We start from the raw sequence: 264405 nt of genomic DNA, 5'->3' as shown, positions 1-264405 counted from the left end.
TTGAGTTTGAAAACCAAAACCGTCTCAGGCAAACCAAGATGAGTTGGGCACCTCACTGATCACAGACCTCCAGGGTGGGGACCTAAGCCTTCTCTCCACGCCACCTGTATTGTGCGTATGTCACAAGAGCCACAGGACTTTGGGAGAGGACACTGCAGACACCCGATGCAAATGGAAAGGGAGGAGACTTCAGACTGAGTCTCGCTGTGTGGCTTCAGGCAAAGTCGCCCCTCTGTCCCCGCCCCTCGACTTGTATTTTTCAGATTTTCTGAATGAGGTGATGCCCCAGGGCCTCCCCAGGGATGTGTGATGACCCCAGTGAATTGACAGATGACACTCAAGGCTCCAGAGTCAGATGGCCTGGGTCCAGCCACTGCCATCACTTAGGGAGACCAGCCATCCTGGGTTGCCCGAGATGGAGGGGGGATCCTCAGACGCAGGCCCTTCTGTTTCTAAAACCAGGACGGTCCTGTGTAAACCATCCAGGCTGCAGGACCTTTAGTGCTAAAACTGGGACAGTGCTGGTTATCCGGGACAAGTTGGTCACCCTACTGCCACCCCTCACCAGATCACTGTGTGATCCTGAGCCAGTTGCTTAACCCCTCTGTGCCTCAATCTCCCTCCTTATCTGAAAACATGAAGATTACAATTGTATCAGTCCTTTGCTTATAGAGATGTGAGTATCAAGCAACAAATGCATATGAACCCCCATCACAGTATCTAAGATGACACATATTAAAGACTCAAGAAATGTGAGTTATTAATATTAGCTATTAGAAATTAATTCATAATGTTAGTCATGAGTAAGACCATTTCAGCCAGTATGAAATCTGTCTTTACTGGGCCAGACTCCAGTTCCCAACTGTCTAAGTTCCTGAAAAGACACAAGTCAAGGGAAGAAAACTTCCTGCAAGAATTTCAGGGGGCTTCAGTCCAAACTCACATAGCATTGTCCCTCTGTGATCAGGAATCGGATAAAGAAGAGTCTCGATTAAGTATGAAAACGACGGTTCTTGTGGAAGGAAGGAGAGGCTGCCCTGGCGTTCGTGCTGCTCACGGACCTGGCTTCTGTTGAACAGACTGACCTAATTGAGGTGCCAGGTCACTGCAGCCCAAGCCTGTCTCTGCCAAGTTATCGTCACTCCTGGGCAACTCTGTCCACAGTCCTCCTCCCCGTCCAGTTTTGGAATCATGTGATTTATTTGAAAAGTAAACAGTAGAAACACATGCCCACGTTGGGCCCCATGGTCTGGCGCATGTGAATCCTTACGGCCCGGCTCGTCTTTACGTGCGTGCGCCTTGGCCGTGGAAATGGACAGACTGGCTGTTGCTTGTGCATTTCCCCATGGCTGCAGGAAAACGGTTGCAAGAACCACTGCTCCCAGGTGGCGTGAGATGTCAGTTCTCGAAAGGCCGGAGCAGAGTGGAGTCAGGAGCAGGGTGTGGTTAGAGGCGTAGGTGGCCATCCGCAGAGCTGTGGCCCCGATTCTCCAGGGACCTGGCCGTCCCGTGGCTTCACCGAGCCTCGTCTCTGGACAAATCAAGTGACTTCTCCTTCAGTCACCTCATAATGCGTTACCTGTAGCTCCGGGCAGGGCTGAGGCTTTGGGATGGAAGAAACAGGGCTGAAGGTGTGGAGGAAAGGAAGCCCTGGGCCACACTGCACACAGAGTCCAGGCCATCCCAGCTGGAGAGGACCAGCTTTCAGTCACATGGACACGGGTTCAAGTCCCGCCTCCACTTACCAGCTGAGCAAATCATTTGGCCTCACTGTACTCATGGTCTTCATTGTAAAACAGGGCAGGTAAAATCCACCTGGCAGGTTCAACTGTGGTGAGATAAGAATTAGATATTACTTAGGGAGTGTGGACTCGGGCTGGCCCATAGCACGTGATAAGTGAAGGCTATGAGTACTAATAATGAGTTTATATTTGCACTTGCTCGGGTGCTGTGCTAATCGCTTCAGCTGCTTCATGCATTTAATTCTCAAAGCAGCCCTTTGCGGCGTCTTGTTATATTAGTATCCACATTTTACAGATGATGACCCTGAGGCTTAGTGATGTCACACAAGGTGCCCAAGGTCACGTGCCTACAGCTCAGACTTGAGCTCAGGTCTTTCTGGCTCCATGGTCAAGTTCCTACACTCGCGGCCACTGCCTGCGTGTACAAATAGTAACTCGCTGTGACCTGGCAGGCCCCCCCCATGACTCACCTGACCATGACTCCACTTTTTCCTCTCTCACACGCAGTGTGCGGGAACGCTGTCTAGAGGAGCAGAGGAGGCGGCGGCAACGGGCCACCAAGAAAATCAGCACCTTCATAGGCACCTTCCTCGTGTGCTTCGCACCCTACGTGATCACCAGGTGAGCTTGGCGAGCGGGACACAGGCTTGGGGCAAGTGGGGCGGGCACGGGGCTCTGGAGAGCGAAGCAGGGCCTGCGTGGCCTTTCGCCGTGGCCAGCCTTGCTTGGCCACATGTCTTCCAGAGGCTGGATCAGGGGATGAGAGTGAACTTGACAGGTTTAGCGAGAAGGGCACACACTTTTTCTCTTCAGCCTCAGATTCTTTTGGATTAGACTCCGGACCGAAAGGCAGTGAGACTCTCTCCCACTTGATCTCCAAATCACATCATTCTAACCCTCAGTCCCCAACCGCAGGAGACCCGAAAGGAGACGACAGGAGAGGAAAGAGAGGGGATAGCACCCTGCAGGGACTGGGTTCTTACTGCCCACTGAGTGCAGGAAAGCCCAACTCGGCATCCTCAGCCCGGACACCCTGCAGAGCCAGTGCCACGTGCCACCTGCATAGGGACCAGGGAGCATGCTGCATGGGCCCACCTGTCCCACGGCTCCAGGGATCTGCCCCTGTTAGTTCAGGCAGTGTGAGCTTGTCACGTTCTCTCCCAATCCCAACCCCCTATGCCGGCCAAGGTTGCAGTGCGCTGGCCTCAGGGCTGTACGTTCCAGAAGCCAACCTGCTCCAGCTACAGAATTTTCCTCACACGTTGAAGCCAGCAAAAAAAAAAAAAAAAAAAAAAAAAAAAAAAAAAAAGTATCACCCACTCAGTTTTGCTCACTGGAGGGGAAAATACCCACACAAATTAGTATCCAGAATGGCTTAGCTGTTTGGGAAGGTGACAATAAAAAGGACTTTGATGTTCTTTTAGGAGGTGGACGTGGAGCCTGGGAAGTAGGATCTGTGCAGGGTCTTGTGTGCACGCACGTGCCTCTGTATGGAAGAGAGGGCGCACGGCCCATCCCCTTGCATCCCCCGGCATCCTCAGTTGGCAGGGACATGGAAGGGACGCCCTGCCTCAGCGTCCCCCAGAGTCGCGCTCTGGAGAGGAGGGGCTCAATGTGCCCAGGTCCCCCTGTCTTTCCCTGTCCCTACTCATACTGAGGTGAAGCCTGGCCCCCCATCCTGCTTTCTGCAGCCCAGGAGAATGTCCTCTACTAACAGAGGGCCTCCCAATTTGCAGACAGTGAGCTGGGGTTCCCCAGAGCAGCCCCCATTCCCCAGACACCACAACCCCAGAGTGTCTGTCACTGTCTTTTCTGTGCATGCCACTCTCTCTGGGGGAAAGCCAGGGGGCCTGCATTTCACTTTAAACATAGGACATAGGACTGTCTACAGGTCTCTTCATGGGTCTGCCCCAGGCAGAGCAGAGCCATCAATTCTTCCTTCTAGAACTGCCCGCTAGACCTCAGCGCTCCTGACATTTCTCCATGGGAGACCGTCCTGTGCGTCGTAGGATGTTAGCAGCATCTCTGTCGTCTACCCACTACCCGCCAGTAGCACCTCTTCCCTCCTGCTCCCCAGTTTTGACAACTAGAAAATCTAGTCAACCTGGGGACCAGAATCACCCCCGGGTGAGAGCCCCTGGTCTAGGCCTGCCACGTCCAGCCAGGACGCCAAATACCATGTCATAGCATCTGATAGGGAAGCGTCCCAGGCTTCTGAGGCAGGAGCGAGTGAAGTGGGCTTGGCTCTGCCCGGGGACAATCCCAGCAGAAGGGACAGCATGAGCCAGGTCTAGAGCCCTGCACGGGAGCCACCAGCCACAGGTCCCTTTGAAGCACTTGAACATGGCTTGTGCAACCTGAGATGTGCTGTAGGTGTAACATGCACACTGGGTTTCCAAGGCTTAGCAAGACTGTATATATATATATATATATAAAATTAAAACTTTTTATATTGATTCCATAGTGAAATGGTGAAATCTTGGATATATTGGGTTAAATAAGATTTGTAATTAAAATTAATTTCACGGTTTCTTTTCCCACCTGTGGCTCACCTTCTCTTTCTGTTGGGCAGGGCTGGCCTGTAGTCAGGGAATCTGGGGTCTAGGTGTGCCGATGCCCTTGCTCCCAGCTCCTTTTTTCCCTTGACCTCTAGCTGCCCGTATCATCGTTTTCTGACCAGGAAGCCATTGGTTCCCAGGATCGCCCTTCCGGCCGCGCTGCAAGAGTGCTCAGAAGTCCCTCCCTCCCTCCCCTGTCCAGCGCCCTGCTCGATGTTGGAGTTTCTAAGCAGTGGCCAAATCAGTGTCTTCCTCTGTGGGGTCAGGTGCATTGAGGCAGGAGTCCTCGGAGGGTCTGAATGAGGGGACATCAGGTCCCAACGCTGGGTGACAGTGTTGCAGCAGAAGGTCCTTGTGCTTAATCCTCTTGAAATCACGCCCCTCTGGGACCACCTCCCTCTGTCCACACCCCCATACCCCCCCTGCCGTGACCGCGGGGAGAAGAGATTCTGATGAGGTGCCTAGTCTCTGTGGCAGCTGGGCCCCCAGGCACACCCCAGGGAGATGGACACCTGTGAACTTGCTCTTTGCATGCAGGGGAGCCCCCTGGGCTCCAGGTGTGTGCTGGGCATGGCCAGGATCACACCAGAGCTACACTTCCACCACCAGGGCAGAAAAACTGCCAAACGGGGTGGGCTTGGATGGGGGTGAGGCAGGATTTGCTCTGACACCCACCTCCAAGGAGCCTGACCCAAACTCGCCCATCTTACGCTGAGTCCGTGCTGAGAAGCACACAGTGATTGTGGGGGGAAATCAGCATCTAGTAAGGAACCCATAAAACAACCCACGCAAGGCATTCACCCTGGTATATCCTACTGTCGCCAGCACTGGAGTCGGGACCGTGCACACTCTGGGCAGCAGCTGATTCTCCTGCTGTTCTCAAGCTGGTTTCCGAGTGCAGACAAAATCACCCCAGTCTCAGAAGAAGCTGAAATCAGACTCTGCTCTGGAAATGTAGTTGAGAATTTAACGTCTTGGAGGAATTGATTCCTTATGGAGAACCTAGAGCTGTGGGTTATGGAAGTGGAAGTTTCCTTAGCAGTGTCTCATCCCGGGAGGGCGAGCTGATTGCAGGCCACCTGGGATCCACTGCCTGGGGCAAAGCCAGCGCAGTGTCCATAGGGATTCTGAAGCCAATCCAGTGAGTGACTCAGCCAGGGTTCCAGCCCGGGTCTGCCTGGAGCCAAAGCCCACGCGTGGGGCCCCTTGCCCTGCACTGTTCTGCTTCTCTGAGGGCATGGGGGTTCCCTCCCAGAGGATATAGGAGGGCACTTTGTGCCGTGACCCCCTCAGAACCAGGAAGCTGCAGCTTCTGAGATGATAAGGTCAAGGTGTTCAGGTGTCACTTAAACCCCTCACTGAGCTGTCAGTGCAGAAACCGCTATTTCCCGAGACTCCCCAGGGACAACCTCTATCCAAGCAGCCCGCCTTGCTACTCCCCCCATTGGAGCCTTATAGGTGGAGACGTACACAAGCATGTGGGCTCACCTCAGGCCAACCGTGGGGAATGCTGGGAGCTGGCAGAATCAGAATGTCGAGAGAGAGAAGGGGCTTGTGCTGCGACACCTGCCGTCCCTCTAAGTTGATCAGGAAGGTCCGGCTGGCAGGGAGGAGGGCCCTTCTCTTTATTCCCAGTCTATTCACATCTGCCTGATAACTTTCTCAGACTGGGAAGCAGCATTCTTGGGTCAAGAACCATTCAAGTCTTCCAGTAGATTCTCAGGCTTCCCTTACTGGAGAACGTGGAGTCTTTATAACCATACCTATCACTCATTCGACACTTGTAATGTACCCAGGAGGTACCAGTACATACCCGATTGTGCCTAGTACAGCTGTCCTGCAAGGCGAGTGCTAGAGTCCTCATCTTACTGAGGGTCAGCGAGGTGAGATGAGTGGCCCAAGGCCACAGGAGTAGTAACTGGCAGAGCCAAGGGTTAAAGGTCAGTGCCAGGTCTGTTGGCGATAATTTAGCCCTGTGGGCACGTTACATCTCCGAAGCCTGGGGACCCGGCACTGAAAATGTAGAAATGCTTATCTGCAGGCTTTTGATCCAACTTCCTATTCCCAGGCATCTTGGCAGGAACCCAGACATAGTATCCAGCCTCCTGGGGGTAAAGGCAGGTAGGTGAGTGAGTTGTTTCACCAGAAGCAGCGGTGGGTTCGCGTGGAGTCACCTCTGACCTCCCACCTGGCTGACAGCAACTTGTGTGGACCTGGAGTGGGGCTCAGAGCCATCGTCAGACTCGGTGGACTAACGCTGACTGTGAAGCCAACACCTCTCAGAAAGACAGTCCCCAGCTGCACCAACCAGCCGAAGAGCCCCTTGCACCTGCACTTTGTGGCCCGTCAGATGACAGAGGGACACTTTGGCAACCTCCACCCTCGCTCTTAATAGGAGTCACTACCTTCTGTTCACACACTCACACCGGTTCCCAGGTCCTCAAAGCCTTAGCGGGTCACATCGGGCTCTTTCCAGAGTGTCTGAGCATGGTCTGAGGACTTGCAAGACATTCGCTTCCAAAAGCTCTAATTACGTTTTTCTGAATTAAAACGTACACGTCTAGAAGCATGTGTGAGACTATTATCTCCGCAGCGGTTCAGGCTTACAAATAATTACGGTTGTCCCAGATCATCGGAGTGGGGCTTTGAGGCATTTGTGGATCAGACAGCACCATTATTGTGGCTTTTCCGAGTCACAGAATTATGTCAGCGAGGTTTAATATGCAGGTGGCTGTCTGGTGTTAATATTCTATTAATAAAATGCCTTTTCCCTGCTAATGTCTCATGAACATTTAAAACTCCAGCTTATTACTTATAGCTCTTCAAATATGCAGACCGGATTCTCCAGAAGTCTTCTTGGGAAGACATTGGGCTTGCTTCCCAAAAGCTATTCTGTGGCCCACGTTGCATTTGGTGCACAGCATCTGTGTGTGTGTGTGTGTGCGTGTGTGCGTGTGCGTGTGCGTGTGTGTGTGTGGCAGCGGGGAGAGATGATGGACGCACAGGAGCTGTAAAGAGCGGGTGTGGATTTACCTCTTTAAATTCAAGGTTGACAGTAAAGGCCTTGACTGCCCCCTGGAACCGAGTCAAGGAGCTGGGAGGGGCAGCCTGGCACCAGGAGGGCCTGTGGTCTCTGGTGCCCACAGTCCAGGGTTCAAATCCTGGCTCTTCTACGTCCAGGCCATGTGGCCTTGGCCCGTCACTTTGCCTGGGTTCCTCCTCTGTAGTGTGAAGCACAAGCAACACCGTCGAAGGGGGCGGGTGGGAGGTGCTTGAGACAATGTTTGTCAAGTGGCTGCCAAAGCCCTGAGCCTCTGGGGACACAGAGGAGGAGCTGGGTCTGGGGCTACTGGTATTACGGGTCTTGTTGTCATCCCCAGAATTTAGTTTCTTTGGAGAGTCCATTGTCGAGCAGAATTGAGACATTGGTTTCTCTGGGGGGTCCGAGAATGCCTGAGAGTTCTGGCAAGAGTACCCCATCTTCCTCCCGGGACCAGGAGGGTCAGGCCGGCAGGGGCGGGTGAGAGGTCACTGTGGGTGAAGGGCCAGGGGGCCGGCTTCCTGGCCTGTCAGCCCTCTGCTGTGACAGCCAGCACAGAGACTTCCCGTGACCCAGATCAGAGGGCCCTGTGCTAAGAGAAAGGACATGGCTCCTTGGAGGAGTCCCCCCGAACAAATACAGGGCTACGGGGTGCAGAGGGGGGGCAGACACATAGGACTTGGGGTGGCGGGAGAGGATGGGTATCTGTTCTGTGTCACCCTGAGTCAGAAAAATACCCATCTCTGTGCTCTGCTTCCGATGTGGTCCCAGGCCACACCCTGCAGCATTTCACACCTCCCACCCCAGCCAGGCTCTGACCAGACGTCCCCAGGTGCTCACAGCGCGTCTCTGAACCACCTGCGTCAGAGTCACCTGAGATGCTTGAGAAAGCAGACTCCTGCCCTGGCTTCCCCTGCCCTTGTCCTCCCCCCATCAACCCTCCGCCTGACCTCTCAGCCCAGGGGATCCTCGCGGGAGCTGTGTCAGGCTGTCTGGGGCAGGCATGTGTGCACTGTGAGCGTGGAAGCATAAACGTTTCCCCCTGAACGGAGCCTGATGCCTGAGGTTTCTCCAGCACATACCTCAGGCGGTGCATGGAAAGTCACCTTGGTGCTTAATGGAAGGTGGGGGCAGGGGGCAGGGAGTGCTGGTTGCGGGAAAAACTCTGCTTCCCGGAGGGCAGGGAGGGGGCAGTGCCCTGCTCCGGGGGCTGCTACCTCTGCAGACCCCAGGGACTACCCTTAGTGCTCACGGGCTCCAGGAACTCCATGGGGCTTGGTGCTATGTTGGTGTTATGACCAGGGACCCACAAACAACCGGATCCTGCCTAACAACCCCCTGCATCCCCACGGGGTTCCTTAGCGGATGTGGATCTGTTTCCCAGCACTGCCGCTGTAACTAGCTTCCACTAAGTGGCTTAAACAATAGAAATGTATGGCCTCAGTTCTGGAGGCTGGAAGTCCAAGATCAAGGTGTTGGCAGGGTGGTTCCTTCTGAGCCTGTGAGGGAAAGTGTGTTCCAGGGCTCCCCCTGAGTTTCTGATGGTGAACTTGCAATCTTTAGTGTTCCTTGGCTTCTAGAAGCATCACCCCATCTCTGCCGTCATCCTTTTGTGGCGTTCTCTTGGCGTGCATCTGTGTCCAAACTCCCCCCTTTTGTAAGGGCACGGTCACATTGGGTTAGGGGCCCACCGTTCTCCATTAGGACCTCACCTTAACTAATTACATCTGCAACTACCCTATTTCCAAATAAGATCACACTCTGAGGTGCTGGGGGTTAGGACCCCAACACATGAATTTGGGGAGACATAGTTCAACCTACAACAGGGAGCTATAGCGAAAGGAAACAAAGTCCCACTTTCTTAACACCTGAGCCCAATAACCCCTAAACGCAGGGCTCTTGGGGCAGAGCTGGGGGCAGGGGCAGGAGACGGGAGTTCAATAACCCACCATGGTTCGTAGCAGAGAGAGAAGAGGCAGAGCATGGCAGGCACCTAGCAGCACACGGTGACCCTGCTCCCGTAGAAACTGACTGATCAGAATAATAAGGTCCCTTTCCTGGAGGGGAGGGTGTTTGGAGGAGATGAGCAGAGCTGGCTCTGGCATGAGAAGTTGGGCTGCAGTGTTCCCTTTCTAAAAGGTCATCTGGAGGGGCCCAGATGATCATTCCCTGCCCAGATCTAGCATTAGAAAGAAGCAGTTGTAGCAATACGGAAGTCCCTGCCCCTGCCCAGTCCCCTTAAACAAGTGGGGACTTGGAACTGTCAGAGCTGGAACAGAGCAAAGCCGGCCACAGCAGGCACATGGCAGAGGGGTCCACGTGCCCAGGAAAATAAAAAAGCGGGTCGGCCAGCCACATCCGGTGGCAGAAGGGAGCATGCTAGCCTGCTCTAGCTAGCATGCCAGCCTAGCTTCAGCCTGGCCCGGGGGCCACACGGGAGCAGTGCCCAGGCCCAGACTGATCCAAAGCATCTCTTTGCCTGGAGGCCTTGATGGAGGCCAGATGCGGGCTTTTCAAAGCAGAAGTCGTGTACACTGTGGACGGGGCAAGTGACAGAAGTGCTGGGTAGCCCATAACCACTTCATGGAAGGGGGATTCTTGGGGTTGGAAGGGACCTCAGAACGCATCCTGTCCCATCTGCAATGTGGAGATTTGAATCCCATCGTGGCACCTAGACAAAACATGGGCTGCAGTTCGATGGAACTGGGTTTCCCCGTGGAGGAGAAGCCGGCTTGCTGCTCAATCTCTCTGAGCCTTGATTTCTTCATCTGTAAAATGGGACTAACGATGCCCATTCTGCAGAGAATAATTGTAAGGTTAGAGATTGTGCACATCACGTATCTGGCCCACAGGAGATACTTAACTGGGAATTATTATTACTGAGCCAGGCAAGTTCAGATCTTACATAAAATCTCTGAGAAGCAAAGGCAACCGATGTTACCTCTTAATTATCTAAATGGTGAAATTTTAAATTGTCCCAAATAGTTTTACTCTGTGAAATCTGCAGAACCTGCAAATAATCATGTTGATCTTGCTGGATGGTTTGATGATATTTGACTCGATAAATCCTCCTGGGAGAGCCAAAATGCTCAGCCCGAATCTAGCAACATATGGAAGACGAGACATTCTGGAAAAGCAGTTTGGCATCCCATAGCAACAACGCGTTGGTATTCAGCTGTTTCATTGTTATTATTAGGTGTGAATTCTAAACTCGGGGGGTTTTGTTCCCTTAAATTCATCACTTCCCAAAGTAGATTTCTTAAAAGTACAGATTTCTCAAATGCCAACAGCTCCATTTCCCCATTCGGGCTCCCAAGGACAGGAGCAAAACCATGGTGGCATTACCCCCTCGGCGTCGGTGGGCAAGAGTGGATAGTGGTGCTGGAAATGGGACGCCTAATAGAAGGGCCTCAGAATGGATTCATTAAGGATCTATTCGAAAAGGGGGTCATTGCAGTGGGGGATCTCATCCCACCAGCTTCCTCCTCCTTCCTCTCCCGGGCTCGTCCTCACAACCTCAGCCCAAAGAAGCCCAAAGAAGCCTTCAGGAAAATCACTGAAGTTGGCAGCCCGGAGTCACAGCCCAAGCTCAGTCCTTTCCGGACCTGGGGTCTCACCTGGGCAGCCCTCCAAGCTGAGAGCCACCGCTGCCTTCCATCTTGCTGACCTCCATGCCCTCCCCCCGCCAGGTAGAACACAGGTGCTAGCTCCCAGTCTGAGCACAGAGGCTGGATTGCTCGGTGATGTTGGGCAAGCCCCTCCTCTGTCTGGGCCTCGATTTCCTCATTTGACAGTGGGTGGGTAATTTATAATCTCTAAGTTCTCTCTCAGCTCTGTGGCCCTTTCTACCTTATATTAATGCTGGGTAACATCTAAATATGGCCAGGGGTGCTGGACACACTTGGGAGAAAAGAATAAATGGCTTGATTTGGGAGAATTCCGTTTACACAGAGGAGGGCTTTTACTACCTCACAGCCTGGCCTGAGCACCACTGAATGGAGCTGTTCGATGGATACCTGGAGGACTCTCAGAACTGTGCCCCTTTGACACAGGAGCTGCCTCTTCCCTCACCTTCTTCCAAAGAATGAGGGTCACTTTAGGGTACTCTGACTGCTGCTATAGCCAGGGGCCACCAGAATCCCAACCCTGGGAAGAAGCTTTTCCCACCAGCAGATTCTTTCCTGATGCAAGACATACTTTGAGCTTTGATGAATATTTGCAAAATTAATCTCAGCCCTTCCTCCCAGGCAAGCTCCCGTGGACGGCGGAGCTAGGATCTGAAGCCAAGAATCAGTCTGTCCCAGTTACAATGATCATAGACGTGACCTTATTCAACTCCCCCTTTTTCGTAGAAAACACCCAGGCCCCAAGAAGGGAAACAACTTGCCCAGGGTCACACAGCAGGTCAGCTGCACAGCCGGAGCAAATGGCCAGGGTGCAATTAGCTATTAGTGCAATTCTTAGATCAGCTTGGGTGCCTGGGTTCAAATCCCTGCCTTTACAGTTTACTGGCAAACTATCAGTACTTAACCTCCTTGGACGTCTATTTCCTCACATGTAAACTGGAGATGTCTAATCTTCCAGGGTTCCACGAAATCACGTGTAAAGTGCGTCCTTAGCCCAGTACCTGGACTAAAAGAAGCGCCTGGAGAACGGCCACCATAGTTGTGGTTGTAAATTGCTGTTGTCCTTGTCGCGGGAGGAGGAAGCCTCAGAGAAACTGAAGCGTGGCCGGGAAGCTGGGGTCAGGGGCTCAGGCTGGAGCCTGGGATGCGCCCAGCTGCGCTCTCGTAACGAACGCCCTCCCCGTCTCTGTCCGCAGGCTGGTGGAGCTGTCCTCCGCGGTGCCCATCAGCTCCCACTGGGGGGTGCTGTCCAAGTGCTTGGCCTACAGCAAGGCCGCATCTGACCCGTTCGTGTACTCCTTGCTGCGACACCAGTACCGCAAGAGCTGCAAGGAGATTCTGAACAGGGTCCTCCACAGGCGTTCCCTCCGCTCCTCCGGCCTCACCCGGGACTCCCACAGCCAGAACATTCTTCCGGCCTCTGAGTGAAGGACGCTGCTGCTGCTGCTGGAGAGCTTGGAATGAGACGGCTGGTGAGAAGAGGGGGCGGGAGGGCTTGGGGCGCCTGGGCGGACTCCACCGGCCGCCACCATCCGGCGAGCCCAGGGATTCCGGTTCCCTGTCTGGGGGGAGGGGCTCCGAAGCCTGCTTCCTGCTTCCTCGAGGGCAGATGTTGAACTGTCCCTGTTTATCACCAAAGGATGACCAAGGGACATGCTGTGCGCTGGCTTTTCTCTTGGAGAAGCTCCTTTGAGCTCCTAGAGTCACCAGAGACTCCCCAGGAGTCACACCCCGTCCGGTCATGATCAAGGACACACAGTGCTGGTGGCAGGTGGGGAAGCATGGTGTCCACCTGCTCACTAAGCCCTGGACGCTGGGCTCCATGCTGAAGAAAAGTGGTGACCCCCGTGGGGCATCAGTCACGCTGAGAGTGAGGCTGGCAGTGGCCCTTTAGCCTCACATCTGGCATGGCCACCCTTCTCCACATGTCGTGGTGGCTGCCTTAACCCAAATATCGTTCAGCTGGAACTCACTGACTTGTGCTCGGCTGGGACCCTTGGGCCCCCACGTCCAAGGGGAAAATGTTTGCCGACTAGTATTGCCCAACTCTTGCTGACAAGTTGTCTTAGAAATGGCTATATTGGATTCAACTTTTATCCCTCTCTTCCCTCCCCCTCCGCCCCAAAGCTAACATTTGTGTGTGTAGACAATCTTAGCATGAAACTGGTTTAAATAAGCAGTTATTACTACATGTAATAATGTTCTTTGAAGTCTGACCCGAAGTCACCTTCTTCTGATTCACATGTCATAACTGTTGGAGCAAAGGAGAGGCAGGAGGACAGTGTCTGGCAGGTCCCCCACGCCGGTTTGTGACCTGAATTTGCAGGAAGCGTTTCACCTTGTCTCACACATCTTGTCCAGCGTGTTCTCTTAGGTGATTGGACAAGAACTGACCTGAGCAGGGTTTTAGTCTTGATTTTAAGGCACTGGATTCCATTATCCTAAAGGTTCAATATCCTAGTTTCTGTAAGTCATCAACACACAGTAGAGGCTTCCCAAGGTGATCCAGAAAGTGCCCTGTGCCCATGATGGGAGAGTGAAATTTTTATTGAAAACCGTAACTCTAAAACATATGCCAATTCATGAGCAGCCCCCGTCTTGATTTAATAAAAACCAAGGTGAGTGGACCTTGAATTAAATTAAATGCTTTCTGCCCATCCATCTTTTTATTTTTATTTTTTTTACCATTTCAAATATTGTGTGAATGCTAAGAGCAGTTCTTTCTCTATCCTCCACTCTGTGTGATTCCTCCAGGGTGGAAAGGATGGGAGCACAAGGGCTCATTCTCTCCTTCCTGCTCTGCAAAGCCTAACTTTGGAAACATAGAAGGGAGGACCCATTTCAATAGGGACCAACCAGGAAGAACCTGAAGCTTTTCACTGCCAGGTGGCCCCAGTGTTGAAAAACGAAGTGTGTGCGTGTTTGAAAAGATGGCGTCTTATTAACTTTAGCTCCTCATTTAGAAAACGAATCACTGAGCCTGGCCTACTCTTGTCTAGTTTCTAAGCTTGCATGGAGACAGACATAGCCTTTGAAGCCTTGCCACCTTCCCGTTGCAGCTGGAGGTGTGCTCACACCTGCTTGGAGGAGCCCATGGCACACACACCCCTTCCCAATTCTGTGTTCTGGGACATAAGCTTGGTAGCTTGAAGTCAGCTGTGATGGGCATATTTATACCAAGAAAGTCAGTAAAGGCTACAAATCGGGCCTTTTTCTCCACTGAGAGCTCATTGCTAAACAGCTCCCAGCACATCACTGCCCAGACAGGACTTTGTGTGTTACTGAAACAGAACTGCTCGGATTCAGAGCACATCTGGCCACTCAAGTTTGAATCACAAAGACATTCTTTTCTGTGGCTCCTTCCTAGCGTCAGGCAGCTGTTCACCCTTCATTGTCCCAACATCAAAAGAACCAATGAGGTCGAGGACAAGCACAGAGCCAGGAAAGTAAGCACAATTGAGTCTGACCATCTCCCTTTCACGCAAACACTCCTTGGGCAGCAGAGGCGTAGCGGCCCAGTGGATGAGGTCAATTGACAGTCAAGTTCAAATAAACAAATACATTTTCATCCATGTCAGGTTGGAGGAATAACTGTCATCTCTTCTTGCTCCCTCTGTGGAGGCAACAAGTTATACTCCCGGAAGCAACTCTATCCCTTTCACCTCTTCTTTAGTGAAAAAATAAGATCTGTCACCTACAGTGCCACATGTCTTGCAAAGATGCATTTCATAAATTACACTGAACCTTAGGACTGCCAAAAAAACAATAAAACCAGTTGTATTGGCATCATGGTGACAACACCCCAGATATGCCAGTCGGCTGGGTATTTTCATTATTATTTGAACACAGGCATCAAAACCCTAGGAGAAGTGAGAAGAAAATCGTTGCATTGGCCATCAGCGTCAACCAACTCTGCTAGAATTACCTTTAGCTAAATGTTTATATACAGTCCATAAAATTCTCCCCAGCTCCTTTATTCCCAAGAGAATTATCTACCTCATTTGGTAATTTATCAAACGTAACATGGTAATGTGGATTTCTCAGGTAGAACACTTAGAAATGTCCAGATCAGCGTCTATGTCAAGGGCCTGGGATAACTTCCTTGACGTCAGTCTAGAATAAGGCTTGATGTTGAAGGCCCGAACTTGGGTAGACAGCTGGGCTCGGTGTGAGAGCAATTTAAGGAGATGGAAAATAAAGCCTCCATGGAGAGGCTCTCAAATTCCTAAACCCACATCCGGGGCTCAGTTTCTAGCCCTACGTGATCTGAACTTGTAGGTTTCAACCCCATCTGTGTTGGCTTTTGCAGTCACTCTGCAACTCTAGCTTTTCTTTATGCTGCTTCTTAGAGGGGATTTCAGGGCCCTGGGAGCCACTGAGGGAAAAGTGTTGTAGCATTTGGGGTTTGTGTGTCTCATGGTCCGCTGACCTCCCAAAGATGCTTCCCTAAGAGCCTGCCTATTTCTACCATGAAGTTGGCTGGGGGGGGGGGGGGACGGGAAGTTGCCTTGACTCATCTCACACCAACTGTACATTCCTTCTAGGACTCAGCTCGGACTTCTGCCACCGTGAGCAATAAACCTCTCTCCTCATGTTTGTGAAGCTAGTTTTCTTTTTCAGGATGCCCTTCTTTCTGAGAGAAGATGGAAAGAACAGGCCGAGTCCAGGTCCTGGTTGCTGTCCTTTTACATACTTTGGTGCAGGTAGCTGACGCCTTTGCAGGGCTGCAGTGTGACCCTCGGGGGGACCGCAGGCTGTGCATTTTTAGAATTTACCCAAATTCAGCATCGACTAATTTGCCTATGATTTCAACGAGGTTATTTTATCAGGTGCCAGAAATTCCTCACATCTGCTCGTATCCTCTGGAGCACTTGCACCACAGGCGAGAGAGAAGTCCTGGATATATCTGAGGCTCCCACCACCTTTCTGGAAGGTCAACAGCGTCTGCAATGAAGCCACTGGCTCCTGAACTTTACTATCTACAAGAATCACCAAGAGATGTTGTTTAAAACTCAGATTCCTGAGCCCCTTCCCTGGAGATCCGTCTAAGGAGGTCTGGCAAGGCCTAGGATTCTGCATTTTCAGACATCAGGGCCCAGGTGACTGTGGCAGGTGGACTTCAAAGTGTCCTCCCTGAGGAAAAATGGTCTTAGACACCTGGATAAGCTCTATGGAAAACTGGCTCTTTCTAAATATCTAGGTTTCAGTCGTCTTCTATGGTTCCCTAACATGCCAAACAGTTCAGTCTCCAGCTTAATCAAGGGCTGAGTCATTTTGTCCCCAGAGGGACAAAACTGATCATGCCATGAAATTTTTAAAACCTGTTTTCACGAGACTCTGGTGGAAGGGGAGAAGCTGCCCACTCTACCTCTGAAGGCCTTTGCAAAACAGCCTCCTTCCTCTCTGTGGGGCTCTGGCTGGTAAGCACGAGATGTGTTGGGTGTTGGCAGGGTGGCAGCACTCACTGGCTCAGACACTGTGTTAGAGAAAAGGGAGCCTGGCGCTCAGAGGGCCCCGGAGGGATGCTTGCTTGTGAAAGCTTGTGGAAGAGTGGTTGCACGTGTTAAATAGAACTTAAGTTCACGGTTTGAAGAGTCTGAAATCTGTATTTGGAGACAGGAATCCCACTGGGAATTTTGAGAGTCAGATTAGAGTCATCAAAGCCCCAGCAATACCCCAGACTACTCATAGGAAATGTGTTTGGGGAGCATCAGACGCCATCACAATGGCACACAACTGATTGGTTGACCTGAGCCGGTCAATTTCCCAATGACCAGATCAGAGAGACAGCTCCTGCCTGGCAAAAATACCAAACACCCAGCCCCCAAGGGCTCTGTCCACCATGGCCCGGCGTTCAAGCCATTTAATACCAAATCTCTGCTTGAATTATTAGTAACCAAACCCCATGGTGTATTTGAATGCCAAGTCCCCTCGTAAGTTGAAATCATTCCAAACCTCAACAATCCTGTTTTATAGCAAGTTTGTAAACATAATCTCTTCTGGAACATTTGAGGGACATTTAAGAAGTACGGTGTCTCACCAACCCCATCAGGATTTCCCCAGGGGGAACCTTGAAAGTCCAATGACAAATAAAAGAGGTGTCTTGCCTTACCCTCCTTACCACATGGGACATTTTTATAAACACAGGGACAGGCTAGTCTTTATATTCTTAGGCTATAGCTCGGGAGAAGGAGTTCAAACCTTTGCCATTTGGATGTGCACGTCCATTGTAGTGAGGCAGCTCCTTGGAAGACATAAATCTGTCCCTCTGCTATGGTGGTGTGTTGAGCGGATGCCAGCAGACAATTTCAGCCACCCTTATCCATCCTCCCTAGTGGAGCACGGCCATCTCCCACACAGAGCTTCATCCGGCCCTGTGTCCAATGGGAGAACCACCACCTCCCTGAGGTGAGACCGGTTAGATGCTACCCTTTGAACGCCAGAAGCTCCAAGTAATGAGTGCACGCAAGTTTAATTCTTTGCATTCCTTCAGTTTTCACAGATCTCATTATTTGGGGAGTTTGTGCAAAGTGGGCTGCGGGGACTTACTTACACCGTCCATAGCTTGGACATCCAGAGAATAGAAGGGAGTCTGCACTGAGGAACCCTAAGGCATGTGCCAGCTAGTTCAGCATTCCACGTGGAAATGTATTTTATATTTGGATACTTCAAAAATACTTTTGGAAGCCGAGATTTAGAAAAACTAAAGATATTTCATTCCCGGGGGACAGAGGGATCTGCAAATGCCTGGCTCCTGTACAATGTTCTGTTCCTAAAGTCAGACCTATAGGAAAATGGGTGGGACATCTGTGACTTTGTGTTGGAGCAAATGCACCTGTCACTGTGGCCCCTATGACTCTGCTTCCCTCTGTGTGTCCTTATGGGCGAATGTTCACCAACAGCTGCGTACTAAGCATAAAACAGATGAAGCAAAATGTTACCATCCTCTGGTGTTTGTTTACATGGTAGTTTTTACTTTATTTTCTCCTAACTTATTAAACAGAAGTACAGCTCTATTAAAACACACACACACACACACACACACATTACCAGAAGCCCTCCCCATGTGGCACTGTTACCTTTCGTGTGATACACTTGCCTACAGCTGTTTACTATTGCAATGGGACTCAGGACTGATGAATCCAAGGCCAATGTCGCCTGCTCTGTTTACAATGGCTTGTGTTTAGTGACTACATAACAAATGTTGTAATAAATTTTTATGAGAGAATTATAAAATTCCTGTTATAAAATCTCATCCACACTTTGTTGACCTGGTGTGAAAAAATTTTTATTAGGCACAAGTTAATTGTCGGAAATGGTGGTTTTATAATTTCATGGTGGGACGTAAGTTTACATTTCTTTTTATCTTTCTATATATCTTCCTATTTTGTACCTCCTTTTCTCTCCTGCTCCCACTGCCCCAGACACTCCTGACTGTCACACAGCCTCCTAGGGTTAGGTGTTCATCCTTTGGGACCATTTCTTTACTACCCAGGCCCCCCAGCAGTCACCCCTCCCATACACACCTGACCAGGGATCGACTGGCATGGCCCCCACCCTCCTAAATACCAGGCAACCTTTGCCACTTTTGACCCAGTTCCTTAGGCTTTGCTAGATGACTAATTGCTGCTCAAACCCCAGAGAGAGAGCAGGAAGGGCCTCAGAAGGGAAGAAGTCCCATATTCGTTGACTGCTGCAGTGTGTTGGGCCCTGTGCTAGGGACCTGCCACACACTGCATGTGCGTGTCCCCCCAGAATTCATATGTTGAGACCTAATCCTCAGTCTGATGGTGTTAGGAGGTCATGAGGGTGGAGCCCTCATGAATGGGATTAGTGCCTTTATGAAAGAGGCCCTGGGAGCTCCCTTGTCCCTCAGGCACTGAGGGACACAGCAAGAAGACAGCATCTATGAACCAGAGAAGCAGGCTCTCACTAGACACTGAATCTGCAGGTGCCTTGATCTTGGACTTCCCAGCCTCCAGAACTATGAGAAATAAAGTTCTGTCATTTGTAAGCCATCCAGTCTATGGTATTTTTGTTATAGCAGCCCGAATGGACTCAGCCACAGTTCCTCATTGAAGAGTTCCAGAGGTGGCACTCTCATTTAGCAGCTGCAGAGACTGAGCTCAGAGAGGTTAAATATCCAGCCCCGGATCACACAGCTAGTAAGTGGGGCATGGAGGTTCGAACCAGGTGGCTGATGTTAAACTCTTGTTTTCACTAAATCCATGAAGATGTCTCCAAAACGTAGGGATGATTCAGCAAAACCTCTGTTTTTACAATTGGGGAAACTGAGGCATGGAGGAAGAAATTACTTCCCAACATCAGACATTAGACCTCAAGTGTCCTATGATCTTAGGCAAGCAGCACAGAAACTCACATTTAGAAACTCTCAAAGTTCCAACATTACCTTTGTCCTGGGGTCCACTGTGCCCCAGCTGCTTCTTCTTTAGAATGGAACCTCCTATCTAACCAAAGAATTAACTTGTAAAATTAATATCTTCATTCAAGCAATGTCTAAGAGCCAGAGCCCATGTGATGAAATGCCAGCTTTGCACTAATTTACTGTGTGACCTAGAACAGATGACTTAACCTCTCTGTGCCTCTGTTTCTTCATACGTAAACTAGTGATAACAGTAATACCTGCCTTGCAGTCCTGTGGAGTCATCGTGTTCTAAGTGCTTAGAATGGTACCTGACACAGGATTAACAGTTCAGTCAACACTGGAGGCTAATATTGGACTTATCTTCCCAGATAGCATCCTGTCCCTGTGAAAGGGGATCTTGGACTCACCTGGGAGGAATTCCTAGGAAAGGCAGGCGTGAGGGAGACATCGTGGGTGAGGGGGCTAGGCCAGGGCCCCTTTATCTTACCCCACGCCCCCCGTGCCCACAACACTGCAGCTTTATCTATTTCTGAGCAGATTTGCACGGCAGTCTCAAGCTGGACACTCAGTCCAGGGATTTTAGCAGGAAGACCCAGACATGATGCAGCAGGTGCTGTGTGGCGCTTGGCCTCCCCACCACCCCCTCAGGACCCACAGTCCCTGTCCCCACCTCACTGGGCCTACTGAGGCCTCGAGAATGACCAGGATGCAGGACGCATCACTGCCCTGCGTGTGGCTGGGGTGGGCTCTGGAGACATCCTCTTGAGTGGGGTCCAGGCCACTGCTCGGATCGGGCTGAGCTGCATGGAGGAGGGCTGGAGTGTCCTCAGGGGAGTTGCGTGTGGGTCACAGCCCAGCCCCCAGGAGAACAGGGAAGAAAGCGGAGGCTGTACCTGGGAATGGGATGCCCAGGCCAACAGGGGCTCCCTTTGCTACCAGGGGACATCTCCAGGGTCAGCCCCAGGAGAAAAGACCCTCATGCAGCCTAAGGGTATGAAGAGTCAGTCTCCTGAGCGCCCACTGTGTTCCAGATGCCCCACTAAATACTTCCAAAGCATCACCTCATTCAATCCCCCAGTACTCCTGTGAGGCTCGTATTATTCTTACCCGCATCTGACAGCTGAGGAACTGCGATGGTTAATTTCATGTGCCAGATATTTGACTGGATCACGGGATGCCAGATATTTGGCTAAACATATTTGTTTTTTTTTTTTTTTTGCGGTACGCGGGCCTCTCACTGTTGTGGCCTCTCCCGTTGTGGAGCACAGGCTCCGGACGCGCAGGCTCAGCGGCCACGGCTCACGGGCCCAGCCACTCCGCGGCATGTGGGATCTTCCCGGTCCGGGGCACGAACCCGTGTCCCCTGCAAAGGCAGGCGGACTCTCAACCACTGCGCCACCAGGGAAGCCCTAAACATTATTTCTGGGTGTGTCTGTGAGAGTGTTTCTGGATGAAATTAACATTTGAATAGGTGGGCTCAGTGAATTGGTTTACCCTCCCCAATGTGGGCAGCATCATCCAATTCGCTGCGGGCCTGAACAGATCAAAAAGGAGGAAGGAGGAACTTGCCCCTTCCTGCCTGATTGCTTGAGCTGAGACATCAACCTTGTCCTGCCCTCAGTTCCCCTGGTTCTCAGGACTCTGGACTGAATTACACCACCGTCCTTCCTACTTGCAGACAGCACATCGTGGGGGCTTTTCAGCCTCCAAGATTGCATGAGCCAGTTCCTTATGATGCTCCCTTATACACATACAAAGACATGTGCGTGGTTCTGTTCCTCTAGAGAATCCAGACTGTGTGGATTCAACCAATAGGGACGGAGCAGCTCATGTGAGGTCACACGGCTGCTCCATGAAGAGCCAGCTCCAAATCTCTCACTCCCACTGCCTCTCACTTCTGCAGGGACCCCATAGTAAGGCTGGGAAGCAGTGTCCAGGGAAGCATTGTTTCCCAGCATCAATATCCCCACGGCGATTTACTGTGTCCCTCTTTGCTGACTTCCAACAAGAGTTAAAAATGAATATTTAGCAGATGGTGCCTTTTTCTCACAATGGTCTATGAATGCCACTGTGGGCAGTGCTGATAATGCCCATGGAAATGAAAAAAATGAATAAAAATGAATATTTACAAGAGTCACATTTCATCCTGGCCTCTAACTTATTTGGTTTGACCCTGTACAAGGCTTTTTACTCTTTCAGTTCTAAATTTTTCATCTTTAAAAATAAAGTTATGGGGCTTCCCTGGTGGTGCAGTGGTTGAGAGTCCGCCTGCCGATGCAGGGGACACGGGTTCGTGCCCCGGTCTGGGAAGGTCCCACATGCCGCGGAGCGGCTAGGCCTGTGAGCCATGGCCGCTGAGCCTGCGCATCCAGAGCCTGTGCTCCGCAATGGGAGAGGCCACAACAGTGAGAGGCCCACATACCACAAAAAAAAAAAAAAAAAAAAAAAAAAAGAATTGTATCCAAACTAAGAAGACAACCCAATAAAAAGAGGCAAAAGATTTAGGCAGACTCCTCCAAAGAACATTCGCTCATGAGCCCCACACAGAAAAAGATGTTCAACATTATTAGCCATCAGGACAGTGCAAATTAAAACCATGATGAGATGCCAGCACACAGGGAATGGCTGGAATTAAAGACTGAGAATACCAAGTATTGTGAAGAATGTAAAACAATTGGGACTCCCATACATCATTGGTGGGAATGCAAAATGATGGAAAACAGTTTGGCAGTTTTTTATAAAGGTAAACATACACTTATTATATAACCCAGCAATTCCATGCCTAGGTTTTTTCCTAGGAGAAATGAAAACACGTGTCTGCAGAAAGACTTGTATAGCAATGTTTTTAGTAACTTTATTTGTGATAATCCAAAACTCAACACAACCCACACATCCATCAACAGGTGGAAAAACGATTGGGGTATATTCTGTAGGACCCCATGTATGTGAAATGATTTATTAAAAACAGACAAAACTAAGCTAGAGGAATCAGGCTCCCTGACTTCAGACTATGCTACAAAGCTACAGTAATCAAGACAGTATGGCACTGGCACAAAAACAGAAACATAGATCCAAGGTAGAGGATAGAAAGCCCAGAGATAAACCCACGCACTGATGGTCACCTAATCTATGATAAAGGAGGCAAGAATATACAATGGAGAAAAGACAGCCTCTTCAATAAGTGGTGCTGAGAAAACTGGACAGCTACATGTAAAAGAATGAAATTACAACACTACTTAATATCATACACAAAAGTAAACTCAAAATGGATTAAAGACCTAAATGTAAGACCGAACACTATAAAACTCTTAGAGGAAAACATAGGAAAAACACTCTTTGACATAAATCACAGCAAGATCTTTTTTGACCAACCTTCTAGAGTAATGAAAATAAAAACAAAAATAAGCAAATGGGACCTAATTAAGTTTAAAAGCTTAGGTTTAAACTTTTTTTAAGCTTAAAAGCTTTTGCACATCAAAGGAAACCATTAACAAGATGAAAAGCTGACCCTTAGAATGGGAAAAAATATTTGAAAACAAAGCAATGGACAAAGGATTAATCTCCAAAATATACAAACAGCTAATGCAGCTCAATATTAAAAAACAAACAACCCAATCCAAAAATGGGCAGAAGGCCTAAATAGACATTTCTCCAAAGAAGACATACAGATGGCCAACATACACATGAAAGATGCTCAACATCACTAATCATTAGAGAAATGCAAATCAAAACTACAGTGAGGTATCACCTCTCACCAGTCAGAATGGCCATCATCAAAAAATTCTACAAACAATAAATGCTGGAGAGGGTGTGGGGAAAAGGGAACCCTCTTGCACTGTTGGTGGGAATGTAAATTGATACAGCCACTATGGAGAACAGTATGGAGGTTCCTTAAAAAACTAAAAATAGAACTACCATACGACCCAGCAATCCCACTACTGGGCATATACCCTGAGAAAACCATAATTCAAAAAGTCACATATACCCCAGTATTCATTGCAGCACTATTTACAATAGCCAGTAGCCAGGACATGGAAACAAACTAAAAGTCCATCGACAGATGAATGGATAAAGAAGATGTGGTATATATATGTATATATATAAATGTGTGTGTGTGTGTGTGTGTGTGTGTGTGTGTGTGTGTGTGTGTATATATATATATATATATATATAAAATGGAATATTACTCATCCATAAAAAGGAACAAAACTGGGTCATTTGTCGAGATGTGGATGGACCTAGAGTCTGTCATACAGAGTGAAGTAAGTCAGAAAGAGAAAAGCAAGTATCATATATTAACACATATATGAGGAATCTAGAAAAATGGTACAGATGAACCTATTTGCAGGGCAGGAATAGAGACACAGACGTAGAAAACGGACATGTGGACACAGGGTGTGGGGGGGGAGTGGAGGGTGGGATGAATTGGGAGATTAGGTTTGACATATATACACTACCATGTGAAAAATAGATAGCTAGTGGGAACCTGCTGTATAGCGGAGGGAGCTCAGCTCAGTGCTCTGTGATAACCTAGATGGGTGGGATGGGGGTGGAGGGGGGTCCAAGAGGGAGGGGACATATGTACACATATATCTGATTCACTTTGTTGTACAGCAGAAACTAACACAACATTGTAAAGCAATTATATTCTAAAAAAAAGACAAAACTAGTCTAGAGTGACAAAAAGTAGATCAATGGTTACTTGGGTTTGGGGTAGTGGACATCATAAAGAGACACAAAGGAATGTTTTGGGAGTGATAGAAATACTGTGTCTTTAATTGTAGTGATGACTGGTTACTCGAGTACATTGTCAGAGCTAGTCAAACTGCACACTTCTAATGGGTGCATTTTACATAACAACGTGAATATAATTAACACGGCTGAACTGTGCACTTAATGTGGTTAAGATGGTAACGCTTATGTTATTTGTTTTCAGCCACGATTTTTAAACAATTAGCACACGTAAAACAATGGGTGCATTTTACTGTATGTAAATTAAAGCTGAATAAGGTTGATTTAACAAATAAAGCGATATATCTCTGAGATCTCTTCTAGCTCCCAGAAATCTTGACAAATTCTCAAAATTATCTTCTCTCACCATTATCAAAAATTCTTCACTTTTCCATACTGCTCAAAATTTTCCTAATAGGATGACATTCATCTTAAGATAAATTTAGAGGTGGAGTCTTTAAACTTTTATGTGCCATGGACTCGCTGGCAGCCCGTGAACCCTATGGGCTCCTCTAAATAACATTTTTTAAAAGAATGAATACATAAGATTTTGAAAGAAAACAATCGTATTAAAAATGTAGTTGCCAAAATATTTTTTACATATGTTTGCAGTATAGTGATAGATGTGCTTTGTTATCAACACATTAAATAACAAGGAATAGTGACAATCTCAGAATTTACCATCATTTCAAAAGCTGAGGCTAAATAAGATTTTGAGTACCTGTGTCAACTGTAAAGTGATGTGAAGTTACCTGTGATCTCCACTGGTGACGGAGTTATAGGCTAACACCCCGATGTTCTACTCCTCATTCATAATTGAAGTTAATGCTAAATTTTTTAGTGAAAACGAGGACCACATTTTCCACCAAATTCATGGACTAAATTCGGTCTGTGGAACGCAGAGAATCCCTAGTTTAGTGCGTGATTTTGTCATTCGCACCTTGATGTGAAAGCAGCTTTTGACAGCCTCGTTTTGATTAACCCTGAGATTATCCCCTCAGGTTAACTCTGAGATTATCCCCTCACCCACAGGAAGCTGAGAAGGGAGCCTGGAGCACAGGGAGGATGGAGGAAGCGGGTACTGAGAGCTCGCGGAGCTGGATGTAAATGGTGGGGGGTGGCAAACAAGGGCATGGGGAGGGTCTATCTTGAAGTTTCCTGATGGGCTGGTTTAACCTCTCTCCTCCTTTATTTATTTATTTATTTTTTACATCTTTATTGGAGTATAATTGCTTTACAGTGGTGTGTTAGTTTCTGCTTTATAACAAAGTGAATCAGTTATACATATACATATGTTCCCATATCTCTTCCCTCTTGCATCTCCCCCACTCCCACCCTCCCTATTCCACCCCTCTAGGTGGTCACAAAGCACCGAGCTGATCTCCCTGTGCTATGCGGCTGCTTCCCACTAGCTATCTACCTTACGTTTGGTAGTGAAAATATGTCCATGCCTCTCTCTTGCTTTATCACAGTTTACCCTTCCCCCTCCCCATATCCTCAAGTCCATTCTCTACTAGGTCTGTGTCTTTATTCCTGTCTTACCCCTGGGTTCTTCATGACATTTCAGAAATGTGGCGCAAGGAGGGGCACCTCGTGGGTTCCCCTGGTCTGGAGAGCCCGGCTCCCACAGAAACTGGCAAGAGCTGGAGGAAGGATGGGTTGGCAGTTAGGGGCGGCGTGAGCTCCTGTCCAGACTCTCCTGGAGGCAGGCTGGACGCAGGGCAGACCCTCCCTCCCGCCCCTCATGCAGCTCCGGCGCCCCCAGCGGGCTACGCAGTGGTTCAGGGCAGGGTCCATCCCCAGAGCCCACGCCACAGCTGCCGCGCGCTGGCTCTCACTGCCTCGAAGGTAGCTTCCACCCAGGGCTCTTGGCTTTGCCTTCAAGGTGCTTTGATTTCTGCGCTGAAAAATTCCCCGAGGCAAAGAAACAGAGAGGGGTGGTTATCTGCTGAAATTCCTCAGAGATTTACCCACCACAACTGAGGCCCAGAGAGGGGAGGGGACCCGGCTTGGGTCCCCAGGAAGCAGGTGGAGGGGCTGAGACCCACATCAGGTCCAGGTTCGCTGGCTCTCTTCTCCCCTGAGATGCAGGGGTGTGAAGGAAAGGGCAGCGTCGTGGGCAGCACCCGGCTAGCCCGCCTGCGGACACACAGGTGGTCAGAGGCAGGGTGGGCCTCAGAGGTCATCAAGCATCTTTATGGAGGAGAGAAATGTGTTCCAGAGAAGGGAGGAGCCTCCTGCCAGCAGCTGGAGTGACAAAACGGTACTTTGGTCCTAGGTTAGCGGTTCCCAAGCCTGACCAGGCACCAGAATCACCTGGAGCCATCGTTCCAAACACGGCTCCGGGGACCAGTCCCAAAGCCACACATCAGAACCTCTGTCGAAGGGCCCGACATCTGCACTGTCACTGAGCAACCCACGCAGCTCCAGTGTGTGACCAGGCTCGAGGACCATGGCACTGAGCCATTCCCAAGTGTGCCCTGGAAGGGGCTGGGGTGGGACCTCTGACCCCTGCCCTGGGCTCTAGCCATGGGCAGACGGGAGGGAAGAGGGCAAGGAGAATGTTCTCCCCTTGGGGAGGAAGAACGGACCTCAAATAGGTGTTGGTTCAAGAAAAAGCTTAAGGCTTGAGCCAACCCTTCCTTTTCGTTGGGTGAATCTAGACCTGAGGAGTTGGGTGCAGGGAGGTGGGGGGAGGGGGACTTCACTGGGTACAGCATCATTTTAACTCTCCGATTCTCTCCATTAGATCCAAAGAAGGACAGAGGCTGCATCTTACTCATTTCTGTACCCCAAGTGCTCAGCCCAGAGACAGGTACACAGCAGGCACTAAATAAATGCTCCTGAATTCCCATTATTAGCTATGCTGCGTGAGTGGCGCTTTCACGATAGAGTTTTCTGCCGCCTCTTGAGTTTCCGCAGACACTGGGAGTTGCTGAGAATGCTGTATTCCAAGTCAAAATATTCATTATGACACACGCTGTGTGCAATTTCCACAGACCCATTCATTACCCCATAATGTGCTTGGGGAGGAAAACAAACCGCTCTTGGAAAGGCAGCCGTGCAGTAGCTGAGGTCAGAGCTCTGCCACCACACTCAGTGGCCTTTCCAGGGCGCATCTCTGTTGACCGTGACCAAAAGGGTCTCTGGACCTGGGAGCACTGGACAGTGGATCTTCATCCAGGCAAGATCCAGTCACACATCTCAGGCAAGGTCAAGAAGCCCGAGGACCCCAGGGACGAAACCCACCCCCTGGCCCCTGACACGTGCTAATTGCAGCACGTTTATTTGCAATGCTGGGGACCCTTTCAGTCATGGGAGCAACGTAGAAATCCCTCTGTTTGACCTTTTCCCTGTTTATCTCATTAAAAAAGTAGCTGCACGGTGCAGAAGTTTGCTCCTGGTCTCATTAGCTGCCTCCTCATAATTGCAGGTTTTTAAGCAAGTTCCAGGCAGAGCCTCTGATGGAAATTAAACTCAAAGAGAAAGAGAACGGGAAAAATGCGTAGGAGCTGGATAATTGCATGCCTGTGTCTCTAGCGGTGGGCTCAGGCACACAGAGCAGCAGATGGGGTCTAAGCTGAAGGAAATATGGAAATGAAGCCCAACTCAGACAAATGGTAAAACCAAAGCAAGCCCTGAGAACACTTCTGGACAAGCCTCTAGCTCTCTAGCTAGTGTTTGTTTGGTGACGTTACCTGGCAGTTGGCTCTGACATTTCCCCCCCACCCCTGACCGTACTCCCTGGACCTCCTCTCTCTCTTGGCCAGGGAGGGTTCCGGCACCCGCTCCCAGGGCTGCAGGTCACTGGACACCAGCCAGGGCACAGCTGGCCTGCACCTTCCCTCCCAGCCTCTCCCGCCAGCTGCACTCACTTCCATCCAGCCAGCTGCAAGCCTACCCAGGGCGTTCGAGGGCTCTTTACTCTCACCAAGCAGGTGCTAGATTTTTTTTTAACCTGGTGTCCTCCTCAGCTCATCCTCCAGCGTGGGCGGGAGGAGAAGTCATGGGCTCTGGAATCACAATGACCTGGTATGGAATCCATTCATTGCCATCTTTGTGACCGTTAACCTCTCAGAGCCGCCATCATTAAAATGGTGATAATAGGGCTTCCCTGGTGGCGCAGTGGTTGAGAGTGTGCCTGCCGATGCAGGGGACGCGGGTTCGTGCCCCGGTCCGGGAGGATCCCACATGCCGCGGAGCGGCTGGGCCCGTGAGCCATGGCCGCTGAGCCTGCGCGTCCGGAGCCTGTGCTCCGCAACGGGAGAGGCCACAACAGTGAGAGGCCCGCGTACCACACACACAAAACAAATGGTGATAATAACACCCAAACTGTTAGAAGGATTAAATGAGCTGTCTCTGGAAAGCGCTGGCACGCAGTAAGTACTCCATGTATGTTAGTTCCCTACTCAGCCTCCAATTTCTAAGAAACACGTAATGTCCTCTGGAGTGAAGGTCAGACCATTCGGGGGTTTTGGAATTGCTAGCTTTTCAGGGCAGCGTCTCTGGAAGAGACAGTATGGCTCAGTGAGAGGAGCCCTGTGGGTTTGCGTCTCCTGTGACCCTTGGCCGTAGTCCCCATCCTCTTGGGTCTCCATCTCCCTGGTGTCATCGAGGATGTGGCGAGCCGGCCCCAGGTCCGCCCTGCTCAGCTGACGAGGCTGTCGTGAGTTCTGGGTGGCTAAGGTGTGAGAACAAGCTCTGGAAACTGGTAAAAAAGGAACTTTGACTCCAACCCAAATGGGTAGCTTATGGGAACGGGCGGCTCTGGAAACCCACAGAGGAAAAGGATTCTCAAGGGCTTTTATTGGAGACTCTGTGCGGGCTGGTAGCACAACTTTGGTGCAGCTGGTGCCGTGGAAAGAGCCACAGCTTTGGAGCCTGAAGAATCGCGCTGACCTGTACCTGCTGTGAGGCTCCAGGCCGATTCTTCACCTGACAGTGGGAAACGGGAAATGCGTAATGGATGTAAATGCTCTTTATAAACTGTAAAGCGCAGATCCACCTGTTAGTTGTTTTGTAATTCTTCACTCTAGCCCCAAGGATGTCCGGCTCAACATTATGTTCTGGCTGGTACTTAGTGTAAAATAGATAGTTAGTGGGAACCTGCTGTATAGCGGAGGGAGCTCAGCTCAGTTCTCTGTGATGACCTAGATGGGTGGGATGGGGGTGGGGGGAGGTCCAAGAGGGAGGGGACATATGTACACATATAGCTAATTCACTTCGTTGTACAGCAGAAACTAACACAACATTGTAAAGCAATTATACTCAAAAAAAAAAAAAAAATCCTTGTAGAAGCGAATATACCCAGACCCTCCCTGAAAGCACATTTATGTCCAAGCAGCCTTTGAAGAAATTAGCCTTAACAAGATGATATTTAATGCAGATTGGGGTCTGCAGAATAATGGCTCCCTAAAGATAATCCCCAGAGCCTGTGAATAGGTTATGTTACCTTAAGTGGCAAAATGGACTTGGCAGATATAATTGAGTTAGGGATCTTAAGACAGGAATATTATCCTGGATTACCTAAGTGAGCTTAATGTAATCACAGGGTCCTTAAAAGAAGCAAGACAGGAATCAGGGCAGTCAAGGAAGGAGATGTGACGATCGAAGCAGGGGTCAGAGCCAGAGAGAGACTGAAGATGCTGTACCGCTGGCTTTGAGGTGGAAGAAGGAGCTCAGGGATGCAGGCAGTCTCTGGAAGCTGGAAATGGTAAGTGGATTCTCCCCTAGAGCATCCAGAAGGAACGCAGACCTGATATCTTGATTTTAGCCCATTGAGACTCATTTTGGACTTCAGAACAATAGAGCTGGAAGATAATAAATTGTGTGTTGCTTTAAGACGTCCAATTTGTGTAACTTGTTACAGCAGCAAAAGGAAACGAATACACAGATAAATGGAAACTTCTGCAACTTGCATACAAAAATCCCAAAGCCCAGGCACAAAAAGGGAGAAACCTGGTTCAGCAGGCACACTGTGGAACAGAGCCTAATGACTAAATGTCAGTGATGTGGCCCTGGTCACAATGGCAGCTTCAGTGTTGAGGCTCTGTTTGTTTTTAAAGAAGTAGAGTAACTGGAATGAGAGAAAGGATGTTTTACATTCACTAAGGTCACTGGTCACACAGAAACAATGGGTTCAGTTCAGGGCAAAGCAATTCCAGGAGGGCATTACAAACTAGTTCATCTCCTAAGCATGAGAGAGAGCAGGAACCCTCATACTTTACTGGTGGAGAGCAAACTGGTACCACTACATTGGATGGCAATCTGGCAATGTGTATTAAAAATTTTAATGCACGTATCTTTCAATCTAGCAATTGCATTGCTCTAAATCTATGACACAGATACCTGTACAAAGAGGTATATGCAATGCAAGGATATTCATGATTGTTTTGTTTGTAGTAGCAAAAGATTGGAAACTACCACATGTCCATCAGCAGGGGACTAGCTTAATGAAATATGGTTTTTATGAAACTGCCTACGTTGCTTTTAAAAGAATCAGGTACGGCTTTAAATACTGACGTGGAATCATCTCCAAAATTTATTACTAGGTTTAAGAAAAGCAAGGTGCAGAATAGTGTATGTAATATTTTTGTCTAAAAGAATGTGTATACTTTGCAAATGCATAATTTCTCTTGAAAAGATAGGAAGTGGTAACGTGATTATCTCTGGGGGGAGGATTCCAGAGCCTGGAGGTATGGCAGATAAGGTTTGATTTGCCCTTCATCTCACTTTTACACTTTCTCCTCCCATGTGCCTGCATTACATATTTAAGAAAAGGAAGATAAAAGGGAAGGAAACAGAAGTCCCTGAAACCAGCTCATGGGTGTGGCTGTTAAAAGAACTGGAATGTTTACTCTGTGCAGAGGGCAAGGCTGAACCAATGGAGAAGATTTGGTCTTTGAAATAAGGAAGAATTTTCCAGCCATCAGAGCCGCCTGAAGGAGAACCAGGCTGCCCCCGTGAGGAGTGAGTTCTCTGTGGCTGTTGGGCTGATGAAGCTTAGGCTGCGTGAATCTTTCTTGCGGGGCCACAACGGGGTCTCAAGTTTTGGAGGACTTAGTATAGTGCAGGAAGTTTCACCCCAGCTCCATATTATTATTATTTTTTAATAATAAAAAGGATCCTTTAAATGTAAATAGTACCATATTTCATCAAAATACTTTATAATAGTTAACTGCCTCTTAAATATAATCTTATAAACGATGCCTTCTGGAGTTGAAAGTAATGTGGATGCAATCTGTTTAACATTATCTATTTAGAACATGGTAATAGAAGTGGAAAAAATTAACAATCTCCTATGAAGTCTTCTAAAAAAGGAAATCATAACAAGTTTCTGATCAGATAAATGCCATTCCATTATTAAAATGGGTTAAAAAGAAGTGTAAATAGATTTGAATAGGCATGTCAGTTTCCTGGGTTTTGCCCTTCTCTGCAAACTTGACTCTTTAATAGAGTTAAAACTGAATTCTTGTTTTCTGTCATGAGCAAAAAATTCCTTAACGGCAGCTCAGAAGTGACCTTAATGTCTTGGTGAAACATACTTCTTCACCTTCTGATGGTCGCTTGGTGCTCCAATCTCCAGTATATCTGCTGTCTCACCTTTGCTAATCTTCTCAGGCATCTCCATTAGGAGGACAAGTGTGATGAATCACCGTTCCAGCCACGAGTCCGTCTTAACTCTCCAAATGCCGTCACAGGTTGCCATAGCAACACAGCCTTTGTGACTCAGTAGATCGACCACTCTTAGGCACTGTCCACCTGGCACCTGGTACAGCCAATTATTCTTCCCAAAATTCTATTGCTGGGCTGCCCCTGACCCATGACACTTCATGAGCACTTGAATGAGTTTCCGACATATCCAGGCAAAGGGAGATTATTTAAAATCAATTCACGCTCTTCATTATAAATTCAGAGCTGAATAGGGTCACTGTAGCCACATCCCTTAAGCACCCCTAGGCCTCTCATCTGCCTTGGGCAGCCTGGGCCACCAGACACTTACTGATCTGGAGGCGACAGAGCCTTTCCCATTGAAGGACTTGGGGCATGTTGACCTTCTTTTGATAAAAATGGATTGCTAGGGTTTGGCATTGGGCTCGGGTATCTGCCTCTCCTGGCAAATGTTATCCAAATATCATTGAAATGATTTCCAAGCCAACTTCTTCCTCCATTCAACATGCTTATTGATATTTCCAAAGCTTTTGGACCCCAGCCCAGGTCTTATGGAAAAATACTCCTGCTGATATTCATCCAATTAAACATGAACCAGTCTCATCACGCATGTCATGATATCCTCGCCTTCAGGAGAACCATACGGTCGCCTTTTTCCAAAAATGTGTCCAACGCTAGAGCGAGGGATGATGAAGAGCTTACCTCCACCCATCCAAATCCGAAATGATATTTCGAAATTTTCTCCTCCCCAGATATCCATGCCACTGTCACACTGTCCAAGTTCAATGAAATAGATTCTCTTCATGGCAAACGACCCTCCAGCAATGGTAGGTGACTTTATTGGTGTTGCAGCTCCCTCCAGGCCTCTGAGCTTGGAAAAGGGAGCACGACCCCATCTGAAATGCAGCCCCCAGTTGAATCCCCCTCACAACGCGGGAGGAGCTATAGGCGAGGGTCAGCACTGGTGGTGCTGGTCACCAGGCATACTACCGTCCACTAGTCCTCCTGGATGACGGCCAGCGAGGAGCCGGCCACGCCACAGCCGCTCTGATGATTCTGCCTCAAATCAATCTCCCACGCTTTGTATTTTTTATTACTTCAATTTTTCCAAGGAGGTAGTTTTGGACACATTCATCTAGTTCTCCTTTCAAATCACTGTGCACGAGCATGATGTCCTGAAGAAGCCAGGCAGGCATGTGGTCTAGGAGGCTGTGAACAGGCCAGAGCCAGGCACACAGCCTTCATTGCAGAAGCAAATAGCAACAGCAGCCACTGGCAAATCCACTGAGTCAGACTTGTCTGGACATGTGCTGCCCTCCCCGTATTGGCTACATCCCTGTGGCAGCCAAGCCCTGACTCAGAAGCATATTGAAGGCATGTTTCTGATACCGCAGGTCTCTCAATGCCTGATCACTTTCATTAAAAATCATACCCAGGGCTTCCTTGGTGGCGCAGCGGTTGAGAATCTGCCTGCTAATGCAGGGGACACGGGTTCGAGCCCTGGTCTGGGAGAATCCCACATGCCGCGGAGCAACTAGGCCTGTGTGCCACACACTGAGCCTGCGCGTCTGGAGCCTGTGCTCCGCAACAAGAGAGGCCGCGATAGTGAGAGGCCCGCGCACCGCGATGAAGAGTGGCCCCCGCTTGCCACAACTAGAGAAAGCCCTCGCACAGAAACCAAGACCCAACACAGCAAAAATAAATTAATTAATTAATAAACTCCTACCCCCAACATCTTCTTTAAAAAAGAAAAAATCACACCCAATGCAGAAGAGAATTTCACAGTATCTTTTTCTGGATCTTCAACATGGTTCTCTCTCCCGTCGTCAATGTTGTTTGCTTTGAACTGTGATTCTAATACTCCACTTGGACCTCGAGTGAAACAGGGATAGAATTTGGGGAGGAAATAGTCCATGGAGCCCAGACACCTTGATGAGCACATTCTTAAGTGGCTGTCAGTTCACTGAAGTTGAAATAAACAAAAAGCAAAACTGTCCAGTTCCCAGGTGAAAAAGAACGTCCGCAACAGATATATCGCACGGTGACACTTCCCACTGTGGACCCAGCATAGCTGCAGGGCTGCACTTCCCACTGTGGACCCAGCATAGCTGAAGGGCTGCACTTCCCACTGTGGACCCAGCATAGCTGCAGGGCTGCACTTCCCACTGTAGACCCGGCATAGCTGCAGGGCTGCTTTCAACTTCCTGGAGCAGGTGCTGGAGCCATAAGCTGGTGCTGGAGGCTGGGTGTGAACCGGCGTGAGAGTGAGAAACTCTGGGGATGCAGTCGTGGGTTGGGGGCCACACTTCCGGAGTTTGACCTCCAGGACCCTGGCTCCATACTGGAACCATGTGGGGGACTTTTACGTCTCACTGATGCCTCCCCCTCCCCCCGAGACCAACTGAATCAGAATCAGGAGTCTGGGCTCCATTCTGGCCTCATCTACTCCTGTCCCACACCCAGCTCAGAGTGACCGTCTAAAACATCAATCTGATCATCCCACAACCCCCTCCTGAAACTTCCAGTGGTTTCTCACTGTACTCGGGACAAAAATCATGTCCTTGTCAAGGCCTGAAGTCCCTCCGAGTTCTGTTCTCACCGGCCTGGCCCTCTCACTCACTCACAGGATGCGGTCCAGCTACTCACCACCGTGAACTTACCAGAGCACCACTGACACATTTACTGTGCCTCTCGACTGCCCCTGCTTATTATGTTTCACTTTGATTAAAAACACAGGTGCACATATTCCTTATTTCAGGTGTTCTCTAGGGGCAGAGGCAGCCAATTATCCCATTACAGAAATCATGTACCTGGAATAATAATTATGCCTCAGAGGAATCCAATTGCATCACTTGAATAAAGTCAAAGCCTTTAGATTGCTCTTAAGGAAATCAGGCATGCACAAGAACGACTGACTTGTTATCAGGGGAGATACTAGCTCTGCGTGGAACTTCTACCAACTGAGATCAAGAGCACGAGTGTGGGAATGATGGATCCCTTGGAAATATGTTTAGTCTGAGATGCCGTGCGGGACTTCAGTGCGGAAGTCCAGTGCACGGTTAGTTGGATGATTTTGAAGAAGGAGGGAGCGTTCTAGGATGGAGACAAAGTGGGGGAAGCACCAAGATTTAGGAGGTAGGGGCTTCCCTGGTGGTGCAGTGGTTGAGAGTCTGCCTGTCAATGTAGGGGACATGGGTTCGAGCCCTGGTCTGGGAAGATCCCACATGCTGCGGAGCAACTAAGCCCGTGAGCCACAACTGCTGAGCCTGTGCGTCTGGAGCCTGTGCTCTGCAACAAGAGAGGCCGTGATAGTGAGAGGCCCGTGCACCGCGATGAAGAGTGGCCCCCGCTCGCCACAACTAGAGAAAGCGCTCGCACAGAAACGAAGACACAACACAGAAAAAATAAATAAATAAAAATTAAAAAAAAAACAAAAAAGATTTAGGAGGTGGTTCAAACTATCTGAGCAAAGAGATCACCCAGCAACTGGGTGTTCAGTGACCGTTTCTGGGGCAGGTGGAGGGAGAGAAGGATGGAGACGAAGAGAAGATGCAGAGAAAGGGACAGTGAGAACAAAACCAAGGAGTGGACAAGTTTCAAGAAAGAGAGGCAGTGTGTCCAAAAGGATGAGTAAGATGAGGCCATCTCAATAACCCAGGCTGGGGGAGTGAGGGGTCTGCAGGGACTGGATCAGATATGGTTTCAGGAGCAAGAAGGAGGTGGAGGTTGGAGCACAGAAGACAGAGCTATAAGTGGGAGACGAGGAAGGGCCTCGACCGGTGGAGGAGAAGTGGCTGCTCCCCTTCGCACACTAAATAAAATTTAAAAAATAAAAAAGAAAGGCTAGTGTCCCTGTTTCCCAGCTCCTCCCTGGCCCACAGTCCTCTTCTTCCAACCTCTCAGAGGATGGTGTGCGTGCATGTGCTGTGTTTAAGTCACTTTGCTTTCAGATTCTTGCCTTTCATTTATTTAAGACAAAAAAATTTTTAAATGCATCCCGTATTAGTCAGGGTTCTCCGAGGAAATGAAACCAAATGTATTAAGAGATTTATTTTAAGAAATTAGCTCATGTGATCGCGGGTCTGGCAAGTCTGAGATTCATACGGCTGGCAGGCCGGAAACTCAGGCAGGAGTTGATGTCACAGTCTTGAGAGAGAATTTCTTCTTCTCCGGGAAACTTCGATTTTTGCTCTGAAGTCCTCCCACTGATTGGATGAGCACTCCCTGCCATTATCTCCTTTATTTGCAGTCATCTGATCGTAGGTGTGAACCACGTCTACTTCCCTGCAACACCTAGATTAGCGTTTGATTAAATATCTGACCGATGCACAAAACTAACCGTCTCACCTCCTAAACGATGCAAACTGCTGGTCTCCTACTCCAGCAGGACCAATGACGGAGTGTTGTGTCCATTTAATAAAATATCAGAAAATGGAAGGAGGACGTGGGGGTCCTCCTACAGCCCCTCAAATAAGACACGAAAATTGGAAGAAGCTGTAACTCTGCTTTCTCAGAGGATGATTTCCAGTTTCTTCGGAATTCCCCCACATGGCCTGTAAGATAGAAGGAACCGTCTTACTACGGATGCAACAGTGTGGTCGCAGAGGACTTCTCCAGGAGTGTTACCAAGCAGGTGCCTTTACAACGACAGACAGTCGGGGAGCTGATAAAATGCTGTCTCCCACACTCCGCTCTTCCAGTGTATTTAGCAAGACTAAATCGGTCCTCCAAGCTTGCTGGTTTTTTCCTCCCTTCTTCTCATGTTAACCTGTCAGCTACGTGAGCGGATGATCCTCGAGGGCCACACCTCTTCTGCCACAAGGGAAGTGAGGGTCCCCGAGACGCCCACACAGCCACCTCTGACGATGCTCTTTGTCCCAACAGAATACCCCCGACCCGAAGTGAATCCGACTGCAGGATCGGTCTGCACTGCAAGTCACTTGCTTCAGATGGGATGGAGGGCTCAGGGGATGGATGGGGGGACCCCTGGGACCCCTGCCTGCCCACTCCTTGCCAGTGCCGTTGCCGCCTTAGCTTTCTGAAGCTCTTACGACTCTTAAACGGGTACGTCCACAGTGAGCAACACCCTTAAAAACTGTGGTTATAAACCTACCTGAGAAGCGAATCAACATCTCTCCAACTGACCAATAAGGCTCAGATCACTGAGATAAAGTGTGGCTCTGCTAGACCAGGGATTTCCATCTGGGGGTCCAGGGGCCCCTTGGGTTCTATGAACTTGAATGGGGGAAACAATGCTCCTTTTTTTTCACTACCTTCTCAAATGCAGCATTCCTTCAGTTATGAATGTAGGTGACACTCCAGAGTGGTGGTCTCAGCACCTGTGCCTTTGTCACCAACGGTGATCACAGATATTTCCACGTCTCACCACAGTCGTAGCAGAATTCTCAAAATAGCATTTTTGTTCATCCCTACTTCAAAATTCCAGCCAGTGTGAGTCACTAGCCGGGTCTTGCATTTACTGTGTTAATTATGAAGCGCACATATTACTGTGTCACATTTGTTTTCTCGAATATGTTTATAATTGCATGTCAATCTAATAAGTTTCTATTGTAACCTGATGTCCGTTGTTTTGTGCATTGAAAGCCATGATTCTGAGGAACGCATGGCAGAGGAAAGATGCAGAACTTCTGCACTGGATCAATGCTTTTCAAACCACAGCCGTCATGGGTCATAACATCAATTTAGTGGGTGGTGACAGGCATTCTTCTTGAAGAAAAAGGCATAAAGTAGAAACTGTCAGAGCCCATCATGTGTGCTAAAGATGCCCTAAACATGTATTACTGTGTGGCCTGCGTGTGCTGGTTCACAAAGCAAAATGCATTTCTTAGTATGCCTGTGCTGGAAGTGTTTGAAAGTCACAGCTCCAGACAGCAACGCTTGCAAGGACAGGGTCACGGCTCTGTGCTGCTCACCCTTGCTTATCGCTCCAGTACCTAGGATGATCCTCGGAGTTAACAGGTGCTTGTCAACTATCTATAAAATGGAGAAGTGAAAAATCCAGAGAGTGACAACCATACGATGTACATCTCCATCAAAAATGGTTATAAAACCGTTCAAGAAATATCTTTTGAGTTTCTACTATGTGCTGGTGGGCACTGGAATTTCAGTAGTAAACAGTTAATGGTTTAGATTTTAGTGTAGCAGAATGAAAAATTCTGTTAATTTTGACCACACATACACACACACAAAAGAAAAAAACCTAGTGAGGTTGAGATTTTTAACACATATTTTCTGGGTACGTGCTTGTCCTGAAGACCCGGAGAAGGATTTGAAGTTGAGGCTCATGTGGCTCTTTCGTGGAGAGCCCACTGGACTCTGGTGTGAGAATAACCAAGTTTACACGAGGCTAGAACTCAAGGCCAAGTGTGCCAAGAGCCAGGACATTCCAGCAGGACGCAGGTGTTGGGTGGTTATCAAAGAAATTCCCACAAGCGCATGTCTTGGGTTAATCACAACCTTCCTGAACAATGTAAGAATCGTTGACTGCTTAACCACAATCCCCTCCCTCCTAGCTCAGCTGCTACTGTCATCTGGCTGTCTAGCTCCATCTTTTTCTTTTAAGCTCACGTATTACACATTTATTAATTTTTTTTTTTTTTTTGCGGTACACGGGCCTCTCACTGCCGCGGCCTTTCCCGCTGCGGAGCACAGGCTCCGGACACACAGGCTCAGGGGCCACGGCCCACGGGCCCAGCCGCTCCGCGGCATGCGGGATCCTCCCGGACCGGGGCACGAACCCGTGTCCCCTGCATCGGCAGGCGGACTCCCAACCACTGCACCACCAGGGAAGCCCCACATTTATTAATTTTTAAAAAACATTCAAAATACCTAGGCTTATCTAGACATTTTCTATTTCATGAACTCATCATTTCTTTTCTATACCTTATATCTTCCTTCTGGGATTATTTCCCTTCTTCTTGAAATATATCAATTAGAAGTTCCTCAGTGGGGATCTTCTGGTGGTATCAGGGGCAGGACTAGAGTAAGGCACCTACGGTGTAAATTTCAAGGAAACACTCACTCTGAGGTGCTAATTCTAAACTGTCACGGCCCTGAAAGTGAGCACCTCCTTAAATTCCAATGCCCCCTGGCATCTCACTTGCCTCACCCTCGTCCCAGCCCTGGAGGTAAACTTCCTGTTTTTATTTATCTAAATGTATTTATTTCACTCTTATTCTTGAAAGGTAGTTTCACTGGCCATACAAAGTTAACAATTATTTTCCTTCATTTATCTGAAGACAGTATTCCACTGTCTTTTGGTTTCCATTGTTGTTATTGAGAAATCTGTTCCCCATATAATAATTTTCATTTTGTAAGTAATTTGTCTTTTTTCTCAGGCTGCTCTAAACCATTCTATTTGACTTTGGTGTTCTGCTGCTTAAGTAGATGTATCTAGATGTGGATTCCTTTTAGTTAACCAGCTTAGTTTTGAAGGGCTTACTGATCTGAGAAATTCCCCCATTATCTGTGGAAAATGCTTAGCAATTATCTCACTGAGTAGTGACTTTTCCCCAATCTCTCCATTACCTCTTCTAGAACTTCAAATATATGTTGACCCATCATACTTGACCTTGCATTCCTCCTAACTTCTTCATGTTTTCATCTCATTTTGTCTCTGTGATGGTTTCTGAGTAATTTCTTTAGATCTGTCTTCTAGTTTCTAACTCCCTCTTCTGCTACATCTATCCTGGTCTTGAGCCTCTTTGTTGTCTTCTTAATTTCTGTCACTATAGTTTCAATGTCCAAAACTTACACCTGCTCCTGGTCACCTTTTATATTCTTCTGCTCCTTACTCAGGTTTACCATTCCCTCTATATTTCTTCAACAATATTCAGCATACTTACTGTATACTCTGGACTTGAGAATTTCTTATTCAAAATCACTGTAGGCCTGCTTTTCATTTGCTGTTTTGTCTGACTGTTGCTCAGATAAACAGAACTTACACAGGAGATTAAAGAAAAAACTAAAGCAGGAAAGGGACTCAAGATTTCTTGGGGGAAGGCACATGTTTCAAGAGGTGTTTGGGAAAGACTTCACTGAGAAGATGCCATTTAAGCAAAAACTTGAAGATGATGAGGCAGTGGGCATTGCTAATATATAAGGGAACAGCAGGTGCAAAGGCCCTGAGGTGGGGGGGTGGGTCTGGCATCTCTAAGGCTGGAGTAGAGGAGTGAGAGGGAAAGTGGTATGAGGGCAGGAAGGCAGGATGGTAAGAGGAGGCCAGACCATGAAGACCCTGTGGATCATGGTAAATATATTTACCTTTACTCCGTGTGAGGTGGGAGCCACCAGAGGGCTTGGGGCAGAAGAATGATATGTTATGACTTAGGTTTTAAAAGAATCACTCTGGCTGTTGGGTTGAGAAATGGCTGGAAGCGGGGCAGAAGCTGGGAGAGCAGGCTGTAGCAAGCACGGCTAGAAGCGAGTTGATATTCGTCCATCAGATCTGGAAATATTTGGAAAAGAAGCACTAGGGGGGTGAACTGGGGAATTGGTTGGGGTGCGAGAGAAAGAGGGAATCAGGTTGAACGACTCCAGGATTTTTAGCCAGAGCAACCAGAACGACGGAATCTCCCCCAGCCTGATGTGGGGAAAACTGTAGGAGAGGCAGGGGTGTGAGGAGAGATCAGGGGCTCAGCTGGCTGCATCCGAGCTGCCCAGGCAACTTCTAAGTGGGGCTTTCCGGTAGGCAGAGGGGTGGACAGTCTGAGTTCAGGGGAGAGGTCTGGGCACAGACACAAATTTTGGAGTGGTCGATGCAGTGAGATGAGTAGAGATAGAAAAGGGAAGGGGTCGGAGACCCGAGTCCTGCCCCCAGGCCCCACTCTCAACAATGAGTGCGTGATCCAGTGACAACGCCTGGACTTCGGGGTGGTCTTTTAAGATCACTCAAAGATCGTTCACATCTGCTGACTTGAAGGACACCCGGGTGAATCATTTTTATGTGGCTGACGACAAAGGCGCCACAATCCAGTTCTGAGCCATGTGCCCAACCCCCCGGGGCCAGCCTTGCCAAGTCGACTCGGGGCTGATCCTGGCCGTGCCGTCGCACCCGCTAACCCTCCTCACACACTCTCTTTCCCGCTCTGAAGAGCTCTTCCCCATTCCGGCAACGGGCAAGTGCCGCCTCATTCAGAAACAAGATCACAAGTCGCCTCCTGGACTAGTTGATGTTTAGGGGCTACAGGTATCAGGAAACAGCCCCAATCCAGGTTGGGAAAAGGACTGGGGCATTATGGGCTTCAGCTGTCAAACTACAGACGGGAGGAGAAAGGCCAGGCTAGGATCGTGGATCACGTGGCCGTCAACGCCGAGGAGGGGTAGGGCCTGTGAAAAGATACACACCCCGTTCCATTCGTTCCCTGCCTATTTGAAGGGGAAGAGCAAGCGGAACAGGTCTCTCCATAATGCACAAGACTTTCCTGGCCCCGGGGCAGGGAGGCGGCCCTGTTCTCTGGCTGTACAGCCCCTAACAGCCTGTTTGCTCTGATTCCTGGTTTGCTTGTCAGCCTCCCCACGCAGACTGTGAGCTTCATAAGGAAAAGGGCCACACCTATTCAGCAGCGTGTGGAACAGTGCCCGGCAAACAAGAGGTGCTCGGGAGACAGTCTGCAGTGAGGAAATAGACACAGGTTCCTAGATGGAGCGTGTGCGCCAGGGACGCGCAGATGCCTTCTCATTCTCATCTCCGCTCCCAAAACATATCCGTTCAGCCTCCAAGAGGCCAAAGTCATAGCTCCTACCTTCAGTTCTGGAGCAGACCAAATGCTTGTCCAAGCTATTCACCGTCACATAACTGAAACTATGATGCAGTCTAACCTCTGACCTTAAAGGCTAACAAAAGCCAGCCGCCTAGTAGCCCAGCAAGCCTTCGGCCGTGAGGACCCATTAAGATTTGTGGCGAGCTGTCCCGGAGGTTTCTCCTACATCATCCAGGGCACGCCTGGTGACTTTTCATTGTGATTTCCAGGAGTACATGTCTCTCCTAAGAGGCGACGACCTGTGCACATGTGGATATAGAATTTCACGTCTCTAACGTATAAGCATCCGTACACACACACACACACACACCCCTCAACACAGAAGATGCCTCAGGACCGCTGGTCTCCTGTCTGCAGGGAAAGCATTGAGGCTTCCCAAGCTACCTCTGTCTCCATCCCGGTCTCTATGGAAACCTTGAAAACAGACAGGACTAGGCCAGGCTGAGTTATTTGTCTCCTAAATGAGGAGCCATAGCAGAGCCCAGTCCCTGCGGCTACGAGTTAATAAGACAGTGCCTTTCAAATAGACCAGCGCTACACTTCTCTGCCTCTAAACACCGGGCCCACGTAGACCAGGGACAGTCCTTCAAATAGAGCCAAACGTACCTCTGTGTGAATATAGTCTGTACCAGGACCAAATACAGGCTGATGTCTGCAGAGGAAGAAATATCAACTAATGTGATATAGCTACTGTTTAATAATAATAATAGAAATGGAATAATAAGAGGTATAATAGTTGAGTACTTCCTATCTGTCAGGCACTGCGTGTAATGCTTTACCTAAAATTATCTCCTGTAATCTGCACAAAGATTAATCTCACTACAGTTACATAAACACCGTCAGAGTCCCAAATCCACGGGTGCCCTCCCTCTGCTGGGGGCCCCTGCAGTCTAGTTGTAGCGGGCTGTTGCTTGGGTCTGCTCTGCCCTGCACCATCGCCCTTCTTCTGGTAACTGCGCTTTGGTCTTCCTTTGGGAAAGGCTCTTCCCCACTCTGTCTGGGTGGCACTGTTTGAGAGTTGACTGCATCCCAGCTCCAGGGCTGGATGTACAGCCCAGGTCTGGCTGGCCAGCACCTTCCTTAGCCATGCTCACACCAGTTCATGGATGGGTACTTTGCCCTGTGAGCATGTAGGCTTGGAACTGCTAGGCACTTATTTGGGTTGTCTATCGCTGTATTACAAGCCACCCCCAAACTCAGTGGCTTAAAGCAACAACTATGTTATTATCTCTAGTGGTTTTGTGGCTTCACTGGGATCATCTGGGATGTTCTTCTGTGCCATGTGACGATGCTTGGGCTGTACCCGTCTGTGGGTTCTTCTGGGCTGGAACGTCCAAGATGGTAGTTGATGCTGGCTGTGGGCTGGGAGCTCAGCCGGGGCTGCTGACCAGAGGGTCTCTGTTCCCATCACAGCCTCTGTACATGTCTGGGCTTCACGGTGTGTCAAATCAGCTCCACGAGCAAGTGGTCCAAAGGGACAAGCCCAGTGTGCAAGCACTTATCAAACCTCTGCTTGTCATTTCATGATTAACATATAAACAAAATCATGCAGTATGTGACTTGATGAGCTTGGGTTTTTTTTCACTCACATAATGACCTTGATGTCCACCCACGTTGTTGAATGTTAACAGTAGTTCATTCCCTTTTATTACTGGGTAGTATTCCGTGGTACGGATGTATCACAGTGTTTCAATCCATTCATCTGTTGATGGATATTAAGGTTGCTTCCAGTTTTATTACAAACGAAGCTGCTGTGAACATTCATGTACATGTCTTTGTATAACATGGACTTTTGTTTCTCTGGAGTAAACACCTGTGAGTGGAATCGCTGGATTATTTAGTAGGTCTAAGTTTAACTTAAGAAAATATACCAAACTATTTCCATTTTACGTTCGCACTAGTAGGATGCGAGAACTCTAGGTCGACCACATCCTTACCAACATTTAGCGTGGCTGGTTTTCTAAATTTTAGTAATTCTCTGACATATGTCATGGTATCTCGTTGTGGTTTCAATTTGCATTTCCCTAATGACTAAGATGTTGATTCCATTTTCATGTCTGTTTTGCCCTCCATATATCTTCTTTGATATATAGAATCCTAATATAAAGCCTAAAACCATAAGACTTGGAGAAGAAAAAAATATTTGTGAGCTCAGGTTAGACCAGTATTTCTTAGATACAAAATCAAAAAGTATGATCCACAAAATAACAAGTTGAGAAACTGAACTTCCTAAGACTAAAAACCCGCATTCAGAAGGCATTTGAAGAGAATAAAAATGTTGCCGCTGTTTTTATTTCATTTTATAGAAGAGTATATGCTGTGTCTCATAAAGATGAAGTGATCGGCCTAAGGTTACTCGCCTAGAACACGAGGATCAGACTTTGAGCCAGATTGTGAACCATCCCAGGTTGCATACTCTTCAATGGTTATCCTCTAGTATTTCCTTGCAATGTACCAGCCTCAATTTTCCCTTTAAAAATGGGTGCAACCCTTTAATGCACTCTCCAGTAACTCAGAGATGGTGAAACACTCTGAAACATTTTCAAAGGCCAAAAAGAGAAGAACAAAGACAGGCATGTTTAGAAAAAATCTCAACCACTTAAATACTCAGAAGAGCTCCATCAGTAGACTCAACACTGCATCCTCGAAGTCGATGAAATGATCACTCCTTCAGCCTCTTAGGAGGAAATGGTGAGGTGTATTCTAGAAAAATGGTTTCCAGCCAAGACTTCAAAGGTGGTCCTTCCCTCACAGGTGCTCAAGGACCCCGCTGTGTTGGCTTGCGGAGGAGGCCAAGTCTCCAAGCTGGGGCCATGAGAACTGTCAGGTCAGACTTGGCTGGATAAAGTCTGTGGACTCCCTCACGGCACCAATGGCAAGGCTCACTGGACTGGCGGTAGGAGGAACCAGCCCCTCTCCACCTCCTTCACTTTACTTCTCATCCCTCAGCACAAAGCTTCATCTCATCGTGCTTGCAAAGTCCACACTGAAGGCAACTTCTCTTGGATCATCTTCTAAGTCTGCCAGGCTCAGCCCCACAGGGATGCAGAGTCCAAGATAAATAAAACACATCTTAGCATGTGCTCACCGCAGTCCTCTCCACACAGCTCCTGCACACACGAACCAAGGTTAAAATAAGCACCAAAGGAGATTTTGAAGGGAAAAAGAGGATGCAGATGGGTGCTCAGAGAAGAAGCTGGTAGAAGGGAAAGAAAAGTTAACAACAATTCGCTTAGTCTGGAAGTGTCAGGAGGGACTGTGGAGAAACACAAGTATAATCGGAGGTAAAGGGGCACCATCGTTTCAAAGCACCACTGCTTTTATAGACACCAATATTTTAATCAGTATTACACCATACACAATATAGATGAATTTTCCGTAGATATCTTTCTCTTATAAGAGAATTCACAGTCATTACTAAGCATTTTGCATGTGTCAAGCACTTTCTAAAAATTAGTATATTTCATCTTTTAACAGTCTGGAAATGTTGGTATTATGATCCCCATTTAAAAGATGAAAAATTTCAGCTCATAGAGGTTAGGGTCTTAGACTTACTAAGTGGCAAATCTAAATTCAAACTCAACCATTCCACTGTACCTCAGGGAGGTTTCTGTCATGAAATGGATAAAAGTCACTGGTATAAACCAAATTCTCCCGGGGTTGGGGAGGGGAGAGGGGGTTCATGATTAACATAGAAAAAGGAGGTAGTTTCATGTGAAGAGACCACAGTAGGTAGGAAGGCAGGAGTGGAGGATACAGTGAGGGGTGGCTGAAGGTTGGTGGAGGGGTTTCTGCAGGAAAAGGGAAGCAGGAACTTGGGGGCATAGCAAAGAGTCCCTAGGTCTTTGGTCGGGCTGCCTGAACCTGAGCTGCTGGAGTGGGATAACGGAGTGTGTTATGGGGACTTTTAGCTATGGGCTGGCTCTCTCATGCAATCATTTCAAGCCAGTCGAGGGCACGGCAGGGGGTGGGGGTCCTCTGGGTGCTCAGCAACAGTCAGACTCTCCTGTTCAGGGACCCCAAGTTAGGTCCGTTTGCTCCTAGGAACTCTGGTCCAGCTGGTAGCCTCTCTTCAGTCTTCCTGGACTGTGGCTTTTGGCTGAAAACAAACGTGGCACCCAGACTGTCTTGTGGTCACCCCAAAACTACCTGAGCCCCAGGCTCACCTGGGGATCAGCTGGTTCCAAAGCACAGGTAATGCCAGATCTCCCTGCCCTAGAATAACTGACTCCAGGAATTCTGTAACACTGCCAAGACATTTCCATGGGGATTGTGCAAAGTCATGTCTCCAGTTTCTAAAACTGAATCTACCTTTGGTCAGGTTCAGGGTCAGGAGAAGAGAAGGGAAATCAGCAGGTTAACAGGATGACCTACATTACCACTCAGGACTGTGCTTTTATCCTTCACAAGACCCTCAAATGATATCCATGTTCAGCCCTTCTGTACCCCAATCCAGAGTTAGGGTCATCTTGAGATTACACAGTACAGTTTTATACAGAAATTCTTCATTAAAAAAGAAAACCGACAGCCTGAGTTTTGATGGCAGAAATGTGCTATTACAGGTTCAAGAGTTTCTTCTCTTCCTCCCATTTTCTCAGTCAGGAAGGACATTCCACTGGCCATGCAAAGGCTCATCAGTAGATTGAGGGGATTTGGAAGATACAAGCTAATAAGGTGCATCTGTGAATTGGAGTAGCAAGCAAGACGAAAACCAAAGAAATGTGTCATCTGAGCTGGTTCCCTGAACATCCAGTTGTCCCCAAGGCCCTGCTTCCCTCTTCTCCCAAAACAGCATGTTCTCCAGAGCCCTTAAATGTCAGGGGGGAAAGGGACTTCCCCAGATCATAAGCGGGGCTAGCAGGGAGAAAAGGTGGGCGGTGGTACCTGTCTACAGACGCTGTTCCTGTAGACCCAACACGGCGGCTATTCCAATTCACAGAGTGTAGTTAACTTGGGGACTTATACGTGTATTCCCCCCAAACATCCCCCATACAGCACAGGCACGGGGTACACCTGTCAGGGAGACACATTTCCTCGTGGGGCTTGTGGAATCTTATGAATCAGACTCAGAGACAACCTTAGCACTTGAAGGGAACACAGAGGCCCAATGACGTAAGACGGTTTTATCAAGATCACCGATAAGATGTTGCGAAGACCAGATCACGGGTTCCTGCTCCCAGGCAGGTGCACGGTCAGCAGAGAAGACACACATTCCACACGCACCAGGGTTAGAGCAGTCCACAAGGCTGCGAGAATCACCGTCTTCACAGGGCTGACAGGTTGCTTCTGCAGCCCAGCCATCCTCTTTTTCTGGGAACAACCCGACTGCCCTTTGTAGAACCACCCTCTTCCCCATTCTCCAACCATGTTCTTAAAATGGGCGTGATCCCCTCCCCCCGGCCCTGGAGGTGGACATGTGACCCAGGCCCAGCCACTTGGAGCACTGCATCCCCTGTGCCAAAGACATTGGGTCAGAGATGGGCATGTCCCCCTGTGAAATAATAAGAATATATATTTATATTTATACTTATATTATTTATATTTATATGCGTGTGTCTTTGCTCTCTGTTCCTGCTAATATTTGGTCTATGACCCTGGTTCCTGACACACAGAGTTCCTAAATCCCTTGGAACTTCCTGGGTGAAAGGAGCACCTTTCGTTTTTTTTTTGTTTTTTTTTTTGCAGTACGCGGGCCTCTCACTGCTGTGGCCTCTCCCATTGCGGAGCACAGGCTCTGGACGTGCAGGCTCAGCGGCCATGGCTCACGGGCCCAGCCACTCTGCGGCATGTGGGATCTTCCCGGGCCGGGGCACGAACCCGTGTCCCCTGCATCGGCAGGCGGACTCTCAACCACTGTGCCACTAGGGAAGCCCCACCTTTCGTTTTTATGAGGTGACTCTGGGTGGGCTTCTGGATGGGGACTGCTCACTGGAAAGATGAAGCCATGATTAGAAGCTTGGGACTTTCAGCCCTACCCCCAATTCTCCACAGAGGGGAGAGGGGCTGGAGGTGGAGTTAATAATTGATCATGCCTATGGGATGAAGCCTCCATAAAAATCACTAAAGCATGGGGTTCAGAGAGCTTCCAGGTCAGTGAGCACATCCACGTGCTAGAAGGGTGGGGCACCCCAACTCCACAGGGACAGGAGTTCTTGTGCCCGGGACCCTTCCAGACCTCTCCTTATGTATCTCTTTATCTGGTTGTTTATCTGTATCCTTTATCATGTATTTTGTGATGTAATAAACTGGTGAACATAACTAAATGTTTCCCTGAGTTCTGTGAGCTATTCTAGCAAATTATCAAATAGAAAGAGGAGGCCGTGGGAACCCCAAATTATAGCCAGTCGGTCAGAAGTGCGGAGGACAACCTGGGACTTGTGACTGGCCTCTGAAGTGCGGGCAGTTTTGTGGACTGAGCCTTAACTGCGGGTAGATAGTGTCAGAACTGAACTGAATTGTAAGACATCTAGATGGTGTCAGAGAATTGGCTGGCATGGGAAAAAAAACCCACACCTGGAGTCAGAAGTATTCAGTGTGAGGGTAAAGGAAAACAGCATGTTTTTCCTAGGCACAACCCGAATTTGAAGAACCACTGTCAATCCAAAAAGATTTCTTGGAATTATTAGGGGAAGGAGCTCTCCTCTCCTGGTGTTGAGCTGGTAGGATGGTCTGGTACTGCTAAGGCTTATCCCCGACAAAATATGTTGAGAACCCTCCCACCATGAAGCAACTTCAGAGAAAATCAGAGACAAGGTATGAAGAAAGATTTCCCATGACATCATCTGCACCCAGATCCAACTATGCCTGATGTCCACTCACTCCTTGAAGTTTCAGCCGCATCGAATGAATTCAATGAATTCCTTCATATCTTAAGCCCATTTCAGTTGTGTTTCTATCACTTGCAATTAAAAGAGCCCTGACTTCTATCATGAGGATGACCCTACGTACCCCCTTCAAATGGAGCTACCCTTGAGAAGCAAAGTCAAGAAGGAACAAATCAAACCCCTTTCCTATACAGGACCTCCACTTACACTCAGACCACTCCCAGCTGTCAGTTCTCTCCTCTTCTCCACCCCATAACCAACGCTACTTCCCCTCCCCTGCTTGCACCTCACTTCAACCCCCAATATCCCAAGTCCTTCTACTTTGCCAGGCCATTTTGAGCAGCCATCCCCGTCTCTGTCCCTTTCCCTCAGAGTCATTTTTGGTGCCAGGAGCCACAACTCTGTGAGGGGCCTCTCTCCTACTCCCTTTCCTGGCCCCAGGGGAACACTTTTCCTTCCTGCATCCCTGCCAGGAGAGAAGAATTAGGCAGAAGCAACATGTAGCATCTTATCGAGCTTTTCTAGGACATAAAAGGAAAAAAGTCCCGAGAAATATAGAATACAGCTTTTTCTTTGGAGGACTGGTAGACAGTGGCAGTTACAAACAAGTTTAGAAGACAGAAGTTCCTTTATTTGAATCGCTTAGGGACAATATTACTTGTTCCCCCAAAAGGTTAGTAAAAAATCACCCAAAATGTGATCTTGGTAACCTCACCTCTTCTTAGAGCTCATGTTCCCCACTGACAGCCAGTTTTGGGGAGGGGCTTAGGCTGTAATTGAGTTAAATGCTTTGAAGAGATTGGATCAGACTCTAAAAGCTGAAATAAAGGTACTCCTTGTTTTCCAGAGTTATCGATAGGATCTTAGAGGTTCTATGCACTGGGTGTTTGGAGGTGGGGTGGGAAAGAGCAAAGGAAAGGAAAGGAAACTCTAGCAGAGCTTTAGGTCAAATCAGAAGTTACAAACTCGTGCCCACAAACCCCAGCCATTATTTTTATTTGAATTAGTGACCAACATGTAACTCCCATAACAATCCCAATTTCTGGCTTTTCTTGAAAACCTATCAGAGCTAGTAACTCTGCGCCACCTCTCCGTGTGGTGCTCGGTAATTCCGGGCTGGGAGTACACGCTACAGATGCCCTGTTCCCGGCCTGGCACACCCAGCCGCCACCCCGTCCTGCGTCTCAGCTTGAATGAAAGCAAGATGGCGTCTCCTCTCGCAAATCACCGCCTGGGAAGCCGGTTAGGGCACCCGGGTCCTGTGAGGAGTGACCGCAGCCTTTCTGCTGGTAGGAGAAGGGTGGCAGCTGTTACAGCAAGGCCCTGCCTCCCCCCAGACCTCCTTCTCCCTGAGGGTCCCCCCAGCCTCCCAGGAGGCCTGTCCCCTCCACCCCACCCTGCGCCGCGCACGGGCTGGTACAGCCACACTCTCGGGCTTGGAAAGGTAGGCCTGCGTGGGCCCGATTAACCCCAGACCGTGCGGAAGAGGGTCTGGGGCTGGCTCAGACACCCCTTTTCCTAAAGAAGGACCCCAAATAGAAGATGGAGATTGGGAAGTCCTAATTCAAATCTTTCTTTAAAGAATCTTAAGGAAAGGAAGCCCCATGACCCTGTGAAACAGCCTATAATCAGAAAATGGGAGGGCTGCATTTCCGCCGGTGGCTCAGTGATGCTGGCTGTTCCCAGGGGCTGGGTGTGAAGGATGCCATTCCGGGGCTGGCACACCCTTTTCATGCCCCTGTGAAGAAGAGAAAGATGGTGCCTCCTCTCACAAACTGCTGCGTGGCCCCAGGAGCCCCGCTAAGACGGGCGAGGGATTCGCCTTTCAGGGAGTGCGTGGGGATTTGTAGAAATGACTCTCTGACCTGGCCTTGCACTAATACCTAGTTCTCCAGGGCCTCTGGGGTTCAGGAGGGCAACTCCTCGTCGTGTGGAGGCTGGAAATTGCCAAGTGGTGACAGCTAAAGGAACCCCTAGAAGAAACTCCCATTTCTCTCGCCTACAGTTATTTTCTATCGCCTGATAAATGTTACACCCAGAACTCACGTCAGGAACAAGAATGTAAATCAGCCTCTGGCATTTATGCTGAGTGGGGTGACTGACAGTAACTTAAGTGTGTAAGCTGATAGCGTTAATTTTTCAGTAGATTGACGCATCCCCAGGAGAACACGCAGTTTCTTTTCGGGTCACAGCTACTGTCGACCACATTTTTCTTCCCACAGAAGGTACATTTCTTTTTCATAAGGATATTAGGATATAAACGTTACATGAAGCATAGGATACTTGCCTTTTTATGTATATTGTAGAGATACGTAAACAGGCAAGGACTAACACTTAGCTAATTATAGCCTTTGGTTGGTTAAACCACGCTGGACAAATCCTCTGTACGTCTGACAGGCACCAGTTGGGACAATTGTCACATCTTTGAATCCATTTCCAATGTACAGAAAAATGCCATGCTTAGCCCCCAAAAGTATAACCAATTAATAAATGGTAGCATAGGCTCCGCTCCTGAGAAAATGATGACTTAGGCTTTCTTCCCACTAGCACAAAGGGGAAGTAGAGGGTTTTTTTCGTGAAGACCCTTAAGAGTACAAGAGAATCCTGCTTGAAGACAAGCTTTTGTTTTTGTTTTTGGCGGTACGCGGGCCTCTCACTGTTGTGGCCTCTCCCGTTGCGGAGCACAGGCTCCGGACGCACAGGCTCAGCGGCCATGGCTCACGGGCCCAGCCACTCCACGGCATGTGGGATCTTCCCCGGACCGGGGCACGAACCCGTGTCCCCTGCATCGGCAGGCGGACTCCCAACCACTGCGCCACCAGGGAAGCCCTGAAGGCAAGCTTTTAAAATGTTGTAACAGCACCTGGGTTTTTTGTTTTTGTTTTTTGGTTAAAGCTAATGGATTTACTCAGCTCGGTTCAAAGAGACGTGGCCTGAATATGAGTGGGATAGATGGGGGAGATCCATGGCAGCCTTGATGAGTCATGGCCTTGACTTCAGTCCTATCTAACGAGCGGAAAGCAAGGATTGGCTTGGAAGCACCAGAGGGCCTGTTTCCAGAATAAAGCAATCACCAGAGATGTCTGCAGGGAACACGGGCTGGGTGTGGTGGGAGAACACGGCCTACAGATCAGCGTCCACTCTGTGTCCATTGTCTCTGCGGGGCCGGCAAACATTTATTCACCAAATATTTGCTTTTCTGTCTCCAGGCGTATTGCCTTCCTGCTTTTTGAAGTCACAAACCACTACTCCTAACGTCCTCTTTTGTTTTTAGCTGAAGATGACATCCAAGGTGAGGGTTGCAGCCATTTCGGTGACTTAGCTGTCCTGGGCCTCTCCCACGTACATGTGTTATTAAACTTTGGTGTGATTTTCTCCTGTTAATCCGTCTCATGGCAATTTAATTCTTAGACCCGCCAGGAGGACCTAGTACAGCAGAGGGGAATTTCCCCCTCCCTGACACCATCAGCTTAGCTGGACCTCCTAGGGGTGGGGGTGTGTTTTTCCCAGAACATCTTATTCCTCCGCAGTTAGAGGACACCCATCTCCTAATCTCACCCCCCACCCCCGTATCCCTTCAGGAAGGCTTCAGATTTACTGGCCTCCTCTCTCCCTCCAGAAATCCACTTACTTGGACCAAGATGTTTACATCCTGTAGACCTTTTTCCACGTGTCCTTCCTGGGTGACTTTGACCTGCAAATTAGCTGAGCGCATCCGTACATTTGACAAGGAATTACCTCACCTGATTTCCTGCACCTGTGAGCTCATGGATGGTCTATAAGCCACAGCAAACCCACTAGGGCACCACTAAGAACACCCCGAAAGTGCCATTTCCATAAGGACAGAAAGCAGCTCTTGGCAGGAAAGAGGTCTCTACAGGGCCCTCCCCTTTGTCCTGTCACTAACTTTAAACCGGGCAGCCCCATGCTATACTCGTCTCCGGCCCTAGCACACCACTCAGATCTTTTGATCACACAGTACACCTTGCCTAATCTGTTGGTTCTTTCCATAGATCGAAGAAGCAGAAATGAAAACTAAGTAATTAACAGATGACAAGGTCTCTTCCCCAGCTTCCCCTTCAATAATCTCGTGAACAAACTGTGTGAAAAAGACAGCATCTAAAGAAAGATCACGAGGAATCAACAAGCCTGCACACAAGCCTGCATGCAGTGGGGGAGGGCCACGACTCTGACCCCCCATCTCAATGATTAACTGAGATTACTTCCCTTTTTCCTTTTGAAAACTGTCATGGCCGAGCAAGATCTTCAGAGGTGGTTTCTGGGGGACACCGAGTCCACCATCTCCCCCAGCTTGCCAGCATTCTAATTAAAAGCAACTTTCTGGGCTTCCCTGGTGGCGCAGTGGTTAAGAATCCACCTGCCAATGCAAGGGACACGGTTTGGAGCCCTGGTCCGGGAAGATCCCACATGCCGCAGAGCAACTAAGCCCGTGCGCCACAACTACTGAGCCTGCGCTCTAGGGCTTGCAAGCCACAACTACTGAGCCCCCGAGCCACAACTACTGAAGCCTGCGCGCCTAGCGCCCATGCTCCAAAACAAGAGCGGCCACCGCAATGAGAAGCCCGCGCGCTGCAATGAAGAGTAGCCCCCGCTCGCCGCAACTAGAGAAAGCCCATGCACAGTATTGAAGACCCAATGAGCCATAAATAACTATATAAAATAAATAAATTTATTTAAAAAAAAAGATGGAGGGGCTTCCCTGGTGGCGCAGTGTTTGAGAGTCCGCCTGCCAATGCAGGGGACACGGGTTCATGCCCTGGTCTGGGAAGATCCCACGTGCCACAGAGCGGCTGGGCCCGTGAGCCATGGCCACTGAGCCTGCACGTCCGGAGCCTGTGCTCCGCAACGGGAGAGGCCACAACAGTGAGAGGCCCGTGTACCACAGGCAAAAAAAGGTGGAAAGGCAATGCAAACAAAATAAAATTTTAAAAAAACAATAAAAGCAACTTTCTACCAACATCTGTCCCTCCCCCCCCCCCTTTGATTTTCAAGTGGCAAGCAGCTGGACCAGATTTGGTAACATTTCCTCCCCTGCTGTACCCCTGGCCTCAGCACAGTGCTTGGGGAACAGTAGGCTTCAGTCAATCTGTTAAGTAAATGAGTCAATGAACAGAAATGTTCAGCCCAACTTCAGTTCACTTGCTGTCCTCCAGTTACCTGTGGTCCAGGATTCCTTGTAACCAACAGTGTATCAGGGAGGTGAGGGGGCAGAGATCACTGGGGTCTTCACTAGTGCAGGGCATCAAGGTGGTGAGTTCAGAGCATCTTCTACTCAGTCCTCACATGCATGAGTCAGTTTCCCGGGGTTGCCTTTCTCCGGTTGCAGGTGCGTTTGGCGACCAGCACCAGTGCCCCTGGGTCCACCTGTCATCTGAGCTTCACACTGACTTCCTGTGGGCAGTGTCCACCTCAAGGCTCTGTGTGGTTTGCATCTCACACTCGGGCCCTTCTCTGATACCGAGGAGCCCACCAGCCCTCACACCAGCTTCAGCTTCCTGTCCCTCATGTGGATAACAGCGGGAGGCATCCACCTGCTTCTCAAAGATGCTGGGGGCATGAACCGCCATTGACAACAGCAGCAACCTTGTCTTGGCCTCTCCATCCTGCATCACTTCCCCGGCTTCCTCACTCCTGTTCCCTGGGATCACCCCCCTAATAAACTCCCTGCACCCAGGTTCTTGACTCAGACATTACTTTCAGGGAACCCCAAACCAAGGCATAGAGTTAGACAAAATATCCCATTGTGGACCCTTTTCTGCTCCAAATTCCCACCTTGCAAACCTTTTAATTATCCTTTTACTAAATGCTATTCCCTCAAAATTTCTGCTTCTCAATACACTGAAAAGAACTTAGGCAAGTTACTGACAATTCCCAGGCCTCATCTGGCCCTCAGTAAAAGGGAATAATTACACCAATCTTCCCATTTCACTGCTGTCTTGGGGGACAGCCTAGGCAAGCTGATGCTTGAGCAATGCTTTCAAAGGGACCAGAATCGCCAAAATTAGGTTTACAATTAAATCCTAAAGTGTGACCTGCAGTTTCTTGATTTAAAAAAAAAAAAAAAAGGCCTATTTACCTTCCTTTCCTAAGAACTAAAGAATTTTTCCACTCCATTTATTAAAAAAACGTTTTTAACATGCACACTTTTATTTATTTTATTTATTTATTTTTTTTGCAGTACGTGGGCCTCCCACTGCTGTGGCCTCTCCCGTTGCGGAGCACAGGCTCCGGACGCACAGGGCCAGCGGCCATGGCTCACGGGCCCAGCCGGTCCGCGGCATGTGGGATCTTCCCGGACCGGGGCACGAACCTGCATCCCCTGCATCGCCAGGCGGACTCTCAACCACTGCGCCACCGGGGAAGCTCTTAACATGCACATTTTTAGACAGAAGGAACCACTCTGAAATGTTTCCATTACTTCTCAGCACGAAGCCATGCTCCCGCTCTCTTATATTTCTTGGAATTGCATATGTGGCCTCTGCCGAGCTCTCCGCGGTCCTGGAGCACCCGCAGGGCTCTGCTCAAAACCGAGTCTGACACGTGAGGTCTGGCATGATCCTGCTCTGCTTTCCTCCTTGCCATCATCTGTCTCTCCTCACCTGATTGTTTTCCTTCTCTAACGGGGGATCCTTTTCTAGCTCCTCAAACACAAAACACCTTGTGTCTGTCTGTGCCGTTGTACAAACTGTTCCCTCTCCCCGGAGAGGCCGTTCTTCCTCTTCCTCTCTCGATCTGCGGGGTGGACTAGTTCATCTTCCAAATCCAGCTGAAGGTCACCTTTCCTGCCCTGCACCACCCCAAGTCATCAAAGGGAATTGACCTGCCTCTAAAACTGCTATCAACCATAAATAAGATGAAAAGACAACCCTCAGAATGGGAGAAAATATTTGCAAATGAGACAACTGACAAAGGATTAATCTTCAAAATATACAAGCAGCTCATGCAGCTCAATATTAAGAAAACAAACAACCCAATCCAAAACTGGGCGGAAGACCTAAAGAGACATTTCTCCAAAGAAGACATACAGATGGCCTAGAGGCACACGAAAAGATGCTCAACATCACTAATTATTAGAGAAATGCAAATCAAAAGTACAATGAGATATCACTTCACACTGGTCAGAATGGCCATCATCAAAAAATTCTACAAACAATAAATGCTGGAGAGGGTGTGGAGAAAAGGGAACCCTCTTGCACTGTTGGTGGGAATGTAAATCGATACAGCCACTATGGAGAACAGTATGGAGGTTCCTCCAAAAACTAAAAATAGAATTACCATACGACCCAGCAATCCCACTGCTGGGCATATACCCTGAGAAAACCGTAATTCAAAAAGAGTCACGGACCACAATGTTCACTGCAGCTCTATTTACAATAGCCAGGACATGGAAGCAACCTAAATGCCCATCGACAGACGAATGGATAAAGATGATGTGGTACATATATATGATGGAATATTACTCAGCCATAAAAAGGAACAAAATTGGGTCATTTGTAGAGATGTGGATGGACCTAGAGATTGTCATACAGGGTGAAGTAAGTCAGAAAGAGAAAAACAAATATCGTATATTAATGCATATATGTGGGAGCTAGAAAAATGGTACGGATGATCTTATGTGCAAAGCAAAAATAGAGACACAGACAAAGAGAACAAATGTATGGATACCAAGGGGGGAAGGGGGCGTAGGAATTGGGAGATTGGGATTGCCACATATACACTATTGCTACTATGTTTTATAAAACAGACAGCTAATGAGAACCTACTGTATAGCACAGGGAACTCTACTCAATGCTCTGTGGTGACCTAAATAGGAAGGAAATCCAAAAAAGAGGGGACATATGTATACATAGAGCTGATTCACTTTGCTGTACACCTGAAACTAAAACAACATTGTAAAGCAACTATACTCCAATAAAAATTAATTTTAAAAAAGTAAAATAAAACTACCATCAAAGTCCTTTTTTCTTTTTTTCTTTTTGGCTTGCCTCTCTTTTTCTGCCGGTGCTCTGACCATGAGGCTGCAGTCCCGGTGCCTACCAGGATGGGACCACAGCAGACACTCAATAAAGGCTTTGGACAGCAAAGTTTCTCTTAGGACAAACCTTCATTTCAAGGGAATCCACAATACACTGCTACGGGCAGGAAACGAGATTTCCTTCATGGGAGAAGGTATGATCGTGCCACAGGGTCACTGGAATGGTTGTTTCATTTCTGTACAGGACGCCTTTACATCGTAGAATCCCAGGAGGTACGGTGGGTACTTTGATCTCACCCAACCCAAGGCCTCTACCCCAAACCTCTCCTTTCCAGATCCCCCTGGGCTGGTACTTGATTGGCCAGAGCTCACAACAATCATTGGTCTGTGTTTTCCCACTGGGTAGGGAACCATCTTCGAGGCAGGAACCCTCGTTCTCTCTCCCTCTTGAGCCCTTACTCAGACCTAAGCAGGCCCAGCGCGTGGAGACAGGCAGGCCCTCACTTGGATTCCCTTTTCATTGTACAGCGGGGTGAGTCCTTGTGAAATTCCTGCATCCAACATCACCGTTGGGGGTGGGTCAGGGATTGTTTTTTGACCAGAGAACGCTTCATGGGCTCAGCTCTTTATAGACTGGCCTTGACTCCTTCTCCACCTTCATTCTCCCTTGCGTGGAGCCTCTTGGGGCCTCTGGGGGGTGTGGGGGGGGACTGACAGGGAAGGACCTGTGTATTTCTGCACCTCTGGCCTTACAACCCTCAAAAGCACACACATCCCATCTTGATCCCAAATGACCCCTGTTGCATTGATAACACTGAGTGTCAGCACAACAGGCACAGAGAATAAACTAGAAAGTGGCCCTAAGAACCAAACCAAGGGTCTGCATGTGGAGGAAGCCCAGTAGTTGACAGCACGGTGGAGGGAAGCTTTGACCTGAGTGGGGGTCCACATACCATTGTCCAAAGGCTGTAAATCCTAAACAAACAGTCCCACAAGCCAAGCAAACATTTTCGGTTTGCCTTTTTGTACGACAAGGGTACAGGGTGGGTAAGAGCCCTGCACAGCTTCCCCTGTACAGCCCTTACTAGTGGGTCAACCACCCCGTTAACTTTAACGTGCTCTGACCTCACTCCCTCATTTGCATAATGGAGCTCATAAGAACTTCCCCCAGGGTATTGCTGGGAGTTGCAAATAAAATAATGGCTGTGCAAGTCCTTGGTAAACTACAAAATGGCGTGTAAATGAAAAATTTTTTTATCCAGTATTCCCTTAAAAAGAAGGGAAAAAAAAACAAACCCAAAGTTAGTAGAATTGATTCCTAGGAAGTGATTTTCATAAAGCAGAAATGTCCCTTATTTTCTGCGAACCTGCTCCCCCGAGTCAGCCGCAGGCAGGATGTTTGTTTCACCACCTCCTTTGGGATCACTGAAGGGACCCTGCGTGCTCATCATCGCTGCTGGCTCATTACGGAGGTGAGGACACCGAGTCTAAGCAGAATCAAGTGACTTGCTTGGAGTCAACAAGGCAGCGAGTGACAGTCTGAAATCAAATCTTCTCTCTCTCCTTGTAATGCCCAGGCTCTCTCCTGTGGAGTCAGTGAAGACCCCTCACAGGAGAACAAGCAGGGGCTATTTATTCATAGGTGGTTATAGGAGGGAGGCAGCCACTATCTCTTGCATTTTGGCAGAGATTCAAAGGCAGGCAGAGGAACAGAAAGCTTTAGGGGAAACAGGGAAGGCTCCAGGTGTGCCCCGATTGGAGGCTGTAGCCCTGGGGAGGCTGGAGGCGGAATAATTAGAAGCTGAGCATCCTATGCGATTGGTTAGGGGACATACTGAACTGTCTCTGGTTAGTTCCAACTTGGAAGCAGGGACAGAAATTAGGGAAGGTGTCAATTATTGATCAAGTCCTGGCCATTTGAGGTAGATCGTTACCAGGGTTATTGTTTGGCTTCCTGAATTATCACAAGAGATGTGAGAGTCAGAATGCTTTCTGACTCCCTGCAAGTCTGACTTAGAGAGCGCAGGCTGGTTTCCTGGGCTGGCTGCTGCAGACCGTGGGTCAGAATCCTATTTTTATATATGCTCTGGCTGCCATCGATTTGTATATTCAGTTTCTCACTCCCCTCTACCACCTGACGCAAAGCCCAACCCTTCACAACAGGACACATTGCTTTACTAGGGTTCTAGGAGAACACAGATCATTTAATCCCCTACGAAGTAACTGAACAAGCAAGCAAACACCCTTAGGTATTCCTTACCTTTCTGCTAACCAAAAGAAGTATTTTGAAAAGTTCCTTATTTATTGATCAGCTAGAAAGTATGAAGCAATGTTTTGAAATAGTATGCTTCTATTCTCTGCAAAGGCAAAATTATCCAAGGTCACTGACACGGATTCACCAGGCTGAAAGTTCCCACTCAGAAGTGTGACCACAGCAGCGTCCATGGTTCCATCAAGGTCAGCATACTGAAGCATTTTTCCACTCCGGAATGCTTACCAATGGCTGCTGAGTTAGGAGGTGGTACCCAGCGACAGCTTGAGAAACATTTAGAAATAGCAGGCGATTTGGTGAGGTTGTCCACAAAGGACCTCAGTGCATAATGGAACATCTGAACACAGGAGCTGAAAATACCCCCAGCAACACGGTTATTCTTTTTAGTCACCGTTCAGCATTTTGGCTTTTGGTTTCTAAAGTTCCTAGGCAGAGACTAAATTAGATAAATGTATGCAAAAATGTTCCTGACTTCAGTGTTGCTGACGGGTTGGAGATGCTAACTTTTGCATCAGAGAGACCTGAATTTGAAGCTTGCATCAGTTAGGCTAAAGATCGGATGCACATAACTAAAACTGAGGCTGAAACGAGGTAGGTGGGAAACATCGAGAGGAAGACAGCTGGGGACTGATACGGTGGCACTTTGGTGTCTCCAGGCCCCAGCTCTGCCATCCTCAATGCTTGGTTTCCATCTTCGAGGTCCATATCCTAAATGGTTGCTGGAGTGCCAGCCTTCACGTCTCTGTTCCAGGCTGACAGAAGGAGAAAGGAGAAAGAACAAAAAGGCAGGCTCTCCTCACATCCTGGAATTCTCACTTACATCTCATCATCCAGAGCTTAAAAACGTGGTGCCACCCCTACATACAAAGACAATTTAGAAACGCAGCCTTTTCCCGTCCATATTATTAACCCTTGAAAATGACCCTTGAATATACCCAGGGTTCAGTTACTAAACAGGAAGCGGATATTAAGGAAACCCTTAGGTTGGGTTCTCCAGAAGCAGCTTAGAGATGAGGATTTGTGTGGAAGGGATTTATTGGGAAGTCCTGGAAAATGAGGTAAGCATGTGGAAACCTTGGATCATGAATGAAGGAGTCTAAGTAAGGACTGACGTAAGCCAAGTCCCATCAGGGGTGACCTTGACCCGCCCCGCTTGGACTTCTGGGGAGAATGTACAGTCAACTCAGAAGTGTCCTGCTCAGGGATCAGGGGTTCAGAGTATTTGCACACTCACATCCATCACTCACTGGGGAGGGGATGCCCAGGGGATGCCCCGGGGGAGCATGTGTCCCCGGCCATTCTGGCTCTGCAAATACAAGCGAAGTGAACCGCAAAGCTAGAGCGCAGCCCCGTACCTAGAAAGACCATTGCTGGCTGTTAGCAGTAAGAGCTCACCTATACACAGTCTTTTGTTCGGCCATTTGTATATTTTGAACTCAAATCGAGTAAGAATTGCGTGCCTACCAGGAAAGAGAAGAGCAATTTGCTATTTGGACCTGTGAGTTTTTGCGAACAGTGGCTAACATGGTAGCGTTAAAGCTGTAAGTCCTCTGTTGATACCTATGTTCGTGTATCTGTAGCTCAGAAAGAACTTTACCTTTCACTGTGTATTTGATGTTTTCCTATCTTCAGAGGCTGTTAATAAGTTAAATTACAAAGTCTCTGAAATTAAAGGTGCAAGGATCTGATTGGTTTATAGAGAAAAACTCTTATAGAAATTATTTCCTATAATTATCAGAAAATAAGGACCTTAAACTTCTAAAACTTTAAATATGTTAGCTGAAGCTAACTTAGAAGCATTTTAGGAATCCATATAATTAAGGCAAACCTTTGGCAAATGAGAGGAGTTTAATAATTTTGATTTACTGAAAATCACTATGTCTTCTCTAATTGATTAATGCTACGTATAATAGGGGACTTTTATCCGAAAAGGTGTTCTTTTTAGACTTACTCCCTTTTACTTATCAAAGAAGCTAACATTATTCCTAGTTAATGTTTAAGGCTCTGAAAAGTGTAAATTTATGTTCAACTAAATTGAATCATTATTCTGACAATCTCTATATTTCAACCGTAATTATGTTTTGTAGTGTGTCAGCTTGAAGATAATTTCTAAGCTTTTTAAGTAATTTAAACCCTTGGACTGACATTAAATTGCATTAACTAAAGGATAATCATTGGATGCCTAGATCATTTCTAAGCAAGATGAATGCTGAAACGTTGATGACTAAGCAGTTTTGCATCTATAGACCTCTGCTTCTTATTTTTACATTCATTGGGCCATATTAACATGTACATTTTTACTACTTTTAGAGGTTCCTTGAGGGAGGCATGTGGCTATAGAAATTTGTTATGTCAATTCGCAAGCTCTGCTAGCTGCTAAAATGCTGGTGTGTCACGTGGTTCTCAATTAACCAACCCATTGTTTGCTGGATGAAAGAGAAGTTACTTAACTTTGGTTAAAAATTATAATTGCGACAATCAGTTAAGATTATACCAGAAGCAACAGTGAAGGGAAATACAACTGAGTACATCCTCCTATTTTTCAAGGAAAAGAGTAGTTTTGCCCTAAAGCAACGTCTCAAATTTTTTTTGTCTCTGAGTATCTTTATCCTCATAAAAGTGACAGAGGACCCCAAAGCGCTTTTGACTTTAGAGTTTTAGCTATCAATGTTTTCTGAATCGGAAATTGAAACTGAGAATTTTTAAACATTTATTTTATTGAAGTACAGTTGATGTACAACGTTGTGTTAATTTCTACTGTACAGCAAAGTGATTAAGTTATACGTATATATACATTCTCTTTCATATTCTTTAAGTTACGGTTTATCACAGGATATTGAATACAGTTCCCTGTGCCATACAGTAGGAACTTGTTGTTTATCCATCCTCTGTATACTAGTTTGCATCTGCTCACCCCAGACTCCCAATGCATCCCTCCTCAACCCCTCCTCCCCGCTTGGAAACCACGAGTCTGTTCTCTGTGTCTGTGAGTCTGAAACTGAGAATTATTTAAACGCTTATTTATGGACACATTTGAAGAGACCAGTGAATGCATGGCATGTTAATAGCATCTTAGTATTATTTTTAAATGAGTCCTGTCCTCACAGACCCCTGAGACCTGTCCTGAAGTAGAGTGTCAGTTTATTCCAGAACATGAGGGAGCTAATAAGAATAAACTTACAAAGTGAATTTTATTTGCCTTTTTTTTTAACAGATCTTTATTGGAGTATAATAGCTTCACAATACTGTGTTAGGTTCTGTTGCACAAGAAAGCCAATCAGCCGTATGCATAGACATGTCCCCATATCCCTCCCTCTTGCATCTCCCTCCCACCCTCCCTAGCCCACCCCTCTAGGTGGTCACAAAGCACCGAGCTGATCTCCCTGTGCTATGCTGCTGCTTCCCACCAGCCAACTATTTTACCTTCGGTAGTGTATATATGTCGATGCTACTCTCACTTTGCCCCAGCTTCCCCCTCCCACCCCAAGTCCTCAAGTCCATTCTCTGTGTCTACCTCTTTATTCCTGCCCTGCAACGAGGTTCATCAGTACCATTAGAACACTACCTAACACCATACACAAAAATAAACTCCAAATGGATTAAAGACTTAAATGCCTTCGTTTTTAATAGCTGAATTCAGAAACTCTCACTCTTCTCCCTATTCCGAATGGCTCTATGGCTGTCTGCATGGGTTCACTAGGAAACTGGCCTCCTTTTTACTAGAATATAATTGGAAAAATTACTTATGCAACCAAGGTCTTGACTGGAATGTCATATTTGAAAATGCTGCTTATTTAATCTGGTAAGACCATGGTTTTTTTTTTTTTTTTTTTTTTTGCCGTACGCGGGCCTCTCACTGTTGGGGCCTCTCGCGTTGCGGAGCACAGGCTCCAGACGCGCAGGGTCAGCGGCCATGGCTCACGGGCCCAGCCGCTCCACGGCATGTGGGATCTTCCCAGACCGGGGCACGAACCCGTGTCTCCTGCATCGGCAGGCAGACTCTCAACCACTGCGCCACCAGGGAAGTCCCAAGACCATGTTTTTTTGAAAACAGCTTTATTGAATATAGTCTATACCATATAATACACTCAGTTAAAGTGTACAATTCAATGGTTTTTCAGAGATGTGCAACCAACCATCACCATGATCAATTTTGGAACATGTTCACTACCCCCCAAAGAAACTCCATACCCCTCAGCTATTACCTGCACCCAGTCTCCCGCTCCCCGCAGCCCTGGGCAACCAGTAATCTGCTTTGTCTCTGTGGATTTGCCTATTCCAGACAGTTCATGTAAATATAATCATACAACGTGTGGTCTTTTGTGACTAACTTTTTCCACTCAGCATAATGTTTTCCATGTTCACCCATGCTGTAGCATGGATGAGTATTTCTTTCCTTTTTATGGCTGAATAACATTCCACTGTATGGCTAGATCACGTGACATATTTTCATCTCTCTTGAGTATGCACCTAGGCGTAGAATGCTGGATCATATGGTAACTCCATGTTTAACATTTTAAGAATCCTGCCAGACTGTTTTCTAAAGTGGTTGCACTTTTCTCTAAAAATAGTCCACTTTTGTTTCTAGATCTTTTTGTTGCTGAAGGTTCCAAACATTTTAAACACATTAACCATGACTGAATCTCCACAACAACTCTAAGAGGCAGGGACTACTAAACCCATTTTAGAGATGTGAGATTTCAGAGAGATAAGGCAACTTGTTCAACACCACTCTAATGGTAAGAGCAGGGATCACACTTAAGCCCGTCCCCCAAAGCTCCACCCCCTCCCTCTCTATCCCACTGCTCCCCACTCCACCCAGGAGATGCAGTGACCCATGGGCTCTTTCCTTCCTCCGCAGATCTGGGGGTACCAGGGAAAATTTCTCCATGGCGTTCAAAGGTCCCCCTCTTCTCCTTGCCCTGAAGAATCCCCCTGGCCCTGTGCAGTGTGTTCTGATTGAATCTGCCGAGGGCACAGAACCAGAGCCTGACGTTCTGGAGTCTCTGCACTTCCTAGAGCTGATGGGGACAACACCCAGAGGACAATGGCCTTTGCTGTGTCCCCTTGGCCCATCTGGGGAGGCTGACAGCTAGAGCGCATGTCTAGAGGGAATGAGGGGCGAGGGAGAGTCACACAGGAAGCCGTGACTTTCAGTGAAAATTCATTAAAAGCCATAGGTATTCTTCACACCCCGGAGATCTACTTCTGTAGCTCCGAGGTTGTTTGTCTCCCCAGCTCAGCTCTTACTTCCCTCACCCACTCCGCTGAGGCAGGTTTCCAGAGCAAATTAGGGTGTAGATCAAGATGGTCGCTTCCCTCGTAGTAATTAACCTAAAACCATCAAAGTAGATGGTCGGGCTCCACGTATTGATGCATGCTCCAAGCCTCGGTTTCCTATTTGAAAAATGGAAATAATGATATTTACCTCTAACGATATCAGCAACCGTGAGGATTAAAAGTTATATAGCACGTTGCTGGGAACAAGAAATATTTAGCTGCTTCTTCTCTGCCTCTTAGTGCTTGCAGTGTGCCGGTACCAGCCTAAATGTCCCCCAGCGTGGATCCTCACGAAAAACATGTGAGGTAGGTCCTGTTACTACGGAAGTCCCCTACATACGAACGAGTTCTATACCGAGGAGCACGTTCGTAAGTCCAATTTGTTCGTAAGTCCAACAAAGTTAGCCTAGGTACCCAACTAACACAATCGGCTATATAGTACTGTAATAGGTTTATGATACTTTTCACACAAATAATACATTAAGAAAACCCACAAAAAATAAAGACAACATTTTTAATCTTACAGTACAGTATCTTGAAAAGGACAGTAGTACCGTACAACAGCTGGCATACGGGGTCTGGCATTGAGTGAAGAGACAAGAAGAGTTACTCCACGGAGGAGGGACAGGAGGTGGGAGATGGTAGAGCTGAAGGGTCGTCAGCAATAGGAGACGGAGGGCAAGCTGCAATGTCACTCACACCTGACGTTGATGGCAGAGGTTCCGGTTCCTTGCTGGATTCAATTCTATCTACCCTCTTGAAAAAACGATCCAGTGATGTCTGGGTAGCTCTTTTTTCTCGTCATAGATGACATGGTAGCACTGGATTGCATTCTGAATGGCTGCTGTAACCTTCGTGTACTGTTCTACGTTCAGGTCCTGTGCCTCAAAAAACTAACAGCGCCGCCTCAAATAAAGAAAATCCCCTGCCATTTCCTGTATCGTGAACCTCTTCGGTTCTTCAGTTACTTCTTCCTCTTGTCTCTCTCCGTCCTTTCTCTGGGCCTCCAATTCCATCAGGTCTTCATTAGTAAGCTCCTCATGTTGCACAGCAAGGAGTTCAATGAAGTCATCCTCTTGCAGATCTAGCTGGAAATAAAGATACTGTACTACTGTACTCTATACAGTACAGTAAAGTACACAAAAGCACAACCACTTGTAGAGGATGCATGCACATGAGAGCATACGCCAGACACCTGAACTTACGTGACTGGACATGTGAATGCGTGTTCGCATCTTTGGAAGTTCGAAACCTGAAGGTTTGTATGTGGGGGACTTACTTGTATTCCCATTCTACAGATGAGAAGACTGAGTCACAGAGGTTATATAATTTACCCAAGGCTGTGCAGGGACTAAGAGGCAGGGCTGGCACTACAACCCAGATCTCCCGGCTCCAAGGACCAGGCTCCTAAATACTTTGCTCTAAAATGAGCCAGAGGTGAGTGAGAGAGGCTTGAAGGGGGCTCCAGAAAGAGGTCCTCCCACGGATGCTGACAAATGGACCAGATGTAGACACAGTCCACTAACGAGGCACTAATGAGCATGAGTGGAGCCATTGTCCCCGTTCCTCCGTCAGGTTTGCTCTTACGGTAGATTAGGTAACAAGAAACCCCAGCGTGATGCTGAACTCAGAAAGCTGACCAGGCTGTGAAGGACACGGAGCTGCACCTGTGATGAGCATCCTTCACTGAAAATCAAAATGGGGCCAGGAGTCAGGGCAGCACCCATCTGTTCAGTCGTCTGAAGTGGACAGAGAACTACGATGGCAAAAAGGCATCCAGAATCAGGCCCAATAGCTTCTTCAGGGCTTTATTGCACATTCCATCAGTTCCTCACTGACAGTTCCCCCAGACAAGCTGATCAAATAAGGGTTACCATCTTTCGTCCTCTGATTTCCCAAATGCACCCCGACTCCCAAGGCTTCCATCACCTTCTTTGCTCCTAAGAAAGTCAGGCCAAGAGGCACAGACCGTAGGGCTGCTCCAGGACCCAATTACAGTGTTTCAGGAGGGCAGTGGCAAGAGCATTGCTCTGAGAGTCCTGCCTCTGCCATGGGCTGAGACACAACTTTGGATACTTTGTGCCTCTCCATAGGCCTTGGTTTTTCCATCTCTAAACTCAGGGGGATTGGGCTAGTTCAAGGGATGGAAACATAAGGAATCACTGCTGTCACCCTCTTCCATACCCATAGCAGACACAGCTAATCAACTGCAGCATTCTTTCCCACTGAGCCAGGACTTTGCCTCAGAATCTTTCTTAACACAGGGCTCCAAGCAACTACTACCGATAAATCAGAATTGGCCTGCAAGAGGAAACTTGGTTTCCATCCTTGGACACATTGATCTTGAGGTGCCCTCAGCTCTAAAGACATGTCATTCTCCTCTGTACATACCAGAAGGCACTGGAAGACTCTATCCCATGGGCTCCAGCTCTCTGATTTTATTTTTCTAATTTTTTCTGGACTCCTTATGTCTTGACTGGGAACTTGGAGCTGGGTATGGGGATACCAACATGAAGTGGCATGGGAATTTGAGCTTCTCCAGGCAGGGTGGCGATCGCCAGGGCCAATTCTGAACCAGCAAACCTGTGATACTTTTCCAGTCCAGCCACCCAAATACCAAGTAAATACAACATCCTTTATACTACATCATGATTTAGACATTAACAACACATTGTAATAAAAAGGAACAAAATTGGGTCATTTGTAGAGACGTGGATGGATCTAGAGACTGTCATACAGAGTGAAGTAAGTCAGAAAGAGAAAAACAAATACCGTACATTAACGCATGTATGTGGAACCTAGAAAAATGGTACAGATGAACCGGTTTGCAGGGCAGCAATAGAGACACAGATGCAGAGGACAAATGTATGGACACCAAGGGGGGAAAGCCATGGGGGTGTGGGGGGTGTGTGATGAATTGGGAGATTGGGATTGACATGTATACACTGATGTGTATAGAACTGATGACTAATAAGAACCTGCAGTATAAAAAAAATAAAATAAAATTCAAAAAAACACATTGTAGTTTTAAAGTTGTTCTTAATATCTTTGTTACACAAAGGTTGGATAAATCTTGGGGTTTCCTGTTAAAGTCATCAAAACTGAGCTCTGATCCCTGAAGGACCCTGATTTGAGCAGCTCCTTAAATGCCTTTTAACCAAAAACACAGGTGGCATTAAAAAGAGCAATGCTGCAGTGGCCACCTGGGCCCCAAGTGGGAGAATCAGGATAAATAGAGGATTCTCTGCCAGAAGCAGAAGTTTTGTGTTGATTTTACCCTAAAGAAAGACATCCAGATGGAACGCACAACCTTCTATAAAGCTTTCAGACACGCTTCTACGCAGTCAAGTATTAGACTTACTTATAAAAGTGAAGACTCTCGGGCTTCCCTGGTGGCGCAGTGGTTGAGAGTCCGCCTGCCGATGCAGGGGACGCGGGTTCATGCCCCGGTCCGGGAAGATCCCACACGCCGCGGAGCGGCTGAGCCCGTGAGCCATGGCTGCTGAGCCTGCGCGTCCGGAGCCTGTGCTCCGCAACGGGAGAGGCCCGTGTACCGCAAAAAAAAAAAAAAAAAAAAAAAAAAAAAAGTGAAGACTCTCGAAGAAGTAAAAATACACTAAATAAATCCAAGTTATGGAGTTTTAATTTCTGAAGTCGCATTTTCTTAACTTATAAGGGACTCTTATAAACAACGCAGCACATACACAAGGCTAGTTCAGTTCCACGTGTATTTACTGAACACCTGCTGGGAGGAAGAAGCCGAGCCAGACTTGTGGGGCAGAGACAGAGGGGGACGACGTCGTTCTTGCCCTTGGGGAGATTCTGGGACAACAGCAGCGGGGAGAACCAGAGGTAAGATGACCCCAGTGGAAAGGGATGGAGAGCGGTGGCCCTGAGAGGCCCCAAGGGCCCTGCAGGTCTGTCCTAATGCATCCATGTTGTGAGACGGAAGAAGGCTTCCCGCAGGAGGTGGCATTTGAGAAAGGCCTTGAAAGGAGCAGGAAGGTCTTCAGCTGTGGGGAGACACAGGAGATGCAGAGGCCCAAGGCCGCCCCTAGGCAAGATCCGGGAGGAGTAATTCTGGCTGAGAAGCAGGGGAGAAGTCCGGTTGCAGAGCAGCCCTTCTTCTTCGGAAAGAAGAAGGTGAAGGAAGACAGCCTGGGCTTGAAGGCCCAGCTGGGAGGAGCCGCTGAATTATTATGGAGCCAAAGGGGAGCCCACCGACGGGGCTGCGTAGAGGAGCGGCTCCAACAGAACAGAGCCTTAGGGATCTGGAAGGTCAATTCTCCACCAGAAATCAGGGGACGCCACAGCCAGACAGGCCCCGACAGTCCATCCAGCCCACGGGCTTACTTTGCAGGAGCAGATAAGAGACCAGAGAGGCTGTCTGGCCGAGACCACACGCCAAAGGGTGGTGCCAGGTCTGGAAGCCACAGCTCCATCCTGCAAGCCCGAGACACCTGTCAATGGGCTAAGTCTGAAGACAGGCCTTGCAGAGGACCAAGAACTGCTGAACGCGGCAGATGGCATACTGCAGCCCCAAGGGCTACAAGGGCCACAGCCCCATTGCTAGACGGTGGCAATGAGACAATCACCTTGGTACCAAGTGTGGGGACCTGGCCTCCCAGTAGGACGTGGCTGGAACCTGACGATCTACCGTTTGCTGATGCAGTTGGAATGGTTAACCGCTCTGAACTGCAGGGCTGACTGATCATTTCAAGGGCTTTATGGAGAGCTATATGGCGAATAGCTATATGACTACTGAACGTTAAATTTATATTAATTAAAATTATGTAACTAGAAATGCTTTTCCCAAGTTGCATGAGACACATTTCAAGTGGCTCAGTGGCCACTTGTGGCGAGTGGCTACCGTGTTAGACACACAGAATGGAACATCTCCATCACTGCAGAAAGTGCTACTGGGCACTGCTGGTTTATAGCAGGGGTCAGCTAACTATGCCCCAGCCTGGGGCCCAAATCCAGCTGCCATGTGTTTTTGTTTTTGTCTTTGGCCGAGCTGACTGACTTGTGGGATCTTAGATCCCCAAGCGGGCCCCAGCAGTGAAAGCACGGAGTCCTAACCACTGGACCACCAGGGGATTCCCTGCCACGTGTTTTAATAAAGTCTTACTGGAACACAGCCATGCCCATTCACTTATGTATGGTGTAGGTCTGCTTTTGTGCTGCAAGAGCAGAGTTGAGTACTGGTGACAGAGTCTTTACTTACGATCTGATCCTTTATACGAAAAGTTTGCTGATCTCTAGTGCAGACTGTCAACAAGTGACATGAGGATCTTTTCTGGAAAGATGCTCACTGGCGGACCCAGGAATTACTAGTGGGACCCAAGTGTCAGGATGACTTCACCCCACCACAGGCCCCCCTGGGGAAGGAGGTAGGGAACACAACGCTGGCAGCATCACTACGGAGCTCGACGGGGGTGCAGGATGCCCCTCCCCAAGCAGGCGCCTTCTCCAGGGTGACTGCCCTTCTCCAGGGTGACTGACCGACCTTCTCTAGGGTGACGCACCGCAGAGACAGGGGGTGGGATGTGGTGTTTGGGCGGCTGCGAGTCTACCCAGGAAAACCACACACGAGAAGGAGCTCACCGTTTGCTTTCTTTATTTTTCTATTCTTCCCAGGTCAGTGAGGCAGCAACATTAATACAAAGTGAGAAGAACTGTTTTCTTGCACGGCAATTCAATAACCCCTCTCACACCGAAGCTCACACACAATTCTAAGAGCTTTTCATCAAACTCGGTCTAATCTGCATGGTCTGGCATCTCACACGCCAAAAATAACTCCCGGAGTGATGGCGGCCGGCTTCGGAGTGCTCGTTTCCGGGAAAGGAGGACTATATTGAACAGAGAGGGCTGCCAGTCAGCCTCCTTCCAGCTCTTTTCAAGTCCTAGCAGGTCAAAGAGGAGAGCCAGGCTAATTGCTCTGGTTCCTTAGGGAGGTGGGCACCTCCTGCTCTCCCCACCCAGGGAGCCCCCAGAGCTACTGCAGCAGCGGGAAGTTTGGGGGGTTCTCTGTGGACCCCACTGCACGCCAGGAGCCCCAAAGCACGTCTGCTGCCCACACTCACTTTTGAATTATTTCAGCCTTTCTCTCCCCTTCTGTGCGTGATCCTTTGTTGAAAGGGAAAACAAACTGATTCAAGAGGCCGACTGATGCTCACTTAGTAATGTCTCTATTGTCAACAGAGTGCAGGGTTTACCTGCAGCAGCGTGGGATGTCCTGGGGCCAGAGAGGGTAGATTCTCTTAGAATGCCCGTGAGCATCTCGAATGGTAACATTTGGGACAGCAGAGCCCTGGGAATGCTGCCATTCTAGCCATGCAAATTGCAAAGGCATGGGGAACTCTTGCTGTCGCGCAAACAGGAAAAGCACCAGACTCCCTTCCTGTACAGCCAGGAGGCCCTCAACAGGCAAGCTCCTCTCTCTCACTCAGACTCCCAGGATGACTTGCTGAATCCTCCCACCAGCCTTCCTCTGCTGCCCTGCCCAAGTTATTTGGATAAATGGGAACAAAGAAACTATCCTAAGCCTCCCCTCAGGACCAGCCTTGCAACGTACACATCCTCCCAGGCCTTCTTGAATTACAGAGAAAACAATGAGGAGTGAGTCCTCTATGGAGCTACAACCAGGGTGGTTTAATTTGCAGGGGTCCAGGACGTGACTCAAGAGTTGGGAGGTCACCCGCGCTGTCGTCTTTTCCGCCCCCGCAGCTTCAGCCGCCTGGCTGGCAGGCTGACGGGCTGCTTCCCGAACTTCTCCATGATCTCTCTGATCCTGGCCAGGTTGGTTTTGCTGAGTGTGAAGTCGCACTGTGTGGCCCCCATGTCATAGCCGACTATGCAGTTCTTGGTGGACGAGGTGAAACCTTCTGCCTTGGCCGTGACCATGTACTCTCCGGGGTTCAGAAGGCGCCAGTAATCCCCATCACTGGCTGTGAAAAGAAAGCAGGGGAATTCAGAGCAGCTCTTTTCTAGCAGCGATATCACCAGCTCTGTTATTCCAAGACCAGCCTCCTGGCCAGAGACAGACTCACGGGCAAGCAGTGTGGAATTTGAGCCCCAGCAGATGCAAATTCTTGATGCATTTTGGAAGCCAAGATGTTTTCCTTTTTGGAAACCACCTTAATGGTTTTAACAGGAAGGGGACTGGGGTGTAGGCTCCCCGCAGTGTTAATACGCATGAGCAGAGATGGAGAAACAATCGCTAACATTCCTTTCTCTGTGACAATACACACCATTCATTATGAACTTGAATGTCTGAATGGTATGCCCTCGCCACAGAATGCCATCTTGAAAAGCCATCTGTGCGTGGCTTCCTAGCTTCCCTTAGCATGGCTCTAAATATAGAATAGTAGTATAGGGGTGGGGCTCTTCACGTCTGAAAAAGAGAAGGAAAGGGCTACAAACGACCTGGGGGGAGGCCCCAAGGTCCACACCTCATTCCATGGTCCTCTATGAAGAAATGGAGCAGGTACACGTGGACGTTGCAGGCAGAGTCCCCTGCCCCTCCCCCTGCCCGGGTTACACCATTGGTCAGGCACCCAACAGGCACCTAACTGGACCCGGGTCCATCCTTAACTCAACGCTAGATCCTTGTTGCATAAAGTGGGGTTCTAGGCCAAGGCCACTCCTCCCCAGGGGGCCTACACCTGCTGAGATCACTTGGACCCCTGACATTAAAGAGGCTTCGAGACAGAAAAGGAGACATCAACTCCCACGTAGCACATGGAAGGATGAAGCAGGCACCAATCCACTGAACCCTCCAAGCCAAGTTCTGATGTAGGTTGTATAATGATCCCCTTTTCTACATGAGTAATTGGATGCCCAGGGAAGTGTCACGTGCTGCACAAGGTCACACAGCTAGGGATTAGCTGGTCTTCCCGGGCCAGGTTTGTTTTCTCTCTTATGATGATCTGTCCTGCCCGGTCTAAAGAGAAAAGGCTGGATTTGGTGAAGTGCTACACAGGCCCGGGAAAGTTTTACTCATTTGAATGAACCCTGATGTTCTCTAAAGAATGGAAGAGAACTCTGTGCGAGAATATTTATCTCCCACATACACGCATATAACACTCTGAAGCACCATGTTTAAATTCACATCACAATCTTTATGCATCTGAGACGCCCCATGCAACGTGGTGAGCTCACGAGAGCACAAGATGTCATGAAAAATGAAATACGCAGGCAGTGGTTCGCCACACGTTTGCACAGTCTACTACCTGGTAAACAGGCCTCAATGTGAGAGTCCCAGGCACGCAATGCAGGCAGACGGCTCCCTGACTTTCTCAGCACTGCACCCTGTGTTTTCCTGCAGTGAAAACGCAAGGTTCTCAACTGAATAAAATGCCACTTGGTGGCTTTTCAGAAGCCGAGAGCCACGCCCAGCCGTCTTTGTCTTGCTATCAGACGGCCCGAGGCTCCTGGGCAGGCACGCGCTGAGACGTCTCTCCGGGCTCCCAGCTCCCAGGCACACCTGCCAGAGCCGCCCCTGCACCCCCCAGACCTCCCTGTCCCGTCTTGGCCCCGTGTTAAGCTGTGGGCTCCGTAAGACCTGTGGCTTATTCTTTGCCACTGAACTGTGTGTTTCAGTCATGTGTCCTTGATGAATGCCAGCTGGATTAAGTGGGATGAAGACAAACAGACATGAATACAAATGTGCTATTAAGGTGAGAGTTGTACATATTAAACCTCAGCCGCTGTAGGTAGGTACTTTCTCCCCACCAACACCGGAGTGGATTCGTTAAGGCCAAGAACCGGCCACCCGCCAACTAACTGGATAGAGGCCGCTGGAGGCGAGACCTTTCGGTGGGAGCGCCCACCTCGAGAACACACTGACGTCAGTCTGAAACACCCCCAGGGAAGGGGCAGCCCAGGTTCTCACCAAGGGAGAAGCTCAGCAAGCCAGGAGTGAAAGAAATCCATAATTAACACGTGCTTGTCAGCTCTACTGATTCAAATTTATGAGACGGCTTTGTAATTCTTTTTCTCCCCAAAATAGCAGAAGGCTCTCTCCTCATCCTCTCCCCAATCTGCCCACCTTTGCTGTGCTGGCCTCCTTCTTTTCACATCTCGGGGCCCTGTCTGGGGTGTGTTTCGGGGGTGAGTGCTCTGTGGAGCTGCAGGGGGAGGTTGGCACCCAGCTGGCATCGCCCAGCATTGGTGGACGGAAGGAACAACCCGGGCCCTAACGAATGGCCATTCATTAGCAGGTCGGGTTAGCGTTCTCAAACAAAGGTCAGTCACGTGGCATTCTGAGCCAGGTTTCGGGCCAACATATTTACATGCATTTAGAAAGCATCCTTACTAGCTTCTCTCCCTGTGGAATCCCACTTAATATCCCTGTTTATTTTATGCAAAATCCCTCCTGGAATAAAACTTGTCAGATCACATAAGCCTCAGACAGAAATCAAGGCAAATTCAGAGCTTATGTGGAGCAACGAAGGACCCCGAAACCAACGCAATAAAGAACCATCCGTGACACACGGGATTCCTCTGTGATGCGAACATGCTGGGAGATTATTTTGTGGGGAACGAAGGGAGATGGAGCTGCATTTTCCATTAGCTCATCAAAACTGTCTCCTTGATTACAAGGGCTTTGAAATTCCGAGCTCATTAGGCAAAGCTCTCTCTGCTGGCTTGTGGGCCCCTGGGGACATTTTATCTCCCACTCTGTTTAAAACTCTTATTTTCTCACATTGCCTACAAAAGACTAACAGTCCAAGGAATGTTTCAGGCTCTTTTACAGGCACTCATTAATAATGTTTAAAATGCAAGGCCTACGCAGAACCAGATCAAATAGCCCCTTCCATCCACAGTGATCACCTGCACCTTGCAGGTCTGGCCCGTGACAAGCTTACAATCTGCATTTGTTGAATTAATGAATGAATAAGTGAATGAATGAATGAATGGATCAGTGTATGCCTGCCTATGTGGGGCAACTATGTACCGAATGCCATGCTAGCCAGTGTGCAGCCTTGTGGTCAGTGGCTATAAGACACTGGAGGACAAGTGGACGCTCAGGAAATATGGCTGCGTGAAGAAACAGGCAACTACCTTGAAAGAAGGCGATTCAGGGCATCACACCACAGTCTACTGTTTTGTGGCATTTCACCCATTTACAGAATAATTGTCCTTCTCTGCCAGGCACGTGAGCAGGTAGCCTGGTATTGAAGAACACCTGGGCCAGGTGTGAATCTCAGCCCACCCCCATCCTGATGTCCTAGAGCCTCTGCTTCCTCACAGGTCAAATGGGATCCCTTGGGGGAGGACAGGGTGTCTTCATGCATGTGACCAGCTAGCGGAGAAAGCGGCCCTTCTCTTGTTCAGGGGGAACGGCGTGGGGCAAGGCAAGGGGGACCACATTGAGAGTCTCAAGCTCTTGCCTCAATCCCAGCTCAGCCTCTCTCTGTGCATCTGGGAAACGCCACATAACGTCCAGTGCGGCTGGCCACCCCGGCACAAGGTAAGCTCTTAGATCCCCGGGCGCAGGTCAGGCCAAGTTAGTGTCAAGTCTTGTTTGTCCCAGTTCAAGTGTGTCTGCAGGCTGAAGAGATCTCTTTTATGGAAATCACGGTTTCCTTCCTCTTGCTGATGATGACTCTGTTTGCTACACCCGGGCGGGACCTGCCCTGGGTTGAATGATGCCCTGCCCCCCACACTCTCCAGTGGCCCACATCCTACTACCCAGGACCTACGAATTGACCCTATTTGGGAAAAGGGTCTTTGCAGATGTAATTAAGGATCTCAAGACCATCCTGGATTATGTGGATGGGTCCTAAATCCAATGACAAGTGTCCTCATAAGAGACAGAAGAGCAGGCGCCAGGAGGAAACGGAGGCTGGAGTGATTGCAGCCGAGGAAGCTCAGGAATGCCTGAAGCCACCAGGAGCCGGAAAAGCCAAGAGGGATCCTCCCCAGGGGCTCCAGGGGGAGCACGGCCCTGCTGACACCTTGATTTCAGACTCCCGGCCTCTATATCCGTGAGGGAATAAATTTCTGTTTCTTTAAGCCACACAGTCTGTGGTCATTTGTCATGGCAACCACTGGAAACCAATGCAGGACCCAGTGCCCTGCTCACCGCAGCTGACAGCAAAGCAGTATCTGACGCAGCGCTCCCCAACGTCGCCCCCACCCCACCACGTAGGAAAACCTCTGTGTGCAGGTTTAAACATGCCTAGGGGCACACCATCTCCAACAGAACGCTCGCTGACTATCTGACTTAAGCATCCAACCGATTCTGTTCCACATGCATCTGTCCCTGCATCGTACTGCAAACATCAGCCATCAGTCAAACTGGCCACTTCTCACTTCCCCCTGGACACGCCAAGTGCCAACCCAGGTGACGAGAGTCCTGGGGCACAAGGGTAAGCCTGGGCTTGTGTTCGTATCATAATCGGCCAAGAATAAGGCAGCCCTTGTGCAGATGCTCGGTGTCTGCGGGCTGCTTCCAGCCAGCGCTGCAGCTCTGGAGCAAGAAGGGAAACAGCACGCAGCTGCTCCAATGCCTGAACCCAAGCCCCACCTGCCTCCTGAACCTTCAGTGGGTCCTTCAACCTCTGAATAAGGGACAGAGAGAAGCCAGAAAGCAGAGGCTGAACACCTTGCTTTCCAGGGGCTCCATGGAAAGTTGGAGAAAAGAGACAATAAGCCAGGTCAGAGGAAGAAGTTTCTGGGCCTCAACTTGTGGTTTTAACTCAAGTAAAACACTTCAAGAAAATGGATATTTCCTCTTGAGAAACAGTTCACACACATTATTTGTAGTTACCTGTTCGGATGTCATGGTTAACGCCCTCTACGGAGATAACAGCGTTTGGAATTCCTTTTCCGTGCAAATCCCTCACCAGGCCTTTGATGCCCCGATGAACCTGCTCGACAAACAGGAGAAGCAGATGAGCTCACCGATCAACCGGCACGGCCAAGAGGGCCAGAAACCTAGCCCAGTGCCGCCAAGAGCCCCCCACAAAGCTACGTCTGGCTCAAAAGCTCCCCGGCTCGGCATGGATTTGGTGTGTAAATTTCTGTATTCCTTTTGGGTCCATCTACTGGAAAGTCTTCCACTGGAGTTAAAATATTCCAGAGGTTTAGAAAATATTAGGATCTGAGATGGTTCATAAAAGACACATCCAGTAAAAATGGAATTTAATTTTTATAGGCACATTTATTTTGACTTTCCTGGACTCTACAGACTTAACACATAGACTTTAAGAGTCAAAGAGGGGCCTCCCTGGTGGCGCAGCGGTTGAGAGTCTGCCTGCCGATGCAGGGGACGCGGGTTCGTGCCCCGGTCTGGGAAGATCCCACATGCCGCGGAGCGGCTGGGCCCGTGACCCATGGCCGCTGAGCCTGCGTGTCCAGAGCCTGTGCTCCGCAACGGGAGAGGCCACAACAGAGAGAGGCCCGCGTACCGCGAAAAAAAAAAGAGTCAAAGAGGAGAGAAAAGACTCAAAAGCATCCCTGTAAAGTACAGTTCATCTGCAGGGCCCTTCCACTGATGAGCTGTGTCACATGACACACACCAGCTGTGAGCCTCATGCCTCAGGTTCCCCCATCCGAAGATCCAAGATGACATACCATCATTTCCAGTGACATTCTTTATACATATTGCTATGCCTGGGCATTTTATCCATAGGAGGCTCTTTGGCTAAACTGGGATCATCACGTTAGAATGACTAAGGCCTTTTCTCTCTTTGTTCATATATGAAATGAAAAAAGAGCCTTCCCTTACAAAATTCCAGAGTGGGGATGGAGAGTGTGCTCATGGCTTCCCAGGAGGGCGGAACAGGTTCACACCCTACTGTGCAAGGAAAGTGGGCTGTGGGCTGTGGGCTGAACCGACCCTCTCAGGATCCTCATGGATCAGACTTGGATGCTAAATCACAGTGCCAACCTCTGCCACCATGGGGAGGTGCAGGTACCAGGAAGCTGGTAGCCCAAGCCCTTGGCTGAATGCCTCTTCTGACTCATCTATGAGAACCCACGGAAGAAGGGCAACCTCCCAATACAGCCTCAGCATCTTACTTCCTAATGAATGCGAGTCACGGCAGTCACATGAAGTTCCACATTCTTTTTATTTCTCTGGTTCCTGGGAGTCTATTCCTTGTAGGGGCATGGACGTTATTTGGTTAGTTTTAGTACCAAACTAGAGCCGGTTTGCTCAATGCTACAAGACAGGCGTATCCCTGAGAGCAGGAGGAAAAGAAGGCGTGCGAGGGTCCTAGCATACATGGCAGGACTTCCTCACCAGCCACCAGCAGAAGCTCAGCAGGCACTTGTTGGAACTGTTCCCAGGTGACACCCGACACCTTCAGCAGTGACTCCTCAGCCTCCGAGCTGTTATGGGATGAACTGTGTCCCCCACAAATCCATATGTTGAAGTCCTTACCCCCAGTATCTTAGAATGTGACTGTATTTGGAGATAGCATCTTTAAAGAGCTGATGAAGCCCTAAGAGTGGGCCTTATCATCTGACTGGTGTCCTTGTAAGAAGAGGACATTTGGACACGCAGGGACACCAGGCGTGTATGCACACTGAGTAAAACCATGTGCAGACACAGTGAGGAGGTGGCTGTCTGCAAGCCAAGGAGAGAGGCTGCAGGATGAAACCAACCTGCTGACACTTTAATTTTGCACCTCTAGCCTCGAGAACCATAATTTCTGTTGCTTAAGTTCCCCAGCCTGCATATTTTGTTACGCAGCCCTGGCAGACTAATACAAGGGGCCTGAGTATGCTGGCTGGACAAACACCCCTTCCCCATGGGGCAGCAACCTAGAACCCTGGAAGTAGTCTCACTTACCATGAACCAGTGGGAGCAAATGACATTGACTTAGCGCTCACAGACAACAGTTCCTTCTGACACTGTAGTCGCTAGCCCAGGGTGATGGCCACCGTAGGAAGCGCTAATTTGATCTCAGGCTTTTGGCCATCTCAAGGGCTTCGTTCACTAGCTACACCCCATCACAGCCACGTGCCCACGTCATACCTGCTCCATGAACACGATTAAGGATTCCCGATTATTCTCCCACTCCTCAGGCAGCTCGCTCTCATGCGGGTATTTATCACAGCCCACATAGATGGACAGCTCGAAGCAGTTGGTGTGAAGGTAGCTGAAGTCGTTGAGACCTGCCGAGCCAACCAGACAATGTTTTAACTGAACAGTGCTCAAGGTGGCCCTGGGAGACAGCAAGAATGTTCAAGAATGTGATTCAGAGGACTTCATTTGAACAAGGAGGTATCAAGTGTCTACTCTACCCAAAAAATTAATTAGAGCAACTGATGGGGGACAGAATGGGGGGTTGAGATAGAGAGAAGATGCAGCCGGAACAGTCCGTGGGGAAGACAGGCATATGTAGGACATCTTTGACAAAAGGAGGACTGAAATGCTTTTTAGATAAAATTATTTTCATTTTATTAAACTCAGTTTAATAGTATTTTTAGGATAAAGGTATCATTTCTTTTTCCTTTAAAAAAATTTTTTTTCTTTTTGTTTAAATTAATTAATTTATTTATTGGCGGTGTTGGGTCCTTGTTGCTGTGTGCAGGCTTTCTCTAGTTGCAGCGAGCGGGGGCTATTCTTCGTTGCGGTGCGTAGGCTTCTCATCGCAGTGGCTTCTCTTGTTGCGGAGCACGGGCTCCAGGTGTGACGGCTTCAGTAGTTGCGGCATGCAGGCTTCAGTAGTTGTGGCTCACGGGCTTAGTTGCTCCGCAGCATGTGGGATCTTCCCGGACCAGGGCTCAAACCCATGTCCCCTGCATTGGCAGGTGGATTCTTAACCACTGTGCCACCAGGGAAGTCCCTCTCTTTTGTTTTCTTTTTGTTGTTTTTTATTTTTTGAAAGGTATCATTAATTAATAGTATGGCTTTTTAGTGTTTAATTAAATTTAGCTCAATAGTCATGCCGTTCTCAGCTACAGCTCTATAACTGTAGAATAAAAACTGCAGTTGCCTATTCTAATTCATACACATAACTATCCATCCCACCATTTACCGAGTGCTTTACATAAGCCAGAAGCCGTCCTTAGCGCTTTGCATCCAAGCTCATTTAGTCTTCATCACAAATCCAGCAGAGATGTAGGTAGCATAGTCCAGTTTTACAAATAAGAGAATTGAGGCGGAGAATGGTTAAGGACTGCATTAAGGAATGTATCCAGAATCGTGTGTCTGGACAGTCAGGGTTTGAACCCAGGTGTGTGTAATGACTGCCCAGCCCTTGCTTGTCACTGCTGGGGGACTGAAGGGCAAATGTCCTCACCACCCAGCTGGAATGCAGACAGTCTCGTGCATCCTGACATGGCTACAACAGGACTTGGTCCCTGTATTAGTTTCTTAGGGCTGCTGTTACAAAGGACCACCAACTGGGTGGTCTAAAACAACAGAAAATTATCCTCTCATAGTTCTAGAGGCCAGGAGTCCAAAATCAAGGTGTTGGCAAGGCCACACCCCCTCCAAAGGCTCTTCCTTGTTTCTTTCAGTTCCTGGTGGCCCCTGGCATTCCTTGGCTTGTGGCCGCATCACTCCCATCTCTGCCTCTGTCTTTACAGGGCTGTCTCCTCCGTGTGTGTCTTCTCCTCTTCTGTCCTTTATAAGGACATTTGTCACTGATTTTAGGGCCCATCTGGGTAACTCAAGATGACCTCATCTTGAAACCCTTATCTTAATGACACCTACAAAGACCCGTTTTCCAAATAAGGTCACACTCACAGCTTCCAAAGATTAGGAAGTAGATGTATATCTTGGGGGTCCCATTCAACCCACGACAGTACCCAAAATGCATAAATGAATGTCAGATGGCATAAAGTCCAGTGGCTCTCTTCCCAACATTTTATTTTTGGAAACCATTTGAAATAGCAAGAACACAGTGCTACTATGTTATGTGTGAGGGCCAAGAGGACTCCCCCAGCAGAAGGCACCACCAACAAGCCTGCCCTGGCTTCTGAGGGTCAAGGCCACAGAGAGAGGAAGTTGGCTGGGCTGGTCTCTCTGTTGACCGGGGACAAAAAGCAGGTCCTCCTGCATGTCAGCCTCGGTACTCACCTGTCCTCTCTTCCCTCCTTCCTCGGAGTGTTCAGTGATACATCCCTCAGCACAAATGTCTGTTTAAAAATCACAGCTTTGGGTGTCAAGATCAATTCTGTATCGATCTGCTGCCTAATCGATAAAGTCACAGACAAAAGGGTACAAAATACACAGCCACTCTCTCTACCAGATTCCAGATTCGAACCATTCACAGGTCACCAGCCATGGGCCTTTGATCACATCTGTGATCAAATAAGGAGAGTGACAGCAGTGGGATAAAAGGAGTGGGACGGTGTCAAGTTAATGGAAAAACCCCTCACAGGACCTTGTCTGGCTGAAGAAGGCCAAAAATGCCAGGTCAGGGCTTCCCTGGTGGCGCAGTGGTTGAGAGTCCGCCTGCCGATGCAGGGGACACGGGTTCGTGCCCCGGTCCGGGAAGATCCCACGTGCCACGGAGCGGCTGGGCCCGTGAGCCGTGGCCGCTGAGCCTGCGCGTCCGGAGCCTGTGCTCCGCAACGGGAGAGGTCACAACAGTGAGAGGCCCGCGTACCACAAAAAAAAAAAAAAAGCCAGGTCAGCTCATTCAGTGGAACCCGAGGCGTGGAACCTCAGGCAGCGCCCGTGGATCAGCACGGACAGGCCCTCCCGGGAGGGCTGGACCCCTCTGCACACACACACAATTCTCATTATCCCAACCTCCAGGCCTTGTTAGTACTGAAATAAATAAATGTGATATTTAAAACTCTGGAGCGGGTCTGCCATTTTGCAGTCAGTGCTAGAAGCACTGGAAGAATTGGCAAAATGAGACACCAGGAGAGCGGTGGAAAACTTGCGCCAGGCTATCGTTAACGCCGAATTCCAGCCCTTCAGCGAATGTCATGCAGCTGAGAATCCTCCGTAAGAAATGGCTTCAAAAGTGAAACGTGCGGGCAGGAGGTGTGAGGTGATCCAGATAGCTCTTCCCGGCCGAGTCTTCTTCCTTTGGGTTCTCTCTGGGCCTGGAATCCTGCTCTTGTCACGGCTTCAGTGTGGAACACGGGGCCACGCAACCCTGTGGCTCTGTGGGGCCGATGCTGTCACAACATCTGCCTTCCTTGTGCGGGAGAGGATGCCAGACAGCAGCCGACACAAAGAAGGTCTCACATCCCTTTGGAGTTGAAATGCACACACTGCAAACGATGTGCCTTTTGAGCTAGACTGGACCCTGCTCCCAGCTACCCACTCCCCACTAACTAAGGCCTGTCGGTGCACCGCTAACGAGTGCGCAAGACCCAGACAGAAAGAAGGAGTGGAGGGGGAGGAGAGGAGGGAAGGAAATTAGACATCCCATCTCATTAATCTACAAAGAAATGAATCTGCAGACTTCGTCACACCGCCTGCAGGAAGAATGATTAAAAAGGCTGAAGCCACCACATGGTTCTGCCACAGAAGTCCCCGAAACAATGGAAAATACAATGGATAGAAACAAATCAAGTGCTGCTGATGTGATCAAGTGGCAGCCGACTTTTCAGAACGTTGCTATTGACCCACCGCTGACAAATCCCGCCGTGTCCGAACCCAATTTAGTCACAGCAGCCATAAAACCTAAACAGATACTTCACATAAAGATTATTATAGGTTGTTAGGACTAGAATTGAAAAAGGAAGCATGCTTTTGGCTATAGGACATTTTCTTGATAGGGATTTGCATTTATTTTTTTTACTTTGAACAGAGCAAAACCCTGGTGGAGAGAAATAAAACACCTCTGCTTGGTGTCTAACTAAGAAAGAAATGGCAAGCTTTCTGCATGTGTTTAAAAATGGCCAAGGGAACAAATATGTCTACTCCTTTCTAATTTTTTTTCCCCTGAGTGTCACATACCTCTAAGGTATGTGAAGGCTGAATCTCTAGCAAAGGAAAATAATATTAAAGTTACTTAGTACAGTAAAATAGAGATTAAGGATATGCTCATAAAAGATGTTTCATGGTGACTATGCTACTGGAAGCGGGGGAGGGTAGGGGGTGGGAACTTACAACTGAGTGTTTCTGACAAGCAAGACACAGAACACAACATCCACCATCTACAACCTCACAACAGTCCTAGAGGGATCATCGTCATCGTCATCATCATCATCATCGTCATCACCATCCTCAAGCCCATTTTACTAATGGAAAATATGGGCGTTCAGAGAGGTAAAGTAACTTGCCCAGAGTCACACAGCATTTAAGTGATGAACTAGAATTTGATCCCAGGTCTATTTGACACGGGATATTTTTCAAATTCATCAGAGGTTTGATCAACCTTCACAAAGTCAAGACAAGAAGCAATGAACGTTATGTTTGGGGTCTTACCATCCCAATGCAGAGGGACCTCAGGGAATGTGGCATCCTCAGCCATCCTCATTCTGGAGCCCTAGGCCAGGAGCAGCCCTGACACAGGAAACAAAGGGCTTATCCTGAAACTTGGACCACGGGGTCATCTGGCTGCTGCAACGGAACTCCTAAAGTCTTTGCTGGAAGCCTCTGTGTCCTAAGGGGATGCTGGGAGCAGTACCTCATATTCCCCGAATCACAACAACGGGACTTTGGCCAGATGCCCTGATGTGGCTGGAAGACCTCCAGGAAACAGGAGATGTGGAAAAAGTCTCGAGCGTGGGATCAATGCCCCGCCTCCTCCAAGGGCTGACAGAACGTTTACCATCTCTGACCCTGTAACAGCCAACTAGCTCAGTGGCTATGAGCAGACCACGGAGTCAAACAGACCCCAGCTCTGCTCCTTGGGAGCTTGGACGGATCCCTCCCCGTCTCCAAGCCCCAGTTATCTCATTTATAAAACAGGGAGTAAGCCACACCCCCTCAAAGACTACTGTGAGCATGAAAGAGGAGTCTACAGAGAGCTCTGGCACCTTATAAATGGTGAACTACAGTAGCTATCATGCTGGTAACAATGATAAAAGAAGGCTGGGCAGGAGATGGTCCTCCCTCCCGGTCCAGCAGCCAGTCCATTGTCATCGGGCCGCATGATGACAGCAGGACCGTCATACTTACTTCCGGCCACAGTGTGCCAGGAAGCCCCATTGACAGTCCCATCCTCTTTCTGGAAGTCTTCCGTGTGGCACACCCTCCTCCTGGCATCCGTCATGAGGCGGTGAGTGGAGGCGTAGGCGTAGGCCAGCCAGCGGAACACATGGTCGTCGGGTGTGGGAGTGTGCTCCTGCATCTGCCACGTGGACCTCGCCATGTCATAAGGGTAGGCCACCACCAGCTCCCCGCCCTGTAGGTTGCCACCCAGCACGAAGGGGATCTTTTCCATCCAGGCTATGACGGCCCTGGTCTCCACTGCCACCTGTGAACGTTCCAAATTTAAACACATTTGAGAAATCAAATAAGAAGGAAACTGCTTTCTCTCCCTAGCTTTCCAAACAGGGACATAACTGAAAAAGCAATCATTTTATGGAATCACCTGAGCAAAATTTATAGAGTTTCAAAATCTGTCCTGGGAAAACTGGCCACTGTGGAAATAATGGACAAAAAAGAGAGAAACCCAGAGAAGTTTCGTTTCCTAGGAACATTCCAGTTAATGCACAAAGAGGGAATGACAGAATTAGAGTATCAACATTCTGCAACTCCACTGAATTAATGGCTCAGTCAATGGATTAATGCTCACCAATAATTACAAAGAGAGAGAACCAAACGTAACGTGTCTCCTGACGACAGAACACACACCTAGAAAAACCATCAACCCCGTACGTGACCAAGTCTCTAGTCCGGGGGTCGGCAGACTTTTTCTATTAAGGGCCAGATAGGAAATAGTTTAAGCCTTGAGGGCCATGCGGTCCCTGTGGCAACTACTCAACTCTGCCATTGTAGCAGGGCAGCACCACGGACAATACGCGGCTGAATGAACATGGCTGTGTTCCAGTAAAACACCATTTACAAAAACAGGCCTGAGTGGGACACGGCTACTGATGGCTGTAGTTGGAAATCCAAAAAAGAGGGGATGTATGTATATGTATAGCTGATTCACTTTGCTATACAGCAGAAACTAACACGACACTGTATGCTCCAATAAAAATTAATTTTAAAATCTTTTATTTTATAATTAATACCTTTTAAAATCATTTTCCTCACCCTGAAAAATCATTGTAAATGATTGTTGAATTTTACCAGATACTTCCTTCTGCAGACAAATTATTTCTTTTGTTTTTTTCTATCATTTCATTGATTTTTGCTCTTTTTAATCACAGTCTTTCTACACTTTGGGGGTTTCTTCTGTTATTCTTTTGCTAGCTTCTTAAGTTAGTTGATGTTCAACTTTTCTTATTTTGGAATATAATCATTCAAAGGTATAAATTCCTGAAAGCACTATTTTTTTTGCTATACTCCACGAATTTTGACATTTAGTTTTCTCATTATCTTTGATTTATTTTTTCGTCGCCAGTATGAACTTTTTCTTTGACCCATTACTTATTATTTTTTTTTAATTTTCTAAATACATGGTGATGTTTTCATTAACCTTATTACTGTCTGCTAGTTTAATTGTACGGTGGTGAGAGACTCATGGTCTGCCTGACTCCTATTTTCTGAAATTTGTTGAGATTTCCTTTACAGACAAGAACACCATCAATTTTTGAAAATTCTCCAGGGATTACTCAGAAGAATATGTATTCTCTACTTGTTGGTTGTAGAACTCTTACAGATCCCTATGTCAAGGCTGTTACTTGTTATTCAAATCTCTGTCTTTGCTGATTTCCTACCTATCTAACCTGTCCATAACTGAGAAAGGTATTGGTGATGAGAGGTCTGTGTAATTCTCCCTGTGTTTTTAAAGAACAAGCTCAAAAAACTAAATTCTGGACTTAAAGCAAAGACTGAAATCCAAGGACTTTCTATAATTGTGCTAAAATAATTACTTATCTCTCAGAGACTCAAGTCTAAGAAAGCTGGCAACCATATTCCAATTTTGGTCCAAGCGTTCCCAAATTATAACAGCACTTGAATCCTCAGCCTTGCCAGATGTCACTAGTATGTTAGCTTGGAAAAAAAGCAGGGATTATGTAGGGTGGAATTAGGAAATGTGAGAAAGGATTCAGAAGACCCAGAGGGCCAGAATTCTTTACTTCTCCACCCCCATAAGGCGCCCTTGGGCATCCTAACTAAACGGCATGGTATTGCCACTGTCTGTCTCCATCATTTGACTGGTTGCTTCTAGAGGTCCTGGAGAACACCATCCTGTGCATCACTAAATGAGGCAACCACGCTGGCCCTCCTCCAGTAAGTGGTACCCACATGTGCTGTGAGCTGGAGCTTTTTTTGATCTTGCAATGTGCTTGCCTAAAATATAGCATTTCCCAGCCTTCCCTTTGGGGGGTGGATGCCGAGTTTTGACTAAACTCTGGCAAGATTTAAACGAAAGTATTATGCAGGAATTCTAGGAATGCCTAGAAAGTGAACTGACTTATCGGAGAGGAAGACTTTTTTTTAACCTTTTCTCTCCTTTTCCTTCAAAGACGTGATAGCTGGAGCCCCAGATGGAACTGCCATCTTGAATTATGACCTTGAAAAATCAAAGTCCACATGCTAACATCTGGAGGCAGAAAGATGACTTGTGGGTTCCTGATGCTCATGGGCTTCTATTTGGCTGGCCCTGAACCATCTGCCTCCGGGGTTCTCTTATGTGAAAAAAGAAAAAAAAAACCTTTTACCTCGTTAAGCTGCTGTGACTTTGGTTTTTTTCTGTTGGTGTACCCAAACCTAACACTCATATAGTAATCAAGGCAGACCTTTTGAAGGACATATAGGACAAAAGACTAAGGGTAAAGTGCATTTACAGTGGGCAGAGGAGGCAATAGAAGGCATGGGAAATTCGGCGAAAATTATTTCTTCCACGAGATACTTTTTTGCAAAACTAGACCTAAGAAATTTGGGGGAGACATTTCTCACCCAATTGCATTTTTCTTTCCAAAGAAGCACCACATGTAATAAATCCATGGGGACTTGTGAAAATAAAAGTAAGATATCTCAAGTAATCAGTGAGGTCTTAAGGACAAATTTCACTGCAATTTCACTGCACTGCCAAAGATGAGGGTTATAATGACCGTAACAAACACGCACAATTGAGGCAAAGTTTTTTCGGGAAGCACCGCAAAGAAATCTAATTAAATGATTCCTCTTCTAGGAAGAATCTCCTCAAATTTCAATTTAAAAGCTAGTTATTATCCAGCACACTTCCCTACTTTTGGAGAAAACATGAAAGGAAAAAATGATTTTGTCTTGTTCTTAAACGTTATATCCTCTGCAAATACCGGTGGGTTTAACTTTGGCCTCCGCTGCTCTAGAGATTATGGGGTCTTTTTACTCACCGTGGCATTTTCAGACAGAAACCACTCAGGGATTGCAATATAGTGATTGGGAACTTTCCGTGGGATGTTCTGTCGGCCCTCTGCCCCCCAGAGCAGTGTGTTTAAGTCAGGAAAGTTGTTGTTGATGTCTATTCCGTCATGGGTCCAGCGTCCCAGGGACCAGCCTCCCAGCTCCGAGCCCTGGGAGAAAATTCAGAATATGAGGAACCCACAGGCTTCTGGATCATTCTGTCTCTCACATACATGAGGCACCTCCGTCTCCATCTCCATTTGGGGCCTCTATGCACCCTCTGACCCAAAGATGACATCCAAAGGAGAATATTTGGTTAATAATCTGTTAATATTTGGTGGGTGATGGATAATATAGCCAAGCAACTCCAGAGAGGGAATGCACAGAACCATTCCTGCCATATGGCAGCGCTCAGAAAAGTATGAGGTCTCCCCTGCCTCCTCTTCCTTCACCTCTTCTATACAGGTTGAATGAAACTCCAAGTAGTAATGAATCTAAGACTGTGTCAGTGCAAAAATCAAACGCCACCATATTAATGCTTTCTCCCTGCAATTCTGGCTCACTATTTCGCACTGCAAATCCCTAACCGACCATTTGCACCAATAAATACAACCAAAACTCTGCACTGTAAAACTTGCATTTGATAGGTACCATTGTTTTAAGTATAGTTTTCCATTTTATTCCCAGATACTGTGAATATAATTATGAGTACACAATACAACATTATACCAACTGTAATCTATACATAACTCTCTATATAACTCTAACCTATATAAATTCTATATCATAATTGGAACATGACATATAAACAATATATCAGAATAATAAAAATAACTGTCCTCAGAGAACTGATGAGAGGATTGTAGGTAATAATCAAGGTCAGAACGTGCCTTAAGTGCTCAATCAATGCTAGGTGTTATTATTATTCTATCCTATTGTTCCCACCGTATATATAACAATATTATCATTCATGCTCATTTTCTTCAGTCTGTTAGTGTCTCCCCATAATTCTCAATTACTGCCGTGCATCTTCCATAAGCCTTGCGGGTTTCCTTGTCTCAGCGGAAAGACACTTAAGAAGAAAGCTGGTAACGTGCGGTTCAGATCAATCATGGCTCAGCACATTGTGCGGGGGGGAGAGGGGGGAGAGCTGCTGTGCTGGGCGAGAGGAACGGTCCATTACCCCCTCGTAGGCCTTCTCATAGCCGTCGGGGTTGAGGGAGGGGATGATGTGGATCCTGGTCTCCTCCACCAGGCGGACGATGCGCGAGTTCCGGGCCAAGTACTCCTGGCACAGAAACTGCATCAGCAGAAGCATCAGCTCCCGGCCCAGCACCTCGTTGCCATGGGCCCCCGCGATGTAGTGGAACTCGGGCTCACCTTTACTCAAAGATGGGAAAAAACAGAGGATCATATCGGATGCTCCCAGCAAAACAGTCCTCGTCACATTGTATTAGGAAAGAAATCTCTGAATGATAGAAACTTACAATTTTAGCCCTCTCTGTTCTTTCAAATCAACCACAATTATACCAGTACAATTTTTATTAATTCCCAGATAGTCAGATATATAAGAAAATGAGTAGAAAAGTCTCAAATGATACCAGCCACGGGGTAGGAATGTTTAGCCTTATTTGGCAAGAACAAATACAATAACGCAGTGTTTAGAGTTTAAAAGTTACAAATTAGACACAAGCCAGAGCAATTATTTTTCTCTTCGGGGAGGCAATTATTTTTCTTAAAAGAACTTTGTATTCAATTTTATAAAGATACAGAGATGAATAAACGCAAGCAGAAAGTAGTGTCAGGGCAAGTCAGCAGTGACACCGTTTTGTAAAGGGGGCCTGTCTTTGAGCTTGTTCTCTTCAAAGTTCAGCTTTTTCAACGTCGGATTTGTCAGTGCGGGCGCGAGCTGACAGCACTCCTGCCTCTTTTGTTGGTCAAGCTACTGCTTTTGCGGAAATGTGATTTCACCCACAGATAAAGCCCTTACCCTTTGAAAGGCACTCCTGAGAGAAACTCCTGGAATACCGATGAACATTGAAGTCGAGAGAATCAGACAAATCTCTGCATTTAACTTGCAGTGGATTTCTAAAGGGCTCACAATTTTACCAGAAAGAAAAATCTCTGACCCCACTGCCTCTCCTCTGCCCACTGACTTGTAGGAGAACATAGTTTTGGGAGTGATTGAATGAGAAATGGCTGAAAACAGGAAATGCTTGAAAATAGGATGGAAATTTAAAAGAAAATTAAGGGAACCATCTCTAACTAGAGCCCTTAATGACCGGGGAGTCCAGAATTTTCTCCGGGAAAAAAACCCTGTCCTAACCATCTCCAGCTATTTTCCTCTTTGGTTAGCGTGACCGGTCTCAGAGATGGGGAACAGAATTAAATACGGTCCATTTGGAGAAAAGGAGGGTATTTCTTAAGCAATTTGACAGCCCACATCATAAAATGAGGGGTTCACAGAACCAAGATCTGCAGAATCTATGTAAGAGTGAGTGCGTGGGCAGCTCCCGCCCTGTTTCGTGACCATCGCCTCGCTCTTTAAGAAAGCAGCAGACTCGAAGGGCCGGAAGCACTACAGAGGGGCAGCCTCACCGACTTCGTGCTCCCCAGGGTGGTCGGAGATCTCCACGGCGTACAGCTTCAGGCCCTGGTGGCTCTTGCCAATGTTGTAAATCCTGGTGATGTTGGAGCACATTTCGTTCACGACCTTCATCAACTGAGAAACAAGATGGGTTTACGGCCCTACACAAGGATGGCCACGCTGCACGGAGGGCAGACCTCTCTAGAAGACAGCCCTCTCCCACGGCCCCCTGCACACGCCCACCCTCCTGCACACCAGTGCTATCCCCCTGCCTGGAGTGTTCTCCTCGTGGCCCCTCTGCCCGGTCTTCCAGCACCTCGTGCCTGTGTTTCTCACCTCCCTGAGCTGGAGTGTCACCTCCCTGGGTGACGAGGTATTACCTTTTCACCTTGGTTTCCTGTTTTCTTATTGTGCCCTCACTAGACAGACTGAGCCTTTTCTCTCTATACCCTTGCCTAAATAAATATTTATTACTGAACATCATTTTTCTCTTACACTGTAATGAGCAATCTATGATGTCAGGCTGAAGGAACACACACGGCTTCGCCCTCCTGGAACTCAAAGTGAGGTAACAGATGGAGTGCCATCGCCACTTCATTGGTGCCAAGTAGGGGGTGCGTGGAGGCCAGGGTGACGGGAGCCGTGCAGTGAAAGCGTGAGGGACGCAGGCTTCTACGAGAAAGTGAAATATATACGGGTGGTTTCCTGAATTTTGCTTGGGCAGTCGAGCTTGTCAGACAGCTGCCAAAGGAAGGGAAGAGGGTCTGCTCATCACAGGAGCCCTGGGGCAAAGGACAGAGACACCCCCGCCAGAGTTCATCGCTGAACGGGTACCTGTGAGTGAGCTGGGTAAGTGGCCTTGACTTTCTGGGGGAAACTGTTTAGCCATCCCCAAGTGAAAGAAGCTGTGATGCAAAGGCTGTCTCTGCCAGGCACCAGACTAGCCACGCTTCCCCATGGTGGAGTCAGGTGTGTTCATGAGATAACTTCTGACAGGGTGTTAGAGACCAGGAGGGAAGCTTGCGTGCTGTGGAAGCAGCGAGGGAGGACATCCCAGCCAGGGGTGTGGGCGGGCGCCCACGGAGCCTGTGCGTGCGGAGCCTGTGCTCCACAATGGGAGAGGCCACAGCAGTGAGAGGCCCGCGTACCGCAAAAAACCAAAACAAACAAACAAAAAAACCCAAAACTATGGAGCTGGTAAATCGGTATCGTAGAATTTCTGATGGAGTGGAGTGACATTGCACTTGGTTTGCCTTTTGTAACAGAGCATTCTGCACTGCTGGGTGGAGGGCGATCCCCGGGCCTCGGTGCGCATCTCTAAAGGAATGGAGCTGTTGCTGCTGGTGCTTTGCTTTTACGACACACCTACGAGGTGTTACAGCCACAGCCCTGCTCAGGCATTCAGGGTCTATTCTCTCACCACTCCTGGGAGGGGGAAACATGCTTTGCTTTATGATAACTCACTTTGTGTTATAATACCTAGGCGAGAGAAAGAGAAAGCTGACTAGAAAGGACTCTTGTTCAAAGAGGGAAGAGGCAGAAACCCACCATCACTGGAGAAACCACATGCCAGCAAGGTTAACGTAGCTTCACACCTCTCACCACGAGGGAGACATACCGAGGGGCTGACGTGGAGACACACAGGAGTAGGCCAAGTTTTAACAAGAGACATGGTGATAATGTCACTAGCAACGTTCACCATCGCGGTCATAGTAAGTTCTATTTCCCTACTGAATCTCATCGTGAGGACCCCCAGTGAAGTAGATCAGCAAGGAGGCCTGTCCCCATTCTACAGCTGTGGAGACGGAGGCTCAGAAGGACATTGAGGGATTTGCCCAGGGTCACCCAGCTGGTACCAGGTGGAGCCGGGGCTTCGGACTCTTGAGTTCTTATCTGTCCACGAAGGTGCAGCAGAGCGATCGAAACAAGCAGTGCCACCCCTTTTGTCTGTTGTACATGGGATTGTTCCAGTAGACGGCCACAGCACAAGCACCATCTGATTTGGGCCTCTCATACCAGTCCCTGCTGACCACACACGCTCCACTAGCAGCGTGGCCCTCAGCAAATCCTGATCAGCAGGTGACCCACTGTCCCACGTTCAGATCAAGGACCGGTTCTGCAGACACAGAGCCACTCGGCTCATCCTGAGCTAGGTGATCAACGCGAGCATTCGGTACAGAGTCCGGCTGCCATTTAACGCCTACCCTCCTTCCCCTTTGGATGAGCTGCCAGAGGAATGTGCCCCCTGTGCTGGGTTGCCATTTAATGCCTACCCTCCTTCCCCTTTGGATGAGCTGCCAGAGGAATGTGCCCCCTGTGCTGGGATCATGACCTTGACGTTGGAAAAGGACAAACAGCATCTTCCCTGGATGCACACTTAGCCAGGGGTACAGCCTCTCAGGATGGGGTGATTCTTAGCCATAACTCATTGGAGTCACCTCTTTATCCTCTACCCACCACGGCAGTATTTTTATACCAGTCACATTTTCCTTCTTGGTGTTGTGGTATCACAAGTATCTTTTCCACGCACAGGAACGAGAACACGGGCATTTGAAGACTCCCTTTAGGAAGGTTCTTGACAGTTCCCTCCGCACCGTGGCCCTCTGCAATGCTGGGAAGGATTTCTCCAGGGGCCATGGGCAGCCTCAAAAACCCAGCTGGTGAGCCACCTTGCTTATTCCCAAAAAGAGTCAGAAGATTTTTTGGAGTTTGAGTCTTAATGGTAAACGTTTGAGTCTTGATGTCTAAAGTAAGAGAAAGGGACAGAATTTTCTTCACTGCCTTGCTGAGGAAGCATATTCATCCCCAACAAGGATGACATCACCCAAAGGAGGTGAAAATTGGTTTTCCAGGGGCTCAAAATCTCAAGTATTACATGCATTGTGGCCCTCCAACGTGCAACCCTACCTAACAAAATTTTATTCCTTCGTTTTTAATGTAATGGGTAATTAAGAAAAGTGTCTAGAAAGGGCCAGTAAGGAAACATGGCTGAGAAACACTGCCCTCGAGAGTAGTGGGTTTTGTAAGATTCTCAGCATCCTGAAGACTCTTGTCTCCTCATCTCGGAGGTGGGAATAAATCACATCCTGGGATCTACTGAATTCCTGGCTCGGTTGCTTCCCTCCTCTCCTGAAGGAGACAGAAGAAAGAGCCCCCTTTCCTAGTAATTCAGTTTCGAGCAATACATCAGAGGATCAGAGCGGTACATCAGAGGTAAATTACGTGCACGGTGACACTTGCCGGAGCAGGTTTCATCCTCTCACACAAGTCACTGCAAGTGGGGAGCTATCCAAAGGCTCCAGGGCAGAAAGGTAGCTGAGAAAACTGACGCATCCACTCACTGGAACATTCCGCAGCATCCAAGGACAATTATGAAGACGGCAATGAGACATGGCTAATGATCCCATATTAAGTGAGAAAATCTGGGCAAAGTTGTAACCATCCTCTGATCAAAATCGTATGAATTCTGTGAACACAGAAATGCAAACCCTGGATAGAAATGGGGGAAAATGAAAACCACTGATTCTTTAGGGTATTGGGTTCATGGAGGATTAACCTTGAGACTTTTAGTTTGCATTTGATATGGTTACAATATTGTTTATCCAATGAATTAAAATGTTAAAAAAAAAAAAAAAAGAAAGAAGGGAGAAGAGAAAAAGTCCTCTTCCATCATCTTTACTCATTTGTCTGAGAAACAGACACTGCATCTGATCAAGTGAAAACGAATTCCAGAGGGAGGGGGAAGGAAGAGAGCCAGGGTAGGAGGCATCCCGTGGTGGGCGGAGCTGGGCTTGTCTGGATCCGCAAGCCTGCTGTCCTGCCCGGGCTTCCTGCCACCATTGTCCACCCCCAGGGTCAGGAGCTCAGCGACCCCACTGCCTGCTGCCCACGACCATCCTCAGCTGCCCGGGAAATCAAAACCGCTAGCCGGCTGCCTTCCAACCCACGTCTCTCCTGGACTCCTTTCTACGCCTCATGCCACACGCTCCTTCTCAGCCAACCAACCAGAATTTCCTGAGCATTGGGCACCTGACAACAGCAGGTCCCCAACCAAAGTCCAATCTCTTTAACCTCTCCCCCAAACCACTTCTTTCTCTCCCGCTGTGGACGGTATCCCAGGCCCTGGGAAGCACACCAGAACCCTATCTCTCTCCAACTTATTGGGGAATCCTAGGACTGGTCAGTCCCTCTCAGAAACCCCTCCCCCCATCCTTCTTCAGACCCGGCAGGTCCCTCTCCTGGGACAGAGCTCACCAGTCTACTGTCCATACAACTGCCGGAAGGATCTCCCCAAACACAGCTCTGCTCCTGGAAAAGACCTCCTGATTCTCTGACTCAAGACTAAGGCGTCTCCTGGCACTGCCAACTGTCCCAGAAAACAGGCCGTCCCCTCCTGCCTCCACAGTCCTGTCCTCCTTGTACTCACTGCTCGGACCACCCTTCCTTCTGTCTCTTCCTGCCACAGGCCCTGGATGACGGCAGACCTCATCTGCAACCCCATCCCTTCCCAACCACCGGCCCTGTCCCCCACATATCTCCCCTGCAACAACCTCAAAAGTACAGTTATCCAGTACACTTTATGGATTTAAGATAAAATGACAGAGTCTCTGCCCTCGCGGTCCCAAATGATGGAGAAAGGTAACGTGCATGCAGACACAGAGATGACTGAGCAATTATGAATGGTGCCTCGTGCTGGGGAGGCCTTCAGTGCTCAGAACAATTAACTCAATCTGTATCATAATATCAGCATTTGCGCAACGGCCTCCTGCCTCCCCCGCTTCCCCCATCCCCTTCCCGAGCCCCCGGGGCTCCCCCAGCGGGGAGAACGGCAGCTTATAAATCAGTGCTCCAGAAATAATTCTCACACGCGCTGGTCGCACACATTCTCATGACTTCCCTCCAAGCAACGGCTCTTCTGCTTTCTTTTCCTGCTCTCACGTCTGCTTCTCATTTCTGTGTTGTTTGTAAATGTCTCTCGTAATACTCGATAAACTAACATTTTTTTTTTTCCCCTGAAGTAGAAAGATTTCTACAGCAATCTAGCAGACTCCATACAGGGACTTGCTAAAAGTGCTGGCTTCCTTCCCATCCCCAGGAGCCAGGAGTCCAAATGGCAAATCACTTCTGGCGTGAACACTCTTCACGATTGATAGATGCCCCCAACCTCCGACAGTTTCCAGGTGAGTGCTGCGGGGTCCTGAGAGATCGGAGTGGGTCCCCCAGCGTCCCCTGCAGGGGCTGCATGGCTTTCTCGGGCTCCTTTTAGCTCTAACGTCTACCAAGTGATGGGGACCAGAGTCCCGCAGGGCAATGAAGCACATCCATTAGCTCTCCTCATATGAGAAGGACCTCCGTTCTCCATGCAGGACAACTAGTTAAAGATACCACACTCTCTGTGCAGTGAGCTCATTTTAAATGCATTTAGATAGATTGCTTTTGACATTAACTGCACCAACTAAGTTGATATTTGCCTAATTTCTGGGCAAAAAGATGTCCCGAGATGCCCACTGAGCAAAGCTGTGTTAAGACACGAGTGCTTCATAAAATGGAACGGTGAGCAGTCGCATACACACCCGGAAGTGGAGAGCAGCAGGGATGACTCACAGACCTCAAGTCCAAACACAGACCACGAGGCAATTTCTTTAGCACATCCCACCTCTAAGTCTGTGCCGACAGGTGCCTGGAAGCAGCTGTGTGTATCTCCAATTAAATGACATGGAGACTAACCGGGTTTGTTGACTCCCTGGGGTGAAGCAGAGAGCCCTCATGGCAAAGCCTCATTGCTCCGACCTCAGGAAAGTCTCCTGCCCTTGTACCGCGTGGCTGGTACCGCCCCCTCAGCACCTATGAGCCCTCGCTTTGAGCCATGTTATTTTGGCCTCTGGTGAAGGCTTGTTCATTAAACATAGTTGTGAGTACATTTCTCTGTTCCTTCTCTTCCGACAGATTCTTACATGTCTAAGGGTTTCTCATTTGCCAACACTTGCCCGCGCTTTCTAGCACAAGGCTTGGGGGGAACGCTGCACAGGATTATACAGGCAAAGCACTCAGCACAGGGCTGCTTTTTTAGCCTGTCCTAAAAAACTCTTGGTCCCTTCTCCCTTCTGCACCCACTAGACAGATGTTGTCAATAGCTCAGGATTACTTGGTTTCTGTCATTAAATCTGGGGCCAATCTCATCTGGGACGTCTTTTCCTCCTAACAGTCTATAGCACTGAGAGCCATAAGGTATCAACCAGCTGTTCTGAAACCTGCCTATATATTAGAATCACAAGGAGAGCTTTAAATAATTTAGATTCCCCAGTCCCTTTTCCTCAGGATTCTGCTTTAATTGGCCAGAGGCAGTTTCAAGTATAGGTATTTTTCCAAATTTCCCCCAGTGATTCCAATACCGAGAATCAGAGAATCAGAATAACAAGGGGAGTGTTACATAGTCCCTCGTGGCTCAGTTTCGCCATCAGTAAGACAAGGCCAACAACAGTCCTGCGCTCCTAGGGTGGTCAGAGAGACTGACCATGTTAACATAGGTAAGTTCCTAATGTAGGGAAATTGATGTAGGTCGTATGTGAGAGCGTCCTGCTATTACTATCACCAGTGTTATTCCGGATTCTTTTCCTTCTTCGACTCTGCACATGACTATTGTCCTTAAATCAGTGATACCACGCAAACACACAGCGATGTGTTTTTTTGAATTGAAGGATAGTTGATTTACAATATTGTGTTAGTTTCAGGAGTACAGCAAAGTGATTCAGTTTTATATAGAGAGAGAGAACATTATTTTCCATTATAGGCTACTACAAAATATTGACTATAATTCCCTGTGCCATCCAGTAAATCCTTGTTGCTGATCTATTTTACATATAGTAGTTTGTATCTGTTAATCCCATACTCCTAATTTATCCCTCCCCCTCTCCCTTTCCCCTTTGGTAACCATAAGTTGGTTTTCTATGTCTGTGAGTCTGTTTCCGTTTTGTATATAGATTCATTTGTATTATTTTTTAGATTCCACACATAAGTGATGACATATAATATTTGTCTTTCCCTGACTTACTTCAGTAAGTATAATATTCTCTTGATCCACCCATGTGGCTGCAAATGGCAGTATTTCATTCTTTTTTATGGCTAATATTCCATTATATATACATACACCACATCTTCTTAAGCCAATCGTCTGTTGATGGGCACTTAGGTTGTTTCCGTGTCTTGGCTACGAATATTTGGGCGCATGAATCTTTTCCAACTAGAGTCTTCATTTTTTTCTGGATATATACCCCGGAATGGGATCGCTGGATCATATGGTAGCTCTATTTTTATTTTTTTAAGGAACCTCCATACTGTTTTCTATAGTGGCTGTCACCAATTTACATTTCCACCAACAGCGTAGGTGGAAGAAGTATAGTATTAAATCTGAAAGCTTGGCTTCGAATTCTGCTTCAATCACTTGCTGGCGAGGGAGGTTTCCTCTGGTCACCTGAACCCCAAGGCATTCTCAGCCTCGAAACTACAAGCATTTCCTGTGGCTTCAACAAACCATAAAAGCACAAAAACAAACATCTACGTGCTTCTGGGCACAGGAGAGATTTCTCTTTGACAAACCTGGATCTTACCTGACGCATTTCCTTATAGCTGTGGTGCTTAAAATCCAGGTCATCGGTGGTGGTCATTTCATTCCGTCGGTGATAATAGTTATTTGGATCTAGGGACAGAAATATGGTTTTGAATTCATCCACATTATTCTATTACTTGTGGTGGCTGTGTTAGGTGCCTGATTTGTGTGGGAACACAGCTCAACCTCTAGCTTCTAACTTTCGCACAGAGGTGAGAGAGCCAACTTTCAAGAAGCATCTTAAGAGTCAGAACTACCCAGTGGGGAGAGCATGGGCCTGGAGCCAGAATGCCTGGGTTCCAATCTCTTCTACTTGTGTGCTGTGTGACCTTGGATAAGTCACTGGAGTTTTTCCTTAGTGTCTTCACCCATAAACAGGGGAACACTGGTACCCCCCTCACTGGTTTATTGTTAGTATTCGTGCCTGGCAAACAGTCACACTAAATGAAGGAAGGAATAAGTGAATGAATGAATATCACAACTGCATGGAAATTTTCAGAAGTGCGGTGGACTCTATCACTTGCTTGCCCAGCATGCAGTCCACTTTCATCCTTCCTAACAGAAGCCCTGTGTTGTCTGGGAATCCCCGCTTCTCCACTCCTAGGAAACTGACCTCATGCCTTAAGCTCCAGGGGTCCTACATGACTGGTCTAAGCCAATCAGAACATAGCACTCCTGGCCACTCTTATTGGTCCAGACTGAAGGGAAGGACTTTAATGGCACAGAGGAGTGAGCGAGAATCTCTCCAGAGTAGAGGCCAGAGAGAACCTCTGAGTGAACCAACCCTAGAGCCCCATCAACCTCCCTTGGGACTTCCAATCACCTGACATAAAGAATTCCCTGAACTGCTAAGCCAGTGGGAGCTGGGGTTTCTGTTGTTGGGGCCGAAGCACCCTAACAGGCATAGTCAGGATGCATTAGCAGTGGTGACCCCTGAGGACTGGGGAGGAGATGTCTGCTCTTGACTTAATTCTCTTCCAGATAAATGGACTTTTTTCTGTAATTCCTATCAGCCGATGTCGTTTATACAACTACAAAAACAAAGAGCACTGAGAAGGAAGGAGGGGCAAGGGAACAGGAAGAGCTGGAAGGGGGATGAGGGGGCAGGGACCGTTCAGTGGGCCCTCTCCTGACCTGACAGAGTCGGAGGCTTCCAGAGCCTCAGCCAGGCTTGCCATCTCCAGCCCCAGCTCCGTGCAGCCAGAAATCCCGGTCCGCTCAGACCCCTCCCCAAGGCAGAGAGCACATGGTACTTTAGACAAGTTAACCTACTAACTCCGGAACCACGTGAGCAAAGCTGGAACCATAGCAGCTGTCTGATCCAAGTGGCTCAAGGGATAATTCTGGAGGTGATGGTGGTGGCGGGTGATGGGAGGACGAACACCAGCTCCCAGTGGTATTAGGAGCAGGGAGTCGTAACTCGTGCCACCAAGCAAGGCCACAGACCAGCAACACTGGTTGCTTGTAAGACGCAGCCTACGCCTACTGAATCCGAATCCACATTTTAAAAAATCCACAAGTGTGAGAAGCACCGTGTTAAAGTACTGAGCGCACTGCCAGCAGGGTTGAGGTCCGCGGTGCACATCACACACATCTGCGATCACGCGAGCTGGCTGCCTGTCTGCAATCCACAGCCACCTGGCGTGACTGCCACCTGGAACCTACCTGCCGAGGGCCCCTTAAAGACTGGCTTCACCCTTGAGAACTGCGGCCACATGCGGCACGTTGAAAATCACATATAGACCCACGCACCAAAAACGACTTGGTGTTTAATATTCACAGAAGGTTTTCCAGTAACACTATTAGAAACAAATAATCACCATTGAAAAAGAAATAATGCAAACTGGCATTCTGTTCCAGAAAGAAAGCAAAAGTAGTTCAGGTTCAGCAAAGGCCCCCAGTTATGTTCCAAGTTCTCTCCTTTGGGGAGTGCAGGCTGACCGTACCTTCCAGCAAGCCTCCTGCCCTTTGATTTCCAAACCTGTATGTTTCAAAGCCAAGGTAAAGCACATTTTCACATTACTTTACACTGAATTACTTTACACTGCTGATTCCTTAGAGCTATTCCACACCCCGCCCCCAAGCCCCAGGGGCCTCTTTCATAAGACTCTTCCTGAAAAGCCCCTTTTGTCTTCAAACGCAAGTTATGTCTTCAAGGTTCTTAAAAAGGACTGAAGAAAAACTCAGAACTCAACGTAGACAGATCTCCATGTTTGGCAACATCCTTCCTTCCTTGAGACTAATCAATTTGAGGATATGCATACAAGTTCCAGAACTGACTCAGAACCACAGGTGAACATTTTCACAACCTTCAGTCTTCCACCTTTCGAAGAAATACTTCTAAACTTGTCCACTTATTCTGATTGGATAAAGTTTTATTGAGAACCTATCAGGGCCCCAACACTGTAGGTAAGGAGTGAGAAGCAAGCCCCGCCCCCCCGCCTCCCTGGGGCCCATAGTCTACAAACCCACCCCGCTAGTCAGCCAAACCCACTGTCCCCTTCTCTCTTCTGTGGACAAAAGAATCCCAGTCTCCTGTGGGGAATCTATTCTAGATGCTTCCAATGGAATAGCCTTGCCCAGCACTCACAGGTATGGGCGTGTGATCCAGGTTCAGCCAATGAAAACACACGTCCTCTGGTCACAGCCACTGGCTCAGAGATGGTCCCAGGATCCAAGCTGGGCTGATAAGACGACTCCTCCCAGAGCTCCTCCCCACGAGGGTCTCCTGCTGGCGTCACTCACATGGTGGATGAGTTTGGGGTGTTAGTGGCCAAGCTTCCTGCCTGCACGGTGGTGGGAGAGGAGCCCTGACTGCACAAGAAGGCCCTGAGATTGCAGACCTATTCCTACCTGAAGCCAGAGTCAGATCTACCCCGGGAATTTTCATTCCTGTGAGCGAAAATTTTCCTTCTCCCCCGACCCCTCCCAAGGTAATTTGAGTAGGACTTCCGACATTTGAAACAGAAGTCTGGATTTAGTCTGCAAGGCTTTTATCCTTGCAGATGGAGCTCTGGAGAATCAGTCTCCTGCTTCCTTTCATGTGGCTGGTTTCATATATCAGATGTACTGAAAACCAGCTGATTCCTTCTGGAACACCTTAGTAATGGGAATAGACAAACTGCAGACGGGGCACATGGAGTCTAAACTGCCCTCCCAACATTACGTCTCTTATTCGGTGACCCAAAGTCCTGTTCCGTCCCAACGGGGCTACTCATTAAGCCTCTTTTGGGTTGAATGATGGCCCCCCTCCAAAAAGATATGCTGCAGTCCTAATCCCCAGGACCTTAGGACGTGACCTTATTTGGAGAGAGGGTTTTTACAGAGCTAATGAAGTGTACATGAGGTCCTTAGGGGGGGCCCTATTCCATTATGACTGTGTCTATCCAAAGGGGAAATGTGAACATGGAGAGAAGCACGCAGGGGACACCATGTGACAGTGAAGGCAGAGATGGGGGTGATGCGTCTAACAAGCTGAGGAATGTCAAAAGTTAGACAGCAAACCACCAGCAGCCGGGGGAGAGGCAAGGAACAGACTCTCCCTCATGGCGTCAGAAGGAACCAGCGCTGCTACACCTTGATCTCAAACTTCTACCTCTAGGACTGTGAGACGATAACTTTCTGTTATCCTAAGCCACCTGGATTTTGGTACTTAGTTACGGCAGCCCTGGAAACGAGCCCACACCCCGAACGTTCCCAGCTCCTCACTGATGTGGACACTCGCTATTCTCATCCCAAATCCGGGACCAGCTCACTACACTATGCAGACCAAACCCCATTCCTGGACATCCAAGGGGACACCACCATTCTTGGACCGTTCTGCCCAGCTGTCTGCTGCTCTGGGGGTTGGGACCTTGCTTTGCGGGTGCTCAGCTGGGAGAGGAAAGGCTGTCTTTCCTGGAAAGGGGGCTCACTGCAATCTACGATCGCTAGTCTCATGACACGCTTTATCCATAGAGACACTGCAGATTAGAGGTTACCCCGTGGAGGGGGATCCAGAAGTGATTACTCAGTGGGTCCAGGCTGGTTTTGGGTCCATGACAAAGTTCTGAAACTAGAAAGAGCCAGTGATCATACAACCCTGTGAATATACTATCACTGAACTGTATGCTTTAGAAAAGCTTAATTGTATGTTATGTGAATTTCACCTCATTTAAAAAAAATATTGCTGGCCTCCAAGTGCTCTCTGAGGACTAAGGAGGATACCAGAAACGCAGCCACCACAGATCTTTCTTTCCCTGCCACGAGGCCAGCCCCTCACCCAAGGAAATGCCCATCACTGTGGCCTTGTGACCTCCCGAAGCCCCGACACCCCCAGCACGGAGCCCTGAGCACAGATGACCTGGTACCATATGCAAACAGCACCAAACCCCTTCTGCAAAGAGCTGGCTCCCTAATGAGAAGAAGCCGCACTTGTCCAGCGCCATCTGACTGTTCTTATGACAAGGTCACTCCAAAAGGGGCAAGGGGGAGACGTGGACCCCCAGGCAGAGCCCATTATGATCTTAGGTCATTACTGTCAGTGCAAGCATCAAACCCACAGCTCCGTGTGGCTCCGAAGAGGGAGCAGCACATCATTCACGCTTATTTCCTTGCCGCCCCGCCTCATATAACCCCACCGCATAGCATCTCCACCACGCTGCTCGCGTGAGTCCAGGAAACGCTCTGATTTCTTGGCCGGCGCACCTTCTCCAGGAAGTCCCAGGGCCAATCTGCGGCCTGACTGACAGGAGAAACTGTCAGGAAAGACAATCTTCAAGAGTGTTGCTGTTTATACAGTTTCCTAAGATAATCAACATCAGGCAGTTGGACAAGAAGAGAAATCACACGTTTATTTAAACTCAGAAGGGCAAGATGCCTTCTGCGACGGGGGGGACAGGCTGCAGCCAGCAAGCCTGGAGCCCCCTGAACTGAGAGGGATCCACTGGGGAAAAGACGCCACCACGCCTCCCCCACTGGACAGCGAGAGCTTTGGGAGCAGCAACCGTGGCATCTTATCTCAGAATCCTTGGGCCCTGACTCTGAACGGGTGCTCCTGAAGCGTCTGATGATGAATGAATGAGTGAGGAATGAACGGATGGATGGATGGATGGATACTCCAATCAAGTTATGTAGAAAGGGCTAGTTACAAAAAGACAGCACTTTCTAGGGCCCAGGTGACCTCTGAGAAGAGGCCCACTTTATGCCATGATGCTATTACCTTATCACTATGGTGGAACAGAGAATGGAGGGTAGGGTGGAGCGAGTGGTAAATGAAAAGCACATCCTCAGGATTGAGGATAATTATGGAACATTATGCCGTCTTTGGATCTGTTAGTGTACTGGTTTCCTAGGACTGCCATAACAAAGTGTCATAAACTAGGTAGCTTGAAATTTCTTCTCTCACATTTCTGAAGGACAGAAGTCTGAAATGAAGCTGTCAGCAGGGCCGTGCACTTTCAAGGCTCTCAGAGAAGATCCTTCCTTGTATCTTCCCAGTTTCTGGCGGTTGACAGCAATCCTTGGCTTGTGGCCTCATGATTCCAGTCTCTGGCTCAGTCATCACATGCCTTCTCCCTGTGTGGCTCTGTTTTCTCTTCTTAAGGACACCAGTCATTGGATTTAAGGCCCACCCTAACCCAGTATGATGTCATCGTTAACTACTCACATCTGCAAAGTGCCTCTTTCCAAAAAAAGGTTACATTCTGAGGTTCCACGTGGACATGAATTTTGGGGGGAGTGTGGCCTGACTTGGTGAAGAAAAGTGGAAGGTAGTAAAGCAAATAGATTTAAAAGGTCGTTGCGGTGATGCTGATCCAATAGAACCCATCCTTCCCCCAATTTATACAAATTGTTGAGAGTGGGTGGGGCAGGCTGAAACATTATTACAGTTCAGCGAGATTGTAGGTGGTCTTACAATTAAAACATCTTCTCAGTGGCTTATGAATGGAGGGTATGTGTATTCAGAGAAAGGAGACACAGCATCTAAACGGGTCCTGGCCTGCCCAAAGGAATGATTCAGGGGCAATGCCCTTTAGCAGCTCCTCCATGCTTGAGGGACACAAGCTCCTTTCCACAGATCTTTGTACAGCTCACCACAAGCTCCTCTGGGTCAAATTCAAGACCCTGGACCGCTTGGCACTGTGCAGAGAGAGGACAGTTGCTCAGACCTGGTGGCCAGGAAGACGAGGTGGGAGGAGTGAAGACTTGCCCCAAAGAGGTCAGAGTCTCACATTCATAATAGAAGCTGCAGACCAGCACCAGGGGCTCAAGCATTGCCACCCCCTGCCCTGCAGAGTTATTTCCCAGGACCCTGGGCACAGTCCTGTCACCCTGTGGGAAAATCGTGTGCAGAACAATGGAGCTCTTTTTTGAACGAGGCAGAGCACATTGCAGTGTTGTTTGCAACAGCAAAATACCTGAAAACCACCAAGGCTGTGATCTGCAGTTCAGCTGGCGTGTGTCTTCACCTGCATTCTTCATTATTAAAAATTTATCTTACGAAGCTCTCCCCAGAGTTTCTGATATGCATAGATCCTTAGTCCAAAATGGACAAGTCCATTCAAATTTGGGGAAGAGGACTTCCTTTCACTTTTTAAAAAAATGAACAACATTTAAAAGATTTGTTTGAATTAAAAAAATTTTTTAAATCATGGTAAAACACACATAACATAAAATTTACCATTTTAACCATTTTCAAGAGTACTGTTGAGTAGTGTTACATATATCCACACTGTTGCAGAAACAGATCTCTAAAACATTCTCATCTTACAGAACTGAAACTATAACCATTAAACAACACTCCCCCTTTTCTATTCGAGCTTTAAAAGTCCTATTAATAGACCATGGTATAGCGTAATTCATTTTCTAGTTCAAAAATTTCTGGACACATCATTCATGAAGACTTAAAAAGAATCTTCCCCTTCCTCTGCTCTCACCTGAGAGTCCACAGGAAGACAGGGAAGACAGAACAGAGAAGAAGCAGAAGCAAAGGTAAATGAATTTTTCATAAACAAGAGTTCCAGGAAGAATAGACTCTGGGCGTTTGCATGTAGAGCACAAAGTCACCTTGGGTTTGAGTGGCTGAGTTGCTTGGGTCACCCCTGCCTTTGGCCTCGTTAACTTGCACAAAGGAATTGTGTCGACAACAAGGCAACTGAGCAGGGTTCAATTACCCACGTGGACATGGGGCCCCTGTGCCACCTCAGGCCCTCAGATGTGACCACCGCCAGGCGGCATGCACAAAGGCCAGCTCCCCTCTGGGCAGACTGCTAAGTAACTTCTAGAAGAAAAATGGCCCTAAATATTCAGGGTTGGAAAATAGAACCATTCCAAGTCCATACTTGAAACCCATCCAGATTTCACACTGTAATTCTGTCTTTGTGTTTAAATTGCCCCCAGGACCTATCTTCAAACATACACCCACCAAGAATAACTTAACAGGAAAATATTTATTTCATGAGACTCTCACAGGCTGCCCTTTGCCCTTTACCAACAACAGATGAATTCCCGCCCTCAGAGAGAAACCGTGACCCTGCTTTTTAAAGCAAGCAGACCAAGGCTGTGCTGAGTGACCTGCCACAAAGAAGGCCTCACAGACCCCCCCTACATCTGTGCCTGCGGATGCAGTGAACTCAGGAACGCCCAGCAGGCCCTGGGCGGCAGCAGGCGACTGTCACCCCAGGCTGAGCCAGCCACAAAAGGAGGCCCGGATCCCAAATCTGGATCGTCCTTGGAAACACATACTTCCTTTCCACCAGCAATCCCAGCCACCGTAACCTAATTTGAGCAATAATCCCATATTTACACTATAATTTTGGACGCACACAATGACACAGAAACAAAGATACGCACTGTGGGATTCGGTAGAGAATCAAAACACTGGACACAACTGAACTTCTAACTATAAGAGGCAGTTTGAAAACATGAGATATTGTCCGCAGACTAGGATAAAAGCATCCACAAGACAGATGGTCTCTAATAGTTTAAATGACATGAAAAAAGTTTGCCGTCTAGTAAGCACAAATATATAACAAAGAATCCGTCTGGTGTGAGGGTAAGTAGGTAGGTAGGTAGACCCATCTTTCTCACCAATACAGAGCGTACGTTCTACAAATTCATACTTGGCAAAGCAAGATCATGGATATTACGGGATTGAGGGAAAAGCAATAAACGACAGGAAATATGCTTCGAAAACTCAGTAACTGTAAGTTCACGGTGTGGGGGGTGGGATGGCTATAGAAATAGCGTGACGGATATAGCGGCACCTGAGACATCAGAGCTGGGGGTGCCCTTCCCCTGGCAGGGGGAATCCAGAGGTAGCAAGGCCTGACTCTCACTAGACAAGAAAGCTGAGGCTTTCCTGGGGGAGAAAGTATAGGAGAAAGAACCCGAAGCTGTGCTCCTCGTTCCCTACGGCCTGACTGTGGGTGGACAGGAAAGTGGAAATTCCTAGAGGCCCTAGTGAAGGGCTTTAGGAATGTTCTGGAGGCCAGCTTCCTTCCCTGGAGATGTCTGGACAGGATGAAGGGGCTGCCACATATGCACACGAACTCATAAGTTCTGAAAGGCTGACAGAGCACCAAAGCCAAACAAGATCGGCCTGTCCAGAGCAGACACCAGCAAGGGTCCATGTGTGAACTCAAGCCCCCATCTTCCTGCCACTCTGCGGTCGCACCCGGATACCACGATGTGAAGACAGGGCAAGGGGAACACAGCCGAAAGGAGCAAGCATTTTCCCAAAGACACAGGCATCCAAGCGAAGTTACTTTTACGGAGAGACTATGGACATGGTCAAGTTTAAAATTAACTCCTACCACCTCCTCTACCCAGTGTAGCAGGAGCAGTCAAGGGCAATTAAACGTGTTGCCAAAAAAAATGTGATCTAATTTTTTTTTTTGCCTGCTTCTGAGTAGTAGCTTTGAGTGAATTTTCAACCTTGCAACATATATCATCTTAAAATCCCAGTAGGCAAAACCACAGCTGACGTGTTACTTTAATACACCAAATGTTCATGGTGTTTCTGAGTGGGGTTATGGGAGATGTGTATTTATTTTCTTTTTGTTTACCTATGTTTTCTAAATATTCTGCAATAGATGTGGTATTTCTTTACATGAGAAAAAGATTGTGTGGCTCATTTTTATTCACCTTGCCGGCTAAGCACCTGTGCTCCGTCAGCACTCCTGCCCTGCGGGAAGCACGGGCAGACTCACCTGGCAACGGGCAGCCGAGGATCTCCATCCTCATGCAGATGCTCCCATTATCGAACCAGGACCGTGGGTTTATGCGGATGTAGCGTGCCACCATGGGGACGGGCAGCTCGTTGAGGACAGGAATCTCCTTTTCACTGTTTCCTTCAAATATCTACTTATGCACAAGGGGAAAAAAAGAGAATCTTTTAGAGCTTGATTATCAAGGCATGAAAGAGTCAGTAATTCACTCATTCCACAAGATCTCGAGCAACACCTAACGTGAGCTGGGCATTGAGGGGGAAGGAGAAATGGATCAGGCCTGGACCCTGCCCTCAGGAAGCCCCAGTCTAGTGCGGCGGGCAGGGAGGAGGAGGGGCGTTATATTTAGATGTCATAGGTGAAATCTATTAGTGCCATGGCGAAGAGACATCCACAGAGCTCTGGGATGTCAGAAGAAGGAAAGGACCAGGCAAAGCTTCAGGGATGAGGTGTCATTTGAACTGGCCTTGAAGGAGAAGTCTTTAGATGTGTGGGGATGGGAGGGATTGTAAAGCAAAGGAAGCAATGGCTGGAGAAGCCCAGAGATGGGATTCAGGAGAAGAGCAACCATCTCCCTGTTACTGGAACACAGAGGAGTGTGTGCAGGGTTGGGGGGGTGGGCGGGGCACAGTAAGTACGATAAAGAAGGTTGAAATGGAGGCTGCAGTCAAATCTTGGAAGGCACTGGATACCATGTTTGGAACTTGCACTTGAGAACCCGAGGAAGAGGGTGATAGGCTCGGAACTGGCTAACCCGGAGGGAAGCGTGGAGCTGAAAGACCAGGGTCGTTAAAGAAAGTTCAGGAACTACTATAAATGACTAGCTGTGCAGGTCCCAATATTCCCCATGGGCCGCTGACCTTCCAGGGCTGAGTTGTGACTTGTGGAAGAGACCGAATCCCAGCAGCTCTGAATTGGAGCCCTAAATGTGGGCCACTTGGTTCCGAGCTTCAGGGTACGGAAAGGGGGTCATTATCCTTCAGACTGGATGGCTGGTCTGGGTTGACACAGAACCAGGCAACATCCACGTGCAAACACTGGTCGGGTGTCCACTGCCTCTGCTAAGCCCTGCACAGCCAGACACCCAGGGCATGGTCGGAGGGAAAAGAGACTCACCATGTCTCCAGATCCATTCTTAACAGTGACCCACGTATGGCTGTCATTGCTCACCATGACCTTATAGGAGGTTACCCAGTCACTCCTAAGAAAAGACAAAACACCATTGGGACTACACACTTCAAAATGTTTCCCTCTTCCACACAGAGGTGCAGCAATAGAGAAAGCAGGTCCCAGAGGTGGACAGCACTGGGTCACACCCTGGCCCCCACTGCTCACCCTCCTGTGGCCTTGGCCAGGTAACAGACCCATCTAGGCTACAGTTTATTCATCCACAAAGTGGGAATTATAAGAGCACCAAGCTTAAAATATTAATGTAAGCATTAAATGGTTTCATACCCTGTAAACACTTAGGACAATACCTGGCCCCCAGTAAGAACTAAATGTTGGTCACGCACATAAACGTACACAAATAACTTACGTATTTGTTTATGCTGAACATTTACGTCACACACAGTAGTAGAGTTCCACGTGGGAAAGAAATCTCAGTAAAAGCGGCAAGTTGGCCTAGAAATTTCATTTGGAAAACTGTTTGGGAACATAACAAACTAGATCCCACCAACCACAGAAACAGCAGCCTGAGTCTCTGAGACACACGAGGTTTCTCCTGGGCTGTCACAGCCGTGCAGACAACTCTCCCACCCCACTCCACATCCAGCAATAATCCAGTGATATCTGGGCCCCAGGCCAGACCCCTTTCATCACATCCTACTGCACAGAAATTACTGAGGGGAAAAGAGCCAAAATTTGACTTCCCAGAGTGGAGGTCAATTTGATAAGCAAAAAAAAAATGACTTTCCTGCGGAAAACACATTTTTCAGCTCTGCCTCAGTTTTCTTTGTGGCCTCTCTCGTTGCGGAGCACAGGCTCCGGACGCGCAGGCTCAGCGGCCATGGCTCCGCGGCATGCGGGATCCTCCCGGACCGGGGCACGAACCCACGTCCCCCGCATTGGCAGGCGGACTCTCAACCACTGCGCCACCAGGGAAGCCCCTGCCTCAGTTTTTTATAACATTAATTGTTAAGCAACATAGACAAGTCTTCCTGAGCGTCTTCCTTTCAAATTTCTTAAATATTGGAACTAAGCACCAATGTACTAATCTTTTAGAACATTCCACCAGCTGAAGCATTTGGAATCCTTGTTTTCCTACTGTGAAATCTCCCTGGACTCAGGATCCAGACAGATCCCAAGAAGGTTCTCAGTTTCTAGTCCAAATCAATACTGTCTAGTAAAGTTTGTTTAGAAAGAGCTGCTGGCTCTATTCATTCTGAATTGCCTGACTCGTTCAAAAATTATTCTTAGGTGCTTTTATATGTGCTTGGAAGCCAACCCTCTGCTGAACTTTCTCCCTTCTCTCACCTGTCCACCAGCTTTCTGTGACTACCTGCTGGGAGCCAGGATCTATCAAACAACGTGCTCCTCCGCAGGAGGTTACGGACTTGAGCCCACGCCTGCAGATTAAGATGCGCTAAGCACGCCTTTCGAAAGGCCCCTCAGCAACAGCTCAGGCCCTTTGCACCGGAAAATGATCCTCACCCCAAACAGCAAACTGTTTCCAACATTCAAATCATTTCCAAATGACTTGCATCTGCAGTTCCTTTGCCATCTGTTTTTCTGCTGATCACGCCCCACAGTGACCCAGCGAGGCAGTCAGCAGAGGTGAGGGGTGGCAGAGGTGAGGGGTGTATCCCTCACCCACGCGTGGGTGGAAGTGATGAATTTAGGAAGCCTCTCAGTCAAAAGAAGCACACAAACAATAAGAGAGGGGTGGAAAGAAAAATTCAAACAAGTCCCCCAAAGAAAAGGGGAGAGAGAAAAAAGGAAATGCAAACCAAGTAATAATTTCTCAAACTTAAAAAAAAACAAATATGGACAAATCCAACACTTATGTTTGAAGGGTAATTAATGATGTGGCTCAGCCCTCTCTTCTGAACTGCAGACCTACATCACATCCTTCTGCCTAGCTGACCTCTCCACTTACCGTCTCAGCGATGTCTCTAATTGAACCCACCCAAACCAGCTGATTTATTTCGTCCACTCTGTACCCCAACCTGGGACCCCCTGCCTCAGAAAAAGTACTGCCATCCACCCAGGGCAACAAAATCCCAGAGTCCTCCTTGGCCCCCCTTTCCCTCTCTCCCCTACAGTGAAACCATCACCAAGTTCTGTCAATTGTACCTTCCACATCCTTCTAGAATCTCTCCACTCCCTCCATCTTCACTCCCACCACCCAGCCCATTCTCTCTGGCCAGGACTATTGCAGTTACCTCCCACTGGTCTTCTGAAATTTAAACTGCCCTCCAATCTATCATGCAGTCAGAGGTTTACTTTTCTAATGAAATACTAATATGTCACCTCCTGCTTAAAGTATCAGCTATGTTAGTATTAAGACCAAATTCCTCATCATGTTCTATAAGACCCTTGCTTACCTCCTGTTTTCCATGCTCTTTCTTTCAATTCCTGATACTGATTATACTCTCTCTTGCTTCAGGGGCTTTGCACATACTGTTCCATTTGTCTGGACTCCTCTTCTCCTGTTCTCTGTCTGCCTCTAAACCAGCGGTCCCCAACCTTTTTGGCACCAGGGACTGGTTTCGTGGGAGACAATTTTTCCACGGACCGGGGAGGGGGATGGTTTTGGGATGATTCAAGCGCATTACATTTATTGTGTACTTTATTTCTATTATTATTACCTTGTAATATATAATGAAATAATTATACAACTCACCATAATGCAGAATCAGTGGGAGCCCTGAGCTTGTTTTCACTAGCCACTCACTGATAGGGTTTTGATATGAGTCTGCAAACAATTGATTTGTTATGGTCTCTGTGCGGTCAAACCTCTCAGCTAATGATGATCTGTATTTGCAGCCGCTCCCCAGCGCTAGCATCACCGCCTCAGCTCCACCTCAGATCATCGGGCGTTAGATTCTCATAAGGAGCGCGCAACCAAGATCCCTCGCATGCGCAGTTCACAGCAGGGTTCGCGTTCCTGAGAATCTAATGCCGTCGCTGATCTGACAGGAGGCGGAGCTCAGGCGGTAATGTGAGCGATGGCGAGTGGCTGTAAATACAGATGAAGCTCCGCTTGCTCGCCTGCTGCTCACCTCCTGCTGTGCCGCCCGGTTCCTAACAGGCCACGGACTGGTACCGGTGTGAGGTAAGGGTCAAGATACATTGTTTTCCATATGGGCTTTCAATTGACCCATAACCATGTATATGATTACTTTCCTATTGCACATCAACGGCACCATTGCTGTAAATCACGTGACTGTACATGTGTGGGTATGTTTGGGGATGCTATATTCTGTTCCATTGTTCCTTATCTTATGCTAAACCCACTCTGTCTTGATTTCTGTAGCTTTATAATAGGTCTTTGTATCTGGTAGTGTACATTTTCCCATTTTGTTTTTGCTTTTCACAATTTCCTTGACTGTTCTTGGCCCTTTGCATTCCTATATAAATTTTAGATTCTGCTTGTCAATTTCCAAAACAAAGCCTTTTGGATTTTAATTGAGATGGCATTGAATCTATAGGTCAGTTTTAAAGGAATTAACATTTCCAATATTAAATCTTCCAATCCATAAACATGGTATACCCCTCTATTTATTTAGGTGTTATTGTACTTATCTTTTGTTAGATCTATTCCTAGATAGTTGATGTTGATTATTTTATAAATAATATTTTAAGTTTTATTTTCTCCTTTTTTGTTGCTGGTATGTAGAAATATAAATGCTTTTTGTATGTTGACTGTGTATCCAACCACTTTGCTAATTCATTAATAATTCTAAGAGTTTGGGATTCCTTTGGATGTTGTTATGGACATGATATGTCATCTGAGAACAATGATAGTTCTGTTTATTTCCAATTGTTAGGGCTTTATTTTTTTTTCTTGCTTTATTTATTATACTGACTAGGATCTCCAGTTCAATGCTGAAAGAAATGCTAATAATAGACATCTTTGTCTCATTCCTGAGATTGAAGGAAAGGTTTAAGTATTTCACCATTGAGTATTTCACTACGTTTCCAGTAGGGGTTTTTTCCCTTTGTTTATGTGTTAGTTTGTTTTTATTGTAACCAAGTATGAGTTCATTCTTTCTCACATAACAAGAGAATCTGGATGTTTGCAGCTGCTAGCACTTATGCAGCTGGTTGACTGTACCAGAGTCAACATCAGTGGACATTCATTTTTCATACTCATTGTCTCCAAGGGTTGTAAGATGGGTTGTTAAGATGGTTGCTGCATCTCCATATCATGTTATGTTCAGAAAATGCTGAATAGAGTCTTTCAGCTTCTATCAAAATACTTTCTAATGTTATAACAGGAGAATATGTAATTCCTGCTGTTTGGACTATTTCTTTTTTTCACATTATAAAAAACTTCTAGTTCTCAAAATGAGTCAGTACATACAAGCTTTGGAGTCATAGCAGGAGCTCCAAGCAGAGTCTGCAGTGTGAGCCCCAGTGCCCCTCACTGCAAGGAGCTTGGCTATACTCCACCATGGGCTTTTGGTAGATATGTTTCTTCAGATTAAGAAAGTTCCTCTTTATTGCTAGCTTAAGGGGATCTTTTTTCTTTTAAACACAAATGGCTATAGAATTTTCTCAAATGCCTTTTATGCATCTATCAGAGTGATCATATTATTTCTCTCTTTAGTTCTGTTTATGTGGTGAATTATAGCAATTGGTTACAACTGTGGCTAAACCACACTTACATTCCTGGAATAAATCCCACTTGGTGGTGATGGATTGCTGGATCCACATATTGCTGGATTCAATTTGGCAATACGTTGCTTAGGATTTTTTGTATCTATGCTCAAGAAAGAAATTTTTTCATAAATTTGCTTTTTGTAATGTCCTAATCAGATTTTGCTATCAAATTTATGTCAAACTCATAGGTGGGAAATGCTTCCCTTTTTCCATTTTCTGGATTTTTTTTTAAGTGCTATACCTTTCTCAAATGTTTGGAAGAACTCAAACATTCTGAAATTGACAGTTTTCTTTGTGGGACAATATTTAATAATGAATTGACATTTTTAGTAGATATTGGACCACTCTGATATTCTATTTCTTCTTCTGTCAGTTTTAGTAACTTGTGTCTTTTGAAGAATTATTGCGTTTCAGCTATTTTCAATATTATTGGCACAAACACGTTCTTAGTATCATTTTATTGTCTTTTTCGCGTCTCTAAGATTTTTAACAATGCTCCCTTTTCCAATTTTGGCATTGGTAGTTGATTTTTTTCCTCTTTCCCTGGTCTGCCATGAGTTTATTCATTTTATTAATCTTTTCAAAGAATCAACTTTTGGCCTTGTTTACTCTCTCTATTATTTGTTTCCTATTAAGAACCATATGAAACTACCGTTTTTATAGATCAAAATGATTGAATATCAGCAACTTCCTAAGGCTCAAAGTAATATTTTATTAATTTCTACTCTTATCTTTATTATCTTTTTCTTGGTAATTCTTTAGGTCTGATTTGCTGTCCTTTTTGTACAATTTATTGAGATCACTGATATTCAGTCTTTCTGCATTTCTAATATGTGCATTTAAGGTTAGAAAGTCCCTTTCAGCACTGCTTTAGCCACATGCTATAATTTTGATATGTCATACCTTCATTATCATTCAGTTCAAAATATGAATTCCAGTCGTGATTTCTTCTTTGATCATGAACTATTTAGGAGTATAATTTTAAATTTCCAGTTACTAGGGATTTTCCAGTTATCTATTTATTACTGATTTCTACTTTAATTCCATTGTGGACAGAGAACATACTTTAAATCATGTCAATACTTTGGCATTTGTTGAGGTTTCCTTTATGACTCAGCATATAGTCAACTCTAACGTTCCACGTGCATTTAAACTAATTGCAATTCTGTGATTGTTGTATGCAATGTTCCACACATATAATTTTGAACAAATGTATCAACTGTGTTGTTCAGATCTTCTGCATCCATAATGATTTTTCATCTGCTTATTCTATCAGTTATAGAAAGATGTAAAAAGAATGCCAATCTGCCTATGAATTTGTCTGTTTCTCCTAGTTCTCGCGATGTTTTCTATATATATTATGAAGCTATGTTGTTGAGTACATACGAATTTGACTGTGATATATTGTTGGTAGACTGACTCTTTTATGATTATGAAATATCCCTTTTGATTTCTATCAATGCCTCTTGCCTTAAAGTCAGTTTTGTCTGATAGTAGGATAGCTAAACTTGCTTTGTTTTGGTTAAGATTTATATGATATATTTCCTCCCATCCTTTTACTTTTAACTTCTGACTGCTTAAATTTAAACTGTGTCTCTTGTAAATAGCATATAGTTCATTTTTCTGTATTTTTTCTTAGGTGCAGTATGATATTATTATTCTTCTATTGGATAATATAGTTCATTTAAATGTAATGTAATTAGTACTATATTTGGATTTATATTTACCATCTTACTATTTGTTTTCTATTTGACCCACCTATTTCATGTGCCTTTTTTCTACTTTTTGAATTTTTATTTTATGATCAAATATTCTTATTATTCTATTTTCTCTTTATTAACTTACTAGTTATACATTCACACTATTTTTTTCATAATTATCCTAAAGATTACCTATGTACCCTTGAACTACTAGTCTTATTCAAATTTTAATTTCTACCACTTCCATGATAATACTAGAACCGGTACAATAATTTAAGTCCATTTATCCCTCTATCTTTTACATGATTTTTGAATTTATTTTTAATTCTATAAATAAATTTTCTAAGACATTACTACTATCGTTTTGTATGGTTGATAATTATAAACCTACTTATTTAAACTTTCTGATATTTTTCATTTATTTTTGCATTTTCATATTTCCATCTGAGATCATTTTCTTTCTGCTTGAAGAACTCCCTTTGTTATTTCTTTCAAAGCAGATATGTTAGCAATAACTTTTTTCAGTTTTTACTGTCTGAATAGGCTTCATTTCACCTTCATTTTTGAATCATATTTTTTCTGGGAATTCTAGGCTGACAATTATTTTCTTTCAGTACTTTAAAAGTTAGATTTGATTAGCTCCTGAGGCATTGTTTTATTTACACACAGACAGACATTTTGAAACTATTGTTGTGACATTTAGTAAATAAATGTACAATAAGAGTATGAGTAGAGAAATGAGTGCTAACCACTTTAGCTCAAATCCAGCACTGTTGTTTACTAACTACATGTACTTGACAAGCTGTGTAACCTTTCTGGAAATAATGATACCTACAAGGAGGTTATATGTTAATTTATAAGTTGAGAGATGTTATAGTATATTGGTTACAACCTCAGGCTTTGAGGTCAAGAAGCCCAAACTAAACTCCTAGTTCTTCCACTTACCAGCATGAGAGTCATGTGACCTCTGGGCTCCTGCTGTAAGACAACTGTAAGGTAACAACTCTATGTCTTTGCACAGTGATTAGGGAGTGAATGAGGTAATGCATGTAGAGTCTGAGCATAGCACCTGGAACATAATAATTGCTCCATAAATCTGAGTTCTTAATAAGAATAATATATCATAATTAATATACTGTCAAATTCTATACCAACATCTAGGATTACCAGTTGAACTATAAACATAATTCTCATGTTCCCTTCAGACACTTCCAGAGAGCGACTGATATTCGGGCTTAACCCTTTGTGCCCCAGTAATAATAAAAATCTGTCACAGCTACAAAGAAATAAAGAATTAATTCCTTTTTATTTAAATTTAAGAAGGTTGGTAATCCAGGGTGATAGAAGAGATATTTGCCAATCAGTAGTGCTGGGGTAGGACTGAATTGTCTGAAAGTTCTACCTGCATGAAAAGATGAAGGCAACATGGAATGTGTGAAGTCCTGCTCCTAACCCTGCAGCCATTACATTGCAAATACCATGCCAGCCTCTGAGACTACAAAGATAAATTAGACATGATCTATTTACTCAAGATTTTTACAGGTTAATGAGGGAAATGGGGAAGTAAACTAGAAATTTCAAGAGAATATGATTAAGTGCTGTGAAGTTGTGAGAGGGCAGAGAAAGGGTGTGCGGCCAAGGGGAATGAAGGAGCTTGGGGGCAGGTTAATGAATGCAACACACTCCTTATCTAACATAAAAGCTGCATATTTTATTCTTTTGTGACTGACACATCTATTGTTATTAGAGAACCAGCTTCAAAAACTGGAGCTATAATGCCCATGCTTCCTGTCTCCTAATCCTTGGAGAAGGCTTGACATTCACAGCCCTTTGTGGCTTGTTTCCAGTTCCCTCAGAGAGATTTTCCACATCACAAAACCACCTTGACATTTAATTCTCTGTGACTGGAGATTTCAACTCAACTGCAATGCAGCCCAAGTAAAGATGTGCTTGTGTCAAAGACTTCCTGACTGCAGAAAGGCCGAGAGGCTCTGCTGACTCTCCCTGGGCTCCAGCCACCTCCCTCACGTAAAACAGAAACAAAAATAAAAAACAATCCCCCTTCCCCCAAAATTCTATCCTGGTATGAGATTACGCTTCCCACCAATCCAGCCTTCCTTCAGATCAGGAAAACAGAGGAGGTGGGCTACAAGGCAAAAAACCGGGACACATTCAGGTATTTTACTACCTAATGTTAATTTGGTTAAAATAAAAACCAAGAATGTCCCCCATCGACGAAATGGTAGACTAAATGCTTACAGAGCCTTCTGCTTCAGTACAACGAGATCCTGGTTACATTAAAACAAATGAATGTTTTAAAACACCAGTGGGCTTGCAAACAAGTAAAGGACATCTCCAAGGAAAAAAAAAAGATCTGTGAACTGAAGAAAAACATGAACAGTGAGCAAAGAAAAAGGGCAGAGTCGCCCTAGGGAAAAATGCACATAACACTGCTGGGATCAAAACACTAAGCCTGGGGACAACAAAAGGTAGGGAAACTGATTCAGGGACTTTTTCTTGGACCCTCAAAGGGGGCTAAAATGACTTCAGAACAGCAGTATCCATCCAGCTCCCAAAAGAAGCACACATGAATCCCCTCTAAAGAAAAGAGCCTTCAATTTAGGTTCTCAGAGGTTTCACTAAGTTCAATCACGTAGGTGCTCACAATTTTTAAAAAATCAGTAAACACACAGAAAACATTCTCTATGGGAAAGAAGCAGCAGAAACAAAAAGCAACAAATTTAGATCCCGAAGAATTTAACTGACTACAAAGAAAACTGAAAAGAAACTAGAAAAATTATTAGACCTGATAAGAGAGTTCAGCAAGATGACTGGACATAGGCTACTATACAAAAATTAATCACAGTTCTATACATAAGCAGCCAAAAATAAGATACTTAGAAATAAAATGAGCAAAAGATGTGCAGGACATTTATGGAGAAAACTTTATTGAAAGACATTTCAAAAGATATAAATAAGTGGAGATCTCTATACTATGTTCATAGATAGAAAAATGTCAATTCTCAATAAAAATCCCAATAGCATAGTAAAGAAACTTGACAAACTGATACTAAAATTTATAGGGAAGAAAATAATAAGACACTTTATAAGAAGAAGGAACAGGGGGCAGGGGGGAGTTGCCCTATCAAGATATTAGGACTTATTTATAGCCTCAGTAATGAAGACACTGTGATATTGATGGATGAATAGACAAATTGTAAATGGAACAAAATTGAGAGCCCAGAAACAGACTCATGTACGTATATAAACTTGATAGAGATGTCTTACATATCAATGGGAACTAAATAAGCTATTACAATGTATGTCCAAAGGCAACTGGATATTAATATAAAAAGAAGTTGAAATTGGACCCTATATTTCACACCTTTTACAAAAATCATAACCAAATGGATTAACTACTTAAATGTGAGAAGTAAAACTTGAAACTTAAAAAAAATTAATGAACATATGAGAGAATTAGTTTGTAACCATGGGGTATGAAAAGATTTTATATATGACACAATCATTCTAATCATAAAAGACAAATAAATTGAACTACACTAAAAATAAAAACTTTTGCTTTTCAAAAGACACCATAAAGAAACCAGTAGGAGAAACCTTAAGCTGAGAGAATATATTCTGAGCACATTTCACTAACAAAAGGATTAATATTCAGAATATATTTTTTAAATTCTATAAATCAATGAGACAAAGGAGAAAAACACAATATAAACATGGAGAAACATGACAGGTATTTTACAGTGAAGGTAACAAAAATGGCAAGTAAACATGGGAAAGGAAGTTCAACCTTATTAGTGATTAGGGAAATGCAAGTTAGGACTACAGTGAAAGATACTGCTTTATACTGAAAACACACTCTTTATATTGAAAATTTAGGAGAATGGCAATACCCAATGTTGGTGAGGATGTGGAGTAACAGGAACTCTAAAGCTACTGGAGGAGAAGCTACTTGGACAACCACTCTGGAAAATAACTTGTCATTATTCCATTAAACTCAACATTTATGTACCTTCCAACTCAGCCATTCTGCTCCAAGTACATACCATGGAGATCCCCTTGTACATGTGCTCCAAGAGACATATACAAGAATGTTAATAGCAGCATTATTTTTAAAAGTATAATAAAAAAAAAGTATAATAAAATAAAGTAACAAAAAATTGAAAAGGGGTCAATTCAATCTCCATAAGGCATATTCCCAAGGTTAAATGGCAGTACAAATTACTGAACTACAATTACGGGCACACAAACAATCCTTTGAAGTATAATGCTGAGTTGAAAACAAGTTTAAAAAGCGACATAGGGCTTCCCTGGTGGCGCAGTGGTTGAGAGTCCGCCTGCTGATGCAGGGGATGCGGGTTCGTGACCCGGTCCGGGAAGATCCCACGTGCCGCGGAGTGGCTGGGCCCGTGAGCCATGGCCGCTGAGCCTGAGCGTCCGGATCCTGTGCTCCGCAACGGGAGAGGCCACAACAGTGAGAGGCCCGCGTACCGCAAAAAAAAAAAAAAAAGCTACATAAAGTGAAAAATCTTTTCGATAAAGCTCAAAAAGAAAGAAAACTTCTTGCATATGTTATACATACATGATAAGATTGTTTTTAAAAGGCAAGGGAATAATAAACCCCTAATAAGGAGAATGGTTTCACTTTTGGGAGGAAGCAAATAGGTGGGATCAGGAAAGAGCACATAAATAGTTTCAAAAGTATTGGCAACGTTCCAGCCCTTCAGGTGTGTGGTGGGTTGCTGAGTGTTGGTTTTATTATAATGCTTAATACCTTAAGTGCATGTTACATCAATGGTTTTGTAACCATCAAACATTACGCAATGAAAAAGATAAAATATTTATTTGAATATTGTGGAATAGCCTTCTGCACAGGAAAATGTCCCAATCATCTCTTGGGACAGGACGTATGTGAAGATGCTACAATCATCCTTAAAGACATATTTTAAGAAAAAAAACATAAAATCTTTGCCCTGGTAACTTCTTATAAATACACGATAATTTTTTCTTTGAAAGAGCAACTATCCTAACATGTCCTAATAATAATTCCTATGGCCTTCAGTTTATGAAATGCTTCCACACACATGGTCTTACTTTATCTCAGACAAACAAGTTAAGTTTCTCATTAAGGACGTGGCTGTGAGCTGGGCTGGCAGGAGGTGAGCTGGGCTGGCAGGAGGAAAGGGTCAGATTGCTTTTCATTCCTGTTTCTCCATCCTGGATGCTCTAGTCTCCCATCCTTTGGTTTTCATCACACTCCTCTTTTCCCTCGGCTCTGGGTGCAGGATTTCAGGATCCCCAGAACAATCACCAACCTTTTTGGGCTATTGAAACAAGTTCTCCGGAGCTGCACATGGGGACTAGTAACTGTTCTCAGTCCAAAAATGCTTACAACTTAAACCTATAATCAGCGCTTCTCAATCCCTTGCAAATAATCTCAATTTCTACAAAACACAAACACGAGCTGGTGTGTGGTCACAAAAACAATTTTCAGAACTTAAAAAAAATCGAACATTAAAAACATAACCTAAACATGCAAACTAGATCTTAATCAACTTTTCTAATGAGTGTTATGTAACAACAGTTGTTTTCAACAAGTAGAGATGAGAATCTCAGCTATTTGAAGGTGTGTGCCAAAAATGGGAATTATATCTGTCTGGACACATTGTTTTATATGTTCAGCCTAATATTTTCAGGAGTTATCTTTCCATCTGTATCTTTCTACATGATTACCTTTGGAGCAAATATTTTAGGCAGCATGACCCCGCACCTTGGCCACGGCTGAATGGCCGAAAGGTGGGCGCCAGGCCAATCACAGTACCTTGATGATGTGACCACAGTTGATTTGCCTACACTTGATACTTGACCCAAGATAAGTCAATACATCCTTCCCTGGGATTTTGTATTTGAGACCACGTGACACTCGCAATTGTAAGTTGTAAACCTTGAGTGCTGATGGCAGTCCCATTCCCCATAATGTGGCTGGAGAAGCAGAGGCCAGTCTAGAGGCCAGACGCAGAGCAGAGTCAGCCGGAAGCACAAAGGAGCTCCGAGGGGACCTCAGACAGTCCCCGCAGCGCTACAACCCCAGGTTCCGGCGGAGGAGCCCAGCTCCACCTCCACTCCTGCTAATCGGCTCCCTGACACACCCAGTGTGCCTCAAAGCGGACTGGGGTAATTTCCACCCAAGGGAGTCCTATTCAAAAACTGCTAAGTTTTTGCTAAGTCTGAGCGAGGCAGACAGTACGAGCCTAGGCTGGGAAGTTGGTGATTACTGTTCTTCAGGAACAAACCAGTTAAAGTGTTACCAGCTGTGTGTTTGTGACCCAGTCCACAGGTCCAATGGAGCTAGGACTGCATAGCAAAGATAAGATATTGGAGTGGGTTGGCTACATCTTGCAGCCTCAATAAGGTATTCATTACATTAAGAAGAGACAATGTTCAGTCCAGACTGATTCACTTGGAAACAGGTAAGGAACAGCGAGTCAAGGGCAGGTGTTGCTAGAAAGTCCTACCGGCCCCACCAACCAATCTGAGTCTGCTGAGGGCCAGAAAACCAAGTACCCAGCCAGCCAGCGTGAGCCGAATGTCCCACCGCAGCTTGAGGAGAGCTTGTGGATTAGAAAACAGAGATCACCACCATGACAATGGGGATATTTGAGAAGAGCCAAAAGAATCAGAGAAGCCTGGTCTCCCCAATCCTTCCCGATACCTTCCCTGTGCTCCCAAGCAACACTGAATGCCGTCAGAGGGCAGATCAGCATTGTCAGTATCGTCTGACAACTGCCATTTGTGAAGATTAAATGAGCTAATGTATATAATATATGCGTCGACTCTGGTACTCAAGAACAGCAGCTGGGCTTCCCTGGTGGCGCAGTGGTTGAGAGTCCGCCTGCCAATGCAGGGGACGCGAGTTCGTGCCCCGGTCTGGGAAGATCCCACATGCCGCGGAGCAGCTGGGCCCGTGAGCCATGGCCGCTGAGCCTGTGCGTCCAGAGCCTGTGCTCCGCAACGGGAGAGGCCACAGCAGGGAGAGGCCCGCGTACCGCAAGAAAAAAAAAGAACAGCAGCTGTACTAGAAATATAATACCATCCTCTTTCAAACCTCCTGATAAAAATAGTAGGACCACACAAGGAATATGTAAGCACCAAATCGGAATAGATATGTATGGATGGTGGACTGTAAGTGGTAGGCTATAAAGCCTTCTAAGTAGTCTGGAATTTTGGTTTCCGCCCAGAGGAGGCCACGTCTCTCCAGCCTGCAAAGCTCTGTATTCTGGCCAGTACAAGCATGCGTACCCACATGCGCGCACGCGCACACACACGTCTAGTAGGACCAGGGTTACCATCTGAAACAAGGGATCAGTGCTCACTCTGGAATGTCTGCTCCCAAGCACCCCTGCTTTGGGCTTTACGCTCACCGGACTCCTGTTTCGACCTCTAGACTTTGAGAGCCATGTGGGTTTCCTATGGCTGCTGTAAGAAATTCCCACACATTTACTGGCTTCAAAGAACACAAATTTACTACTGTACAGTCCTGTAAAACAGAAGTCTCATTGGTCTAAGGTCAAGGTGTCAGTAGGGCTGGTTCCCTTCTGGAGGCTCTAGGGAAGGATCTGTTTCCTTGCCTGTTTCAGCCTCTAGAGCCTCCTCCATTCCTTGGATGATGGTCCCCTTTCTCCAACGTTGAACCCAGTGGTGTCGCATCTCTCTACCCAGTCTTCAGTAGTCATGGCTCCTCTGACCACAGCTGGAAAAGGTTCTCCCTTTTTAACCCATATGATTAGATTAGGTCCACCTAAATAGTCCAGAACCCTCTCTCCATTTCAAAGTCCTTGACTTAATCCCATCTGCAAAGTCTCTTTCACCATGTAAGGTAAGAGATTCATAGGTTCTGGGATCAGAATGTGGACATCATGCGGGGGGGACACCTGCCCACCACAAGGACCCCACTCAGACTCTAGTTCCACTCTTAAACTCACTCCAGCCCCTTCCTCTCCTTCCCTAGGCTTGTGGGTCCAGACATGTCCTACCACCTCAGTCCCAACAGGATAAAACAATGGTTGGTTAATTCCATTCAATGAATGGGAAGCTTAGGGCTTAGCCAAAAACCACAGCCACAGAAATCTAAGTCACCCTGCCCATCTCAACACACCAGTCTCTCAAAGTGGAACTAGAATCCAAGTCAACACTGAGGAAATTCCTTCCCATCTGACAAATCAATGTTTAACGTCATGGTTCATCTACCATAGGTGAAGTTTCCTGGTGTTTCTCAAAACATTTGGTTCCTTCTACGCGATGTTAGAAGCCATGTGCCAGAAAGAGGCACACTCTGTTTTTTACCCATCATGAGCCCAGCTGGCAAGAACAAGCAGGTCATCATATTGGCCACTGGAGACTTCTAGAAACACTTCCAATTCCAGCCCAAGACCCGATATGCTCTCCTGAGCACTCCATCAACCACGTGGGTAGACTCTCACTGCACTGTGGAACACCAACGGGCCCTGAGCAGTGCTACCAATTTGACTGGGAAGAGACCCCCAAGTCTGAACGTACAGCAACAGTTCTCAACTGGGGGTGATTTTGCCCCCCGGGGACATTTGGCAAGGTCTGAGACATTCCTGATTATTATGACCGGGGGATGGGGGTTAAGTGGGGTGCTACCATGGGGGGCACCTAATGCATAGAGGCCAGGATGCCACTAACAGCCTAAAATGCACAGGACAACTCCCAGAGCTAAGTTATCCAGCTCAAAATGCCGAAAGTGCAGAGATTGAGAAACACCAGTCTAAACAAGTCAAAAACAAGATGGTAATTCTCCATGTGATTTGTTCAAACAATTTTGAGATAAATGCTATTGGCAATTTCTTATCAAGGAAACTGAGAAAGGGGGTTTTCAAGGGTTCCTGACATTTTAAATACCGGGCTGGATGCTGGCTAATACACACTTCCTCAACATTCTCCTGTTTATTCACCTAAATAACAAGAAGGACTCAGAAACAGATACATGACCAGCCAAGCTGGTGGCTGAGTGAGTTCACAGAAGGTGGCTTAGCTGTCTGACGGACACATGCAATAAATAGCTGAACAGTGAACAGAAACTGGTTTTCTCCCTAGTGTTCTGGAAAACCCCTGAATAAGGTTACACTGGGACTCTGCTTATTAAAACTTGTCTTTATAGATGGTGCCAACCTCAGCTCACGCCGTGTTCAGCCTAGCATAGCTGCAACCCGTGTTCACTCGAGCAACACGCACGTGTCAGACCAGGAAGAGGGAGGGTGCCAGGCATTGGGTTGGAGTGAATCTCAAAGTAAACCCGGCCCTCGTCTCAGGGAACTTACGGTCTACTGAGGAAGACAGAAATTGCATAACTAATTGTACAATTACTTATTAAACTGCAACTGCGATATCGTTCAGAGGAGACATACAGAGAGTTTATAAATGGAGGGGGGTGCTGACTTAGTCTAGGGCTGGATGGGGAAAGTGTTCCTGGAGGGTGGTGTCTGAGCTAAAATGTGAAGGATGAAAAGGAAGTAACAGGGTGAAGAGTGGTTTGCATTGTATTAAAAATTAATACAAGAGATTCAACATGCAAATAATAATAACTTCAAAAAAGTTGGCAGGAGACAATGAAGGGAGAATAAGAATAAAAAGAATAAGAATTTCCCAGAACTGAAAAATATGATCCCTTATTTCAAGGTCACATCAAGTACCAGCTACATTCAAGGTGCAACATCGGGCAGTTTTTAGCACGAGGGCTATAGAAGTTACCCTAAAACTTCACTGAGGTGAAATAATTCAAAAGTTTGTAAGTATGAACATACTCAGATCTTTATACTGTAAAACTGAAGAAAAGAGGCAACAGAAAAATGTTTCCAAATTATAAGGGATAACATCTGTTTCAGGGATGATGAAATGTTATAAATTGATTGCTGTGATGATATCACAACTCTGTGACTATATTAAACATAATGAATTATACACTTTCAATGAGTGAATTGTAAGTTATGGGAATTATAGCTCAATAAAGCTGTTAAAAATTCTTAGGGAAAATTATTTCCAAACTACCCATCAAGGGTGAGGTCAACAAAAAATGCATTTTCAGGCGTACAAGGAATCCAAAATTCTACCTCCCGAGCTCCATTTCCAGAAGGCAGGTACCACGAAAATAAACAGAAAAACAGAGAAACCTGGGATCTAAGAAATACAGAATACAACTCAGGAGAGATAGGAAGAGAATTCCAATAGGCATGACAAGAGCAATGTAATAGGCTTGAAAAACCTACAAATTCAGATGCCAGCAGAGGCCAGATGGCTCCGGGAGGGATCTCTCCAGGAAGAAAATGAAAGAGTGAATTGTTCATATTATGGACACATTCAGAGGAGATTTTCAGGTCTATCAGATAGCTTCGGAATGAATTAGTGAGAAGTACCTTGAAAACCAAGGAAACCATTAAAAAGAAGTGATTATTAGCTCCAGGAAAAGCAAAAAAGTTCCACAGGAAAGGAAAGGTAATTATAGCATACCATGTGACCCAGCTACAAATCATAGCTCAACGATGATCCTGATGCAAAAATTAAACACCGATTTAGCTAAAATTGATAATATAACTCCTTCGGGAGGATGGGAGGAGACACACACACACACACACACAGAAAGAGACACAGACAAAGAGAATAAGTGTGTGGTGTGTGTGTGTGTGTGTGTGTGCGCGTGTGTGTGTCAGAGGTAGGTCAGAAAGAGGTTTAAATTCTTCCTTTTTATAGTAGAAAGTCAACAGATAAATAATTTAAAAGAATCAAGAGAGAGTACTAAAGCATTTTGTTCAGAAACACAGGGTTTAAGAAAAATAAAACAGAAGAAACAGCTGAAGGGTTTGCAGTAGTTACCTTGGGACACCAGGAAACAGGACCAAGGGGTATGGGGACACGGGCTACTATTTCTAAATATAAGTAGTGCTATCTGACTTTTTAAACTATACACATGATTTGTTAATTACAAAATAAACTCCCTATTCTCTCTTTCTCCTTTCTGCTTCACTCTTCTGGCATTTTCTCAATGTTTCCACCCAGTTCAGGGTCATTTTCTTCCACCGCATGCAATTCCAACGAATTGAGGTGAATTTACATCTTGGTTATAAACAGAAAGCAGGATTAAAAAGCAGAGTTTCTTTTTTCTTTTTCTTTTAAGAGTTCGCATTTTACTATGTTACTTTGGAGAGAAAGTCAGTGGAATTTTACGTGAGCAAAATTGGAAAGCATTTTGCTTTTTACTTCCCGTCGCCTGCCTTGTGTTCTAAATGTATTGCCAAGTGACTACTCTGTTGGCCACGCTAATGTTATTTTTCAGGTAGACTTTAAAGAAAAATCGGAGATCAGAAGGTTATGTAAAAAGAAGGAAAATAACAACTGCTTTGAAACTTAGCAAAGATTTTAACTTTAAAAAATGCTTAGAAATACCATGGGTTCAACATTCCCTCAATCTGGATGGGAGCTAGCGAAGAATGAAAAGTCTCCCCCCAAAAAGAGAGGCCTTGGTAGAAAATAGGAAGCACTCCACCAGGCATGAAAGATGGTATCAAGGAAGCAAAACCCACACCAGGGGAGCTGAACGTTCTCAACCTCAGCTGGAGCAGACAATTCCTGGTGTAGGATGGCATCTTGGAAATGCAAGGGAGAACTGGGCTCGAAGACTCACCGGGCCACGTACTAACCGTGCCACCTCTGGCCTTTGCAGTTCTTTGCAAGAGTAAGTGGTTAGATACTAACTGCCAAGATGCTGCAAGGAACAAAGTTAACACGTATGACGCACTTACTACTGAAGCAGCTCAACGCGCGGCAGATATTTTCATCGTGACTGTTTCGGAAGGAAAGGTGACATCTTCCAGCGCATGACATGAGGCAGCAAAGACTCAGGTGGTCAACTGACTGCCATTCGCCTGACCTAGTGGAAGGGGAGGGGCCAATGCAGAAGAACTCGCACCCAGAGGAATCATGTCTTTGCCTGTTTGAAAGCCTACTTTGCTCCCAAATCAAAACTACGAAACACGGTTTGGAAATTTCTGCTGAGATGGTTGGACACCTACCAGCTACCCCAGGAGGACTAGAAGCTTCTGGGTAGAGGATGACGATGGAAAAACTTCAATTTCCGGACCTATGCTGTGCCTTAACCACAAGTGAGAAGGGATTTCATAATGTGGAGAATCCACTGGCTAGACTTCATGGAGGCGTCTCACACCATGTGTTCTACACAGATATTCAATGTGTATAGATACATAAAGGAAAGAATCAATCTGAAAAAAAGAAATTAATGAACTCAAAAACAGAAACATAGCGGAACTAATAAAGAATGCCAAGGAATGCTTGCTCTTTAAAAAAAGAGGGAAAGAAATGATAGACAAACCACTGGGTAACATAATGAAGAGAAAGAGGAAATTCACAAATACTTAAAAATAATAAGGAGAAAATAATCACCAATCAGAAGAAATTAACAGAATCTGTAAGACAATTTTGTTGAATCAAATACAAATATTTTTGAAAACACAAATTTTCTAGGACAATAGAATTTATCAAAACCGATGGAAGAGACAGAAAATCTAAACAGCCTGAGTACCACAGCAGAAAGCAGGCCAGTCATCAAAGAGCTCCCTACCATGTGTAGCTCCCTACACAACTATATATAAAATAGATAACTAATAAGAACCTACTGTATAGCACAGGGAACTCTACTCAGTGCTCCGTAGTGACCTAAATGGGAAGGAAATCTAAAAAAGAGAGGATATATGTATATATACAACTGATTCACTTTGCTGTACAGAAGAAACTAACACTACATTGTAAAGCAACTGTACTCCAATAAAAATTAATTTTTAAAAAAAAGAGCTCCCCTGAAACCACATGCCTGTATGTATTCAAAGCATAGAAAATTTTATACCAAAAAGCAACAAAGATTGCTCACAGAAAGGAAACTTTAGCCTAATGTCACATCTGAATATTGCTGCAAAAATCCTAAACAAAATATTAGCGAACAATACCATCCATAATTGCTCAAAAGAGATGAAATTCTTAAGTATAAATCTAACAAAACCTGTATGCTAAAAATTATAAAACACTGATAAAAGAGACTGAAGAAGATCTAACTAAATGGGAAAACGTGTTTGTGGATTGGAAGACTTGACACGGTAAAGTTGTCAATTCTCGCCAAGTTGATACACAGTTTAATACGATTCTTATTAAATCTCAGTAAGACTCTGTCACAGATATAAACAAGGTGATTCTAAAATTAATACAGAAAGGCAAAGGAACTAGAATAGTTAAGACAATTTTGAAAAAGAATAATATGGGAGAAATCCATTTACCCAGTTTCAAGACAGTGTATAGCTATAGTAATCAAGACTGTATGGGATTGGCAGGGGGACAGACACATATATCTGTGGAAGAGAACGGAGAACCCAGAAGTAAATCCATGCAAATTTGATCAACCTGTATTTAGCAAAGGTGCAAAACCAGTTCCATGGTGGAAGGACAGTCTTTTCAACAAATGGTACCAAAACAATTACTATAGATCTATAGGCAGTTACAAGATATATCATTCAACCTCACTAAACCTAACACTTTATATAAAAATTAACTCAAAATGGATCATAGATCTAAAACATAAAACTATAAAACTTTAGAAGTTAATAACGGAGAAAATCTTTGGCATCTAGAGCTTAGTAAAGTGTTCTTAGAAATGACACCAAAAGCACAATCCATGAAGGAAAAAAATCAATAAACGGGACGTGATTGAAACCACAAACTTCTTCTCTGAGAAGCCAGTGTGAAAGCCAATATTAAGAGGATAACAGATGAGCTATAGACTGGGAGAAAATATTTGCAAACCACATATCTGACAAAAGGCATATCTAGAACTGATAAAGAACTCTCAACACTCAAAAGTAAAAACACAAACAAGGCAATTAGAACATAGACAAAAGACACAAAGAGACATTTCACTAAAGAAGACATACAGGGGACTTCCCTGGTGGCGCAGTGGTTAAAAATCCGCCTGCCAATGCGGGGACATGGGTTCAAGCCCTGGTCTGGGAAGATCCCACATGCCGCGGAGCAACTAAGCCCGTGCGCCACAACTACTGAGCCTGCGCTCTGGATCCCCGCGTGCTGCAACTACTGAGCCCGTGTGCCACAACTACTGAAGCCCACGTGCCTAGAGCCCATGCTCCGCAGCAAGAGAAGCCATTGCAATGAGAAGCCCACGCAGTGCAACGAAGAGTAGCCCCCGCTCACCGCAACTAGAGGAAGCCCGCGTGCAGCAACGAAGACCCAAGGCAGCCATAAATAAATAAATTTATAAAAAATAAAAATAAAAAAAAGAAGACATACAGGTGGCAAATAGGTACATGAAAAGATGTTCAGCATCATCAGCTATTAGACAAATACGAATAAAGACCACGATGAGACATCACTACACACCTATTAGAACAGCTAAAATAAAAAATAATGACAAGACCAAATACTAGAAAGGATGCAGAGCAACTGGATCACATGCATTGCTTGTGGGAATGTAAAATAACACAGCCACTCTGGAAAACCCTTTCTTACAAAACTAAGCATGCAATTAACACAGAAAATTACTGAGGAAAAAAACCCCCATTGTTTTAAAAACAAAAAACAGTACAAAAAGTTAAAAGGGATAGCTGAACAAATGGAAAAGCCAACGCCACGTTCTTATATAGAGGAAGACACTCTGATCTTAGGGACGCCAGTCCTCCTGCAATTTAATAAGGCATTCCCCTCTAACATATCACCCGAAATTCTTTTGGGGGCTAATTTGGACTTCTTGAAAAATTCATATGAAAAAAGAATATGGCAAGAATAGCCAGGAATATTCTGAAAAGATTAATAATAAGGAGGAAGAACTAGATCTAAGAAATAGTAAAACAGTACAGTACATGCTGTAATAACTATACAGCAGTTTGGTACTGGCATAGAAAGACAGCAGTGAGACGGAATGAAAAGTCTGGAAGTAAACTCCATAGAAGACAGGAATTTAGAGTATCTCGTTAGGGTCACTTTAGTTGGTGTCTTAGTCCCTAAATTAGGCTCTGCTGTAACAAAACACCACAAACTAGGTAGTAATAAACAACAGAAATTTATTTCTCACAGTTCTGGAAGCTGCAAGTCCAAGATCAGGGTGCCAGCATGGTCGGATGAGGGCCCTCTTCTGGGTCACAGACTTTTTGTTGTGTCCTCACATGGTGGGAGGGGCTAGGGAGCATTGTGGGGTCTCTCATAAGAGCACTAATCCCAACCATGAGGGTTCCACCCTCATGACCTAGTGATCTCCCAAATGCTCCACCTATAAATACCATCACATCAGGCATTAGAATTTAACATGTAAATTTTGGGAGGACACAAACATTCAGACCACAGCAGTTGGAGATAATACGGAAAATAAATAATGTTGGGACATCCTAATGGCCATTTGAGGGTAAAAAGAGTCTGATCTATTACATATACCCTACATCAAAATACATTCCATATGGTTTAAAATGTCAATGTAAAATTTGAAATCATAAAAATACTAGAAGAAAACATGGGGAAAATGACTTATACCTTCAGAAGGGACAAGGTCTTCTAAGCATGATATAAACCTTGGGAGACGGATTAGGGTAACCATATAAAAATTCAAAATTTTTGTACATCAAAAGGTCCTCTAAGTAAAGTGACAAGAAAGAGAATAATTGGGAAAAGCATGAGTAGCTCAAACCACAGTCAAAGAACTAATTTCGACTGGATGTACGGTAAGATCTGACAGTGCCCACTGGGGCTCTATCACACTGGAGTTTCATGGCAATGAGTCTTGCTAGTCAGATTCTTCTCGCCCTCCACCTCGCAAGAGATAGAATCTCCTCAAATCCTCAAAAACAACCACCATCAGCCTCAGCACATATCATCTGATGCAGCAAACGATCATTCATCAGCTAAAAGGTCGCTAATAACCACAACCTCTGTTGAATAGCACTGGGTGTCGTCCACTTTCTCATGCAAGTTGGGAAAGCACTATTAAATCCCTTTTCAGTCAGCGAAACAGGAGTCCAACAATCTCTCCTAGTTTTTATGCCAATTTTCTGTTGGAAGCTGGCAGCTTTTTCTTCCTGTCCCTCACCTCCTTGACAGAGCCCAGCAGCCTCAGATCCTGGCTGTGGCTGAGTGATAACTCTGGGCAAGACCACTACTCCGCAGAGTCTAACTTTTGTGGCTTCTAGAAACATTTTGGGGAAAAAAGGTTTATCTTTGCCCTACAATAAGCATGGCCATGCCTGACACTCAAGAACGTTAAGTGATACTGACTCTGGTTCTCTCCCTCTCTCCCACCTCTGTCTGCCGGAACCACAATCACACAGTTAAATGGTTCTGCCACATTCTCAGTGCAGACAAATCTTAGACACTGAAAAACCAACCCACCAATTTATTGGATTTTTCACTTTGGACTAGTTACCATGGCTATCTGAGAATTTAGACCATAGGAGGTAATGTTATAAACTTAGAAATATTGTCTATTTTCCATTACCTCCAGTACAAATTGTCTACCAGGGAAGGAGGGGGGAAATGCCACTTTGGGGGCCAAGTCCAATAAATCTGGGTGAAGGGGGAGGCAGTTTCTAGTTAAGAAGCCCCACTGCAGAGAACTAAAAGAAAAAAAAAAAAAGTATTTAACGTCCTCCAAATCTAAAAGAGACGCTTGAAAGAGCAGGAAGAAAGGAACCAAAGAAATGGCTCACGGGAATCCTAAGGAATGCAGAGGAGAGAACTGGCCCTGCTTCTGTTCAGTTACATTGTGCGTGGAGCATGACGGTCCAAAGCTGGGTGTCTCCACCGGGGGCTTGCACCAGAGAGGGGAGGAGGGCAGCCAAGGCATGTGAGGGCTTTTGTGGGCTGTGGGTACTTTTGCCTCTATTAGCTTTCTGTAGCTGCTGTAAAATTACTGCAAACTGAGTGGTTTAAACAGCACAGATTTATTAGCTTACGATTCTGGAGGTCAGAAGTCCTGAAATCAAGGTGTCAGCAGGGCTGTGTTTCTTCTGGAAACCCTAGGGGAGAATCTGTTTCCCTGCCTTTCCCAGCTTCCGGAGGCGCCCAGATTCCCGGCTCATGGCCCCTTTCTCCATCTTCAAAGCCAGCAACAGCAGGGTTCTTCTCACACTGCCAGCTCTCTGGTTCTCTCTTCTCCTCCCTCCTCCACTTTTAAGGACCCTTGTGAATACATCGGGCCCACTCGGATAATCCAGGGTCATCTTTCTGTTTGAAGATCAGCTCATTAGCAACTTTAATTCCATCTGCAATCTTGAGTCCCCTTTGCTACAAAACCTAACATATTCACGGGTCCTTGGGACTAGGACCTCAACATGGAGGAACAAGAGGCCCCTTCTTCCATTAAAAAAAAATTGTTTTTAATCATATTTTATGACTGCATTGGTATAAAGATGAATATATTAACGTTATATATTTTCCTCGACCTAAAAGTTCATTTACTTTCTCCAGATTATAAAAGAAGTTCAACACTTTCCTGGGCCCCTAAAGGTTATAAGGCCCCAGGCATCGTGCCTGCTGTGTCTGACAGGTAGGTCAGCCCAGGGGCAGCCATGCAATGTCCCTGAGAAAGTGCTCAGATGAAGTACAAACGAGCCCACTCACGGGGCTTGAGGCCTGGTGAAAACCGAGAGTGGTAGTGGGAGAACAGGGAGCAGAAAGGACAAGCATTTTCACAGGCTCTCCAAGCCTCAGTTTCCTCATCCACACAATGGGGACAACAAAGGGACCTTCCAGGCAGAGTCACTGAGACACCCCATGAGGTAACACAGAACCTCAGCAGCTCGAGTCTAGGCATTTTATTTAAAGGAATTTCCTGCTGACCAGAAGTATCCAACAAAATACAGATGTGTCACAGGAAGATTTGCACAAAATGTCAGGCTCTACTTCTCCGCCGCAAGGTGACTGATTCAGTTCTGAAGTCTTTCCTGGCGGGCGACTGGGGGCTCTGGAGGTTCAACTCTGGATGGCTGGGGGCTTGGGGGCTCGGAGACGGGAGGGGTGAGGTGAAGCCACTTCGTAAGTAACTGCAGCCACAGTTCATTGAGCATCTTCTGGGTCCAGAAGGTGTCAGCGTTTTCCATCTGCGTCTCACTGAACGCTCAACACAAGCTCTTCTCCCAAACCAGGAAACCGAGGCTTGGAAGAGTGAGGAGAACACCCGGACCACCCACCTATGCAGGCCTCCAGTTAACATCTCTTAACATCTCTAAGACCACGCATGGGGAGCTAGGGCCGTTGGGGAGAGACCGTGGTCTGAGCACTCCAAGAGCGTTGGCTGGAGAGAGGAGAGAGGGATGGGGGAGAGGGGAGTTAACACGTGAGCAGTGCCCTCCACCAAAGAAGGGAAGGATCTTAAGAAAACAGCAGGAATGACAGACACTTGCAGGGTACTCACCACGTGCCAAGGACTCTCTTAACTGCCTGATGTGTATTAACTCATTTAATCCCCACAGCAATCCAGGCACTATTATCATCTCCATCTTATAGATGAAGGAACAGAGGCACAGAACAGCTCAGAAACACACCCAAGGCCTGGAATCCCAGCCTCACTCTGGAATCTGAACTCTGATCCGCTCGGCTATACCAGGTGAGGACCTGGACATCTGAACAGGAGGGACACCAAAGGAATACGAGAGCTGCGTCCCCACGGGATGTGGCTTCTTTTCTCCCAGTGGTTATGCACTAAAGAGCCCCCTATGGTGGGCAGACACTGGGATGGGGGTGGGGGCCGTGCAGCCTCAGGAGAGGACAGTATCAGGACACGATCTGAGCGTTCTGAATGATGGAGTAGGGGCTGGGGATGGCAATCATGGTGACCTTCCCCGTGCAGTGCACTGATCTAACACTGAGGATTCAGTGGCAAACCAGAGCCAGGCCCCGTCTGCTCCCTGGGGGTGACACCAGTGCAAGTACAAGCAAATGACCAGGGAATCAAACGGGGCCAGGTGAGGACACAGAGCTACAGAGAGTGGGCTTCAGAAGGCTGGTCAGAGAACGCCTCTGAATGCAGGGAGGGTTGCGCCTTCAGGCGGAGGAAATGGCAGATGCAAAGGCCCTGAGGCAGGAACATGCTTGCTTATCTGCAGAACAAAGAGAAGGCTCCTGGGCTAGGACTGAACGAGCAAAGGGAAGCAGGTCAAACTGGCAGTGGCAGCCAGTCCACACAAGCCCTGTGGGTGCAGGCGTGGGAGCATTATGTGAGCCAAGCTGGAGACGGAACAGAAGAGAAGAAGGGTGAGTGCACCCAACAACCTTCCGGAGGGTGTCCTGGGGAGTCAGAGCCAGGGGACAAGGACCCTGGAATAAAGGCGGGTGGAAGCTTTATCTCCACGAAGGAGTTCTAGCGTTGCTTCCTTTCCAGAGATTTTACCTTCTGAGAACTTATTCCTTAGTCACTGGCGCCCAAAAAACCAAGTATGGGCCATACTGCCACGAGGGAGAGCTTTATTCAATTTCAAGTAACTATGCCTGCATTGTGGACACATAACACAAAGTGAAGAAATGACTGTGTGCCTGGCCTTCTACTTGAACTTGGAGATGTTTTCATTGAAACCCCTCCATTTTAGCCAAACTCAGCAGTTCAAAACCTGACAGTTTTCAAAGAGGTTAGAAAGGAGTATGGAAACTTCTGTCTCCCCCGCCCTCCACAGGTGCCAAACATTTCATTTTGCCAGTAAGTGGGGGGGGGGGGGGACGCAGCAGGACACGTGTTGAAAACACACGCACACTCTCTCCTGAGAAGATGGGTAGGTGATTTATGAAGCACCAGCAGCCTCCCTTTGAGCCCTGCTCCCAGGGGCTGCCGGCTGTCCTCCACACTCCTGGCCCAGCCCGGCGCCCCTTTCCTCTGCGCCCTGGCACGCTGCTGCGGGGTTGGGGCCCAGACTGCCAAGGTTCAGTCTCCAGGGAGTGGAAAACCAGATGGAGTTGACGAGAAAGGGATGGACCGGGTGGATACTTCTCACTGTGGAAACCAGAGGTCCAGCCACTGGGCGGAGCCCCAGGCCAGGAAGGTATTGGGGAGGTTCCACCTCCATCCCTGTCTCTGGACCAACATCCTCAGCGCTTCTGATTTGCCTCTGCCTCTTCATTTTCCTTCTCACACAGACCCCACCATCTCTTCAGCTGTCTCCCGATCCCCCCTCCTGAGCTAGGGTCCAGCGCGTCTTGGAGGTTCTCCCTACAGGGACAGCACTGAGCAGCGAAGCCTGCAACCCCAAGATGCCCAGACACCTGCTCCTCTCCGGCCCTGACATCCAGTCATCACCTGGACGGCCCCCGTGCAGCCCCCAGGTGGCCAGTGTCCTCCCCTTGCAAGTTTCTACCTTTTCTGAAGCTTCCTCTTCCTCAGGGGCTCTGTGAACTTGACCTTAGCTTCTAGGGAATCAGCTCTCTAGCTTTGACTCCTTCCTGACCAGCCCTGGATCTCAACCTCACAACCCTTCACCCTTAACACGCCGTGTCCTACCAGGTCCCGCAATGCCCTTGTCCCTGGACCTCCTCCAGCTGCACCGCCACCAACTCTCCACCGCCCCCCACAGGGGAGAAAGTGCCAACGGTGGCAAGTGGGACCATTAGGATTTTATTCCATGAGCTCGGGGGCCCAGCCCAGTCCTTTCTACAAAGGGACAGGGAATCTCCCTGGCCTTCTTAAGTTTCCAACCCCTAAACCTGCCTCACTCACCGTCTGCAGAGGACCTGCCTCCTACGCCACCAAGAATAGAAAACCCTCTGGTGTGAAGGCTCTGAATCCATCTCAGCACTTGCGCCCTGACTCTTCTATCTCGGGATAGGAGACCCTCCTCCTTCCAGGTGAACCCCCGCACCCGTGTCAGCGCCACCCATGCCCCTTAGGGACCTGCCCCATCGGCCACCTGCCCCTCCTGTGAATACAGCTGTCTCCAGGAAACAGAGCAGCACACAGGCCTTTCCTCGACCTTGTCTTCGTCTGCTTTGGGTACCCCACCTCCTCCTTTGCTTCACCGTCAGAATTCTCAAAGGGGAAGCCCACATGAAGAATCTCGGCTAAGACTCTGCACCGACAAACAGAAGGCAAGCTTCTTCAGGCTGGGACTGTCCTTTCCACCATCTTTGTGTCCTCAGCCATGAGGCTGGCTCACAGCACACGCCATTCATCTTGCTCTAATTAGCCAAACTGCTTCTAAAAACTACAGCCCGCCAGGCAAACCTTCCCCAGCCCGCACCTTGCAAACCCATCAAACTGCTGTTTCTCCCTAAGGACACATGTACAGACTCTCAAGAGAGGATGAGAACTGTCTTGTTTACTAAATAAAGTTTAAAACATTTGGTTATTTTAAATTGCCTGTATTTTGCCCAAGTTATTAGAAGCATCTATCCACTTCAGACAGAATAATTAACTTTTCAATCATCACATTGGTTATAACTGCAACACTCATAGATCTAATATACTTCCTGAAATCAGGAAAACAAAAGATTGGCTTTTACTAGTATATTAACATTTCTCTAAATTGCAATGTAGTGGGGAAGGATTGTTTATATTGGTGAAAAATATAAATTATTCAATATCATGAAAATAATTATATTTTATTACTTTCAAATAGTATGAATTATTTGAAAATTATTACAATGAGAATCATAAAGTTTTTCATCAACTTGGTTAGGAACTCATCCCGGACCATGGCTAAGCGTCGCGACCTGCCGTATCACCTTTCACAGGTCTGATAACAGACCTCCTACCCCCATCCCACGACGTGTACGGTGCCGATTCTAGCTGACCTGTCAACATACTGGACTCTTCCAGACTGAGCGCTCCCTGCAGGCAGGCCAGTTCTTATACAGAGTGCTTACTCAGAGTGCTCAATAAACAGATGGGAACAAATAAGATGATGGCTGTTCATTTTAAAATACCAACCACAGAAGTTTTATAAATGAAATATTTTCATAGTGTTCTGAAATATATATTGTAACTCCAAAGTGCTCCTGTCTTCTAACAACCAGATAGATGCTACTTAGAAACAGCAACATCCATTTGGCCAACCCCCAAGAGCCATCCCCCCATTTCCCCTCCATTTCTAAAACATCACCAAACAAAGTGCAGCACTCTGAGATTATGGTATGTCTGCCCATTTAACTAGAAAAAATGAAACTCTAATTCCAACTCTGCCATCGCTTGTCTTTTGTCTTCGGTCGAATTCTACATCTGCCTGTTACCCTGCAGGATTCAAGAAGAAGCAATCCGCGCTTGGAGTGCTGGCAGGATTGTAACTTGCAGAGAGGCACCCTCAAGCTGTTTAGTTTGCTTGTTACACAGTGATACTTTCATAATGCATCCTCCAGGGGTGGTCCTGTGAGGGGTCAAGGGGAGGCCAGGCAGGCAATGCTCTCCCCACCACCATATTCATAGGAAGCAGCCTCATCTGTCTGTATTTTCTAAATGTTTCCAGGAAAGACTCTATATGAAGGAAGGTCTGTGGCTAAAAATAAACCTTGAAAACCACTGTTCGCTCTAGGTGCAGAGGGAAGCAAGTCCCATTTATTGAGCTCTTATTACATACTGGGTAATTTTAAAACATCGTAACATAATTCCATTTAACTTTCACCACATCTTTATGAGTTAGACAGTAGTTAACCCATTTTACAGAAGAGCATACTGAGGTTCAAAGAGAAATCTCGTAACCAGCAAGAGTCAGCCATGACATTATTCCAAAGCCACATTGTTTTATGTTGCCTCCACCTCTAAACATCCTTATCGCTTCTCAGTCTACTCTTTCCACGTCCCCTCCCCTCTCCCCCTTACAGTTTAAGCCTGCTTTCAGTCATTTACACTCACAACTAATTAACTCATTACCATTTGGTGTGAATGACTCTTTGCCAATCTGCTACTTCCGTACAATATTCATTCATTAAAGAATCACTGATTGAGCATCTATTAGATGTCTGGTACTGGGCCAGGTCCCAGAGACACAGACTATCAAGGCATTGCCTCTATCAAGTTCTCACAGACTAGCGGGGAGAAATATGGAAACCAATGAATAGGAATATTGAAAGTGGTACCGTAGATGGCTGTACTGGGAACAGCACGGGGATAGAGGCCCTGGAGAGGGAAAGAAGGACAGCTACTGTCTTCCTTACTATTGATATTTGGTGATTTCTGTGGTTGGCAAGCTTTCTGGTCACAGTACCTCCAGCGCCTCTGGGGCAAGGGGCTCAGACACCAAAATGTACCCGAGACTGTTTCCTCCTCACTCCTTAGTACAGAGTCCGATTCCAGGAGGTAAGATCAACTGAAACTCATCAGATTTCATTTCATTGTCCCTGACCTGAAATACATTTATACATTAAAAAAACTGACTCTTAAAAGCAATTCTATCCCTTGCCTCCCTCTTAGATGTTCCTGTCCCGGGCTTAGTCAAAGAAAGATATTGTTCTACTGCAATTTCTTATTCACCCCAAACCCTCTTGTGTTTCCAGCTGAAACAGAATGTAAACAGTACTCCTACCCTGCTCTTTCTTTCTAATCCAGTAATAACCCAACTACTGCTTCTCTAATGATACTGAGTAGACAGGTTAATATACAAGCATTAAGGTAAAATCCCTGCTCTCATCCTTACTGATGACCTCAGATCAGTCTTTCTTTCCAAGTTTCTATTCTTCTTGAGCAATTCAACTTTGTTTCTTCTAAAATTCTTGCCTTTCAGAATCTACACAGTGAAAACAATTGTTATGGTAATAAGCCGCTGATTACAGCAAGACACACCACAGAGCAAAAATCAGCTATATGTGAACACACACATAAGTGCTACTGAAAAGTAAAGTGAATAAAATGTGAGTAGCACAAATACATAACCAAATGTTGTCAAAATGTACAAATTATCCCCGCTCTGGAAATTCATTTGAAGGAAGTAATTCAAAGGAAGAAAAAAGTATATAAACGCTTTCCTGTAAAGTATGTGATAGCAGAGAATTGAGACGGTGATAGAGGCATGGCTGAGTAAATTACAGGCTGTTAAAAATGATCATTATGAACTCTGAGTAACAGCATGAAAATGTTATGGATATGTTTTTAAATTAAAAATAACAATTGCATATGTAATATGATTACAAATCTGTAGAAAAACTATGTTTGCTTAAGGACAGTGGAATCACGGGTAATGTTTTTAAATGTTGTTGGAAGTTACAGTATTGTCTTTACGATAAAAAAAAGGTTCAGAGGAAAACATGATGAGTCAGCCTGACAACTGTCATTTTGTAAGAAAGTCCCCATTACGGCGACAATGACGGGCAGTTAAATGTGAGCACTGATGCCACGTTCCCTCCTCTTATCCCGGTTTTACTTATTTATTTGTTTGTTATTTTTTTGGGTTTTTTTGCGGTACGCGGGCCTCTCACTGCTGTGGCCTCTCCCGTTGCGGAGCACAGGCTGCGGACGCGCAGGCTCAGCGGCCATGGCTCACGGGCCCAGCCGCTCCGCGGCATGTGGGATCTTCCCGGACCGGGGCACAAACCCGTGTCCCCTGCATCGGCAGGCGGACTCCCAACCACTGTGCCACCAGGGAAGCCCTGGTTTACTTATTAACGTTGATCTTTCCAGGCATTAAAATGAATCTAATCAACAAAGACAGACTTTACATGGTTGCCAACTGGTAATCAGTAAAAACTGAAAGGGACCCAGACATGGGATTTGAGTGTGCAGTATAGTCAGGGCAGGGGGAGGGGTGGCAGGACAGGAGGGCTCTTTGCTAACTAGGTCCACAGTCCGTTCCCTAATGTCTAAATATAAGGCATTTGTGCTCTTGGCTTCTCAGTGTAGACAGATGTTAGAGGAATTGAAAATTTCTTGTTTAAATTAAGAAAGCACCCAAGGTCCTGCAGCCCCTCCTAATTCTTGCCTAACGCCCAGTCTCTGCATGTTTGCCGTCTACACAGCTTAAGCCACAGGACAACCCCACAGATATAGTCCTGCCTCTGTCTCCACCACCATCCCTGGGCTGAAGTGGAAAGGTTTTGTTTTGTTTACATATATGTTTTTTGTTTATTGTAGTAAAATGCACATAACATAAAATTAACCATTTGGAAGTGTGCAATTCTGAGGCATCAAGTACATTCACACTGTTGTACAACCATCGCCACCAGCCATCTCCAGAAATTTTCATCGTCCCCAACTCGACTCCACGCCCATTAAACAATAACACCCTATCCCCCTCCGCCAGACCCCGGCAGCTACCGTTCATCCTCCTTTCTGTCTCTATGACTTTAACTGTTCTAGGAACCTCATGGAAGTGGAATCATACAGTGTTTGTCCTTTCGTGTGTGGCTTATTGCACTGAGCATATAGTCCTCAAAGTTCATGCATGTCGTAGTGTGTGTCAGAATTTCCTTTCTTTTTAAGGCTGAATAATATTCCGTTGTATACACGTACCATGAGATGAGTTTTAAGGAGCTACAGCCCACCTCTCTTGGGACTACTATTATTACTGACCCAGCCCTGATCCCAAGCTCAATTCTGAACAATGGGCTCTTCCATCTCATTGTCGGGCCCCAGACGGACTCCTCCTTCAATTCTACTACTCCTCCAGTGGTTCTTTATTTGGGAACCTGCTTAGAGTTCATCTTTCTTCCCAGAATCTGGAAGATTCATCCCTTCTACCCCAGGACAGTGGCTGGAGACCATTACATGTCACTCACTGCTTGTGCAGAGTTCCTACATTACGCTGTGTTCAGCCCACCAGTCAGGGCACCAGTAGCTCGCCCCAGATCCAAGACGGCAGCTACCTGCCTACCCTGCCTGAGTTTGACAACACCTCTGTCTCCTCAGCCTAACCCATGGATCCTTCTCTCTGCTCCGGTATCAGGGAAGGTGTTGATCCAACAGATGCACCTTCCCAGCATGTCTACAGCAAGGCCAGCCTCCTGTCCTCACTGCAACTTTCTTCCTTTCTATTGCCTATCCCCAGATACCTCTCTGCCACTTCCCTGACCCTGTCTAAACTCTAGAACTTTAGACTCAAGGCACAGAGTCTAGGAAGCACGGGTCCAGCCACACTTACAGCCAGAGCGAGTTCCTCCCTTGAGTGATGACACCAGTGAACTTGGTCAGACGTCTGGCATCCACTTCAATCCACTGATGGAGGTCGTTCCTTCCCGCGCACCACGCCCCGTCGTAAAAATCATTTTCATTAATACCTGCCTGAAAAGAAAGAGAGGGGTGCTCTTCACTACTACATATAAAATAGATAACTAATAAGTACCTACTGTATAGCACAGGAGACTATGCTCAATATCTTGTAATAATCTACAAGGGAAAAGAATCTGAAGAAGAATATACATATATACATGTATACGTGTGTGTGTGTGTGTGTGTGTGTGTGTGTGTGTGTGTGTGTGTATCTGAATAGCTTTGCTGTACACCTGAAACTAACACAACACTGTAAATCAACTATACGTCAATTAAAAAAGAAAAAAAAAGAGAGGGGTGTTCTTCAAAAAGACCCAGAATAGAAGAAAATTAAGACAAAATTTTTTATGAGATTTTGAGGAAGGGGGTTGGGAGGAATAGAAGAGAATGAGGAATTGGAAAAAAAAAATAGTCATCGTGCCCTGAACTTATTCTAAATCATAAAAAGGAGTTGCTTATTATTAACAAGCTGGAAATATTTCAATATGATAAGTCCTCCTGTTGCCCAGTGTAAAAGATGAAATTTAATGAGTTCTATTACTCATTCGTCCAACAGACACAGACCGTCTCCTACATACCAGCCTACACATGCCAGGTGCTGGGGGTACAAAGGTGAATCATCCCCTCCTAGAATCTCAGGATCCAGGCAGGAAGAAAGACATGAAAATAGATGAATTAGAACATAATAGGGAATGTGTTATTTCAGGAATAGGAGCAAACTGCTATGGGAACACTCAAGCCTAGCACAGCTAACTTGGTCTGGGGGAGACCACGGACAGGTGGTCTGACTTGCCCCAAGTCAGAGATGATATTTGAACTTGGAGTTGAAGGTTAAGTTTATCTAGTGAAAATTTATTTATTAGCATTTAAGTCATTTGATGTGTCTGAGTGTCAGCTACTACTACTACCAAAGATTCCCTTGATCTGAATTTACAAGGTACGTGACGTTTCTGTTCTGGAATTTTCCCTGTATTATTACCATGTGAAGAGACAATGCCCTGACCTAAAAAAAAAAAAAAAGACAAGTGAGCCAGGTGAAGCTTTCTAATTTACTAAGATCTTCTCTGCATGAATCCCGTTTTCCTCTGGTTATTTCACAAGTGCATAATCAGATGAAAAAAAGTCTGAGTGACAGTCAACAGATAAGAATGATAAGCCAGTCTATCTTCCCTACCTCTGAGTACTCTGCAGCTCAAATTCTTACTTGTAATAGCCAACGCTGACGGGAAGCTCAGAGCTCAGCTATAGCAGGGGAACAGCTTGGCTAAGGGTCCCATTAGCGGAGCCCATCCATCACTGCACCAGCTAACATAAGCCTTTATCAGGACCAACACCGCATACGCATTCCCAGTCCATTCCTGAAACAATCTTGAAACAGCTTTGAGAGAATGTCAGAATACTAACATATCATGGTCTTCTAAAAGCACTACCATCTCAAATGAAGGTGAATTAAAAAACTGTTAGTCTACATTCTCCAGAGACCCAAGCTCTCAGTGAGCCAGCACCTCCGTGTCTGATGGTACACAGGGTGTCTGCAACAAGGACCTAGAGGTGCTGCAAGGTTCTGCCTTCTAGAGCCATCAAAGAAAAGCTAAATTTTGCAAGTGTGTGTTAATGGTCCCACCTGTGCTTCAGTGCATTTTGTTAAAGTGATGACAACTCTTAAGTATAACCCCTCATCTCCCAACATTACCAGTCAACGGGGAGATCACCATCCCAGCCTGAAGGCTATAATTACACAATTGCTCCCTTTCTTCATCTAAGGCACTTATCCCCCCAGTGGAGGAGACCTGAAACCCATTAACGACCTACAATATCACAATTCATCTTCTTTCAAGAAACCATAATACACACTCCGTTTTTGTTGTGGTTCCTCTTTTCTCATAAACTGCCCATGAGACGGGTGCTTAGAATAGCTTAATTTATTAAAATTAACCTTCACCTTGTCTTTGCTATATGCCAAGTAGTGGCCCCAGCAACAGAAATACAAAGGTAGATGACACAGGCCGTCCTGCCTTCCTGGAGCTCAGAACAGGCAGGTGGACTGAAGTCCCCTCACGGTGCTTGTGTCCTGGTCTTGGCATCTCAAAATCACCCACTGCACAGTGTGTTGATTAAGAGCTTGTGCTCTGAAGTCCTATCTGGGTGTGAATCCCAGTTCTGCAACTTTCATACTGCATTAATTCAGGCAATTTGCCTAAATGCTCTTCTGTGCCTCAGTTTCCCCATCTGTTCAAGTGACAGGATGCTGCCTGTGCTTTCAACAGGGCCTGGCACTTAGAAGCATGGGCTCAAAAAGAATTGAACACTCAGTAAATGCTAGGTATCAGTAGGCCTAAAACAATGAATATTTGGTAAATCATGGAAATATGGGTGTTTTAAGAATGATTTCACACTGTACAAAATTCCAGGGAATTGCAATACTATTCCAGTTCATTGGTGTCACATTTTCTATAACCTCAAATTTCCAGAATAGAGTTATAAAATCTGAAAAAAGAGGAGGCCCACCGTCTAAAGTTCTTAACAGGAGTCCATGTTGCCCCCTCCGGCAACATTTGCAGTCATTTTTGGCTGTCACAACTCGGGGAGGTGTGTGCAACTGGCAACTAACAGATGGAAGCCAGGGATGCTCCTAAACATTCTACAATGCACAGGACAGCAACACCTCACAAAGAGCTGCCCGTCCCAAAATGTCAATCATGCAGAGCTTAAGAATGCCAGTTTATGGGCTAAGCAGACAAGAAAGAGCTGCCCACAGCCCAGGATGTTCATCCCTACAGGACCATGAAAGCTTGGAGCAGCTGTCCTCGTGTCATTCGGCCAAAGTCTACTGACTGGTACCCGACATTCAATTTACAGTTCCCGTTTTTGCCAGTCTGGATAGTTTGCTTCTGCTGCCAATCTCAGTTCTTCCTGAGCACCCCAGACAGTCAATTAAACGTAATAAGGTGTCAGGAGATTGAAGAGCCCTTCCTGAAGCTGACTCTTTGGGAAATGACAGCCACCTCTGCAAAATCAATTATACATTTATAAAGCAAGCATCTGGGAGAATTCAATGAAAGAGGAGGTACCAGCCCCAGAGATGTCACCAAATTACACCAGAATGCCAAAAATGATATCAGTAAAATGTCTGCTACTGTAGGATGTGCTCCACAGAAATGAGGCAGAACACCAAAAAGAGGAAGATATCAGATCCAGAAAAAATGGGTTCCAACATAGGAGGGACTTCTCAGAATGATGGTGAAGAAGTCCCGAGATACTAGTGATGTAAAAGACCCAGAAAGCAACCTATTCAGAATACAGCAGGTCAAAGGGCTCCCGAAAGAATGTCTACGGAAACACAAAACAACAAAGGTCAGACTGAACATCATTGAACAGATCTGACCTTATAGAAAGTTATATTGAAGACTATTGCAGCATGTGGGGAGATGTTTTTAAAAACATGAGCAGTTCCAGGAAAACAAAAAGTTGTCAAGAAATTATATAAAAGAAACGATTTCTTGGCTCAAAACTACAATAATTCTTGGCTCGATAGTAAGCAATATTTATAGTCATAACAATGAAAACCTCAAATGTAAATTTATCCAAAATCTGAGATGCGACTTTATTGGAAAGATTAAAGAGGGGTAAAGGAGTGATTTTAAAAATGAGCTGAAATTCTCATCTTCCGTAATAAGAACTCAAAAGATAAAGTCCCAAATTTATATAAACCAATACATATCAATACGTGCATATCATTTAGAAATTAAGATTTAAATGTCCAAAGAAACAATTTAAAAGAGCTGGGAGTAGTTGCCCCATTCACAGCATTCAGGGGCAGTCAGGGGGTGGGGTGGAATGTGGAATGCCTCAACAGGAACTACTGTTTTATTTTGTTTTTTACAACTTTACTAGGAATAACTGACAGATACAATTGTATACATTTAAAGTGTACAACATGATGATTTGATATGCATATACATTATGGAATGATTACCAAGATCAAGATAATTAATGCAGCCATCACCTCTGGTGTTAACTCACTTTTTTGTCTGTGCGGTGAGAATGCTTAAGATTTAACTCTCAATAACTTTCAATATTATACAATACTGTATTACTAACTATAATCACCACGCTATATGTTAGATCCTTTGAACTTATTCTTCTTATAACTGAAAATTTATACCCTTTAACCTACATCTCCCCATTTCCCCTCCTGCTCAGCCCGTGGCAACCACCATTCTATTGTTTATTTGTTATAATCCTTTAATGTTTTGATTTCTTTAACTACTTGCTCATAAAACTGATTAAAATAAATTTTAATTTTAATGAGGAAAGGAAAGGAGATGCACAGATATAAATAGTAACTGATATACAACCTACTTTTTTTTTTGCAGTACGCAGGCCTCTCACTGCTGTGGCCTCTCCCGTTGTGGAGCACAGGCTCTGGACATGCAGGCTCAGCGGCCATGGCTCACGGGCCCAGCCGCTCCGCGGCATGTGGGATCCTCCCAGACCGGGGCACGAACCCGCGTCCCCTGAATCGGCAGGTGGACTCTCAACCACTGCACCACCAGGGAAGCCCTACAACCTACTTTTAAAATTATTCTTGACTAGGCACTCTGATCTGAAGTGCCAATGAAACTAGATGAAGTACAAAGAAAAGAAAAAAAAAAAGCAAGCTGCAAACCCTCTGAAAAAAGTGCCTCTGCACCTCTAGCTTGTGCGGAGGTTGGTGTCTTCAGTGGAGTCTCCTATTGCAGGGGAACCTTCAAGATGGCGGAGAAGTAAGACGTAGAGATCACCTTCCCCTCTACAAATACATCAAAAATACATCTACATGTGAACAACTCCTACAGAACACCTACTGAACGCTGGCAGAAGGCCTCAGACTTCCCAAAAGGCAAGAAAATCCCCACTTACCTGCCGTGTGGCTGACAGGGTCTTGGTGCTCTCGCCTGGTGTCAAACCTGAGCCTCCGAGATAGGAGAGCCGAGTTCAGGACATTAAACCACCAGATGCCTCCCGGCCCCACATAATATCAATCGGTGAGAGCTCTCCCAGAGATCTCCATCTCAAAGCTAAGACCCAGCTCTACCCAACGGCCAGCAAGCACCACTGCCAGATGTCCCATACCAAACAACTAGCAAGACAGGAACACAGCCCCACCCATAAGCAGAGAGGTTGCCTAAAATCATACTAAGTTCACAGACACCCCAAAACACACCGCCGGACACGGCCCTGCCCACCAGAAAGACAAGATCCAGACCCACCCACCAGAACACAGGCACCAGTCCCCTCCACCAGGAAACCTACACAAGCCACTGAACCAACCTCACCCACTGAGGGCAGACACCAAAAACAAAAGGAACTACGAACCGGCAGCCTGTGAAAAGGAGATTCCAAACAAAGAAAGACAAACAAAATGAGAAGACAGAGAATTATGCAGCAGGTGAAGGAGCAAGGTAAAAACCCACCAGACCAAACAAATGAAGAGGAAATAGGCAGTCTACCTGAAAAAGAATTCAGAGTATTGACAGTAAAGATGATCCAAAATCTTGGAAACAGAATGGAGAAAATACAAGAAACGTTTAACAAGGACCAAGAAGAACTAAAGAGCAAACAAACAATGATGAACAACAAAATAAATGAAATTAAAAATACTCTAGAAGGAATCAATAGCAGAATAACTGAGGCAGAAGAACGGATAAGTGACCTGGAAGATAAAATAGTGGAAATAACTACCACAGAGCAGAAAAAAGAAAAAAGAATGAAAACAATTGAGGACAGTCACAGAGACCTCTGGGACAACATTAAATGCACCATTTCAGGGGTCCCAGAAAAAGGAGAGAAAAAGAAAGGGTCTGAGAAAATATTTGAAGAGATCATAGTTGAACACTTCCCTAACATGGGAAAGTAAATAATCAATCAAGTCGCGCAAGTGCAGACGGTCCCATACAGGATAAATCCAAGGAGAAACACGCCAAGACCACATTAATCAAACTACCAAAAATTAAATACAAAGGAAAAAGATTAAAAGCAGTGAGGGAAAAGCAACAAATAACATACAAGGGAATCCCCATAAGGTTAACAGCTGATCTTTCAGCAGAAACTCTGCAAGCCAGAAGAGAGTGCCAGGACATATTTAAAGTGATGAAAGGGAAAAACCTATAACCAGGATTACTCTACCCAGCAAGGATCTCATTCAGATTCGACGGAGAAATTAAAACCTTTACAGACAAGGAAAAGTTAAGACAATTCAGCACCACCAAACCAGCTTTACAACAAAAGCTAAAGGAACTCCCCTAGGCAGGAAATACAAGAGAAGGAAAAGACATACAAAACAAACCCAAAACAATTAAGAAAATGGTCATAGGAACATACATATCGATAATTACCTTAAATGTAAATGGATTAAATGCTCCAACCAAGACACAGACTGGCTGAATGGATACAAAAACAAGACCCATATGTATGCTGTCTACAAGAGACCCACTTCAGACCTAGGGACACATACAGACTGAAAGTGAGGGGATGGAAAAAGATAGTCCATGCAAATGGAAACAAAAAGAAATCTGGAGTAGCAATTGTCATATCAGACAAAATAGACTTTAAAATAAAGGCTATTACAAGAGACAAAGAAGGACACTACATAATGATCAAGGGATCAATCAAAGAAGAAGATATAACAATTGTAAATATTTATGCACCCAACACAGGAGCACCTCAATACATAAGGCAAATGCTAACAGCCATAAAAGGGGAAATCGACAGTAACACAATCATAGTAGGGGACTTTAACACCCCACTGTCACCAATGGACAGATCATCCAAAATGAAAATAAATAAGGAAACACAAGCTTTAAATGACACATTAGACAACATGGACTTAATTGATATTTATAGGACATTCCGTCCAAAAACAACAGAATACATTTTCTTCTAAAGTGCTCATGGAAAATTCTCCAGGACAGACCCTATCTTGGGTCACAAATCAAGCCTTCGTAAATTTAAGAAAATTGAAATTGTATCAAGTATCTTTTCCAACCACAACACTATAAGAGTAAATATCAATTACAGGAAAAAAATGTAGAAAATACAAACACATGGAGGCTAAACAATACTCTACTAAATAACCAAGAGATCACTGAAGAAATGAAAGAGGAAATCAAAAAATACCCAAAAACAAATGTCAATGAAAAAGCGACAACCCAAAACCTATGGGATGCAGCAAAAGCAGTTCTAAGAGGGAAGTTTATAGCAATACAATCCTACCTCAAGAAACAAGAAAAATCCCAAATAAACAACCTAACCTTACACCTAAAGCAATTAGAGTAAGAAGAAGAACAACAAAAAAACCCCTCAAAGTTAGCAGAAGGAAGGAAATCATAAATATCAGATCAGAAATAAATGAAAAAGAATTGAAGGAAACAATAGCAAAGATCAATAAAACTAAAAGCTGGTTCTTTGAGAACATAAGCGAAATTGATAAACCATTAGCCAGATTCATCAAGAAAAAAAGGGAGAAGACTCAAATCAACAGAATTAGAAATGAAAAAGGAGAAGTAACAACTGACACTGAAGAAATACACAGGATCATAAGAGATTACTACAAGCAACTATATGCCAATAAAATGGACAACCTGAAAGAAATGGACAAACTATTAGAAAAGCACAACCTTCCAACACTGGACCAGGAAGAAATAGAAAATATAAGCAGACCAATCACAAGCACTGAAACTGAAACTGTGATTAAAAATCTTCCAACAAACAAAAGCCCAGGACCAGATGGCTTCACATGCAAATTTTATCAAACATTTAGAGAAGAGCTAACACCTGTTCTTCTCAAACTCTTCCACATACAGCAGAGGGAGGAACACTCCCAAACTCATCTATGAGGCCACCATCATCCTGATACCAAAACCAGACAAAGATGTCACACACAAAAAGAAAACTACAGGCCAATATCACTGATGAACATAGATGCAAAAATCCTCAACAAAATACTAGCAAACAAAGCACATTAAAAGGATCATACACCGTGATCAAGTGGGGTTTATCCCAGGAATGCAAGGATCCTTCAATATAAACAAATCAATCAATGTGATATACTATATTAACAAATTGAACGAGAAAAATCATATGATCATCTCAATAGGTGGAGAAAAAGCTTTAGACAAAATGCAACACCCATTTATGATAAAATCTCTCCAGAAAGCAGGTATAGAGGGAACCTTCCTCAACATAACAAAGGCCATATATGACAAAACCACAGCCAACATCTTTCCGAATGGTGAAAAACTGAAACCATTTCCTCTAAGATCAGGAACAAGACAAGGATGTCCACTCTCACCACTATTATTCAACATAGTTTGGGAAGTTTTAGCCACAGCAATAGGAAAAGAAAAAGAAATAAAAGGAATCCAAATACGAAAAGAGGTAAAACTGTCACTGTTTGCAGATGACATGATGCTATACATAGAGAATCCTAAAGATGCTACCAGAAAACTACTAGAGCTAATCAATGAATTTGGTAAAGTAGCAGGATACAAAATTAATACACATAAATCTCTTGCATTCTTATACACTAATGATGAAAAATCTGAAAGAGAAATTAAGGAAACACTCCCATTTACCATTGCAACAAAAAGAATAAAATACCTAGGAATAAACCTACCTAAGGAGACAAAAGACCTGTGCGCAGAAAACTATAAGACACTGATGAAAGAAATTAAAGATGATACAAACAGATGGAGAGATATACTATGTTCTTGGATTGGAAGAATCAACACTGTGAAAATGACTATGCTACCCAAAGCAATCTACAGATTCAACGCAATCCGTATCAAACTACCACTGGCATTTTTCACAGAACTAGAACAAAAAATTGCACAATTTGTATGGAAAGACCCCGAATAGTGAAAGCAATCTTGAGAAAGAAAAAATGGAGCTGGAGGAATCAGGCTCTTGGACTTCAGACTATACTACAAAGCTACAGTAATCAAGACAGTGTGGTACTGGCACAAAAACAGAAATATAGATCAATGGAACAAGGTAGAAAGCCCAGAGATAAACCCACTCACATATGGTCACCTTATCTTTGATAAAGGAGGCAGGAATACACAATTGAGAAAAAACAGCCTCTTTAATAAGTGGTGCTGGGAAAACTGGACAGCTACACGTAAAAGAATGAAATTAGAACACTTCCTAACACCACACACAAAAATAAACTCAAAATGGATTAAAGACCTAAACGGTAAGGCCAGACATCATAAAACTCTTAGAGGAAAACATAGGCAGAACACTCTATGACATAAATCACAGCAAGATCCTTTTTGACCCACCTCCTAGAGAAATGGAAATAAAAACAAAAATAAACAAATGGGACCTAATGAAACTTCAAAGCTTTTGCACAGCAAATGAAACCATAAACAAGATGAAAAGACAACCCTCAGAATGGGAGAAAATATTTGCAAATGAAGCAACTGACAAAGGATTAATCTCCAAAATATACAAGCAGCTCATGCAGCTCAATATGAGAAAAACAAACAACCCAATCCAAAAATGGGCAGAAGACCTAAACAGACATTTCTCCAAAGAAAATATACAGAATACAACAAACACATGAAAGGATGCTCAACATCACTAATCATTAGAGAAATGCAAATCAAAACTACAATGAGGTATCACCTCACACCAGTCAGAATGGCCATCATCAAAAAAATCTACAAACAATAAATGTTGGAGAGGGTGTGGAGAAAAGGGAACCCGCTTGCACTGTGGGTGGGAATGTAAATTGATACAGCCACTATGGAGAACAGGATGGAGGTTCCTTAAAAAACTAAAAATAGAACTGAACTACCATACGACCCAGCAATCCCACTACTGGGCATATACCCTTTGAAAACCATAATTCAAAAAGAGTCATGTACCACAATGTTCATTGCCGCTCTATTTACAATAGCCAGGACACGGAAGCAACCTACGTGTCCATCGACAGATGAATGGATAAAGGAGATGTGGCACATATATACAATGTAATATTACTCAGCCATAAAAAGAAACGAAATTGAGTTATTTGTAGTGAGGTGGATGGACCTAGAGTCTGTCATACAGAGTGAAGTAAGTCAGAAAGAGAAAAACAAATACCATATGCTAACATATATATATGGAATCTAAAAAAAAAATGGTCCTGATGAACCTAGGGGCAGGACAGGAATAAAGACCGAGAAGTAGAGAATGGACTTGAGTACATGGGGAGGGGGAAGGATAAGCTGGGACAAAGTAAGAGAGTAGCATTGACATGTATACACTACCAAATGTAAAATAGACAGCTAGTGGGAAGCAGCTGCATCGCACAGGGAGATCAGCTTGGTGCTTTGTGACCACCTAGAGGGGTGGGATAGGGAGGATGGGAGGGAGGGAGATGCAAGAGGGAAGAGATATGGGAACATATGTGTATATATAACTGATTCACTTTGTTATACAGCAGAAACTAACACACTATTGTAAAGCAATTATACTCCAATAAAGATGTTTAAAAATAAATAAATAAAATAAAATTATTCTTTAATTACCGGGGTGTCTACACAGCACCTACTATGTTCCAGGCGTTACGCAAAATGCTTTGCTTTATGGCACATACAGAAGACTGCGAATCTCAAAGTCACTCTGCTGCTGTGAAATCACTGATCTCCATTGTACATATTTCATGATCATGGGCTGCCTCTATACAGAAACATCCGGAAGCAAATTAAAAAGTTATATCCAAGTGAATGTAACTAGTTAGTGATTCCAGGATAATTAAAACAGCTGCCTGCCACTTTACAAACATAGCGCAGTGCTATTTGGACAGAAACAGAAAAAAGTAATAGTTATTTTTAAATACTTTTGAGAAAAAAATATTAGAAGCAGAGGCTGAAACGTCATAGCTACCGACGAGTTAGCTCCTTTGGAGGCAGTGGTTACCTAAAAATGTTAGATGTGACATCTGATTATTATAGGTAAGTAACTAATCTCCCATAAAAGGCCATAACGTGGTCTGAATACCTACCTTCAGTAAACCTCTGTGATAAACCCATAAAACTGCCTGGGTGCAAATCAGCTGATCCTTCTGCAAATTAGCAGAGCTCCCTGCTAGTTCAGGCCTTGGTCACCAGTAAAGTTGGTTAAAAAGAAACAATCATTGTTTTGAAGCCATTTTGTAAACCCCAAACCAATTTTTAAAAATTTTCTTGCACTGGCTAAGGAAACCAATAAACATCTAGAGTATGAAATTAAAAACATTTAAAAGTAAAATCTATTAGGGAATTCCCTGGCGGTCCAGTGGTTAGGACCTTGTGCTTTCACTGCTGATGCCCTGGGTTTCCTGGATTGGTTTTCCTGTTTTCTCATTTTATATAAATGAAACTTTATGTAGCTACTCTTTTGTGCCTGGCTTCTTCCACTCAATGTGAAATCTGTGAGATTCATCCATATTATTGCAGGTAACAGTAACTTACTCCTTTTCACTGTTGTATAGTATTCCACTGTGTGCATATACAAATGACTTATCCATTGTAGTGGTGATGGACATGTGGATTATTACCATTTGGGGGTATCATGAATAATAATGCTATGAACCTACCTGTACATGTCATTTGTACACATATGAATGCATTTCTTTCAGGCATAAGAGTGAATTTGTTAGATTAACAGGTATGAGAATGTTGAGCTTCAGTAGATACTACCAAAGAGATTCCCAAAGTGGCTGTCCTATTTCACAATCCCAGCACGTATAAAAATTTCTATTGCTCCACGTCTTTGCCCACACCTGATATTGTCCTTTTTCTTTTTTTTGAATTTTGTTTTATTTTTTTATATAGCAGGTTCTTATTAGTCATCAATTTTATACACATCAGTGTATATATGTCAATCCCAATCACCCAATTCATCACACCACCATCCCTACCCCGCCGCAGCTTTCCCCCCTTGGTGTCCATACGTTTTTTTCTCTACATCTGTGTCTCAACTTCTGCCCTGCAAACCGGTTCACCTGTACCATTTTTCTAGGTTCCACATACATGCGTTAATATACGATATTTGTTTTTCTCCTTCTGACTTACTTCACCCTGTATGACAGTCTCTAGACCCATCCACGTCTCAACAAATGACCCAATTTCGTTCCTTTTTATGGCTGAATAATATTCCATTGTATACATGTACCACTTCTTCTTTATCCATTCATCTGTCAATGTGCATTTAGGTTGCTTCCATGACCTGGCTATTGTAAATAGTGCTGCCATGAAAAATGGGGTGCATGCATCTTTTTGAATTATGGTTTTCTCTGGGTATATGCCCAGTAGTGGGATTACTGGATCATATGGTAATTCTATTTTTAGTTTTTTAAGGAACGTCCATACTGTTCTCCATAGTGGCTGTATCAATTTACATTCCCACCAACAGTGCAAGAGGATTCCCTTTTCTCCACACCCTCTCCAGCATTTATTGTTTGTAGATTTTCTGATGATGCTCATTCTAACTGGTGTGAGGTGATACCTCATTGTAGTTTTGATTTGCATTTCTCTAATAATTAGTGATGTTGAGCAGCTTTTCATGTACTTCCTGGCCATCTGTATGTCTTCTTTTGAGAATGTCTATTTAGGTCTTCTGCCCATTTTTGAATTGGGTTGTTTGTTTCTTTAATATTGAGCTGCATGAGCTGTTTATATATTTTGGAGATTAATCCTTTGTCCGTTGATTTGTTTGCAAATATGTTCTCCCATTCTGAGGGTTGTCTTTTCGTCTTGTTTATGGTTTCCTTTGCCTTGCAAAATCTTTAAAGTTTCATTAGGTCCCATTTGTTTATTTTTGTTATTATTTCCATAACTCTAGGAGGTGGATCAAAAAAGATCTTGCTGTGATTTATGTCAAAGAGTGTTCTTCCTATGTTTTCCTCTGAGAGTTTTATAGTGTCCGGTCTTACATTTAGGTCTCGAATCCATTTTGAGTTTATTTTTGTGTATGGTGTTAGGGAGTGTTCTAATTTCATTCCTTTACATGTAGCTGTCCAGTTTTCCCAGCACCACTTATTGAAGAGACTGTCTTTTCTCCATTGTATATGCTTGCCTCCTTTGTCATAGATTAGTTGACCATAGGTGTGTGGGTTTATCTCTGGGCTTTCTATCTTGTTCCATTGACCTATGTTTCTGTTTTTGTGCCAGTACCATATTGTCTTGATTACTGTAGCTTTGTAGTATAGTCTGAAGTCAGGGAGTCTGATTCCTCCCACTCCGTTTTTTCCCTCAAGAGTGCTTTGGCTATTCGGGGTCTTTTGTGTCTCCATACAAATTTTAAGATATTTTGTTCTAGTTCCATAAAAAATGCCATTGGTAATTTGATAGGGATTGCATTGAATCTGTAGATTGCTTTGGGTAGTATAGTCATTTTCACAGTATTGATTCTTCCAATCCAAGAACATGGTATATCTCTCCATCTGTTTGTATCATCTTTAATTTCTTTCATCAGTGTCTTATAGTTTTCTGCATACAGGTCTTTTGTCTCCTTAGGTAGGTTTATCCCTAGGTATTTTATTCTTTTTGTTGCAATGGTAAATGGGAATGTTTCCTTAATTTCTCTTTCAGATTTTTCATCATTAGTGTATAGGAATGCAAGAGATTTCTGTGCATTAATTTTGTATCCTGCAACTTTACCAAATTCATTGATTGGCTCTAGTAGTTTTCTGGTGGCATTTTTAGGATTCCCTATGTATAGTATCATACATATCATATAGTGTCATCTGCAGTGACAGTTTGTCTCTTGTAACATTCTTTATTTTAAAGTCTATTTTAAAGTCTAATTTATCTGAATTAAAGTCTATTTTATCTGGAGTATTGCTACTCCAGCTTTCTTTTGATTTCCATTTGCATGGAATATCTTTTTCCAACCCCTCACTTTCAGTCTGTATGTGTCCCTAGGTCTGAAGTGGGACTCTTGTAGACAGCATATATATGGGTCTTGCTTTTGTATCCATTCAGCAAGCCTGTGTCTTTTGGTTGGAGCATTTAATCCATTCACGTTTAAGGTAATTATCGGTATCTATGTTCCTATGACCATTTTCTTAATTGTTTTGGGTTTTTTTTTTGCAGGTCCTTTTCTTCTCTTGTGTTTCCCATTTAGAGAAGTTCCTTTAGCATTTGTTGCAGAGCTGGTTTGGTGGTGCTGAATTCTCTTAGCTTTTGCTTGTCTGTAAAGCTTTTGACTTCTCCATCGAATCTGAATGAGATCCTTGCTGGGTAGAGTAATCTTGGTTGTACATTCTTCCCTTTCATCACTTTAAGTATATCATGCCACTCCCTTCTGGCTTGTAGAGTTTCTGCTGAGAAATCAGCTGTTAACCTTATGGGAGTTCCCTTGTATGTTATTTGTCATTTTTCCCTTGGTGCTTTCAATAATTTTTCTTTGGCTTTAATTTTTGCCAATTTGATTACTATGTGTCTCAGTGTGTTTCTCCTTGGGTTTATCCTGTATGGGACTAGCTGCGCTTCCTGGACTTGGGTGGCTATTTCCTTTCCCATGTTAGGGAAGTTTTCAACTATAATCTCTTCATATATTTTCTCTGGTCCTTTCTCTCTCTCTTCTTCTGGAACCGCTATAATGAGAATGTTGTTGCGTTTTATGTTGTCCCAGAGGTCCCTTAGGCTGTCTTCATTTCTCTTCATTCTTTTTTCTTTATTCTGTTCCACAGCAGTGAATTCCACCATTCTGTCTTCCAGGTCACTTATCCATTCTTCTGCCTCAGTTATTCTGCTATTGATTCCTTCTAGTGTAGTTTTCATCTCAGTTATTGTATTGTTCATCTCTGTTTGTTCTTTAATTCTTATAGGTCTTTGTTAAACATTTCTTGCATCTTCACGATCTTTGCCTCTATTCTTTTTCTGAGGTCCAGGATCATCTTCACTATCATTATTCTGAATTCTTTTTCTGGAAGGTTGCCTATCTCCACTTCATTTAGTTGTTTTTCTGGGGTTTTATCTTGTTCCTTCATCTGGTACATAGCCCTCTGCCTTTTCACCTTGTCTATCTTTCTGTGAATGTGGTTTTTGTTCCACAGGCTGCAGGATTGTAGTTCTTCTTGCTTCTGCTCTGATATTGTCCTTTTTTAAAAAGCCATCCTAGTGCCTATCACATCTCGTTGTGATTTTAATCTGTATTTACTTGATGACTAATGATAAAGAGCACTTTTTACTATGTTTATTGGCCATGATATTGCTCCACAACCATAGCAGGGCTCCAGCATACTGGCTTTGCTTTAGTTCCTCAAATATATCATATTCTCTCCACCACAGGGCCTTTGCACACAGTGTTCCATTCAACCTGGAATTCTCTCCTATCCCCTCTGCCAACTCTTCATCTGATAAACTCTTAACTTCTAATCCTGCTTCACATCTTGTAGCCCATCCTCAGGAAAGTCTTCCAGATTTCTAGACTGAGGCAGGTTTCTTGGGCATAGCGAGCCATGGTGTTATGGGTTGGATTATGTCCTCCAGAAAGATATGTTCAAGCCCTAATCCCTGGAACCTCAGAATGTGAATTTATTTGGGAATAGGGTTGTTGCAGATGAAATTAGTTAGGCAATGATAAGGGCCCTAAACCCAATGACTGGTGTCCTTATAAGAAGGGGAAATCTGGATACAGAGACAGACATACAGAGAGGAAAGATGATGTAGGAGCACACAGGGAGACCGCCCACGACCACAGAGGCAGAGACTAGAGTGATGCCACTACAAGCCTAGGAACATCCTGGGCCGCATGGGGACCAGAAGCTGGAAGAGGCAAGGAAGGATCCTTTCCTCGCAGCCTCAGAGGGAGCGCAGGCCTACAAGCACTTTGATTTCACACTTCCAGCCTCTGAATTGTGAGAGAATAAATTCCTATTGCTTTAAGCTGCCCAGTTTGTGACACTTTGCTATGGAGGCCCCAGGAAACTAATGCACCTTGTCCTCTCCTTCTGCGTATGCATTACAGGTTGTAATTGGGCATTCACCTGTGAGAATTTTTTTTAAATAATTTCATTTCCCCATTACATTATCCAAGGCCAAAAAAACATCAGAGAAGGCATCCTTGACTCCTCTTTTTCTCACATCCTCTTCCAAACTTCATCCACTTCATCAGAAAAGCCTACTTTCAAAATATCCAACAGCCAACCACTTCTCAGCACCTCCACACTCCCGTCTTGGCCGGAGCCAGCACTACCTCTTCTCCGGGATGCTGAGATCAGCCCCTGCCACACCAGCCTTCCGCTGCTCCTTGGTAACTGGTAACTGCTGTCGGCGCAGGACACTCAGGCCACTCCCACTGCCCAGATGCTCCTCCCACAGCTACTTGAGCCCCTGCTGATCCTTAAGCACAGATATTACCTCCCAAAAGCCCAGACCTTGATCACCTTTAACTATAACCTGCCCCTTCCCCACAGCCGGCCCTCTTGACCCCACTGTCGGCTACAGGTTTGTTTTTCTTCTCTCCGTCACACTTATCACCTTCTAACATTCTATAAAAATTTTTATTACTTTTCTTGCTTTCATGTGCCTCCCTCCCTCTCGACCGTAAGCTCTCAGATGGCAAGGATCTCTGTCTGTTTTGGTCACTGAGGCATCCCAAGCATCCAGCACAGGGCCCAGGACACAGGAGGTCCTCCAGAAACATTGGCTAAAAGATCAGGGACTGGTTCTGGTTTTGCTCATCATCGTCTCCCCAGGACTTGTGATTTTTAGTGTCTGCCTAGCACCAATAAGGTCCCCAGGAGGTGGGGTTTTTAACGAAATGAATGAATACAAGAAAGAATCTGTTCCGATCTTTCTTTCCCTCCTCCCTTCCTGTCTTTCATACTCTCTCCACACGAGGCTTCCCTGCTTGTGCAGTGTGTGCTGTGTCCACTGGAGCCCCAGCTCAGAATGACCTGCACCCCTGACTCTTAACTGTACACGTCCAGGAGACAGTCTGGCTGGCCTGCGTGTGGCTGGGCAGACAGCCCAGAGGGCCCATCCCCACGAGGCACCATTTGAGAAGGCACAGTTGGGTTGTGCCAACTGAATGGACATGAGGTCCCATGGGGGCGACTGCTGACACCCATCAGACTTCTCTGGGTCTCGCCAGGATGTGGGCCTGGAAGGTACTAGGTGATGCAGAAGCCAGTGGTCAAGGAGATGAGTCAGAAGGTGGGGTGCTGGGGGAAACCACAAGCTAGTGAACACACTGAACCTTCTCGTGGGCACCTGAGACGCACCAAAAGGAGCACGGAAAACCCTACGGCCGGAAAAGTTCAGTCTGAGCCTCAGCTCTGCACTTACTGGCTGTCGGGTTAGGGCAGGTCAGTCAGCCTCTGACTTCAATTCCTTTTCTCTAACCAGAGTTTCCCTCTGAGTATGCTGAAGATGAAATGAAATATTAACTTAATGAAATTTAGTAAAATAGTAAAGAAAAATCCACACGGCAAGCAGAACGGAGTCCACTCCTGCACCAGGGAGTCGGTGCTTCCAGAATGGCCTGGGATCCAAAGGTCAGGCGTCTCTGTTACTCGGGGCTCCCCTGTCCTCGTTGCCCTGCTCTGTTCCTAGTTATCACACTCGCGTTTCACGATGCTTCCGAGAATGAGACCAGGACGTCAACCTCATTATGGCAAATTCTCACTTTGAACTTTCCAAAAGTCATGATTTAAAATACTCAGTCCTGCTATTCCCATAAAAATCCTAATACCACAAATTCCAACATCTTGGCATCCAAACACTGTGTCCCAGACTGTTTCTTGAAGCCAGATGCGGAATGAAATCCCTTTATCGGAAACGAGCACAACATTCCTTGATTTGGAAACTCTCCCCACCGTGATGATTTCTGCCTCTGCAGCGCCCAGCACATAAACAGCCCCCAGTGAGGGCTTGTCGAGTCACAGCAAGGGTTTGTACAGCCAGAAAGAAATGGGAGGCTGACAGGCAGAGAAATGGGATGGTGTGAAGGAACAGACAGGCTTTGGGGTCAGAAGACCTCGGGTGCAGATGATTCCAGCAACAGGCAGGAGCGGGGGAGAGCGAGGTGACGCCTGAGAAAACCATGCTGCCCTGGGTGGTCCCCATACGCTCCCCGCCCAGATAAACGTGGGGCACCAGGTGTCTCAGGGCCAAAGAGGACAAGGGGACAGATGTGTGGGATGTGCCCATGCTCGTGAACTTCGACATCAGGATAAAACTTGGTTCAATGCTCTATAACTGACTCCCTGTGGGTATATCTGAGGCCACGGGCGTTGGCCATCTTCATGGCTTACACCTCATGTCAGGTAAAAAGATGATCAGGTCATTGGCAGTGGGTTCTAATATCAGCACCCAGCTGCTCTGTGGAATTTATTGAATGGAATGACTTACAAGAGGAGCTGTGTTTCGTTCCAGTGGTGCTGAGAAATGGTTCAGACAGATGCTATTATAACCACACATTTCCTCATCAAAGAGGGCTCACACACGTGAGACAGGTCGTGGGCCACAGAGAGTCAAATAATGGTGACCAGGCATTGCAAAGACGTCTGCAGGTGTTAATGCCCCATGTTTTTTCTTGCAACCTCAAAACAACAGCTCTTTCTTTAAAACTCTGATCAGAGGGTTTCCCTGGTGGCGCAGTGGTTGAGAGTCTGCCTGCCGATGCAGGGGACGCGGGTCCGTGCCCCGGTCCGGGAAGATCCCACATGCCGCGGAGCGGCTGGGCCCGTGAGCCGTGGCCGCTGAGCCTGCCAGTCCGGAGCCTGTGCCCCGCAACGGGAGAGGCCACAACAGTGAGAGACCCGCGTACCGCAAAAAAAAAAAAAAAAAAAAATTGTTTTCAGTCAATTTAACGTGTCTCCTTACCAGTAGTGATGGTTTTTTGGAATTGATTGTTGTTGTTGTTGTTGTTCCGATTACAGAGCTGCATAGATTTTGAACCTTATTTTTCCTGTGAACTTGGATTTTATAAGTGCAAGATTTTGCAGACGATGAGCATTTACTGAACTGCATTTGCCACGTTATAGCAGAAACACCTGTCTCGGTGTTAGTCCGTTGGGAGATGCTGTAAAAGAATGCCTTAGACTGGGGGGCTTAGGAGCAACACAGATTTATTCCTCACAGTTCTGGTGGCTGGAAAGTCCAAGATCAAGGTGCCGGCCGATTCGGAGTCTGGTGAGGGAGGGCCTGCTTCCTGGTTCATAGACGACTGTCTTCTCCTTTGTCCTCACGTGGTGGAAGGGGTGAGGCGGACTCTCAACCACTGCGCCACCAGGGAAGCCCTGATTTAAAACAATTTTTTAAATACAGCTATGATGATAGAATTTGACCTTAAAAAACCACAGTTAAAGCAGTATGGTGGAAAGGGGTGTAAGGAAGAATGGAAGCTGCTGGGTTGTGAGCAAATGGGCGAAGGACCTGAGTGGTAAGCGTCCTAGGACAGGGCACACGGCCACCCTAGCCAGGGCACCGCAGAGTGACGAGCACCATGGACAGGACCGAGTTCTTCCGAGGCTTCTGCCCGCAGCCGTGTTGATGGTCCCCGGGGTCAGGGCTGCCGCCTGGTCCCGCAAAACACTGATGTACTGGCAAAAATGGTACATGAACCAACCCTACTTCTGTGCCACAATGACATCATCCCATACTTGCCAATCACACATGAGCAAATTTGCAATAACGAAACACCAAGACGTCCAACCTGCCTGCACCAACCCCATCCACTTCGGGGAGACTTCAAGGCAGCCACGGTGCCCTTCGCACTGCAGCAGCTCCCCAGGAGCACCTATGAGGCACATACATATGTGCAGACACAGTGCTGACAGTGTGGGAATCTCAGAAAAACAAGATTCACACGACCTGGGGAGGGTGGCCCATGAGTAAATCAATGTGAGATAAACGTCAGAAAAGAGACTCGCACATGGTTTAATAATCATCCGGAGATGCCTAGAACACTTTAGCTGTTGGTCGCGACAGTTTTATGGCGTCGTTTGGAGCAGCAGCTCCAGGTTTAAAGCAGCTTGGAGTCACATCCTGCCTCTCCTGGGAAATCTCAACAAAGTTACTCTACCGATCCATGCAGCTGTTTTCTATGAGACAGAAGTAATAATAATAATAGTCCTTGTCTCACGCCAAGGAATAAATGAAATAATGCAGGTAAAGCACTCAGCACAGCACCAGTGACTATCAGAGCTGCTTCCAGCTCTCCTTCTGCTGGAGACTGAGGCATCTGGAGGAAAGGGAACAAACAGGAGCTTTTCTTCTTGGCTCTATAAGGGCCGTACAGTTCTGGTACATAAAGGGCACTTTGCAACGGTCAGGTGAGTGAACAGATTTTAATGGGCACGAACGTGGCATTTGAGAATTGCTGAGGATGACTCTCCTTCTTCCTCCTTCTGATCCTCACATTCCGAGAAGTGAGCGAAGGTGAGCATCTTGCCTAAAGCCTGTCGGCTCGTCAGCAGGAGGACCAGGGAGCGGCCGAGCCTGAGTTCTGGGTGGATCACAATCATGCCTGCAGAGCCTGACCAGCAAAGGGCTGGACTGACCTCGCTCACATCCTGCACTAAATGCGTTTAAATACGGTTTCTAATTCCAATACCTTGCTGTTTCTCACACATAAAATTCTATGAGCTTGACAAGCCTACCAAATACTCAGATGTGAGACAAGATGCAGTTATGTTTACACTGCATTCAAACTGCATGTGTGGGAAGATGCATTTTGGGGCACCTGTGGCAGTGGAATCACGCCTCACCTGGCACCAATCCTGGCACCAATTCTGGAACGTGGGACCCACCAAAGGGCGTCTGTCCTTAAAGCTACCGAACACTTTAAGCAGAGGAGTGAGAAATCCCAGAAAATGTTTTAAAATTATAAATCATCTCATTTCACTGCTCAAGGAATCCTGTGAGCGCTTGGGACTCCCATGTTTCTGATGAGGAAACTGAGGCTCAGAGACGTGAGATAATTGTTCCCAAAGTCCCCAGATCTAGATGTGTCAAGGTCAAGGTCTGAACTCAGCCTGACCGACTGGACTGCATGCGGCGTGTCCACTCTGCCCATGGGTTTCCCAACTGGAAGCATGTGACCCCTATCCTCTGCCCTCCCCCCCCCCCACATATTTAGGACTCACTGGGCCTCTCCTTTTCTGACCGGAAGTGTGGGTAAATGTGAACACTTCCTCTTTCATAAAGGATAACTTCATTTCTAGAGAAAGAATCCAAGGCATCAGATGACAGATCCACTAAGTAATGCAGGAAGCAGGCCTGCAGACATTTGGACGTAGCCCTGCTCAGGTCTGACTTCATTTACTTGGAGGACTGCAGCCCATGACAGATGCTGGAGGCACTCAGATTATTAGCAGGTACTCCTGTCTGCATCCTCTGGTAAAGTGTCCAGCTGTACACACCCAAATGTTTCTTACCAGCTGTTATTAAAAAGGAAGAAGAACAAATATTTTTAAACCAACTTTAGATTTCATGAAAGTTCGTTCTGAAAACGTACTACCTGAATTCTTCTGAACTGAAAAGTGGTTATGGTTGAGTGCTTTGAAAGTCTATTTGATGCGGTCGAGAGGAGGGAAGAGATCCTTGGAGTCGGAGCTCTGCTCAGATGTCCCCCTGCTGAGCCCAGGGGCTCCCTGGGAAGGGGTCTCATGCACTCTTGTCCAGTTCTCAGCACGGCAGCTGCCCGTAGCACGTTTACAGTGACAGCTGGGGGAATGAGTTGTCAGCTCTGCCGCTTAGAAGCTGTGAGCCTTGAGTGCAGCCTTGACGACCCCACATCGTGTGCATGAAAGGACTGCCTTCCTCCCCGGAGGCTTGCTGAGACGGCACATGTGCCAAAGGGCTTGGAAACCACACAGTTATGGATCAGGTGGGGAAAGAAACTAAAATATCAGGGAACCACACTCTTGGAGAACCACATAGGATGGCATGGGATCAAACACCAACCTGAGAAGGGGTAGATCAGCTGGAACCAGAGCAGGAGGGAAAAGGCACCCGAGATGCGTTGGCAGAAAAACAACCCCCTCCCCAACAAAGACGTCACGTGCTAATCCTAGAACCCGCGAGCACTCGAAGTTACGTGACAAAGGGGAATGAAGGTTGCAGATGCAGTTAAGGCTGCTTAGGATGGGGAGATGGTCCCAGACTATCCAGGTGGGCTCGATGTACTCACAAGAGTCCTTAAAAGCGGAAGAGGGAGGCAGAAGAGAGAACCAGAGAGGTGGCAGCCTGAGAAGGTCTCAACCTGCCACCGCTGGCTTAGAAAAACAAGGAATGTGGGAGCCTCTAGAAGCTGGAACAGGGTAAGAAACAAGTCTCCCTGAGAACCTCCAGAAAGAACACAGCCCTACCGACACCTCGACTGGAGCCCAACGAGCCGTCTATCCTCCAGAACTGTAAGAGGATGAACCTGTGCTGCATAAGTGGCTACACTTACGACAAGTTGTGAGAGCAGCACAAGGACGCGATGTCACGGCTGAACCAGGGTTTACACTGCTTGGGCAAAGTGGAGGGAGGGGACGTTGCAGGCCGGGGACCTGCTTGGGAAAAGGCCTGCAGCCAGGAAGCGCACGGTGCAAGGAGGGAGCCTGGAGGAGCCCACCTTCCAGGAGCAGGACCTTGACAGCACCGAGGGCCAAGGTTACGGAGGCCTTTGAGCCTCCGGGAGGGAGGCCAGACACGATGAACACTACTAAGGGTTTGACCTGGCGGAACACAACGGAAGGAGCCACAGAACAGCCTGGAAGAAGCAAGTGTGGCAGAGGTGAGAAGCATCAGCAGGGAGGCAAGAGAGGACAAAGGTCACTGCCGGCCCATGGCCGCAGCTGTCCAGCCTTCTCTCCCGCCCTTTTCTCACAGATCAATCACATGGAGGTGACCTATCTGGGCCCAGGAAGCAGCAGCATCCTTTTTACTAACTAGTCTCTGGAGACACGTATCCTGAGTCTCAGGGCTCATTCTCTAAAATGCGGATTCTGCAGCAAGGCCCTCCCCATCGTGAGAATTAGAGCTAATTCGTGTTAAATGCCAGACACGGAGCCTGCCCCCGAGCTCAGTGAACCATCGCTGTGTCTGTGGCCAGAGCAACTAGCCCTGCAGTCAGAATCCTTCCCACGGCGCGGGCGCCTGTACCTGGATGTTGAGTCTCCCCCGATGCGCCCCCAGGCCGTAGCGCTTCGAAGTGGACGCGTGGAGCTGGAAGTCTGTGATTTTTAAGGTTTCCAGACCGAGAGGCGGGCAACCTGGAAAGGACAACGCTTATTAAAAACAAGGACAGATGTTGACAGAAACTTCTGGTTTTCTAAATCTGGCCACGTGCTTCTCCGTCTTTCCCCTGAGCTCCCGCTCAGCACTGCAGCCCCACTCACTGGTATGCGCAGCGTTTCCGGACCAACGCTGTCGATTCAACTGTTGACATTGTGCCAGTTTTCCTTCTTGTCGGCATTTCCTTTCTGGGTGTTTTTGCCCTGATATTCCTTCTGTCTGATGCTGTCCATGCTACTGTCTGAGGCTGTTTCCAATTAAGGATCCTTCCGCAGTGTGACTCAGCCAGGGAGAGTTACTGGTTAGAAATTTCAGAACGATTCCATGGCTGAGCTCTGCAAATTAATCAGAACGTGTTGATTTCGCTTCAGCAACTCTTGCCTTTGTATTGTGAATACTAATGAGCAGAGCGACAGAAAAACACAAAAACAAACAAACCTATTGTCTTCCGTTCCTGGCAAAAGTGGCAATTTTGAGAATGGCCACTCCACGCAGTTTTGTCCAAGCTGCCCCTGGAATAAGATGCTAGCGCTTGGGCAGGCCCTTGGCCATCATCCCAATCCAGCCCATCGTCCCTACGGATAAGAGCTTTAACGGCAGCCCTGGGGCCGGATCCCAGGCCTCCTGATTCCTGGGCTGCTATTCTCACCACCCACCCTACCGTGGGGCTGGAAATCTCCAAGTGATGCTACCTTCCTCAAATCTGGCCCTGGAGAAAGAAAACAAACACTCGGGAGGAGAAGTGAACAAAATCTACTTCTGTGAAAAATCCCTAGTGTAACAGAGGCAAATTTTAAAAGCCCGGTGGGTCACTGCTGAGATGGAAGTGCCCCTGGGGATCCCTGGGGACGTGAGCGTGTCTGTCCAGCCACAACAAACCCCTGCAGGGAAAAAGCCCTTCTGGTCCTGGGAGGCTGGAGGAGGTGGCGGAACAGTGCCCGCAGGGCATGCTCTGCGGGCACCAGGTAGAAAGTCTGTCCAGGTGCTGCAGCCAGAGGAATTCAGACCTGCCGGGACCTGAGACGCCATCAAGTCCTCCCCTTGAGTTCTCAGAAGAGGAAACCGAGGCCCCGAGACTCGACGCGAACCACCCGAGGCGTCCCTGCCAGCGGCAGAGCCACGCCTCAGATCCCGGTCTCCAGACTCTCAGCTCCGGGCTTTCAAACGATGCCACGCTCTCCCCTGCCCACATCTGCCGGGAGGCTGCCTGTACCAGCACAGGGAAGCAGAGGTACTGCTGCCCAGCGTGGCAAAGAGCACAAGAGAGGAAGTGACAGTTCCACTGGCACCGGCCTGATGCTGCCCCAGGATTCGGAAGCCTTCAGGTGGCCTCGTGATCATTTTCAAGATTTTTGGCAGGTCTGCTCAACGTCCAGAATAAAAGCTGCCTCTCCTCCTTGGACTCACCCGCAATGTAGAACAATACCACGTGGGAAAGAAAACGACACAGGATGATCACGAAACCTGGCCAGCTCTCGAGACCACCTCTTGGTCCTCGAGGGGACACCTGCAGAACTTCACTCAGCTGCGGCCTGGACTTTGACACAGTGGGGGACTGCTGCTACCAGAGCCCCAAAGGCTGTAAGCCTAACAAAACCCACAGAATGAATCAGCCGTCTCAAGGAAACCTCCGTATCTTCAAAACGGGAACTCCAGAAGGGCAGAGGGGACAGGAAGCAGACGAGCGGCCTCCTCCCAGCCACGATTCCTGCCTTGTCCATGGCTTCCAGGAGACAAGAGACAATCACACTAACACAAGGCTTCTCACTGGCAACTCCTGCATCCAAGGGCTGAGGGGAAGGAATGAGAATCTAGAACCCACGATCTGTCAACAGTCAAAAGGGCATCTTCAGTCAATGCTTAGAAAATCATAACCTCATCACTCCCATCATAACCTCAGATTCTTGCTGAAAATACTGCTGGACTAATGTGTCAGACACACACACACACACACACACACACACACACACACACACACACACACACACACACACACACACACACACACACACACACACCCCACATGGGACATAAGAGCTGAGGGCTCTGTGCAGTGACTCCCCCCAAAAGAGCCCAGTGCGCTCTACCTGCCAAAGAACTCCAAAAGCAATGCTAAGTGGAAGCAAGAAGCTGGAATTCCTTTGGTCTTACATTCTCAAAGATACACCCGGCCTCTGTCCAGAGAGCAGTCCGTCATGATACCATCTCCCAACAGGCAGGACTTTTCTCCATCTTCAGAAAATATTACTCAGGAAGCCAGGGGTGCTGCCTCGAGGATCAAATAAATGGAGAAGACACAAGTGTTTCAAAGCTTAATTTAAATCTCCACAATCAGAAAGTCAAAAGGCCAGGCAGAGTGATGGCATCATTACTGGAGCGTGATATGTTGGTATTATAATCAAGATTATAATGTCAACTGAGGAGATAATTACTAGGCTGAAAGAGTGCTTGAAGTCAATGGGAAGCTCATTCCCAGCTCTTCACCCCTCCCCTGTGTTCTGAGTCCCCAGCCAGGCTGCACGGAGGTAGTAGCTCTGGCAGTAACTCAGCCAGGACTCAGCTCCTGGGCCAAGCTGTCCCAGCAGCAGCCCCTGAACAGCCCTCGAGGCAGCTCCCTGTTCCTCCTCCAAAAACAAACAAAACCCTTTATCATCAAATCACATTTTTGTTTTTTCTAAGAGGAAAAGACTCTAATCCTGGGAAGCATGTGGGTGAGGAGAACATGAAAAAAAATGTGTGAAAAGAACACTTCAGGAAAATATTAATTAGAGATGGGAGATGTGTCATAATCTGGAGGAAAGAGTGACAGTCGTCACAGATGACTCGACTTTCCTCTTCCAGGCAGCGCGGCTCCTGAGAACACCCTGTGCTGAGCGGGGCACTGCCTCCCAGGCCTGAGCTCTGTTCCCAGGACGTGGGCGAAAAGGGGACCCTCTGCCGCATTCCACACCTCCCCTTCGACAAGTGCACGCAGGCACACACACGTTTAACTAAATCTGTCCCTGGCTAAAATTCTCTGCATTGCAGCCACTTTACAAAATGGGCATTAGCACTACGGCAATATATTTATTACTCTCGCCACCATCCATTACCATATGTGCATGTATCAGCTCTGTAACACATCAGGGGCGCTCATGGCATTTCATTTTGTGGCCTATAAGTTACGGAGCACAGTCAGACTAGAACACCCTCAGTGCCCTAAATCTGTCTGCAGGCGAGGCTGTTATGAGAGTCAAGAGAATCATTTTAAAAGGTTTGGGGAGCAATGAAAGCAACTACCGTGAGTCAGACCCTCTGAAGACACTTTGTCATTTAATCTTCACAAGAACCGTGAGAGATGGGCATTACCATCCCCATTTTACACGTAAACAAGGACTCAAAGAGGCTTACACAGAGTTAAGCAGCTCCGAAGTACCTGAGTTAGAATTTGAAAATCAAGTGTGGCATAAAATCCCAGGCACGGTCTTTACGCCACCGCCCTTGGACTGGAAAACTCCACAGTGTGGTACAAATGCAAGTTGCATGGTGGCATGTGGGGTCACAGGGAAGACAGGAAGTGAGGCTGGGACGGGGGTCACCAGTTGGCAGAGGGGAGCTCAGAGTCCAAGGTCTTCTGGCCTGCTGTGAAGTCTGCTGGAAACAGAGCAAAGGGTTCTCCATAGACCTCGAGAGCACTGCCAGGGGCAAGCTCACAGCCATGCTGAACTTTTGTTTTCATGGTCGCCTATAAACCGGATAAGTCTTAGAACATTCTTTCCTTCGCCTTTCTGAACTTGACATTCCCTTGGATCAGTGAGAGTGTGAGGGCCCTTCCTGGTGCACCGGAGAGTGTTTGCAGTGGCTCTTTGCCCGTCTCAGAAGTCGCTGGCTTCCCAGAGGGCACGCCTCCCTTGGGGTCTTGCAAAGGAGCTAATCCCAGCCTTATCTAATCACCCCTGGAAAGCTCCTCCCTCACTTCTGGACTCCTTCAGGCAGCAGTTCTCACCCTGACCCAACATCAGAATCTTCTGGAGAGAAAAAAAAAAAAAAGATACCTAGACCCCCTCCCCAGAGACTCTGATCCACGGGACGGCAGAGTGGCCCGGGCCCGAGTCTAAGGCTCCCAAGTGAATCTTCTGAGACCTTGGTTGGCTGGTGTCCCTTACCCGTAACGCTGCACAAACTCGGGATTCTCTTTCCCAGGCCCCAGGGGGTCAAGCAGAGGAAACTCTCAGGGAGCTGGGTATCAGCCCACGCTGGTGGAAGCCACTCATGCCTGGAGCCTGCCAGACCCTCGTATAATCTAGAAGCTCCGACCTCAGATCAGTGGTGGCCTCACACGCAAAGCCTCCAGAGACTTCGTCCCTCAACACCCACCCCTCTCATCCTACCCACCCCAACCTAAGAAAAGTACAGACCACACTGTGAAGGTCCCAGGGCAGCAACCATGAGTTCTCATCATTGAAGTCCCAAAGCCCAAATCGGTGTTTCCCGCGTGAATGAATGAATGAATTTGTAATACAATCCAATATAACTAATAATCACTATGTCTGCATCGTCATGGAAAATTAAGTCTGTTCTTTACATATCGCTTATAAAGCCAAAAAAGGAATAATTGGTTCAAAAGAGCACTTCTCAAACCTCAATCCCTTGCTTATCATCTCCATGAATTTTTCCAGGCACTATTGCTTAATTGATTACTCTTACTTAATTTTTAATTAAGTCAAATAATTTCAATGGAAATATGTTAGTGTCAAAAGAAATCTTATTACTAGAACATAGAAAAATATATTCATGATCTTGGGGTAGGTTAAAAAAAAGTTTAAACGTGAAACAAAAGTACTAAAGGAAAATATTGATGAACGGTCTATATTAAATTTAAGAAGATCTGTTACTCTAGAGACACAAGTGCTAGAATGAAAAGGTAAGCCAGAGCGCGAGAAGGTATTTACTATGCATATTAATAACAAAGGACTCACATCCACAATATTTTTAAGAAAAGCATAAAAAACAAACAAAAACCATCCTATAAATCCATAAGAAGAGCAATGAGCAAAAGAGCTGAAGAGGCATTCGCAAAAGAAGATATCTTCATGGTGAGTAAACATTAGTCATTAGCTTTCAGGAAAATGCGAATGAAGACCACAGCGAGATACCAGTCCATACCCATGAATACGAATACAACGAGAAAGACACAATATCAAATGTTGGTGAGGAAGTGAAACAACACTGCTGGCACAAGTGTTAACTGGTACAACCAATTTGGAAAACTCTCTAGGAGTATTTACTACAGATCCTCAGGCCCTAGGACCCAGCAATTCTACTTCTAGGTATACACGCAACAGAAACACCTTCATACATATGCCAAAAGATTCATGCAAGAATGAGCCTAGCAGAACTATATGTAATAGCCAAAGACTGAAAACAATTCAAGTGTCCACTAATAGGAGAATGAATAAATTGCGGGACAGTCATGCAATAGAAAACTATAAAGTAATGAAAATAAGTGAGCCGTAGCTCTACGCAACATGGATGAATCGCGTACACATAATATTGAGTGAAAGAAATCAGCCACAAAGAGAGTACAATGTATGATTCCATGAACGCAGGCTCAAAACAGGCAAAAGTCATCTCTGACAGTGGTTGTCTGTGAGCAGGACCTGGAGGAAGGCCTCAGAGGTTCTGGTCATGTTCTGTTTCTGATCAAGACGACAGTGATAATGGCGCATTCACACTATATGGGAGTGGTGTAGGTGGCAACCCAATAAGTTATATCCTTATGATTTCTAGACGTTTCTGTATGCATGGCACACTTCAATACTAATAATTTTTAACAGGCTTAGCTTTTCCTGACTATTACATCATATTAATACCAGACTAAGTCTGTTTATCCAACTCAGAAAGAGTGAAAGAGAATTATGCTGAGGTAATAAAGCCAATCTCAAAAAAGTGTATACTGTATGATTCCACTTACCTAACATTCTTAAAAAACAAAATTATAGAAACAGGACACAGATGAGCGGTTGCCAGAAGTTAGTGCCTGGGGAAGGGAGGGTGTGGCTATAAAGGGGGAGCACCAGGAAGCCTTATGGTGATGGAACTGTCCTGTATCTGTGGTGTTTATTTCCATGAAGCTACACGTGCATAGGACCACGTACACCCACACATGCCCACACATACGCGCACATGCGTAACTGGTGGGGTCCAAACATGCTCTGTGGACTGTACCAATGCCAATGGCCTGATTTTGTTATTGTACCAGTTACCCAAAATGCACTGGAGGAAGCAGGCTGAAGGGAGCACAAGACCCATTTGTTTGCAATTTCCCGTGGGTCTGTAACTACTTCAAAAGAAAAAGCTTTCGGGGCTTCCCTGGTGGCTCAGTGGTTAAGAATTTGCCTGCCAATGCAAGGGACATGGGTTTGAGCCCTGGTCTGGGAAGATCCCACATGCCATGGGGCAACTAAGCCCATGCGCCACGACTACTGAGCCTGCGCTCTAAAGCCCGTGCACCACAACTACTGAGCCTGCACTCTAGAGCCCACAAGCCACAACTACTGAGCCCGTGTGCCACAATTACTGAAGCCTGCGTGCCTAGAGCCTGTGCTCCACAACAAGCGAAGCCACCGCAGTGAGAAGCCCGTGCACCGTAACGAAGAGTAACCCCCGCTCACAACAACTAGAGAAAGCTGGCACACAGCAATGACAACCCAACACAGCCAAAAATAAAAACAAACAAATAAATAAATAAATTTATAAAAAAAGAAAAAGCTTTTTTAAGGGATCTTAAAAGGGACAACCTTCTCATAATGTGTTCAGGGTTATTTACCATAATTCATAAAGTCGCCAGTTGTACGGAGGCATCATAGACTTTGGGGAACTCTAGCTTAAAATGTTGCAGCCTCTCCCAAACTCATCCTAAAAAACTATGAAGAGGCAGATAAGTAAAGACTCCCAGCAGTGCTTTAACCTAATGCCAGAGGTGGAAGAACATTCACCACATGTGAGTCCAATGGGGACAGTTGGGAAAAAAAATGGAGATGACCAGAGGAAGGACAGAAAAACCCTTCACCCCTCTTGTATGCCTCCATTTTGAAACCCAGGGTCTGCAGCAACTAGAAAATTGCACATTTATCTCTAAAGCCCAGATGGGGCTTTCTGAGGTGGCTGGGTGCTCACCTCTCCCCCCAGCCAAGTTTCTACAACTGTTTGGATCAGAAGTTCTTAAAACACAACTGGACAGGAGGTAGGGGGAGGTGTGGCAGTCTGACAGTGTGGGGACAAAAAGAACACTGATAACCGCATATGAAGGTGATTATAGTTCCCCAAGAATCCCATCAGATCACAGTGTCTAAGAACCAGAAGTGAGGGAAGGAGTTCGCACCTAAGAGCGATGATGTGTAAAAGATAAAAGGCTGCTAGGAAGTGCAAACTGTACTGGGGGTTTTGCATGCTGAACTGGTCAACATCTGTAGATCTGAGGCAGGGCTTAGACTGTCCCCAGGGGAGAAAATCTGACTCATTCAAAGATGAGTAAAGAACAAAACATTAAAAGAGGTACGCCATCCAAAAGACTCCAAAAGAAATAATGTGATTTGATAAAATAACCAGGAAAATGTTGTTCACCCTAAGTATAGTGCAAGAGACATGGCCTCTACTTGCCATGAAAAGGATATGCTGAAAAAAAAAGATAGAAAATATTTAAGATAAGCCAAACATCAAGAAAACTAAAAATCCAAAGACAGAATTAAAACCTACAAGGAAAGATCTATTATTTTTGAACTAAGCTCTTTGCCAATGCAGTAGGGAAAAATAAATAAAAGACTTGAAACATGGAAAGGAAAAAGAAAACTGTCATTATTTAGTGCACATTGCTTCTGTAGCCAAATCCAAGTTAATATATGAATAAATTTATAATTAATAAGAGTTTAGCAAAGTTGCTGGGTATAAAATCAACATTCACACATCAACTGTACTCCTGTACACTAGCAAAAGAGAATTAGAAAACTGAAATTACAAGCATCACAGGATGTCAATTATCTAAGAATAAATCTATTTAAAAATGTGCAAGGCCCATGTATTGAGATATATTTTGAAAGATGTAAGAAATACGGAGATATACATGTTTGTGGATTAGAAAACTCAATATAAATATGTAAATTCTCCCCTAATTGATGTTATGGAATTAATGTAACTCTAATCAAAATTCCAGGAGAGTTTTTAAAGAACTTGACTACATGGTGTAAATGTGTGTGTGCGCACACACACTTTCAGTGGGTCGATAATAACCAAAACTTTTGAAGAAGAACAAAGTTCTGCTCTATCAGATATCAAGATTTATCATAAAGCTATAATAATTAAGAGAGTAAGATATTTTATGTATGGGTAGAAAAATGAAGTAACGATAAAGAAGAGAACTGGGAGCCTGAAAACAAAGCCAAGCACATATGGACACGACAGCCAACACCTAAGGGCAGCACTGCAAAATAGTGGGGAAACAGTTATTATTCCATTGGGTTCTTACAAGAAAAAAAATTAAACTGAACTTCAATCTCCTATCACAAACAAACAAAATCCTTTCTAGTGTATAAAAACCTAAATGAGAAAGAGAAAAAAGGAATTAGAAAGTAGTATAAAATGTCTTTATGACTTTTTTTTTTTTTTTTTTTTTTTTGCGGTACGCGGGCCTCTCACTGTTGTGGCCTCTCCCATTGTGGAGCACAGGCTCTGGACACGCAGGCTCAGCGGCCATGGCTCACGGGCCCAGCCGCTCCGCGGCATGTGGGATCTTCCCGGACCGGGGCACGAACCCGCGTCCCCTGCATCGGCAGGCGGACTCTCAACCACTGCGCCACCAGGGAAGCCGACTATATAGCTTCTTTAATGTCACATAAAATAGATTTTTTAAGTCAAAAAGTAGTATTAGTCATAAAGAAAGTCAATACACAGTAGGAAAAAAAAAAACCCACAATTCTCCAGGAAGATGAAACGATTTTAAACTTGTAGGCATATGCTAAAGGGAACACTTCTTCGCTCCTGGCTTCCATGAGGAGGGATGTTCCTGAGGGGAGTTCCATACCTCTCTCTGCCACCTGACTCACTCTGCCCTTGGGGTAACCTGTCTGACTGGTACACAGGCACCGATAAATGGTGTGTATAGTTCAGCTCTGCCCTCCCCTCCTCCTCTTGGAAGCAGGATGCCCTCGGGGAGCATGGTTCCACTTTTCCGCATGGGCTCTACTCCTCTCGGGGGAGCAATGCCCTGGTCTAGAGCCACATACAGCTGGGAGTGGGGATGCCTGCACCTCTTGGGGTTCATTCGCACCCATCTGGTTCTCATGCCAAGACACATCTTCCAACTCAGCCTCTATCAGAAGAAAGATGGCCAGTGCCCCAGTGAATGACTGATAGGAAGCTCATTCAATGGGACCTAATAAGGTAATAGTAACCCTTATTGAGAATTTACCATGTGTCAGCCACTTGTGCTTCATTCAAGTCATCTTATTTAATACTTATCCCAATCCTATGGGCATGTCCAAGTATTAGCCCCCTTTTATATTTGAGAAAATTGAGGAAAAAAGAGGTTAAACATCATGCCCAAGGTCATACAGCTAGTGAGCCAAGGACTGGGTTTTGATCTCCAATCAGTTTGCTTTCAGAGTTCTTCAATGCACTGTATTGCAATGTATCAATAGAGGGGCCCTGTCCTTCATATATAAGGAGCTCTTATAAATCAATACACACACACACACACACACACACACACACACTAATAGAAAGTGGGTAAAAGCTGATAAAAGTACAAGTTGGTATAAACTTTTCTGGAAGACAGGGATCACATCTGTGCAGTTCCTCCTCAAGGAAACAAGCCCAAGGAGTAGGTGAGCAAAGCCACGGACACCAGGGTGCACAGCAGAACTGCCCACATCAGGGAAGAACTGGAAACAACGTGAACATTAAAAAACACAGTAACAGTTAGGAAACCATCATAAAATGGAAAATAATGTTATGTAATGTTGTAAAAGAATATTTTATGATGAGAAAGTAACAGCATATTAAATGAGAATAGAAGGTTACAAAATAAGACTAGTTCAATTTTGCAAAAAGCGTGTGTGTGATCTATACACATACCTGTGATGTTGTTCTTGTACACACACACACACACACACACACACACACACGGAGAGGAAAGATTGGAGAGACACACTCCAAAATGTCGACCATGGTTATAATCTCTGGAAGATAAGACTGTGGATTCCTTTCATTTTCTTCTTTGCGTTTTTCTGTATCTTCCAAATATTCTACAAGGCGCATTCACTATTTTCATAGTTCAGAATGTCTAACAAAGCAGTAAAGAAATCAATTTTAAAACAACTTCCACTTCAAGTGGGTTAAATTTTTTTTTTTAAGTTTTAGCACGTGACAAGGTGAATTGGGTTTTCTGCTAAATCCATCCAGAGTCAGCAATGTAGAATAAAGACGGTCTCACACAGAAGGTTTGAGAAGATGGAATGAAGGCTGACAGTGTCACAAGAACAAAACTCCAAGAGCGACAAGAGCACGTGTGCTGGCCTCGGTCATGAGGCTTCACAGGAGCTTCAGCACTAGAATCCCTCCTCCAATGATGGACTAGTGTGATCTTGGTCACCGAGAACCACAGCTGGGGTCAACTGGGTGATAGAAATGAATGGAACCTTTTAGTGCCACCAAACCAGTGCTACTGACACATCAGAGCTCTGTTCCCTGACCCCTTGTCTGGGAGATATTTCTAGGCCGGCAAGTCCACTGTGGCTCTGGTTTCAGACTGAGGCTCTGAAGCCCATGGCCCTGGGCTGCCCACACGGTGTCAGTCAACACACTCAGTGTGCCGTCAACTGCAGACGGCGTGAGCCCAGGGCCCCTGATCTGACCCAGTGAAGACCCTGCCATGGCAAAACCACTGGAGGAAAAAATAAATCTCTCTAAAGTGCAAGAGGCTAGAAAGACCTCAAGGGACACAGGTTTCATTTTAGAGATTGAAGAACTTTTTAGACATGTTTGAGATGGAGCTGAAAGTGGAAGAAGTAGCAAGGATGGAGGAGCCCTGGGTTTTCCAGTGTCCACATCTTTCAGGCTTCCCAACCAAGGCTTGTCCAAGAGGGTGGTGTGATTCTGTCCAACTGCCACCCCTCGCCTCCCCTCTCACTTCCAAAGGAATCCGAAATACAGATGTGATCCTTTATTACAGCATATTCCAGGGTAGCTGAGACCATGTCAGCCCCGTCTCCTCCCAAATCAGGAATCTGGGACTCACTCTACTGCCCTCCACAGCTGTGCCAGGCATCTGGGGGACGACCAAGCTGAGCCTCCGAGGGCCATCTGGCCCTGCAACAAGGGGCAAGGCTCACAGCAAGGGCTTGGATGAAAAGCCGGAAGCCAAACTGTAATGCAAAGGAAAACCCTCGAGTTTCACACACGCACACACACACACACACACACACACACACACACACAAGGTAGGTCAATCCCCAAGCACCGTACCTGGTAGAGGCCTCAAATCTCACCCAGCCCAACACGAGGCAGAGTGCTGAGGGCACTCCATTCACCGACACGTACTGCTTTGGGAAACCACCCTATTTCCATGATGGCAGGAAATTAAGCTTCTTTCCTACAGATCAAAGAGCGCTTCCTGTGGAGGCCCAGTTCTGCTGATCTGGGCCATGGAGAATCCACCTCAACACGCATGGAACACCCGATCTCCACCCCAGAACACTAGTGCCGACAGCGCGGGTGCGCGATGAACAGGTTTGTTATTCTGGTCAAGTACCGCGGCTACCTACGCTGGGCATTTCCTGACGTGAATCACACAGGGAGCCTCTGCTCATAAACATACCTAGCCTCCCATGTCAGAAAAGCTGTGCGCAGGAATCACTGGATGTGAGAGAGGAGAGGACCAGGAACATGAGGAAGAGATACAGGAAAGCGAAGGACAGGTGACCAGGGCAGGCTTCCGAGAGAACCATCAAGTTCTAAGGCAGAAGCCAGCAAGCTACAGCCCAAGTGAGGGCCAAACCCAGCCCACCATCTGTGTCTGTAGGGCCCATGAGATAAAGAACCGTTTTTACATTTTTTAATGGTTATTTAAGTACCAACATAATACGCTCAACTTTGCATGTTGGCCCATAAGGCGTGTAATATTTACGATCTGATCCTTTAAAGCTATCTGCCAACTCCTGTAACTAAGGCATGGAAAGTCCCAAGACAGCAAATACAAATCACAGCTAATGTTTGCTGACAGCTTACTGTGTACACTCCACTCTGCACACATTATTTCATCTCCAAAAACCCTATAAAAGACATATTATCCCCTCTTTACAGATGAGGAAACTGAGTCACAGAGACAGTAACTTGCCCGGAGCGTCACAGCCAGCGAGGGTAGAGCCTGACCCCAAAGCTACCTCTGCATCACCAACTGAGACGCTTGCCCAGTTCCCTTCGGAGGAAACACGTGAGTGAGCTTTTCGCACAGGGCGTGTCTGAGAAACAAGATCCTGTCTGGTTGGAAAAAAAGGGAGGCAGAGGCCAGAGATAAGTGAAATCATGGTGGGCTCTGAATGGCAAGCAGGGAGTTATTCTGCAACCAGTGCATGGTAAGTGACAGGGTATACGCTAAGCTCGCTGCGATACTCTTTACAGCAGCAAAATATTGGAGACAACCTAAACGTCCTTCACTTAAGAGGTTAAATAAATTATACAACATCCATTCGACAGAACACGATGCAACGTTTTAAAAAATGAGGGTTTTCATCTTCACTGTATTTGTCAGCTATTGCTGTGTAACAAAACACCACAGACTCTCAGTGGCACTTATTCCTTAGTTGTCTACAGATCAGCTGGGCTCAGCTGGTGGCTCCAGGCTGCAGATCGGGCCCATATCTGCTTCACTCATCTCCCAGGCTCCTTGGACCAGTGGTCTAGATGCATGCATTCTTCTCATGGAGATGGCAGGGTGCAAGGAGCAAATGGAAACAAACAAAGTCCCTCAGCACAGAACTGGCACCTTGTCAGTTCACCTTATTCTATTGGCCTCACCTAGGCACATGGACCAGCCCAAAGTCAAGGGGTTTTCACCTTTGTGAAGGCAACTGAGAAGGCATATGGCAAAGGCTGTACATATAGGGAGAGGGGAAGAACTACACCAATGATTCAACCACCGCATATGCTATTACAGAACAATATCCAAGATGTATTTTGGAGACTCGCCACAGCTGACACTGATCCTTAGTCATGGTGACAGCCATGTACATAATCTCTCCCTTAAAGCTAAGATTCTCTCAGGGTGAGTCTGAAACAGGAGGGAAGGGGACGGGGCACAACCTTTAAAAGAATGACATCACCGGGGCCTCCCTCGTGGCGCAGTGGCTGAGAGGCCGCCTGCCGATGCAGGGGACGCCGGTTCATGCCCTGGTCCGGGAAGATCCCACATACCGCGGAGCAGCTGGGCTCGTGAGCCATGGCCACTGAGCCTGCGCGTCCGGAGCCTGTGCTCCACAACGGGTGAGGCCACAACAGTGAGAGGCCCGTGTACCGCAAAAAAAAAAAAAAAGAATGACATAACCACTGGGGACACGACAAAAACTAGTTAGAACCAACTAGGTCCAAGATGGCCGAAGATTCGACTTCCAGTGGGCCCAGAAGATTCGACTTCTAGTAGACCTTGAGCCTCATCATACGCTCCCTGTAATATATTAGCTGCTAAATGACACACCTACAGGCATCATGACAGTTACGAGGCCAACCATAAAAGGCCAAAAAGTGGGCGGTGGCCCAATTCCTGGAAATCCCCACCCCTTCCCCAAAGTTGGAATAATCCTCCCACTCATTGGCCTATGAAATTACGCAGCCCATAAAAACTAACCACCCCATTATTTTGGGGCATCTCGCCTTCTGAGATGGCCCACACTCTGTCTGTGGAATGTGTTCCTCTCAAAGCCCTTCTCGCCTTTTGAGACAGACCACATTCTGTCTCTCAAATGTGTCTCTCTAAATCCACTTCTTACCTATCACTTTGTCCCTCGCTGAATTCTTTCTGCAATGAGACATCAAGAACCTGGGCTTCATTAAGTCCAGAGACCAGGTCTGTCATCTCAATTAAAAGACAGTGGGTTCAAGTCCCAATCTGGGTTGTAGGGTTTCAAATCCACATCTAACACGAGCCCTTTGATGCCAGTCACTCCCATAACTCGGTGTGGTTAATATCTGTACTACCCACCGCCCTGAAAATGAAGCAGGTGACATCTGGTCCACCTGTCGCCTTGGACACAGTGTAAGTGACAGCCACCCTCCCCGCCCCTTCACTCTGCCCCATCTCCAGCGAGGCCCCCAGCTCGATCAGAGGAGATGCTGAGAGAATGATGGATGCGGGGTCCTGAGCCCGCCCAGCTGTCCATCCGAGGCCCTGTTCTGCCCAGCGCCACCCGCAGGTGTCTCCTCCTGGTCCAGACCAGTGTTCCTAACTGCTGCGCCGCCTGCCTCCTGCACTTGACCTCGCCTCCTCACCATCTCTCTCCCTCCCGTATTTGCATACCAGGGCCCACACAGCTTCTCTTCCCCCCACCCCAGGGTTGCCCTCAATTCTGTTTTAATAGAAGAGCAATGTGAACAAGGCTCACAGGCCAAAATCACGTCCAGGGCGCTCAAAGGATCAGCCAGAATGGCTGCCTTGGGGACCAGGGGTCCCAACTGTTGAGACAGGGCTCTGAGGTGAAGGGCGGGGGAACAATCCTGAGCGGGTCAGGGTGGGGAAGGAGAAGGTTCGTGTGGCAGATCAGGAGGTAAGTGCGGACTTCACGGTGTACGTGCATACACACGTGGGTACAGAAATGGGCCTTGAAAAACCTCTGCGAAAATGCCTTTCAAAATTGTACCAACTTCCAATTCTGGTAATGGAGAAGTAAGATAACTCAAACCGGCCCTTGTGCTAAAGCTACTAACAAAACTGGAAAAACTATTTTTAAAATACGTTTGAAAGCATCTAAGAATTAACAAGACAAGAAAGAACCCTCTGGCCCAGATCTGAGAGCAGCAGAACCCAGAGAGGTGAGGCCAGACTGGAAGCCGCTTTAGCCCTGCGACCTGTGATCCTGAGAAACAGCTGGTGTTTTCTCAGCCTGCTGGGGCAACGGGACAAAGAGTCATGGCCGAGGCCCACTCAAGGTGGGAGTCTCACTACCACCCATTTAGTTGAAACCCCAAAGGCCCACACTCTCAGGGTGAACCGGCAGGAACACAGCCTTAGCACCCCTTGGGTCCTCCACACACTGTCCTGATATGCTGGGCCCTCCCAGGGGCAATGTGTCCAGTGCACACCTGCCCACTTTATGGTGGAAGAGAATTCTCGTTACTAAGTGATTGCAGAAGTTCACTGTTGTGGAACTTCTGTTTCTGTTTTAGGAGGCACCGCTAGTCATACCTATGATTTCTCTGATGGCAAGTTCTTGGTTAGAAACACAGCCCCAGATCATTACACTCTGCCTAAGGGAGCACACAATTCCCTTTGTGACAATCAACTCTGTTACACGGTTTATGGGCTCACGCGGCAACTGAAATCGGATCCTGCCTCAAATTTGTGAACCGCTCTATTTATTTCAAGCAGCTGAGCAGAAACCAGCAAATCCTGGGTTCAAATCCCTGTTTTACAACTTGCAAACTGCATAACGGTAGGCAAATGATCCGTATTACTGAGTCTCATTTTCCTCATCTGTGAGGGCGACGATGACAACGATAATATCCACGATACTCAGAGGGACATCAGGAGCCGTGAAGTATGAGGCCCAGTGCTTGGCAATTGCTGAGAGCGTAAGTGCGTAATACACGTTCACTATTACTAATATCAGCACAAATGTCATCCTAGATACCATACTTTAGAGTAAGAGAGATAACGATAAAGGTAATTGTAATAGTTAGTAATAATAGTTATAGCTCTAACTAGTGGGCCAGAGTTTGTCCATAAGTCTAGAACTAATGGCTTTGACCATCCTAAGGTAAGTAATTAAAGGACCAATATTTTTACATGATTGTAAAATGCCAGGCCTAGCATTACATGCTTTGGAAGTAGAAGACTCGACCTCTGCCACTGGAGGCCCTGGGTTCGGTTGGGAGACAAGAAATGCACATACAAGGCTGTGGGCAGCTACGAGGCCCCACAAGAAAGGAAATGATGTTGTCTTCGAGGGGGGAGGGGGAAGGGCAGGGAAGGCAAGCGCTCCAGGAAATTCGGAAATGACCTTAGTCAAGCTGATGAGAAAATATGGCTGTGAGTTACTGTGCGAAGCAGAAGAGACAGCCTGTGAGTGTTCTCACCCCCGTATGGACGGTGCAGAAGGGGCAGCAGACCCCAGGCAGACCCGTGCTCAGGACTCGGCTGCTGCGCCGGGGCCTGCGCCCTCCCAGGGCTGGTGACGAAGCAGGGGCCTCACTCACCCTCTCTGACAGCCTCACGGGCCACAGGGACCCTGTGGTCATCACCGGCAGCCTTCTCAGAGCTCTTGGTTTTCATGCCTTTTCTGTTGCTCTTTTTACCTAAAAAGAAAAGAGAGAGAGAGAGAGAGAGATGCCTTTACTGTCACATATGTCAGAATCATCCCAGGCTGGTGAGGACTCAGCCGTCTTCTCCTGCAAAGCAGCCGTCTCTACCCTCTGCCTTCCCGGACCCCAGTGAAGGCACCTTGGACTCTGAGGGGCCGGTGGTTAAAGGAAAGGAAGTGTGTTATTGTGAGCACCCAGGGGAATAACCACTCCTAATAAAAACAATGCACACTTGCAGGTGGTTACTGTTCTGAGACCGCAAAACGTCCTGCAGAGTACCTCTGACCCTCCCTGGGGCCCCAAAAGTGACACCATGTCTAATTGATAAAATGGAGCTGGAACTCCAGACCTCTGACCCCGGGGCAAGATTTCCTACCATGCTGGGCTCCTCCCACCTAACTCTCCAAGGCCCCGGCTGGGTACCTGGAGGTGTGATGATGCTGGAGGGACTCCTTCCTGGAGCCCAGGGAGTCTGCCTGCTCGCGCCTCGCTGGCCGGTCCAGCTTCCTCTCACACTGGACTCTCTCTGCGCCACAGACACTGGCTTCCTCTCAGGCTGCAGTTCATATTTCCTGCCCACCAGAACTCGGCATGTGCTGTGCCTCCTCCTGCAACATCCTTCCATTCACTCTCTATCTACTTAACTCCTGTTACTCTTGCAGATCCAAGCTCAGCCACGCCCTCTTTGAGATGGTTTTCCTGAACTCCCCACCTACATCAATGTCTCCTTGGATGGGCTCTGAGAGCACCTGTCTTTGGTCAAGTTGCCTCTGTGTGGAGCCTGAGGCAGGGGTTTGGTGCAGGTGATGTACTGAGGGAGGGCTCCAAGGAGAAGAGAAGGGAGGAAGCAAGATGAGGCAGAGGAAGGAGCTAAGCTAGGCTGTGTCCCCAGGCAGAGCCTAACTCAGCCTGATCCCATGGGGAGCTCTGGAGCTGGAACTGCACGCAGTGTTGCCCCACCTTGAGATAAGGGGCCACCTTTTCCTATGCTGGTTTGCCTCTGGCTACAGACTCTGGGGGAGGGGTGTGTGCGGGGTGGTGGGAGTTGTCTCCTTCCAAGGATCGTGCTCCAGAGAGGGGAGCAGCTGTGAGCCATCACAGCCAAGCCCCAGCAGCTGTGGGATGGGTGTGCCAGAGGGAAACGAGGACCTGGGTGTGGTGTCAGCAGCCCCCACTATGGCTCTGCACACCCGTCCTGTGTAACATTATCAAACACACGTAAATATGTTGTTCTGTTCACGGGGGCAGGAACTGTGTCTGGTTTTGCTCATTGCTCTCCCTCCAGAGTCTGGTTAAGTCTTTGAGGAACAACTGATCATGAGTGACCGTGAGTCAGTGGGTGACCAATGAGACAACAACAGGAGGAAGGGAAGGTCTATGGAGAAAGATACTTAGTTTGGATTTTAAAAAGCAAGTTGAAATACCAAAAACATCTAGTGGATTGTGCCAATTAATGAAATCATTTCAGATAGTTCTAGAGTCACTAAAAAAAAAAAAAAAAAAGATATTTATCAAGAAAACCTTAAATCCTCAAAAAATTCAAGGGTGCACTGGGCCCAGCCACAGGCAATCCCCTCTCTATCATATTCTTGGGTGATACCTGCTGGGCATATCTTTCATTTTTCATGTAAGCTAAAAAAAAAAAAAAAAAAAAAATCACAAAATTAAATGTTCTCCTCTGGTCAAGGAAATCAATAAACCAAAACATTCAGAAAGGCCAGAGGAGGAAGACCGCCAACCTGAGTGCAGCTGATGACATCAGCCTAACGTCACCTCGGCATCTGTCCCGTTTTTGTGGGTAGGAATGCCAGCCCGGTGACCTCCAAAGATGACTTCTTCTGAAAGAGCCTGATCGAGGGTCTGTAAAGATCTTGATTGTTTGGAAAATTGGGTGCCACAACTTTTGAGAATCAAGCGTCTGATTTGGCAGAAAGATAATATGTTAAGGGAAGAAAAAGTTTTACAAAACATGAGAGGAAAAAGCCATCCAACCCCTCCCTGGAAGCCGGCCATTCATTGCAGGCCTTCCCTCTGCCTGGGGAACCTCTACGGGGCCTCCACGGGCAGCATGGGAGACAGAGTCAGAGGACACAGCCCCACGCACACCCTCAGCCTCACTCCCCTGGGCTGGACCCACGCCCCGTACTCAGCTCTGGGAATCCAATAATGGCCCAGATGTGAGGCAGATGTGCTATCACCCCTGAGACCAACATGTGGGGAACAGATTCCCTGCAGGGAGTGGCAAAGGGACCGAGAAAACAGGCAGGGCACCTGCCACCTTCTCTAGGGAAGACTCACTTCCAGGACATGTACCTACAAATCTGGTTCCAGCCCCAGGCGGCCAGGTTCTGCCACTGCACCGACCATGTGTGGCCTCGGGGGACCCACCTCACCCCTCTATGCTAATTCCCCTCATCAGTGAAATAAGGAGACATGGTACTGCCTCGGTCGAAGTTACGGAGAGGAAAGAGATGACATACATCAAAGCACTGAGGGCCGTGCCTGACCTGCAGTGACCTCTGAATAAAAGACAGCCTCCACCTCCTCACCCTTCCTGTTGGTCCCAAGTCCCGACCGTCACAAAGCACCATCCCAGGTGCTGGAAGAGTAACAGCCAACACGTGGAGCACAATTTACAAGGCATTTTCACATAGATTAAAACATTCAACCTTGGCAAATACCTGTCGAGGGCAGGAAGCTTGCTACGAACATTATTCTACAGAGGGGGACACGGAGGCCCGGAGGAGAAGAGACCCACCCGAGGTCACTGACAGACAGGGGCAGCAGAGCAGGAGCCTGACGCCAGGCCTAGGCCCTTCCCTGCCCCTTCTTCTCGTACAGCAAGAAAGGCAGCATATGGTCTGTACGGATGACAGAAAGAGTGAAGTGGAAATAAAGCACAGAGAAGGAACCAGGACCAAATCAACATCTCCATCTGGGCTGCGTGACAAAACTGAGTTCCTTAAAAGTAGCAAACTGAATTGCCGATGCAGGCCACACATTCTATTCTGGTCCATGGTGATAAATATCACACTCCTTGATTGACGGGAAACTATTTTTTCCCCTCTCTATACGAGGAGCTTACAGTAGCAACCCCAGAATCCGAAAAAATTCTTTGCTGCATATGTGCATTTTCCCAAGAAATTCCAGCCCTATGGCACCTGCGCTCCCTCTTGTGAAGGACGCAGCCCCGCCCTAAGCTCCTTGCCTGGCTCCTGTGAAGGAACCCGCGTGAGGAGGAAGGATGCGAGAAACCAAGCCACTGCAGGTTCTCGGGAGCTCCCCAGAGAGGCAGCCTCGCGGCACCGGGACAGACAATAATTGCGCTTTTCTCAAACACCATGGGACCAAGGAGGACCTTGCAGGCAAACGTGAAAAGCCGAAACAAAAGCAGTTAGAAACCTGTGCTCCCAGGACTTCCCTGGCAGTCCAGTGGTTAAGACTCCAGGTTTCCACTGTAGGTGGCGTGGGTTTGATCCCTGGTCGGGGAACTGAGATCCCGCGGGCTGTGCAGAGCAGCCAAAAAAAAAAAAAAAAAAAAAAAAATCAGAAACTCGTGCTCCCTGTGTGTGTTGGCAAGAAAAGGATCATGACACAAGGAGGGGACAGCCTGTGTCCTTATCGAGTTCCCAAATCTGAGACCGTCAAGCTCCTGGCAGAAGGAGGTTTCCCAGGGATCGGGTGCAGCCTGAAAAAAAGGGGCTGAGTGGCTGAAGGACGTGCCTGCTTCCGTTAATCAGTGACCTGAATGGTCTGGGCTGGAGATGGAAGCACCAGTGCAGTTTTCTAAGTACTTTTTTAGCAGGGCTGGATCAAAGTCAATCGATCCATCAGCCCGTCAATCAATCAATCAAAAGCCCTCCCCTGCTCCTGCTTGGCTGTGTCTTCCCTGGGAAACTAGCTGATCAGACCGTGTCCTCCTCTGGGCTGGCCTCCTGTGCAGAAGAAAGACCTTGGTCTCGTGCAGAAGACTTGACCTCCACCCGGGTCCCCAGGGCAGAAGGGAGAGCCACGCCCAGCCTCTGTGCAGCAGCAGTCACCTTCCTGACCTGCAACCAAGCACGAAGCCCTTAGCCTTTAAAGAGATACCCCGGTAACCACAGCAGGTGGGGTGTGCCAGCCCTGCAGGGGGCACTGCTGGGACTTGCTGGTCTCTGTTTGGGTTCTGCCTGGAACCAGCCTGAGACAAGGCCTTGGAGGCCGGAGCGAACGTGAGAGGTGATTTCATGAAACACAAAGGAAGAAGTGGAGGGAGTGAGACTCAGCGAAGGAAACGCCAATAACCAGGGCTGCACTGCTAAGCGGGACCCATCAGGACTCAACGTAGCTGGGGGACCTGAGGACACTGGGTAGGAGCTGCCTCCGACCTGTCCCTCGAAAGACTGCGAGGCTGTGCATCAACCTTCTAACCTCACACCACCTTGGGAAGCTTATTATCATTATCTTTCCCCGTCACAGTGAGGAATTTGAGGCGTGAAGATGTCATACGTGCCCATGAGTGGCAGAGCCAGACTCTGAATCTCTCTGAATCCTGAAAAAACTATGCCAGGGCTTCCCTGGTGGCGCAGTGGTTGAGAGTCCGCCTACCGATGCAGGGGACATGGGTTCGTGCCCCGGTCTGGGGCACGAACTCCCACATGCCGCGGAGTCTGCGTGTCTGGAGCCTGTGCTCTGCAACAGGAGAGGCCACAACAGTGAGAGGCCCACGTACCGCACAAAAAAAAAAAAAAAAAAAAAAAAACTATGCCAAACCCTTCCATGTGCCTCTCATGGATCAAGTATTCCATAAAAATCTAGAGTCTTAAATGAAAAGTCTTAAATGAACATCTGAAAGTGTCTTGTGTGGCTCTGACCATCCTACGATACCCAGATCAGTCGTCGATGGGATCCCAGCCAGTTACAAACACTAGCCCTTCCCGTAGCCATCCAAAGCCACCCCAGTTTTATGGGTTTCATGATCCCAGAAAAGCAGTGATGGGGGCAGGGACCTCAGAAGGCCACAGAAGGCAGAGCCATTGCTGGAGGTACAAAGCCTGAGAGCTCAGGCTCCCTGGCCACCTCAGACATCCAGCGGAGACCCCCACCTCAAAAATCCAGGTTCCAAGGGACTTCCCTGGCAGTCCAGTGGTTAAGACTCCACGCTTCCACTGCGGGGCGCACGGGGTCAGGAACTAAGATCTCGCATGCCGCGTGGCGTGGCCAGGTTCCAGAGCCCAGGCTGCTGTTGCCACGGGACTGAAGCCACCATCCACCGTGAGGTCTGGCAGCCAGGGATGCCCGGGGCACGTAGGAAACGCGGTGGCTATTTTCAAGAACCACAGCATCCAACCCAGCTTCCCCAAACACGCAAGTGTCTGTCCCTTCATTATCCACGCACAAACCCTGGTTTCTGGAACCATGGGCACAGTCGAGAGGAGATGTGCCAGCGCGAATAGCTGACTTTGGAAAGCGTTTTGGAAACAGAGGTGGTGTCTTAGAAAGCTGCTTGCTGATGTATGTGAGAAGACCTTCTTTTATAAAAAGTCCTTTCCCTTGGAATTTTGTAGGGAGTTGGACCAAACACTTTGGATTTAACTCTTCAAGAGAACATATAATACCATGATATAAAGATTTCTTGGTATTTGTTTAGGCGTGCTGATAGCCTTGTGATTGCTTTTAAAGTATATAGTGAAATATTTACAAACACATTCATCTAATCCTCACACTCCAGCTTTGCCCGGCAGAAGACATTTCCATCTGAAGGCCAAACCTTGCAAGACGCCCTGAAGAGTGTTGCAGCAAAAGCTTAGAAGTGAAGCTCTTTCCAGCAACTAGCTGGCAGCGCTTAACAGAAAGGGCTTTGTTTATAACCAAATATGCTCAAATAACAACTCTTTGATTATCGCCGCCCGCCCGCCTCCCCCCCTCCCCCCCCAAGCCGGGGCAACACAGTACAAAGTGCAAACTCTCCAGTTCTGGGCACAGACATACGAACAAACATGGATCGCTGCCCACTCTGCGAATTCCATGGACTCAAGACCGTGGACCAAAACCATGCATGCAAGGTAATCACGCGTGTATTCCAACAGAGGTGCGTGCTCCCAGTCCTTGAAGAAAGCAATAAGCAAGCAGGACCCCAGAAGTTAAAGGCTACTTCTAACCCAGTGGAGGGGGGAGAACAAAACATCTTCAAATCACCTATTAAGAGTCTTGTTTATTAACTTGGTTGTTTCTTCCTACCACTTGGGAGGGAAAAGGCAAATCAGTTATATAACTGTGGTTTACTTCTCTGTTCCATTTTTTTCTCTACAAAGAGTATGGCTCCAAACCAAGTCCATCAATTTGGAAATGACATGAGAAGTACACCCCAAATCCACTCCCACGCCCAGAATGTGGTCCGTCATCTCACTCTTCACCCTGGGATGATGAAAACTGGGGCCAGGAGACTCACTCTTTGGACCTCAAAGCATTCCAACTGCAGGGATCTAGAAAATATTGAATTTGGCTAGAAACAGCTGAATAAATGGAATTAGAGAGAAGCAGCTTGCCAGGTCCCTGTGAAGAAGAACATGCTAGCAATCAGTACTATTTATCCAATGGATAAGCAACCTGGCAAGGTGGTGTGCACCCGTCAGTAGAAACGTGTGAGCCAAGACTGGCGTTGAAGTAAACTTCCAGGGGCTTCCCTGGTGGCGCAGTGGTTGGGAATTCGCCTGCCAATGCAGGTGACAAGGATTCGAGCCCTGGTCTGGGAGGATCCCACGTGCCGTAGACAGCTAAGCCCGTGCGCCACAACTGCTAAGGCTGCGCTCTGGAGCCCGTGCTCCACAGCAGGAGAGGCCCCTGCAGTGAGAGGCCCACGCACTGTGGCAAAGAGTGGCCCCCGCTCGCCACAACTAGAGAAAAACCCGGGTGTGGCAACAAAGACCCAACACAGCCAAAAATAAAAGAAATAATTTTTTAAAAAAGGTAAACTTCCAGGCCCAAGATGGAGTTGCTCTTACCCGGGGTGCCGCATCAGGAAACAAAACTTAGATAAGCTTCCTGTTCCTAACAACCTTAGTCAGAAATAGTTAGCCAGTTCCCCAACACCAAGCCAACTCTGGGTCTTCTCACCCCAAACAAAGTGGACTGTGACACCCCAGCCAACCAGATATTTTCTATGTTCTCCTTCCTTGTTCTTTATTCTTTGTCCTATAAAAGCTTCCTGCCTTCTGCCCCATTTTGCCATTCTCCACAAGGAGACTGTCCATTTCACGAAAGTGTTAAAAAAAAGTTTATATCACCTAAATTGTCTTCTTCAATCATTTTTTAACACCGAGCAGCCCACTGTCGGAATCTTGCAATAAACAAGAACTTGCATGCAATGAACACTTAGGTTCCTTGAAGTTCTAAAATTCTGGGAGTTACTGATGTTCACAATGAGGGCCTCAGAAATTTTATGATATTGAGTCCCAGTCCACCACAGAAAAGGATTTCACAGTTCTGTATCCTGATGGTGGTGATGGTTCCATGAATCCATAGATGTGAGACAATGCAGAGAACCACACACACACACACACACACACACACACACACACACACACACACACACAAATGAGTGCATGTGAAAACCAGGGAAGGTAACCTAAAAGTTAAAAGTATTGTACCAATGTCAATTTCCTACTTTGACATTGTATAGAGCAGTGATTCTCAACCCACTGGTGACAGGTGACAATGTCTAGCACGCGCACAGACACACACACACACACACACACACACAATTGGCCCCAAAATGTCAATACTGCCAAGGTTAAGAAATCCTGTACTGTAGTTCTAAAAGATGTTATCATTGGGGGAAGCTGGGGAAAGAGTATACAGCAGCGGTCCCCAACCTTTTTGGCATCAGGGACCAGTTTCATGGAAGACAATTCTTCCACAGACGGGGGCTGGGGGGATGGTTTTGGGATGATTCAAGCGCATTACATTTATTGTGCACTTTATTTCTATTATTATTACCTTGTAATACATAATGAAATAATTATACAGCTCACCATAACGCAGAATCAGTGGGAGCCCTGAGCTTGTTTTCACTTGCTTTCACTTGTTTTCACTGATAGGGTTTTGGTATGAGTCTGCAAGCAACTGATTATTATGGTCTCTGTGCAGTCAAACGTCTCTGCTAATGACAATCTGTACCTGCAGCCGCTCCCCTAGCATCACAGCCTCAGCTCCACCTCAGATCATCAGGCGTTAGATTCTCATAAGGAGCGCGCAATCTAGATCCCTCGCATGCGCAGTTCACAGCAGGGTTCGCACTCCTATGAGAATCCAGTGCCGCCACTGATCTGACAGGAGGTGGAGCTCAGGCGGTAATGTGAGCCATGGGGAGCGGCTGTAAATACAGATGGAGCTTCACTCACTCACCCGCAGCTCACCTCCTGCTATGCCACCTGGTTCCTAACAGGCCACAGACCAGTACTGGGGACCCCTGGTATACAGGATCTCTCTGCACTATTTCTGCAATTTCCTGTGAGTCTATAATTACTTCCAAATAAAAACTTTAAAAAAAATTTAAGATTTCACTCTATTCAGCACATCAGGGCTCTACTTCTCCGGAATCTGTCAGCCACTCGTGGAAGAATGCAGTGCTCTCAATTAACCAAAGGATTCAGCTGTCCAAGCCACTTCCAGGAGAATGTCAGCCCATGACATCCACTGCACATTTCTGTGGTAGCATGAAAGAACAGTCAAGGGGCAAGTCAAACTCACACCAAGATCAAATCCCCAATGCCCTTGGCTCCTTAAGTATACCTCCCTATGGGATTCAGACAAGACTCCATCCTAGACCCTGATGCACAGAACATCTGCCTTCCATCTTCCCTTGAGCCCAGCCCTTATGCAAGATACCGGCTATCTGGAAAATACTTCATCACCTGCAAAGACAAAGCACATGACAGACTTTTCAATGAGTAGTTACATATGCTTTCACTTTCTTTTTCTTCTCTAAGTCTTACCTCTCACTCCCACCTCAGTGCCTAGACAGTGCCTGGTAGGTAGCAGGCACCATCTACCCAGTCCAGAAGTTCACAGCAAACAGAAACGAATGCTTCTATACATATATCAAGCCACGCCTTAAGGGGGGCAAAATCATCTCCTCTTACTGCAATTTAACTGCACAAACTATCACTGACCCCCCCTAATCAAAGTCAGTCTTAACCAAGCTCCCCCACTTGGGGTCCAGGATAAAGGGTTCCAGTGGTCAAGTGCCAAAAAAGGCAGAATGGGGAGAACAGACTTGAAAGTATTTGACCAAGGTTACACTTAGTTTGTCAGAGTCGGGGAGCTCTGAAAAGCCCCACACAATTTATTAGAAACACACACTCCAGGCAGGAGGCCTGGAGGCAGCTCTCCAGAAGCTGAGTCTCTGGAATTTCCAGGGCCCTGTTTTTATTTTGGGGAATCAGCAATGCAGCCCTCAACACACCTGCAATAACCTTCTCCAAGCCGCCAACTTTGGTGCTTTCCAGGAGGGCGGGGCCGGGGCTGTCTTGCGCTCCCCTCCCCCAGGACCTCACCCAGCATCTGATGTTGGAAAGGTTCTCCGTAAGGACCTGCGGAATTATGAAGAACTCACAGAAGGGCTAGCACAACCACGAGCTGACACACTGCAAGCTTTTGTTGAAAAGCTCATCAAACAGCTGACAAGTAAGGTAGCAGGCACTAGTCATCTTGGGCAGATAGAGATGCTGAGGCCCGGGAAGCTGAGCGCTGAGTCCCAGACCCGGGCGTTAAGTGCAGTCCTCACACTCTCAGTCTGCGGCTCCTTCCATGCTCCCCTTGCCGTCCCCCCAGTAAATACCAGAACCTAACAAATGTGTCTCCCACCCACCTCTCCCAACCACGCCCAGCGCTGTGCTAACCACGTAGCAGATACTAAAAAAACAAAAACACATGCCAGCTGATTCAAACTACCAAACAAAAAAGGTCTTGAGTTAAAAGCACAGGAGAAGGGCTTTCAAATCTCCCACGCCAGCGAGTGACCCTAAGCAGCTTGCCTACGTGGTCAGAGCCTCAGTTTCCTCATCTGTCAAGTCACAAGAATACCCACCCCTCAGAGTCCCTGAAAGAATGAATGAGACGGCTGCCCGTAAATCTCCTAATAAACTCGCAGCAGATGGTCTACAAATATGAGTGTCTTTTCCCAACTCCTATTCCTGTTACACAACTCACAGAACTGCCTGCAGATGTACAGAGTCGCCCACAGACTGAAATATGGCAGGACTCCCCCTCCAGGTAAGTGCAAAGGAGCTGCTGAGATGGGCCCACACACTCAAGAGTTCTGGGCCGCCATCTCCACTCCTTCCCCACTGCCTCGCTGCTATCTCTTGTGAACAGTTTAACCAAACAAAGGTGATGCCTTTCATGCCAGGAGCTGTGTAATGGTGCCACTGGCATGTATCTCCTTTCAAGGAAGGCCGTTACAAGGCCGGAGAATTTGGCCACAATCCTGCCTCATGCCTCAATCTTTAAATACTAGGACCGCAGCCCTCTGCAATTTCAGCAAAGAACATTTGGGACAATGAAGAGAAAGTCCCCCTTCTCAAGGAGTGTAAGAAACTAAATGGAAGTCATTTCCCCAAGACGGGGCAGGCAGAAAGTGGGGATGCAACTGAGAAGGCTGGGAGAGACGGCCGGCTTCAGGCGCCACTGGGCTTCCCTAACCCCTCCTCCGGCACAGGATTCCAGCTGCAGCCCAAGGCTCCCGGACAGAGGCTCTGCCATCCTGCCCCTACTGGACAGAGGATTCAAGGGACCCACAGAAAGCAGGAGGGAGGGGGCCGAGAGGGGACCCTGCCTGGGGAAAGGCCCGCCGCTGAGCTCTCCCCAGAAGGCCACGGTGCCGAAACAGACCAACTAGTCACATCGCCAAGTAGGAAATTCACTCTCAAGAAAACGCCCTGGGAGAAGACTGAAAAAGTAGGCAGAGTAGGAAAGATCCTTTGCCCAGGAAATTTTGCCCGGCAGAAAGATCCTTTGCCCAGGAAATTTCAAACTTGGGGCATTGGGACCAGCTTCCCAGGCAGCTTCCCAACTGCACAGTCTGTCTCTACCTGACAGGGGACCGCCGGTCAGGTTTAAGTTCCAGGGCGCTCGGAGGGGCCCGCGGGATGCGCAGTGCAGTGCCTAGGAAGGGGGTGGGGGGCAGCGATGGGGAGGTTCACCGGTCTCTCATCCCAGACACACGGACTGCGAAGCCAGCGGTCGCCTCAGACCCGGCGGGCCACCGCTGGGACAGGCGCACAGCCACGGGCGCCCCCTCGGGCCGCGCAGCGCAGAAAGTTACTTACCTGGCGGAGGCGTCTCCGGAGCCAACTTCTCCCTCTTGGGAGCTTTCTTGGGCTTGGTCGCCTTCTTGGGCGCCCTGGGCTCGGACGCGCGCAGCTTCCGCTCCTCCTCGCCGGGCCCCGCGGGCAGCGGCGGCGAGAAGGGCTCGGGCTCCAGGCGCGCGTAGTAAGGCTCCCGGCTCCAAATCTCTTGCACGTAGTAGTCGGGGTCCTCGACGGCTGCGCCCTGGGCCGCGGCCCCGGCCAGGGCCACCGCCAGCAGCGCGAGAGCCAGCGCCAGCGCGGCTGCCCCCCGGCGGGCCATGCCCGCTCCTCCCCGCGCCCGGGGCAGGGTCACGGTCGCCGGGAGCGCCGGGCGGGCGGCGGGCGCGGACAGCGGCGCAGGGCAGGGGCGCCGGCCTCAACAGCGGGGCGCACCGGACGCGGAGGCGGCCGGCCGCTGGCGCGTGTGACCCGCTCTCCGGGCTGGGCTGGGCTGGGCTGGGCTGGGTTGGGCTGGGCCGGGCCGGGGCGGGCAGGGGCGCGCCCAGACGCGGGGCGGGCGCAGGGGGGCCGGCCCCGCCCTTCCCTCCTCCCTCCCCTTCCGGCCGACCCCGCGGTGGCGGGCCCTTGGAGCCGGGTGTCGGGAGCCCCCTCCACCCCATCTACTGTCTCCAAACCTCCCCCTTTGCCCGCACTCCCGAAGCCGGCCAGAGCCGGGCGCCTGCTTCCCCAGAGACTCGAAGGAGTTTCCATCTAGAAGGAACCTCGAGCCGTTTTACAGGTTGGGGAACCGTGACCCACGATGAGAAAGGATCGGCCCAAGGTCCTAAAGCAAATTAGAGCCCGAAGCCTAGTCTCCAGCTCTCCTGACCCCTACCCCGTCCCTGGCTCCACAACAGACACGGGTTCCCCACCGGCCAGACAGACCTTTCCTCAACCTGACCACGATCCTATTTCAGGAACTATGAATGAGGAACCCAGGTCCCCAGGGCTCCGAGGAGTAAAGTGTCGGGGAGGAGGGGGGCGGAGCCCTGCTCCTGACTGAGAAGGGACCCTGTTGGGTGAGGAGAGAAGAGGAGTCATCCTCCGGCTGACGTCCTGGCGGTCACAGGGCGCATTTCCTTCATCGGATGAGCAGGTTCCTGTCTTCAGGGCAGGGAGCTCACGCTACCTTTTGAAAAAGTAGCTTATGTTCTTGGAAAACTCTGTGTTCATCTTTCAGGCTGGGATGTTGGGGAAATGGGGCCTGCATTGGTTTTCTACTGCTGCTATAACAGATTACAACAAATGTAGTGGTTTAAAGCAACACATACTTATTATGGTACAGGTCTGCAGGCTAGAGGTCTGAGTGGGGGTCACCAGGCTAAAATCCAGGCTTCGATCACCAGGCTGCATTCCCCGGTGGGGCCTCTGGGGAAGAATCTTCCAGGCTCACACAGGTGTTGGCTGAGGTGAGTTCCCGGAGGTGGGAGCCTTGAGGTCCTCTTTACTGGCCGGCCATCAGACTGGCCAGTCTTCACTCCCAGGTGCTGCTGTGTTCCTTCTCTTGCTGGCCATGAGGCGTTGCCGGCAGCCTCTCTCTGGTCCTGTATGTGGCCTCTACATCACAGAGCCAGCGCTGGCATGTTGAGTCCCTCCAGTGGCTCCAAATCTCTCCCCTTCTGCCAAATCTTCCCTCTTCCCAGCTGGGGAAAATGCTCTACTCCTGGATCGGATGGACCCACCCAAATAATTCAGGATAATCCCCTTCTCGTAAGGTGGTGACCTCCATCACATCTGCAAAGGCCATTTTGCCATGTAAGCTAACCGTTCATGGATCCCAGGATTCAGGTAGAAATGTCTTTGGGGAGCCTTTCTGCTGACCCCAGGGACAGACTGACCCTCAACTCGCAGTTGGGCTATATCACCTTCCCAGTCCCTGTGGACCCTACCATTCCAGGGTGCCACTGAGTTGGGTCTGGGCACTCAGGCAAGGCCTCCCCATTTCGCTGGAGTCACACTTCTGAGCCCACACAGTGAGCAGGCTTGGGCCATCCCCCGCCTCTGGCCTCCCCTATTTACCATCTGGTTTTCTCTCATTATCCCCACACAGACCGATTAACCAGGCCATCCTTTAGGGCAGGTTTCCTGGGCTCCCAGACCTCAGGCCAAAGCAGAATGGATGGGGGGGGGGCAGGCTGAGGCAGGGCCCTGCCCTATCCCCAAGGGCCAGGAGGCCTTGGACTTGGTTGTCAACTTCCCAGGACATGCTGGAACCCAGAGCCCGCAGAGGTCTCCAGAGTGAGAGAAGAGGAAGGCCCCCTTCCCTTCCCTCTACTCTCCAAGTAGGCCTGGGCTGGGCTGGTCCATGACCCCCTCTGGATGCCTTCCCACCCTCTTCCAGGATATATCCCCCGGGGCTCACTCACAGGGGCTCTTTTATCTAAAGCCAGGCACTCCAGACAACAGAGTAAGTGCACACAGGGCTTCAGTGGCCAAAAAGCAGCAAGTGACACACCCAGAAGATCCAACTGGCTGTGCAAAGCGTAAGCGAGAGGGTCACCTGGAATCCTCCATCCAGGCAGGGTTGCACCCTGCACTGCCTCCACCAGAGACCCCAGAGCTTGCTAAACACGCAGATGCCCAGGACCCAGCCCAGACCTACAGGATCTCCTGAGGGGTGGGACTGGGTGCTGGCACGTCTAGAAGCTCCTCACATAATTCTGATACAGTTAAAGTTTGAGACGAACCTTCTCCCTCCCATTTTACGGGGGAGGAGACTGAGGCCCAGACTCACCCAAGGACACAAAGCAAACTAGTGGCGGTCAGACTAAATCCTTCTCTCCTGCCTTTATCCAATCGGTAAAGTCAGGCAGCCTGAGTCTTGATGGCCCCAAACCCACAAGTTTTGAAAACGTGTTGCTTTCCTGTCACCTCTTAGGTAGCTAAAATAACATATACCTCCTCTGCAGCGTCTGGTAAACGAACAGAGAATGTCCCACTCAAACGTGATTCTCAGCACATCCCTCGAATCAGGAAATGAATCTCACTAATCACTGTTCTCTGTATTATTGCTTGCTTGTTTGTTTTCCGTGGAGAGGCACATAATTAAAGCAAGCAGACCAAACAGAACAAGAATTGGCACTGATGCCCATGTAGCAACCTGCTGCACGGTTCCTGGAGCTGCCTTTGTCTCCCTCTGATTCTCCATCTCTGGGGCTGCTCGCCTGGAAATTTGCAGGGCACAGCCAGAATTCACGAAGTTTAGGAAGAGGGGTTGGCCAAGCTGACCTCATTCCTTTGTTCACCAAGCCGCATCCTGCTTCTCCACCCCAGCTTATCTGCCAGGGAGGATTCCTTCATTCTTCAGCTTCCCAGATGAAGACTTTGCCCCATTTATGCTTTACCTTCTAAGACTGCTGACACGTCTCTGAATCCTGTTGCTTCTTGTGGCACGTCTTCTTTAACTCACTTCTTCCTCCATTCCCACTGGCAGTATCCTGGTCCATTGCTCAGAGCCTCGCGTCAGATTACTGGGACACTTGCTTGGCAGGTGTCTCTGCTTCTGGCCTCTGTGACTTGCTGTTCACCCCACATGGGAAGCTACCAGCTTTCTCCCTGAAGCACCCATGTATAATGTTGCTTGCCTATTGAAAAACCTAAAGCGCTTACGCATCTCACATAAGCCCAACCCCTCTGCATAGAACTCAGGCTCACGCACCCACCCAAACGTAGTTCCCCCAGTGCACCAACCAGCAACAATACTCTTCACTGCCCCTCGCTCAGTGTCTATAAAATCTTTATAAACTGGTAATTATTATAATCTGCTAATTTCACATCCTCCACAGACACAACAGAGTACAAGAAAGATGGAAGATTCTCAGTAAGTCATTGTTGCATGACTAATCATGAGTAAGGGGCTTTCATGGCAGCAGCAGAGAGTGCTTTTTTCTGAGACCTTTTTGTTCTCAACCTAATAATGTATTTATTTAACTTAAGTCTAGGACCCTAACAAACAGCTGTTTTCATCTCCCAATAGTGTAAGTGGAGCTCAGTAAAGTGCTAACTAATCTTGGATATTTGCCAAGCTATGAAAGCAACCCCCCCAGCTGGGTGTGGTAGCTGGGGCAAATTTGGAAACCAGAATGGCAGCTCAGAATCCCCTCTGGTTTCTGAGTTCTTCAAATGGTGTTTTGTTTTGTTTTTAAGTCAACTCATGGTTTGCTTCAGTTGGGAATCTGTTTATGTGCATTTCTGTTAAGCAAGGTGAGCCAGTGTTCATTCATTCATTCGTTCCTGAGACTCAGGATTCCGCTAAGCCAATTTCCGTTCCCCAACAAATCCTCAGACACCTCACAGAGCTAATAATTTTTCAAATATTTATGAGCCTCACAGAGAAGATTTATGTTAAGCTGCTTGACAAGGAACAATAGAGTGTACAGGTCCCGGGAACATTCTGTTGAAACAAATGTTGTCAAGACATCAATACTTTTATAGCATTTTTCATAACGAACTTTCACACTTGCTCATTTCCCTAATTATCCCTGAGACGTTTACACTCAGAGAGAACGAAAATGGATTTTTTTTTAAATCGGTAATTTGAAAAATTAGCTGCTATATAAAGAAAAATACACGTTCAGGCACAGTCATTGCTAAAAATATAGTCGCGAGATAGCTGCTCACAAAGAGAGATACTAAGTTGTTATGGCAACGATGATTATAATTACGAAGCTGGAGGGTTTTTCCCGTTCATCACTCTGTTGAGATGTGGTAGTTTAAATGGCAGGGTCCTTTGTAATGTCCTCCGTCTCATTACTACGTAATCACCCATTTCATATTTAATTTTCAACATGTTTGCTCTCACCCCTAGACTCTATAGATTCGGCATCTTTCGATAAGCTTCATTCTTCGTTCATGGGTCCCGTACCCCTGCAGCTCATTTTCTCTCCTCAGTATTGCCTCTGCTCTGTGATTTCATTTTTAGTTTGACCTGAGGAAACTTGCTTTGGCTTGAGATATTCCATTTGTAAACAATAAGATGCTCTTGTCGAAACTGTTAAGAAATCATACCAACAGACACTTGGGGAGACATTGAACTCAGATTAGTCAGAGGCTGCCCAGTATCCCTGGAGATACAGCATTCCTTGGTCACCTACTATGTACAGGACAATTTGCAGGTATGATCACATCTAACCTTTGTGCTGATTTCTCTCCATGTATCCATGCCCATCTCTATCCCCCTCGGTCGTCTGCATCCTAAAAGCTGACCCTTGTGGAATGAACATCCTTGCCCTCTGGTTTCTGATTGGTTATGGTCAATAAGAGGTGTCAGTAGGAGATGGGGGGTGGGGGAGAGAGATCTGGGTACTACTCCTTCCCCCAACCCTTCCATGTCCCTCCCTACTTTGGCCCCAGGGGTCCTACTGGTGGCTGCATCTTTGTGCTGCCCTGAAGCCCCCCTCCTCAGCTCCTGTTCTGCAGGCCGATGGGCAGTAACGGCTTCCTGCAGGTCTAAGCCTGTTCCCACTAGCCTCTGACCCATCACAGGGCCCAAGATGCACTTAGGCACAGGCCCACCCAGTGCTAGTCCTGAGGGGTTCTTGGGGGTGGCTTTAGCTGCCAGCAAATCTCTAGCCCCTTCTTCCAGTGGGATTGCTTAGGATCTAAATTCCTCACAGTGGAAATTCTGGAGCTGTTTCCGTGGTCACTTAATGCATGAAACCTAAAAGAGAAGGAGCGTTCATCTCTGTGGAATCACTGTTTGCATGAAAAGGAACTCAGTGTGAGAAACCAGGACACAAAGTCTAGGAAGGTTCTTTCCTGTCCCCCCAGCCCACCACCAACACATGGGGCTGCCGCACTCTAGCCCAGATCAGAAAAAAAGTTTTCAAAGGTCTGAAGCTCAGGCCTTCCCCTTTCTCTTCCACTGTCAGGGTACAGGGCTCTCTGAAACAACAATGCCAAACGCACTTAGTCCACAAACTCAGGGAGGCCTCAGAAATGGAAAAGACCACCCACTCCTATAGCTTATTCTCATGCAACCAAACCCAAAACCAGGTGTTGTACTGCAGTTTCTGCAGGAGAAATCCCTGCTCTGTCCACATCGCAGAAGATACTGAGCTTCATAGAATAGAGACCAAAAATATAACAAGAAAGTATTATAAGCTTAACAAATTTGAAAATCTAATAAATTCCTAGGAAAAATATAAAATGCCAAAGTTGACACCACAAGAGAGAACCCAAAGAGACCAACAATAGCAAAGAAATTAAAATGGGAGTCGGCCAGTCTTTGTAAAGAAGTTGCAGTGGTTTTACAAGTGAATTTACCAAACTTTTTAAAAGGCCAAAATTCCCATCTCATAACAGTTTTATTCTAGGAAACAGAACAAGAGGGAAAGCTGCTTAGATCATTTTATGTGGCTACTGTAATCCTGATTCTAAAACCACAGGATGGAAATATATGAAAATAATATAATGAGCTCATTTTACTATGAAAACAGATGCAAAGAAATCCTGAGTCAAGTGTTAGCTAACTGAACCCAACAGCTTCTTTTTTAATACAGTATAAGAAAGCTAGCCTTGTTTTAGGAATACAAGGTTGGCTCAACAGGAGAAACCCTATCTATGTAGTTCATCACAGCAATGGACCAAAGGACAGAAATTGTCTGATTATCTGAATCAATGAATTGTCAATGCATTATCTGAATCTGAAAAGCATTTCTTAACATTCAACACCTAATTAGGGAAGAAACTCTTAGCAAACTACAAATAAAAGGGAACTTTCTTATCCTGATAAAGGTTATGTACCAAAAATCTATAACAAACATTATAATTAATAGAATCAAATTTAGGTACATTCCCTTTAAGACTGGATTCAAGGCCAGGTGTCCACCATCACTGTTATTGTTTCACAGGGTCCTGGAAGCTGTGGCCAATGATAGAGGGGAAAAAAGGATAAAAGAGTGTAAATTTAAGAAGGAAAGAGAAAAAATCTTTATTATTAAAGATTAATCATCTGATCATTTATCCAGGAAAGACCAGCAGAATCATCAGGCAAAATAAGACACAGTTTTTGCAAGATAGGTTGATGAGTAAAAACCAGTGATAACGAATCAGGCATTATAACACAAGATAAGATCAATTCACAGTAGTAACTAATTATGGCCGCAACTAGCAATACTTCGGAATTTATCTAACCAAGAATACAGAAGACCTGTAAGGAGGCAACTCTGAAATTTTAGTTAAGAACTTAGATGATGTCCTGACCAAATGACAAGATAGAATTCCATGCCCTTTCATGGATAACTTAGTATCATAAAGATTCAATTCTCACCCTACATATTAATCTATAAATCAATTAATTGTAAATATAAGTAAATTCTAGACAATAAAAAATCTAGTTGGATTTTTGAGAAATTCAATACAGTTATTCTAAAATACGTATGGAAAGAAAAAAGTCCTGAAATAGCTAAGATAGCCTTAACTTGTCCAACTAGGTATTAAGACACATCCCAAAGTCACAGTTGAAAAAAGGGGGGAAAAAAGAAATAGAAATCACGGTACTGGCACAAAAACAGACCACAGACAAACATAACAAAGGAGAGAGCTTAGATACAGACTTACGTGTAATGGGAACGATACACAATGTGAGAATGTTATGAAGCAAGGTAGAATTTTCACTCTGTGGCATTGGGAAATCCGGCTTTCCATGTGGGGAAAGCTAAAACTGGATCCTTACCTAAGACCACTCAAAAACGTAAACTCCAAATGGATTAAAGAGCTAAATGTGAAAAGCAAAACCATGAAGATAATAGAAGAAAATATAGGAAAATATCTTTGTGACCTAGAGATGGGGAAAACTTCTGAAATAAAACCTCAAAAGTACAAACCATAAGGCAAAATAATTGGCGAAGTTGCTTATATTGAGATAAAGGATTTACATTCCACAAAGGGCACCCTGGACAACATGAACAGACAGATAACATATTGAGAGCCAATACCCGCAATGTTTAAATCTGACCAAAAATCAATACCCATGCTATATAAGGAAGAAAAGCCCCAGTAGAAAAATGGGCAAAGGATCTGAACAGGCTACTCACAGAAGAGAAAACTCAAAAGACTAACGATGTATAAAGAGATGCTCAAAGTCATTAGCAATCAGAGAACTAGAAATGATGAGGTACCAACTGGCAACTATTAGCTGCACAGAAAGAAGAAAGCTGGATAGTGTCAAGGGTCAGTGATGATGTGGGGTTATATGACCTCCCCTCCAGCATTGCTGGTGGGCATGGGGGCAGGTGACCTCCATCTGGAAGGCAGACTCATGTTCCCTGATGCATTCCTAAAGAACTCATGCCCACCACACCTGTGCTCGTTATTTGTCTAAGACAAAACGTTAAAGATTATGAACCCAATGAAAAAGAAAAATGTAGCTGAGAAGCATTTTTTTTCCCACTAAAATGCTTCTGCCAACAGAGAATATTACATTAATGCGAGATCAGATCACAGAAACGATATCTACATCGCCATTTGCACACAGAAGACTTTGGTCAACCAGCTTAACTTACTTTCTTCTTTTCCACTGAATTGAATAAACCGATCAATTTTGTGGCACTGCCTTCTAGAGTCAACCCAAATTAATGATTTGGTAACGCCAATTAACTTTTATTCTTCCATAACTTTCGGATGACTTTTAGGAAGTAACAGATGTAGGAATAGGTAAGCAAATGCAGTATATTAAAAGCATTTGTAATATGCCCTTTTGCCATTTAGGGACTATATTATATAAACACCCCTGTACCGTAAGAAAAGTAGATCCCTGTTCTCGAGCTACAATAACCTGATTTAGATCACAACACTAGGCATATATCAAAAGCAGGGCATAGTATTTTTTTAATTCCATTTAATTACATCTACTCTTCGGGGTACAATCAGGAAACAATTTTTTTAAGTCTTGGGTCTTTCCTTCACACCTGGGTATCACTGATGATTTGCTCCAAGTTGTAATTCACATGCTGAAAGGCAGAGTGCTTTAGAAGGGCTCAGGCATAAAGGATGGGGAGCTCTGGGAGCAGCAAACACTTCCTTTCCCTTCCCCTGAGCACATTTTCTCCTCCACATGGAAAGGAGGGTAAGCCGTCACATCCAGTCATAAAGTCTGTAGCTAAGAATCCATTTCTACTTCTAAGAAGGTTGAGAATCCGATGCTTTGTGTATCCAACCCAAATTGCAACCACTGTAACAACCTGGATAAAATTCTTAAATCATTTTTAAACCCAAACTACCAAACTCCAGTGGATAAAGCAGAAAGCCTGTCTGTTTACTGTTTCCATCCTCCGTCCCAGAGGTAGGAGTGAGGGCTGTTCAATAATTGAAGTGCTTAAATTTCGTATTTTAATGTATAAACAACCTCCAAACAATTACTGATCCAGGAGAGGCCCATCTGAGGACCTGCAGACCGGGGCACAGATAGGTAGCCCATCAGAGTCAGACCAACATGGGCCTGAGGTCCTCCCTCACCCTGACTCTACCCCTCACTAGCTGTCAGCCTGGAGCAGGGGCTGACTGCACCATCCTAGTCTCAGTTATGCATCTGCAAAGGGGGAGAAACCCTCCTGACCTAATAGAGAATTGTGGTGAGACTTTAATAATGAGATGCCTGCAACTGCTTAGCCGAAAGCTTGGCACATAGTAGATGCTCAGTGAAGGTGAGCTGCTGCTCTTGTGATTATCTCGTCCTGGCAGAGCAAGGTGCATGCTCATCACTGCCTAATGGAGAAAGGAGACCCCACACCATGGCCTTCACTCTTTCCTGGCTCCCCCCGCCAACATCACTACCACCCCCAATTTGCACACACTGTGGCCAGTACCTGGATGCTCTCTGGTCCTTCCTTTCCTGGCAAACTCCCACTTGTACTTCAAGGCGCCCCCCTGGGGAAGCCCTCCCTGACTGCAGGTCTCCTCTCCACCCCCCAGGCTCCCACAGCACCCTGCACATGGCTCCCACGACCCTCAGGGCATTGTGAGTTCCCCACTGCCCAGTGAGCTCCTCCAAAGGAGAGGGCACAGAAAGCACTTGGCTTCTCTCCCACACGCACAAGGTGTCCGGTACACGCTAGCTGCATGGCTGCATGAAAAGAACTTAGCAGCGTCCAAAGCCTGATTTCTCTCTGGGTCCCCTTCAGCACCTATCCCAATGCCTGGCACACAGTAGGTGCTCAATAAACAGTCATGCATTGAAATTGACTTTCAAAGTCCACATCACCCAGACTGCATTTGCCTCCAAGTGACTCGTCTGGCCTTCCAGCGCAGCCTGGGACCCGGGGTACCTGCCGATCCTTTATCATCACCTGCCACATTTATCATCACTCAGTCCTCAGGTCGTCCCCTGACATGGGTGAAGCCCTCCTAGGGATGGGTGCACAGTGTGAGGAGGAAGATCCTGCTACTCCCACAAGAACAGAGACCAGGGTGCCTGCCCCCCACCTCAGGCTGGGGGAGGGGGCTTTGCAACGTGCAGAGAGCGCTCCCCAGCTGCCCCAGCCCTTTACATTTTACAAGGGATCTTGCTCTCGAAAGAGGAAAGAAGGAAAAGCCAGAACCAAGCCAATTAATTATTTAAACACCCCAGAGATCCAAATTAAACAAGGTTTGCCAGACACAGCTATAGCCTGACAAAGATAGGAGATTTTCAGTCTCTGGCGTGGGTTAGCCTGGCCAGGACCCGTCCTTCTCCTGTCAATTCCCACCCAGTTAGAGGAGATTCCTGAGTTTGCCCCACTTCAGCTAACGCAGCTCTTAGCTCCCTCTTTGGAGAAAAAAATTCATGAGACTTATGAAGTGAAATAAAAATAGCACAACAATTAAAATCAACATACAAGATTTTCTTTTTCAAATGAAACCTTTGCAGTTATAGTTACATAAATGAAATACCTTTCAGCCTTCAGGTCTCAGTTTAAATGTCACTTGCTCAGAGAGCCTTTTCTGGAAAATTCTATTTCATTCAGGCCTTACCCTGCTCTCCTCATTTCCTGGCTCTGCATCCTTCTTCTCCTTCATGGCACCCAGCACACTTGGTCACTCTTTTCTGATTGCTCTGATGCTTGAGTCAGTAAGAGACAGGCTGGTTCGGTGACTGAGAGAGGGGACCCTGGATCAGCTGCTGGAGTTCAGAGTCTGGCTCAGTCACTCAGCAGCTGCGCCTCGATGTCCTCATCTGCAAAATGGGGGTAACGGTGCTCCCTCATACATGTACAATGGAATATTACTCAGCCATAAAAAGGAGGAAATAATGCCATTTGCAGCAACATGGACGGACCTAGAGATTATCATACTAACTGAAGTCAGACAGAGAAAGACAAATATCATATGATATCACTTATATGTGGAATCTAAAATATGATACAAATGAACTTATTTACAAAACAGAAACAGACTCACAGGCGTAGAAAACAAAATTATGGTTAAAGAGGTAAAAGAGGGGGAGGGATAAACTAGGAGTTTGGGATTAACAGATACAAACTATATATATATATATAAAATACATAAACAACAAGGTCCTACTGTATAGCACAGGAACTATATTCAATATCCTGTAATAATCCAGAATGAAAAAGAATCTGAAAAAGAATGTATATACCTACATATATATATATGTATGTATAACTGAATCACTTTCCTGTACACCTGAATCACTGTAAATCAGTTATACTTCAATAAAAAATTATATAAAAAGAAATTTAAAAAATAGTGTCCACCTCACAGACCTGTGAGGAGTAAATGAGTTAATTTGTGTAAAGTGCTTAGAACAGGGCCTTGCCACGGGAAGGGCTAAATTATAACTCCCACTTTTAGCTTCAGTGCTTTTAGTCACTAAGATATGACCACACCTAGCACCACTCCTGGCACAGGGCACGTGGTCAGTAAAGCCTGGGTTCTCCTCAACCCCGGCCTCAACCTGTGTATCCACACTCACCCCCTCCTCTCTTATCCATAAACCCCTTCTTAGGCCAAACTGAGCATCTCCTTCTGCATTCACAGGTCGGGCTCTCCCACCTTCCTCCAGTGCTGTCCCCTCCGCTGCCACCTGTCCAGCCCTTCCTTCTAGTTGTGTCATCCCTCCCCCAGCTCCCTACCCCATGTCTACCCATGTCAGCGCCCAAGCACTGCTTCCTCCGTCCTACTCTTCCCTAGTGAGGAAGTAGCCCTCCTGGCCGTGGGAAGCTGGAGTCCTGGGCAGTGCAGCCAGTGACCACGCTCTGGGCCAGGCAGGTGGCAGCTGTGCCAGGAAGTCACCCCAAGACAAGGACAGAGCAGGGCTTTGCAGCTCCCTTATCAGGTGCTTGCCTTCCCAGTACCCTGAGCTCCCCTCAACCAGGCTGTTTCTAATGGGCGCCTGCAGTGAGGTGGTCCCTTCAACAAAGACGAAGAGGGAATAAGAGAAATAATGAGGAACGCGACACAGCTGGGCCGTTAGCAGCCAAGGGTTTCCAGATTTAAGGATGATGTGACCTTGGCGATGAAGCTGTGGTCCCAGAGAGAGCAATACAGAGACCATCACTTTGGTTCCAGAGATGCGGCGCTCTGTGCCTCAGCCTTTCAGAGCCTCAGTTGCTCCATCTGCAAACTAGGGAGCTGGGCAGGTGACCCTGAAAGCTCCTCCTCCTACTTCAGTCCCTGGCCTTCTGGTGCACAGTGACCGAACCACTGAAGCTTTCAGTCCAAGGCAGAGCATGTCCATGACCAAGAGATGGCCCACCCAACACATCAAGTTCCAGACTTCTCTGTGGCTCCCAGGGCCCAAGCTGCTTCTCGTCTGCCCCACCCATCACATTCAGCTCCTCCTTTCCACCCAGCCAACCCCTTCCCCGTCCCTGTGAACCCCGGTGTCACCATCACAGCCCCTCCTGCCCAATGATTTACCTCATTTCACCACCTCCCTGCCTCCCACCCCCAACCTCACCCCACTCCATCCTCCATCCTCCATCCTCCAACCTCCATCCTCCATCCTCCATCTTCCTCCATCTTCCATTGTCCATCCTCCATCCTCCATCTTCCTCCATCTTCCATCCTCCATCCTCCATCCTCCATCCTCCATCTTCCTCCATCTTCCATCTTCCATCCTCCATCCTCCATCTTCCTCCATCCTCCATCCTCCATCCTCCATCCTCCATCCTCCATCCTCCATCTTCCATCCAGCTTTGAGACTTGGGTGCTTCCCTGCCATCTGGAGGATGATGCCCAAACCCCAGGGTCTGCATGAACTGGCCACCTGCCAACACTCTCCCCATGTCTTCACCCCACCAGTGATGCCCAGGTACAGAAATGAGGTCACACCATCTACAACGCTCCCCCAGATTCTTGCTCACCCACGTCCACTGCCAGGAATGGCATTGCCAGCTCCAAGCAGCCTCCGCCTGCCAGCTCTTCCACCTGCTCCCACTCCAGCTTCCCACACCTCCATATTTCATTCCAGAAGTCTCCTCGGGAACATGGGAAGACCATGTGCTAACCTCATCACTTAACTTTATCCAGCCTCAGTTTTCTCATCTATAAAATGGGACACTAATGCCTACCTAGCTCAGAAGAGAGCTGGAATAAAGATGCTTCACAAACTGGAAACACCGTATAAACGTCCAGCCGGTGCCATGTCGCACCTCGCTTACCCCTCCTGCCCGCCCACAGTAGCCTCCACACTCCAGTAGATGTAGCACCTCATATTTCAAACAGCTAAGGACCCTGAGGGGTCTGCCAGATCGCCACTCCCCAACATCCCTGATATAAATCATGTCAGTCTCCCTCAGCTGCCTGTGAGCCTCTGGGCTCGTGTGCAGGATATCAGAATAAAGTTTAAATTAAATCCAGAAGCTGCAGTACTTCATAAAAATCACACTGCAGATTCCCCACCAGGGATGCCAAACCAAAAAAATAATAATAAATAAATACTACATTTTGCCCCATGGGCACCGGATTTCCCCCAACTTGGCTCCACAAGGCCTGGAACCCCTCTGAAGATGAGAAATCTATGCAGGAAACCTCTCACATTTTCTTCAGGATCCAATTCATTCCCAAGCATTTTCCGGAAGGAGAAAGAGAAGCAGGGTCCCAAGCCACCAACAGCCAGAATGATGAAAATGACTCGCAAATGGTGCCGGTGGGAGGGAGGGTGTCAGCACTGCTTTCCGCATGGCCACCTCCCCTGCAATAACCAGCCCTTGTTTTCTACTGGTGAAGTTTCCAACTGCCCAGCAGCTGCCTGATGGGAGGCTTCTACCCATCTGGAGCTCACTGGCAGGATTTATGAGTTTCTGGCCCTACGTGTTCAGCACAATGAACTTCGTGCTCAGAGGTACCTGTGAGAAGCCCCAGAGGGGTGTGTGTGTGTGTGTGTGTGCTCTAAACAGCTGCATTGGGACTTCTCTGGTGGCGCAGTGGTTAAGAATCCACCTGCCAATGCAGGGGACACGGATTCGAGCCCTGGTGTGGGAAGATCCCACATGCTGCAGAGCAACTAAGCCCACGCGCCACAACTACGGAGCCTGCGCTCTAGAGCCCGCGAGCCACAAATACTGAGCCCTCATGCCACAACTACTGAAGCCCACACGCCTAGAGCCTGTGCTCCACAACAAGAGAAGCCACCACAATGAGAAGCCCGCGCACCACAATGAAGATTAGCCCCCGCTCGCTGCAAATAGAGAAAGCCTGTGTACAGCAACGAAGACCTAAAGCAGCCAAAAAATAATAAATAAATAAACAGCTGCATTTCCAGGGGAGCTCCCCTCTGCGTGGAGTGTTTGCAAGAGGCTGCCTAGGGGTGGTAGGATACCTGTTCCTGGTGCCAAAATGATTTGCTAATGTAATTAACATATGGGCTGAATCTGAAGAAGGCGCTTCCAATCACAGTGACTATTTTTAGAGGTCTCCTAATGGAAAACTCTTTTCCTTTCAAACCACACAGCTTTCTATAATTAGGATAGAGACTATTATTCAAGTCAGATCTTCCCCCCCCCCCTCAAATCTCTGTGCTTTATACGATGTTATCATGAAAATGCATTTAGTTGGGATGGACGACACACAGAGTGAGCCGCCTGGCCGGGGCAGGTGTGATCAGGGTACCCACGGTGTCCTCGCCCACCCCATGCGGCAGAGGCAGGACAGTGTCACCATCACAAGCCCCCTAGCGCCACCCCATGGCCCACCCTGACCCTGCCAGCGATCTCTGGGTGACACGGAACCATCCATCCTTCTGCAGTTTTCTCTTAGGAAGCAGCTGAGGGTCCCTGAGAGCATTGACATATCTAGAGAATGATTTTTTAAATGTTTCTTCCACTGTTCTGGTTATAGCGCCATAGATATCCTCCCACAGGTTCATTCACACACTCAGAAATAGTTCGTGAGTGTCTGCTTGGTGCCGAGAAGGCTTGGACCCTGTGAGGGTCTAGGACACACAGATGCGCACGGGAGCCAACCTTGCTGCCTTAGGTAGCTTATGTTCTAGAGTGGGGAGGGGTTAAGTCAACAAAGCAATGTATCAACAAAAGACAGCTTTGGATAACTACTTAAGTAAGAAAGAGAAGGGAGAGAGGAAGTGAGAAATGAAGGTAGGGTGGGGTGAGGAATAACAGAAGGAAAGGGGAGGGGAGGAGAGAGAGAAGATGGGAGGGAGGCCCAGGGTGCTCTGACAGGGACAAGGGGAAGGGGTCCGCTCTGGGGTAATGTTGGGTGGGGAAGCCCTCTCTGAGCAGTCTCGGGACCACCACGTGCGTCTGCCTGAGGTGCCAGGGACACTGCACGGGGACCAGGCAACCAAGTGGAGTCTTCCAGAACAGGTGGCGTCAGGCAAAATCCATCCCACCCAAATTCTGTCTCTATAAATTCAGACTGCAGTCCACACTACGCTTAACTTTTTTTTTTTTTAAGCCATCTTTTGCTAAAGTACCGAATCCAGGTTGAATAAAGTAATTCGCTGGTGCCATACCAGAAAGCAGCGATGTAATTTCTGTTCTGCGCTGGTGTGCTTGACACATGGAAGCCTGTGTCCCTGCCATTTGCCCCCTTTCCCCAGCTGTTCTCTTGGTTCTCTGTGCCTTGGTCCAGGGCTCCTTGCATCCGATGTGACTTAATTGCTGGGTTATTCCCTTTCCAATATTTCCAGAATATTTCTCTTTCCAATCGCACGTTCCTAAATTTCTGTTGACACATCCCCAAATGTAGAGGTTGACGGTCAGTCTCTGATGTCTACAGCAGGACTCGAATGGAAAGCCAGTAAAAGTTCCCTACGTGACAGCTTTCAAGAAGGCATCTGATTTCATTTAGGATAAGCCAAAGCACAAGCGAATGACTATACCATCCTTCTCCCCCTATTGTGTTCTTTGACCATGGAGGGGAGGATGTGGGCCTTTTCCATTGTCCAGGGATCGTACCACCCAGGAGGGCCTTGGGGGGTCATTAGGTAGGACCACCACAGGCCCACTCTGCAGACCAGCCTGGAGTGCCTGGATGGGGCTCTGAGAGCCACGTCCCCTGAGCCCAGGTTGGCCAAACCACACAATTGGGCCCCTGCCTCGGGATACCTGGCTGAATTCTTTTATTCTGTTTCCCTCTGTGCATCCATGGCTTTGGATGTGGGGTCCCTCTTCAGGCAAATGACCAAGATCACGAGTTCTATCCCCAAAGAGCCCTTGGATGTCATATCAGCATTAATCAAGCCTGACACCTCTCCCCACCCCATAGGTTCTGGAGGCTGGCCCCCTGGTCCCCCGGCCCCTGCCTCACCTCAGAGCCAGGCCCACAGGTGGGGGCATTCTCCAAGCCCCCTAGTTCTGCAGGATCCCAGGATTCTCCACCTCAGCAGGCCTCCCAATAGTGCCCACCAGATACAAGCACCAGTTTGGTTCAGACAAGTCAATTACAAATATCTGTGGAAATGACCTAGACTGTAACAGACGCAAGACACGGGTATCAACAGCTTCTCATCCAACGACACGCAACTCTCTGACTCACCATTGACTTTGCATTAGTTTCCTGGGTCTGCTGTAACGAAGTACCACCAACGGGACGGCTTCAAACACATGAATTTATCCTTTCCCAGTTCCAGAGGCCAGGAGTCTGCAATCAGGGTGTCCACAGAGCCACACCCCCTCCAGAGGCTTCCGGGGAGGAGACTTTCTTGCCTTTTCCGGCGTCTGGAGCTCCAGGTGTTCCTCGGCTGTGGCTGCATCCCTCCCACCTGTGCCCCCATCTTCACACACAGTCTTACCTCTGTGTTTTCACATCCCACTCTCCCATGTATCCATGTTTGTGTCCAAATCTCCCTCCTCTTACAAGGACAGCGTTTGTATTGGGTGGAGGTCCACCCTAACGCCGCTCCCCCCTTAACTAGATTAAAGCTGCAGAGACCCTATTTCCAAATAAGATCACATTCCTAGATACCAGGAGTGAGGCCTTCAACGTGGCTTTTTGGGTTTTTTTTTGCGGTACGCGGGCCTCTCACTGTTGTGGCCTCTCCCGTTGCGGAGCACAGGCTCCGGACGTGCAGGCTCAGCGGCCATGGCTCACGGGCCCAGCCGCTCCGCGGCATGTGGGATCTTCCTGGACCGGGGCATGAACCCGTGTCCCCTGCATAGGCAGGCAGACTCTCAACCACTGCGCCACCAGGGAAGCCGTTCAACGTGGCTTTTGAAGGGCCACAGTCTAACCCATAACAGACCTGGCTGATTTCTCCCCTGATGTATATCTAGTTTGGTGGCTCTTTCATTTACTAATTCATTCAACAAGTACTTATTGAGCACCTACTGTGTTCCAGGCATTGGGCTACGTGCCAGGGTCTCCTGGCCTTGGGGCTTCTCGGTCCAGTGGACAAGAGAGAAGGTAACAGTGATGAAGTGTAATTCGGGGATGCTGAGTGGGGACAGGGCAGCACCTCCTCCAGGCGGAGCTCCTCCCCCAGTCCTAGAGCATCCCGGCTACTTCCCAGGGAGCAACGATGGATCTGAGAACTGGGCTGGATACCAGCTGTCCAGGCAGAGAGATCTGGATGGAAGGATTCTCAAGAGCATAGCGGGGAGAGAAGCTTGGGGTCTCTAGGAGACGTGGGGGATCCAGGAAGGCTGAAACAGAGACGTGGGGAGAGGGGAGGCTGCAGAGATGCGAGGGGAGCACGTCCAGAAGGTCACGTCAGGTGCTCACGGGTCACCCAGTACCTCAGATAACAGGGGTCACTGTTGTCCACCCGCTGTGGGCAAGCTCTACGCGTACCACCTCCTGGGACCCCCGTGGCAGCTCTGGAGGGGTTCTCATGGCCACCGCACACGTGAGGAAACAGGTTCATCACCCAGGGTCACACGAGGCATAGCAGAGGCTGGACTCTGGGACTCTGCTCCAAAGCCCAGGTGACAGTCCCGCATTTGCAGACTGGTCCTGCCAAGACATTTCCCAAGGGGCAAAGGAGAGCCAGGGTTTGTTTTTACCTTGACACTCTCTGGTGCACTCACCTCGGGCCTCCCCCTTTGGGGAGCACTGCCTGCCAGGGCTCAGGAGCCCCAATCCAGTCCAGCCTGCAAGGCAGTTAACTCACTTCATGCTGGGCCCCCATAAACAATCCACTCTTGCCACTTTCCCTCCCATGACCTATTAATGCATTCTCTAAAAGCACCCTCGGAACAGTGGGCCACCTAGTTACTTGTGTCCCTCTGAAGTCAAAGAACAGGTTCTATGGTTTTTTTGCTGTGGTTTCCGCTGCCAGCTGGCTCTACGGGTCACGAAGGAGAGAACTCTTGTCTCTTTATCGCCCTCTGTTGCCGTATCCACAACTCTGACAAGGCCAGTCCACACTGTAAGTTTCTTGGTGGTCCAGAAATGCCCAGTCTGCCGCAAGACCGCTTAGTGACACAGATGGTCCCAGCCTCTTCTCTGGAGAGAGGAAGAACTCTAACTCCACACAGTTCTTATACTTGTCAGCCATTGGGCTCTCTGCCCTGATCTGATTAATGAGTGTAGCGTTTGGCGGAGGCATTCTTGGAAGAATCTGGGTCGGTCATGTATATACAAAAAATAAAAGACGTGCTGTGGGTATTTTTAGTTGAGCACCGCGGATAGCTATGTTTATGAAGATAGGAGCAATCAAACTCTGGCTGTTTTAAGTTACACACAGATACACCAAAGAAGCGCTGCCTCGTCTAAATGTGGGTCACAGGATAATCTAAATGAAAATCCCTGTGTTCCAAATAGCATTTGGTGAATGACAAGGCTAGAATACATTTCCCCCGCTCTTGATTCTCTTCCTAATGACGGTTTGGGTAGCGCTGGCTTGGAAGAAGACACTGGGATTATTGCGTTGTGACTGCGTTTATGTGTGTAGGTGGGTGTGTGCATACGTCGAAATGAATATGAATATGTGCCACTTTGTTCTCGCAAGAGAAATTGAAGGTGGCTCACAAAGCTACCCGACACAGAAAGGAAAAACAGACAAGGAAATGAGGGCAAGTGAGGTAGAAAGTGGGAAAGAAAAATAGAGAGAGGAGGGCTTCCCTGGTGACGCAGTGGCTGAGGGTCCGCCTGCCGATGCAGGGGACGCGGGTTCGTGCCCCGGTCCGGGAGGATCCCACATGCCGCCAAGCGGCTGGGCCCGTGAGCCATGGCCGCTGAGCCTGCGCGTCCGGAGCCTGTGCTCCACAACGGGAGAGGCCACAGCAGTGAGAGGCCCGCATACCACAAAAAAAAAAAAAAAAAAATAGAGAGAAGAGAGGCAGTACGTGTAAGGACAGGAAGGAAAGAAAAATGGGAGGAGGGGGAAGAGAAAAGAGAAGAGGAAGTGGTGAACACAAAGCTTCTGTTTCCATGGTGACCATCAGCTCCAGGTCCACAGAGAGAAAGCTCCGGAAGATGGCATGGACTGTTTAACTGGATGCAGTGGGCATCCTTCCAAGTGTCAGTCCAGCCCAGGAGGCAGCATCCTCCTTGCTCTGGAAGCTGCCCTCAGCCCGTGCACTGTGCCATGTGCTGGCCCTTGGCCACACCTGACGGATGCGGCCACCACTGCACATTCTCTCCCTTGGGGGTTTGGAGTTCAGGCAGTCGGTGTTGGCTGGTGGCTGGACCTGTGGATGGAGCATGTAACCTGGGAGGGGCTCTAAGTTGCCCTGTGGGCTGAGAAGCAAGGAAAGTGGTTACGGTCAAATTGAAGGTCGAGGGCTTCCCTGGTGGCGCAGTGGTTAAGAATCCACCTGCCAATGCAGGGAACACGGGTTCGTGCCCCAGTCCGGGAGGATCCCACATGCCGCGGAGCAGCTAGGCCCATGAGCCATGGCCACTGAGCCTGCGCGTCCGGAGCCTGTGCTCCGCAACGGGAGAGGCCACAACAGTGAGGGGCCAGCGTACTGCAAAAAAAAAAAAAAAAAAAAAAAAAAAGAATGAAGTGCGAACTCCTTTCCCAGGCGTTTGCGCTTGGACCCGGTCTGGTCCTGCCCCGCCGCAACAGCTGCTCTGGCCATTCCCCATCCCTCCCCCGACCAACTTCTTTCATTTTCTCCAATATGCAGAGGGCCTTTGCACACACCATTCCTCTGCCTGAACGCTCTGTGCCCTGCCCTTCATACTCCTGCTGCTTCCTTCTTTCTCTTGCTCTGCGTGTGATCCCCCCAGGGAGACCTCCTCCCACCCCTTTATCCAAAATAAGCCCCACCTACTGCACTCCATCACGGCCACCTGCTTGTTTCCACCCTGGCACTTAACACAACTGGTAGGTTTTTATCAGCTTGTCGCCTTAATGTCAACTTTCCTTGCTGGTCTGTAGCTCCCTGAGGACAGGGACTGTGTCTGATTCACCGTCACTATATCCTCAGAGTTATTCCGTTGTAGACATTCAGTGAGTATGATTTTGAAAGCTAAGCTGAGAGAAGACAACAGGAGGTGGAGAAAGTGTTCTCCAGATGTTCGAGCTCTGGTTGCTCCGGAAGCTGGTGTGCATCCCCAGCACTGAAGTTCCACTGAAGACTCAAGAATCTCCCAGAAAAGCCCCCTCCTGGGTTTGAGCAGGTTTCTGCCCCTGAAACCAGGGTCCTCTCTAGCACCTGGACCAAAGCCTCTATTCGTGCCCTCTGGGAAACCAGCATCAGCTCCGGAAGCTTGCGGATTCCAGGGCATTTGGCATAAGGCTTGCTCTGTTCTCAGGCTTGGAGTTTGACGGGACACTTTATGCCTTGGGAGGAAGTTAAATCACTGTGAGAGGAGAGATCATCTCAGCCACCACTCACTTCCAGCCCTGGGAGCATTATGTTGGCCACTGTGGAGCCTGGAATTGCATCCCAGGGGAAGGGGCAAAGTGGTGTTATTTGTGTGACAGGGGTGGCGGGAGAGGAGAAGGAGCCTGGGGTGAGGGCAGGGGTCCTGACGAGCTGTGAGCCAGCTAAGACTCTGGGTTCCCCTGGGATCCCATATCCAGGTCTAGGTTGAGACAGCCAAGCCTTCAAGACAGGCAGTTCAAAGCATCCCCCTCCCAACACACACACACACACACACACACACACACACACGCACGCATGCATACGCACACACACGTGCACGCACACACACACACACACACACGCCAGCCAGGAGTGACAGACAGATCCCTGCACTGGAAGGGATGACGTTATAATAGGAACACATACCGAACAATCAATGAACATGACAACTTCATATAGAGATCTGAGCCAGGGAGAGACTAAAACAGGGCCATGTTATCATCCCACAGTCCCACAGGAGTTTCCATGCACTGACTTTGGCCTTTTATCACAAACTGCCTTAAGTTTTCTCTGACTGTTAAACCTTCCGTGTGTGTGTGTGTGTGTGTGTGTGTGTGTGTGTGTGTCTGATCTCATTAACTCAGAAGCTCCTCAAGGAAAGGGACCTTGGGGCTCACTCCTCCCTCAGCTCAGAGCCTGGCATACAGTAGGCATCAAATTAATGTTTGTTGGTTTGATCTGGCTAAGTTATGGCAAGGGTTCCTTCCATAACTCAGATGGAAAGATGGGGGCAGGAGGGAAGCAAGGAGAGGCGGGGGGAGGAGAGGCTGAGCCTGGCTTGCTTGAAACTGAGTGAGGTTGGGTGGAGGCACAGACATTCAGAAAGAGCTTGAGGCAGAGCTGGAGGGAGTGGGAGGTGGAAATAGATCTACACAATCACCAGATGCCAAAATATTCAGAATGTTCGTGCATCTCCTTGGAACATCTCCCTAGAGAAGCCCGTGGAAAAGATCCTTCGTTCCATTTCTAATTAAGGATCCACTTTGATGTGCTCAGCCACGGAAAGGAAAGTTACAGTGACTAACATTTTTAACGTCATTCAAAATAATTACATTACACAGTCATTTCTTACACCTGGCCTGGACATTTTCCCAACACTTTCCTTCAAAATGTACCATGGCAAAGACATCAGGGAGTTGGAGAGACCACGGACAGAACCTTCATTTTAACTGCCACCCTTGGCAGAGGGCTGTAATGGGCTTCACAATCCCTTTGAAATATTTTTGCTATTGTGTACCCATAGTAACAGACATCATGCCTCCAATCTGAATGGCGCCTTCCTTCCTGACAACTGAACGTGCTCTCACTGATATCCTCTTTTTGTACATTGAAGAGGGACGAAGAATTACTTGCCCCATTTTACAGAAGGAGCAATTTGAAGCAGCCCAGTAAACACTAATATTCACTGAACGCTCACCAGACCCCAGACACTGAGCTTCTCATACGCTGTCATTTACACCCAGCAACCTTTGAGGTCTGAGCCAGGATCCAAACCCAGGCTAAGAACACACATGCTTAAACATGGTGCTATATCATTTGTTCAACAAGTGTTTGCAGAGAATCTACTACATGCCAGGTACAATGCTGTGTGCTGGGGAATACAGTCGTGAGTGAGAGAGACAGATCCCTGCACTGGAAGGGATGACGTTATAATAGGAACACATACCGAACAATCAACGAACATGACAACTTCATATAGAGAGCTGAGCCAGGGAGAGACTAAAACAGGGCCATGTTATCAAGAGTATGTAACGGGGGGGGCAATAAATTATGAATTTAGGATTAACTGATACACACGACTGCATATAAAATAGATAAACAGGGACTTCCCTGGTGGTCCTGTGGGTAAGACTCCGCACTCCCGATATAGGGGGCCCGGGTTTGATCTACGGTTGGGGAACTAGATCCCACGTGCATGCCACAACTAAGAGTCCGCATGCCGCAACTAATATTTTTAAATATTAAAAAAAATAGGTAAATAACAAGGACCTACTGTATAGCACAGGGAACTATATTCAAGATCTTGTAATAACCTATAATGGAAAAGGATCTGAAAAAGAATATATATATATATATATGTATAAAGCTTAACCACTTTGTTGTACAGCTCAAACACTGTAAATCAACTATACTTCAATTTTAAAAAAAGACAATGAGAAAAGAAAAAGTATGCAGCAAGTGGAGGAGGAATTAGCGGCCTCCCTGAGGAGGTGACATTTAAACTGAGAATTGAATGACAAGTAGAACCCAGCTGCAGGAATATAGGGCAGAGCATTCCAGACAGAAGCAAACACAAGGGTCTAAAAATGTTCCTATTACTTGACTCAGTAATTCCATCTTAAATATCTATTGTAAGACAATAATTCTTTTTTCCCCACTTCTTTAAACTTTATTTTTGCATGTAGTAGATTTTTCAGAACATGTATATACCTTTCATTTATTGGGCAATAATCTCCTAATAAGTAAAATGTATCTTGCGGGCTGAAAAATCTGGACTCTGTAGGGCAGGCCTGCAGGCTGAAAACTCTTGGGCAGGAGCTGACGCTTCAAGGACAGTAATGCTTAATACAGAAAAAGATATTCACGGCAGCTTATTTATAATCACGAAAACAAATAGAAATGACCTAAAATCCAATAGGAGAAAATATCAAGGAACCATGACATATGCGCTTGATGAGATATGATGCAGTCATGAAAAATAACTTTACAGGCTTCAATTCTGGAGGGGAGTTACACCCAGTCTATCTTTCCCACTGATTATAACTAAAAACTCCAATAGGATAGATGAAATAGCTATCAGAACACTCTAAAAATAAACAATAATAAACAGAGTGGAGAGAGAAATCAAAATTTGAAGAAATGCAGACATGGTAGTGAATGTTCTGGGGTCCCCCCTGCCCCTGTATTTCCTGGCTTAGACACTAAGGCAGCCAAATCTTGGAACCGTGCAACAGATGTGAACAGAATAAGTTCCAAGAGAAATCCTCTCTTTCTGGGCAGAGAATCAGCAAGGCGGGCCCTGCAGTACAGATTGTGGGGGGGAAATCCCCATTTTGTTCTATTTTTTTTCTCCTTTTCCTCTTCCAGCCCTGCCCTGAACAAGCCCCAGTTGTGAAGCTATAATCTTTTAGCATCAGTGGGCATGGCAGTCATTTGAGCACTTAAAATTCTGAGGAAAGTATTTCCTCTGACTAGTGGAACTTGGAAAGGGGGCCCTGTGGTCCAAAGAGTGAGGGGGAAGGATGCCTGTTATTTCGTCTTTTTTTCCTAGCTGCTTTGCCCTCACGGTGGACGCAGTCCTGGGGAGTGGGTGAGAACACAAGGAAGTTAAAAACCCCAGCTTTCCAGCCAGAGCACCAGGAGAGGGACCCTGGGAGCTGGAACATATGGAGAACGCTGGAGAAAGAGATTCCGGAGTTCAATCTGTGTATGAGTCCCAGGCTCACCTCTGAGCTGTATGTGTGCAAACTGACACAAAGCAGTGTGGACAAGGCTTTGAGAATGTAACCAGAAGATGACCACTATCCAGGTCCTAGACTGGACCCTGTGTGGTGCATATGCAGAATACATCTGAACAGGACTGCAGAGGCTTTGAAAACTAAACTGCATTGAACCTGCAGCCCACAGAAGATGGGTGGAGACCTGTGGTCTAACCTTAACCAGGTTGGTTGCCTGCTGAAACAGAAAACAATCAACATTTACCAGAGGATTTTAACAGCACTCAGAGTCTCATGACATAGTATTCAAAATCCTCAGGATACAATCCAAAATTATTCAACATACAAAGAATCAGACAAACTCTAACAACTCTCGAGGGAAATGACAAGCAACACATACCAACCACAAGATGACCCAGATGTTGGAAGTATTAGACAAAGCCTTTAAAGCATGTATGACAACCATACTCCATGAAGGAAGGATGAACACTCTTGAAACAAACAGAAAGTTTAAGTTCTCAGCAAAGAAATAGAACCAATAAAACAGAACCGAGTGAAAGACGAAGTACTAGAACCAAATTTTTTTTAATCAGTGGAGGGCACAATAACAGAATGGAGATGACAAAGAGTCAGTTAATTTGAAGATAGATCAATAGAAATTATCCAGTGATAGAGAGAAAAAAGATTGGAAAAAAAATAAATCTTGGAGTCCTTTAGGACAACATCAAAAGGTCCAGTATTCATGTCATTGGAGACCCAGAAAGATGTAAAAAAATTTTTTTAATAAATAATGTTTTTTAATTCCCAAATTTGGTTAAAAAACCGTAAATTTACAGATTCAAGAAACTTAGCAAAACTCAGGCAAAATAAACTCAAAGGAAATCATGCCAAAATACATCATAGTCAAACTGCTGAAAACCAAAGATAAAGAAAAAAACCTTGAAAGCAACTAGAGAAAAATGACATGTTACAAATAAGGGAACAACAATCTGAACGAGTGCAGATTTCTCATCAGAAACCATGGAGACCAGAATACAGTTGACAAATTTTTAAAGTTCTCAAAGGCAAAAATGGCCAAGCCAGCATCCTATATGTAGCAAAAATATTTATCAGAAATGAGAATGAAGGACTTCCCTGGTGGCGCAGTGGTTAAGAATCCTCCTGCCAACGCAGGGGACATGGGTTCAGGCCCTGGTCCGGAAAGATCCCACATGCCGCGGAGAAACTAAGCCCGTGCACCACAACTACTGAACCCCTTGCACCTAGAGTCCATGCTTCACAACTAGGGAAGCCACTGCAGTGAGAAGCGCACGCACCGCAACAAAGAGTAGCCCCCGCTCACCGCAACTAGAGAAAAGCACACGTGCAGCAGTGAAGACCCAATGCAGCCAAAAATAAATAAATAATAAAAATTTATTTTAAAAAAGAGAAAAAGAAATGAAAGTGAAATAAAGATCTAAAACCAATATAATTTATCATTAGTGGTCTATAAATTAAAAAGTAAATTTAAAAAGAACAACACAAAATTATTTCACAAAGGGACTGTAGTAACTTTGAAATTTTTCTATGACATAATGTTTTTTGTTCGCTTGTTTGTGCTACTTGAAGTTTATTTTTCCAGTAAAACCCTCAAGACCGCCTAGTATTCTGATGAGTCTAGGCTGTGTTTTTGGTCCCCACCAAAAGACCTGTTGTCCAGTGCATTCTGACCCTGCAAAATCCTCAATTCTTTTTTTTAAATTCATTTTTTCTTGAAGTATAGTTGGATTACAATGTTGTGTTAATTACTGCTGTACAGTAAAGTGACTCAGTTATACATATATATATACACTCTTTTTCACATTCTTTTCCATTATGGTTTATCACAGGATACTAAATATTGTTCCCTGTACTATACAGTAAGACCTTGTTGTTTATCCATTCTATATAAACCAGTTTGCATCTGCTAATCCCAAACTCCCAATCCAACCCTCTCCCACCCTCCTCCCCATTGGAAACCACCAATTTATTCTCTATGTCCCTGATTCTGTTTCTGTTTCATAGATAGGTTCATTTGTGTCATATTTTAGATTCCACATATAAGTGATATGGTATGGTATTTGTCCTTCTCCTTCTAACTTACTTCACTTAGTATGATAATCTCTAGTTGCATCCATGTTGCTGCAAATGGTATTATTTCAGTGTTTTTATGGCTGAGTAGTATTCCATATATGTACACATATGTACACATATATGTACCACACCTTCTTTATCCATTCATCTGTTGATGGACATTTAGGTTGTTTCCATGTCTTGGCTATTTTATATAGTGCCGCTATGAACATAGGGGTGCATGTATCTTTTTGAATTATTGTTTTGTCTGGATATATGCCCAGGAGTGGGATTGCTGGATCACATGGTAATTCTATTTTTAGTTTTCTGAGGAACCTCCATACTGTTTTCCACAATGGCTGCACAATTTATATACATTCCCACCAACAGTGTAGAAGGGTTCCCTTTTCTCCACACCCTCTCTAGCATTTGTTATTTGTAGGTTTTTTAATGATGGACATTCTGACCAGCGTGAGGTGGTACCTCATTGCAGTTTTGATTTGTATTTGTCTAATAATTAGCGACGTTGAGCACATTTTCATGTGCTTATTGGCCATCTATATTTCTTCTTTGGAGAAATGTCTCTGTAAGTCTTCTGCCCAATTTTTGTTTGTTTGTTTGTTTGTTGTCGAGTTGTATGAGCTGTCTGTATATTTTGAAACTTAAGCCCTTGTCCATTGCATCATTTGCAAATATTTTCTCCCACTCTGTAGGTTGGCTTTTCGTTGTTTTTTTTTTTTCTTTTTTTTTTATGCTTCCCTTTGCTGTGCAAAAGCTTGTAAATTTGATTAGGTCCCATTTGTTTATTTTCATTTTTATTTCTATTGCCTTGGGAGACTGACCTAAGAAAGCATTGGTATGATTTATGTATGACCTAACGTTTTAAAAAATTATGATGCAGAATTACATAAACCGTATGATTCCAATTACATTCAAAAATAATATTTCTAGAGAAAAGGTTAGGTGAAAGTAAAATAAAGTATTCTAGTGACTTCTTTTGGTAAAAAACTACTGATAATTTTCCATTTTATTTTTCTATATTTTCCAAACTTTCGGTGGATAATCAACTATTTTTACAATGTTAAAAAATTACCTCTAAAAGCTACCTCTGGTTAGTTTGGACAAGAATAAAGTAGATGTTTCCATTTTAGTACAAGAAAAATAACAAGTCTAGAAAAAAGACGTAAGACAGAGTGCCTACCAGTTGAAGAATACAGCAAACTCTTCCAGGTTTCAGCCATTTTCATGAGGCTCCAATTTCCCAAGATAACTGGACAAAATAAATCACCTAAAGTTCAAAGTCATTACACATTATAGGTTTGGCCTGCCTGATAGTTCTTAATTCTGTTTTTATGGGGAAAAAATGTCTTTACAGAGAAGAATCTCCACGACGCTAATGGAAACCACTGCTCCACGGTTGATAATGTCATCAACTGATAGGAAAACAAACAAACAAAAAAACACAAAAATCAGCTAGGCTCAACAGCCAAAGCAAATTTATAAGCTTAAGGGATGCTCAGTGCAGGAGACAGACGACTGGCAGCCCACCCATCCCACGAGACAACTGTGTAAAGGCAACTGACAAAGGAGCATGAGTTCAGGCTCCAGAGAGGCTGGGTTGCCAACATCCCGTGGGCTGAATAATTCAGGGGCCCTACGGGATGGTGATGGAGACAGCCATGTGTGCCATTGTCGGCCTGAGTGAGGAAGGGAGAGACAGATACTTAGGGAGGTAAGAAGAACCCCAGGAGGCATGGCAGTTCAGAATCAAGGGTTACAATTCGTGGCAGCTTCCAGCTCTGGGGAGGAAAGCAAATTCCTGGCTTCTGCCTCTTCCAGCAGCTGAAAGGGAAGAAATGAGGTCTGAAAGCTGTGACCGCTGACAGAAGCCTTCCCCCTTCACTCAGCTCTTTCCCACCAAGAAAAGCAATGTCTCCCCCGTCCCCATCTTGTTCCATTCCAGGATTTCTCAGCCTGCACACTCTTGACGTCTGGGGGCACATATTTCTTTACTGTGGACCTGTCCTGTGCACTGTAGGATGTTTAGCAGCGCCCCTGGCCTCTAACCAGTAGGTAACAGTAGCACCTACACCCCCGCACACAATCGTGACAACCAAAAATGTGTCCAGGCTTTGCCAAACGTCTCCCGGGGGGCAAAGTTGACCCTGATTGAGAACCAGTGTTTTATCCATTTTGAAAACTCCATGGACAGTGATTTCTGAAGAGCAAGAGGGGGGTTCAGTTGTCTTAATCATAGGTATAGTTGCTGAGATCAGAAGAGCCCAGGGAATAAGGTCAAAAAAATGTAAGATTCAAGATTTTTTAAAATTTAAAGTGGGTAAAATTTTGTGGGGCTACAATGCAGTTTTCCCCATGTTAATTTGTTGCTGTTCCCCTGGAACCCCTGTGTTTTGGGTACTCTTTCATTCATTCAAACAACACTCATTACGTGATGAGTTTCCAATGCTCCTCACTCAGCAGCAGGCAGCCCGATCCGCTTGAATCTGTAACGACCTCCCCAGTTGTTCTGCATAAACAAACACAGAACTTTACGGTTTATAAACTACTTTGCCTTACCGAGTCTCACAAAGTTTCTGAGAGCTGAGATTAATCTCCCCAGAGAAAAGGTGGCTCAGAGAGGGGAGAGAACTTTCTCAAGTGGGTGGGATTGGGGGCGGGGAAGCTCTTCCCTATGGGATATTCTCAGCTCTAGAATGCAATAGGAACAGAAGGGCTCCCTTTCAAAACGCCAGTGCAGCCATGGATTCAGGCCAGAATCGTTGGTGAGAAGTTGCTGGAAACAAGACATTCACACGATACCAATGTACCACCCCATGGATGACTAATCACTAAGGAAGAAGTGGTCTTAACATGGAGCCGTCTCCCTGTTGCCACCTTACCCAAGTGATCAGATCACCACCAGTGGCACAGTCTGATGCCGTGGGCTTCCTGATGCCTACAAAATTCTCTGATGCCTACAAGTACATCTACCAAGCAGCATTTCACCAAAGAAATAGAACAAAACCTCTAGACTAACTCCCAGTGCAGAGGAAATACAGAGGCTAGAAGAACATATCAAGGCCTCAGGGACAGAATCAGACGAATCCAGGACGTGGGGCATCCTACAAGACAACTAGCCTGCACGCTTCAAAAGTGAATGTCTTGGAAAAGAAAAAACAAACGGAGAGACCATTTTAGATTTAGAAGAATTAGAGGCAAAACAACCGAAGGCAATATGTGTGTCTGAACTAGATTCTGGTTTTAAAAAAAAAAAGCTGTGAAACATATTCTTAGAAGAGCTGAGGAAACATGAGCATAGACTGGATATTATACAGTTAAAATCATTGTTATTTTAACTGTGTAATATTATTATACAGTTGACATCATTATTATAATATTGTTATTTTAACTGTAATAAAAGTATTGTGATATAAGAAAGCATCTTTGTTCTCAGGAGATCTGTAGTGAAGTGTTAGGATTTAGGTGTGAAATGTCATAATAGTCAGAATTTATTTCCACGTGATACATGTGTGTGTATTGTGTATACAGTACATATATATGTACAGTAGGTAGAGATACCAATACAGATACAGTCTTATAGAAAGAAAGAAATCAAAGATGGCAAAATGTTCAGTTGAATCTAGGCGAAGGGTACAAGTTTGAAACTTTGCTGTAGGCTTGACAAATTTTATTAAAGTTTAGAGGTTTCAGTTCCCATAGTAATTCACTAATATATATCCATTCAACTAATGACAATGGGTACCTGCTGTACACAGCCCAGCACTGTACTTAAGCCAGTAACCTCAAGCCCAGCTGGCAGGGTCACTGACCTGAGGAAGCCCACCGCCCACAGAAGGGTGGGAGGAAGATTTTAGCCCCAAATCTGGCACTTTTTCTATCACTTCACATACAAAGTTTTAGCAGGGAGAGATTTGGGGTACTATCCACTGGCTAGTTTTCTCAATTCAGCGTTAATTTCTAACACATAAAAACATCATCTTCTTTTGAAAAGCTGAGAGAAAACAGGCTTGAATGCCCGGCTAGATCTTCGGCAAGTTTCCAGAACTCATTAAGCAGAGATTATTAGAAAGAATCTCACACACTGATTAATTCTGTTTTCCGGTAAATCAAACATCATCTTTGCCAGCCTTTGCTAAATCTGCAAAACTTGTCAGCATTTTGATTGCTAATTAGTGTACAGAGAGAGAGCGTCTTCAAAAATTATTTCACAGAACAGAGTGAATTTAACTGAAATGCATAAATCCAAAAAACACTCTAATTTGTAAACATCCTCTTGGAAATCTTCTGCCTGTGCCAACAAATTTGTACGCTGCACACAGCTCACGAAATTCGCATCTCCCAAGTCTCTCTTACGTGTGTTTCCAGGGGGCTCCTCCAACTCCGTACTTCCTCACCCACCATGCTTAAGACGCCTCGTTTCCATCTCTCACTTTCCTGTCTCGCTCCTCCTCTAGACTGTAAGAGTTGCTCATTCGTCATTCTTTCATCAAATATTTACTGACAACCTGCTAAGTGTCCAGGATCTGGAAACTAGAGATACAGTGGTGAATAAAACTTGTGGAATTTAGAGATAGAACCACAACAAATTGCAATAACTTAACGTAGTCGAAATTAGTCTCCAAGATCTGTATGTTAGAACAAAATGCCCTATTTTCACTGATTCCCAGTGAAATTCCAGAAACATACGTCTGCATAATGCTTTAAATGTACAGCAGGATTTCAGGGTTAAAAGGGCTGCAGAGATCATATATCCCCAGCCCACCACCCACCTCTTTTGAGAAGCTACCCTGGACATGTCCTTCTCATGGCAGATCCCAAGAGGGCCAGAGGGCAAGGCCAGCAGTGCCTGTGCCGTGTGCTTAATGGTCCAATCGCCAAATCAAGTCACCAGCCAATCCCAAACCCAGGGGCAGTGAAGAGCTGGGAATGTGAACCCGAGCTTCCCATGACCAGCCTTGCAGTGGAGTTCCCTTCCCCCTGTCTTCCACTCTGCTTCTCTGCTCACTCCTACTGTCCCTAAGTTTTAACCAGACACCACCTTCTCTGAGGAGCCCTCCCTGGGTCATGCCCCTTGCTGGGCTCCCCAGCACCCTCGGCTTACCTCTTCCATAACAATTATTGGAATTGTTTGTTCACATCTGTCTCTCTCCCTCAAACCGAACTCCCATGGCAGACACTGCTGGTTGCCTCCCAGACAGCCATTCTCCCCTTCTTTGGACCTTAGAGGACATGAATTTTGTCCAGGGCAGTGGACAAAATGGCAGTGGGTCCTGATTAAAGTATTCTCCTTCCTGTACTCTTTTGCAATTAGACTGGCCCACAACATAGTCTGGCTTTCTGCAAAGCTTTCTTGAAGAGGATAGATGCAGCTAGCCTGGCCTCTCTTCTGTTTTTGTCCTTAACTCTTCTCCCACTCTTTATGCCTAGAATATGAATGTGACGTCTGGAGGTGCAGCAGCCATTTTGCAACCATGAGGATGAAAGCCACAAATTAAGGCTGGTGTAGCGGAAAGATGGAAGAGGATAGAGTACCCAGTGACTTCTGAGCTGCTGCATCAGCCCTGTACTGTTTGGCTCCAGACTTATTGTTACGTGAGGAAAATCCTTCTACTTCCTTGAGTTATTTGCTGTTCAGGTTTCCTGAGTCCCAGCCGAATGTACCCTAACTGATCGAGCCTCTCAGAAAAGAGATGGATTTACTGATTGGTATATTCTTAGACCAAGTACAAGGCCTAGCATGTAATATGAACGCAGTAAACACTCATCTGTGGATAAGCACATGGGCCTCACCAAGCCCTGCCGACCTTTTTCCCTCATTCCCACCACTACTCCTTCTTGATGTCCAGGCTCCAGCCACACTCCACGGGCAGCTCCATACATACCCCATGCTCCAGCTCAGCTTTGGGCTCAATATTGCCCCCCTTATAGAAACAACGGTCTCTCTTCTCCTCATCTCCCTTGAGGTCTCCTTGAGGCTTCTTCTCTGGAAGCTTCCTGTGTCCCACCATCCAATGATACCAGGCCAGCAAAATGGCCCCGTGCCTCAGTTTCTTCATCCATAAAATTGGCATCATAAGGTACCTGCCCCAAAGGATTGCTGTGAGAATTGAGTGAGATCACTCTAACAGACCATCAGAAGAGCATAATTGCTTACTGCATGCCAGGCACAATTATAAACTCTTTACACACCACTGATTCATTTACTCACCACTGATTCATTTACTCTTTTTCATGATCCTATCAGTACTAGCGTCATCCTCACCACACAGATGAGGAAATTGAGGCACAGAGGGTAACGCACCTTGCCCGAGGTAACACAGCCTTTGAGTCTTCTCAGCCAGAAGATAGAGAAGAGCCATCCATCCCTACAGGCTTCTTTCCAGATTCCTGGCCCACAGAATCTACAAGCATAAAAAAGTCGTTGTTTTATGTCACTAAGTGTGGGGTGGTTTGTTACATAAGAGCAGTCACTGGGACACGGGGCTGCCCCATCGGGTGCCCGGGAAGCCACCTGCGACCCTGAGTGGAGCAGGGGGCACTCCTGCAGGCAGCCGGCACTGGTCCCTCTGCCAAATGGGAGACTGAGCCAGGGAATCCTCGAGAAGCCTGCAGGCCTGACGACAGAAGACTCCTGAGGTCCTTTCAGAAGATCTGAGAAGGGGAGCTGCCACCGGAGATGGGGTGGGGCAGGCAGTGCCAGGCCAGGTGACGGCCAAGAATGCCAGCAGGACTGGCTTCGGGCTGGCCACAGCAAGAGGTCTGAGAACCAATGGGCTGGGGCCCTGGCTAATCATCCCCCAGACTGAATGGGGCTGACTCGGCCTCTGGAAATTGGGGGCTTCCAGGTTGACCCCATGGGTGGCATTATGAGTCAGAGTCCCTGGGGCTGCTGCCCAAAGGGAAACTGCAGAACAGCAACTGCATCTGAGACCAGGTAAACTAAGGACCTGGCAGACAACATGCAAGCTGGGAGGCCATCCCAGAGGAGGCCGCGTTTGCCCCTGGACCAGCTGCTTCACACCGCTTGGGGTCCTCTTTTGAAGGGAGCGCTCTGGCCAAAGTTCTGGTCACTGTTCCTGCCGTCCCACCTCGGCCCCTGCCGGAAGTGTTCCTCTGCCTCTCACAAGCCTCCTCTGCGAACGGCTACCTCCTAGTAACCTGCTGCCTAGGAGCTCCCGACTGCATGACAGTCCAGAGAGAGAAGCAGCCCTTCCTGGGGCAGGTGTGCACCACACACGTGCACAGCCCACCCCTGCCAGCTCTCACTCACAGCCAAATACCTGTCTATAAACACCAGGAAGGGGCAAGACCTCGGGGACACACAGCCCCAAACGCTGGTCCTGCGCCCCCGTGACCAGGGCCTCGGTGCTTTGCCTGGAGACCCTGCTGAAGCAGACTTGACAAATACCGCCCCTCCCCCCTCCCCCCTCCACCTGCGTGACCTGACCCGGAGGCGGCCGCCTTCCCCGGGAAGCCCAGCTCGGCCCCGCTCAGCCTCTCTCTCCAGCACAGCTATACCCTGCCCCCTTCTCACCCCGGATAAATAAAGGATGGCTTCACACCTAAACACCCTGATGACTTTACTTTCTTGGGAGAACCCACGCCCACGTGCGCACAGGGGGCCTATAACGCAACCCCCAGCTCTTCCCATGAGCCTTTGGTGTGCCTCCCAGACCTGCTTTCAAGTTGCTGATGTGAGGTCATGGGCCGGCTTCCCAATGCACCATCTGACCTCGAGGCAGAGGTGCCGTCAGCGGAGTGAAAACACACTGGGGCGCACTCTGCCAGCAGCCCCGTGGCTCCAGCTCGGTTTATCTTGGGCCTGAAACATTCCAGAGGAACGCAGTCCTCCCTCTGCCAGGGACGGGCCTGGAGGAGTGGCCAGCGGGAGAGCACTTCCTGCCAGTCCCCTCGCTCGCTTAGGCAGGCAGCTGCGTCTTCAGAGCAGCCTGGCCTTCCAGGGCCGTCCAACATCTAAGTGCACATGACCCAGAGATGACAAGCACTCAGACCTCCAGCTGTGGAGTTGGGATCTCAAAATTCAAAACATGCCTGACAGCTGCCATGTGCTTTTAATTTCCCTGTTCCTGTAAAAGCCAGGCTGGGAAAAAGACATCCAAAGTGTGGATCCAACAAGTCACTAGAAGAATGCTCCCAAAACAATTCACAATGGCATTTCCTGACATTAATGTTAATTGCATAGTTTAATGTTCAATTATCACCATCCTCTCACAGTTGTGGAAAATAAGTTGCCAGAGCTTGGCAATGCACTAATAAATCTTCCGTCTCCACAACAGCAGATCTGAGTGCAGGTAGGGCACTTAGCCACACTGGATTTGCAGTCATGTCCAGGTTTATGGCCCGGGCTTCTGAGAACCCAGTCCTATCCGTGGGGACAACTTGACCACAGCTGACCTCAACGTTGAGTATGGACCAGTGAGGTCCCCAATTGTGGGCTGAATGCTTGTGCCCCTCAAAATTCATATATTGAAATCCTACACCCCAATGTGGTGCTATTGAGAGATGAGGCCTTGGAAGGCAACTGGGGTTAGATGATGTCATGAGGGTGGAGCCCCCTGAAGGGGATTAGTGCCCTGATAAGGGCCGCAGGAGAGCTTGACTGCCTCCCCTGCTCTCCTCCACGTGAGGATGCAATGAGTCTGAAACCTAGAAGAGGGCTCCCACTGGTACCGGACCATGCTGGCACCCTGATCTCAGACACCCAGCCTCCCGCTCTGGGAGAAATAAATTCCTGTTGCTTAGAAGCTGCCCAGTCTGTGGCGCTTTGTTACAGCAGCTCAAGCAGACTAAGACGTCAGTCAAGGAGGATCCTGAAAGCTTGGGGGAGGGACAGACCACCACCACTGACTGGCCAAGAGACCGGCAGTGGGAGGGGGCGAGGGTGGGAGAGAGCCCCAGGTGTCTGTCTGTTACTTAACAAAAGAGAAAGGGAGGTGAGGGGGACCTTTTGGGAAACAACTCCCTGGACAGCCGAGAACTTATGGAACTTCCATTCCCGGATGTCTGCGTGTAGATCTGCATGGCTGTGGACATGTCTGTACTCAGGTACTTAGTCGTAAGAAATTAACATTACCCAAAGAGAGGTGTGGCCTTGCCCTCGGCTCCTGGGAGGTGACTTCTAAAGCCTTGGGACATCCTGCCTGGTAAGTGACTTGGTTTACCTGGGGGTCCTGAGCCACAGCGGAGAGTCTAGAACTGTGATTTATGGTGGGCGTTTTCTTTGGGCCATGCTTTGTCCGCTCAACCACCAGAGAGGCTACAGACTGAGGTCAGCCATGGGCAATCAACCAGGTCTACGTGACCCAGACCCCAAAAGACTCTGGACCCCAAGGCTCAGGTGAGCTTCCGTGGTCGGCAAAATTTTACGTGTGTAATCCACATCACAGCCAGGAAAAGCCCATGATTCCACGGGGGGAGATCATCTGGGAGCTTCACGCCTGGAACTCTCCTGCCCCGTACACCTCCTCCCACGGCTGATTTTAATGCTTCCTTCCCCTGTAATAAACTATGACCCTGAGTAGAACAGCTTTCAGCCTGTTCCGGGGTCCTTCTCGGGAGCTGTCAAGCCTGAGTGAGGGTGTAGCCGATGGGTCTTCAGTATTGTGAGAGGTTTCTGGCTTCTTTTCCACCCCTGCACCTGGGGAAGAGCAGCCCCAAACCCGTGAAGAAGTGGCATTTGCAAAAACTGATAAATTGGACTTCATCCAAAAGGGACAATGCTGGGCTTCGCTGGTGGCGCAGTGGTTGAGAGTCCGCCTGCCGATGCAGGGGACACGGGTTCGTGCCCCCATCCGGGAAGATCCCACATGCCGCGGAGCGGCTGGGCCCGTGAGCCATGGCCGCTGAGCCTGTGCGTCCGGAGCCTGTGCCCCGCAACCGGAGAGGCCACAACAGTGAGAGGCCCGCGTACCGCAAAAAAAAAAAAAAAAAAAAAGGGACGATGCTTATCATCTCCTCCCACTGCACTCATTTGAAACAAACAGAAGCATGATAAACATACCAGAGTCACAGTCCACCAGCTGAATGAAGAGTAAGACACTTTCTGCGAAATGTTGTCACCAGGGTATCACTGAGAGGAACACTGCCTTCCGCAGACCAGGTGCCACGCCAGGAACGTCAGACAGCCACCGAGGATGAAATTCACAAGAGTCTGACATAACATGAGAAACGCTTAGGCTGTCGTATTAAGAAAAAAGAAAATCGGGACTTAGGATCATATACAGAGCATAAGTCTGCACGTGTTTTATTAAACAGGGTGATAGGCGTTGATGAAGTTAGAGATGGTGTGAGTGTCATGGCAGCCACCTTGAAGTATTTTTCTTTGTCCAGTGCTTTGTCCAGAATTGGTCCTTGGTTATGTAAGTGCAGGGTCAGGAGGCGCCCTTGCCAGGCACCCTGGTGTTTGTGTTGCAGGGGGTGGAGGGCAGTACTGAACTGCTCTTGGGCACCTTTCCAGAGGCCTCTCAGCCCACTGCTCTCTTCACCTCCGCAGCAACCAGCCCTGGGCGGGCTTTGTACTACCGGAGAGCTCTCACCCGCAGCTTGCAAGTGAACACCCCAAGGGACACCCTTGACCAATGGGGTCACGAGCTTCCCACTTTGTTTGTTGGGTGGACAGTTCTAAGACACATTCCACAGGTTTCTCAGAAGGTCTGCAGGATCAGGCAGTCAGCTGCCTCTTGCACCCTCCTACTCAAGAATGCATCTTTGTGGGCTTCCCTGGTGGCGCAGTGGCTAAGAATCCGCCTGCCAATGCAGGGGACATGGGTTCGAGCCCTGGTCCGGGAAGATCCCACATGACACGGAGCAACTAAGCCCGTGCACCACAACTACTGAGCCTGCACCCTAGAGCCAATGAGCCACAACTACTGAGCCCGCGCACCTACAGCCTGTGCTCCACAACAAAAGAAGCCAGCTCAGTGAGAAGCCCGCGCGCCGCAACGAGGAGTAGCCCCCGCTCACCGGAACTAGAGAAAGCCCGCGTGCAGTGCAGCCAATGATTAATTAATTAATTAATTTCTTAAAGAAAAGAATTCATCTTTGTGTTGGCTCTGCATCCCTCTGTGCTTCCCCTGGCCACACTCTGCTCTTTGTGGCCTCATCCCCAATGACACTAAGACAGTGTTCACTGAGAGTTGCTGCTCCCCGGGAGCACAGGGCTCTGGGTACAAGATGGACCAACTTGCATAAGGAACACAAGAGCCTCTAAGGAAGGAGGGTCTAGAACTCCAATGCCTGTACTCTAAGCTCCAAGTGTGGAAGTGTGGGTGATACCTAAGAGATGCTTTCCTAGTATGGAAGGTAGCAAAATATACCAAGCGTTCCCACTGGGAATACACAGGAGAGGGGGGACGCTGAGCTGGTGGCCCAGACTCTACGCAAGGATGCAGGGCTCACACGGGGAGGACTGGCTCTGTAAAGCAGCGTGAGCTATGACAACAGGACCCTAGAGCACAGCTCCAAAAGATAATGTGCCTGGTGTCTGCTGGAGTTGAGACCAGTGGCAGAGACGGGAAGATCACAGGATCCCGCCACCCTGGCACAGTGCTTGTGCATTAGGGATAGTAACTGACCCAGGAGGTGTAAATCAAAGGTCACCTTAGATGTGACCTTGGAACCAAGCATTGTGCCCTGGGCAGGGAATGGAGTGTGAAGACATCACAAGGATGGAGAAGCAGGACCATCCAGTCTCCATCAGCAACACCACATGGAAGCAGGAGGCAAACCAGTCCTCCGTTGACCACCCAGCGTCCAGGCCCCCTGGTCTAGCGTTGACCCAGGACTGGTTGCCTTTGGATTAAGCAAGTCCCAGGTGTTCTGATCCTGTGAGGGGAGGGGGATGTCTCGAGATGGGTGAGCTATCAGAGGGACCAAGAAGAAAACCAAAAACTGATGTCCCCATATTTGTACTTCAAGAAGCAAGCAAAGAAGCCCACCAACATCTGGGCAGCAGCTTTTTTGGGGAATGGCCTACCAGAGTCTTATGCTCTCCTACTCGGCCATGACATCTGTTCTGACCTGCCTTCCTCTGCACCTAGGCCTGCGGGGCCTGCGGTGTCTGTAAGGATGGCTTGGGTTGCAAAAAAACAAAGAAACTCCCAACTCAAACTGGCTTAAAATAATGATGATTCATTATCTCACAATATCAAAAGCTCAATTCCGCCCACATTGGCCCCTCCCTTCCACACTCCCAGGTAGGTTGCAGGGAGCCAATGCAGCCTTAACGAGGTGCCAAGTCCACAGGAAGAAAGGGCATCTTCTCTCCCAAGCCTCCTTCTTGAGAGAGAGGAAACCTTTCTTCCCAGAAGCCTCCCCTCCAAACTCCCTCACCTCTTGTTGGCCAGACTGGGTCATGCCTGCTCTAGAGCCAAAATGACCCCGCTGTCCCCACCCCTGCAGCTGGATGGGGAGAAGGCTTGCGGGGAGGACGTTTTGCCTTTCTTTTAAATAGAGCTAAGATTTCATTGTTCCTAGCTCAGAGAGACATAAACACAAAAATACCAAGAAAAAATCTCCAGAAAAAGCCAGTTCTTAAGAGGTTTCCCCACCCCGCTCCCTCTCCTCTCTCTCCCCAGGGTTTCTCACACTTTTATTACTTGGAGATCTGTTTTCAATGTATCCTCTGGCTCAGTAGTTCTGGGGCTGGGCCTGCGTTTCTAACAAGCTCCCAAGTGATGCTGGAGCTGCTGACCTGGGATCACACTTCGAGTAACAAAGACTCAGACCATAAAAGGTATTTCACAGCGTCACGGAGCAAATGGTTTCCAGCTCAACAATGTGCACATGCTTGGTCAGTGCCTGTGATTCTCCTGGTCTCGAGATGGCTGCAATCCTCCAAGAGTGACCCCCAACAGGAGGCAGAAAGGGGCTCTTTCCTCATGTCTGTTCCTTTTACGAGGAAGGGAACAATTTCCCCAGAAGCCTCCAGAAGATGCTCCCTGATATCTCATTGGCAACCGCTCTTGCCTCATGGCCACCTGGGCTATAGGGAGCCTGGGGGAGTGAGCACCTGGTGAAAGAGAACGGGGGTTACCATGGCAGTGGTAACCAAGCGGGAAAGGGGAATGGCTGCTCGTGACCAGCCAGCAATGTCCACCACAGCTGTCTTTCAAACGCTCCAGGCCACTCCTATATGCTCTGTCTACCAGGGGTCAGTGGAATGGGACAGGGGTCATGCCAGGTTTCAACATGAGACAGGTAGTGGCAGCGACACGCAGGTGGGACACAGCACGGGTGCCCCACAGCCCAGACGGAACACCAGCCCTCCCAGCCCGTCTCACCAGACAGCCTGGAGCCAGTGTGAACAACACCCCCGGGCTCCCCAGCTCCCTCTTCTCTGGGAGCAAACACATCATGTTTCCTGGTAACCTGGATACTGCATCAGGGAGGTAAAGCCGAGAAGCGTATCCGCTGAGCCAGCTGCGAGTGGCGGTGCCCATTAAACTTGTCCCGCAGAGCCACGGGACACTAAGTGTTGGGAACCGAGGTATCATTTTTTCCCAGAAGTCATATGCTGCCCCTTGGAAACAAGGGTTACCATGGTGATGTTTTCTACCTAGGCCTGCATCGGGTGAGGTTGGAAATAAGACCCAGGTGTTTAAGCCAAACCAGTAAAGAGGCACAGAGCAGGGCCCCGTGGGCGGAAGGCTGGCAGGTTCCACAAGTCTCTCCTCTTGGTGTCCTGGTGGGTTTGGACCTTCTGGCTCACGTGGCGGTTCTTGGTGACACAAGAGGAGCCCAGCTTTGGAGTCAGGCGGACCTGGATTTAATCCTGCCTCGGCCACTGACCTGTGTGTGGCCTTGGGCGAGTTATTAAACTGTGCTGGCCTCAATTTCTTTGTCTTTATAATGGGGGAGGGCAGGGAATAGACCCCGATTTGCAGGACTGTTGGCATGTAAACGAGACTGTGTATTAGCAGCGCGGAGCCCGGCGCCTGGAGCGGAAGATGGCAGAGGACCAGCGTCTGGGCGCGCAGAGGCCACGGGCGCAGAGGGGGCGGTCTGATGTCACTCCCCTCCCGCCCAGACAGGCAGGCAGACTCATGCCAACTGGCACGAGAATGAGATGAAGGTAAACGTGGAAGACGTTCTCAATCTGCCGTGAGAATTCCTGTCCCGGCGACTAGAAATGCTCTAAGTGTGAGTGATCCGCGCTGCCGGGAAGCCAGGCTCGGGACCAGGAGCCACGTGACCGGCTCTCCGTGAGAAACGCTGTGAGACACCCCGGGAGCCGACGGATCAGCCGGCACCCCTTCCCGTCCACAGGCAGGGCTGGCTGGGCATGTCCACAGGGCGTGGTGGTCGTGGAATCAGAAGGAGAGCCTTAGAACAGATGCTAAACGGCCCCACCTCACCATCGAGGTGCCTCATCCCCAGAACCAGGATCCTCCCAGCGTCCCGACCGCAAAGCCCCTGCATCTCCACCGTCGGGATCCCACCCTCCCAGGCTCCCTGTACACAGCTCATGTTGGAAGCCGCAGTCCCAGCCAGAGGGCAGGGAGGACTGAAAGTCTGCAGCCTGGTCCTGGCCCTGGGAGGGTCCGCCCACATTTGCCCCAAGGCCTCCTCTTACACCCATCCCGTGTCTGAGAAACCCTCATCCTGAGGTATTCAGACATTCCCAGGAACTCAACCTGGTGAAGGAGTTTCCAAGCCTGGGAATCACTTTCCAGCAAGTCTGCACATCTCTGATCTAAACACTCTTTATGTTGGTTTTAATAACAGCGCCCAATGAACAGGCTTACTTCCCTCTTCTCCAAGTTCTCGGGAGATACCTCAAGGTCCATCTAATAAACATTTGTATATGTCAGTAGTTTCTCTCTTTCAGCTTCCAGCATTTAAAGCCAACACTGAATGTTTGGAGTGGGGACAGGGGAGCAGCAGTCCATGCTGCTCCGGAGCCGTGGATTAGACCGAGATTCTGACACTGGTGAGTCCAACACGGTGGGTAGGGCCTTCAGAACCACTGGATGAGCCGGGTCCTTCTTCCTGGAGCATCTGTTGTCTCCACAGTGAGTATCTCCGTTTCTCAGGGCTGCCATAACAAAGTACCACAAACTGGGCATCTTAAACACAGACATATATTTTCTCACAGCTCTGGAGGATGGAAGTTCAAAATCGAGGTGTTGGCAGGGCCATGCTCCCTCTGCAGGGTCTAGGGGAGGACCCTTCCCTGCCTCGTCCAGCGTCTGCTAGTTGTTGGCCTTCCTTGGCTTCCGTGGCTTGTAGATGCCTCACTCCAGTCTGCCTCCTTCATCACATGGCATTCTGCCCTCATGTGTCTATGTTTCTGTGTCTCTGCTCCTCTTATAAGAACACCAGTCATGTTGGATTCAGGGTCCACCCTACTCCAGTATGATCTCATGGAAATCTAATTACATCTGCAACAATCCCATGTCAAATAATATCACCTTCTCAGGGACTGGGGGTCAGGACCTCAACATATCTTTCTGGATGACACAATTGAACAGTAACTGTGAGTAACTGAAAAACACTGTTTTTATGGTTAACCCAAGACGGATAAATGAGGGAATAAAATGTAAAATTTGCATGAGCTAAAATGAAGACCCTCATGCCTGCTGTAGGCTGGACCCCAGACATCCTTCGCCTTCCTCTGCTTTGGGGTGCGCTTAGGGAAAGAGCCCAAAAGCTGGAGTCTGGGGCCATAAGACCTCGTTTTGTCACTTACCTTGGGCAGAAAACAACCAAAATACGTAAACTGGCAGTCAGCATGTGTGATGTGCTCACAAGCACGCGTGTGGGATGATTTGAGGGCAGACAAGCTTGCGGGTGTCCTTTCTGGGTTATTTGATTCCTAGGGGCCTGCACTTCTCATTTTCTTTGAGCTAGGTGACAGCTCTGTAAGTCGTAGAAAACTTAGAGAATGCAAGTGATTTGTCTATACATGTGCTGATGAATTTTGTCCAGAGGAATGGCACTGACTATGGCCCTGTGAATATCTGCCAGTTTTGCATCAATTTCTATATTTGTTCCAGCATCCCCAACTGCCCCTTCATGCATGCTCTTTGAATCTTCCTTTGAACTGGTTATAACATACTATTGGTTTCCTCATTAAATGGTGAGTTAAAGAAACTTAACCTATCCATTTCTTATTTTCTGAGATTCATGACCTTCACAAAATGATCTTTCTACAGGGGCAACAAGGTAAAGCATTTGAACGGACAAGCTCCCGGCAAGTTGAGAAATGTATGGTCACGGATGACGGCAGCCACGACCATAATGATCCTATCAAGATGTGATAACCTCCAGGGAACTCTGTCGTATCCGGCATCATCTCAGAAGGATCTGCCAGCCGCTCAGGCTGAGTGATCAGCAAGGGACAAACCTTCAGGTGGCCGGCAGGCTGCAGGGAGGCCAGACGCCCCCTCGGGCCTCACAGACAGCTGTATTTCAGCTCCATGAAGTGCAGAGAGGTGAGGTTAGGTCTGAAAAATAAACAGGATCATAAAAACCTCCCCACTGGCAGTGTGGTCGGGCCCTGTGCGTGCCAACGGGCTGGAGCCAGGTTGCCGAGACATTGCTGACAGCCCTGGTGGGAGGAAGTCCAGGCCGAGGCCTTGGAGAGGTTGTCCAGCACCACGAATCCACCTGCCCATAAAAACACAGCCCGCCTTGGGCCTCCAGGGCTTCACCTTCCTGCTTGTCTTCCCAGATAGAGGAGTCAGAGCCCCTGCTGCCCCGCAGAGCAGAGGAGTCTGTGCAGCTGATGACCCGAGAAGGCATTTCTGTCTCAGGACTGAAGCGAGGGCAGGTCCTTCGGGGCATTCTAACTAAAGACACCCAGGGCCTTGGTCCCCTGCGGCTACTCCCACCTGAGGCCATCCTGCAAGGCTCCACATCTCAGGAGAGGATGTGCCAGGCCTGAAAGGTGAAAACATCAAGAACTCTTCATCCATGACGTTGCACAAGGAGCCTAAGCTTGAGTGTTAGGCTGACCTGGGTTCGAATCCCAACTCTCTCCCTTGCCCGCTGTGCGACTTCAAGGGAGATGCTTGATTCAACTTCCTCAGCTTATAATGGAGAATAACAATCGTGGGCACCTGGTGGGTTGTGGGATTACCTGAGAACATAGGAGACACGCCTGGTTCAGAGCAGACTCTACCTAAATATTGGTTCCCTGGCGGTTCCCTCCTGTAGGGTGGAAACAGAAGGTCTGATGTAGGCTCTCAAAGCACTAGGTTTTCCACGTTATACTTCTGGCTCTGACACAAACTTACTCATGTCTGCTCTCTGGGTCTTTAAAATAAGGGGACCTGAACAAGGTATGGAATTCCAGCATTCCACCTTGCCATTTTTCAGGACATGGGAAAACTGAGTTGTTTTCTAAGGAATGACTGCAAAATTTCAACAAAAGTGTCCCGACTCTTTTCCTCTTGACCCTCCCCAGAGAGACAGGAATGTCTGGGAGGGGCAGAGCAAGTCTAAGGAAGGCCCCTCAGAGTTATCTGCAGAATTTTCTAAATCCTCCACACCACTGCCCTCCAGAAAGCAGACAGAGTCTCGACTGCATTTCCAACATTCTGCCTCCACAGGAAAGAAGCTGCAGCACTGCTTTCCCTCATTAAGATGCTCGGCCATTGTCAGACATCCCAGGCCAGAGAGTGGGCTCCGCAGAGCAGGTATGGGGATTCAGCTGCCCCGGAGAAGCCAGCTAGCCGCAGGTCAGTGTGGGCAGCTGGGCTTCTTATTCAAGGTGATGTAATTCGCTGGCCTGGAAAGTTCACTGCCTCCGTGAAGGAATCAGCCTCCCCGTTTCTGCCAGGGGATTAAAATATTCGGTGAAAAACATTGCTGAGAATCAAAGGGAACCAGTGCAAAACGTGTCCTGAAATAACTCCTGGGCTGCCCCTCTGACAACTCTTCACCCCGAGCTTCTGGTAGCGACATCAAGTTCAGGAAAGACCCAGGAGTGCAGTTTCTTTCCCTCTCCTACAAAGACCGTGCCTTTTCCGGAAGACATTTTCCCCGTTGACAACTATTCTAAGAATGCAAGGAGAGTCCTTCTTTTCTTCTAAAAATCATGCCTCCAGACTGGGAGCTGTGCTAACGCGCCTGCACCAACAGCTGAGCCGAGTCGACAAGACGCTGCTGATGTGAAGATCTGAGAGCACAGAAGGGATGGATTTGGAACTGCAACCCCACCCCAAGGTCCCTCTCACGAGCTATTTCAAGTGCATTTGAAGTGATTCTGTTCATTGGAATCCCTGCATCTCCCTGCCTCTGAGAAACTGGATAAATTGTGCACTGACCCTTGTTCCGAGGTCTGTAGACGTCCACGCGTCTGGTGGGGGGCCAGGAAGATGTTATGTTAATGTCCTCAAGGTCACCTCTGGCCCTCAAGTTATGGTCTGTGCCCCCTCCCATCTCCTCCCAAGCACACCCTCTGTTGCTCGGACCTGGACTCTGCAGTTTCTACACACACACACACGCACACGGCATGGTACCACTCATGCACGGCATTTGTGTGTTTCTAAATTTTTATGGGGCAATTGGAGTCAGGGAAGGAGCGCCTGGGCAGAGATTACTACCTGTTCACCACAATAGGCTCCCTTCCTCTGGGCACATAGACTACATATCCCACCTGCCCTTGCAGTGTAATTTGATCATGTGACCTGAGTTCTAGCCAATGGAAGGAGAGCAGAAGTGAACACGTCTCAGTCTAGGCATACAATAGAATATTTTCTGGCATTAAAAAGAAACGAAGTACTGACCCAAGCTGAACCTCAAAAACATTATGTCAGGATGAACCTCAAAAACATACTCAGTGAAAGACATAAGAGACCACATGGTTTTATGGTTTTACATACATGAAATGTTCAGAATAGGCAAATCTATAGAGATGAAAAGTAGATTATTGATTACCTACTGGGTAGGAACAGTAAATGGCTACAAGGGATCTTATGTGGGGTTAATGTGGAGGGGATAGTAAAAATGTTCTAAAGTTACTAAAAAATTACTGAATGATACATTCAATGAAATGGGCAAATTTTATGATATACAAAATATACCTCAATGAAGTTGTTAAAAAATAAATAGAAGAAGTGAGCATGCCATTTCCAGGACTGGTCTGTAAAAACCTCCCACATGTTTTGCTCCAGGCCCTTTCCCTTCACCCTGGCTGATTCAGACTGTGGTGGAGAAGAGACCGAGGAGCCTGGGTCCCTGAGTGACTCCGTGGAGTACAGCCACACCCACCATGCTCATCTGTGAGCAGGAAGTGAACTGCTCTATGTTGAACCACTACTTGTTTGAATTTTGTTGTTACAGTAATTCCCTTGCATGAATTTGTACAGACAGTTCCAGGGCAACCACCGTATTTCCATCTGAATGGCATTCTGGTTCTTTGGTAACTACCACCACTGGAGCTGTGTTTCTTCCAGAAGCGCTTCATTTTCCTCACATCTCACTGGGTCCTCTCTTCCACTTCACCCCTTCCCCAGTACCTCTTGAATTGCCTTCAGGAACTCCAGGTCCTTCTCTCTCAGTCATGCAGAGCATCCAAGTCAGTAGATGACCAAGCATGGCAGGTTGTTTCCAGGGCAACCAGGGGAGAGAAAAAGGAGGTGAGGAAATTATCCCTGTGAGTGCTGGGGGGTGGGGGCTGAGCCCTTTGTGGGGTGCGGGAAGGCGGGAAACTTATGGCGTCAGATTCTACCAAACTCTGCTGCCTTTTTCCCATCTCAAGCATCCAAGTGTTCCTGCGTCTCCAGAACTGAGATGGCAAGAGGTTGGTAGGAATCAAAAACGTTCTTTGAGTTGTAAAAGAGAAAAGATATTGAATGTTAGCATGGAAGAGATATCGAAACAAAGAGATACCTCCGAGCTACAAGGATCTGTGTACAACATGTGGAATATAGCCAATATTTTATAATAATAGAAATGGAATAGAACCTTTAAAAATTGTGACTCACTATCCTGTACGCCTGTAATTTATATAATGTACATCAACTATACATCAACCAAAAAACATTTTAAAAAATGTCTCCAAGTGTGCATTTTATCTGCAATAAGCAAAACGATTTTTTCAAGCACCATTGAAACTGAAGGAGACAAATCCTGGAAAGTTTCTGGGGCAAAAGCAGTGACAAATGGGAGCTAATTTTACAGGCCTGTTGTTCACTGAAGGGATGGGTATTTTCTTTATTCGGCGTGCTGACGCTGTCGGGCTCTGACGCTGCGGAATCCACGCCCACGTACAACACGCCTTCTTCTCCTTTCTGCCCGCACTGCCTCGGAGCGCGCCTCACCTAGATTACCGAGCCCTCTCTCTGCTGCTCCAGCCTCCTCGCTTGTCGCCTGCAGCCCACTCTCCACAGCCAGGCTCACAGCCAGGCTGCTGTCCTCCTTACAGCCCTTTGGGCACTCCTGCAGTGGGGCAGTGCACAGCCCGCCCGTCTGTACCCTGTGGTCCTGGGTGTAACACAGAGAGACTTTCAAGCTCTTTGGGCCCCCAAATCTCTGTGACCTCACCTGTCACCGTGTGTGACAGGAACCTTCTATCTAACCACTTAGAATCCCCGACGGTGCAATGGTGTGCCTCTAGATCTTTCCGTACCCTGTTCCTTCTGCCTGGAACTCCTCCCACCTCCCTTCCTCGCCCAGGTATTTTTCATTCGCCCTTCAAAGCTCAATTCAGCACCCCGTCCTCCACAAGGGTGCCCCTGTCCCCCTCGCTCAGTCCTCTGTGCTCCTCGGGGCACGCTGGTGACTGTCCTGTGTGCTCCCTGAGGACAGCCATCGTGTTGGGAGGTGTGAGGTGAGGTCGGGGCCAACCCTGGAGGAGCCAGAAGTGGAGTCACAGATGGTTCCGCCTCAGTCAGGAGGAGGGCCAAGACGGAAATGCTGAGGGAAACTGAGGCCAGGACGAGGGCCCTGGGGCAGGCAGACTGAAAGGCAGTTCAGCACTGGGAAACCGGAATAAAGGTGACAGCTTATCGCCGAAAATGCTCCCCGTCCTCTCCCCGCCACCACCACACCTCTCGTCTCCGCCCACACCTTTCCTGGACAACGCCCACCGAGCCCTGCTCACCCCAGGGCCTGCAGGTCACCTGGTAGAAGTGCCCTGGCAGGGGTCGGGGGTGGCAAGTGTTAATATGGGCAGGTCAATGCCGGCCTCTCTGTTGGCCAGTGGGAGACGGTGCAGGCCTAGGAGCTGACCCAGCGAGGTTGGTGTAATACAAGGCAACAAGAACAGGGCCGAAAGAACCAAGGTTAAGCGTACAGCTTAATCCCTTTGAAGTGAGATGCGGAACCCATCTCAGCTGGAGCCACAATATCCTCTCCTAGGACCCAGGGCGCTTGGCTCCCAGGCACTGGCAATGAACATCTCAGAGAGAGCATCCCTGTTTACCTACGAGAGATAATACGACCGCATAATCACGGAGATTCAAACACAGTCACAGAGATCACCCAAGAGCAATTCGGCTGGAACGATTACAGTTCTCCAGATGGGTCTTTGATACAAAAGGTAAGATCATTGGATTCTCTCTGAAGGGAGAGCTGGTTTCTTCTGTACCCACAGAGCAAATACCCACTTGAGAGGTCAGGACAGGAAGGCTCTGCAGGACAAGTAATAAAAACCCAGGGGATGTGGGAAGGGCTGCACAGAGAGAGCTGGCCAAGACAGTCGTGATAGCCCTTCCTTAGGGAGCCAGGCGCCTTGTTTTATTATTTTATTTTATTTTTTAATGGAATGGCTGAGTTAAAACCTTTTGGTTCTATACCGGGTTTCTAAGTTGGGCTTGTTTTTTTTCTTTAAATGAGAAACAGATTACAATGAAGGCATTTTGTCATGTATATTAAATGCAGACACATCCAGAGAAAACAAATGAAAAGGCAGACATAACACAAGCGATCCCATGCATATGCATTAGCTCATGGTCCCTTAAAATAAGCCAGTTTCTCCAGCCTTTCATTATGCAGAGAGGGGAGTATTTTCCAAACACTCTCACAATTAAGGGGAAATGGCCCTGGCAGAGCTCTCCCCTGACACAGCCCTTCATTACGTGCTCCTTTCCTCCCTGCCCACTCTCCTGTCTGTGTGAATTGACTAGTTCTACCCCTTTGGTATCTTGTTCCTCACCAACTAGAAGGAAAAAATGCTTATTATTTAAACAGGTCACAAATAAGCAGACGAATATACTGACTAAATGCAAGGGATGTGGAGTTAGAAAGCCCAGGTACAAATGTCTCTGCCACTTACTACTGGGCAAGTGACTTCACTTCTCTAGCCTCAGTTTTCTCATCTATAAAATGGGGATACGAATACGAGGATTAAATAGAATGATGCCTGAGCAGGGGTGCCTAAGTAAGCATATAATATATAATTATATTTTATAAATCGTGCACACTGAGTGTATCACTTACCCCAGAGAACTCAGTGTCTTGGGCTGAAAAGTGTTCTTAGAGATCACCTCTCCTTACAGGAGAGACTGATCTGGGGGGCAGGGGACTCACTAGGGCAGTTGGAAGCCAATTCTTATTGAGCACCTACTATGTGCCTAGCCCTACACTCAGCATCTGGTCCTGGTGATTCTCCTCTTTCCAGCACTCTGTGCTCCAGGTAAAAGGCATGAGCCCAGACTTGCTCAGCTTTGCTCCTGCCCGTCAAACCCTAGAAGGCATCCTGCAGCCACTACCCCTGCACATCCCCATCCCCCGATCTGGGACACCCTGGCAAGTGACAGAACCCCACCATTATCATCACCAAAAAAAGGAATTTATCATAAAAATACAGGTTGGATTATGAACTCCAAGAACTAGAGAAAAGTCGGGCTTCTGGAAGAAACAAAACTAGGACTGGTGTGCCCTCGGGAACCCAGGACACCTCCAGTTCCCTGGGTGCGTCTGTGCCATTATCTACAAAGCACCAAGAATGGCACCAAATGCTTTACGTGTATTATCTTACCTGACCCTCCCACAACCCAGCGTTCACACTGGGAAACTGAGGCACAGAGCAGGTACCGGCTTGCCCAATCTCTCCAACCCATCCATCAGGGAGCTGGATTCTGAACCACAGCCTGGCACCGTTTCACTCTGACTGGGCCAAGTGGGTCAGGTGCTCCCAGCACCGGACCTGTCAGCATGGCCTGGAGGCGGGGAGACGCAAACAGCTGGAAGTGGCCCTAAGGACAGAGGGTACTTCTGTGAGGGAAGAGCCAGGAAGAGACACAACGTGACCCACTCCACTGTCACCCTCTGGTCATCCACTGAGACCCAGCAGAGAAAGCTGTCCTCCAGGGAAGCAGCCCTCTTCCCAGCCTGGAGCCACCGTCGTGCCCACTTTTAGGACAGTGCCTGGCACACAGCCACCCCCACGACTCCCATGGGGCCCTGAGTCCTATGTGAGGGTTTCCCTGGTGGTCTCACACCCGGCAGAGATGCCAAGAGGCCTGAGAGTGTCGGGTCGGACCCATCTCTGTCCCCAGAGACTGCACAAGCCTGTGCACAAGGGCTGCTCGGCGCAGGAATGAATGAATGAATGAATGAATGGTTCCCCCTCCATGTCTCCCTTCCCTCCATACATATCCCCAGTTTCTCTCTGTTCAAGCCCCAGTTTGACAGGGGCACAGCCAAAATTGGAGAAAGGGGGGCCAGCAGGCAGCATGGCTGCTCTGGGTAAGTCTGAGGCCCAAGCCGTACACCTGGCCCAGATATGAAGAGGGCGCCCTGATGAAGAAATCGGGGAGGGGCAGAAGGAGGGGCCGCAGCAATCTCCTTCCAGGAGGCCTTCAGATGCTCCTCTCCTTGTCTACCTCCCAGGGTTCTGCCCTACAGAGCAAGCCAGGGCCAAGCTCAGGGCCCCCCACTGGCCATCGACTCTTTCTCCAAGGACCAGGTGTTCACAGAGCCTTCCAGCCTGGCCTAGACCCCTGATCTCCAGCCAGCAGGAAGCAAGGCGACCCCCACCCACCCTTCACAGCCTCTGATCTGCAGCCCTCACCTCCTTCCTTGCCCTGGGTATGTTGAGTTAAGACAGGCACCTTCCAAAGGCATGGAAATTCTTTCTTCTTCTTTTTTCTTTAATGAAGCAAACCAGATGGAAAAGAGAAAACTTGAAATGTTTTAAGAATAAGAACTTTATTGTTGTTGCTGTTAAAAGAAAACATGCTCATTAAAAAAAAAAAAATTCAAGCAATATAAAATGGACCAAAAGATCTCTTCAAAGTTAAGGGAGGAAAGGAGTATAAAAATTATAAGAACTCGAGGTTATTATATTTTGATATGATAGTATGTTTCATGTTTGACTTCCTGCTATGAAAGATGAGGGAAATTCCACCTTCCTCTCCCCTCCCCTTCAAATTCAGTTACTGGCATCACTGTTTACATGGGCCTCATCCAGGGTAGAATGAACCCTATGCTCACCACCAATCCTTTTAGGATGGTGTCTTGTTTCTGAGATCTGGAGTTTGATTCCTCAGCTTCTGTCAAAAAAGGCTTTTAGGAGCCGTGTGCTCATGCTTAATGATGTCCGTTGTCTTTATATCCCAGGGAGCGCTGGGTCACATTTCCTTACCCTTCCAACTCTGCAGATCCTGGACGCCATCCTCAGGCACTGGACGCTGTGGGGGAATTTTTGTCTTGTTTCGTTTGGCTTTGTTGTTTATAGGATTCTGCCTTTGTGTTCAGTAGCTAAACATGGTTATGATTCAGAATTGATCACTCTGTGCATTTTTTGTCTGGGATACAAGGACTTTGTTGAATAGAAGATTTGAGTCCTTCTTCTGGTGAGTTTACATCTCATATTTCCTTTCATTCTGTTCTCTTCTCTAGAAGCACCACCATCCTTCTCCTTCCATATAAATCATCTCCACAATACTTTTGGCATCTTTGTGCAGGCTTGTTTTGCGTGGTTTTGTCAAACTTGTGTTTTCAGGTTTTTGTTGCTTTGAATGAGGTTTCCATCTCTGCAATGTTTTATTTTTCTTTCCCACTTGTTTCCTAAGCTCCGTCCGTCAATTTGCCTTTCATCTCTTTCTGTCGTTACAGAATCTCTTCCTTAAAACGTACACAGATGTCAGTGGAGCTCAGGTTTCCAGTCCTTTTTGCCTGCAGTTTCTTTGGATTGTGGAGGATTCATTTGATCTTTCCCCGTCCTTCCTTGAGCAACCCCTCTTTGGAAACATGTTATTCATCTGACTTTTTCTTACATCCCTTTCCTCCTTGTTTGCTTTCTTGCTGTATCTGCGCATAGGTTTTATGTGGACTCCTTTCTGTTTGTCACTGAGTTTAATGGGCTCAGCTCTGTTCTGAAAAAATAGATGTGGGTAGGAAAAAATGGCATGAAAGCGTCTAATCAAGTCCAGCCTTTTCCTGGGGCCGTGACTCTGCCCATGACTCATGCCCAAGAAGCAGTGTGGCTCTCCACGCTGCCCCACCTGCAGCATTGCCCTGAGTTAGGAAGATGGTCACAGACAAAACAGTGGCCAGAAGGTGTGGCCGCCTCCTCCCGCTTCACCCCCTGGGCCCTTGACCATGCTGTTCACTGAGGCAGGACACCAGAGGATGCGTGCATTGGAATGGAGGGAATTACAAAGCGGGGTGGGGTGGGAAGAGTCAGAGCCCTGTTTTGGCCACTGTCTGGACACACTCTCCACCCAGATGGAGACATCACGTCAACAGTTGAATTTAAGAATTATTTCTTTGATCCTTTTCTTCTCTCCACTTTCTTTGCTATTCTCTTTCTGGTTTTCTTCTGCAGATACTAGACTTCCTAACTTGATCGGCTAATTTTCTTATCTTCTCTCACCTATTTCTCCTTTTTCCTTTTTCCTTCTTTCGGATTTCTTCTGATTCTTCTATGGATTGGGTACCTTTATTTCTAACATATTTTTGATCCCGAGAGTTCTCCTTGGGGTTCTGCACTGTGATGTGCAGTGTGGCCACAGCTGTCCCCAGCCTCTCCTCCCTCTCTCCCTTCCCATACGTGGCTTACCCTGGACCACCTCTCATGCACACGTGATCACCCCCAAGCTCTTCATAGTCTATGGAATCCCCCCCATCATGCAAATAGCCTCCCTTGGCCGTGCCGTGGGCCTAGAGGTGCTCACCCAACCAAGTGGCCCACTTGGGGGAAATGGACTCGGGAAGGAGACCAGCGCAGGCTCTGGAAGTGCTTTGGGGCAATTAGGACAGGCACCTCCAGGATTCTGAGAACTGGAGCCTCACCCAGAACGAAGGGGACACAGGCTCCTGATGGGCATGTCAACTTGGTTTTCGGACTCTTTGACCCTCTGGGAATGGACATGGCCAAAGGAAGGCCAGGGAGGGGTAACACAGAAGATTCAGAGCAGGCCAGCTCTAGGCATCTTAGGACATTTTCTGACCTCACTTGTGTCTGGGACAAAGGAGAGAAAACTTTTCTCCATCCCAAGCTCAAAGAAACAAACTTCCACAGAGATTTTGGTGGTCCCAATCTTATAGCATCATCTAAACCCTCCCAATTAGTCCCCACCTGCCATCACAGTGATAATGCGCATCTTCCAGGGGACAGAACTGAGGAGACAAGAGGGAAGCTGTGGGGTTCGCCTTTTAGGGGCCCCACCTTCTACGCAGACGTGCCATGCTCTCCAGCACAACCACTTAAGTCCTGATCTCCCATAGCCCAGAATCTCCTGTCTTCTTGATGCCTGAAGCCCATATGTCAAAATTCCAAGTTATATCAACATATATTCTAGCCAGGGAGACAGTCAGGCATCTAATTAGTTGTTCTCAGCCTTTAGGATTGCTGGAACCAGTGCTTTTAATTTTTTTTTTAACATCTTTATTGGAGTATAATTGCTTTACAATGGTGTGTTAGTTTCTGCTTTATAACAAAGTGAATCAGCTATACATATACATATGTCCCCATATCTCTTCCCTCTTGCATCTCCCTCCCTCCCACCCTCCCTATCCCACCCCTCTAGGTGGTCACAAAGCACCGAGCTGATCTCCCTGTGCTATGCGGCTGCTTCCCACTAGCTATCTATTTTACATTTGGTAGTGTATATATATCCACGCCACTCTCTCACTTTGTCACAGCTTACCCTTCCCCCCCCCCATATCCTCAAGTCCGTTCTCTAGTAGGTCTGCATCTTTATTCCCATCTTGCCCCTAGTTTCTTCATGACCATTTTTTTTTAGATTCCATATCTATGTGTTAGCGTACAGTATTTGTTTTTCTCTTTCTGACTTACTTCACTCTGTATGACAGTCTCTAGGTCCATACACCTCACTACAAATAACTCAGCTTTGTTCCTTTTTATGGCTGAGTAATATTCCATTGTACATATGTGCCACATCTTCTTTATCCATTCATCTGTTGATGGACACTTCAGTTGCTTGCATGTCCTGGCTATTGTAAATAGAGCTGCAGTGAACATTGTGGTACATGACTCTTTTTGAATTATGGTTTTCTCAGGGTACATGCCCAGTAGTGGAATTGCTGGGTCGTATGGTAGTTCTATTTTTAGTTATTTAAGGACCCTCCATACTGTTCTCCATAGTGTCTGTATCAATTTACTTTCCCACCAACAGTGCAAGAGGGTTCCCTTTTCTCCACACCCTCTCCAGCATTTGTTGTTTGTAGATTTTTTGATGATGGCCATTCTGACCAGTGTGAGATAATATCTCATTGTAGTTTCGATTTGCATTTCTCTAATGATGTTGAGCATTCCTTCATGTGTCTGTTGGCAAGCTGTATATCTTCTTTAGAGAAATGTCTATTTAGGCCTTCCGTCCGTTTTTGGATTGGGTTGTTTGTTTTTTTTAATGTTGAGCTGCATGAGCTGCTTGTAAATTTTGGAGATTAATCCTTTGTCAGTTGCTTCATTTGCAAATATTTTCTCCCATTCTGAGGGTTGTCTTTTCGTCTTGTTTATGGTTTCGTTTGCTGTGCAAAAGCTTTTAAGTTTCAATAGATCCCATGTGTTTATTTTTGGTTTTATTTCCATTTCTCTAGGAGGTGGATCAAAAAGGATCTTGCTATGATTTCTGTCATAGAGTGTTCTGCCTATGTTTTCCTCTAAGAGTTTGATGGTGTCTGTCCTTACATTTAGGTCTTTAATCCATTTGGAGTTTAATTTTTGTGTATGGTGTTAGGGAGTGTTCTAATTTCATTCTTTTACATGTAGCTGTCCAGTTTTCCCAGAACCACTTATTGAAGAGGCTGTCTTTTCTCCACTGTATATTCTCGCCTCCTTTATCAAAGATAAGGTGACCATATGTGCATGGGTTTATCTCTGGCTTTCTATCCTGTTCCATTGGTCTATATTTCTGTTTCTGTGTCAGTACCATACTGTCTTGATTACTGTAGCTTTGTAGTATAGTCTGAAGTCTGGGAGCCTGATTCCTCCAGCTCTGTTTTTCTTTCTCAAGATTGCTTTGGCTATTCGAGGTCTTTTGTGTTTCCATACAAATTGTGAAATTTTTTGTTCTAGTTCTGTGAAAACTAGAACAGTGGTAGTTTGATAGGGATTGCACTGAATCTGTAGATTGCTTTGGGTAGTATAGTCATTTTCACAATGTTGATTCTTCCAATCCAAGAATGGTATATCCCTCCATCTATTTGTATCATCTTTAATTTCTTTCATCAGTGTCTTATAATTTTCTGCATACAGGTCTTTTGTCTCCTTAGGTAGGTTTATTCCTAGATATTTTATTCTCTTTGTTGCAATGGTAAATGGGTGTGTTTTCTTAATTTCTCTTTCAAATATTTCATCATTAGTGTACAGGCATGCAAGAGATTTCTGTGCATTAATTTTGTATCCTGCTATTTTACCAAATTCATTGATTAGCTCTAGTAGTTTTCTGGTAGCATCTTTAGGATTCTCTATGTATAGTATCATGTCATCTGCAAACAGTGACAGCTTTACTTCTTCTTTTCCAATTTGGATTCCTTTTATTTCTTTTTCTTCTCTGATTGCTGTTGTTAAAACTTCCCAAACTATGTTGAATAATAGTGGTGAGAGTGGACAACCTTGTCTTCTTCCTGATCTTAGAGGAAATGGTTTCAGTTTTTCACCATTGAGGACAATGTGGGCTGTGGGTTTGTCATATATGGCCTTTATTGTGTTGAGGAAAGTTCCCTCTATGCCTACTTTCTGGAGGGTTTTTATCATTAATGGGTGTTGAATTTTGTCGAAAGCTTTCTCTGCATCTATTGAGATGATCATATGGTTTTTCTCCTTCAATGTGTTAATATGGTTTATCACGTTGATTTATTTGCATATATTGAAGAATCCTTGCATTCCTGGGATAAACCCCACTTGATCATAGTGTATGATCCTTTTAATGTGCTGTTGGATTCTGTTTACTAGTATTTTGTTGATGATTTTTGCATCTATGTTCATCAGTGACATTGGTCTGTAGTTTTCTGTCTTTGTGACATCTTTGTCTGGTTTTGGTATCAGAGTGATGGTGGCCTCACAGAATGAGTTTGGGAGTGTTCCTCGCTCTGCTATATTTTGGAAGAGTTTGAGAAAGATAGGTGTTAGCTCTTCTCTAAATATTTGATAGAATTCACCTGTGAAGCCATCCAGTGCTTTTAATTTTAAGTTAAATCAGGGACTGAGATTGGATTGAAAGCTTAAAACAAAAACCTAAATAAAACAGAGCAACAACAATTACCAAACTTCCCTCCACCCAACACCACAGTCCCATTAAAGAACGCAAGTCAAAACACAACAAGAGAGGAACCGCATACTCTCAGTGTGGAGGGTATTACTTTAAGCTGAATCAACTTAGCTTTGTGAAAAACTCATTATATTTTCTTTATTTTTTACATTTTGCCTTAGACCAGGGAACACTTGCTTCTTTCTTCATTTTTTCCACATAGTCCGATGTTTGGAAATCAATTTTTTAAAGCACGTAATGGGAAAAAAATTAAAAAGCCATTAGGTTAACAGAGTCATGCCAATGCCCAGATTCCTAAGGCAGCGGTGGGAGCACATAGAAAGAATGGAGAAGGACTAGATTTGAAAGCTCTGCTCTTGGACTTGGCTTGTTTCAATTCTGTTTGAATATTCAGCCTCTGTGGGCTCAAAACAACCCCTGATACAGGCAGGTACCTCTCTTGCACCTTCTTTAAATCCAAGCTCATCTCTCCCGGGTAGAGACTAGACGGAAAGCTCTTCTTGTCCTCTGCCTGCAATGTCCTCCCTTCGCACCTTCCCAAAGGTGCTTTGGAGTCCAGCCCGGGTCCTCCCCCCAGGGAGCCCTGGGACCTCCCTCTCCACTTAGCCAGCCCCTCTTCCTTCTCAACTACCTCCATCCCGTCTCACATCCCTCACAAGGGTGTCCACTGGTCGAGAGCTAGTGACGACGTCACTCACCTTCCTCTAGGAGAAGGAGGGGAGGGGCGTACTCAGGCTTAGGCTGCCTTCTCCTCCCCAGGTGGACATGGGCAGGGCTTAGACTGGGGACCAGACTGAGATGCCCTGGCTGTCCCGCCTACCCTACTTGGAGGTGGTTCTCTCACTTTAATCCACATTCCTCTCTGGTGTGTTTCTGCAAAGTCTCTGGTCACACTCCAGCACTGCCATTACTGCTGATGCCATGTCTATAAACATGATGGTCCTGGGGCTATATTAAGATTTTATGAGTCTCTTTGTAAAAACAGAGTAAGAGATTCAGTGTGAAATTCTTCTCCTTTTTAAAGTTTCCCCTTCCCCTCAGCTCCCATCAGGCACACCAACCCTGGCCCCAGTTGGCTTCTGCTCTGTGATTTGCAAATTAAAGTAAATGCTGCTTTTTCTGGAAAGAGATGGGGTGGGCTTCCCTCCCTTCTCATCCAGTGTTACTACAAGATTGGGTTCCCGGTCCCATTTTTCTTGGCACACAGGCATCAGAGAGGCTTTCTAAATGGTGTGCTTTTCCCTCCCCAAAGCAAGCACGGCTCAACAGCCAAGCTGCACTGTGAGAATGTGCTAGGATGACCAGCTGGCCTTGCTTGCCTGCAACACCCCAGGTTTCAGCACTGAAAGTCTCATCCGGTAAACTCTGGGTCCCAGGGAAACCTGGGAAGCTTTGTTGTCCTAGAATAAAGGCTTGTTGCAGAATCATCAAATGTTAGAGCCAGGAAAGTCCTCTGAGCTCCAAGGATTTCCAAATGATAGAGAGCTACAGAATCCTTCTTCCAAATGAAAACTTACAGGAAGAACACTAAGCAAACAGGTTGGAGCGCCTCCAGTGGACAGAGGGCAGGAGCCTGCAGACCATCTCACCTCCACTCTGTGGTCCTGGAAGAATAAGGCATCAGCTGGGACACTAGGACTCCTCTGACATCATCCAACCCCTACTGGGCCCCCAAGAAGCCCAGCGGCCCCAACTCACCCCAAACTGGATGAGAAACCGCAGCCCCCAGAGGGAAACGCTTCCCCGTGGTTGGAGACAGTGGGGTTCAGACGAAGGACTCCTCTTCCTTAAAAAGAGGCACCGAGATGCACCAGCCCACACCCTTTGCCAATGCCCTCTCCGACCTCCCACGCATCTGCTTTCTAAATTTGGAACAATCCATGCGCTCCAAACCCAGTCTCCGAGACACCACCACCTAAAACCCTCACACATACATACCCCCGGGGCCGTGGCTACTTAAGGGAGGCCGGCCACCCCGCTGCTCAGGGACTCTGACCGGCCATGGCTTGGTTTGAACAGATGGAAGAACAGGCGGTGCAGGGGGTGTGGTCTGCGTGTCTACGCTGGGCTGTCCGCACTCTGCGTCTCCAAGGTTAACATCCACCTTCTTCCAAAGGCCGTGGGTATCTACAAGCTTCTGCTCCCACCTGATACCCACATCGTCATGTTCTCCCCACACGAAGCCTCAGCACGGTGCTGGGTCTGTTCTCTCTGCCCTTCAGAAGCGGCTCCTAGCTTTACTCTGAACCTGGAAACCTCCACCCTCAGTCCACTCCCTGGCCAGCCCTGCAGAGCCTCTATAACAAAACATTGCCTGATTCTCAGATTTCGGGAGGACTGGCCAGCCTGCCCATCTCCCAGCCTTCACTGCGCTGGCACTCAGCCACAGACCCTCCTGCCCTGGAGGGGCCCTGGGCCGGGGAGCACCCCTCGGGCTGAACCTGCAGCTACTTCAGGGCAAGAGCAGGCTTTCTTGGAAACATGCATCCAGGGTTGACAACCTCCTCAAGGGCTCTGAGCAGCGGCACCCCCTCTCCATCTCCCCTGGGAGTCCTGCTGTCCCCACAGGGCTGGCCGAGGCTGCTGTCTCCCTGAGAAAGGTGCTTAGTGGTAAAAGATAAACGAAGCACATTAGAATTTTCAAGAGTTTATTTGAGCATACATTGATTAAAATCAAAGGGGGTTAGGAGCGCTCCACGGACAGGAGCAAGGGAGGTTTTCATAGAGAAGATGTGGAAACAAAGCAAGGAAGTAATGAGACTGGCTACAGCCTGCCTCACTGGCGAAAAGCTAGTCGGCTGTTTGGGGTCGGTTGTTCTACGTCTCATCTTCTCCTATTCGAGTGCATTGTCCCCGGCTTAGGTTTCGGCCAGCTTACCTGGGCTACCGGTCTAACGGCCTCCTTGTTTAATTACTTTTACATCAGTGACATGAACCTTTAATTCCTCACGCTAACCCTCAAATGGTCAGGACCTGTGAGTGGATGTCATGATAAAAGAACTGTGAAGAAATCTCAGAGATTTCTTTTTATCATGACAACACCGTGAAACAAGTTGCAGTATGAGCCCCTCTTCCGTTTGTAGGTGGAGAAACGGGGGTCCTGATCTGCCCGAGCACCCCGCCCCGCCCACCTCCCCGCGCATGCGTGAGTGCCACGTGCCTGACCTGCGCTCACGGGCACCGGCCACCAGCGCCGGTTCCACTTTGTAGTCTGAGGTGAGCCTCTGCGACCGGCAGAGCCCTCGCGTCACCCCTCCCCCAGCCCATGTCACCCATGACCCCAGGGTGTCCCTACGATGAATGACTCAAGCAGGGAAGGTAGGAATCTGTTTCTCCCCCCTTGTCCCACAGCCACTCCAAACAGTGGCTTCTCTCCACCCCAGGCTTCCTTTTCAAGAGGGTCGGAGCTCCTGCCGCGGCTCCCGGATTAACCAGAGGCTTCCTGCGGGCCTGCGTCCGTCTGGTGCTTTGCCACTTGCACGGAAATCGGTACCAGAGACGGGGGCCGAGTCAGCAACGGAATCGAAGGAAGCCCCTGGGACCGCAGATGGGTCTCTGGAGGCCCCGGTGAAGCCCCCAGCCCCACAAGGGGCTGGGAATCCGGCCAAGTCCCTCCCCCCACCCCAGGCCTGTTTCCTCCCTGTTAGATGGAAAGCCAGACCAAATCACGTCCACCTCTCTGCGTCTAGCCTTCTCGTTGTAATTAATATTTCAACTGATCACATGAGTCAGAGGAACCTAAACAGAATGAAGATGATGAAGCCAGAAAGGTTTGGTATTGGAACTCACCCAGTGCACACACCATGGGATCATTCCCCCATAAAAAACCGATCGAGACGTGGTCCGACTCAGCAGAGGCCAGCCCGTATTGTTTAAGCAGAGAGGGAACGGGAGCTTTGTTGGAAAGAATGGCCTGCCCAGGATGGGGTGGGGTGGGTCGGGTCTCAGGGGTAAACACCGGCTGGGGGACTAAAGGGGCCTCGTGCAGGGTCCAGTTTGGGTCCATTGACCCAAACGGAGGACGCTGCTGCCCGGGCATCATGGCATCCTCCGCCTCCTCCAGGCCCCGCCCACCTCTGGACACGGCTGAGCCCCGGAGGAGCAGCCCCTGCCAGTGCCCAGGCCATCAGGGCGGGCAGTGGGGAGGCTTCCCGTCTCCCGGTAGCTCTCAGTAGCTTTGCATATCTCTGGGGACTTCTGGAAAGATCCAGACCTATATACAATTTCAGGGTCTCCTTACTTTGCCAGCGTCTGAGACTGAAATTCAACCTCTAAGCATTTAAAAGAAACAAGAGGAAAACTCAATCCCCTTTCCTTCCATAGCACGCTGGGACAGAGCTTTGCGGTTTCAAATCTCCTCAAAGAAAATACAGCAACTGCGGTGGATGGAGAAGCCCAGAGAGCCAGGAGGGGGGCAAGTGTTGCCGCCTCTGCCTGCGGGCTGGCAAAGCCCAGGCACAAGCGGGTTTCTGGTTGTGGAGTGGGTCAACCCTGGCTCAAAGCGTCAAGTGGAAAAACAGAACGTTCCACAGTTTGAGAAGACTTTGTATCTATTGTGAATGAAAAATGTCGCCTGCAATATCAGTAAACAAGGGCTGTTGCAGCCATGAAGCCACTGCCGCTGCCCCCAGCGGTGAGCCCTCAGGGGACTCAGGATGGGAAGGAACAGAATACTGGCCCTAGACAGCTAAGGTGCACATCAAGGAAATGATTTCAGTGAGCCCAGACGCTTGCATCTTCCCATACACAGAAAAGTGTTAAATTCATTAACTTGAGTTATCTGGTTTTCTTTTAATTAACAATAATCTTTTGATGTTTCGACTACCCGGTATTTGTTGCAAAATCCCCTATATATCCTGGCTCTTCCCTTACCTCTTGGGAGCAGTCGCTCTGAGCGGTGTAAGAGGCTGCGTCCTGGGCTTAAGTCCTCAGTTTGGGCTGCCAAATAAAACATAGTTCTCAACTTTTAGGTTGTGCTTTTTTTTTCAGTCGACACTATCCATCCATCTCTCACAGATTACATAACAGGTACTCTTCTAAGCATTTCTCAAATGTTAACTGATTTAGTTCCATTTTACAGATGAGAAAATCAAGGTGTGGGGAGCTGAGGTCCCTTTGCTACTGGTGGAGCCAGGAGTTGAGCCCAGGCAGGTCTAGAGTGAGGGCTCTGCCCTCTGTGCCAGGCTGTCTAGGCAGCTGGGGCCTGGAGCCGAGGTGGGCAGGGCTGGCTCAGGGCTGCCACGTGGGCTCAGCGCCTGGAGCTGGCTAAGAGACACAGACACAGCGGCGACCAAGTGATTTGGCCTAGAAGGACAGCAGGAGGGAGGGAAGGAGGGAACAAGCCCTCTCACAAGACTCCAGTCCAGTACCCCAGGCCCCAAGAGCCAGGCCAGCCAGGACCAGGTGGTGGTATTGGACAGGCACTGTAGGAAGGGAGGGGGACCTGGCTGAGAACTGCCAGAGAAGATCTCCTCTTTGACGGGGAGCAAGTCTTTGGAGAGAGATTCCAGCATCCTTGGACTCTGCCTGGGAAGCAGCTGCCTCTCATTCCCAGCAACTCCAGCACATTCCCAGGTTCAGCCTGCCCTCTGCTGGGCCTGTTGGGGGACGAGAAGACAGAGCATCCTCGGGTGGCTTCTCAGAGGCCCAGGCTCGTAAACTGAGGGGTAATTCAGAGAACTGCAGTACAGTACTGCTTACACGTTTATCACCATTCTAACTACTTATTTGGACTGAGAACTTTTAGTTTATTCCGCTTGTCAGTGAAACCGTTGCTTGAATTGTATAAAATGTGTGAGTGGCACATTTCTGTCACAGCTGGGGTCAGGGAGGGGAGTGTTGAGGGGCAGGGGTTAGAGCATTGGGCTCCAGGTCACCTCCCCACCCCCAGCATGTCAGGGCCATTCAGATTTACATGGAAACAAGGGTATTGCTCTGCTTTCAAAGTTAGAGCCACTTGACCCCCTGCTGGCAGGTCCTTAATAAGGGACCTTGTGATGGAAGACGTGGTCCAGGATCCAGGGCCATTGACAACCAAGACCTAAGAGCCCAAAACACTTGACTTGGGGCTTAGCTGAACCCTGGGGAGTTAGGAACAAGGGTGACAGTGTGTTAAGGCAACAGCATGTTGCTAGTTGTGGGAGATTTTCCGCCCTGGTCATGTCACTGTTTAAGTCTGGCTCCATCTTTTCCAAGCTCTATAAACCCACTCTGATCCCACAGGATGGTTACAGAGGATCAGAAGTCCAGCTGACTTGCCTCTTTTCATGCCCCAAACTTAATCACCAATGAAATCTCAGCTTCCAGACAGACTGGCTTCCAATCAGCTGCTAATATTTGAGTAACTGTGGAAGAAAGTCTAACTTGGCATTCCCTCAGCCAGGACCCTGGGTATTCGTTTTCTAAACCTAGACTTAATTTGACAGTCAAGTCCCTGTTTACCTAAAAGCAGCGAACAGAATCCCATCACCTCCAGGAGGGACCCTGTGTCTCAGCTCTAGAGATGCTTTCTCTTTCCATGGTCCCTGTCTCCTCCTGGCTCACGTCACACCTTTGCTTAAACTCACCCATCATCTATTCCAGTGACCAGAAAAAAAATTCCAGTTCCTTTTGTGACCAACCAGGCCTCATGTTCATCCAACGTTCAGCAATATCTTCTGAGCCCCAGCCATGCGCCGGGTGCTGGCCTGGGAGCTTGCAATAGGAAATGTCAGGGAGCGACAGTCCAAACTCCCCCCTCCGTGGAGCTATTTAGTGGGAGATGGGAAAACAGTAAGCCAACTTCATGAGTAAATGATGAGCATAGAGAAGACGAGAAGTGCTGGGACATAAAGAAGCAGAGGGAAGCAGCACTATTTACAATAGCCAGGACATGGAAGCAACCTAAATGTCCATCAACAGGTGAATGGATAAAGAAAATGTGGTACATATATACAATGGAATATTACTCAGCCATAAAAGGGATGAAATTGTGCCATTTGCAGAGAAGTGGCTGGACCTAGAGACTGTCATACAGAGTGAAGTAAGTCAGAAAGAGAAAAACAAATATTGTATAACATCGCTCATGTGTGGAATCTAGAAAAATGGTACAGGTGAACTTATTCGCAAAGCAGAAATAGAGACACAGATGTAGAGAACAAACTTATGGATACCAAGGGGGGAAGGGGGGATGGGATGAACTGGGAGATTGGGATTGACATATATACACTACTATATATAAAATAGATAACTAATGAGAACCTACTGTATAGTACAGGGAACTCTGCTCTGTGGTGACCTAAATGGGAAGGAAATCCAAAAAAGAGGGGATATATGTATACGTATAGCTGATTCACTTTGCTGTACAGCAGAAACCAACACAACATTGTAAAGCAACTATACTCCAATAAAAAGTATAAAAAATTAAAAATTCAAAAAAAATTTTAAATAATACAATTTAAAAATTCAAAAAAAAAAAAAAGCAGAGGGAGAGGGATCCAGAATGCCAGGGGATGGCCATCAGGTGGCCTTGCTGCCAGGTGACAGGGCACATTAGCAGTGCAGAGACCCCGAGATGTGGACAGCCCTGGGGACTGAGGACCAGCCAGAGCGCCCGGGGGCCTGGGTGAGGGCGTGAGGGGACATGGCAGGAGCCAAGGTCGCAGAGGATGACAGCAGGCCACGCAGGGCCCCGGGGACCACAGGAAGGACTCAGCAATCATCCAGGCGAGGGGGTGTCTCGTTGGGGTCCCAGCAAAGTGACAGCCCCCAGCTCACCTCTGCCAGGCTCCCTCTGGCTGCTGATTGTAAAGGCACAGGGGTGGGTGCTGAGGGCAGGGAGACCACTGCCCAGCTACTGGGGAGCAGCGTGGACGTGATGAGAGGGGGTCAGAGTCTGGGCTTAGTTGAGGGATGTGCCCACGGGATCCCCGGCCAGAGGGGTGTGGCATGGGAGAGAGCCGAGGACGGTTCCCTGCTGGGGGCCTGGGCCACGGGAAGGACAGAGGGGCTGACCCCTGAGGCAGGGAAGGTGGTAGGCTGGCAGGTTTTCGGAGCGGGTGATGGGGAAGGTCAGGAGGCTGAGGTGCCCACTGGACCCCTGCGGAGGAGGCGGCCGCTCTGGAGAGAAGTCCGCGCCCCACCCGACACGTGGCCTGAAGGTAAAGTGTCAGCCCAGGCGGCGTCCACTCCTCTCCCTCCCCTCACCCTGAGCCTGGCCACCCACATGTCCTTTATCACTGCAAACGTCCAAGCTCACTTCCCACCCTGGCCTCCCGTCCAGGCAGCCCCCCATCCACCCGTGCTCTCCCGAGGCGCCCCGTCTCCCAGCTGCCGTAGCACCCGGTAGCCCTTGACGTGACCTTGAATGCTTACACGGTGGTGCCCAGCACCCGCCCCCAGGACAGCATCGGCTCCCAGAAGACAGACACTGGTCTCGCTACGTTCCCGCCGCCCGTGGACACTCAGTGGCTGAACACGGCCCACCGCCCCCCGCAGGCCTCTCTTTGCCCTCTTCCCCTACAGCCACCTGCTGCTCGTCTGCCAGAGCATCCCGGAGGTGACCTGGGCTCCCGCGGTGAGGCCCAGGGACCCAGGTGGTCACCGCTGCTTTGGGGGATCCTAATGAAAAGGGGCCTCCTTCCCGCACGCTGCAGGACCCTGCCCGGCGGCCTTGGGGTAGAAGACCTCGCCATACACACTCACACGCACATTCACACTCACACACACACACACTCACAGGATTTAACTCTTTTTTCCTCCTCCCCCTCCCTTTCTCAGCCCTGGCCCGAGGGTTTGCTGGGGGGGAAGGGACTGGAGAGGCCTGAAAACCCAGCTCTACCCGTGTGCATTTTTTAAACGTAATGCAGTATGTTAAGTATCAATTATGAACTTGATGTGTGATGGGGAGTGACGTTGACACTACTTTAAACAGTGGAACCACTGAACAGGGACACAGCAGAGGATATAAGCTTGGCCTTTGGGAAGTGTGTCCTGTCCAGATCCCCGAGCCAATCCCACAAATCTCTCAAATTGTCAGGAAGACATTGAAAATGAAGACAAACACAATAGGAACAGTGCAAACGTATATAAATATATTTTGGGAGTGAGGGGTGGTAAGGATGTTCTGAATTTCAGCATCCCGTTGTCACTGCAAACCCCTGACGAGGGAATACCACAGTGCTCAGGGCTCCGGGCTCAGGGCAGGAAGCTTGGCCGCCAGCTCGCTCCTCGCAGACCACTTCCCAGGCCCCTGAGGTCTGTTCTCTGTGGAGAGGGGGCCAGCTCGGCGCACGGGGTGCTGCTTCATCTTTTCTCCTGGCAAGGATGGTCAAACTGTTTGGGTGCTATTTTTAAATATTTAAATAAATGTCCTCTATTTCCCAGCCTAGGAAGCAGGCTCGGGGCAGAAGGGGAGGGGGTCTTCTGTGCCACCGTCCCCCCAGGCCTCCCCGCCTTGCCTCACACTGGAGACACAGTGGTGAGGACAGGGGCCTGAAGATGCTGGGCACCAAGGGATGTGCATGCACCACCATCAGCTGCAACCAGGGAGGTGCCTGCCTTGTCTGAGAACCCCGCCCTTTGCCCTGCTGGTCTGTGTTTATGGAAGGCTTTCCATCAAGTCCTTGTCCCTCCACATACACTCAGGCCACACAGATTTCCTTCCAGGTGTCGGACGGGAAGTGGCAGCAACGAGAAGAGGGACTCTCTCCCCGTGCTCTTCAGGGACCAGGCTTGTCCCCCAAACGCTGCAGGTGCCCCCAGCCATGGGGGCTGCTGGGAGGCCTTGCCCCTCGAGCCCCAGCCCACAGCCAGCCAGGTGAGCAGGACCCAGCAGAGGGACAGAACAGGAGTCCATGGCTCTCCACTGTCCTGCAATTCCAGCCACCAGGCCAACCGGGTGACCGGACCAAGGGGGTTTCCAGAATGCAGGACTTTCAGTGCTGAATTCAAGAAAGTCCTGGGAAACCGGGACACGTAGGTCACCCTAGGGCCGACCTAGCCTCCAGCCACCCCAAATGTAACTCTCAAGATTTTGTTTCTCTTGGTCTCTCTTTGTGTGACTCTTTCTGGATCCCGGCGAACTCTACTGGGGCAAGAATATGCTTTTGATGCTTATAAGCCCAGAGCCGCTTATAAATTCCTAATTTGGGGCCAGCGGTTGCTCCAATTTAGCTCCTGGCACCAGGCCCGTTCAGCTCCTTGAAGTTCAAGGTTACTGCAGACAGAAGGACGAAGGAGGCCCTGTGCCTTCTGCCTGGGTTTTTGGCAAGCTCTCAGCGCTTCTCCTGAGTGCACCAGGCCTGGTCATCTTCCACGAGGACGGTCGCTGCCTTTGTTTCCAGCCCCTTGCCTGATGCTCTCGGTGAAGTTGACATGCTCGGTTCAGGAGCACACGTTCCCCGTTCAAGTTCAAGTTCAAGTTCAGCTGTCGAACATCCCTCTCTCTGCTCCTCCTAGGAGGTCTGGAAGGGAAGTTCCTGTTGATGAAAGAACACGTTGTTGCGTAAATTTCTGAATTTTTTGTTTATTCCCAGCCAAAGGCTCTTGAAGTTAAAAGCCAGGATTTTGCCACCTGCACACTTTCCTTTGTGACCTGCCCCCGGGGCAATGTGGGCCTCCTGACCAGCAGCCCAGTTCAAGGGTTTGGGGGTTAGAAGGAGCCCATCTGTTCATGTATCACAGGTCATCCTGCTGGCATGACACAGGAGGGCTCTGATCTATCTGCCCCCCTGGCTAACTGAATGATTTCTGTGTCTTCTCCTCCCTGAAAGAGATGAAATGCAGTGATGTACCCATTCCTCACCTTTCCTGTACCTGACCCTTTGCCATGACACTTTCAAGGCCCCCCACTGTGGGCCTGGCATCCTGCCCCAGAGATTTCAGTCTCTGCCCCGTGACTTGCTTTTACCAATGGGATTTTAGCAAACATGACAAAAGCAGAAGCTTGAAGAAACACTTGCATCTCTCCCTCACTCCCTTTTGCTTCTCAGCCTTTTCCACAAGAACATGCCCAGGACAGCCTGCCGGAGGGTGGGCCATGTGGGGTAAAGCCAAGGTCACCAGTTGTCCCAGCTGTGTCCACCCTGGGTCTACCAACCTGCAGCCAACTGGCAGACATGTGGGTGAGCCCAGCCACAACCAGAAGAACCGTCTGGCAGAGCCCAGCCTAAGTCACTGACCCCCAGACTCATAACCTGTTAAATCAATGCGAACAGTGTGACACTGAGGTTTGGTAAGGTTTTTGTTATGCAGCATCATCGTGGCAAGTGATGACAGATTCACTCCAACTCCAGCTGCCAGAGGAAGCTTTCAGTTTCTCTGAAGTCTCAGGACCCAGCATGGTGCCAGGTATGGTTTGAGGCTGAAGGTGGAGATGGAAAGAGCCTGGGGTCGGGCAGACCAAGAGTGTGGACCTCAGGTATGACTGTAGCAAGTTAGTTAACCCCTCTCTAGACTGGGGGCACTACTGATACTACTGATCCTAAAATTCTAATAGCTACAATGTATCGTGCAGTTATGCCTCTGGAATAACGGTAAGAGCTTTACCGTTGGATTTTCACCACAACCCTGTCACGATATGTCTCTTTTTCAGAGGAAGAAACTGGGGCTCTATGTGGTGAATTGGTTGGGCCAGGGGCACACAGCACATGCTATACTAAGTTTTGTTTTATGTGTGTTTTGCTTTGAGCAGCATATAGAATTGTCTATATAATATGACTCAACTAATCAAAAGTGTAGAAAAATAAGATTGGAAAAAAATATGACGATAGCAGTTGCCACAGAGTGCAAGGGCTTTTTTTTTAAATTTAGTTTATTCATTCATTTATTAAACAAATGTGTTTTTTAATTTTTTTTAATTAATTAATTTATTTATGGCTGTGTTGGGTCTTCGTTTCTGTGCGAGGGCTTTCTCTAGTTGTGGCAAGCGGGGTCCACTCTTCATCGTCGTGCGCGGGCCTCTCACTATCGCTGCCTCTCTTGTTCTCTGTGGAGCACAGGCTCCAGACGCGCAGGCTCAGTAACTGTGGCTCACGGCCCAGTTGCTCCGCGGCATGCGGGATCTTCCCAGACTAGGGCTCGAACCCGTGTCCCCTGCATTCGCAGGCAGATTCTCAACCACTGCGCCACCAGGGAAGCCCAAACAAATGTTTTTTTAAACACCTGTTTCTTCTAGGCATTCTTTCAGGCATTGGGTATGTGGCAATGAACAAATATATATATACGTGTGTGTGTGTGTATGCATACATGTGTTTATAATATATGTATAGTGTTATATGCATAGTGCTGGGTGTAAATGCCCTCTAGAAACTCCCATGGGCCAATACTTACAGTGATTTGTTGGATAAATGGCGTAACTCCCTGATTCGATGAATGCAAAACGCTGAGCTTTGTGTTCTACGCCAGGGTCCAGAGTCTCCAACATGAGCAAGCTTCATTGGCTTAGTACAAGGTCTTGACATATTTTTCTTTATTTTTGTAGTAACTTAAAATGTTTAATAAATGTGTATTATCTTTTTAATAAGACATATCATTTTTAAACATTTCTCTTCACACGTACTTAACTGTGTATTCTATACCACGTGGCCAATGACAGTACGTCCTTCATATTTTCTAATTGTAATCAGTATAAGGTCCTTTGGCTCAACCAACTGGAAGACTAGTTATTATGGATGACTTCCTCCTAAAAATATATAGAAATGCTGGTAAAATATGTATTAGGATAGGAAAGGTTGGGGTAACATATAGACCCCCAAATATAAAATGGTTGAAACATAATACAAAGGGACTCCTGTTTCTTGGAGATCTTGCAGAGGACCAATACTGAGGACAACAAGAAGGCTGATGGCACACCAAGAAACATTTGTTTGAAGGCATTGGAGAAGCAATCAAGCCTAAAAGGCCAAGGTCCTGCACTGGCACCTTGAACAAGCTTCATTTGCTGAGTATTAGGTCTTGACATTTTTTTCTTTATTTTTGTATTAAACTTAAAATTTTTAATAAATGTGTACTTTTCTACTCAGGGCACTTGGGAATCCTGGACAGAGCAAGAGGCAAGGGGTCCAGGTTAGAGCTACCAGGGGAATCAAGGAAACTAACAAAGACGCTGGTAGGCTTATGGACCTGGAAAGACAAAAATGAGATTCTTGGGGGTGGCAGTGGGGCAAAGAACTAAGCCCAGCTCTCAGTCAATTTCCCCCTCAAAATATCTGAAGATTTCTGAAGCTGAACAAGATGAAAACTAGAAAGGTAAACACAGAGCCTGAAAAGTAAGTGAAGTTTTTTAATTTTCTCACTGTGCTGAGGACACAAGGACTAGAGTTCAGGACCTATCATGGGGCAAGAGCCCTGATGAACACACCTTAAAACCATGCTGTAGGAGTAGACATGAGCAGAGGTGTTCCAATCCTGCCACCCAGCCCTGAGTAGCAGTACTTGAATAGCATCCACTCAGTTCCTGATTGGATTAAGATGACTAAGCCCCACCCCTACACACACAGTTTATCCACCCATCAGAGAAAAGGATGAATGATGCCCAGAATTCAATGAAAAATTACTAGGCATGCCAAGGAACAGGACCAAATGGCCAAATACCAGGGGGAAAGGGAAGGGGAGCAGACAACATTAAATAGGTACAACAAATAGAAAGCAAATAGTAAAAGTGTAGCTATAAATCCAAATATATTAATCGTTAAATTAAATGTAAATGGACTAAATACTCCAAATAAGACTAAAACTTCACATCAGATTTTTAAAACTTGTTTATATTTTGGTTACAAGAGATCTACCTCAAAAACAAGCAAAAAATGGTGAAAGTAAAGGTTGGGGAAAAAAACTATGCCAGATAAGCACTAAACCAAAAAGAGAAAGAGACAAATCTATAATAATGTTAGAAGACATTAGCACATGCCTCTCAACAAAAATAGGAAAGCAATAAGGATATAAGTGTGAACAGCACAATTAGCTTGAACTATATTACATCCAACAATGACAGAATACGCACTCTTTAAATGCACAAATATTTAAGAAAATGAACCATATGCTGGGTCACAAAGCCAACCTCACAAATTTTAAAGGATTTACATCATTCAGAGATGTCTTCTGACCACTGCAAAATTAATCTAGGAATTAATAACAAAAGTTGACTAGAAAATTCCCATCTCTGCCCTGCTAGCCATCTCGGCACCCCCAAAACATGTCAATTTCTTTCTAATTCATAGGCAAGTTTGAAAGAAGGAAGGAGGGCACTTCTTGAGCCAGAAATAAAGTAGGAACCGCAAGCCAGAAGGATCATTCATGAGCCAACACCACAGAAGCCCAGGGAGGGGTCAAATATAAATATGTGTCCTAAGGGCTAGGGGCTGGGTTTTAACACTCAGGGAAGAGAGGAAATACATCCCTGACATAGAAGAGGCAGAGGTGAACTGGGTACTCTGAATAAAGTCAGGTCCCTGGAAGACTGGCCCTTCCTTATAAGAAAGACTCAGAAAATACAAGCGCAATCTCAGGAGCAAAGCTTGACTCTGCTCAGAAAAGATGAGGGTGCATAAAAGTTCCCATTAAAATTGGAAGCTCCAAAATATTGGCTCTCAACTGAAAGTAGATATGAGGACCAATGCTATTTTAGTTAATTGAATGTTAGACCGCCACACTGTAGGAAACAAATAAGTATCAGATAATAACCATCCTCTCACTGGGCTTTTCAGTGGTTTTACACATTATGGACAAATGGAAAATGGGATAAATTGTGCCAGATTTTTTCCAGAATAAAACATTTTTTGGAGAATAAAACAAACAAAATGGAAGCTCCAAACCCACCCCACCCAACCAGATGGACAGTTTTAATTTATACTTCCCATAAAGCAAGGACATCCCAAACCAAAAAGTTATTGCAAAATTTGTTTTTAGAGAAATGATCCCTTGGATCCAGACCAAAGCAAAGATAAAATCCTTTCCTGGAAATACCTCCCATCCCAGGGCATGTGGGCCTCCCCTAGAAAACAAATGGTAATACACCCCAAGAAAAACTCAAAATAATTTTTTAAAATCACAAAATACACAAGGAAACAATTCACAAGGGAAAGTCAGCAGATTAAAAAATAAACAGAATGATTAATCCCCCAAGCACTTATAATAACAGTTCAAATGAAATCATAAATCATGTTTAAAATGTTTAAAATGATTAAAGACATAAAGAAGGAATTAAAAACCATATTTAAGGGACTTCCCTGGTGGTCTAGTGGTTAAGACTTTGCCTTCCAATGCAGGGGGTGCGGGCTCGATCCCTGATTGGGGAGCTAAGATCCCACATGCCTCATGGCCAAAAAACCAAAAAAGTATAAAACAGAAGCAATATTGTAACAAATTCAATAAAGACTTTAAAAATGGTCCACATCAAAAAAAATCTTTAAAAAAAATCTAAAAAACAAGGTTCTATGAAAAAATAACAGATGGACTTGAAAATGAACCAAATTGACATTCTACAATTGAAAATCACCCCCCAAAAAAGTCACTTAAAAACTAAAAAATTAATAGTTTAGAGAGCAGAATTGGTGACGTAGAGAAATAGAAAGATTTGGTGAACTGAGACATAACTGGAAGGAAATTTCACAGAATGCAGTGCGGGTATAGAGGTTAAACATCCGAAAGAGACTGACAGGTGGGAGAATGGGTGAGAAGGGCCAGGGTAGAATCCAGTGGGGGCCCTGAGGGAGCTGGGGGACACTGAACATGCCCCGCCCGACATCAATTCTCCATCCAGCTCATAGCAGCCTGCCCATCCCGTGGCTGGAGGGGGGCACGTGACAAGTCCTGGCCACTGAAACATGAGCAGCCTGGACAGGGTCACCTCACAGCTGAGGCAGGGGCTGAGAAAGTCACATGTTCCAGAAGGGGCAGCCCCCAGCTGGGGAGGAAGAAGCCCCCCCTGGAGCTTCTGGGATGGAGAAGCCCGAGGAAGAGAGCTGTGAAGAAGCAGAGTGAGGGGTACAACTGCGGCAGGTGCTAATAAAGTGGGCTGGTTCTCTTTGCTTGTTACCCAGTCCTGAACATCCTGGCCCGGTGAGCACAGCGATGTATCCGGGTTACGCTAAGCATGGCTTGTCATCGAGACCCTGGACCTTCCCAGAGCTGCACCGTGGCAGCAGCTCCAGACCTGCCTGTTGGAACCACAGCCCCAGCCCAGCACAGCCTCACCCTGTCCGGCATGCACCTCACTGCAGGAGGAAGAGCAAGCCGGGAGGAAGGAGGAGAAGGGACGGAGAGAGGAGAGAGCAGAAACAGCTGGAAGGCAAATGGGACAGGGGAGAGGTCAGGTCTGCCTGGTAGACTAGGTCAAGAAGAGGAGGACCGGGCTTCCCTGGTGGCGCAGTGGTTGAGAGTCCGCCTGCCAATGCAGGGGACACGGGTTCGAGCCCTGGTCTGGGAGGATCCCACATGCCGCGGAGCAACTGGGCTCGTGAGCCACAACTACTGAGCCTGCGCGTCCGGAGCCTGTGCTCCGCAACAAGAGAGGCCGCGATAGTGAGAGGCCTGCGCACCTCAATGAAGAATGGCCCCTGCTCGCCGCAACTAGAGAAAGCTCTCGCACAGAAACGAAGACCCGACACAGCCAAAAATAAATAAATTTAATTAATTAAAAAAAATAAAAAAGAAGAGGAGGACCCACTGCCACGTGGAGGTCCCAGACCTCAGCTCGTCTACACTAAGGCAGGACGGAGGTCAGCACAGGACACCCCGGGAGAGGGGGTCCCCTAGGACCCCTGTGCTCCTCCCCCACATCTGGGAAGGACAAGGGTAACAGAGGAGCCTGCCTGCGTAGGGCTGAGAGGCCACAGAGCACTGCTTATGGAGGTGGGGCCTGGAGCCGGGAGCCAGGAGGGCCATCTTGCAGGCAGGAGAGAGGAGAGCCCAGGAAGGTGGTGATGCTGGGAGGAGTGGAGAAGGCAGAACAGGGACGGGTGAGGGTGGAGCTCTGCAGGTCTGCAGGCAGAAGCTTCAAGCCCAGCGCCTTCCCGTCACCAATACTCCCGCGTCTGAGGTCCCCCTGGGGCGGGTGAGGGCTCCCCCAGGGCCCTCTTGAGCCATGCACAGTCCTAGGAGGGTGCCCGAGACCCAGGTTCAGGTCAGCTCAGGACAGGGTATTAGGAAGGGTGGCACAGAGGACGAGGGTTGAGAAGGGGAGGCCTACGCGTGGGAAGGATCAAGATGGGGAGAGGCTGGGGAGGTGCCTGACCACTACCAGTCCTAAAGGGGCAGAAGGGTCTCAGCTCAGCCCACTAGGAGCTGTGCTCTGGCCGCGCCAGATAGAGCGGCGGGAGCACCTGACGGAGAGCCAGGCTGGCCCTCTCCCAGCCGTCCTTTCCCTGCAGGTGCTGTGGGTGTGATCCTACACGGCCTGCAGGCC

At 47.2% G+C, this 264405-nt stretch overlaps 2 protein-coding genes, 1 non-coding gene and 1 pseudogene across 4 annotated transcripts in view; 2 read left to right on the top strand and 2 right to left on the bottom strand.

Moving 5' to 3' along the window:
- The window catches only part of GPR26 (G protein-coupled receptor 26), a 27213-nt gene extending 8243 nt beyond the window's left edge, over nt 1–18970 (top strand). The window contains exons 2-4 of the mRNA XM_060033524.1: nt 2250–2363; nt 12163–12438; nt 15796–18970. Of these exons, the coding sequence (XP_059889507.1) occupies nt 2250–2363; nt 12163–12394 (346 nt within the window). The 3' untranslated portion in view covers nt 12395–12438; nt 15796–18970. The remainder of the gene's footprint in view (nt 1–2249; nt 2364–12162; nt 12439–15795) is intronic.
- Nucleotides 18971–21379: 2409 nt separating this feature from the next.
- LOC132440116 (small nucleolar RNA SNORD35) lies at nt 21380–21460 on the top strand. Its single transcript, XR_009522521.1, has one exon. It is a non-coding gene; the product is annotated as a small nucleolar RNA SNORD35 (small nucleolar RNA).
- Nucleotides 21461–31734: 10274 nt separating this feature from the next.
- LOC132439694 (polypeptide N-acetylgalactosaminyltransferase 11 pseudogene) lies at nt 31735–33184 on the bottom strand (annotated as a pseudogene).
- A 37359-nt stretch (nt 33185–70543) lies between these two features.
- Nucleotides 70544–191031, bottom strand: CPXM2 (carboxypeptidase X, M14 family member 2). 2 transcript variants are annotated; one of them, XM_060033887.1, is made up of 14 exons: nt 190584–191031; nt 179170–179268; nt 162598–162707; nt 139356–139495; nt 106805–106889; nt 105671–105821; nt 96481–96569; nt 88885–89008; nt 87470–87666; nt 86277–86456; nt 82963–83260; nt 77902–78041; nt 75688–75787; nt 70544–70858 (listed from the first exon to the last, which is right to left on the bottom strand). In XM_060033887.1, the coding sequence occupies exons 1-14, from the start codon at nt 190882–190884 to the stop codon at nt 70605–70607; spliced, it is 2268 nt and encodes a 755-aa protein (XP_059889870.1). In that variant the 5' UTR covers nt 190885–191031; the 3' UTR covers nt 70544–70604. The 2 variants fall into 2 exon arrangements, with proteins under 2 accessions (XP_059889870.1, XP_059889871.1); XM_060033888.1 differs by lacking the exons at nt 87470–87666; nt 88885–89008.
- Between the last annotated feature and the right edge of the window lie 73374 nt (nt 191032–264405).

Source organism: Delphinus delphis, chromosome 16, assembly GCF_949987515.2.
Source record: "Delphinus delphis chromosome 16, mDelDel1.2, whole genome shotgun sequence".
Classification (NCBI taxonomy): Eukaryota; Metazoa; Chordata; class Mammalia; order Artiodactyla; family Delphinidae; genus Delphinus; species Delphinus delphis.
The sequence above is the reverse complement of the archived record's forward strand: the minus strand, read 5'-3'. Positions and strand labels throughout refer to the sequence as shown.

Bases quoted from the DNA above. Each gene is read 5' to 3' on its own strand.
- CPXM2 (XM_060033887.1), bottom strand. From the start codon at position 190,884: ATGGCCCGCCGGGGGGCAGCCGCGCTGGCGCTGGCTCTCGCGCTGCTG. The intron at 139,496-162,597 runs GTACAGGCGCCC...CTTTCTTTTCAG, and splicing joins GGGGGAGACTCAACATCCAG to GCAGGTATTAATGAAAATGA. The intron at 89,009-96,480 runs GTAAGATCCAGG...CTTGTTTCTCAG, and splicing joins GCTATAAGGAAATGCGTCAG to TTGATGAAGGTCGTGAACGA.